Source organism: Betta splendens, chromosome 12 (assembly GCF_900634795.4).
Source record: "Betta splendens chromosome 12, fBetSpl5.4, whole genome shotgun sequence".
Taxonomy (NCBI): domain Eukaryota; kingdom Metazoa; phylum Chordata; class Actinopteri; order Anabantiformes; family Osphronemidae; genus Betta; species Betta splendens.
Genome location: NC_040892.2, coordinates 12,771,208 through 13,052,029, shown reverse-complemented (window position 1 = coordinate 13,052,029; position 280,822 = coordinate 12,771,208). Strand labels below are relative to the sequence as shown.

General features: G+C 41.8%; 22 protein-coding genes and 2 long non-coding RNA genes across 51 annotated transcripts; 15 read left to right on the top strand and 9 right to left on the bottom strand.

Annotated features, from left to right (window-relative positions):
• The first annotated feature begins 7,761 nt into the window (after nt 1–7,761).
• LOC114866867 (nuclear receptor subfamily 5 group A member 2-like) lies at nt 7,762–11,410 on the top strand. Its single transcript, XM_029169088.3, has 6 exons — nt 7,762–8,120; nt 8,496–8,637; nt 9,512–10,062; nt 10,322–10,441; nt 10,800–10,947; nt 11,078–11,410. The coding sequence occupies exons 1-6, from the start codon at nt 8,019–8,021 to the stop codon at nt 11,329–11,331; spliced, it is 1,317 nt and encodes a 438-aa protein (XP_029024921.1). The 5' UTR covers nt 7,762–8,018; the 3' UTR covers nt 11,332–11,410.
• Nucleotides 11,411–14,694: 3,284 nt separating this feature from the next.
• On the bottom strand, nt 14,695–25,446 carry LOC114867228 (alpha-tectorin-like). 2 transcript variants are annotated; one of them, XM_029169725.3, is made up of 20 exons: nt 25,167–25,446; nt 22,378–22,408; nt 21,786–22,061; nt 21,283–21,346; nt 21,082–21,185; nt 20,060–20,248; nt 19,898–19,978; nt 18,965–19,076; nt 18,750–18,879; nt 18,412–18,652; nt 18,170–18,326; nt 17,999–18,086; nt 17,575–17,637; nt 17,277–17,479; nt 17,073–17,204; nt 16,554–16,741; nt 16,275–16,426; nt 15,927–16,172; nt 15,671–15,833; nt 14,695–15,548 (listed from the first exon to the last, which is right to left on the bottom strand). In XM_029169725.3, exons 4-20 carry the CDS (start codon nt 21,326–21,328, stop codon nt 15,441–15,443), a joined length of 2,403 nt encoding a protein of 800 aa, XP_029025558.1. In that variant the 5' UTR covers nt 21,329–21,346; nt 21,786–22,061; nt 22,378–22,408; nt 25,167–25,446; the 3' UTR covers nt 14,695–15,440. The 2 variants fall into 2 exon arrangements, with proteins under 2 accessions (XP_029025558.1, XP_029025559.1); XM_029169726.3 differs by lacking the exon at nt 25,167–25,446 and adding an exon at nt 23,017–23,281.
• A 147-nt stretch (nt 25,447–25,593) lies between these two features.
• On the top strand, nt 25,594–29,687 carry LOC114867229 (proteasome subunit beta type-7-like). 2 transcript variants are annotated; one of them, XM_029169730.3, is made up of 9 exons: nt 25,594–25,751; nt 26,542–26,635; nt 27,584–27,681; nt 27,802–27,942; nt 28,034–28,149; nt 28,451–28,509; nt 28,584–28,735; nt 29,205–29,231; nt 29,482–29,687. In XM_029169730.3, exons 1-9 carry the CDS (start codon nt 25,690–25,692, stop codon nt 29,591–29,593), a joined length of 861 nt encoding a protein of 286 aa, XP_029025563.1. In that variant the 5' UTR covers nt 25,594–25,689; the 3' UTR covers nt 29,594–29,687. The 2 variants fall into 2 exon arrangements, with proteins under 2 accessions (XP_029025563.1, XP_029025565.1); XM_029169732.3 differs by lacking the exon at nt 29,205–29,231 and having other exon boundaries at nt 25,595–25,751.
• A 1,566-nt stretch (nt 29,688–31,253) lies between these two features.
• LOC129604948 (uncharacterized) lies at nt 31,254–32,314 on the bottom strand. Its single transcript, XR_008696326.1, has 2 exons — nt 32,187–32,314; nt 31,254–31,998 (listed from the first exon to the last, which is right to left on the bottom strand). It is a non-coding gene; the product is annotated as an uncharacterized LOC129604948 (long non-coding RNA).
• A 2,853-nt stretch (nt 32,315–35,167) lies between these two features.
• LOC114867413 (proteasome subunit beta type-7-like) lies at nt 35,168–35,929 on the top strand. The gene is made up of 3 exons (XM_029170045.3): nt 35,168–35,342; nt 35,641–35,699; nt 35,774–35,929. Exons 1-3 carry the CDS (start codon nt 35,168–35,170, stop codon nt 35,927–35,929), a joined length of 390 nt encoding a protein of 129 aa, XP_029025878.1.
• A 1,207-nt stretch (nt 35,930–37,136) lies between these two features.
• Nucleotides 37,137–48,175, bottom strand: nek6 (NIMA-related kinase 6). The gene is made up of 10 exons (XM_029168503.3): nt 47,911–48,175; nt 42,506–42,606; nt 41,957–42,094; nt 41,708–41,770; nt 41,375–41,485; nt 41,109–41,217; nt 40,643–40,750; nt 40,387–40,481; nt 39,079–39,192; nt 37,137–38,825 (listed from the first exon to the last, which is right to left on the bottom strand). The coding sequence occupies exons 2-10, from the start codon at nt 42,581–42,583 to the stop codon at nt 38,715–38,717; spliced, it is 927 nt and encodes a 308-aa protein (XP_029024336.1). The 5' UTR covers nt 42,584–42,606; nt 47,911–48,175; the 3' UTR covers nt 37,137–38,714.
• A 1,941-nt stretch (nt 48,176–50,116) lies between these two features.
• On the top strand, nt 50,117–65,502 carry dennd1a (DENN/MADD domain containing 1A). 3 transcript variants are annotated; one of them, XM_029168500.3, is made up of 23 exons: nt 50,127–50,297; nt 53,057–53,121; nt 55,281–55,324; nt 55,647–55,696; nt 56,162–56,281; nt 56,500–56,569; nt 57,137–57,217; nt 57,533–57,586; nt 58,346–58,456; nt 58,624–58,724; nt 59,034–59,079; nt 59,200–59,301; nt 59,454–59,579; nt 59,665–59,766; nt 59,962–60,049; nt 60,161–60,201; nt 60,337–60,408; nt 60,493–60,549; nt 60,674–60,820; nt 61,050–61,114; nt 61,508–61,645; nt 62,015–62,261; nt 62,394–65,502. In XM_029168500.3, exons 1-23 carry the CDS (start codon nt 50,281–50,283, stop codon nt 63,441–63,443), a joined length of 2,994 nt encoding a protein of 997 aa, XP_029024333.1. In that variant the 5' UTR covers nt 50,127–50,280; the 3' UTR covers nt 63,444–65,502. The 3 variants fall into 3 exon arrangements, 2 of the variants coding, with proteins under 2 accessions (XP_029024333.1, XP_029024335.1); XM_029168502.3 differs by lacking the exon at nt 61,508–61,645; XR_008696242.1 differs by lacking the exons at nt 61,050–61,114; nt 61,508–61,645; nt 62,015–62,261; nt 62,394–65,502 and having other exon boundaries at nt 50,117–50,297; nt 60,341–60,408; nt 60,674–60,758.
• On the bottom strand, nt 65,496–80,008 carry crb2a (crumbs cell polarity complex component 2a). The gene is made up of 13 exons (XM_029168499.3): nt 79,665–80,008; nt 74,376–75,068; nt 72,970–73,165; nt 72,288–72,427; nt 72,033–72,203; nt 71,839–71,952; nt 70,710–71,663; nt 69,344–69,918; nt 69,095–69,260; nt 68,147–69,017; nt 67,955–68,071; nt 67,613–67,739; nt 65,496–67,464 (listed from the first exon to the last, which is right to left on the bottom strand). Exons 1-13 carry the CDS (start codon nt 79,729–79,731, stop codon nt 67,243–67,245), a joined length of 4,413 nt encoding a protein of 1,470 aa, XP_029024332.1. The 5' UTR covers nt 79,732–80,008; the 3' UTR covers nt 65,496–67,242.
• A 5,703-nt stretch (nt 80,009–85,711) lies between these two features.
• On the top strand, nt 85,712–101,424 carry LOC114867287 (NACHT, LRR and PYD domains-containing protein 12-like). Of its 8 annotated transcripts, none has more exons than XM_029169858.3 (12): nt 85,712–85,800; nt 86,583–86,865; nt 87,285–87,362; nt 87,588–89,511; nt 91,071–91,244; nt 92,685–92,858; nt 93,125–93,301; nt 93,757–93,930; nt 94,311–94,484; nt 99,770–99,943; nt 100,293–100,466; nt 100,843–101,423. In XM_029169858.3, exons 2-12 carry the CDS (start codon nt 86,592–86,594, stop codon nt 100,871–100,873), a joined length of 3,528 nt encoding a protein of 1,175 aa, XP_029025691.1. In that variant the 5' UTR covers nt 85,712–85,800; nt 86,583–86,591; the 3' UTR covers nt 100,874–101,423. The 8 variants fall into 8 exon arrangements, with proteins under 8 accessions (XP_029025691.1, XP_055369583.1, XP_055369586.1 ...); XM_055513606.1 differs by lacking the exon at nt 85,712–85,800 and adding an exon at nt 85,853–86,021; XM_029169859.3 differs by lacking the exon at nt 85,712–85,800 and having other exon boundaries at nt 85,852–86,865; nt 87,288–87,362.
• Nucleotides 101,425–103,177: 1,753 nt separating this feature from the next.
• fbxw2 (F-box and WD repeat domain containing 2) lies at nt 103,178–107,688 on the top strand. Its single transcript, XM_029169902.3, has 8 exons — nt 103,178–103,621; nt 104,194–104,486; nt 105,185–105,407; nt 105,536–105,730; nt 105,835–105,968; nt 106,115–106,201; nt 106,325–106,494; nt 106,665–107,688. The coding sequence occupies exons 2-8, from the start codon at nt 104,220–104,222 to the stop codon at nt 106,951–106,953; spliced, it is 1,365 nt and encodes a 454-aa protein (XP_029025735.1). The 5' UTR covers nt 103,178–103,621; nt 104,194–104,219; the 3' UTR covers nt 106,954–107,688.
• A 1,007-nt stretch (nt 107,689–108,695) lies between these two features.
• On the bottom strand, nt 108,696–151,353 carry LOC114867299 (ras-specific guanine nucleotide-releasing factor RalGPS1-like). 4 transcript variants are annotated; one of them, XM_029169882.3, is made up of 20 exons: nt 151,223–151,353; nt 146,660–146,798; nt 145,538–145,639; nt 145,185–145,235; nt 143,715–143,798; nt 143,149–143,238; nt 141,817–141,909; nt 139,439–139,565; nt 122,599–122,736; nt 122,050–122,143; nt 120,548–120,615; nt 116,022–116,148; nt 115,183–115,334; nt 115,054–115,102; nt 114,665–114,745; nt 113,363–113,468; nt 113,170–113,262; nt 112,094–112,199; nt 111,926–112,017; nt 108,696–111,419 (listed from the first exon to the last, which is right to left on the bottom strand). In XM_029169882.3, the coding sequence occupies exons 2-20, from the start codon at nt 146,714–146,716 to the stop codon at nt 111,390–111,392; spliced, it is 1,740 nt and encodes a 579-aa protein (XP_029025715.1). In that variant the 5' UTR covers nt 146,717–146,798; nt 151,223–151,353; the 3' UTR covers nt 108,696–111,389. The 4 variants fall into 4 exon arrangements, with proteins under 4 accessions (XP_029025715.1, XP_029025713.1, XP_055369591.1 ...); XM_029169880.3 differs by lacking the exon at nt 151,223–151,353 and adding an exon at nt 150,872–151,214; XM_055513616.1 differs by lacking the exon at nt 151,223–151,353 and adding an exon at nt 150,694–150,712.
• Nucleotides 129,306–138,626, top strand: LOC114867306 (angiopoietin-related protein 2-like). 6 transcript variants are annotated; one of them, XM_055513621.1, is made up of 7 exons: nt 129,318–129,392; nt 129,469–129,560; nt 130,150–130,410; nt 132,753–133,626; nt 134,279–134,472; nt 135,745–136,015; nt 137,329–138,626. In XM_055513621.1, exons 3-7 carry the CDS (start codon nt 130,345–130,347, stop codon nt 137,526–137,528), a joined length of 1,605 nt encoding a protein of 534 aa, XP_055369596.1. In that variant the 5' UTR covers nt 129,318–129,392; nt 129,469–129,560; nt 130,150–130,344; the 3' UTR covers nt 137,529–138,626. The 6 variants fall into 6 exon arrangements, with proteins under 6 accessions (XP_055369599.1, XP_055369598.1, XP_029025728.1 ...); XM_055513620.1 differs by having other exon boundaries at nt 130,105–130,410; XM_055513624.1 differs by having other exon boundaries at nt 129,306–129,560; nt 130,150–130,232.
• Nucleotides 151,354–153,389: 2,036 nt separating the features above from the next.
• On the bottom strand, nt 153,390–160,391 carry fpgs (folylpolyglutamate synthase). The gene is made up of 15 exons (XM_029169883.3): nt 160,194–160,391; nt 159,432–159,560; nt 159,235–159,288; nt 158,900–158,964; nt 158,361–158,475; nt 157,643–157,720; nt 157,488–157,549; nt 157,106–157,208; nt 156,756–156,833; nt 156,524–156,671; nt 156,342–156,425; nt 155,920–156,070; nt 155,524–155,599; nt 155,323–155,389; nt 153,390–154,735 (listed from the first exon to the last, which is right to left on the bottom strand). The coding sequence occupies exons 1-15, from the start codon at nt 160,338–160,340 to the stop codon at nt 154,359–154,361; spliced, it is 1,734 nt and encodes a 577-aa protein (XP_029025716.1). The 5' UTR covers nt 160,341–160,391; the 3' UTR covers nt 153,390–154,358.
• A 349-nt stretch (nt 160,392–160,740) lies between these two features.
• Nucleotides 160,741–164,892, top strand: cdk9 (cyclin-dependent kinase 9 (CDC2-related kinase)). The gene is made up of 8 exons (XM_029169908.3): nt 160,741–160,884; nt 161,022–161,135; nt 162,641–162,722; nt 162,953–163,043; nt 163,186–163,352; nt 163,615–163,786; nt 163,955–164,103; nt 164,193–164,892. The coding sequence occupies exons 1-8, from the start codon at nt 160,844–160,846 to the stop codon at nt 164,556–164,558; spliced, it is 1,182 nt and encodes a 393-aa protein (XP_029025741.1). The 5' UTR covers nt 160,741–160,843; the 3' UTR covers nt 164,559–164,892.
• Nucleotides 164,893–179,790: 14,898 nt separating this feature from the next.
• On the bottom strand, nt 179,791–189,903 carry lmo4a (LIM domain only 4a). The gene is made up of 5 exons (XM_029169933.3): nt 189,613–189,903; nt 184,806–185,056; nt 181,268–181,364; nt 181,022–181,180; nt 179,791–180,850 (listed from the first exon to the last, which is right to left on the bottom strand). Exons 2-5 carry the CDS (start codon nt 185,051–185,053, stop codon nt 180,842–180,844), a joined length of 513 nt encoding a protein of 170 aa, XP_029025766.1. The 5' UTR covers nt 185,054–185,056; nt 189,613–189,903; the 3' UTR covers nt 179,791–180,841.
• Nucleotides 189,904–192,798: 2,895 nt separating this feature from the next.
• lrsam1 (leucine rich repeat and sterile alpha motif containing 1) lies at nt 192,799–208,522 on the top strand. Of its 2 annotated transcripts, none has more exons than XM_029169869.3 (25): nt 192,799–193,218; nt 196,053–196,184; nt 196,458–196,514; nt 196,884–196,928; nt 197,006–197,083; nt 197,176–197,244; nt 197,322–197,406; nt 197,482–197,603; nt 197,691–197,781; nt 197,983–198,098; nt 198,408–198,437; nt 198,559–198,681; nt 199,236–199,375; nt 199,945–199,989; nt 200,757–200,827; nt 201,055–201,154; nt 201,278–201,365; nt 201,487–201,561; nt 202,434–202,514; nt 202,698–202,796; nt 203,413–203,511; nt 204,852–204,983; nt 205,186–205,252; nt 205,888–206,093; nt 206,347–208,522. In XM_029169869.3, exons 2-25 carry the CDS (start codon nt 196,113–196,115, stop codon nt 206,467–206,469), a joined length of 2,214 nt encoding a protein of 737 aa, XP_029025702.1. In that variant the 5' UTR covers nt 192,799–193,218; nt 196,053–196,112; the 3' UTR covers nt 206,470–208,522. The 2 variants fall into 2 exon arrangements, with proteins under 2 accessions (XP_029025702.1, XP_029025704.1); XM_029169871.3 differs by having other exon boundaries at nt 192,801–193,218; nt 202,701–202,796.
• A 789-nt stretch (nt 208,523–209,311) lies between these two features.
• On the top strand, nt 209,312–214,881 carry ndor1 (NADPH dependent diflavin oxidoreductase 1). The gene is made up of 15 exons (XM_029169878.3): nt 209,312–209,459; nt 210,014–210,171; nt 210,289–210,366; nt 210,443–210,540; nt 210,621–210,719; nt 211,057–211,158; nt 211,276–211,473; nt 211,654–211,781; nt 211,908–212,119; nt 212,248–212,355; nt 212,447–212,561; nt 213,008–213,154; nt 213,248–213,366; nt 213,885–213,979; nt 214,415–214,881. Exons 2-15 carry the CDS (start codon nt 210,037–210,039, stop codon nt 214,557–214,559), a joined length of 1,779 nt encoding a protein of 592 aa, XP_029025711.2. The 5' UTR covers nt 209,312–209,459; nt 210,014–210,036; the 3' UTR covers nt 214,560–214,881.
• Nucleotides 214,762–217,773, bottom strand: ntmt1 (N-terminal Xaa-Pro-Lys N-methyltransferase 1). 2 transcript variants are annotated; one of them, XM_029169928.3, is made up of 4 exons: nt 217,615–217,773; nt 216,488–216,647; nt 215,820–216,072; nt 214,762–215,737 (listed from the first exon to the last, which is right to left on the bottom strand). In XM_029169928.3, exons 2-4 carry the CDS (start codon nt 216,644–216,646, stop codon nt 215,481–215,483), a joined length of 669 nt encoding a protein of 222 aa, XP_029025761.1. In that variant the 5' UTR covers nt 216,647; nt 217,615–217,773; the 3' UTR covers nt 214,762–215,480. The 2 variants fall into 2 exon arrangements, with proteins under 2 accessions (XP_029025761.1, XP_055369603.1); XM_055513628.1 differs by lacking the exon at nt 217,615–217,773 and adding an exon at nt 217,470–217,490.
• Nucleotides 217,774–222,351: 4,578 nt separating this feature from the next.
• LOC129604955 (uncharacterized) lies at nt 222,352–224,321 on the top strand. The gene is made up of 3 exons (XR_008696352.1): nt 222,352–222,489; nt 222,663–222,786; nt 222,905–224,321. It is a non-coding gene; the product is annotated as an uncharacterized LOC129604955 (long non-coding RNA).
• A 13,224-nt stretch (nt 224,322–237,545) lies between these two features.
• On the top strand, nt 237,546–239,705 carry ier5l (immediate early response 5-like). Its single transcript, XM_029169919.3, has one exon. The coding sequence runs from the start codon at nt 237,750–237,752 to the stop codon at nt 238,596–238,598; it is 849 nt and encodes a 282-aa protein (XP_029025752.1). The 5' UTR covers nt 237,546–237,749; the 3' UTR covers nt 238,599–239,705.
• A 3,683-nt stretch (nt 239,706–243,388) lies between these two features.
• On the bottom strand, nt 243,389–254,473 carry ptpa (protein phosphatase 2 phosphatase activator). The gene is made up of 11 exons (XM_029169911.2): nt 254,413–254,473; nt 254,141–254,254; nt 253,248–253,357; nt 252,989–253,075; nt 252,335–252,460; nt 252,111–252,228; nt 251,707–251,806; nt 251,355–251,479; nt 250,576–250,676; nt 247,306–247,413; nt 243,389–244,292 (listed from the first exon to the last, which is right to left on the bottom strand). Exons 1-11 carry the CDS (start codon nt 254,456–254,458, stop codon nt 244,218–244,220), a joined length of 1,110 nt encoding a protein of 369 aa, XP_029025744.2. The 5' UTR covers nt 254,459–254,473; the 3' UTR covers nt 243,389–244,217.
• crata (carnitine O-acetyltransferase a) lies at nt 254,447–262,812 on the top strand. Of its 3 annotated transcripts, none has more exons than XM_029169873.3 (14): nt 254,447–254,649; nt 256,642–256,938; nt 257,025–257,143; nt 257,416–257,469; nt 258,124–258,289; nt 258,708–258,882; nt 259,100–259,278; nt 259,521–259,621; nt 259,728–259,847; nt 259,955–260,077; nt 260,322–260,457; nt 260,660–260,722; nt 261,117–261,254; nt 261,690–262,812. In XM_029169873.3, exons 1-14 carry the CDS (start codon nt 254,623–254,625, stop codon nt 261,903–261,905), a joined length of 1,914 nt encoding a protein of 637 aa, XP_029025706.1. In that variant the 5' UTR covers nt 254,447–254,622; the 3' UTR covers nt 261,906–262,812. The 3 variants fall into 3 exon arrangements, with proteins under 3 accessions (XP_029025706.1, XP_029025707.1, XP_029025705.1); XM_029169874.3 differs by lacking the exon at nt 254,447–254,649 and adding an exon at nt 255,682–255,901; XM_029169872.2 differs by lacking the exon at nt 254,447–254,649 and adding an exon at nt 256,510–256,563.
• A 1,521-nt stretch (nt 262,813–264,333) lies between these two features.
• Nucleotides 264,334–273,944, top strand: LOC114867290 (leukemia inhibitory factor receptor-like). Of its 3 annotated transcripts, none has more exons than XM_055513613.1 (18): nt 264,334–264,521; nt 264,623–264,781; nt 267,426–267,577; nt 267,669–267,822; nt 267,913–268,188; nt 268,271–268,394; nt 269,001–269,137; nt 269,212–269,354; nt 269,441–269,585; nt 269,706–269,767; nt 270,227–270,446; nt 270,640–270,819; nt 270,893–270,994; nt 271,089–271,253; nt 271,463–271,591; nt 271,674–271,767; nt 271,853–271,919; nt 272,129–272,250. In XM_055513613.1, exons 2-18 carry the CDS (start codon nt 264,646–264,648, stop codon nt 272,174–272,176), a joined length of 2,334 nt encoding a protein of 777 aa, XP_055369588.1. In that variant the 5' UTR covers nt 264,334–264,521; nt 264,623–264,645; the 3' UTR covers nt 272,177–272,250. The 3 variants fall into 3 exon arrangements, with proteins under 3 accessions (XP_055369588.1, XP_029025696.1, XP_029025697.1); XM_029169863.3 differs by having other exon boundaries at nt 264,338–264,521; nt 272,172–273,944; XM_029169864.3 differs by having other exon boundaries at nt 264,338–264,521; nt 264,607–264,781; nt 272,172–273,944.
• A 777-nt stretch (nt 273,945–274,721) lies between these two features.
• june (JunE proto-oncogene, AP-1 transcription factor subunit) lies at nt 274,722–280,193 on the top strand. 3 transcript variants are annotated; one of them, XM_029169914.2, is made up of 2 exons: nt 274,722–274,869; nt 276,659–280,193. In XM_029169914.2, the coding sequence occupies exon 2, from the start codon at nt 276,792–276,794 to the stop codon at nt 277,818–277,820; it is 1,029 nt and encodes a 342-aa protein (XP_029025747.1). In that variant the 5' UTR covers nt 274,722–274,869; nt 276,659–276,791; the 3' UTR covers nt 277,821–280,193. The 3 variants fall into 3 exon arrangements, with proteins under 3 accessions (XP_029025747.1, XP_029025749.1, XP_029025748.1); XM_029169916.3 differs by lacking the exon at nt 274,722–274,869 and adding an exon at nt 275,075–275,602; XM_029169915.3 differs by lacking the exon at nt 274,722–274,869 and adding an exon at nt 275,075–276,340.
• Nucleotides 280,194–280,822: the final 629 nt, after the last annotated feature.

The following is a 280,822-nucleotide window of genomic DNA, read 5'->3' as shown; positions in this document are numbered from 1 at the left end:
ATTTTATTTATTTTTATTTATTGAGGCTCAAAACATATTTGCTTCAAACTTAAAAATAGGTGAAAGTTAAATACTTTATATTCCAGAATCAATTAGTAAGATAAAAAATTGCTTTGCTTACAGATACATAATAATATCAACATGCTCCTGTAACACTAGCAAACTACTGAACTACTTATTTGACTGTCTGAGGATCCATGGATCCATCAGGTGATTGTGCTTCCATGGTAGTTTGCCTTTATTTACTGAAGGCAAATGCTTCTGTTCCTGTTTAACCAATTCATAAGATGCAAAATATCCAACAACAAAAATTAAGGAACAACCTTTATTACTAGACTAAGATGGTTCAGATTGTGGCCTTAATCAATTTTTTATCACTTAATGTTTTCCAAAGTGACATAGTAAACTGTTTGTTGCTGTGATGTATTAAGGATTGAGATTAGCAAACTGTTTTTGAAGGAAGACCTGACCATGGTCGAACACGCACACACATGCAGGTGTGCTCTACAAAGACAAGCAGGTAAAGCTCCCTCCAGCGTGCCTCAGTTTTCAGAGCTCGTACATGACAGACGCATCTTTGGGTCACTGAACACAACACAGAGTTCATCCACCTCTCAACCTGATTTCCTGACGGACAGAAACAATATTTACCCACCGTGCAACAAATGCGACCCTCTCCTTTGTATGAGCTGTGACCGAACATGAGTGGAATAACTCAATTTGTTCCGCTCCGTCGAGCTGCTGGCTGAAAGACAAACAGCTCGGCCATACAGTGAATCATAAAAAGATTCACAGCTCATGATTTTAAATCAGTCAGGTGGAAGAAGCACAGCGAAACAGATGTTAATGGCTTCTTCATGATCAAACCTGCTGCCGGACAACGTTTGGACTCAGTGTTACCGTAAACAGTATCCAGGTGATCGGAGGTGGAGATGACAAACCCTGCTCAGAACAAGGCGATAGCTTTGGGGCCATTTTATGGTCTGTATTTGATAGTATGACACTGAAAAGCTGTTGTGATTTCAGTTGAATAAAGCATTGCTGGATTACAAATGAGCCGCACAGGCACAAGTCCAGGGACTCAAGAGATTAGGGTGCGACTGGGAATGTGATTCTGTGTGAATCAAGAATAAATATTTCTTGTTTGAAGGTTAGACAGCTGCGTTACAAGATGCAAACTAGAAAATGTCCTTTCCGGAGGATTATGTGGGAGAACTATTCGGCTGTCCAAAAATTAGGCTGATTTTAGCTCTAAAGGTCGACCAAAATGAGAAAAGGGTAACAAAGTTAAGACAAAATAAGAAACCCTTGATGGTGTTAAAAGCTGCTTAAGCTGAACAGTTTTCCATCGAAAAATAGGTCAAATAGGTAAAAAATCAAAGCAACACAACAGAAAGCAAACTGATGATAAGAAAATCACTGGATCAGAAAACTTTACAGAAGATTAAATAAATGGAAAGTTTAAGTTACAGATACAAAATTAATAAAAATGAAAAGAAAAGGGTTCATTTCTCGAAGCTTGATGTGCACACGAAACCACCTATTGGTCAAGTGTATAATCACAGGCAGCTGTATCTGAACCACATAATGCGTGATGCATTGAATTGAACTGTGTCTGTTATGCCTGTTGGAAATTACTGTGAATTACAAAAAAATGCATGACCAAATAATTTCTGCACAAAAATCATCACATAGGTCCATAATTATTTTTTTATGTATTCTGTGTGTGCTTGTGAGCACGGATTATGCTTGTGTAACAATGATGTACTGGACAGGGGAAATTTTCAACAGTTTCCCTGTGTGAACCTTCATCTCTGCCTGCCGTGTACCGACCTTTGCTTGCCTGACGACGACCACAACTAAATCCACTGAACTCAAGTCTTGTCTGAGCTGTGCGTTTGGGTCCCTCACCTTGCTGATTCCTGACACTCTGGTGCTCTGATCCATGTTCCAGTCAATAAAAGCACTCTTTCCCTCATCTTCTGGCACCATGATCTCACTGACAGGAATGATAGTCAAACACACCACATTCTTGGTGCACTCACACAAATAATGACTTTGTGTGTTGTGTCCCTCAGGGCTCCTCTGAGCTCACTGCACGGAGCATTGGGACACGTGCTGTTTCTCCGCATCTTATCTCTCAGGTAGTATGACATCATAGGTGTAAGGGCACCTTACACCTATGATGTCATAACCCTATCATGAGTGGACACAGCATTACATTCTCTAAATTGTCTTAAACAGACACATTTTTTCATATTTCATACTTTTAGCTTATACTTCAATCTTAAATGTCTTATTGGTACCTAACAACCAATATTAGTTTATTCTCATAATTTCACTCATCCAGATCTAATAGAGCTTTAGGACGTGGAACAAGCATAAATTAAGATAAACATGTCCTCATATCCTCTGTAAGTCAATACTGTACAGTAATTACAGCTTTACACACAGAGCTGTGAGAACAGCGTTTATGGCCCCCGTCCCATCCTGGTATACAACAGTTGTGTAACTGGCATATTCTTTTTTTATTACCCAACAATTATATAAAATTTGGAAAAATATTCATGACAATGTTTATGGACAATACTGCTGGTAAAGAACACCTTAATCAACACCATGTGGTCAGATATGTTTTTACCTGTAATGTCGTGTGCTTCTTTCCTGTTTTGAAACCAATTGCTCCCATATTATTTGGTGCCCTTTTAATTTCCTTACTTGACCTGAGAGAATGACACAAACATGGCTGGCAGCTTACGGGAGGATGATGATGGCAGCAGATCGGGTAATGTTACTGTGGAACTCCTGTCGTAGTTAGTGCATTAATATACTAAAAAGCTGTTTATGACAGACACCCTGGGGGCGGGTGGGTCAGGCTGGTTTATATGTTTAATACGTCTAATAAGTATATTACATTAATATTTTCATTGTTGTTATTATTTTTGTTATATATTGTACTTCCCCCCCACCCCTGTCTCTCTCTCTCTCTTTCAGCCCGTATGATCCTGAGGTTGGCACAATTAGCATGTTTACCACACTTTAGATACAAAGACAGACTTTTCCACTACACCATGTTTTGTGTGCATCAAGATTTAATAAAGCAATACGTTATGTGAGCTTGTTTAAGTGTAATGTTCAGTGCCAGTCAGTAGGAGCCATACTCTGTCATTGCAGGAGGCCCCTGTGGCCCCTTGTGACCTGTTACATGAGTTGTGTCCCTCACTAATGGCTTGTGATTTGTTTATTATTTTATAAAGGACTCCTTCTCCCCCTATATGGTGAGGTCATTTGAAGCCACGGGCTCGTTTTAGGCCTTAACGTGCACTGAAACCTAAGCTCTGGCTGCCCAGACGTGGTTCATTAATAACAGCAGACCCCTGATGACATCAGCAGCATAGGGAGAAAGTCATAAACATTCAAGATGGCTGACACCTGTCTGCAGTGACGTTAGCACCTTGCCACGGTGCATGGAGTGTCGTTGATACTCTTGTCCTTCTGCGACCTGACGCTTCTGGTGAGTCTGCAACATGTTTGTCACCAGTTGGCTTGAAAACACGCTGAGATGAAATTATGTCTTCATATTCTTCATATTGGAACAATAGAATGATCCTAGTACATGCTGGGATGCTAAGCACGTTCCACAGTCAATATACAGTTGTTTAGCTCCAATAAATGCTTTTAGGATCTTGCATGTTAATAACATTACTGGTATGTGCAAACTGTAATTTGATCTACTGATCTGTTCACAGTAGTACAAGTAGAGGTACAAGTTTACAAGTAAAGGTACAGTAGAAGTATGCAAAAAAGTCGCCCCAAGTTTTTTTTCAACGTTTGCATAAATGTTTTCTGAAAGGAGGACGAATGCTGTTGTGCCGATCCACCCTGCCATTAGTGAAGGAGCTCAGCAGGCACCAGAAGCCCGAGCAACTATGTTTCCAAAACCTGTGGACAGCCACACCCCACATAACCTCAGGATGTTCCATGCCTCTGCAGCAACAAGGGCTGCATGCTGAGGTCAAAGCTGCTCTGCAGAGCAGGTTCACTTGTGCCCCGATGATGAGCAATACTGCTTCACCTACATCTTCACTGCTGTTCACCTACTGTTTATGAGGCCTATTTGGGGTAAAATGCTGAAGCTGATAAGTCTTTTAAGATTTCATATTATTATATTAATATTCATTGCTCTTTCAGTGTTACAAGTGTTTTAATGATTTCTACAGGATGCTGTTAAAAAGCATTTGCTCAAAATGTTTTTTGAATAAAAAAAGTTAATAAAGTTATTCTAGGCACTGACAGAGCAAACCTTCAATCCAAGGGTGTCAAAGACAAGTTTGCTCCATGGATTTATGGGTTTGTTATTAATATAGAGCTCTACAGAGCTCTAGAGAAGAGAAAGTGACTTTAGTAAAGATATGAGGTTGGAAGAAGGGACAAACGTAACATCTACCCTCAAACTGTTCATGAATTTCAATGTTGTCCTAACATTTATTACATAGATTACCATGAAATACAGCTTGTGCTCATAATCCCATGAATATCCAACAAGATGCTGTGATGTCCACTGAGAACCTATAGGCTATACACACAGAACACTGTGAAGGCTGGATTGTAATACACATGGTTCATATTTTCTCCACTAAATCCGACTTAGGCACTTCTCAGAGCACTTAACTCCGGAAATCTCACGTTAGATACACCAGGAGATAGCGGGAAGCGCTGCCTCTTCCTGAAACTCGGCTTCTTATTAAAGGTGGTGGATACATAACGTGGCTGCTCTAGGCAAAGGGTTGCCCTTTGAAATGGAACAGAACAAAGCAGGACCATGGAGATGAAGAAGAAACTTTTCCTCATGGAGCATTTACACACAGCTGCTGCCTCAGTGATGTGGTTGTTAGCACTTCCACATCAGCCAGGTTTGATTCCCCTTATGAGAATGAAGACGTTTAGATGATATGATGAGTGTGTGAGAAGTGAAGATAATAATTGCTGCAGTTGAACCAGTTGAATTAGGGCGGTTGACATTGAAGGCTGACTGGACTGAAGAAATCTATCATGTGCATCATTCGCTGTGGCGACTGACCCCTGACAGGTTAAACTGAAAGGTGTCTTTTTCAGTTGCAGTGTGACCCTCCAGCCACCAGGGGTCACTGTTAGTTTGTGCATTGCTGCCCTGACTTCTATCCGAACTCTGAGGTTTTACCTGTAAGCAGGCTTTTGTATTGTTTTGTATGTGACAGTACTGTCTACGTACTCATTAGGTCCTTCCTAGTGTGTCCCCCCGGCTTTGTCCTTGTTAGTGTTTGTTCTCTACCTTGGATCTGTAGCTCGTTTGAGTTTCTGCTACAGCTTTTTGTCTATTGACTTCCCAGTAAAAAAAATCTCTTCTCTATAATAAGTCTCTCTAAAATCCCACTCTACTGTAAACTTTTGCACTAACGGTCCCTTCACACATGTGCATCACATATAGGTGGCTGTGAGTCTGACGTGGATACTGTATCTGCAACACAGGGGAACGGTTCTGGCTCAGCTTCCTCTCATTGTCTACTCTGCAGACTTCATGTTCGCCTGTTGTGTTCAGGTTCTCTGATGACTCTGTGATCAGGCTGACGAGGAGTGATGCAAGACTTTGTGTCTGGTGCCATCAGACCAATGAGTGGAAAGCCAAAGGGCTCCAGTGAACATCCAGGAAGAGGTCATGAGAGTGGAATCTTACAAATATCTGGGTGTGGGTGTCACCTGAGCGACTAACTGAACACAGATGTTCCTCTACAGGAACAGTCAGAACAGACCCTTTGCGTGACTTTTGGAGCACAGAGAGCACAGATGACTGCGGCGGTCCACAGCATCATTTATGGTGGTGAATGGTCTGATAGTGTGGCAGCATCTCAACTGCAGACAGGAGAAGACTGGGTGAGATGGTCAGAAAGGCCAGGTGTGATGTTGCCCCTGCACTTAGCACAGAGGGGAGAGAGGAGGATGGTCACCAAGCTGGCGTCCATGCTTGAGAATGACTCAGAAGAAGGTATTTGTTAGGTTTGGTGACTTGCACAAGCAAGTCACCAAACTAGAGCAGTTTAGCATCTAACCAGAAGATTATTATTGACATATAGGAACTGCTACATACTATACAATGGAAGTACTATGGACATTTTACAGTATGTTGACTGGAAGGCTATATATACAACAATGTGCAGATTTACAGATTCTATTACTAACAAAGGATGGTGTGACAGGACAGGGATAATAATGAGTGATTGTTGGGATGTGGGAACTGGGTTGAACAGAAGGATGAGACGGCCTCTAACAGTACAGAAAGTGAGTGAGACTAAATGAGGGCAGAAGGAAGCAGGAGAGTAGTCAATAGAAGGGAACCAGGTCAACTCCAGTCACAATAGCTTAGGGGCTGGAGAAAGTAAATAAAGAGGCGACTGTCTAACTGTCTAGGAGTCACCTGAGCTGACACTTAACTAGTATCACCCATACAACGTACAAAACCTATGACCATCACAGGTCGCCCATGGGTCCAGGAGCACAACGCTTGAGTCCCTCAAGCAGTGGCCTCTTAAAGGAAGGCAGGATGCACTTTGTGCAGGAACCCTGGGCCAGCTTGGCTACCTCAGCTCTGCCAGAAGTGCCTGCAGTCACTTTGAGCCCCTGGATCAAGCAAAGCTGTCCTATAGCCCAGCAGATGCTCTGGCTGCCTGTGAACTTCATCCAGATCCTCATCTCCCAGCTTTCCTATCAGGATCCACGATGGAAGGACCAAAAGTTCAGACTTCTACTGCCGCCCAGTCTTCTATCATCTCTTCCAGCTCATGCAACGGGGCAGTGTGGTTTTAATACCACAGTAGCTGGGTTTTTAATATGTGCATGGAATGCTAACATGGAACTGACTTTGTCTAGTCCTGTTACCCTACACACGTGGAGCCCTGCACCCAGAGCTGGATACAAGTCTAAGATGCCCATTGCTTCTTTAGCTACACTGAAAAGAGAGGAACTGGGTTTCTTAGAAAGTATCAAAAAGAAATGTACAAACAGAAATTACTAAAAACAAACGTTACAGGGCAGCAAAAATGACTATTTATTAATTTTATCACAATCATTTCTTTCAAACATAATGCACGGACCAAACCTCAGTTAAGATATCCCCCATAACCAACTGTTATCATGTGATCACAGTGCTGTTTGGTACTGATTGGGAACATGTGCTGTCATTTTTGTTCGTGCTCATGTTTCCTGCTGGTTTTTTTGACTTAAACTGAGAGCTTCTCTAATGCAACACCTCCATCTTTTGGTCAGAAAAATACTGCAACGATACTGCAGCTCGCTGATCAATTATGTGCATGTAGTAGTAAGATGTACAGGTAAATCGTGTAAAATACTTTATATTATAGTGATGATGATTTTTCATTTTTTAAAAATATCTTTCAGTGAGTCACACAAAATTTAAGACGGATTACAACTGTTAAAATATTTTGTTCTTCCCTAAAGAGGAGCTTTGTAGAAATAAAGTCCACATCTGCTTTTTGCTTGAAACATATGTTTTTCAACTGAGGACAATTTAAAACTTGTGAAATTTGATGATTTCACACTGATTTCTGATTTTTATATTATCCTCTGTTTCCTCCACAGTAATCAGTTGGACCGACACTCACGCAGTGTGAATGGCTGTTTGTCTCCAGCCTCTTTTTCTTTTATTAGACCAAACCCTCAGACTCTTTCGTTTGATTCTGGCTCATCGCTACCAGGAAACAACTAGAACTTGGTGTCATGCTGCTAGATGAGCAGTAACGGCTCGTGTTTCCATTTTAGTGGAGCCACAGGTGCCTCGACGTGCTCATTGGTTGGACTTTCAATCTGAGCGTCAGGATCCAGGACCAAGGACGCTGTGACCGCTGCAGAGCGCTCCTCCAGGCAGAGGCCGATCCAAAGCAGCTATGACATCAGACACTAATCATTCTTAATTGTATCACCCGCGAGCTGCGCGTAAACCTCGGACTCTCTCCGCCTGTCGCAGAATGGAGTATACACCTGACGTGGATTTGGACGAGCTGTGTCCGGTCTGTGGAGATAAAGTCTCCGGGTACCATTATGGCCTGTTGACCTGTGAAAGCTGCAAGGTGATTCATTTTACCAGTCAGTAGGCTGCTTATTACTAAAAGGTTTTAGATCTAACGGAACATGGATCTTTCTATAGACATTAAACTCTAAGATGAATTAAATGTAGCTCTGCGCTGGATCCATGCCGCTACATCTCACTGTCTTCATTCATTTTAATCGAATGTGCCACGAGTTAGTCATTTTATTTGTTCCGTTTTGTTAGTTCTGTAATTATCTGTGAGAACCAAGAAGAAGAAATTTTCTTGTTGTTTCCACAATCTTCAATTTTAAACGTTATCAAAGCTAAGAATGTTATTTATTGAGTAAAACTTTCTGACGGGAACAAAACACGCTGCTTCGTATTTTCTATCATTTCTATAATTTATTTTTTACAGGGCTTTTTTAAAAGAACCGTCCAAAACAACAAGAAGTACACGTGCGCGGAGACGCGCGACTGCCGGATCGATAAGACGCAGAGGAAACGCTGTCCGTCCTGCAGGTTCCAGAAGTGTCTTCATGTCGGCATGCGACTGGAAGGTTTGAGCAGCGAACGAACGTTTACACACGCGCACGCGCAAACAGAAAATAGATTATAGCTGAATTTATCAATTTAGTCAGAATGAGTCAGACATCAGAACTGAACCGTTATCACCGGTTTAATAATGTAGATTAATGCGTTTATATAATATATGCATGTATAAATGCATTTCTCTGTCAGGTTTAAAGTTGTAATTCAGGTGCCTACAGAAAGTCTTTATTTTAGGACTCTGTCTTTACAGCAAGATGATTTTCTTTAAAGTTTAGAGTAAAGAATAAAACAAACAGTGAACATAGAAAAGATTAAAAGAACTGATACAAACGCATACACAGAATTATCATGAGAAAGATATTTTTAGTCGAGATTAAAGTCGAAATATTAAAACGGCAAATTTGCCGCCGTCAGAATCGAACTGAACTCATTAACAGTGGTTATAAGTATTAGAATTGTTTATTGAAGAAGGACGCAAAAATATACAGTGAATGATTTCAGTCAGATCAACTGTCTTACTGTGTATTGAATCACAGCATGTCTCTCGATGCAGACGTCGCTATCGACACCATCTGTCCATCAACTGCCTCCTGCTTGCTGTTTGTGTGGTTTCTCTGTCTGGACACATGTAGCTTTTGCACAACATCTTCAAAGTTCTCCTTACCAAAAAAACACCCAAGTGGGGATACAATCAATGTGACAGACAAAATGTAAACAGATGGTATTTAAAAGTGATGCAGTGAAAAAATTAATTTCATGTTAAAGGTTTAACGTTTAATGCATATGAAACATTTACATTACATCACAAAGTCATGTAATCATTTTAAATACTTTATTAAAATACATTTCTACACAAGTCCACAGAATAATATTTGTCACCAGCTGTTCGTGCAGATCGCATGAGAGGTGGCAGGAACAAGTTCGGACCCATGTACAAGCGTGACCGGGCCCTGAAGCAGCAGAGAAAAGCTCTGATGCAGGCTGCTGGATCCAGTCACGACCAGCAAGGCTTTAGCGTCCACCCAGACCTCGTCTCCCCCAGAACCCCACTGCCCACGGCTCAGCATGACGACATGCGCTGCCTCCTTCCGTCACTGCGCTGCCTCCTGCCCTCAGACCTGCCCAGCCCCAGCCAGCACCACGGGAACTACCTCTCAAACTGGACAATCAATTCCAGCTCTGCCGCCAGAGCCTACACGTCCAGCCCCCCTCCGGGTCCTGGGGTTCCTGCACTGGTGCTGGAGCTCCTGCGCTGTGACCCCGATGAGCTGCAGCTGCAGAACAAGTCAGCCGCTCGCCTCCTGCAGGAGCAGAGCGGCTGGAACCAGCACGGCCGCCTCGACACCTTCCGCCTGACGTGCCTCCTGGCCGACCAGATGCTGTTCTTCATGGTGGACTGGGCTCGAACGTCCATCTTCTTCAAACAACTTAAAGTAAGGCCCTGTCTGATTGTCCAGGTAGCACACAGATTACTTTATAATATAAATGATTAAAGTAAAGTTACTTTAATTGTTTAGTTGTTATTCCCCTCAGTGATTTCTTTCTTCTTGACATTTGTCTAATAACAAACAGTAAGTAACATCAGTAAGGAATACAGTTAAACCCAAGACACGTTCACATCACTGGCAATGTTTCATCACTGATACCTAATTCAATAATGGGAAAGAGAAACCACTGTGTTTGTGCTTGAAGGTGAGGGACCAGATGAAGTTACTGCACAACTGCTGGAGTGAGCTGTTGCTCCTGGACATCATCTCCAGACAGGTCCTGTACGGGAGAGAGGACCGGCTGCTCCTGGTCACGGGGCAGGAAGTGAGTGCTCACTGCTCGTCTGTGCTCGTCTTTATTCAGTGACCTGAATGAGAACCTACCGGACATATGCATTGTTTTCATTGTTTTTATTTATATGGACTTTTATTAAGCGTTGACCTGCTCTGTGGGTCATTTGTTGGCATATACAGGCACTGTTTGCATTATGCGTAGTATACAACGTTAATGCAGGGTCTGCAGCATCTGGACCGGCTGTTTGAACAGTTGGCCCAAACATAAAACATAAACCCAGTCTGGGTGACAACTTGGACCTGGATGACTTAGAACCTTCACAGCTGTTGATCTCTGGCAGAAGGAAGGGGAAGGTTTCTGACTGCAGCTCCTGTGTTGATGGGTTTAGGTGGAGCTGTCAGAGATAGTTGCTCATGCCAGTCCTGCCTTGATCAGCCTGGTCCAGAGAGGACAGAACCTGGTTGAGAAGCTCCACATCCTAAAGGTGGACCGCCAAGAGTTTGCTTGTATGAAGTTCCTGACTCTTTTTAACCCAGGTTAGTTTAACAAATCAATATTATGTTTTTGACCTTAACCACTAAACCTCTACAATACATATGTCTTTGTTAAACTTGAGCTCTGGGGGTTTATACTAGCTCACTGGTTTCCCTTTCCCATCATAACCAGATGTGATGGAGCTTGAAGACCATCAGTTCATAGAAAATGTCCAGGAGCAGGTGGAAGGAGCCTTGTTGGAGTACACCCTGTGCACCTCGACTCGGTACCTCGAACGCTTCGCTCATCTGCTGCTGTGTCTGTCTGAGCTGCGCTCCCTCAGCATGTTAGCTGAAGAATATCTGTGCTGCAAACAACTGAGTGCAGACGTGCCCTGCAACAACCTGCTCATTGAAATGCTGCACGCCAAGCACAGCTGGCCATGAAGACAAACAGCCATATGAATGCATTAGGTGTAAATTGGATGTTTATTGATAATAAACAGTTCTTTTCTTCTGTGCCTTATTTGATGGATCCTGATGAATACATTCAGTAAAGTGTGGTTCAATATAATGGTCATCTCCTTGTTCAAAAACCTTCACATCATTAAATTTTAACTATATTTGGAGATTTTTTGTTTTTGTCAACTGCACTACACGCTACAGTCACTTCATCTGTTGCTTTGGAAACATAATAATTTTTAATTCTAATTTATGTACCTGAAGAACAAAATGAGTGTCAGAAAATAGCGAATGCAGAAAATGAGTGTAGTTCATGACTACAGTAAAATTAAGAGTAACAGTAACTTCTGGAGTTCTGTTAAAACTGAAACTGTATGAAACTATTATTATTATACTACTAGAAAATAGCATTAAACTATACAATGAACAAACTCAAAATGTAAGGTGCAATTAAATCCAGGCTTGGCTCACAGCTGTGCTTTGTTAAGTGTAATTGAATAAAATGAGCATGATGAATCTTAAAGATCTTATTGGAGTAGTAAATATTGACAGAAAAGATCAACCAATCAAAAACTTGTGGTTTGGCATCCAAAATAAATGCAGTACCATGTCCCATTTCCAAAACTACAGCAAATGAGCAAAAAGCTTATGGATACAGTATGCAGACACGGTCTTCCGGTTCTTCCAACCTGGCCACTGAACATGAGCCACGCCCGTCGACCAAGGGGTTAATGACAGTCAGGCAACAAGCCAACAAGTCTTGGAAAACAAGCTTTAGCATTTTGCAAACCTTTCCCGACACGTCCCTTAGGAATATACACGCTGTAATACACGAGGCCTGTTATTTAGTCTAAGATAACGTAGTGGAACATCAATGGAAATTTCCTGGTTAAAGTCAGAGAACATTAAACCTTTGTTGTCAGTTACTGAGATCCCACAGATTAAACCTTCAACCACCTGTTTGTCCACTGGGCTTTAATAAAAAGCTTAATCAATATAATGCATCCATCTTGTTTGGAGGTGCCCTATCTGATCCGGAGCCCATTTCCTACTCGACCTTGAGATCCAGCTGGCATCAGGCTGGCATCCATCCTGTTCAGGGACAAACCATGGCAGCATGTTTAAATACACAGAATGACAGGCCTAGAGAGGACATCTGGTTTCACCAGCCTGGACCTGAGCTGGACACACAAAACATAAAACACAAAAGAAACAAAAAGCGGAAAATTTTTTTTCTTTAAAAATATCCTCAATAAAAAGAGAAATATTTTTTTTATTGCAGAACAGAGAAGTTGCATAAGAAACAAGCCAAATACAAGGAATCACTGAGTTTGTTGCATGAAAGATAAGTTGACGCTGGTAGTTTCCCTAAACAACACATTACAGCATCTAGGTATATTACGCTAACGTAATTTAAATCTTTGTGTAATTTTCTATGGGTGGGTACTGTAATGTACAGTAGGAGGGCTATAAAAACAAAGGTGTGATATTCAAATGACATAGTGATCAAATGTAATATTTCTAAAACCTAGTGATGTGGAAATAATGGTAGCTGGACCTCCTCCTTTCTTATCAGTTCTTGATTTTTGTACAAAGCTGTTTTCCGATGGTGATTGATGAGTGTAGCTATCAGTAATAATCTATGTTACAGATCCAGAATCATTGCCATGTTTCAGTCTGGGTTCCTGGTTTAGTTTTTGTTTATTTTGTGTGTCTGGGGGCGGTGAGTGGGTACTTGGTCAAACCTATTGAAATGTAGGTTCAGGAGGCTGACCCAGCGCAGGTCCCCCTCAGCCTGTGGGTGTGGGGTTTTGAAGCCAGAGATGGGTTTCAAGCTTTTCCACACCTCACTAACGTTGTCCTGCTGCAGCTGCTCCTCCATCTTCCTCCTGTAGCTTGACTTCCCCTTCTTGTTACCTGATTTAAAAGCTCTCTTCTTCACCTTTAGCAGAGCTTTAATATCAGAGGTGACCCACGGCTTGTTGTTGGTGAAACACTGAACCCGCCTGGAGGGAACAGTGTTTTCACAGCAGAAGTTACAATTATATCGTCTGTAAAGCAGTCTGTGATGGCGTTAATGGCCTCCCCATGTGGGTCGCAGAGCTCCATCTACACAGTGGTGTTTAAAACAGTCCCTGAGAGCCTCCTCGCTCTCAGCTGTCCACCTCTTCACTGTTCGGACACCACCTGTGTACAACAGGTTTATACACAGGCAGGAGATGCAGGATGTTGTGGTCGGCTCTGCCCAGCGGTGGGAGGCAGGATGCAGTGTAGGCCTCTTTGGTGTTGGCGTAGAATACAGTAGGTCCAGTGTTTTATTGTCTCTGGTGGGGCAGGTCACATACTGAGTGTATGTAGGCAGAGCAGCTGAAGGAGACTCTTTCCTCTAGTTGAGCAAAGAGCAACGGTGCGGCATTCCAAATTTGTTTGCCATTTAACGTGGTCGCGGGTTAAAACAGAACGCCAGCAACATGTAACACATTAGCGCTAATTTCAAAGCTAGCAAACATCTCTGGAAAGCTTCTTTCACCATTACGTCCAGGAAGTGTGGGGCTGAGAGGCCATTACTCATGTTGGTGCGATGTTACGAGAATGCAGCTAATAAAATTGCACACACGGTTGATTCACATTTATTATTATGTTAAGGAAATACCTGTTTTTATACCTTCGTATATTTTTATTTAGTTGTATTTATCCGCCACACCTTAAAGGTCATTCATTAAAATATTTTGATATTAAACTGGTCCGTGGCACAAAAGATTAGAGCAGCAGTGCCCAACCTTATCTTTGCTGACTTTGCATATAGCTACTTGTGAAGTTTGTCTTCGTTCTATCCATGATTTGTATTTGTCGTATTCCAGACAGCGCTCATTTAAACGACAACCTCCAGGCGTGTTGGCGCAGTCACACACTTTGACTTCAGTGGAGGGGAGATGTTACAGAAAAACAGATTGACAGGTTACCTTCATCAGTTGAGAATGATGTATTTTACGTAATCTTCAACTGCCCTGGTGACTTTATGCAGAGGAATAAATCATAATTTCTCTGCATAGACAATATAGAGGAGGCCTGTCCCTTCAATTACTACTCGACATGTTTTTAGTCTACCCAATCAAAAATTTGTGAAGTATTCCTTTAATTAATTAATCGTATTAAAATATCTAAAAACTCTTCTCTCTCTGTTTATGAACCCTTCTATCTCATTTCCTCCTCTATTTATCTGAGCCTTGGACCAGCACAGATGTCATTGGCTTGCAACTTCGTAGGCTGGATTTGTTGTTTGCAAGTTACTCAACAACATTTCTTATTCACAAAGACTCAAATGCATTAAGAAATACTAAACTCAGGTTTGTCTTTACCCAGTTCTTTATTGCTGAATTACTGAATCTGATTTAGCTGAATTACTGTAGTACTTTGAGTATCACTTCACTTCAACATGTTTTCCTTTAACTGAGCTTGGTTCACTACTCCTGGTTTTCAGAAATTCACATAACAAAGCCATATTCACATTCAAAATTGTTATTTGTAGTAAAGTGCATATTGATTACCTTCAAATAACTGAGTTTACAAACTGATACAAGCATAAATTTACTGTAAGCATTAAACAAAGCCCTTATACTTAAACAGTGATTATTTATGTATCAGAGACACAATAATAATTCTCTCTTTTCACTATTAAACAGCTGTTTTATATTTTTACATGTCCAGCCTCTGGAGCAGGACCAATGGAAAGTTAGTGAACGTTGTGAAAGTCAACAAACCTCTTAAGAAGATCAGATCAGATCACCGATATCTGATATGATATATGATATATTGTCATTCAGCCTTGTGTCACGTTCTTTGCTTCTGTAATCCTTCATCCTAAATTGCGTTTTCCTCTGTGTGCTGATTTCTTACTAATCAGTAATGATGAGATGTAGGATTATCTCAGGCAGCAGTTTAACCCAAGTGTTTATGACCTGAAGCCGTGTGGAGTGATCTAAAGCGAGTTCCCAAACCTTATGATCAATCAGCCTCTTGTAAAAGGACTTAAACTGAAAAACCTTCTTTCACAGAAAAGAGAATAAACCCAAAGGTAGAAAAGGTGCACATCTTCAGCAGAGCTGATTAGTCCAGGCCATGCTGATGAAGGCTGCAGCTTCCTCTTCATACGCAGGACGACGTCTGGCAAATCTGCGTCTTCGAGCTGCTCCACTACAAACCTGTAAGTTAATGCAGATACAGAACAGACAGTTTGGGGTTTTGTTATTAAAGTACAGATTATCAAAACAAAACTATCAGGAGGTCAGGAGTGTGTGTGGGGTGTGTTGGCAGCGCGGCGTACCGGGATACAGCTGCTGTTCCCTCTGACACACAGCTGGACGTTACAGTGAAGGTAGACGTCAGCAGACTGCTCAGAGAACTGGAACATGTCAAAAGAGAAGTAGTTGGATGTCCACAGCCCGTTTTCCTGCATCTGTACTGTCTGGTCTGCAGGGTTGGGACAACTGTTAACAAGCAGAAAACAACCACTCACATTCAGGAGCCACACATCTCATGGGTTCATCACTGAGCATCCAACATCTTTAGCTGGGTCTCACCCATTCACAATCAGGTCATATCTCAGACTTCCACTGGGTGATGAATCGCTGGTTGCCCAGCAGGAGTCGGTCACCACGGCAACCACGCTGCCATCCAGCCCATCAGTCTTCAGCTCCACCCAGATCCTTTGATCCAGCACGACTTCGGAGCTGGGTGACAGAGCTTGGGTGCGAGCGGTGTCGGTGTAGGACGTCATGGTCAGAGTGTAGGACCAAGCTCCAGATGTGATGTGCTGGACCACAGAGCTGCAAACACACATAGACGGCACCTGAGCTGTGTTTCACTCCAGAAAGCTCCTTCAACGATCTTCACAGCATAGTCTGAGTAAGACAAAGAGCCCAACACACTTGGTTTTGATCCTGAATGATATGCTCTTGATTTGTGGCTGAGTGTAGTAACAGGAGAAGTCGATGTAGACTTGGTCGTGGCGAACTATGATGTCAGATGAGTTGTACTGGTCTGTGATAGCGTTACTGTACGTTATGTAGCTGTCGTTGTTCTGTAGAGACACAGGGCTTCAGATTTTACTGTACAAGGTCTTGATAAGATCAAACTAGGAGCAAAGAAGGTCGGAGCTGAGTCTGACCCCACAAAGATGCCAAATGCCTGTTAAGCAGACAACTCACTGTGATCACAGCCCCGCACGTGTTGTTGGTGTTGAAGCTGAAGGTCAACATGTGGGTCAGCTCATCCATCTGACCTCTGCACCGTCTGTCATTGAGGTGTAAAGCTGAGTAACGGATGTTTTTCTCCTCCAGGAGACAACCCACCACAGTGATTGAAGCAGAGTTAGAGCTGCAGACGGTCGGATCGCCTGAAACCCCACAGAGCAGGAAATGAACAGGAGAAACACTGAAACAAGCCACCGGCTGAAAACAAGCTAGATGTTATTATCAGTTATGAGTCTCTGAACTGGTTTTATACATAGTTTTACTCTTCATGCTGTCATTACTGACTCAACTGACTCATTACTGGACCATTAAATCAGCTTTAGTTCCGTTTCACATTTACTGTGAAGAGACTGAAACAGGCGTCTAGTCTCTGATGTTCAAGTTTAGTTCAGCATTATCATATCTTTTCTGCCCTGATTCCAGCCCATCTTTGTGAAACCCTGATGTAATGTCGCTGTGTTTCTGCTGTCGTACCCAAAGCACCCGCCGAGGAGTAGTTAGCAGCGAACAGGGCCCGACAGAAGCAGCTGGATCCACCGCCTGCGCTGCGAGCACAGAACTCATGAGAGCTGCAGACCCGGTCCGGACAGTAGGCCTGAGGGGGGGCTGAGGGGAGGCAGAGTATCGATCACACAGTGAACCTGGCTCCAGCATCTTGTGTGTGGGTGAAGGTCTTACAGCAGCCCACCACCGACCACCAGTTCCCCACGGTGCCGTTGCCCAGCAGGCTGCAGGCTCTGGCGTAGGCCTGTGGAAACTGACAGTCCAGGTCGTCCACTGAGGGATATCTGCACATAGTGTCGACGCAGGCGTTGATGTAGGGCTGTGGGTCGATGAGGCCGTTACAGGAGGCGAAGGGGGACGCCCTCAGGAGGTTACAGCTGTTTCACACACACAACAGTGGTGAACTGAACGCTGAACGTGGTCAAACACGCACATGTGTGATGAAAGCTCCATAAGAAGTGGATCTTCTCACCGCTGCGTCTCTGCGGAGCAGTTGATAGAACTGTCAGCCGTGTCGTTGTACAGAATCTCACAGCTGGAGGGAGACAAACACAGGATCAGCTGTTTCCGGCAGCAGCCTGTTACAGTGTCTTTGTACAAACAAAAGAGGGTCTCATTTGTTGAAATTTTAACCTAAATAATTTGATCTTACTGTAAATCATTTTATCACTTGTTGTTGGTTGCTAATATATTTTAGTTCCGCATGAAATGGAGCCCTGATGGTTTTTACCTGAATTTATCCTTGTAAAGAAGAAGCTTGTCTACAAACACTCAGCTTTGAAAGACACATTCAACAGATCAGACCAGTTTCCTCCTGTGAAACAGCTCTGTAATGTGGTCACTAACGCATTAAGCTGTGATGAATAGTTCTCAGTGGGTTCTGGTTGAGCTCTTACCCGCTAACGCTGTATTCAGGCATCCTCACTTCACGCAGCGATACGCTGGAGTTTCTACACAAACCAGACACAAGAGATCCAGCAGGTCCTGGACAGGTTCAGGACGAACTTCAGGTCAGAGCAGTGCCATCATTTGCCAGCATGTGGTGGGTCGGATGCTATGATCTGTACCTGCAGCGCGGATCTGAGCTGTGTAGCCATCAAATAAGATAGAAGCTGTGTAGTTAGAGAGCGACAGCTTGGCGGTGACTCCGGTTCGCTCTTTCGAGAGCTCCACACCACCAACCAGCTGAGTGGAGCTGTTCAGGGCCAAGGGGACGCCATTCACCTGCATCACAGAGACAAAGAAGAGTGAAACCAGCCTGTTTCCATAGCAACAACCACTGCTTGTGCTGTCTCTGTAGGAAGCTCACCTGAACCACCCCACCTTGTCCTAGGTTGATGAAAATACCCGACCCACTCAGCACCAGGGCCACGCTGTCCACAAAGCTTACATCTTTACGGCGACGCTCCTGGAAGTTGGCCAGCACTTGGAAGCTCGGGTCCGAGAGGCGAGACAGCAGAGAGTACGTACAAAGGTCCTGGATGGAGTTGAGCTGGCCATAAAAGTCGATGACAGTAGGTCCAGTCACAGTGCAGGCGCCCGACATGCAGCTGATTGAGGAAAAGCAAAATGTCTGTATATGTAGATGTACAGTTGACATTCCTAAGCTGACTGTGAAGAACCAGGCCTTTAAACAAACAGATTTACATTCCGTTGCCTTGACAATGCTCCGAGGGGTCACAGGTAACGTTACAAAGGACAGCAGAGGCATCACAGGTTAAAGAGTAGCAGGTTACAGGGTCAGAGGTCACCACGGCACCAGGTTTATACACAACACCTATGAAATAACAACAGACAGCATTAGTTTAAAAGAAATCACAGATAAAGTAACAACGTGTTCCAATGTTAGTTTTAGGACTAACCTGAGTGTCTGCATCCCCTGATGTCAGCGACATAGGATGAGTATGGGTGGGACTGAGTGTTTGTAACATTCAGCTTATCGACTGTGACACCGCTGACCTGAACATCGTAAACCTGTACCAGAAACACATGTTTCTGTGCATGAGCGGGCAATAGTACAGATAAAAGCTGTAAATACGGACAGTGGTAAATGATGAAACTGTAAAATGAACATCCGCTTCGGATGTTGTCACCTATAACGAATAGGCTAATCAGAACTTTCATACGGGCCAGTAGGTGCCTGCTCTACCTACTCGCTAACAGCTAGCAGTTAGCTAAGTCGCTACGTTAAGGTGGTTAGGGTTAGGGTTAGGTAACGGGTGGGGGGTTAACGTAACGGTTAGCTAACACAATACAGCTAGCTACTTGCTAAGTTATGCTCGCTAATAAATCAAAATTCTCCCGTCTGAAAAACAACCGCTCAACAGCGCCCCTACTGACTCTGATCGATGATGGCGCCCTACTGCACCTACTCGCTGCTGCCATCAGGTAGGTGGGCACCTACAGGCCAATACGTATGGGCTGATAACCACTGATAATGGCTATTGAATGGCGTGATAACGTCCGAAGCCGTTGAATTTGAAGTCCATGTGGAAGATTTCTAAGCTGAGAATGTGGTTTAATCAATCATTAATCATCAGAACCAATTTGTAATACTACTGTGGGAATCAATCTAAGATACGTTCAGAACCCAGGTCTAAACAGAAAACAGTTTTACCCACAAGCATGAGAAGAGATGTTTTAGATTCAGACTTCGAGTTAGAACTAAAGATAGTGTCTGTAGAACGTTCTGTGGTTGAGGTCTGGAGGTCAATGTACAACCAGTCTGTGGAACATCTAATGCAAAGAGATGTAGAGAGGTCCAAACATAGTCTGAAGCTACTGGGTTTACTCACCCATGATCCTTGGTTGCCATCATACAAATACACAAGTGATTGTGTGTCTGAGTTATACAGGTAAAATTGTGTATAAGGAAACTGTCAAGAGGAGAAAGATGTTATTAAACAGATTCATTTAGATGTGTTAAAATACTAAATTCATGTTTTGGCAATACTAACATTTAAGTAGTAGTAGTATGTTGTGTATAGCCTAATTTCACAGCTATAATGGGTGGAGTAGTAGTACTTTGATGTATAAAATGTAATTTGGTTGAATGGGAACTGAGGCCCCACAATACAGTCTCCTCTGGACTGAGGGTTGTAGAAGCCGTTGAAACAGATGGCGAACGTGTCATTGGAGATGGTGACCTGGTAAAACAGACACACTGCCATTAAAAGGACATTTTTACAGGAGACATTGAAATGATCTTGTGTCCACACTGAGTGAAATTTACTTAGAAACTTAGAAAAACCCCATTTAGTTTTAACACACTAGTCACATCACTGTCCACTGAGGGTCACTTACACACGCACCCTTCCCCCTCAGGGTGTAGTTCACACAACAACACAGAACACGTTATAAACACAAACAAACACTTCACTAATTTAATTCCATCAAACACTACTCAACTCCTATCTTTAACTATAATGTTAAAGACATTACAGTTAAAGATTGGGCCGCTACAATATCTTAGATAAAGTGTAAAAATGCATTTCATGTTTAACACTTGGTCAGTAAAAATAAAATTCTGACTACAAACTAGACAGTTTTGTCCTACACCTGATACATATCACAACTCTACTGGGATAAAAATACAAATAATGTGCTGATTTTAGGTTCATGTACAGAGATGGCGATAGAGGCCAACAGTCTGTTGAACGCAAATCTCAAACTTTTTTTGAGTGCAAACTTTCCTCTTACGTCATTCATTGGGAGTTGCCAGATTTACTTTCATCACCCAAGTCACCATATCACCAAACAACACAGTACTTAAGTATTAAGTAACCTATTAATAGTCACACTGACCCTGTTTTTCCTTTTTTAGTCTTTTTCGTTAGTTTGTTATTTATTTTTATTATTATATTTATTATATATTTATTTATTATCTTTCATTAACTGAAGGGGAACAAAATTTTTGTCCATGTGTGTACACACTGTAAGCCAGACATGGGTGAGGATGAGGACGGGTCCATAGACTTACGTAGATTTGTTGATAGGTCTGTCCATAAAAGTTGAAGGGACATGAGCTGTTCAACACTGATGAAGCAATAATGGTCTGCTGCTCAGATATCTGTGCAACGGCTCCTACAGACGAACAGAATGAGAGAGTCTGGCTTAGGATAACTAAAGTGAAGACCAGAATCAGTGCATGTGGTGGATGTAGTATTATCTATTGACTCACCTGCCAGCAGGCTGAGAGCAGACAGGTAAATCAGGGGGCGGAGCATGTTGGTGAGGTGACAGAGCTGGACAAAAAGCCACAGGTGTATTAGTCATTACTAATCACTTTGTGACTAATAATGACTAATCTAAATAAGTACGTGACTACGTGACAGTCGTGTCTTCAGCACTGAACAAACAAACAAGGTGCACAAGAATGTTGAAATAGGGCCACATTTTAACTTTAATGTTAATGAACATTCATTTAAAGTTCTATTTATTCATTTATTTCCATCATCACTGTTACTGAATCATTATTTACTTATTCACTGCGGACAGTTATATTTAAACAATGCAACAAGTAGAAATACAACAAGAAACAAAAACAAGAGTTTTAAATATATACAAACATGTTTTACAAATTTAAAATTATAAATTAGATTATGCAGAATTAACATGAAGATGAATAAAAAGAACATTATGTGCATACAGGAGTGGTTGTAGAGTCTGTGCAGAGAATCTTACCTATTTTTACCCTCTGCAGCTTGGATGAAGGTCTAAATGTTCACGATGACTCTGCGGTTGTTGCACAAGTTTGTCAAGAATGATGGAGCTCTGCCATTTATGTGCATCTCCACTGTTACACCCAGGAAGCAAAGACTTCATGGAGGTGGAGTCAGTAAGACACTTTTTTGATGTTCTCTTAAATGTTTTAACTTCAAGTGATGCAGCAGCTATAGTATCATGATGGATTATGTAGCAGCGCTAAGCCTGTTGTACTCTGGTTCCAGATGACTTCACCTGTAATATATGAAGCACTATGACGATCAAGAAGTAAAAGTAGATCAGATTATTTTCGGCTCCTGTCCAGACTATTTTTAGGTCCAGCCTAAGATGCCACACCTGTTTCTGATCAGCTTATTTTGTAATAGTAACTCATCAAGAGAAATATGTGACTTCCTTATTTGTTTATTCAAATGCCAACAGTGGTGAAATCTATTCTGAGGAATGAAGCTGAACTGGACATGATGCATTAGTTAGTCTTAGTTGTTGAATAAACAATGTGTCTGCTCCCCGACTATACAAATCCCAAACAAATCAAAGAGGAGTGACTTACCAGAATTTACTAAACATCAAAATGATTCCTTCTACAAAACAAAGGAATAATAGGTTAGTTAAATGTGGTTTATTATATATCAGATCTTGCTCTCACTTGTCAGATGATGATAAGTGACCGTCATCTATTCACTGAAACCTGGCTGCAGCAGGATGATTATATTGGTTTAAATCTAATGAGTCACATGAATCACATCATGTTTTTGGAAGTACAAGGATTCCTATCTGACATAGTTCTTAGCACAGATAAAGTCATTGTAGTGGGAGACTTTAACATTCATGTAGATGTTGACAGTAACTGTCTCAGCACTGCTTAATTTTAACTCATTAATAGACACTATTGGTTTTACTTTTGAATTCATCATAATTTACCTTACTGGATGAAATCTTACTATAGCAGATGTTTCACCTTAGTCAGAAACTGACATTTGTTGGTATTTGTTACCTCTAGGCTGGACTACTATAACTCCTCATTCGTAGGATGTCCTAACAGGTCCTTAAAAAGCCTACAGCTAATTCAAAATGCTGCAGCCAGAGTTCTGACAGGGTTTAGAAAGAGAGATCACATTTCTCCTACATTAGTTTCTCTGCACTGGCTACCTGTGAAATGTAGGATAGAATTTAAAACTCTCCTACTCACCTACAAAGCACTTAATGATAAAGCTCCTTCTTATCTTAAAGAACTCATAGTTCCTCATGCTTCCAAGCGCTGGGCTACTTGTGGTTCCTAGAGTCTTTAAATGTAGAACGAGAGGCAGAGCCTTTAGCTACCAAGCTCCTCTCCTCTGGAACCAGCTCCCTGTTCAGGTTCCAGAAGCTGACACACTCTCCACCTTTAGGATCAGGCTAAAAACCGTTGTTTATGATAAAGCTTATAGTTAGAGATGGTTCAGGTCACTGGCAATGATTTTTTAGTCACAGGAACCATCTCTTAGTTAAGCTGCAATAGAATAGAAAAGAATATATCTTTATTTGTCATTGTAAACGAAACTACAGGAGAGAAAGACAAAAGTTAGTTAAACATGGAACAGTAATGGGAGGTTATTGAAGAGATGAAGAAAACAGAGGATATCAGTATATAAATTAAGTCCCCCAGCAGTCTATAACTATTCCAAATACTTCTTGCTTATTTTTTTATATTATTTCATCTCTCTTTTTTATTTATTTATTTTGTATTTTTATATAGAGCTTTCATTCCTTACTGTGAACTGTTGCTGGGTGAACCTGTAATTTCGTTGTACCTTAACTAAGAGATGGTTCCCTTGACTAGCAATCGTTGCCAGTAACCTGAACCATCTCTACCTATAAGCTTTATCAAAAAGGAAGGTTTTAAGCCCAATCTTTAAGGTGGAGAGTGTGTCAGCTAAAAATGGGGTTGGCCACATTAGCATTTTTCACTTCTCCACACAGCACAAGGAGGGAGGCTACTGGTATCTGGCTGGAAAGACACTGGTAAGAGGAGGTTCAGCGCCTGGAATTTGACTGAAATTAGCAAAAATGATGAACTGCTCCATTTGTATCAATTTATCTTCCAGTCTGTAAACAGAATGCAAACTAGTAGTGCTATGAAGACAAATTTCATTTACACCAGAGGTGTCCAACCCTGGTCCTCGAGAGCTGTCCTGTTGGTTTTCCCACTCTCCCTGTCCCAGCTAATACTGAATACCTTCACCAGGTGTGTTTATCCAATCAGCAGCTGGCTGACACACCTGATCAAGGTAATCAGCAGAGAGTTAGAAAGCCAGCAGGACAGTAGCTCGATAATACTATCGCTACACTAGAGATGGGGAAATCGAAGTATTGTGAGACACTGAGCAACTTTGACACAGTAGTGCTGAAATCGGCACAAAGCTCGACACTATTTGACACAGTCACAACAATGACATCTGCTGATTGTTTGTGTGAACTGTATCAGAGCAGACTGACCATCAAACCTTCGCTGATATTGATGATTCTCAAATAGAAGTTATTCAAAGGTGTGTAATTGTGTTTCTCTGTGGGTAATAATATCAGTTCCCTTAATATGGCAAATATGTTTGATAGTTCGATGTTATGAACACTGTACCTTGTTTTTTTTACTACATTGAAGAGTCATGTTTGTCAATTTGTTAAATAAAAGATTTTTTAATTAGTTTCAACTGAATAGGCTTTAACCTGCTTATAACCACCTCTCCAGCTTTAGAGAGGAGCCGTTCCCACGGCACTGATGTCTGACTATTAAAGATATTTTTATTAGAATTGTGACAAAATGTAGTTGTGGATATCCTTAATTACTGTTTGGAACAGTCATAAATACATTACAAATATGTGTAATGTGAAACATGTCTATCTTATAGATGTTAAGTTCGCTTGCCATGTTTATAAAGCTTGACATATTGAAACAACCAGCCCGTTTAACTGCAGAAAGGCCGCTCGGCAGTAACGTTACGTCTCGTCACATTTCGCTCGCATCTATCACATGATACGTACTGAAGACGCTAGTGGCACTGCTCAAGTTGGACATCTCTACTCTACACTATCACAATACCGAATGCTCTTGTAAAATCTACTTTTATTGTATTGTTTCTCTCACAAGTAGAAAAAGATGTGAAACCGATATTCTATTTGCAAAACCTCATTTTGTCTATTTTTCAGCGAGTATCACAGCCATAAAATGTTATGACAGCTTATTTCAAAACCTCGGGAACCACGAAGCCCTTGGTGAGGTCAATTAATATAATTGTATAATTATATAATTATATGTATAATATTAATATAACGATTAATAATGTTAGTATACGTGAAACATACAGAATCCATGCAGAAATCTCAGTATTTCAGTGGCAATGTCTCTATAGCAGCAAACAGTCATAGCCGAAAGTCACATGGCTAGCAGGCAATCTTTTGCTTCTTCTTCTTCGGTTTTGCGGCAGCTGGCATCCCGTCTGTTGCTTTGCTGCCATCTTCTGGTTGTAATCTCTCCATACACTAGAGCTTGTGGTAACAAAAAATCTTTAGCTAATTTAATATCAGTGGTAAATGGCGCCAGTGAAAATCTCCTACTTGGTGCCACTGTGTAGTAGTTAGAGAAGCAATAGTACAAAACAGCCTTAGTGGCGTTGACTAAAGATAATAATTAAACAAATATCCAAGTAATTTGCTGACAGCGCTAAGGGTCTTATTCGACTTCACATCAATAAACAGCATAAGCGGGAATATAATTCTAACTGTTAGTAATTCTAATTTGAACTAATTTAAAAAGAACCAAATCTGTTTTTAACTGATCTTGCTCTCTTGCGTTACTTCCCGGAAACACAAACCTTCGCTCACCAAAATGGCGACGTTGACTGTGAGCCAGTTACCGCTCAGCGGTTTCAGTTTCGACAATTGTAAGAGGTAAGTTCTTTTTAGCGCATTAAGGTCTGCAGTCAGCGACGACGTGACTTAGATTCATGAAGGTTTAACACGTATGTGTGGACGTTTGTTAACAAAGACACATTATCTGTGGGTTTGTGATGATGCTAACTCGTGTTGACTCGGCTTCCATCGCGTCAACGTTACAATGACTCAGGCTTTTCCTCAGCTATAGGATTGACGTTAGCATTTATTTTTCTTTTTACTGTTTAAACGTTAAACAGATTAGCACGTTTATTACTTTATGAAGCTGTCTTACTGTACGCAATGTTTTTTTTTATAAGAAAGAAAACCCAGCTCGTTTTTTTCGTTACTCAGCCGGTTAGCGCGACATCACCGCTAGCTAAGGCAACCACCGACTCAAAGCTACTAAACTAGTCTAAAAGCGACTGTCATAAACTGTGGTAAACTATAATTTGTGTATTTATTGTATAGCACCTACCCTAATATACTGTTTGTCACTCATTGTTTAACTGCATAAACATGTTTCCAAAATAAACTCTTATGGTAAAGTGATCAGGAGGTTTCTGTTTTATTAGAACTTAATTAGTGACATCAGATAATTAGTTCTCCATCAACAGAAGATAGTATTATATTATATTATAGTATTATAGTATCATAACATTAGAATTATATTAGAAAAGTAATAATTAAAATACTGCACTAACATTCAGAAGTTAAATAATACTTTTACTCGGATACATTGCGGATCTTCACGTATTTGCCTGTTGGTCAGTTTTGGTTATTCTTTGTTTTATTGCTTTATTTTCAGAAACATATTTCTGGAAGGTGAACTGAACAAAGTCGGAGGCAGTTTACCTGCAGCTCGGAAAACTGGAACTACCATCTGTGGTGTAGTTTTTAAGGTTAGTGACAGTAGGTAGTAATGTAAAGAGTTAAAGGAGTAATTATTGTTCCAAATAGTAACCAAGGGTGTGTGGTACACTGTAAACACAGAATAAGCAAATTGTCAAGTCCTAGAGATCTAGTGTTGTTGACATCAGTACAAAGATGTTAAAAATGTTCAAATTCATGTGTATATATTTGTTCATTTTAAAGCTGGAGCCATTACTGTCAGTGGAGCTTACACAGACATTACTTAATGCCTGTTTCATGATCTTTCTTTTTGTATTTCATTGTCAGACAGACTGATTTAAAAAATCCATCTATGAGCTGTTTACTTGATACAACTAACCTTTCTTTGTTTTGCAATGGTTTTTTTTGTCCTGTTTAATTTTCTAGTGTTAAATTGATAATACATATTGATACGCTAAAGTATTGCAATGTTATGTTTTGTGATACTGCAATGATTCTGTAAAACATAGTATTGACATTTAAACACCCAACCTTTAGGTGGCAGTGTTGCAGTCAATGTCACTCAAAATCAGAAAGTATTATAGTGATGGTGGTATTTCAAAACTCGGGTGATGTGTAACTTTTCTGTGGCAGATTTTAGATCTGCTCCTACGGTAAACAGCGTTTCTGCTTCTTTTGCCTACAACAATTATGGACATAGAAAGTCGAAAAGACAAAGATGATGACTGAAGACTATGCAATGCAAAGATCATTTTAAGAAGCGGTAGTTGATGCTGAAACTAAATGTCACTCTTTAACACATCATACCCTTCCTCAGCTCGGCCCAAATCTTGGAAACCTGCTGCTGTGACGAATTCTGATCTAATTATTCTGATAAGATATTGAACTTTTCATGTGGTTGTGTTTTACTTGTTTAACGTTGCATTTGGATTAAACAAGTTTTGGTTTAAACTTGTAAAACACAATTCTCAATGATTTTTTTGTGCTTCCCCTTAAAGGATGGAGTTGTGCTAGGAGCCGACACCAGGGCCACTGAGGGCATGGTAGTGGCAGACAAGAACTGCTCAAAGATACACTACATCTCACCCAACATTTAGTGAGTGACAGCTGCAAAATCAGTTTGAAAAGCTTTCCTCAGCACTGTTGGAATCTTTGTGTTCTTTAAATGCTCAACAATAATTTGTATCTTCTGCTGTGGATTTGTGTTGTGATCCAGCTGTTGTGGAGCAGGAACAGCTGCAGACACAGAGATGACCACTCAAATCATCTCCTCTAACCTGGAGCTGCATGCTCTCTCCACTGGCAGACTGCCACGTGTGGCCACTGCTAATCGCATGTTGAAACAAATGCTCTTCAGGTACCCCTCACACCAGATCATCATCATTCTGAAGCTGAAATAATCGCATTGATTCTGAGTTTCATGTGCTTTTTTCCCCTTCCCTTTTAAGGTATCAGGGCTATATCGGGGCTGCTCTAGTCCTAGGTGGAGTGGATTGTAATGGACCTCACCTCTATAGCATCTACCCCCATGGCTCCACTGACAAGCTGCCCTACGTCACCATGGGTCAGTTTTTAAATACTGTAACTTTAAAGTTTTTAAGAGACATACAAGACTTCCTAACTGTTCTATTCTGAGAGATTAGTGTGTCATTCAGTGAAGGCACAGTGTTATCTATTGGCAAAATATGATAAGTTTTATCATTTCATTTGCTTCTGTTTATTAGCCTTGTAATCCTGTGGGTTTTGCCTCTCAGTTTATATACAGAGCAAGGATAATGGTGTTGGGTGTATCCAGAAGGTAGTTTATAGACATACTGTCAATATATTATAATATGGAATTCTGATCCAGCTTATCTTTTCTAAAGGTTCTGGCTCTCTGGCTGCCATGGCTGTGTTTGAGGACCGCTACAAACCAGACATGGAGGTGAGTCACTCGCAACATACAGTGGAATTCAAGTCTGTGATCATCAACAGGTGACTGATTTACTGTGACAATAGGAGGCGGCAGCCAAGCAGCTGGTGCACGATGCCATTGCTGCAGGAATCTTCAACGATCTGGGTTCTGGCAGCAACATTGACCTGTGTGTCATAACCAAGGGCAAAGTGGACTACATCCGGCCCCATGACGAGGCCAACAAGAAGGGTGTGAGGTGAGATTTGACCCACTTTAATACCCATCCTCACGGTTCAGGTTGTACAGAGTAAGTCTCCTGTGTCACTGTATTTACAAACCATGAGCTGAACTTTGTATGACTTGCAGGGTAACGTTGTCTTTGTTTAATATTTAATGCTCATATGAACAAATTAGGACGCAGGCTTTCTCCTGCTGCCGCTTGCTTTGTTTTCTCTGGCATTTCGCCAGCGGCTGCGTTATTTTGCCTTCGTGCTGCGCCATAAAATGAGCAGCCCGACTAATCAATATACCTGATATCAGTATTGATAAATTACTGTCATTGATTATTATCGATTCATTGTTGCAGCCCTTGTGCTGTGTTCATCTATGCTTTACTAGAACCCCACAACACTGCACAGCATGTTTAGACTCATGTTAGATTACGTTTGCATCACTCACCCATTGAACTGGTGTATGACTTGTCTTATTGCTTGTTTTGCTTGAAGATCAGTTGAGTTTGAAGCCGTGCAGCTGTGAGTAAACAGAAGTGTTCTGCTAGTTTAGGGTTAACAGTCGCCTCCTTGCAGTCCTATGGTTTTACTGCTAAGCTTTTAACCATTTTTGTGTACTTCTTTATAACTAATGTGTGTGTTGTGGCATGCTGTGTTAATAATTAAACTTCTGATGTGTGAAGTCTCAACCAAGATTTTTTTAAAGGTAGTATTATCATTACTTAATTTGATCATACAATGTTATTGATGAATGCCATTTCCTCTGGTGCAGAACTGGCGAGTACAAGTATAAAAGAGGAACCACAGGTGTACTGACAAAGCTGGTGACCCCACTGAACCTGGAGCTGGTGGAGGAGTCCATACAGACTATGGACACATCCTAAAATACTTAAATTACAATGTAACACTCGGTAACTAGCTTCCCTGTAGAATTCTGTTTCTTTTCATGGTTTCCAATAAAAGTGTTTAAGTTGATAAGAGTTGTTTGGTGTTTGTTTGATTTGAAGATTTAACAACTGCTTTCTTATTCTGATATTTCAGCTTGTTCTTAAAAAGCTAAAATGTCTCATGTTCATGTATAGTGAGAAGTGAGGGAACTGTCCGATATGGATTAAAACAGGAAGTTCACCCATTTTACACCTCATTGTCACTGTATGTTGAGTGTAGTAAAATACAGTGTCATGTGCTGCCACATCCTGATGAAGCCCAGCAGTGATAAAAGTACCTAACCAGTAACATCTGTGTGACGGCTACACATGTTCGAGTCCAGAGGTGCAAAAGAGGAAACAGAAGAGCTTGATGTTAGGTTATGATGATACTAAATTTCCCCATTGTGGGACTAATAAAGTTATTCTAATGTAATGTTACCTAGTTCTCTGCTTGAGACTATCTCCCCCCCACCAGTTACATAGGTATGGGAACTAGACTTCCCACTGTCAGAGCATGGATACAGTTTTAAGACTGCCAGAAATTGATTTCCGCACGTGGGATTGTGCACCGCCTCGTTAGCCTGGTTTGTGTAGGACTACAGCTGCTTATTTCGGGTTCAAAAAACCATAACTTGTAAATATTATCCGCTACACGTTTTAAATATTGCTGTAAAATGTTTTTTCACATTTTGTGTCTTATTGAAACTGCACGAGTAACCCCGGGTTGTTTCACCACTTTTAACTTCCTGTATGGGACCAGTTAAGCCATTAAGATGGTCAGAAGCTTAATTCTGCCTTATTTTAAATACACTGAGCTCTGGTTTTATGTTGCCACAAAGTGATTAAAGCCAATATCTGTACTAAAAGGTTCTTTCTCCCTGATTTTAAGTTCATAGAGCTCTGCTGGATTATAATAATAGATTTATTATAACAATAGATAATAGATGAGCATCCAGTACATCTTATCACTTTCTACACCTGTTTGAGACCAGTTAAACCAGTTATATGTTGTGTTCACGTTGCCAAAAAGTGATTTATCCCAATATCTTTTGATAAGAAGCTTATTTATTGCTCATTTTTAACCAGTGGAGCTCTACTTGTTCATATGAACACATTCAAATTAACTTGACCGCTGTCTCTAACTGTCAGAGACCAGTACAACCAGTAAGATACTGTGTTCAAAGTGATTTATGCCAATATCTTTTGACAAGAAGCCTATTTCCTCCCCATTTTAACTTCATCAGTCTCTTCTTGGTTATATTAAAAGATTTAACAAACATCCAGTTAACTTGACCACTGTGTGCACCTCTCTGAGACCAGTACAACCAGTAAAATGCTGTTTCCACGTTGCCAAAAATTGATTTATGCCAATATCTTTTGACAAGAAGCCTCATTTAAGTCAGTGGAGCTCTCCATATTAATATTAAGCAGATTTAATATTAAGCAGATTTAAGTTAACTTGACCCTTGTTTGTACCTGTCTGAGGCCAGTAGAACCAGTAAGATGTTGTCTTTACATTGCCAAAAAGTAATTGAAGCCTCTTTGTTTTGATGAGACACTTATTTCTGTCATACTATTAACATACGTGAGAAGTAACTGACAAGGTAAGAGGATGCAAAAAGTAAAGATTTATTCATGTAAAACAAAGTTTATAAAAGGGTAAATCCCCTGATTTACAATCATTATAACTTGTTACACTGATTTGTATTGTTGCTCATGACGAGTAAAATGCAGAATGAATTAAAGCTTTATAGTGAGTTTGTTGTAATTCAGCAGCGAGTTCATAGTTTGACTCAGTGACTCAACAAAGTTAAAGCACAGTTCTCTCTGATCACTGTTTCTGCTGTGCAGCGACGGTTTCATTTGTAGTAATATTACTCAACAGCTGCTGTAAAGGATCCAGTGCTAAACAAACACAAAAAAACAGTTCAATGACAGCATATAAATGAATCTAAACAGCAACAGATGGTACAGCATAAATAAAGACAGAGTATCAACGCCTGAGGAGTGAAAACATTTATCACATGCAGACGTTCTTCAAGATGTAGTTCTTAATTATGACCAGCAGAGGGCGACAATTGCTCTAATACTGTTACAGTCGCTGTTTTTTTGGTGCGGTAACATTAGGACGTTGATAAAAGCTACGACTCAGTAACTCAGATCATCTGGAACCTAGATGTTTGGATAAAATTCATGACGAACCCTGAAACTAACTGATAACTGCTATAAACCGTTGCCGTCACCTTGTTTCTCACTGTGTAACGTGTGAATAAAATCTACGGGTTAAGGTGATAAAACTTCCACTTCGTGGTTTGCGTTCAGCATCGCCTTCCTTCTTCTGAGCCTCTCTGAGCAGTGACCTGTGAGAAAAAAACCTTAGTTTGAGAAAGTTCAAAACCAGTAAGACCACAGCAGCAGCGTGGTCTCAGTGGTTTTGAAGCTGATCCAGGATCAGTCTGCTTGTTTGTATCTTGTTACACAGACATGAGGAGCAGACGTAAAAACCTCTGCTCTGTGGTTCCAAATGCAGGATTGATTAGTAACTCACGGACTGATCCACATGTTACCAGCGTCAGGACGACGGCAGCAGCGTTGGAGACACAGATGACGACAGGGACCTGCACCGGTTCACCGGCCGACACACCTGAGGAGAGGAGGAGTTTAGATCCACCTCAGGTGTTTTATCCTGGGACGTGGTTGTTTCTGATCCCATTTCCTGATGTGATGAATGACAGCACTGAACTGATCCCATACATTACCAGGGCTCTGAGGCTCGGTGGCTTCTTCTGGTGGAGCTTTGGTGGTGCTGGTACCATCTTCATGTCGTTGCTCTGTTTCAGGAGGAAGACAAAGCTGTGGAGGTGTTCTGGAAGGTCAGAGGCCTTATTGGCCACTTTATTAGGTACAGCTGATGACTTACCCACAGTGAGGGTCTGGGTGCAGCTCGCTGACAGTCCTGGGACGTTACATCTGTACTCTCCAGCGTCAGACAGGTGAAGTGAGGAAATGTGCAGGTCCAGGACTCCTCTGCTCAGGTTCTGACGGCTGAGCTCGGTCCGGGTTCTGTACTGCTCCATCTGTGGGCCGGTGTCATCCTTCCTGTGTCTGTACAGATGGACCACCTGGTTGAGCTCCACTCTGGTCCAATCCACCGTGTAACCGGTCACATCGAAGGACGGACGCAGGCGACAGCGTAGAGTTACATCATCGCCTTCTACCACCTTCACTGGCTGCGTCTGGCAGACGGCGTCATGCTGAGCTGTAAACAAACAAACAAACAAACAGCAGATATGTGATTTCCATTTAAGACCAGTGTCAGTTGCTGGAGTACGAAATAGGATTTTATTAATTCAAGTCTGTTGAGTCTGTCAGCCACGCACTGCAGTAACGTGAGCTGCCGATCGCTACTGTAGTATACAAAGCAATAGAGACTATCCTGTAGTATGGGATAGTGCGCTATTCATACGATGTTTACGGTAACGGTGTTCAAAAAGTGGATTACGACGAGAAGAGAATAGAGAATACAATGACTTTAAATAAAGCTTTTGTGTTCGTCACATTAGTACATCCCCTTTAGAGTGTTTAGTACTTCATAGACTACTACCGCAGTAAATATGATATCATTTCACTGTATAGTTTTGGAGTAATTCATTAAACACAGCCAGGAATTACTCAGGATTAGGATCAAAATCAGAAGTTGCTGTCATTTTTTATATTTGCATGAAGCCATCAGTCTATCTAATCAGCATGAAGCACTGATTCCACGTTTGAAGAACAAATCATTTCAACTCACCCACTGCGGCCTCTGCTAAAAAGGTCAGAACAAGCAGATGTACCAAGTACATGCTTCAGCAGGAGCGTTACTGCACGTGAGCGGCTGAAAGTCATCCAGGCGGCTCTACTTAAGTGACTTGACGTACTGTGTCAAAGAAGATGTTACTGCGGTTGAGTGACTCAATGACTAATGCTTAAGTCTTGTTATCTTGATTTTCATCTTGTCAGAAATTGATTTCCGCACGCGGGAGCGCGCGCCGCCTCGTTAAGGCGTTTAGCTCGGTTTGTGTAGGACTACAGCTGCTTATTTCGGCTTCAAACGGCCATAACTTGTAAATATTATCCGTTTTCTAGTGGACGTAGTGACCCCACGTCCTTTAGATTTTGTGTAAACGACGGAAATGATCATCGTAATTCTCTTTACAGCGATCGTCGATCGTGACTGTTTAACTCTATGTATGACATGACACTAGGACTCAGATCTACGACCCAATGTTGCTGCAACATGTTTGTTCTTCACATTTTGTGTCTGACTAAAACTGCACAAGTGACCACCGAGTTGTTTCACCACTTTTAACTTCCTGTATGGGACCAGTTAAACCAGTAAGATGCTTTCATGTTGCCAAAACGTGATTATTAGAGCCAAAGCTTTTGGTCAGAAGCTTAATTATGTCTTATTTTAAATACACTGAGCTCTGCTTTGTTATATTTACAGATGTAATACACCAAGACCAGTAGAACCAGTAGCATGCTGGTTTTATGTTGCCACAAAGTGATTAAAGCCAATGTCTGTGTACTAAAATGTTCTTTCTCCCTGATTTTAAGTTCATAGAGCTCTGATGGATTATAATAATAGATTTATTATAATAATAGATAATAGATGAGCATCCAGTACACTTTATCACTTTCTACACCTGTTTGAGACCAGTTAAACCAGTTATATGCTGTGTTCACGTTGCCAAAAAGTGATTACAGCCAATATCGTTTAATAAAAAGCTTATTTCTGCTTCATTTTAACTCAGTGGAGCTCTCCATGTTCATATTAACAGGAGCACCCAGCTCACTTGAACACTGTCTGTACCTGTCTGAAACCAGTACAACCAGTAAGATGCTGTGTTCACTTGCCAAAAAGTGATTTATGCCAATATCTTTTGACAAGAAGCCTATTTCTTCCTCATTTTAACTTCATCAAACTCTTCTTTGTTATATTAACAGTTTTAATGAGCATCCAGGTTACCTGAACACTGTTTGTACCTGTCTGAGACCAGTACAACCAGTAAAAAGCTGTTTTCATGTTGCCAAAAAGTGATTCGTGACAATATCCTTTGAGAATAAGCTTATATCTGCCTCATTTTAAGTCAGTGGAGCTCTCCTTGTTCATATTAACACATTCAAAATAACTTAACCGCTGTCTGTACCTGTCTGAGACCAGTAAGATGCCGTTTCCAAGTCGATAAAAAGTGATTTATGCCAATACTTTTTGACAAGAAGCTTATTTCAGCCCCATTTTAACTTCATTGTCCTCTGCTGTTTTTTGTTTGCAGAATTAAAAACCACTAGGATAGGTCCAACCGTAGACCGACTTCACCGTTACACATTACCTTTAACTTGTAGGGAAGTTAGATCGCGCAGTCACTTAGGCCTTCATCTAAATTGATTTGCGCAGTAGGTTGCTTTGCATTACGCGTATCCCGTACTTTGCAGAATTTAATAGGATTTTGCTGTTGCGGAGCAGGAACAGCTGCAGACACAGAGATGACCACTCAAATCATTGATTCTGAGTTTCATGTGCTTTTTTCCCCTTCCCTTTTAAGGTATCAGGGCTATATCGGGGCTGCTCTAGTCCTAGGTGGAGTGGATTGTAATGGACCTCACCTCTATAGCATCTACCCCCATGGCTCCACTGACAAGCTGCCCTACGTCACCATGGGTCCGTTTTAAAATACTGTAACTTTATAGTTTTTAAGAGACAAAGACTTCCTAACTGTTCTATTCTGAGAGATTAGTGTGTCATTCAGTGAAGGCACAGTGTTATCTATTGGCAAAATATAATAAGTTTTATCATTTCATTTGCTTCTGTTTATTAGCCTTGTAATCCTGTGGGTTTTGCCTCTCAGTTTATATACAGAGCAAGGATAATGGTGTTGGGTGTATCCAGAAGGTAGTTTATAGACATACTGTCAATATATTATAATATGGAATTCTGATCCAGCTTATCTTTTCTAAAGGTTCTGGCTCTCTGGCTGCCATGGCTGTGTTTGAGGACCGCTACAAACCAGACATGGAGGTGAGTCACTCGCAACATACAGTGGAATTCAAGTCTGTGATCATCAACAGGTGACTGATTTACTGTGACAATAGGAGGCGGCAGCCAAGCAGCTGGTGCACGATGCCATTGCTGCAGGAATCTTCAACAATCTGGGTTCTGGCAGCAACATTGACCTGTGTGTCATAACCAAGGGCAAAGTGGACTACATCCGGCCCCATGACGAGGCCAACAAGAAGGGTGTGAGGTGAGATTTGACCCACTTTAATACCCATCCTCACTGTTCAGGTTGTACAGAGTAAGTCTCCTGTATCACTGTATTTAAAAACCATGAGCTGAACTTTGTATGACTTGAAGGATAATGTTGTATTTGTTTAATATTTAATGCTCATTACAAGTATATTGGTTTGGATTGAAGATTTAACAACTGCTTTCTAATTCTGGTATTTCAGCTTGTTCTTGAAAAGTTAAATTGTCTTATGTTCATGTATAGTGAGAAGTGAGGGAACTGTCAAAAATTGATTAAACAGGAAGTTCACCCGTTTCACACCTCATTGTCAGTATCATGTGCTGCCACATCCTGATGAAAACCAGCAGTGATAAAAATACCTAACCAGTAAGATCTGTGTGATAGCTACGAGTCCAGAGGTGCAAAAGAAGAAACACATGGCTGTGTCTGCGCACAGAAGAGCTTGATGTTAGGTTAAGATGATACGAATGATGATGCAAAAATGTCATTACTGACTTATTTTAAAATAACTAACTAATTTCAAAAAAACTACCTTCGCCGTTTTGTGCTGAATGTGTTCCATGGACTGTGTGCGATAGATCGACAAACTCAACGCTGCTGTCTGATTGTTACATACAAGTTACAACATAGCAAACTTAAAGGGCTAACAACATGGCGTATTTGAAAAGCTAACAACTTGGCAAAAAAACAGCATTCACATGGCATGGGCACGAGGCAGACGTGTATCGACGGTATCAGGGATAAAATCAGGGATAAAATCTTCCTGGAGTGGGGGCGGGGTCGAGCTGGGGCCAGCACAAACACTGGGACCCAACTTGGAGCGGGTACCAGGGCAGACACGGATGCACAGTGTTGTGGCTGGAGCTTGGGCAGGACACTGACCCAATGCAGCGGCGGGACCTGGGGTTGGTGTGATCTGGAAAGAGCCAGCCCAGGATCCTGACACAAGTTGCGGTGACTGTTGGAGCAGCCATTCTCCTCCCGACGTGCTCCTCGTCCTCTCAGGTGTAGTTAAAAAGCAGTTACGTCACGTGGAGCTGCAAGTACAGCTCCCATCCCAATGCAATATGGTACCGTTTTAAATGCCTCAGTACCGCGGTGCCGAATGAATACCGGTACCGTGCAACCCTAGTCTCTTCGCTCAGAGAACCGGGTTTACACCCGTAACCCTGGCCGTACAGGTTGACTAACTTGATAAAAACATAGCCTCACAGTTTGTAATACATTTATTAGGCGATCATACAAGTTGTCAATAACATTGTTTTACTAAGGCACTGTGCAGAAATGCTCGTTAAATAATGGCAATTGAAACACACCCTTGTTTAACGTTCAGAAAGAATTTCACAGAGTCTAATTCCTGGAGTTTACACATTCACAGTAATGGTTGAAACCATCAAAAACTGCTTCTTACAACTGTACATCACACTAAACTGAAGCACCTCTGGAACACTAAACACCCCGCCATGGCAAACACCACGTCATTCTAGTCCAACACTCTGTCTTCATGTACATGTACAAAGTCAATAACTGATAAAAATTCCAACATATAATAACTTCATAATAACAAGCTATTACTTCAGTTTCAAAGGGTTAATGATGATGATTTAAGCTCTAAATCTTTGTAGAACACAGTTTACTTCCATTCCTTCTAAATTCTAATATCAATACTGAAATTATACATTAAATGCAAAATATTTAGGTAAATAAAAAAAGACCAAAACTACCATTAGATCATAATGGGTTAAACAGTTTGGAAGGAATAAAATCCAGGAGTGACAACAGTTCACACACAATAAGAACAAGGAAATTGTAGTTCTCATCAAAAATCTAGGCAAGAAATTAGATCAAAGTAGCTGTGAAGGGATGATGGCCTGAAGGTCCGATTGTGATCACTAATGTAAGGACTAACAGTTATGTTGGGACCTGGAGAACAGCCTGCTGGCTATAATACGTCATTAGACCATTCCTCTAATAACAATAACATAATTAACAAACCGTAGGCATTTGCAGGAAGGAAAGCACTATGTAGCTGTGCCTTATCTATCAAGCTCCACTCTCTGCCTGAGCTGGCAACTGAAGCAACATCAAACAGGCACTAATATCAACTGCAGACAGACTCAGAAGCTGGTAGAAACCAAAACCAGAGCTAACAGGAGAACGTGAACAATACTAGAATAACCATAACTGTAAACATCACTGACAACAGAGATAACTCAATTAATGAAAATCATGAGATGAAGATGCTCTAAATAATTTATGCACTATAACCAAAATATACTGAGAAAAACAGAAGACAGATAACTTCCGATAGAAATATCCCAGATCAGCTGCTACTATGCATTTTTTAGCTTTCATTATGTTTGTTAACATTTTATAACATTTGATGTTTAAGTGTTAATACATAAACATCTGAATTATGTACTAGAAATAAACAACTTATGACAAGATTACATGACAAATATATATTAGCCAGCCTACTGTAGAGTATGAACATGGAATGCTTACAGCTATATCAAGGCTCTGTCCCTTAAAGCTAAAAAGGAGGAGCTCTCACACATGAACAAGCATGGCTTCGTTAAACCCACTTTACAACTCTTAACGCATCTCTTCACCCCCTCTGTCGAAGTCAGTGGGACTTCCAAACGACATAGCTCCACATTCCCAGTCCTTCTGTGGTTTGCTCTTGTTAAGATGAGAGTAAATGTTCTTCTGAAGACCAGACCTCACATCCAGTGGTTTCGGGTCCTCAGACTGAGCGGAGAGGCGCTTGGGAGCAGAAGTGTTGCTCAAGTGCTAGAAGTCCACATGTGCATTTGTTTGGCGATCTGCAGCACGAAGACGATGTCAGGCCGCTGGTCTGGGTCCGGGTTTATGCACATGCTCACTAGGTTCCGAAGCTGTGGAAAGCAAGTTGTATTCATTTAAAAGGTTTTATTCTAAAACAGCCCCAACAAATCCCAAAAAGTCTATAGTTTGCACCAACATAACACTTTCTACTTTACATTAACACATTGACAACAGAACTGTAGCTACCAGACAAACCAGGGCCAACTTAAAGCTCAGAGCCTTGCCATAGGACACTTATATAATAGGAGGAGCCAGGAATTGTACCACCACCCTGAGAACAGCCACCGAAACGCGAAATATTACCTTCTCAGAGTAATGGTCAGGTGGAAGAGGAGGGTAGTCACACTGCTCGATCTTCTGGCAGAGAGAGAGCAGGTTCATCTTGTCTCCGTAAAACGGACTCTGCAGCGCCGCCATCTAAAGGTTGAGAAAGACAAGAAGCAGTGCTGTGAGTGCAGATGGCAAACACTGAAAACCTCAGCGCGGTGGTAATATTGACTATGATCGATGTCCAACTTTCGAAAATGTGAAAACACTTAATGTGCACTAGAACTAAACACCTACATTAAAGAACTGCGTGACTTGGTAGTTTCATCAGTGTACCATCGACGGGAGTTCTGACCTGAACTGTAACACAATATGGGAACCCGCTGTCCCAGCTGCAGGAGCTGTTAGGTAAGCTCAAGTATGTGTCTCTTGCTGTGGTATCTGTTACCATTTAGAAACTTCAGCCATTGGGTATGCATTTTACAACCTATGCACCGAATGGGGCTTCATGCAATAATTCTGACTCTTAAATATACTGCAAATACTGCATAGAAACATGCTCAGTCAACATTGAATCATAACTCAGCAGCATTGACTAAACACTGCTTCTTGGGGAATTAATTTATTTAGTTTAAAAGAAAAAGAAACAAATGTGTTTAGGGTGATCTGAAAACATCCAAAAAATTTGGATCTGGTGTAGGAGGAGGTATCTGGTATCTTGTGGCAGATACAGTGTTGCATCCAGACAATAAATGAGACTGAAACATAATCCTTCTCATTCAGGATTGGTCGTCCAATGAGGTCCAAGGACGAGGACTGTGGAGATGCTGTTTCTGGAGATGACTGTCCCAACAATGGCCCAGCATTCCAAAGAGATGTGACTAAGAATAAGGGCTATTATGTTCTCAATGACAGCCAGCAAATGGAGGAATGACAGCCCCAACTCACTCTATACAGGCACACAAACCTATTCTGGAATTAAAAAGGGATTAAATGCATGTATGATATTTTTGGCAGTTACGAGTAGGAGATTTAAACTTATTGACTCAGCTTGAACCTACAGCGGAAGTTGCTAACCCCTCCAATTTCCTTTCTTTCTCCTATGACTAATAACACAGACAGCACTTTCTGATAGCAGCCAATATGTGCTTCACTCTGACTCAGTTCCAATAACAGGAAAACCTATTTCCGCATTGCTTATCATATCAGAACATAGTCTGATGTGTGAAAGGTTAAGGCAAAAGAGACTTCAAGTAGGTAAGTAAGGTAGTTTTTATAGCTGTTTGAGCTGTTTCTCATCTGGAACATTAACTGCAAGCAAACATCAAAGTGTCTATAACTTACCTCATACAGAAGGCACCCGAGGGACCAGATATCCGACTTAAAATTGTATCCATTCTCATGGATCCTTTCTGGTGACATGTAGTACGGCGTCCCCACTAGGACCAAAAACATATACATGTATATTAATTTAAAAATAATTGCAAAAAAACAATAGGAGCTATAAATTCAAATACATATAAGTATTAGTATAAGTATATTAGTATTAGTAGTAGTAGTAGTATATTAGTATAAGTATATAAGTATTTATGTTCTTTACCTAAGGAATGAGCTGCAGTGGTTTTAGAACTGAAGAAGCGGCCTAATCCCAGGTCTCCCAGCTTCACCTCACCAGTGGCTGTTATGAACACGTTGGCTGGTTTGATATCTAGTTTGTGCACAAACACGCATTTAGACAAGACAAAATCTCTGATTGTCATTGGAAGCATTACTGGCATTACTAAATAAATAAAGTGTGGTCTCCGCCTCTATATCTTAGGTATATTGCAATGCCCTTAATAATATAATTGAACTTTATTGATCCCCCATACCCTGGGGAGCAGTAGGCAGGCACAGTGTGGCGCCCAGGGAGCTAGTGTGAGATGTCATCATAAAAAATATATATATTTTTACCAAAATACAAGTGAAGGACTGATACAGCTACTAGGTGATACGTATTCTGTAGACAATGTGTAAATGTAATGCAGAGGCATGAATCGTGCTTTAATCTGCAGGTAGCTGGTTACCACGGTGCATTATTCTGCGTGAATGCATGTGCTCCAGAGCGCTGCAGAGCTGCACAAAGTATTTCCATATCGTCCTCTCTGGAATGAGTCGCCTCTTCTTCTTGAAGTACTGAATAAGACAAAGGGGAACAAAAGGAAGTTGTGAATAGTGCTATATGAATCATATTTCAGTGACATTCAATTCAGAACTTTTGGATAATAACCTTTAAATCTGAGCTAAATGTTCCAGCCACGTGAATAGATTTTATTTGAGACTAATGCCTGACCTTTATCATCTGGGACAGATCTCCAGCATCCGCCAGCTCCAACACAATGTTGAGCTCACTGTCTTCAATAAAAGAATCTATGTATTTGATTATATTGGGGTGATTCAGCTGCTGCAGGGGACAAACAGGAGAGGAAATGTTATTTCCAGACATACTGATTTAGTTCTGTTGATCAAGAAGTGCAGGGGAAAGTTACAGTGTGAGCACATTTGACAAATAATTCAAACATGGTTGTATTTTTATCATATTTTATTTTATTTATTTATCGAAAACACAATAATACCATTTTCTTTCTGACACTTTAAAATAACAAGTGTGATTGATGAGCTTTACCTTTAGTAAGTCTATCTCTTTGATGCAGTCTTGACGAGCCTTGGCATCCAGCATCTCAAAGATCTGTGGGCAGACATAAATCAGAAAAACAAAAAATACAACCCATTACCATAAAACGAGTTGTATCACGCTCACAGATCTGTCACCATCAGTTTCAAAACATGTATTTGTAATTGTTTGCAGTATAACACACATTAAACATTTCTAACGTGGCATGACACAGATCGGTCTGTACTTGGAGTACTGTACCTGGACTTTCTTGAGTGCAACTAGCTGTCCTTCCAGAAGGTATGTGGCTTTGTAGACTTCACTAAACTGGCCGCGGCCGATCTTCTTGTCAATCCGAAAGTTTGCTGTGCAGCAGAATTTACAGCTTGGTACATTTTTCTGAAATAGAAAACATCATATTGAAATAATTACCAATAGTTTTTAGAAATCTGCTGCCTCTAATACACATTATATTTAAAAAAATATTTATTAATAATTAATTAAATATTATAAATATTAAATAATTATTCAAATAATATTAAATAATTACTGCGGAATATAGGTATTATTTGAAATAGGACATCAAAGGATTTATGCTACTGTAACCTCTTATAATTCCTTATTTGTAACTGTCTATATTTTTATATCTAAAAGCATGTTGTCGTTTTGCTTAGTAAGATTTTTTAAAATCCAAATAAATATTGCATGATTTTACCAAAGCAACTGGACTAAAAGAGGTTAGAAAGTGTAGGGCAACAAAAAAATAATAGTAATAATATTTTCTGTGAAACATTCAGCGTGAGGTCGTACCTGATCCTCCTGACCAGGGATCTTGTAGAGATTGTTGTGGTTATCTAATGTGGGCTGGTTGTTATTCTGTGCCTCCATGGTGGCATGTCACCCACCCACTACTGTAACGAGAGAGAAGTGTTAAACCCTTCCTTTAGTCTACCCCACAGACACAACGTGTTTTGCATTAAAACACAAAACCCTGCCTCTCATCAAGAGATAAGAGGCAGATGAGAAATAATGTATGAGTATATAAACTAGTTGGTTATTAACTGGTTACTCAGAACAAGTCACAAGTAGCTACAGTTGAGTCATCGGAGCGTGATATTTCCAGATTTATTTAAATAAACTCAAACTTAGAGAACCACTTCCTGCAAACAGCAGTATCCACAAGCAGCTGCTAAACTGTGTAAACTGAGTCAGCTCGCTCCAACTCTAAAATATCACATAGACGACCCCACGCACTAAAACACATACCCTGCAGAATCCTCAAACTCCAAAAGGAATCAGCTCTCACGAACAAAAGCCTCAGATGTTTTTATTCTTTTTATATTTATGGATACTATGATCCTTGATCCTCCCCACTTTCTGAGGCTTGCACAATATTTTAGTCATAAGGCTATAAAATACATCTAGGAATAAAACACTGTTTAAATCACCTACAATATTGAAAACCAGCATGAATCTGAATAAAACACATCAACAGAGAATAAGTGTGTGTGTGTGTGTGTGTGTGTGTGTGTGTGTGTGTGTGTGTGTGTGTGTGTGTGTGTGTATAAACACCTTAACACCTTTACCCTTATGTCTCTTGCTTGGGGTGGGTCCATTGGGTGAACTCTGGGTGGCTGCCCTCCTCTACCACTGCCGTACAACGAATATGAACTACTGCTACCGTGCTATGACAAGCCAACCTCAAGCCAGACAATGAAACAACCAAAGTATTTCCTTTCTAACACTAAAAGAAGGCGAGGCAATGGGCCGTATAGTATGAAACCTGTGTAGTCGTTAAACCACAAATTGGTGTGTGTGGGGGGGGGGGCTGCATGCTCACTCCACTGAGATACAAGTAGGGAATTTAGGAATTTCAGAAAAACAAGTTACACTGCTACTTTATCCTAAATTGGAGTTCTGCTTTGAAGAGGTCTCAGAAAATCTAAAAATCTGAAAAAAATCTGAAATCTAAACAAAGAAATAACAAAGAATATACAAATCAGATGCTATACATGTGAATAATGTTTTCTGTTGATTAAAGACTGCTTAATCATCCATCCATCCATTAATGTCGTATGCCCTGGTCTCAGGGTTAACAGATACTACAGTTTGTTTCTGGGCTTGACAAACATCCGTACATAAAACATACACAACACATTTCTGGCTTTAACAACTCGTTTTTTTTATAAATGTAGAGGTCTTACAAACATAACACAGAATAAGTGTAGTTTCCTGACAATATACAGTACTGCATAAACAACTTTCTGCTCTGTGACATGAAGTAAGCATGAGACTGGAGACTGAAGCTGAACATTAAACTAGATGAGTACCAAAGGCTGAGCACAGGCATGAAACCCAAAGTGATCTGACAGCAATCAAACATATTGGCTGGAATGTCCATGGGTATGAAAAATAAGAAAACCATGGGACAAATTAAACTTACTTGGAGCAAACAGAGTTTCTTATTAAGACAATCTCTAACTAACTAATCTACTAACTAAAACTAACTAAAAACACCACCACACAACAACTAAATTATCAGAATCCACGATGAGGAAACACACATTACCACACCCTATATTAGGCTAAGCTCTCACTCTCTTGACCCAGACAAACGGTGCTGATACAGAAAGCTACCTTCACTTGCCCAAAGTTAGGGTTTACAATGAAACAGCGACAAACACATTTCAAACAATCATGCTGCCTCATGGACATGAGCTGGACCCCCAAAATCCCACAATGACCACATCCAACTACACTGAGGTTTGTGGGCAAGGTCTGGAAAATGTTCTAATATCTGCCTAAATGTGCATCTCAGCTCAAGCCCCGAGAAGGAAACATGCACTATTAGATGATCCACACATGATCAACATATCACAAATCTGACTGCTGTACATTGAATCATTTCCATTTTTAGACTCTATCGGTGCGTGCACATTTGAGTTATTTTTATTCAGAAGGACTATATATTAAAATTTTTGAGCCACCATTGGCTTATGTAAGGGAAATAGTGTCATTAAACACAAAACAGGACAGTGGTGCTGGTGCAGCTCAGTGTTTATTTTAGTCATAGTATTTTTACATAATACCAAGCACAACATAACTTTTTTGTGCAGGTTTGTTTATTCTGGAGTGTTCTTTTATTTTGTAGCTTAGAGCACTCATATAGGTGCAGTACAGTTGTGCTAGATATTCATTTGACCCTAAGTGCTCCTCTGAGCCTCATAATGCATGAGGACTTCCAGCCAAGTCACAACCTAAAACATTTGTTCAGTGATGAACCAAATCATATGGAATAAAAAATATTTACGTAAAAATATGTATTAAAGTGAAGAAAAAATAAATAAAATATGTTCTAGTATCCATATTTATACAGCCACGTGACAAAACATTAGCTTTCTTCTTTCTGGCAGAATAATCTTTCTGTAAAATCCATCCATTCAAGCTTTGTAACTGAATAACTGAGCTAAACCTTTACTCATTTGTCTAGACGAAGCAAACAAAGCAAAAAAAATGAACAGACAATCAAGTAGCACACAACAATTTTTGTTGCGTGCTCTCAAAGCACATGAAGAAACACTTGAGAAAAAAAAAAGACTTGAGAAATCAAGTCAATGTCGGCATAAAACTTTCACAACTGCAACATTAAGTAAACAAGGTTATGTGTCCTATAAATGTACTGTATTAATTAAAAGAGACATAGGACTAAGGCTGAAAACCATACACACAAGCACAACTTAGAAAGTCTGGATACTGCCCTGAAACCATCTATGTCTGGAGCACACAAAACACACACACACATGCAGACAAACAATGCTGCCACATCTTGTATAACAAAGTGACACTGACATTGTATTTATGTCTCCAAATGGAAAGTAGGCACAAATAAATATGTAAATGACTTGCAACATTCATCACTGACTGTAAACTAGGTTATAGCAATGCCCTGCAACTACTGTATGTATTAGTCATTGAAATCCCTCTTTCTTATTTTTCTGATGCCAAATCAATATTGTGTGGCCACCTCTATGCTGGTAGCTACAGTAGATTAAACAGAAATTAATATACAACTCATACATATCTCTAATAAAAAAATTGAACCATCTCCTTACCAGAACCTAAAACCTCCAACCCATTAATGTGTATACGAGAGTTGCAACAGTGAATCTATATTATCGATTATAATTGATAATATACACAGATAATACAGATCAACCAGCAGCATGGGGGACATTTTTCAAATGTCACTCTTTTAGTTCAGTTTGAAGACGCTGAAGCCTTTTGATATACAGTAATACTACTTAACACCTAGAAACAGACCCATTCTGGTTGTCTGTTTTGCATTATTATAATATAAATTATTATTATTAGCTTGTATCTGCAATTCCTCTCTGTAATGAATACGGACCACTTAACTTCAATGCTATTTGTCTGTTTGCCTGTAGACTTTGCAGACAAACAAGTGTGAAAATGGAAAACCCATTGTCGTACTTTAAAGAAACTTCAAATTGATGATCGGGTCAGTACAAACCACATTAAAAAGGTTAGTGGTAAAACCAAAGCTACACAGTCTAACCGTTTTTGATGTATTGTAGTAAAAAGATGTTTCAAAGTGTATGTTGTTGTGCAGAGATGTGGCCAGCCTCATCAGAGCTCACATTGAATTGGATCTTAATATATAAATCACTGACTGACAGTCACGTCTATGCTATTTTTAAGGCAGCAGACCTCAGGCTTTCCTTCCCTTTTCTCTAAGCCGTCACTCGGTTCTCCAGCTTCAATTTAGATCAGTTAACTTTCACCATTAAGACACAGTTAATCTCTTGCCTCGAGTTGAGATATACAGTACTGTAGAAAGTACTTTAACGATTTAATACATTTACAGAATGAATGTGGAATATACAGTGTATGTAAATATTCCATCTAGAAAATACACTAGTAATTTACACTGAAGAAGGTTATAGCTTTCATCACTAGCGTACACATATAATGGAAACAGGAAGTGTGAGGATGGTGCTGAGCTGCCACTACATACAGCTTAGTCATGTTTGGATTTTCATATTGATACCCATTTAAAACGAAGGATAGTATTACTTTTCATTTTCATAAACATTGTGCTGCACTTCCTCTTGTGATTTCCTCAATGTAGAATAGACTAAAATCTCCTGAAGTTACAGTTAACATTAGAAATGTTGAAATGCAAAAAAGTTGCAGTTCAATGTGAAAATGAAGAATTCATATATTTTAAGAAGAACCAAAATGATCATAAATACAAATTCAGCCCATCTCCCTCCCAAGTTTGTAACTGTCCCACAACATGTAAACAATGAGGTCTGCTGAATTTGAAAGGAACTTCCTCCAACCGTCAAATAGTCAAATAACTGAACAAGCAGCAATAAACATATTCAGTAAGGACGTGTGAAGATCGGCTTCCTGCCGGGTGGATACTAACCAGCCTTTGTTAAACAGGACCCAGGCTGCTTGTCACGGCTGACACGTGACTCCTTTTAGCTAGTTATTTGACCTTGAATGCCCAGGCATCCTTTGAACTAACGAGTTGAGTACTGTGCGTTTGATACTCGTGAATTACCGGCAAACATTAGCAAAAGTTGTTCAAAAATATATTTTAGCACCGTTTACACCATAAGTAATGTGCAATACCCCGTTTGCCAACTTTAAGTGAAAGGGAGCTGTGTTGTATCTTATTGTGATTTTTCTTTCCTTTTTTAATATTAAAAGAATAAAATAAATATCCATATGGTGCAGTGGCTTCCGGAAGAAGACACAAGAGTCAACATAGAAGACAAATGTCTCAATACTGTAACTCGATTATGCTGCGATCAACAGCAGCATAACTTCATTTTCAGGGTGACAGACAGGCAGCTAGCGTCACGTTGACTTGGCAGCGATCGCATGCGAGGAGAAAAATGCAGAGAAGCAGCGATTTGATTTTCAGCCTTGACGTTAAACTGGTCGTTCCGCTGACGAACCACACAGACAGCTCTTTGTTAAAAATAAATAGTTAGGTCGGGTCAGTGCAGCCTCGGGGAAATGTGTACATTTTCTACCTCTACAACGTGGGTAAACACGGATCGGGACGCATTTCCACTACGGCTGACAACCACCGCGTCAACACGCGTTCTCGCTCCACGCCGTCAAAACGCGCCACCCTGGTCTCGACGCCCGTTGTTTACAACGTGCGCTCCGCGTCTTACCTGAAGTCCGCAGCGTCGCTCTCTCAGCTTTCAGCACTTTCCACGAAGCACATCGGCCCGTGTTGTCGTGCAAGTATGTCGGGCGGACTCACGGGCGGACGGACAGCCCCCTCCCCCGAGTCTCTCGACGGCTGTGCGTCTGTGGCGCGCGCTGCCACGCAGGCTGCTCGGCGGAGTCCGCGAGCGGCTGCTGGAGACGAGCGACTGCTCGGCGTTCAAGTTCTAGCGCAGTAAAGCGGCGACGAGGCTGTGGCTCGTTGAAAAGTAGGTCAAACGTCACAGATCTCTGCGCGTGAGGTGGGACTACGTCTGTCTTCCTTTGGTGGGATGTAACGGAGTACATTATCTTAAGCACTACTTGGTTACAAACATAGGTAGGCGCCTTGCATTTTTGCTGTGCTTTTGACTCTAATTCGTTTACTACTTTTAGTTAACAGGTACAATAAAGCTTGGACTCATGTTACTCAAAACCATGCAATGGTTTTATAAAATAATAACCAACGGCTGTATAAGTACTGTATAACTGAAAATATTCTTTAAATTAAACACATTCCAGTTTGTTCATGTTAATGAAAAATTCTCCATTCAGACAAAATCACCTTTGGGGTTCCCCAGGGTTCTGTGCTTGGTCAAATCATTTTCAATCTATACATGTCAAATTGCTGCTAATCCACGCATTTGTTCCCTCTCTGATGGACTACTGAGACTCCCTACTCATCATTCGTTCCAATAAAAGGTCTCCAGTTAATTCAAAATGCTGCAGCCAGAGTCTGACTGCTTATGTTCTGTTGTTGCTTCTTGTTCGTATTGTTCTTTTGTCTCCTGTTCTTTTCTCTTCATCAAGACAGATGTTTGCCCACATTGAGCCTGGTTCTTCTGGAGTTTCTCCTCATCATAATGATGATTTAGTTGAAGTTATTGTTTTGTTTTTCAATGAAAGCTTACTCTAGTGGAATGTGTTTTGATTTGTGTAATGTAACAAACCGTACTTACTGTGAATAGAAACTTTTTCAAATTGGTGCTATATAGAATTATACAAAAGCAGATCCGGCCAGGAACAGGAAGAGACTGGCTCTGCCCTGGGCTGCACTCTGGACACGGTGCAGGAGGTGGGTGAGAAAAGGGTCCTGGCTAAACTCACATCGATCATGGACCAGGACACTGACTGACTGGAGGACTCGCTGTCTGCTCTGGAGCAGTGACAGACTGATCCACCCTCGCTGTGTGAAGGAGAGATTCCGCAGATCTTTGCTACCTGCTGCTATCATACTGTACAATCAGAACTGTTAACTACCTCCTACTACATTCACTCACCCACTGCATCAGTAGTTACATAGTAATCTCCTCTGTACAATATTTGTGCAAACCCTCTGCATTATATATATATATATATATATACATATTCTACATTTACACAATGTGAAACAATTTCTTGTGCAACATTTGTGCAAAACGGGCAAAAAGATTTATATTTATTGTGCAATAGCCCTTCCAATGACCTCATACTCACGTTATTGTACTGTACCGCGTTGTACGCTGCCAACACAAAGTGTCACAAAGTGTCTTTTTAACTGTTTTTGATTATGTTGTTGTATTCTTCTGTCCTGTACTGCTGTGTATTTTCCCCCTGTGTGACTATTACAGGTTTTTCTTATCTCTTATCTTATCCATAGACAAACTAGACATAAGGCAGTTATTTTATGCATTTTCCTTTCAAGGTCATTTTGCTTTATTTTTACTTTGTTGTGTCTGTTTGTACTTGTTTTACATTCTATTGTAATTGTTTTATATACATATATTTCCTCACCAAAATACCAAATAGTGAACAGCACAGACTATTCACACTCCTACTTGTTACTTGTTGTTCTAAAGCAAATTGTTATAGACACTCTGGCCTGGGTGTTTCCCACCAAGACAGACATTGAGTCAATGAGGGTAATGTTACTGATTCTTGATACTGTGCTAAAATAATAAATTAATAATTATATTAATAATAATAATATAAAAAACAATAAGACAGTATACGGAAAATGATAATAGGTTCTTAATCATAAAACATGACATGTACAACGAAATATGAATATCTACTGTACCACATTGGCTGTCTACTTAACACGAGACCCTGTCGTAGCCCACCACGTGTATTATGGGCGCTGTAGTTTATATAAACCTTTCCCAGTTACGAGTCTCCTACAGCACAACTACACGTCCCAGAGTTCCTAGCGCGGCAGAGCGTGATCTACGCTTGTAAACGGACCATGGTGTTGTTATATCTCTGAGTGACAAGCTAGCATCCGAAAACGGCGGCGGACAGACGCGTTTGCGAACTGCTATCTGTTGTCCTGCTCCGGCGGGGAGATAGAACCGAGGATGGGCTCCAGAATCAGGTGAGCACGGCTCTGTGCTGCCGTAACGGAGGCTGTCGGCAGCCCGCTGGTTCTGTTAGCGCGGCTCCAGCGAGTCAGTGGGGAAAATACAGTAGAAGTGAGCATGTTGCGACACAAAACTCCAAACACCAGCGTCTCTCCTCTGTCGTGGACCGTTTGAAAGGCAGGGTGTTTTTAAACGTTTGTCATCATTGTGTGGTTTGATAGTAAAGAAGCGACTAGCGTTTTCACTAGGGTTTAGAGCGTCACAAATGCCATAATATAAATACAACCGGGTGTTTGTATCTAGCGCAGAGTATAAATGTGTCCCTCTGTTTGCTAATTCGTAGTTTAAATATTGAAGCTACGACTATTAGCTAACTATCATTATTTTGTTAAACTAACTTGGTGCTGTGGTTTAGTCGTGGAGCTTTGCTACGTTTTGACTTTTTGGAATTGCAGGAAGATTGTTGTCACATGCGAATCATTACATTGACACAATAAAGTAAGAATTCTGTGCCTCGTGGTCAGTGAGGCGATTATGGACTGCTATGCGTGGCTTATAACATTTTTGGGACAAATGTGATGAATCAGATTTGTTGTTGATCAGAGGTAACTGTCATTATCTAGCAGACTGTGGTGTGACAGACTACAAGTGAACCCTAAAGAACCCAAGCGTACTAAGGAGAATGGGGAACACTAGATTCATAGGCTCTCAGTTCTGTCTTTAAACATGAATCAGTCTAAGAAATCAGTTAATGCTTCCTATGCACACAGTGAATTATAAATATATATTTTAGACAGAATATAATTAAATGGAAACATTTCTAAACTTTTGAGTGGTTCAAACTTGACATCTTTGAGTATTTTGCTGGATTTCTGTAGTAACAGTATAAATAATTACAAGAAACTAAACCCATTGAACATTTTGGTATTTATTTTTCTGCTAAAAGCAACAGCAGAAAGTGTTGATAGTCTGTAAACCACCAAGCAAAACAGAACTAATTAATGGTAAATATTTGAATAATAGTTTGGTTATATATATATACACTGTAGGAGACCTAGACCTAACAACATTTTAGATACAAATCAATTCGTAGAGAGCAATAGGAAGCTGTTGTTGTTGTTGTTGTTGTTGTTGTTGTTGTTGTTGTTGTTGTTTTTGTTGTTGTTGTTGTTGTTGTTGTTGTTGTTAACTACAACCTACTTGGGTTAGTGGGGTCCAGATCTCTTGAAAAGCATCTATGCAGAGCTGTGGTGCTGAGAGGACATTGACTGGTCAGACACTTACAATATTAGTGAAACACCTGGATTAAATATTATTAAGTGTCATTTCTAAAATTAATGCAAACAAATCTATCTTGGTGACTTCTGTAAAATACAATGTTGTTGCAACTACACAGTAGAAACAGCTAAGGTATTGATGGTCTGATTTTAAACAAAGGGAACACCAAACCAGCTGTCCAGACCAGGAGCAAGGTCCCAGTCTCCACACATCGCTGTTAACGATCAGTCTGATTCCTCAAGTCTGAGTCCCATTAGGTGTCTCTTACCTAGAAGGGGAGTCAACTCAATAGTCCCAGAGGCCTTTCAGTCAAACCTGTGCACATGGAGAACATGATCCACTCACACTCAATATGTCCAGCCTTCCTCAGGATACAACTGGACCTCTCCCGGATGTGGGAGTGTAAACTTCCTCTTCAGACAGTTTCCAAATGCTCACAATTCATTTGGTCTGTCTGGCTTCTTTCTCCTTGTTTGGCCCATATGCACAATCGAAAGTTTGAGAGATCTGTCCCCAACCCGAAGGCACGGAGAAACCACCTTCTCTTCTCTGAGATGGGAAGTTGCAAGCCAGCCCTACCCAGGCTCAGGCTTCTTCTCCTTTAGTGAGCTGACTGGCTCCCAGAGCAGGGTTCCATGTCTACAGAGATTTCTTTTAGCTCTAGATTGATGGTGTATCATTAATCTTATTTTATGTTTTCAGCTCTATTAGAACTCAAATGGTTATGAAATGTCAGTTTTACTACCACCACCTTTTCACCATCCTCTCCATAGGACACACATGGGAACTGCCCCAGCCTATATGTACTGTAACCAATGACATCCACTTTGTTCAAAAGTTGAAACCCTCAGGAGTCCGATTCTCTAAACACATTTAAGCCTCTACTAACAAGGAAGTAACAATTTCACGTAAGAGTTGAAACTCAGCAAAACGGCAATTACTCATAATTTCTGAAGGACCCAGTGTCACACATTTACTTCGTCAACAACTGCTGACGTCTGCAAGATTTAAAAGAAAAATGATACAAAGCTTAAAGTCCAAAAAGCATTTAGTGTGTGCAAGTGACAAAGCCCTAAAATCATTCAGCCTTTGCGGAAAAGTTCACTTGCAATGTTCTCCACAGTCTGCACACTTCAAGGCCTCTAAACTCATATGTCATGTCCCTTCATCACTTTCACTGTATTTAAATCTGTGTCAAAAAACATTTAGATGTCGACTGTCACCCTCTGACAGGAAAAGAGGAGCATTAAACATCCTCATGGCCAGGCTGTCGTTTATGGCTTTTCAGTGTTAGGGGAAATAAAAAATACTCTGTTTCATGTGCATATACTAGTATTTTGCAGCTAAGGCCTGTGTTACTTTTATGGCAATTTCTTCTGATGTGAATGGCTGTATAGAGCCTTTGTTGCAGATTAATTATAAATATTTTATTTGACTGTCTGAATTTCTAAAATACAAAAAAGCCACATTGGTCAACTGTCTTTTTGTCTTACAGGGAAAGTCCAGACTCCACTTTTGAGATGTATTTGGAGGTAGCGTATCCAGGCACGAACAGTCCTGGTAAGTCTGTGAACACACTGCACCAGCTGTGAGCAATGAACATTTCAGCCTTAAAGTTATAGATCGATAAATAATAACAAACACTGTTGCTGTGAGGAAGAATGACGAGTTGTGGCCTACATGCAGCTCTGGCTTGTTTTCAAATTGCAATACTGATCTAGGTTTGGCCATTTCTTATTAATACACCAGTTCTCCTTGTCTTCACCGCTCTTGAGTAATCAGTTCCTGGCCAGTTGCTAAAAGAGAGCAGCTGACTCACTAGACCACACTGTAATCTTAAACTGCAGTTATTAGTGGGTTGGAGCTTTTATGAGTCGAATTTCTTAAAAAAGCTTGCTAAATGTCTAACTTTGTTTTTGCTGGCCATTTTGTTCACAGCAGCCACTCAAGCCGGTGGGGCTAGTGTAAAATCTCAAAGTCATAAATGGCCTCGGTTCCCACAGCTCGTGAAGGCAACACAACATGGTGGTTTAACTGCTGCATTGTGTGACTCAGCATCGACTGAAGCAACTGTGGCTGACAGCGAAGTTAGGAGAAAGTTTTTGGTGGACATAGCTTTGGTGGTGCAGCAAGAGGGACTAGATGTGACTGATACCACTGAACCTTTTTAGTGCGAGGTGTTTCTGGGTTTGACCTATTTGTGTCAAACTGAAGATCAGACACAGGTGCAGCAGCAACAAATGTGGTCTGAGCCGATGCTGCATCTGGCTCACCATTCTTCCCCCTAACTTTTTTGTGTTTGTAGTCCTAAGGAAATTAAATATAAAGTCTTTAGTAATGCTGTCAACATTGTAGAGGAAGAGTAAGTAAGGCAATCAGTGATTACATTTCAAAAGATAATATGCTCAGTAAACTATATTGTGTCATTGAAGACATGTGCTAAATGCAAACACAAACTGTAAAATTGCAAGTAAAATAGCATAAGATATATACATAAAAAGTATAAATATATATTGGTGTCATAAGTAGACTTTGTTGATTATATCAAAACATCAAATCAAGTCATTGAGGAAAAGATTGTAATCTGTAATCTGTGTCTTTTTTTAATCTTTGGTATGTGACTAATTTCCTGTTTACTAAGGAGAGACGTAGGCTTTATTTCTAAGAAAGCCTTCCTGTTGAAGTCTTGTGCCTCTTATTATTTCCTGTTCGATTGTAAAGATGCCACATTCGTGTGTGCAATCCTCCATTCAGCGCTTTCTCTGCTCGATTCCTTTCTGACTGCTTGTATCCTGTACGTTCATAAGTCCTTTCAAATGGCTGTGTGATTTCATGATTTAAACCAAAGAAATATTGAGAAGGACATGTCAGTGTTTGGCATATCAAGTTAGTTATTTCATGTTTACTAGTATGCATGGTCATAAACACATCCAGGAGTTGCATATAAGCAAGGTATAGCATTAATCAGCCTATAGTAGTATAATGGTGGGAAATGATGCGTCTTTTATGAGGATTTGCTGTTCAGATGATGACTGAGTCTTTAATTACCCACGTTGAGCTGCAGGGAGGACCTCTGATAGTAAGAATGTGGGACTGCTCATTACTGGATGACCTTGTTTGAGGGTATTCAGTAATATAATGCATTAATGCATTGCTTCCAGTAACACAATGCATTAATTTCAGTAATGAATTAATGCATGGTGTATGCTCCCGCTACTTCCTTTTGCACTTGGTCAGAGCTCTCCAGCGGCATGGTGGCAGAGTTGGTTAGGATGTTGTTTTGTCCCAGAAGAAGAGGGTAAATGAGCTTTGGACCAGGAAGCCAATGATCGGGTAAAATCATCAGGGTTCATTTGGACTCACAGGGAATTCACCCTTTTTGTTTTCTAATGTTAAAACCCAGCCAGTTTCTCTACAGTAACTGCTGCTTACATTCTATTGTACATCTCTGTCCTGGCAGTAGTTCTGGTGACGTAAGGAATAGAGCTTTCCTCATTAGAACATTGACTCAAACATTGGTTTATTAGGTTGAGGTTTATTTAGATTTATGATTTAATTAGATGATATATTAATTAGATTTAATTAATTTAATTTAATTAGAATTAGATCAGATCACATGTATAGGATGTTAAGTTGAGTATTTTTTTTTGTCTATTTGATTTGATATGAACTTTGACTTTATTTGTACTCAATGTTTTCAATGCTATCATTTATAACAGGGCCGGAGGTGAGAAGGCAGTTCCCTGAAGACTACACAGACAAGGTTTGAAGGGCATATTATACAGTACTGACCTGTGATATGTCTTAATGTTTTCATAGTTTTATGTGCACACCCCCAAACACCAGTTTTAGTCAGAGATCTGACTTTTTCTGTTCCTACCAAATATATGAACTAATCTATGTTAAATGCTTCATTGCTACTTGCAATAATCTTTGTGTTGATAGTAACACACTGTCAGCATGTAGCCCCTGACTCGTAGGAAGCAGATTAGAAAGCTGGTAACATGAATACCTAGCAGAGAAATCACGTTTCTCATCTAACTCGATAGATGAGAAACCGATTATCCTTCATTTGTTTCCCATAGGAAACTCTTCAAACTGTTCCGAAGTTCTGCTTTCCCTTCAACATGGAAAGGTACAGTATACATGCAGACAGGTTTTGACGTGCAGGGATTATCCACTAATTTACTATAAGCATCATATTTGCCTTTCACTTTGAGTAGAGAGAAGCTCCGACATAGCAAACGGGTCCTCTGAATATTGAAATGTGTAGTGTTGTAAAAAACACAGTTGTGTTATAGAAGTAGTGGAGCTCATTGTTGTTTACATGTATGTTGAGTGAGGGACGATTGAGTGGTGCGTGTTTGAGCAGTTTGTCAGAGCCGATAGCTTAGTGATGTTGTGTGTAGGTTACTGAGCATCGGTCCAAGGTCTGTAAACAGAAAAACCACAAGTACACAAGGTCTGAATATTCTGCGAATATTAGAATCAATCTTGACCTTCACCTGAAATTCAGGCCCTGCTGTACAGGACAAAGGATGCCACTGATGTTCTGCCCCTTTCTCTTTCTCTGCATTTAAACCACTCTCTCCATCCTCAGCCTCACAGTCAGTCAGGTTGGACAAAACTTCACATTTGTGTTGACTGACATTGAAAGCAAACAGAGATTTGGCTTCTGTCGTCTGTCATCAGGCGCACACACATGTTACTGCATTCTCAGGTGAGTGTGAGGGTTCCACCTTATGTTTAATTTTGGGTTGTCCAATTAACAAGTGCTGTTTAGGATTAAAACTAAAATTTAGAAATGGGTTAGTGATATTACATTTTTTTTTTTTAGATTTTTCCTAGATTTTGGCCCCTAGTTTAGAAAATGTAAATTTTACAAAAGGCCCTAAAGTCACAGTGTGATGCTAAGCTTTAATGTGTGTGTTTCCTCAGCTACCTGCCCTGGTTTGAAGTCTTCTATAAGCTGCTTAATATCCTTGCAGATTACACCATCAAAGGCCAGGTAAATAAAGATGTACTGTATGACTGACCTCGTTCTGTGTCAGTTGTCGATTGGACCTGCACAACATTTAGGAGCAGTGTTGAACCAATCTTCTGCTTTAGCTCAGACAGCTGGTGTGTATGATTCTGTTGAGATTGTTTTGCGTCATCTCTACTGATGAGAGCTCTAGACTCTGGCTGATTCACTCCAATGGACAGACCACGTGTCTCCACAGACATTCTGTAGTAGGTTTACGTTTGTGTTTAGAGCCCTTCAAACCCAACACCCTAACAATTTGGGGGGCTTAATTTCTGTAAGAAAGAATGGTTGGAAAGTCCTCCTGGACATTGTGCAGGTCTAATTCACAGCCACAGCTTGAGAATATTGTTGCCAAATGTGGTTCAATCCATTATAAACAATGGTTTCATGTTAATAAAACATAAAATTTCATGATTGTTGGCTTTTATCAGCTTAGAAGTAATGTTGCTGATATGTTGGACTTTGATGAGGATAAGATCTTATTGAATGTGGGAAATATATAATATATTTGTTGGAGACTTTCTCAGTTATTGCTCTCACATGTTTCAGGAAAGTCAATGGCAGGAGCTTCTGGTATCACTGCATGAGCTCCCTATTCCTGAGCCTGGCGTCCCTGTTCATCTTGGCATCGTGAGTCTGACTGCAGCCATCACATCCACCTGAATGTAATCAGAACCTTCCAAAGAAAATAATGCTGCTGATAGTTGGGGTGTGACAGGACATATATGAAATCATAGTGGCAGTGAACTGAGGGACAGTTGCATTCAGGTGTTCCTAGATCAGCAATTTATGATTACACAGACACTATCCCCCAATACCTAACGTGGGTAACCAGATACACGTAATGCCCCACACAACCTCTGTCTTCATAAAAAAATATTTATAATTGATCTACAAGGCTTCCTTTTTTCTTATTTACATTTCACTGTGTTCTGTTTCCTCCAGCATTCCTTCTTCACTGTGCCTGACACAGGGGAACTCCCCAGCATACCTGAGAATGTGAGCGTTCACATTATTACTTTGATTTTGCTTTACCCTTTACCCTTTATCAGTGATAAAATAATGAACTTATTAGTACATTATAGTCTAACCTGTGTACATATATTGGACTTGAATGTTCTTTACAACATGAGTAGTTTCAGTTTAAATGTATGGCCAGTGCTGTAAAGAACATTCAATTACAATCACATTTTTGTCTACAAACAAGATGATTGAACATTTGTACATGCTCAGTTAGAGATTTAATTTTTCATTGGATGCAGAGTAAGTGCCACCATTTAACATTGTAGATTCTATAGAGGAGCATGTCTTGTGGGAAGTGTAATTTTATTTAAAATCGCAAAATGACTGTGAGGGGGGTATTGTGGTTCTATGTTCCATTTTCAAGTCCAAAACTAAACACAGCAAAAGAAAATTCCTCCTTTTTTACAGACACTTTGGTAGCTTTTTAAAACCTTCAAAAATAATCTGGCTTGGATATTTTAACCCCACTCTTTGACTCTTGGTTATTGAAGTTAGATTTAGTGAGTTTCTGACACAGACTCTTGGCTATAATGCACAACTGACACATTTTAAAGAAGTTGGAGGAGATGAGAGTAGATTCCACAAACTTTTTTGACCTAGAAAAATGTTTAGTAGAGACTCTATAGGATGAGTGTCAGTAAATTCACCATTTATTTTTAATCATGGTCTACTGGTCCTAACCTAAACAACTAACTTTCCTTTGTGTTTATCTCTTATTGTTTTTGACTCTTGCAGAGAAATCTAACCGAGTACTTTGTAGCAGTAGATGTCAATAACATGCTTCATCTGTACGCTAGTATGCTTTATGAACGTCGAATCCTGATCTGCTGTAGCAAACTAAGCACTGTAAGTAGAGTCCACCTCCTGGTTTGCTTTTCTTCTTTATTTGAAAATGACTTTAAAATGTTTTTAATAGAAACCTTTAGCTCAGGATATTAATTTAACTACCTAAGACCTAGACATGCGCAGCACCTAATGTTAATCGGGTTTTTATTGTGTATTCTTGTTCACAGTTAACAGCTTGCGTCCATGGGTCTGCAGCCATGCTGTATCCAATGCACTGGCAACATGTTTACATTCCTGTCCTTCCTCAACACTTACTGGACTACTGCTGGTGAGTTTGCTGGCTGTCACCACCCTAATAGGTTTTTGTACATATGCTACTTTCAACACACATGGCAGCCACAAGCTGTCATTGTTAATTACAGGATTCATGTCTGTGTTTTTACAGGATGTTAGGATGAGGACTAAATTGAATTATAGTGTGTATGTGCGCGTGTGTGTGTACTGAATCTGTGTAATGAGTTTGACTTTTTAAAAATGTATTTACAGAAACAAGGTTTTGATGATTTATGATGATTTGATGATAATTCGTGGAGATGCATCTGTAAATGCTGTCATCGTGACTAAATCTTTCTTTCAGTGCCCCAATGCCCTACCTCATTGGAGTGCATTCCAGCCTAATGGAGGTAGGCCTATACTCTTCCGATACTGTGTCATTCAAGATTCAACATGTTTTTACCCATTTTTCCTCATCAGTTGTTTCAGTTCACTCTGCTAATATATTTTGGGTTGGTTCTCCATTTTAGAAAGTCCGAGTAATGGCTCTGGATGATGTGGTGGTCCTGAATGTGGATACAAACACCATAGAGACGCCGCATGACGACCTTCAAAACCTGCCTAATGATGTGGTGAGGAACTGCTGCACTGTCCAGTTTGTGTCTTAGATTTAGTTTCTTGGCTGAATTACAGTAAACATAGTGTGAGACATCCTGTTACCTTTGTTGTAAATTAGAGCCATCTAAATAAAACTGACTACCGTTTGCGCCCTGTTGTCACACAGGTTTCATCTTTGAAGAATCGTTTGAAGAAGGTTTCCACAACAACAGGGGATGGTGTGGCTCGAGCCTTTCTCAGGAGTCAGGTGGCTCTGTTCGGCAGTTACAGAAATGCCCTGCAGATCGAATCGGTCAGTGCGTGCCGTCGTTAGCCAGAAACGGTTGTATTTACAGTATTCTGACAGTTTGTGTTTTTTTTTTTCTTATTCTTATTAGGGAGAGCCAATAACGTTTAATGAGGACACCTTTGTGAGCCATCGTTCCAGTGCCATGAAACAGTTCCTTCAGAATGCCATTCAGCTGCAGCTCTTCAAGCAGGTGCACACACCGTTATCTGTGCAACTATTTGCCATAACCTCACTCCCTGACTAATCTTAACCATCAGAGAAAGACACATACCTCACAGGTCTTACCCCAATCTCTGTCTGTTTCTATCTTAAACCCACCACAGATAACAGTACACACTTTCTTTCACCCTTTACACCTGAATACATTTTGTGGTTTTTCTTACAGTTCATTGATGGGCGTTTAGACCTTTTGAACTCAGGGGAAGGTTTTAATGACATATTTGAGGATGAAATCAACATGGGTGAATATGCAGGTGATTAGGCATATTTAAGTTTTCAACAGTTTGTCTTGTTTGTTGTTGTTAACCTTTATGTGTATTATTATTATAATTCTTCTTATTATTTAATTTTTTTTTCCTCTGCAGGCAGTGATAAAACCTACCACCAGTGGCTGTTCACTGTTAAGGTGAGCTGGTCTGTACGCTCAAACTGCATTTGTTTTTGTTCTACTAAGAGTAGGCAGCAGAGACGCTGTCTTTCACTCACACGTGGCTCCACTGGCCAAATAGGGTCAAACTATTGATCCATTTTTTTATGACAGAAAGGAGGTGGAGCTATCTTCAACACAGTGAAGACTAAGGCAAACCCAGCCATGAAGACGGTTTACAAGTTTGTAAGCACTTTCTTCAAAGTCTAGAGAGTGCTAGTTTGTAATAAGAAAAGCAAATAATCTGGTTTCGTTTTACGTTTTCGTCAGGCTAAAGACCATGCCAAAATGCGTATTAAGGAAGTCAAGAGCCGACTAAAGCAAAAGGTATGAATCTGAAGAGGTGACTCATTGTGTCATTTCAACACCACTCAAACACAGTGGAAGTGGTTACGTCTCCCCTCTTTCCGTTCACCTCCGCCCTCTGCACTGTACCTACTGTACTTTGCAGGAGCAGGCAGAGAACGGCTTTTCCACAGGCAGCTCAGCCGTCATCGATGACAGCGCAGCAGGGTTTACCTCAATGGGTGCAGGTGGAAGTGGGGGACCGCTGCGCACCTGGGACGACCACCGGCCGATCACTGTGCACTTTGGTCAAGTGAGTAGAAGTGTTGTTGTGTATACAGTACTTTGTATTATATAGTCAAGCTAATAAGTAAATTCATTAAGAATGATAGACAAACTTATACATCATAACTTTCAAATTGCAAACTGTAGGTTTAGGTTTTATTCCACAAAACCTCTCATATCTATCAGTGAGAGGGTCCAATGGTGTCAAATTTACATAAAAACACAAGATGTAAAATGATATGTATTCACTACCACAGGCGCGACCCCCTATGTTGCTGAAGAGACCAAGCAGCAATTTGAGTCTGGAAAGCAGTACTGAACAGTAAGAGTACCTCCATTATGCACAATATATACACACAGCATCCAGTTAGATATTCAATATTCATGCTGGTCTAAGTTGGTGGGACAAAGACAGCTGTGCTTCTTTCTCTATTGACTGTGTGAGAGACCAACTCACAGATTGCACATTATTAATTAACATAATTTCTGTAAACAAATACACGTGTACATACCTGTAAATACAAATGCCATTTTGGAAGTCTGCAAATGTCCCTACAGTATGTTTTTCTACATTAACAGGCTAATAAGTGTAAAACCTGAAACACTAATCATTGAATGGCATTTTCTATACGTTCGTCCTTTTTGGTGTTTATTCTTACTAACCTGTCTGTAATGAGATATAATTTTCCTTATGTCTGCCCTTTCCTCACACTAGTTCTATCCGTCCTACTCGTCACTACACAGTCTTTCTCTCTGAGGATTCGTCGGGAGACGAGCACCAGTATGACAATGATTCCATCTCTGGGTGTCCTGACAGCTTCCTCTTCTCCGTCCCTTTTGAATGGTCACCTTTGTACGCATCTTTGTCTGAATGATTAATATGTTTCAAATTCTCATTTCTTTCTCTCTTTTTTCTTGTGTTTTCTTCTTTTCTTCCTCTTCTCTCTTTAAGTATTGATGATCTGATCAAGCCGTGTTCTTTTTAATATTTGTTTCAATTAGAAAATGCCCAAACTGGCACTAGACAAATAAGATAATATAGGTGTTGAGTGCCGTTGTAAAGTTTTTTATTACATTAGTAATATTTACAATCATGATACAACCACACCCTCAGAAAATTGAGAATAATGCACCTGAGTTTTGAATCAGATCGATATTAAAACTCCATGGTTTTTGTTTTGGTTACAATGTTTCAACTTAAAGTCAATCTTTGGTGTTGCAGGCCACAGCCGTATCATTCCTTGAAGGAGGTTGAGTTAATCGAAGGGGTCGATCCTACCTTTGGGACAGAGTGTCATACTGCGCCTCCCAGTCCTGTCACAGAGAAGTTCTCCAATGTCAACCTCCTTGGTGACATCTTCGGCTGCCAGGACGAGCCTGAGAATCAGCCAATTACCTTGGCTAAAAGTCTTGAGGACCTGAGGACCCCCAAAGCCTCAGACGAACTGCAGGCCAAGTTTACCTACCAGGTCAGAGGTTTAAAGCAGTGCAGTTATTCCTTTGAGCAACACATGAAAATACATGAATGCCGAATTCGCTCACCAGGAAAACATTTAAAGCCTTAGTATCTCTTTTTTCCTACATTTATTTTGTGTTTGCAGAGGATGGATCTAAGCCTTGGGGAACACTCGCGAACACTTCCAGGCCTCAAGCTCTCCAACCCCTACAATAAACTGTGGAGCGTAAAGCAAGACGAGGCACCACTGCCCGTTTGTGCCCCCCCCGCCTGTGACAGACTGACTGACAGACAACCTTCTGTCCAACTTCCTATATACACAGAGTTCCACTCACCAAACCACGAAGGCTCCAGCCTAGCCACCGACTCTCTGGAGCTGTCCACCCCCAACAACATCACCATCCCACGTCCCCACGGACGAAAGACCCCTGAGCTTGGTACTGTCCTAGCGCCCCCTGTGGTCACGTCACGCTCTAAACCTGCAGGGACGGGTGAAGGAAGGACTTCAACAGGGGCACAAGAATTTAGGCAAGCGCTGGGTATGACCTCAGATGGAGACCTGCTCAAGCCTTCCAAGGTTGCAGAGGACAGTATAGACCTGCTGAGCCTTCTAGACCCCCTCAAGAGCTCAGCACAGATCAGTTCCAAGTCACTAACTGACGGGCTAGATGCTGGTACGTCATCTAGCTGCAAACCTGCACTGCCACCCATGTCTTACCCACAGGCTTTGCCTCCTTTCGCTGCCCATCCTCATGTATCACTCAATCCTTTTGCCCAGTCTCTGCAGCACACCTCCCCTCAAATGCATTACTCTCCGACCGTAAGTGGGAATCCCTTCAGCGCAGTGTACGGAGCACCACAAGCCTATTTACACACTGCGCCCCAGCCACAGTCCTTTTCGGCGATAGCAGGTCTCTATAGGCAGCAGTCTCCGGGCAGCTCGCCTCTGCCACCGCCGGCCCTCACCACCACCGTCACCCTCGTGCCTCATTCGTCTGCCAGCAGTTACACTCTTTCCACTCTGGCGGATTCCATATCTGGCACAGGTACAGCACTGGAAAAGCCCCGTTTTGCTGACAGAGAAAACCAGAAGACTCAGGATCCTTTTGGGGATCTGCTGACTATGGTCAAGCCAGCTACACCCCAAAAAAAGAAGGTGGAGGACCTTCGAAGGAGGTGGGAAACCTTTGACTAAGACCTGTGAGCGACACTAAGCCGCCCTTCTTTGTATTGCAGTTACTGACACATTAGCTTAAATACAATTTCTTCTGCTTACACAACTCGCTAAAAGTATAAGATATCAAAGACCTGCTGATAAAATCAACTTGTTTCCTGCTGCTGTGAGCTGAATGTGAATCTGAACTGTTGTCACCTTGCTACTACAGGTCACTGTGTGACCACAGGACAAGAAAGGAGCAGTGAACAAAAACCATAAACCACAGATCGGTGTTGCTATTTGTATACGCTACAGTAGCAACAAGCCTCTCTTTAAGTAGTTGATGAGCGTAGAGTAGGATGTAGCAGGAACCTGTAGCTTATGAACAGGTTGAACTGTACAAAGGCATTCGTCTGTTGTTGCTGCTGCAGAATCGTGTCAAGTTGCCACAAAACAAATGGCCGTCCAAGCTGTGGCCGTGTCAAACGTGCCCATCTGGTGATTCGATATAGTCACCAGACAGTGTATTTTGTTGGATCTGCTACATATGTAAAAGTCAAGGCCCAGTTTGATCTGTTACTGAAACCTGACTGGCAGGTTGGTGTTCCCACACATTTGACTCTAATTGGGATTGAATGAATGTGCCACTGAATCTTCTTCTAGGACCTTCACTGTTACATTACTACACTAGGTGGAAGAATCATTAATGAGCACTTGCTGTTTGCTCACAAAACTAATATTAAGCCTAACTCATTACAATAATCCTCTCAGCACAGTTGGTGTAGCTGCACTTTAAACAATGAACCAGCTCCTTTTGGTAATGTTGGTGCTCTATATAGCAGCAAATTAAGTAATTGTTGCAACAGGGACACCAAATAGTGAAATTAAAGTGAAATTAAACCGCTTACAATTGTAGTCAATATTTCCTTTTAGTCCTGTGTGTACTCAATAGAAAATCACAGAGACAGCTTCAAGATGCCAACAATTTACAGCTTGTCTCTATTCACTAGCGAAGCCAGCACCTCTCTGTAGTGTAATGTTCAGTATAGATCTTTATAGATTTGTGACTTTAGAGGATACGAAGTATATCACATTCAGTGTACAGTGTATGTCATCTACAATAAGCCTGTACATTAAGCAATAGCTTGTCTGCTGTGGTTGATTAACATCCTACTGGTCGTGTGCTGCTGTAGCTACAGAGTGGTTGGTGGTACAGTGGTGGTTGGTATCAGTCACTCAGTTCACACATGGATGTTTTCAGTAGCTTCATGCACAGTGTTTATTTCCTTCAAGATGAATCCCGTCTACGACTTCTCTCACTGACCTATGAAATGTGTTGCCTCCTACTGTTTTTAAAAGAGACGTTTTAAGAGGTCTCCAGCAGACTGTGATGCCCCAGTGAATAATTATAAACATATCTATTAAATATGAGGGGGCTTTGAAACACTTTATTGTACACTTTGTTGTTTTAAAAGATCTAGTTGCTTCTTTTGCTGCTGATGGATGCATTTCCTTTTGTTTGTTTTGCCTCAGTCCAGTATTATATTGTGTTTGATGGTGATGTCTAATGCGTTTCAGGTTTTCCCAGTTTTTCTAGCACTACTTATTTGAGCTGTCAGACATTGCGTAGCTGTCACTTCCTGTTAGCCTTTACATCTTTCCAGGGGATCCTGGTGCATTTATATGTATCCAATGCCAAAAAGTCCTACTTGCTTCAAAGTGCTGTACAGTGTTAGTTGCAGTTCTGAGTAAACACTATATTTATTCTAAGACTGATTAATTAAGAGTGGTGACTAGTAACTAAAGATACTAGATTGACATTTTAATAATGTCAGCTTTACTTTCACAATGCAGGACGTCATGTCCTGCTATGTTGTTGTACCAACAGTTAATCTGTCTGTTGGTTAACAGCCACATATCTTATTCCATGTTCATACCTGAAATTACAAGTTAAATGATTTCTGCCAGAGAATCTCTGGTTAATTTATCTTTATAGAAGCCTTTTTTTTCACTAACCCCATGATTCTCTGACTTTTTAGCACAACCAAATGATCCCTTGTATAAGACAATTATTAAAATTAAACTCTGAAACACTGTGATGCATTTTTTATTTCTTCCTTCACCATCATCTCTGTGGAAGAAGCTATAGCGAACACGAGTTGGAAGCTGCAGGTGTAAGTTGCTGCAGTTATTATAAGTCTTTGCCAGGATCATAGAAACAACAGTCACTTTATTTTTTTCAAATGTTGGGTATTTTTTATATCAAAGGAACAAAGCAAACAAAAGATTGTGTGCAGACCTACCTAAATGCTCCCATATGCAATAACACCTTATATTGTACATTATATTCATAAAACACTTATTCCTTTCATTATTCATGGTAAAGTATTTAACTTTCATATCTACAGAAGACGCTTCTCCATCACAGTTCGTACCTTAAACTAGTTAATCTGTGTTTTACTGACTGTGAAGAAGCTACTGGAGACACAGACAGATGTGAGCGCCCACTGAAACGCAATGAATATCAGTTCACTTATATACAGAGTATATAACCATAAATACACAACATGTACAGGTTTGACCTAAACAGACAACAACAAAAATGTCAACTTGTGGAATAAAATGTACAATCCACCGCCTTCTATCAAAAAGATTGTGTGTCTCACACTGAGACCTGAAAATGCATGGAATCTTGTAAGAAACTTTCCTTGCTCCAAAGTCAAGTCTAATAGTGTCCTGTGTGTTTTACTCATATCATTGAAGTCAATCTCACTCACTGAAACACTTTATTCTTATAAGGGTTGTTCGCCCAGGAGCGACACCAGAACTTAACAGTAAGTGCAAACAATCAAGTCTAATTGTTGTGTCTTCCTTCAGTCAGTGAAGCCCTGCTCACTTTTGTCAGTGTTTAACAATATAGAACATTGTATCCTACAGTAGGGTTAGGGTTTGTAGGATACAACTAGGAATTTGAAGGAAATTCAAATATCCCAACGAGAAATTAGTTCATGAAGACAAACTGTTCCTGGAGTTGATTCAACAGCTGATCCAACAACTGCAGAAGAATAAGCCACTAACAATGTAGAAAAAATATAACGGAGTATTTTCTTAGCAGTTACAGTATCCAGTTTCTGTCTCTTCGCTGGAATGACCAGCTGCAATACAGACTGAATGTCTACAGCGCGTTGGTTCTTAATTCAACAAGTCAATTATAAATAACGTTAACCCATGAAACCGCCGGTTGGCACCTTTGACTCATTCATTCTCCGTCCTGTTACAGAGGGATCAGGTGGGTTGCCAGTGCAGGATCAGTGAAGTTTCAGCTTTCTGCTCAGAAAGCCCCAGTTTATATGTATTTGTGTATTTCTCTCTCTCTCTCTCTCTCGAGACACACACTAGTCCTTGGGTTAACTAGCAGCATTTGCCCCACTTCCCACCTTGTCCCACTGAAAACAAAACCAGTCCTGACTCAGGCGTCACCACAATGATGACTATTAAAACACCAGAGGACAGTTTTCATGGTTTGTGTTCAGGCTTCTTGAAATAAAGAGCTTTTTTTAAAAAAAATCTCAATACTTTTCTAACCACAATCACACGTACAGCACCAGACGGGCCCTGTCTTATACAATAAACCACCTTCTTGGGTCCTCATCCTATCGTTTGATGCTTCAGAAGAAGACTTAGGGCCGTTTCCTTGCGTCACCTGTAGTTTACGCACACTAATACTGTTCAACCATGGTACTAACTGCACTGAGCACCGCGTCCACCCGCAGGGCTGTGTGGCCCACAGCCTCAGGTGAGCTCTGTGGGTCCGGATCACCTCCAGCTCCCCATCCCGTCAGATGAGCCTCTCCTCTGGTGGCACTTTGAGCATGCTGTCCATCTCCAGCCGAGCCCCGGCCAGCTCCTGAGCACTGGGGCTGTACGCGCCCTCCGACTGGCGCTTCTTCCTGGCTGTGAGCACCATGAAGGTCAGGCTGAAGATCAGTATCAGCACACAGAAGCAGAGCAGCAGGATGGCTAGTGCCAGCCAGGGGACGCCCTGCTTACTGGCCAATTTCTGGGAAGAGGGGACAGAAATGAGGCCTTAAAATTAAAAATATGGAGTAAAATACCATTTAAATCAAATTAAAGATTCAAATTCATCATTTGTTATATAATCTTTTGGGATTGAAATGAAACATTCAAATTAAAGACCAGCCGCGTACATTAGTGTCACACGTTGGGCCGCTGTAGCCAGGTGGACATTCACACACGAACATGTTGAATCGATCTAAGCAGGAGCCGCCATTTTGGCAGGGGTTGGACTCACACTCGTTAATCTCCGTTTCACAACTATGAGACAGAAAAAGACACGATTTGAGAAGGAACCAGTGTCTCTGTGTCGAAACAAGATGATGGAACAGGTAAAGAACTGCCTACATAGACTGAGAAGAGACGTTAAAGTTAGTTCTGTATTTTTGTTCAGGGTACATATCGTCGTCATCATCATCATCATCATCATCATCCTCCAGTGATTTGAAGGGGGAGCATAATAAGCAGTAACTCACCTGCTGCCTGTGAAGCCTGGCACACACGTACAGTTGGCCCCCCACAGCCCATCAGTGCACACGCCGTCATTGACACACTGCATGTCTTTGCCGCACTGTATTGGAGGATAGTCCCACCTGTTGGGAAGCAAACAGGCAGCAGTGAACGGACGGCTCCCGGTCAGCCGACCCGGGGCTTTGCTCTCTACTCACTGGCACAGGGGGCCGCTGTAGGCCTCGGGGCATGTGCAGTGGTACATGTTGGGTCCGTCCCGACAGGTGCCTCCGTGCTCACACGCGTGATGCTCGCACTCATCCAGGTCCTCCTCGCACAGCGCGCCCGCGTAGCCGGGGCGGCACTGGCACTCAAACGCTGCCAGCCGGTCCCTGCAGTTGCCATGGACGCAGGGCTGAGAGGCGCAGTCGTCAGCATCAGCCTCACACCGTTCTCCCTCCCAGCCGGAGTCGCACACGCAGCCGAACTTATTGAAGAGATCCTCGCAGGTGGCCCCGTTCAGACAGGGGTCCGAGTCACAGACAGGGGCGCTGGTGCAGCCCAAACGCACCTTCGGTTTGCCCACCAGGTGAAACTGGGACGCCTGCGGGGCCTCATAGTCGTCCATGAAGGGGAGGTAGACTCCTCCCACTCTCACGGCGCCCAAGCAGCCGGTGAAGCTCTCTGCGACGGCCAGCGCGGCCCCCTTCTCGTTGAGGAAGTGCAGGCCCCCCGTGCGCTCCGGGCTGCTGCTGGCGTCCGTGACCCCGTCCACGATGATGAACCAGGGGGAGGCTTTGCGCTTGCGCTCCGCCATGGAGACGTTGACGCGGTGCCAGCGGCCGTCGGCCACTCGCCGGACCCCGGTGAAGGCCAGGGTCTCCACGCTGTTCCCGACGTGGATCTCCACCCGCACGCAGGCGTCCAGCAGGCTCACCATCAGCATGTCGGAGCCCCAGGCGGCCCTGAGGAGCACGGCGTTCTCCGACCGGGTCCGCAGCTCCAGGTATATGTTGGAGACGGGTCGGGCCAGCGAGCCTCCAGCGCTGTACTGGACAGGGTTGTTCTCAAACGTGGCGTTGTGCACACCTGAAGGCATCGTTAGCAGTTATTACCAGCAGTACATCCGGTCTATGAACTCACGACCATGAGGCAAAGGTTCTTACATTCATATCCATCGGGGAGGTCCACGCAGTGGCCTCCGTTCACACAGGGGTCACTAACGCACCACACATGTGTTTCACAGCTCTTTCCGGCGTACCGCTCCGGACAGGAGCACCTGAAGTCGTTGAAGGTGACGGCGCACTCTCCACCGTTCTGACAAGGCTTTATCTGCAAAGAGACCGTCAGAGCGTCAGCCGCGATGGGGTCGTGATAAATAGCGATGCGGCGGAGCTGTCCGCGCGGCGTCCCACCTTGCAGGTGTCGTCGCTGACGCAGCCTCTCATCACGTTCTCAGCGTCACTCGGTAAATACGCCCCCTCCTCAGCCGAAATGTTCCACGCGTCCACGTCCAGGTGCGTTGAACCCAGGCGCAGGTCTTGCAGGCAGCCTTTGTAGCGCCCGCCCCACGCCTCCGCGCTCCAGTCTCCTGGAAGTCCTCCCACGTAGGCCTCGTCGCCGCTGGCGACGGCCACTTGGGGGATCTGTCCTATGCTGTAGCGCAGGCCTGCGTGGCCAAAGACCACCTGCTCCCCCCGCACCTCCACCTGCACCAGCTGCTTCTCCCCCGTGGCCACAAACACGGGCGCGGTGAGCGGGGCGCTGCCGGGCAGCGAGCTGACCAGCAGCCTCCCCATCCCCAGGTACACGGAGAAGTACACCTGACCCTCGGCCTTTTCCGTGGGCCTCCGGAGCTGGAACAGCAGCCCCTCGCTCTTCAGCGACCTCAGGAAGAAGGACACGTTGAAGCTGCTGCCGTGACTCTGACCAATGTCGTACGCACTGAAACTCAGCGTGTCCTCGTGGCCGTACGTCCATGAAGGGAACTCTGCCCGAGGAGAACAAAGAGTCGCGATTAGGATTAGATTTATAAGGATATTTGTAGCAACTATTACATTTGATTTGATACAATTTGAACCCCCATAAAGAAAAATACCTCTTTTTATTATGACAAAATTTTTTGTTAATTTACAGTCAGGCTGGTTTCACACCAGATTGAATTGAATTGAAAACTGAATCTGCCAAGTTACTACCTCCTGGGTATTTTTTCCAATTATGATGTGTTTTCAGTACGTTTTGTAAAATAACATTTATTCCATAATTTTGCTGCTTTTAGCTTTATTTCCTAGATCCTTTTACCAGTCAACTCTATGATCATAACTACTGCAGGAGGTCATTCACTGCTTATTGAAATATGATGGAATCTTTTGACATACGATGTCAAAAGAAACTAACCACTAATTAACATGATAATAGTTTTATAATAACAGGATCAAATAACAATTTGAAAAGTGTCCAAAGGCTTTCTGCTAATTTTGTAAACAATTTAAACTTATTCAAAACGTATAAATAAACGTATTCATTCATGCCACAGCAACATGAACAGCAATTTGTGTCTTTGCTGTTTGTCCTTAAACTTAAAGATTTGCAATTCCCAACTACAACAATAACAGTGTATTAATCATTCAGTTGTCGAAGTAAGTCATTTTATCTGTTTATTAGCGTCAAAGCTGGAGAAAACTGCTCTGTTAGAAGACGTTGCCTGTGTGTTAAAATGCTGTTATATGTATATATATTCAGGTAACATTTATAATATATACGTAGTGTGGTGGTACTTGCCTTCAGAGCAGCTCTCACTGTAAAAGGGCCGGTGGCAGTCACAGTAATAGCTGGTCCACAGGTCCACGCAGCGGCCGTGTCCGTCACAGGGGTCCGGTTTACACCACTCGGTCTTATTGCACCCCAGCTCATGCCCCTGGTTCTCTGGCAGCGTCTGTGGCAGGATGGGCTTAGAGTCTATCATCAGGTCCTCCATGCATCCAATGAAACCTACGCCACTCATAGAGTTCTCCAAGAGCTCCTCAGGAGCTCCACCGATATAAACGTGAGCGAAGGCTTCAGAGGGCTGAAAGGTGGGCTCACTCGCTCCACCATCGGTGACTCTGCAGCGGTCCCACTCGCAGCCAGGGCCCTTCACGGTCAGAGTCAGGCCTTCAGCATCTACGTACACGTGGGCGTCCCTCCAGTCCCCGTCGCTGAGCAGCCCAGGATACGTTACTTCCAGCTCAGAGTCCTCAGAGGAAGCTTTGGCACGAAGGCCCCCGCTCACGACCTCCAGCAGCAGGTGGTTGTCCGCATCCCCCCTGTAGAAGAGCACCAGGCTGGGCAAAGTGGTCCGGAAGCGGAGCTGGACCCCATGACCTCGGTGGGCTCTGTGCTGCAGCTCCCTCCTGCCCCGCGCGTCCTCGACCACCCGGATGTGGACGAACCCGGGGGAGGAGAAGGAGAAGGTGGTTCTGGTGGAGCAGCGCGGGTCGTAGAAGCCGGGGGGGCACAGGCACGCGTGCCCGTGCTCTCCCCCCTCCAGCCACGGGCGGCAGGTGGCCCCGTTCTGGCAGGCGTGGCCCACGCAGCCGCGGAGCTGCACCTCGCACTGACGCCCCCCCCAGGGAAGCTGGCCCGCGGCCGCGTCGGGGCAGTGGCACGTGTAGGACGCCCTGCCGTCTTCGCACCAGCCGCCGTTCTGACAGGGCTGGCTCTCACACTCGTCTACGTTCACCTCACACAGCTTCCCTGAGGGGGAGCACCGCACCGAGCGTTACAGGGGGTCGCAGGTTCGCGATGAATTCCCTTATTTAGTGTCACCACGAGACATTATTAGACACAATTCATTTTGCAATAGATTCATAACTGATGGCTGCAGCTCCCATGATTTCACTGTGTGAGCGATTTGCAGGATCAGACCTACCCAGGAACCCTGCGGCGCATGTGCAGGTGTAGCTGTTGATCCCGTCCTCACAGGAGCCTCCGCTCTGACACGGCTCCGACTCGCACTCGTCGATGTCCACCGAGCAGTTTTCTCCTGCCGTGCGACACATACGAGGGTGTGTGGGGGCGGTTTTGGCGGCGTGAGCGACACACGCTGAGCTGAGCTGAACTGACCTGCGAAGCCCGGCGGACACTGGCAGACGTAGCCCGCGGCATCTGCAAAGCTGAGCTCCCAGTCCGGCGTCCAGTGGGACGGATCGGAGCGCTGGAAACACCGGCCTCCGTTCTCACACGGCTGCTCAGCACATTCATCGATGTCCGTCTCGCAGTTTGGGCCTTCGTAACCTGAGGAACACGGGCACCTTCGCACCTCAGCTCTGGTTCAGGGTGAAGACGTGCTGGTTTCTGCTCAGGCTTCTGCTTTCTTACCCGGCCAGCAGAGGCAGGTGTAGCCTTTGACTCCTTCCACGCACGTGGCAGCGTGCTGACAGGGCTCAGACGCACACTCAGCGATGTCCACTTCACAGTGATCGCCCTCAAATCCCGTGTTTCCACAGTCACAGTCGTAGCTGCAATTTACCCACGCGGGGAAAAACACACACAGTGAGAAACAAATGGAAAAAAGACATTCAAATACAAAATACCAATAATGATGGATGCAGACTGGTTGAAGGTTTTAGTCAGTTACATCTTCTGTGTGTTGGTGATCATTAATGCGATCTAAGTCTCCCCGCGTTCTCTGGCTTCCTCCCACTGTCCTAAAACCTGCAGTTACGTTGATTGGTTACTTCTCCTGCTGGGATATTTTCAGGAGTAGAAAATGGCTGGATGGATGGATGCTGGTGTAGTATTACTTTTGTTATTTGTGCATGACTTTCTTTAAGTTCTTATTTATTAGTTTGATTGTCTGTAGCATGGACGACGAGACAGCTGCTTTTTTAGTAAAAACCCTTTAAATCAAAGCCACTGAATGCAAATTTTACTAGTCTCTTTTCAAATACTCAACTAGGTTTTTCTTACAAACCAACAAGGAAATAAACATATAAAAAAACTTAATGAGTGAACTGCCTTCGGTGCTGTGGCTGTAGCATGTAACCCATCATCCCTCTACCTGTTGACCATGTCCTGACACACTGCTCCATTCTGGCACGGCACGCTGACGCACTCGTCCACGTCCACCTCACAGTCAACGCCTTCGAACCCCGGCAGACATTCACACGCGTACATGCCGATCAGGTCGTGGCAGGTGGCTCCGTTGCGGCAGGGGCTGGACTCGCACTCATCTACCTCAGCCTCACAGTTGACTCCTGGTGGAGGAGAACAGCGAGGACGCAGTGAGGACGCAGGAACAGCCGCGATGACGATAAGCTGCTCGAAGGTCCGCATCAGCGTGTCTATTCTAGTTTAAACATATCTACAGTGATAAGGCCAGCGGGAATGCAGCAGTGCTGATCTAACCTGAAGCTCCTCTGACACACAGCAGACGCTGAGAAGGAAACAGTGTTTTCTCTGCTATCTGAGCTGCAGATAAGAGGCCTGACTAAAAACGTCTCACTGGGCACTTGAAATACTCAACGTCTCTGCTTCATCAGGGACAAAGAAAACACCTAAGACTTCCAGTAATAAATGGCGGCGAGAAGCATGACGTACATAAACTTCAGAGGAACAAATGTTTTACGCTCGCTTCGCTGTCATAGAGAAAAATGTCAACATAATAATAAACATCTTGATTCACAGATCCCAACTAAAACCAACAACAAATTAAGAGTCTTGCTTGGAAAACTAATAATAAATGCATAAATAAATAAAATTCACCTTCAATAAAGTGAAGCAGGAGCCTTAAGATACTAGAGATGATAAAGATCATAGATGATGAACAGGTACATGCACCAGTTTTCATCAGTCAGAAACTAAAGCGTTTGGAAGGTTGGTGAATTAAGATAATTTGAGAAATCTGACTTACGTGAATAATGTTGAGACTAAAATATTACTTTATGGGTCTAGACTTCATCTACATTGTTGGTGCTATTTTTGTTTATGTGATGCGTATAGAAGGAAATAGCAGCAGGATTAAGAGTCATGGCAGAACTATTACACAGTAGAATCCTGCACAGCGGAAACCCACAGTTTTTTATGATGTTGTGTATCAGTTGATAACAATAATTGTGAACTGCATGAATTAGATTTTGGATGTGACTTTACAGTAAATCTGGGCTGTGCTGTCACAGGAGACACAGCAGTACATCACTGTGGTATGTATAGAATAGTATAGAGGTTTACCTTTAGATTCTTTTTCTAAGGGCAATGAATTCAGCTGAGTTTGGAAGAATAAGTGTTTCAGGGGTATATTTGTGTTTTTCATCATTCACAGGGTGTTCTCATGTGCCTCCTTCCTATCTAACACTGTCAGTGTCTCCAGGGACCAGCACAGGCACAGGTCAGACCCAGGTCTCCTTCTGTGCGCGCGCATCCAGCGGCGGGCGTCTCCTGCGTGACGCTGAGGCGCGCGACGCTCACCTGCGAAGCCCGTCAAGCACTCGCACTCGTAGTGGTCCTTCTCGTTGATGCACGTGCCGTTGTTCTCGCAGGGCCGTGACGCGCACTCGTTGATGTCGATCTCACAGTTGTGGCCCTGGAAGCCCGGCACGCAGAAGCAGTGGAACTCCGCCACCCCGTCGACGCAGATGGCTCCGTTCTGACAGGGCTCCGATGAGCACTCGTCGACGTCCTCCTCGCACGTCCGCCCTTCGAAGCCCGCGGCGCAGTGACACGCGAAGCCCTCCGGTCGCAGAGCGCACGTCCCGTTATTCCTGCAGGGCTCGTCCACGCAGTCGGTCACGCGCGCCCTGCAGTCCCGTCCGCCGAGCCCGGGGGGGCACCTGCAGAAGTAGCCGTTGAGCTGATCCACGCACAGCGACCGCGGAGCGGAGCACGGGCTGCTCTCGCACTCGTCCACGTCCACGGTGCAGTTGTCCCCCGTGAGGCCGCTCGGACACGCGCAGCGGTACTCTGCGGTGCCGGGGGTGCTGCTGCAGCGCTCGCACGGAGCGAAGACGCAGGCGTCGTAGAGCTCCTCGCAGGTTTTGCCCATGTATCGGACCCCGTCCCTGGCACAGATACAGGCGTAGTCGTCCGTGGTGTCCACACAGGTGGCCCCGTTCTGGCAGGGCGCAGACAGACATTTGTCTGATGAAGCCGAGCAGAGGATGCCTGGAAGACAGAGGAGCAAGTGTGATGGAGGCATGGTGTAATGTGGAGTAACCTGTGTCAGCTGGGACGGGCTCCATCACCTCTCATCAACATTTAGTGACTGATGGTTGAACAGCAAGGAGCCCAGCAAGCTACACCAAACTTAATGTGCTGCAACAAGAGTCTATATGAAATCTGACAAAAAGTAATGTCACACTAGTAAAGACTTCATGTGGTCGACTTGCACTATTTTATTACAGTCCCATTTTTAGAAGGAGTCCTTACAGATACTGTAACAGTATCTGCATGTTGTGTACATGGCCAGTACACGGTTGCACAGTCAAGCAGTAGGTTACTGTATGTCAGCTGTGGGACCTGTTTGGAGTTTTCGTGGGCAGCAGAGGTGGAGCAGCGACCGATCAGAGGATTGATGGGTCACTTCCTGGATTCTCCAGTCAGGCAAAGCATCAAAAATCGCTCCATTGCAGGAGAATAGTTCAACAGCGCAAGAACTGAAAACCGCTGCTCAAACAAGAGGAAACTACTTTAACAGACTCCCACCAAAAGGTTTAATACAGTAGAAATTATGTAGTAACAAAAAGCAACCAACAGACATGAACATGAACCGACCAACTAACTTTTATTTCAGTCCTAATAAAATAAAATAACATATCAGCTGATCATGTTCATAGACAATATTTAGAAATAGGACCTAATTTAGTTCATATTACTAAACTGTAGGCCATGAGTTCAAGATACCTTAACTTTGTCAAGTACATAGTCAGTGTTAGCAAATTCAAATTTGCTCCTGTAGACACGTTTCAGCACATCCGTGTCTTTAGCTGTGTAGCTACAGTAGAAATAGTCAAATGTAAAAGAGGACTTTTAGGACGTCATTCACAAACACAAGCCCAGGCTTCACTGTTGACTGGACCAGTCATGCAGACCGTTCCTTCAATTGGGTTTATAGAGTTTATACAGTATTTGGGTGCTTTGAGGTCTAAGACAGTAGCTTGCACTGTAAAGTATGTATTCACATGATTTAAATGTATATTAAAAATGGAATTAACAAATGTTTTGTGTTCCTTCTCTTAATTTGCTTTTAGCCGGCAGAAACGACCACGCTGAGTATTATCAGGCATTCCTGTGGAGCCATTGTTTATGACAGCCTACAAAGTGGAGCCGAGCACTTTGGGGTGGGTGGGTGATGGGATTAACAATACATACACTGTCTCCCCCCACCAGCCAATGCTATGAGGTTGCTGTGAAATCAGCCCACATTCCCTTTATTAGGCCAATCTGGACTCTGCACAAATAGCTCCCTCCAGTGCTGCCAACCCCCAACACTGATCAGGGTCTTGTTCCCAAGTTCTCCCTAAAGGGGAAATAATTGACAGTAAAGGGAGTGAGTTATGGAGGAGGGAGGGGGCCTGGAGAGGAAGAGCGATTAATGAGACACAGAGAAATGCTTCCTCGTCATATTCCCTGCAAACACTGAGATCGAGCACGTTTTAAGCCCCCCCTCGCACACACACACACACACACACACACACACACACACACACACACACACACACACACACACACACACACACACACACACACACACACACACACACACACACACACACACACACACACACACACACGCTTTCCTGGCAACGTTACAACAGTTTTGTTAATTTCACCTGAAAGATTTGAAGGAATGTTTGGTTTTCTTTAGGCCCCTCTCGGTCGTTTGATGTGGGCAGAGCTCTGTCACATATTGGGTTCTTGTTCATGAGTTTCTTCCTCACATAAGGAGCAGCTCATGGGTTTGCCCTGTTTGTAAGTTTGAAGCAGTCCCAACCTCAAAGAACTCACTTGTTTCATACAGAGGTGATCAAATTAACCCAGGCTTTGAGTTCAGCTCCACATTTAAAAATTCAGAGCTGACTTGAAAATAATAAGGTCTAGTTTTTTTATTTTTTATTATAAGATGAGACCAAGAGAAAAACAAGAGATCATATTTTTATCATCCTGCTGAGTATTATCATGAGCATTTAGTTCTTGCACCATACTGCTGATTCTGAATAACACAGCGTTTAGCAATAATGCTAATAACCCCGTTCTTACACTATGACTGCTGACAGTTTAAGTCAGTCAAACCACGAGGTCCTCAGACGGTCGTTGTCGTTTCCAATCGTGCGTGAGACGCATCGTCGCCTCAGTCTGACCCGCAGACACTAAGCATGTTTGAACTGTGGAGATTTAAGTGGGCTGCAGGAAAGTGTGAGGCACCGGCAGATAGAGGATCGGCAGGTGGCCGTCAGGGGTGTCAAGATTAGGTTGGAGTCATCTGGGTGTAAGAGTTGGGCGAGGATAAACATGTTACTACAGTAGGTGAGGAGGTAATCCTGCATCGCTGTGGATCACACTCATGAAGATGTACCACTCACGGATTCAGGCTCTATACGACATCAACAGTCTGACTCAGTGAACAAACTGTTTGAAACGTCGGCCTTTGTGAGGTCCATGGTTGTAACTCGACACATTAAACTTGTAGGGCTTAAGGCAAATAAAGGGCATTACAAATAGTTTCCCTTTATCAACTTGGACCTTTTTCTGACTGGGACTTGACTGATTCATGTTGATGCTACTGATTCTCTTTCTGTTTCACATGAGGGGCAACAAGTAATGTGTACAGTTTGTGCCCTTTGACACGAGAGGTGCTCTGTTCTGTGTTGTTCATCCAGATGTATCTTATCCAGATGTCTATCCAGACTTTGTAAAACCAGATATATTTGTTGTAAGTGTGAAGGGCACAGTCTCGGGGGTTTAAGCACACGCCGTGCTGCTGCCCCTCCCCCTCCAGCCTTTCAGCCTGGCAGGTTTGGTGGCCTGCTTGACCTTCAGAGCTTTTCTATGTTGTAATCCCTGTGGCTTCTTTGGGCCAATCCCCTTGCTCCCCTAATCTCCTGGTGTCGGCTACCTGCACAGATTATAGCGAGCTTCGCGCTCGGGCGTGTGTCCACGCTGACATCTACTCTGTCACAACACTCTCCATCACGGCCTCCTCAAATCACGCCGACCTCACGTCACCGGCTTCCAACACTAAAACCTTCATGAAATGTGGCAGAGCCGAAGTGTTTCCACCCAGATTTCGGCTAAGCTAATGCAAATACAGGATTTCCATGCTACACTAAAGTTTCCTAAATGCTTAAACTACTCCTAAAGCACATATGGCTGTTAGTGTCTGAAAATACAAGTCCCACAAATAAAAAGCAGACAACAGCATGTTACATCAAGGCCAGCTGCTCTACATCCACTTCTGAAGATGTGCAAAATGTAAAATGCAGTCCTGAAAGTAGGGTGTGATGTTCCAAACCTCACATTACATTAGGTGGATCATGTTTGGGCTGGAACCGTTTAGTGATGTTCAAAAGACTCAGAAGTTACAACTGGACCCTGAAAACACTGACAACTTCCAAGAAAACACTAAACATGGGAACAAGGCACAGACCAGAATTCAGACTGGGCTGCAAAATTTGTCAAATAGCAAAGCATCATGGGACATATAGGCACAAGGGCCAGAAACTGTCTACGTAAAAAATTAGACTACTCTTGAATCAAACACAACTCAGGTGAATTTTTACACATCCCTACACAAAAGACAGCTTCAAAACTCTTGGTATTGATAGTACAAAAATGTTTCACCCCTTCTCTCGCACAAATACATATAGACATGAAACAATGATAAATGAAAGACGTGACTTAAATGAAAAAACAGACTCTGAGCACGTTACAGTGTAACACAACAGCCACTAGATAGTGTGGAGTCAAATGACCAGATGGCAGACGATCTGGTGACAGACTGACAGGAAACTGACAGGAAGGACCAGATGAGGATGATTGGCTGTAATAACCATGTGACGGGCGACAGGGGGGAACCAGGAAGTAAGTGTCAACAGCAGGTAAACAGGTGCATTTGTGCACTAATGTACAGATTTATAGATGAGTGTAAACAAGACACTGAAAAAATGCAACCTAATGGAAATGAAAATGAACTGCCCTGGAATTATCCACACAATGTTTGAGTAGACAGATAAATTATACTAGTAAAAATATAGAAGAGTAATTCCACTGCAGGCGTCACTAACTCATCACGTTTCTACCTGTGTTTACAAAGTTAATTGATGCCATTAGCACAGACGGCGCTTGTTAAACCACAGATTACAAACACAGGGATTGGACCAGTCGACATAAACAGTTAACAGATAATAACAAGACACACACACACACACACACACACACACACACACCAAGCCAACAAGCACCTCTCGAACACCACTTGTTCTCAAAGCAGCATCTCTAGAACTCTAGAAGCCTCCTTCACATTCCTGAGACCTAAACGTTAACTGCTTCTAACTTAATTCCCCATCGCTCCTCCACATTTTTCAAAGCAATTTTTAAATAATTTTTACTCAATAAAAAATGATGAATCAATCTAGTTTTCTACCACAGCAGTGTGTGGGGCCACCGTGTCCTACAACCTGTTGCTACTGTGAGCAGCCCCGCATTCCCTGTGGTTACAGTCCGTTTGAGGTCACACAAACAATAAGAGCTGTTTCCACTCACCCCACTTAAACATCATCATCGTCAGCAGCACTGTTTTCAGGTTCAGGTGAATTTGGCCCAGCTCCATGGTGACACCGGCGAACACAAGACCACGGGGAAACAAACAGGCTAGACGTCCGGCATCACTGACATGCTGCTATGTGATGGACATGCTCTGTGCTCGGCTCAGCTGCTGTGTTTAGAGGGTGACATGCTGCACTCTGCCCATGCTTGGCTGCTAATGAGAGCAGCCCTGGATTCAAACAGGCAGCCCTCCCTTCAATGTGTAATCAGCCATGAGAGCTCAGAGACAACAGCAAAACATGAGCTGGACTAACAAGACAAATCTATGGAAACCGTCAACACACAGGTTTTTAAAACGGCAAGTTCTACTACCTCCTAAAAATAAAGCATTAAAAAGTAGCTTATAATATAAATAACAAAAGCTGCTTTATTGTCTGTTCACCTGTTAGAACAAGACCAGTACTTTTACATTTACATTAAATTCACCAGTTTCCTACCTTCATGTACTGTACATGGGCCTTGGGTTAAAGGGCTACTTCACCCATTTTGACTTGCTATCTGTGGGTCTGAGGCAGTTTTGATGGAGAATGATTTTTTTTTTCAGATGAAACAGAGAGAAATGTTGGTGGAGAGAGAGACCTCATACAAATCACAAATGAAATCACCAATTACATGTCTGCCACAAAAACAGTGCTGGGAGGTATTATTTCAGCTTCACCACTAGGTGATGTTAAAGTTATAGCTGATTCGTTAACATTATTCAAAGACACGTCCCTTTGAATGAGGATTTGTTGAATGCATACTGCTGTTAAGAACCTGGATTAACTGCATATTCTGGTAAAAATGCAGTGAGTTCCTTTGAGCACAGTACACAACACATTTGAAAAAAAGTTAAACTGAGGCTTCAGAGCAACTTTACGGACAGAAACAGAGCCACAAACTCGCCTTTTCTACAGGCAGACGATGTTAAACCCACTGAATGCACAGCTGACCACAGCCAAGCTCAGTCCAGTGAATCCAGACCAGGTTTTAGCCAGTGACTCATTAGCGTCTTCAGCTCCTTTATAGCGGAGCTTAGCAGTCAGACATCCATCACTTAGTCTATTAGAGACTTGTCACCCCCCTTGACTCCCCCCTCCTCCCTACATACCAGCTGCGCCTGATTCTCAGTGGCCCACTTGCACCCACGAACTTTGTGTTAACTGGAGTGACTGGCACATGATCAGGATAATGTGCAGGGAGCACATGGACAAACTGGTCAGTATAATAATGTCAGAGATTTAAAAAAATATTATTAGGGTTAGGGTAAAGCAACAATATAAAATGGACATTTACGGGTATGTGAAAATTATGACAAAACCTGTGTTTTAAATATTGTGCAGTAAAGGGAACAATTACTTTTATTTAATTTCACATTACACTCAAGACGTATAGATTAATGCTGCTAATTCTGCTAAGGCAAAGCTTCATTAAGGAAGCTCTGCTCCTAAACACACGCCTGATCTAATTATCACTTCTGCTTTCCAGCTTTACTTATAAGAACCACGCTGTTATATCTGAACAATAAAGTTTAGCCATGATTCAAAAATGCAAGAAACGCAAAATGCATAAAACCCGGAAACACAACTCATTTAAAAAAGGGAATTTTGTTTACTAAATAAGTGTTAATGTTGCAGCAACTGGCAAAGTGTTTGTCATAGTTGGAGGAAAGAACTGGAGGTCAGGTCAGTGGAAAACCTATATCAGTGCAAGAAACTTGGTGAGGATCATGAGCAGAGGACTAGAAGAGCAGCTGATAGACAGAAGCTAGATGATTGTCACAGAGACAAGACAAATGAGGTGAATGTAATCATAACTGCATATAAGAACATTTTGTTTCATACAGTATGGACATAAAATTAAATGGATTGTTTTCAATAATCACTTGTCCTAGTCTCACTTTAATGTAACATTAAATGATCCCACGGGATCTAACATTTAAACAAGGTCAGTCTGTGTCTCATTACTCTTTCCTGGCTGTGATCAATGATGGTTTCCATAAACAAAACACAATGACCCCTTGAGTAAATTTGCAATACTTACTGTAAGAGCAGAGGCTGAACTTGGTAACTTGGCTCAAGCCCATTTTGGTCCACTGGCTTGAGACTGGGGACAGGAATAATAGGGTAGATCCTGAGTGGTAACTTAACAGTAACTGCTGCAGGGTTAATAACTTTGGTAATAGGAAACAGGCCAGTAAAGAGGTGTGAGCTTATAGTAGGTGATTCTACTTTTTATATTTTTATTTTTAATCTCCTTATAGACAGACAGATGTGTTCTGTCAGTCTCCTCTTTTTATTTCCTCTGGTTTTTATGGGAGAATTGAGCAGAAATTAACACTAGACTTAAAATAAATGTGAACAGAAAACTAACCTAAAGCTTGAAAGCTAAGAGCTTGATGGTAGAACATGAGCCACTGTTCTATTCAGCGCCTCGACTTCTAGTCTTGGGGTTTTTGCTTTGCTGTTTTTGGTTCCATTTACACTGAGTTTTGCTTTCTGTCCAGGTTGTTTCCACCTGCCACAGTGACCATATTTATCTCCTCTGCTGTTGCTGCGGTCGTGGGATTATTGTTTCATTCACAGTTCTGTGACTGAGATCAAGCTGCCTGTTCTGTGTTCCATGACCAGCGATGCTCATGTTTCAGGTCAAGCAGTTATTTTCGGGCCGTGTACCTTTCCATTTACATTTACATTTACATTTTCCATTTACATTTTTCATTTGAAATCAAAAGTTTTTTTTTATTATCTAATTTTTAAAATGGAACAGATAAAACAAAGAGACAGTTTTTATGACATTTCATGTCATTACAGATCAAAATTTTGTATTTTAAAATATTGTCTTAAAGTCGAGATATTTTGATTCACTGAAGTTGATCCAAGCTCATTAGAGCCTTTTTTTATCATCAAGTCTTGTCTGACAGAGGAATGGAGAGCTACATTTATACTGTACTTGGTGGAAATAAATGTGTCACTATAATAAAAGGCAGGGGAAAACTACGGCCCATGAGCTGTATGCATACTGTAGGACAGTTTATTTCGCTGCTGGAGTAACAAAAACAAAACATAAATTGAATACACCAATTGGTTGCAATTAAATGCATTGAACTTGCTGATAGGTTACACATTAAAGTCAAACAAGAGAATCTAAGGAGGGAACGTACAGGATAAAACCTGAGCACATTGGCATAAACAGATAATCCCAGACAGATTGGAGAATCTCAAAACCTAAATTTTACACACACTAGAAATTTAAAATCACTGTACAAAGCAAGGGCTAACTAATAACAATATATACTCTTACTAAGCAGGATCCTCAGATAAAATAACAGTGACACACAATGAACAGGAAACTTCACAAACACCTACGATATGCAACAGAACAAGAGATAAACTAGTCATGCAAGGCAACACAAGCAACACAGGAGTGACGGACAGATTAACAATTAGCATATGCTGCATTAATATATTATTTAATGGACCGACAAGAGGGATACATTACATGGAGGAAGACCCTAAATACATGATATGGTGACAAGTGGGGGTAATTGACATGATTAGATGTGATTTGGACACACGACAGGAAACAAACAGGAAGTGACAAAGACCAACAGGGAAGACAGAACTGATACCAAAACTAAAGGCACCACCAGTAGGTGAGAGGGCTGAGCTATAGTGGAGGCTGGCACACGCCATGAAGCAGCAGAGGCGACCAGAACAGATCGTGGTGGCGCTGCAGAGGCAGGAAAGGCCAGAGAGGCTGTGATGATAATGACAGGTACTGGTTGTGGATAATGAAGCTGGCTAAGGAAGTACAGTAGAGGTTAGACAAGGCAGCTATAGAGTCATGAGCCCTCACTCTCAGGCCACGCCCCCTGCTCTGTTCTGGGCCACGCCCCCTGCTCTGTTCTGGGCCACGCCCTCTCCACTGCTCTTAGTTTCATGTATTATAGGTCCACAGCTCCTAGCTTCACAGCTCCATATATCATGTTCCTTTTCATGTGTTATTTTCTATTTAGTTTAAGTACGTAACTTCTGTCCTCTACTTTGTTTTGATCCTTCCCTGTTTATTTGTTTATTTGTTTTTTGCACCAACTCTCATCTGGCTCTGACTCGGTCAAATGAAGGCAGTGACAGAGACCTGATGGACCTGGGTTTGGTTGGGGTCAACAAAGGGTAAAGTCACTGAACGATGAACAAAGCTGCAAGTGAGAAAAAGAGAGAATAGGCCCCATCTCAAAAGATTTAAATAAATTAGTCTTTAGTAAACAACAGTTGTGGGACTGTATTTTCCTGATTTAGTTAGTGGTGAATTTTTTGACTACTAAGGCTGATAAACACAGCTCTCAAGGACAAAACCTACTCTGGCCTGCTTAACTCAGAGCCTAAGGCCAGGCCAGGTGACATTAATGAAAGTACACAACACAATAACCCTAGTCTAAAGGTTGAGTCATGTCAAACAACTTTATAGACAGACACAAAAGCACCACCAGGTGGACAAAGGACAAACTGTAACAGTGTTCTTGTTAAGTTGCAAAAACATGAGGTTGGGGTCCAAGAAGTTCTTGTACATAAAGGGTTACAACTATAAAACATATTCTAAGACAGACTAAAGCTTTATTACATTCTGCATATGAGACTGTGTTTACACAACCCACAATGCGGTTTAAACAATGTATGTTTGCAGCTAATAAAACCCATGTTGACTATCATGTGTGACGATTCTCATTCATCCAGGTCATGTTTTTTCCAAAGGTTCTGTTTAGAGGCAGCTGGACTGGACAAAGGAAAGAAACTGAACAGAACCTTAGGTATATGCACAGTTGTTTTAAAAGTACTTTAAACTTTTTTTTAATTTCATGTTCAAAAAGGTTGACCATATTCTTTAGTACTATCAACATTTCAGCTAAAAGGAAAAAGGACTACTTTACAATAGATTAACAAGACCCTGGGTGTATGAAGGGAAATGAAGGCAGAAACCTGGGGTTTCCTGGACAGATTCCTACAAACACCCTGTGGGAAGGAGGGAGAATGTCAAATGAAAGGGTGTCATTAACGTTCAATGGCTTGGCAAACACAAAGGATGTAAGAAAATCTTCACTAGAATTCCAGTATCAGGAATTTGATTTGGACCAAAGCCCAGAAATGTGAATTCCTGTGCAAACCGAACATGTACAGTAGTATTTTACTTTTAGATTTTGCCTGTCTATCTATGAGTGTGTTACAACAGCAGAGAGGAGTGAACACTAGAGGATCCAGTGACACGGTTATATATTTTACTGAATAATGAAAAGTTCAAAAGCTGGGTTAAGACAACATTAAGTAGCTAACAATCAAAACAGAAAAACTCTACATTTGGAAAAACACAAAATCAGTGAGAACAGATTAGATAATTGAAACATAATGAATTTAGATTCATTGGATTCATCGGAACTCATTTACATAAAACTCATTTGATTATGTCACTATCCATAGATACAGTATAAGTATCGGGTGAGATTGCTATCTTTACTCAATAGCATAGTTTCATTAATGGTTTAATGTTAGATTTTGTTACGCTTTCTCTCAAAACCCTTCCTTTGCATTCCAAATGTCTATGCTCATGCTCAGATTTGCTTCTACTTCTGTGATCTGAGAGAATCCTAAAATTCACCAGCCAATAGGAGGCCAGCGCTGCTGATCTATCTGTACTGAACTATCCAGGACTTTGTCACAGGAGATCCAGTGTATCTCGCACAATGAATGTTTTCAGAGAGTTGAGACTCCATTTAGAGGAAACAGCAGAAAGGAGAAGGAAGCAGAAGGATGAAAAGTGAAACAGAGTTGAGTTTTAAAATACATTACAGACTCAGTAACACTACTTTTTTTAATTAGAGAAAGAAGAGACACAATCCACTTCTGTCAAATATTTGGAAAATCCTGGATTAATCTTGGTTTTGTGCCTTAATCTTTTAGTGAACAACTCCCAATGTTATTGAACTGACTCAACTGCGGCTCCCACTGAGGGGGTGGAGCTTAGGTGATCAGGTGGTACAGAAGGAAAGACTGAATGTGTTCTGTCAGTTCAGACAACAGAAGTGAAAGCGATAACTGAGGTGAGTGGTTACTACCATTCTGTTTGTTCTGTTAAAACCTGTTAAAGAGACACGGCTCACTCATGTCCAAACGAACTAGAATCAGATGAGTTAGTTGTTGGTGTGTAGGGTGTGACTCTTGTTGGTTATTTGTCCAGATTCTGAGCACACAGCATTTGTGTGGAAAAAGATGACAGAGCTGTCTCCAGGACCCTGTTTATTGCACAGAGAACAGTCCAAAGGTCTCTGATATGTTTGTTCCCTCATACTATGTACATTTTGCATTCCCTTTCTCAGGTATCCTAGCTTATATTGTTTTGTAGTGTGCTAGCCTGTCTCTGCCTCTTAGTGAGTGATGTTTGGCTGTATTGACTGTGCTGTCACAACACAGCTGTTTCCGCAATTTCCCATTGCTGGACAAATATGGTACTGTAAATGCTCCTGTACTTGTATAGCTCCTTTCTATCTAATTGTACTAAAAGTGCTTTAATTCAGCCATTCACTTAGACAAATCTATCCTAGATTTATTAAATTTACTTTTGTGCAGGAAAAGACCAAAAATTGTATCCACAAATTTTCAAAAAGTCCAAACAGCGATCCACCAAAAAAGAGCATAAAGGTGACAAAACAGTAAGCCCCTTGGGACAGACTGAAAACATTTTTTTTACCTTGTGTGTATACTGTATATATCTGTTGTTCACTTTTGCGGCTGCTGTGGTGTTCAAGTAGTGTCGGACTTTGTTAAACAATAAAAAAACCTTACTGTAACATCATTATGGTCTATATTCTCTGACTTTGACCAGGGCGTTGTGATGACGTCAGAGAACCTGTTACACATTCTTGAAGATTTGGGACAGGAGGAATTTTACAAGTTCAAGTGGTTCCTGCAGCAGCCCGGAAGCCTGGAAGAATTCCAAGTCATTAAAAAGAATCGGGTGGAAAGGGCGAAACCGTGTGAAACTGTGGATGTGATGGTGCAGACATATGGACTTCCTGGAGCGGTGGAGGTGACCTATAAGGTTCTAAAGAAGATCAGCAGGAACGACCTGGTGCAGAGTTTGTCTGACAGCAGCTCAAAACCAGCAGGTGAGTTGCACAAGCACCTGAGCAGTGGGGAAACACACAGGCCGGGCTCAAGTGAGCTTGAAACCTACCTTTACATGTTACACAGATTAACAGAACCTGTAGCTGCTAGTTACTGGACCTTAAATCACTGAGTACATAAAAACCTGCTCCACATGGTCCTGTTGACTGTAGGATTACACTGACTTGGGACCAGCAGCACCAATGGTTCCTCTAAGGACTGAACCTGACATTTATGGTGTAGCAGATCAGATGTTGCTGTTGAATGCAGGTTCAACTAAAATGCCTTTGTTTCCGCATCTAGTTTGTACTGTAGCTGGATGTACAGTAAATGCAGCATCAGGAGCAGTTTAGAGATGCAACAGTCACCTAATGATCCTTAAGCAGCAGGAACTAACAGACTGAATCTGTGTCCCTGTCAGTAGATGTCAGTGATGCTGATAAGAAGTCAGAGATCAGACGACCTTCCTCTTCTCAGGCTCCTCTTCCTCACACTGATGGTAAAACTACTGCTTTGTCTGGTGCTGCTTTAGAACATTAGCTCAAATACAGCAAAGTTATTCTCATCGCTCTAAGGTTTCAGGCTGTTATATTATCACATTTAAAATTAGTTCAAACAATGGGTTTAATCAATCTCTAAGTGCAAAAACAAATTAGCTCAGTCAATAAACCAGAAATTTGCTGACAACTCTAACTTTGTTTTCTTTGTTTTGCATTGGACCTAGATCTGATGGTTCCAGAACCAAAGCCACAGCACATCACATATTACCAGCAGATGCTTCAATCAAACCTTACTGACAAGTTTATTTGTGTGAAAGAAGGCTGGTCAGAAGACGACCAACGTCTGGTTGACATCTACACAGAGCTGTTCATCACAGCTGGGCCAGATTCACACATCAACACACAGCACGAGGTCCAACAGGTTGAGACGACACAGCATAAGCAAAGATCAGCAGAGGAGCCAGTGAAGCCCAGTGACCTGTTCAAACACCCCCCTGGTAAATACAGACCAATCAGAACAGTGTTGACATATGGAATCGCTGGGATTGGAAAAACAGTCCTTGTGCACAAGTTTGTGTTGGACTGGGCCGAACAAAGGTCCAATCAAGACGTGCATCTGATTTTCCCCTTCACCTTCCGTCGGCTGAATCCACTGAAGGGGCAGAAGTTTAGTTTGTCAGAGCTCATTCATGAATGTATCCCAGAAACTAAGTCCATCAGCCTTGAGGCTCTGAATTACATCTTTACACATCTACAGTCATCAGGAAACAGCAACTATGACAAGAGCAGGTTCAAACTTCTGTTTGTGTTTGATGGACTGGATGAGAGTCGCCTCCAACTGGACTGTAGAAACAGTAAGGAGGAGACGGGTCAACGTGACGTCACAGAGTCCACCTCAGTGGACGAGCTGCTGACAAACCTCATCAGAGGAAAACTCCTACGCTCTGCTCGCATCTGGATCACCACACGACCTGCAGCAGCCAATCAGATTCACCGAGACTTTGTTGACGTGGTGACAGAGGTCAGAGGGTTCACTGACCACCAGAAGGAGGAGTACTTCAGGAAGAGATTCACAGATGAGGAGCAGAGCAACAAAATAATGTCTCACATCCAGGCGGCACGAAGCCTCCACATCATGTGCCACATCCCAGTCTTCTGCTGGATCACTGCTATGGTTCTGGAGGATCTGCTGGAAACAAGAGAGGGGGGAGAACTGCCCAAGACCTTGACTGAGATGTACGCAGAGTTCCTAGTGTTTCAAATGCATCGGACTAAAGAGAAGTATGAGCCAGAACAGTGTATCAAGTACATCATATCATTAGCAAAACTGGCTTTTGAGCAGCTGGAAAAGGGAAACTTGATCTTCTATGAGGAAGATCTGAAGGAGAGTGGCATCGATGTCAGTGGAGCCTCAGTGTGTTCAGGAGTGTTTACAGAGATCTTTAAACAGGAGCGAGGGAAAAAAGCCAAAGACAAGATGTTCAGCTTTGTTCATCTGAGTGTTCAGGAGTTTCTTGCTGCTGTTTACATGATATACTCTCAAACAACTGAGAAGACTGAGAAAATGGAGGACACCCTAAAAGTCCCTGTACACAGACAGTCAATCCTTAGAAAGATAAAACAGGTTTTCACAATTAAAAAAAGTCAAGATAGTCATTCAGTTCCTCCTGAAACATTCTCCTCTCCTTTGGAAGTTTTCCTGAGTAGAACCATGGAGAAATCCCTCCGATGTCAAACTGGCCAACTCGACCTGTTTGTTCGCTTCCTTCATGGCCTCTGTCTGGAGTCCAACCAGAGACTCTTGGAAGGTTTGCTGGGTCACATAGAGAACGGTCCAGAAATCATTCAGAAAGTCATTAACAACCTAAAAAGGATGAACAGTTATGAAATCTCTCCAGACAGAAGCATCAACATCTTCCACTGTCTGATGGAGATGAACGACCACTCAGTCAACCAGGAGATCCAAGAGTTCCTGAAGTCAGAAAACAGATCAGAGAGAGAACTCTCTGTGTTCCAGTGCTCAGCTCTGGCCTACATGCTACAAATGTCAGGGGAGGTTCTGGATGAGTTGGACCTGGACGAGTACAACACAACATGGGAGGGACGGCAGAGACTGATCCCAGCTGTGAGGAACTGCAGAAAGGCGCAGTAAGTAGTACTGTAGTACGGCCAAGACGTTACCCAGCATGTGACTACCACTGGCCACAGCCTGACAGCCACAGCTGGACAGAACCTCTCTGACACGGGACTCCAGGCGAGGGACATCCTGGGGGTCAGCACGGTGCTGTGGTTCATCATAGCAGATATTCAGTACAGGAACTCTCCCCGCCCTGTCATATTAGTTAGATGTACTATATGATATGCAAAATCTTACAGTAAAGTATAGTAAAAAAAAGTGTTACCGCATCGAATAGAGTTTCCACCGAACTTATCTAATGCTAAATTCACTTACATTAGTGGCTGAACAAAAGTACCAGATTGCAAAACCATAACCATATAAACACACTATGCTGGAGAATTATTAATTTTGAAACAGTTTTTATAGTGATGGGGGATTTAAAGATGTTAAAAGGGTATTTTCTTGTCTTTGATGCCCATTTTGTTTGAAGCAAATACTTAAGTAGGTAGTTTAAAACTTGCAATAATAATTATGCCAGTTCCTTAATACTTAAAGGAAAACATCTGATAGAATAATGCGATGAAAACAATTAGCGGACCATTCAGTTTCGCCTTAGCAGGCCGGCTCCGCCCCCTCTCTGCCTGGCTCCACCCCATCCCCGCATGGCTCCGCCCCCTCACAGTTTGACCATTGCTGGGGCAGGTACAGAGGAAACCAGGAAGCGCTACTACCAGCGTCTTACCGGAGGAATAAATGATTACTGCTCTGCATAGAAATTATGGAACAATCTGAGTCTCCCTTCATTCTTTAATATTACCGGAGTTCATTTTGGACAACCCTCAAAATCAGTGAAGTTTTCCTTTAAGTAATTTAAACACATATCCCATAAAAAAACAGAATGTACTGGACTAAACAAATCACTGAAATTATACAACTCCTGGGTTATGGACAATTTTATTAAACAGTTATTAAAACTAAAACGTCGATCTCTGCGCTTTCAGTCCTCTTTCTTTCCCAGGGAAACTTTCCAGGAAAACTTCCCAGAACATCCAGTCACGATGTTGTTTACAGTACTTACAGTAGCCTCTCTTGCTAGCTAGCTGTCTCTCTGCGTCGTCAGCAGCGCAGTCAAGTGGTATCACAACGCGTGAATAACTACTCCTTTTAAAAGAGCTTACACTACAATGTCTTTTCCTGTCTTATTCGCTCTCCCATCGTTCTGTCACGTTCCCCCGCCCCTCTGCCAATCACCATTCTAGCATCCAGGCAGGACCCTTCACTGTTAAGTTAAGTTATTTTGACATTTTGAGCCATCAGACGGTTGGTGATACACAGACTGTGTATTTTAGACGGAAAATACTGTGAACTTACAGTATAACCAAGTCTTTTAATACTGTAATTCTGTCTAAGATCTATATAGAAATTATTTACGTTGAAAATAAATAAGATGCAGTCATCAGTGGGAACGACAGCAGTTTAGAAACAGAAATTTGCAGGTAACACTTTGATTCTATCTGTGACTTGGTGGAACTTGGTGTCATAGACAGATTCCGTTTCATTTATTGAGTTTCTATTTTTGTCAAAACAGACTTTCTGACTCTGGACTCTCAGACACTCACTGTGAAGTTGTGGCCTCAGCTCTGAAGTCCAACCCGTCCCATCTGAAAGAACTGGACCTGAGCTGGACCGACCTTCAAGAATCAGGAGTAAAGGCTCTGTCTGCTGGACTGGAGAGTACTCACTGTCGACTGGAGACTCTGAGGTCAGCGTTTTTCTGTGTTCATGTATGAGCAGTTTCAGTGTGTTAGTTCAAATGTCACTATTTATGTAAGAGAAACCAGAACTCACACTTTGCTGTAAATGGGACAGATGTGAACAAATTTGTACTTACAGTTCAAAAAAAGTTGTACTTTACTTTTAATTTTAATTTAAAAAAAATGTCACAGATTTTCAATGGGGGTTGACCAAAACTATGTTGGGTCGTATTTAACAAAGGAGGAACACTTAGATTGCTTCATGTTGTCTATGCAGAGAACTTATCATTCATTCCTCCGCCAAGAAACCTTGGCAGATGGTTTGCCGTGGGCTCAAAAACTACAACTAGTGCTACTAGTGCTTCCTGGTTTTCTCTGTACCTGCCCCTTCAACAGTTTGGGGCAGAGTGAGCCTCCTCGAGCGCAACTGCTCAGTCCATTTTCCTTGCATATGCTTACAGCCCTAATATTCAATGGCTGGAGACCCCGCTGTAGAAAGCAAGTTCTACAACACAGTCTGATATTCTTGGTTAGTTGTATGAGTCAGAGTACAGAACCAACGATGCCATTTGGAGGAGGACGAGGCTGCCAGTGAGCCCAGAGACAACGTCCGGCACAGACAAACGCCGGCAACGTGCAACATAGAGCTGAGAGCCAGATACATTGTGTCTCTGCCGCCAGATTCTCTTGGATGATGTTGCGATGTTGACTGTGTGTATTTGTTGCGATCAGTTTGGGGTTACATATCTTCAGAAGAAACTAGCTTCAGGATGGAAGAGGTAACCAGGAAAAAATGCACAACACAAAAGTCACAAGCTGCTGCTTGTTATGTTTTGGTTTAGGTCATGTTGTTAACGTGGCTTGTGTATTAGCTCTGACTGGCTGGCAGCAACTAATCCAATTAGTGTTGGGTAATGATTGAAATCCTTAATTACTTTAATCGCATGATTTTTTTGCGATTAATCATGATTAACGCATCAATATGAGCGGCGAGCAGGTATTCACGCTGAGCCGCTTCAACAAAACCTGTCTTTTCTGCCTCAAGCTGTGCTGTGGTCATCCAAACCGCCTCTCCTGGAGACATGAAAACACACAGTGGGGAAACACCCATCAACACGCAGGACAAAGATCTGCGTTTCTCTGCCTGCTACAGCCTCGGCTGCGTTGAGTTGTTAGTGTCCCTTTCACCTGTACCATATGAAATGTGTTCCTACAAAGTTGATCAGCTGCTTTCAGAATCAGAATTGTTTTTATTCCCCATCATGGGAAACATGACATCTCTCCTGAATAAGATGGACGAGCTCGCAGCGCTCACACCAGCTGAAGTACAGGATGAGACCCTGCTCTCAGTTACCAGCAGGCTGCAAACACAGCACCCACAGACCCTCTTCCTGATCTCTGGGGACTTTAATGCTTTCATCCGTGTCTTTCTTTGTTTCTTCATTCAGATTGAGTCGCTGCAGTTTGTCAGAGGTCAGCTGTGAATGTCTGGTCTCAGCTCTGAAGTCCAACCAGTCACATCTAACACAACTGGACCTGAGCTACAACAACCTGCAGGATTCATCAGTGAAGCAGCTGTGTGGTTTTCTGGAGAGTCATCACTGTCGACTGAAGACTTTGAGGTCAGGCTTCATGTTTTAGATCTGTGTGAGGTAATGTGAATATGGGGCTCATGTTCTGATACTTTCTTTATAATAAAGTCTGTTTTCATCTGTGTTTTCTATTGCATGTTTCCTCAGTAAAAAATGTTTCTGTAATTCATCTCGTTCCATCAAAGAGAACATTTCCTGTATGCTTTGATAAATGTGTCATCACAAACACAATGAGACACTAAATGTTTTCACCTGACGCTTTGTTTCTACGGTTTTGTATCTAATTCGTTATTCAGATTGATTGGCTGCAGTTTGTCAGAGATCAGCTGTGTTTCTTTGGTCTCAGCTCTGATGTCCAATGCGTCCAAACTGACAGAATTGGACCTGAGTTACAACAAAGACCTGCAGGATTCAGGAGTAAAGCAGCTGTGTGGTTTTCTGGAGAATTGTCACTGTGAACTGGAGATTCTGAGGTCAGACTTCATTGTTAATAGTCAAATGTGTTCATTTGACAGCTATTGTTGAGTTGCACATGTTCTCAAAGAGAGTGAGTGTGAGACACACGACAGAGCAGGAAGAGAAACCTCTTCTCAGCAGAAGCAAACTGTGACATCTGTTAACCACACATTTTATGTGTGATAAGAAAGTTCCTCGTGTCTCTGTCCAGTGTCTGAAGAGACACAGTGAAACTGGAGTTTGACGCTTCGACTATTAAGATCAGATGAGAGTCTGAGGTTTGTGTTTATCGAAGATTAGACAGGAACAATTCAGTCAGGATCATGTTGTTGGTTTTGTCTCCATTAAAGAATTAATGAATCATGATAAAGAGACAAAAATGTTCTTTGAGGATCTGAGAGAAAATCCTAAAGACATGATGAGGCACTGATTGGTTTCATCTGAAGCTTTTTTTCTTTGATTCTTTTCTCAGACTGTGTGGCTGCAGTTTGTCAGAGATCAGCTGTGAATCTCTGATGTCAGCTCTGAAGTCCAACCCATCTAACCTGACACAACTGGACCTGAGTGAGAACAAGCTGCTGGACTCATCAATGAAGCTTCTTTGTGACCTGGTGGAAAGTCCACACTGTCAACTGGAGACTTTGAGGTTTTGAGGGACAGTTTACATCAAAACCACAATTTGGGTTTTTTTTGCTTGAATGTGCTGTCAAGTAACCAATTAGTTGTATGTGAGCATATCTTTAGTAGAAGCTCAGATAAATGTGTCAGGACAACATGACTGAGTCTAAATGGAGCAAGGGGTGGAGCTGCAGAGTTGAAGAAGTCAGGACATCTGAGCTGAAGCAGCAGCATCTTGTCAATAATACTGTGTCTTTCTTAACATTCCGCATCCTGTTAGTTTCAAGCATTTAGTTCCTAATATTTTACTTTTTGAAGCATTTTCAGCTTCAAACACACTTTCAACTGACTGTGCTACATATCAGACTCCATTACTAATATATTTATTTGCATCATTGATTTATTCAGATTGAGGCGCTGCAGTTTGTCAGAGATCAGCTGTGATTCTCTGGTCTCAGCTCTGAAGTCCAACCCGTCACATCTGACACAACTGGACCTCAGTGAGAATGACCTGAAGGATTCAACAATGAAGCACATGAGTGGTTTTCTGGAGAGTCATCACTGTCGAGTGGAGACTTTAAGGTCAGACTTAGATCTGTGTGAGCTTAATGTGATTTGAACATGAGGCTGATGATCCACACTTCAGTCTCAAGTCTCTTTTCTTCAGGATTCCCGGACTGGCTCTGCCAGCCACACCCGTTTCTCTGGACCCTGCCTTAATTTTCCCTCTGTTGCAACCAGCATTAATAAGCAATGGTAATTTGTTAATTGGGTGCAAGGACGAGATGCAAGTGAGAGCTAGAGACATGGGTGATGTGGGGAAGGTTGCAACAGTGCTCAAAGAGTTCTGTCTAAAGAAAAAAAACACTTTCAGGATGACTATCTTTGTAAATAGAGGCCTCATATCAATGAGGTGTCATTTTACTCATTAGAAGCTGTGCAATTGGCCTAAAGATGCCAACCCAGGATTGACAGGACTGCCAGCCAGTGAGAGTCACCCACACATTTTATGGCCTAGGTGCAATAAAAACGTGACCAGCTGCGGACCAATAAATCACTGCAGACAAGGTCTGTGGGAGGGCTAGAAACTGGCTGGTTAACAACCCAGAACAAAGGAATATGTCACAGTCCACGTCATTCAGTTACTGTTTCCATTCATTTCCGGTTTTTATTTTGCTACCACTTTCTGTTCAGTTCCAGCTTTACCTCCGTTTCTACGTAGTTAACTCACCTGTGTCTCATTAGTACTGTACTCACCTGTAATCCATCAGCATATCACCTCTGTATTTAAGCACCAGCTCTTTCCCTGCCCAGTTGCCAGATTGTCTGCGTTGTACTAGCCAGCATTCCAGCATTGTATTTCATATCTTGATCCGTGAATGACCCTGCTTTCCCTGACCTTGCCTCCTGCTTTGTCCTGCACCGCCGTAAGTCTGACCCAAGCCTGCCTTTTGACCACCGCCTGTCTGATCCTTGCCTGTACCGTCACTGCCTCAATTGTGTATTGACCCTTGCCTGCCTGACCACAAGTACTATTAAACTTTTTCGTCACTGAGCTTTGTCTCCGCCGTGCATGTGGGTCCGCTACCTAGAGCGCCGTGACAGAATAACAAATAATGGCATTGGTTTGCCAGTTAATATGGACTTTATATGACAATGTTTGAATGTTTACACAGTTTAGCTATTTTAATTAGCTTAGAGTTCATCGTTTGTCACTCATAACTTACCACCTGTATGGGTTAGCATTGTTTGGCACAAATCCTTAGAGTCCTTAGCTTCCAGTTGTGTCAAAGATATTTAGGTTTGGATAAGGTATTGTAGCAGTAGAGCCACAATTGCATCATGGGTTAACATTAGCAGGTAACGCAGAGGACGCTGAATGTTATCAGTTATTGTTTCAAGTTTTTGTTTTGTTTCTAAGGCTGTGTTTAATACACCTAGAATATGTTTATATGGTGCTGTTGCCTGTACTTTACTGTTTCATTTGATGTTGAGTAGACCTTTAGAAGTTTCATGGTCTGGACTTTTGTGTGCCATTTCCTTTTTTGTTTCTGCCGGTTTTTAGTTCTCGCTTTACGTTTCGAGTCTTGTGCCCTGTCAGCTATTTCTGTTTAGTAATTATCTCTGTGTATTTAGTCTACAGCCCATACCTCAGTTCTCCACTAGATCATGGCGTAAAATCACCTCTATCCAGCGTTTCGTCTTTGGTTCCAGTTTATGTAAGGTCCTGTTTTCGTTATCGTATTTACCTGTCTTTGCCTGTTCCTTGTCGGTACTTTTACCTGTGTTCTGGATCTCCTGTTGCCGACTGTTGTCTGTATGACTCAGATTTTTGCCTGCTGTTTTTGTGGAGTTATTCCTCATTAAACGGACGTCTAAGCTAGTTCTGTCTTCGGCTGTGCATGTGGGTCCTGCATCACGCTCGCTTCCTGACAGTTTCTGACAGTACAATCTGGCCAGACTTAGACCCAGCCAGCTTCCGATTTCTGTTTCTTACCCAGCTTGCTTGTGCGGAGAAAACATTTTTTTGCCATGGATTTCTCATGCCTCAGTTTACCCGGACACCTCCACATGTGCTTAACGATGATGGGAAGCAATTACTGGAAAGCGACCAATCCAGAAGCACAGCTGAGCACCGTTGCGAGGTCGCGCACTTCTGTTGCTGCCCGGTCACGCCAATTTTCAGCCCTGTTGGGTGCAACTCCTGCTCCAGCGACAGTAAGCTACGTTGCGCTCAAGCTCCAGCTCCGCCACGGTCAACACACTTCACACTTCAGCCATACCTGGTCCCTGCCTTGGTTACTGCTCGGCCAAGCCCAGCTCCGGCCCAGTCAAGCCCTGTCGGCCCTGAAGAGGAGGCCATTCTAGTCCCTGTTTGCCCTGAAGAGGAGACCGTTCTAGTCTGTCGGCCCTGAAAAGGGGGCCCTTTTCAGGGCCGACAGGCTAGAAGCTCTAGCTCCTGTTGGCCCGGAGGAAGCCATTTTTGTCCCTCATGTCCCTGTCGGCCCTGAGGAGAAGGCCGTTCTTGTCCCTGTCGACCCTGAGGAGGAGGCCGTTCTAGTCCCTGTCAGCCCTGAGGAGGAGGCCGACGTGGAGCCAGAACCAGAGACGAGGACTCGTACTTACTTGTCTTGGTAATCGTTTGGTAATCACACTGCAAAATCCCCCTAAGAATTAGAGGGAAAATGTTCAACTAGATTAAATTGGCCCTGTGTTGTTTGATGTTGTCAGGAACAGCATGAACTACGAGGTGAGGACCCAAAGACACAGCTCAGGGACAGGACTTAGGTAGAAATTAGTCTTTTGTTGCTTTGGCACAAGCAGCAGCAGGCAGCAGGGTGGTCGGACAGGCAGTGGTCAAAAACATGTACATCAAAAACTTCAGCAAACGTACAGGCAAGGACAAGGCTAAAACAAGGTCGAGAACAGGCACAACAGGTACAAACCGTGGAACATGAGCAAACAATCTGGCATCGTTCTGGTTCTGGTTCTTCTTCTTCTTCTTCTTGTTTATTGGCAGTTTGCAAACTTGACTGTACACTACCGCTACCTTCCGTATTGGAGTGTTCATAACACCATAACATTGCAAAAAAAATAAATAAATAAATAAAACGAAATAAAAATTAAAAAACTATATTCTACCCTCTAACCCCACTTCCCCTGTGCAGTACCAAACACCTTACCGCACTCCCCTAGTGCCGTGGAGCCAGTACTTCCTGACCCACTCGCTCATTCAAATCATCCCTCACTTCATCTTATTTTAACCCGGCCATACCCACATGGTGACCTGCTGCCTTTACAATAATCTGAATCCTTTCCGTCTCTATATCTGATGTCACGTTGAGGACTCCTGCTATGAAAGCCACTATAGCTTCTTCTTCCTAACCCACTCCTTCCTTCCCTCTTCCTGCTTCCTTTTCTCATCTTGACGTTTTTCCTCTCCTGTGCTCTCCACCTTACTCTTCTCCACTTCTCTCACCGCCTCTGCATACGTTACACTCTTCTCCTTCCTAACCTGCTGCACCCTGACTTCCTTCTTTAAAACTCCACACCCCCTGAACGCTACATTGTGCTTTCCACCACAGTTGCAGCTGTTTGGCTCCATGCCCTCACCACATTCCCCATAATCATGTTCCCCTCAACACTGTGCACACCTCTTCCTTTTCTTACAGACCGCAATAAAACGCAAGAATTGGGCAACAAGTGCGGCTTTAAAGCAACACTTTACACATGGTGTGAGTGTGAGAATGATAGTGTGGGTGTGAGAATGTATCTCATTCTCGTGCATGGGTTCACGTATGATTGACTAGTTCGATGTGAGAGAGTGTGTGGTAGTGTGTGTTGATGTCTGTGTGAGTGTGTATGCGTGTGGTGTGGTTGGAGTGTGGGGGTTCCATTTCTGCTGACCCCCACCAATTGCTGGCCTTGTGCTACGGGCCCGATGTGGTGCCAAGGGATATGATCGGGCCGATGGGGTAGGCCCCGCTGTGTAAATATGGAAGTTGTGTTGTTGTATGTCACGGCTATTATTAAGGAGTATCAGATATGTATAACAATGCATATGTGTATGTATATGATATATGCATATGTTTGTATGAGTATGTGCACATACACTATTATTGGTATTAGTATTAATCTCAAAGGTAAACCACAGTACAACAGTTGTTTAGTTCTGAATGTGTCAGCCTAAGGTACATCCCTGCTTATTTATTTTGCACTGATCTTAACTGATTTGCTTGGTTTCAGCATTTTATCAGCAAAACTGTGCAACAACATTTAAAATAGATGTATGTCATGATAATTTATCTGCATTGAAAATATGGAGAAATCTGAGTGTCCCTTCATAAATAATACCTGACATCGTTTGGGTCAACCTCCATTGAAGTGAAATTTTCTGCAGAGACAAAAGCAATGGTGTTTGCAAAAGGCAAGGTGGGTGAAGGGTTGAGCTTAAAACTATATGGCAGTGAAATAGAGGTGGTTGTATAGATAGAGTGTTTTAAGTTCTTGGGTATAGTTTTTGATCAGAAGTTAGGAGGGAACATATACAGTGTGTGTAAGATAAGTGTATGAGAATAGTGAATGTCATGACTGGTGAGGAAGTGTGGATGCACTGAAATATGTTTATAATGCACTAATAAGAACCAGGCTGGACTGCCTGTACACTGTACATTATGCTCCATAGTACAGTTCAGTGGCAAAGCCAGTGTTACTGGAGCTAGACGTTGTGCAAGCTGGAGCTCTGAGAATTTGTGTTAAAACATCACCTACAGTATTTGCGCACACAGTAGGAGTATCAAGCTTTGGGTCCTGTGTCTGCCTTTTGTATCAGGTCAAGCGAATTGTGTTTTGTGTACTTGTTTCTTGTCACGACTTGGACCAGTAGCCAATACTTGGTGTCAGACCATGTTAGTCACATGTTGTACCCCACATCAGTTTACATTGTGCCAAGTTAGGTTACCCTTGTGGTTGCTAAAAATGTTAGCCATGAAGCTTTTGAACTATGTTAGTCACACAGTGTTCTACATATTGGAAGTGCATTGTTAATAGCCGAAGGCAAATAACGTTGTGTGTGTCAAGCCATGTTCAATTTATGAGAGGTCCAGTCAAGTAATGTGTTGAGTTGGACTTACTCGATGCTAGCTCCCTGGGCACTGTAATTGGCTGCTTCACAGGATGGGTTAAATACAGAGACAAATTTAATTGCCATGTACAGTACTTGCAAAATGACAAACAATACTTTAAAGAGAATGTACTCTATTAGACAGTTTTTAAACTTATACTTTGTGAAGCATCTTTAGCTCCAAACAGACAATGAGACACTGCATGTTTGTTTTCTACAGTTTCATCTTTGTTTCTTTATTCAGATTGAGTTGGTGCAGTTTGTCAGAGATCAGCTGTGATTCTCTGGTCTCAGCCCTGAAGTCCAATCCGTCCAAACTCATACACCTGGACCTGAGCAGGAACGAGCTGCAGGATTCGTCGGTGAGGCAGCTGTGTGGTTTTCTGGAGAGTGAGCACTGTCGACTGGAGACTCTGAGGTCAGACTCCGTGTTATAGTTCTGTAAGAGATTCATCTGATGTGAACATTGTGATGAGGCTGATGTTCTGAGAATAAAAACAAAACCATGATTCGGAAAATAGCAAATCTATTATCAGTAACACATTTCTAAGGCTGTATAATATTACTGTAATTCTGATTTAAATATTTAAAGCCAAGGTGTTGTAGTTAGGAGTTCTGGTTCTGCTTGTTTTTGACTCCATTGTATGTTCCTCAATATAAATAAATAAATAAATTTAATAAAAAAATAAAATAAATAAATGTTTTTGTGACAATGTTGTTCCATCAAATGTTAGATGTTCTTTTTCTTTGTTTCATTCTTTATTCAGATTGATTCGTTGCAATTTGTTAGAGATCAGCTGTGATTCTCTGGTCTCAGCTCTAAAATCCAACGCATCCAGACTGACACAACTGGACCTGAGTGACAACATCTTAAAGGATTCATCAATGAAGCCTCTTCATGACCTGGCGAAGAGTCCGAACTATCGACTGCAGACTGTGAGGTCAGTAACGATGGAGTCAGTCTGTATTCGACTAAACTCAGTTAGTGTCACAGCAGAGATCCAGTGTTTCCTGTAAAGCTCCAGCGAGACATTGGTCGTCACTCATCAAAGTGTCGTAGCATTAATACTAACGACTCATCAGGTTCATGTGTGTCATGGCTCTGAGATCAGTCTGGTTTATTGAACCATGGTTTTATGTCGTATCCAGCATCAGATTATGTTTGAAAGAGGACTCTGTAATGGACCAAGAAGAAGTCGTCTCTAAACTGATGGCTCGGCAGTTCCTTTTGTAGCTGAGTCAGATGGTCCACCTCTGCTCTGACCATGACTTAATTCCCTGCTGCTGCTTGCTGATCTGCTCTCATTCTCTCTGCAGGTTCAGATCACCCAGACATGCTCCTGTGTAGAGGTATTCTGACTGATCCATTTGACTGGAAGCAGAGCGTCGTCCTGAACTTACTGGCAAAGAAAGGGGAACCAGTGGAGATGACTCTGAACTGAGCCAGAGATGTGACAGTTCTATTAGTGGATGTTGACTTTTATTGCACCATATTAAAACATGCTTCTGTTGGAAGGCCTTAAACCTACTATAATCACCTTGAGTGTCTGTGCCCAAGAAAGAACCTACTGTATTTGATCAATTTTGTTTACAACCTGTGTTGTATTACAAATCATGCACGTTTGACAGAATCTTTGTTCCTTTTGTTAACTAATGTTGAATCAGTGACTGCACCATTCTAGGAATGTTAGTCTCTATTTTATAAGATTTTGTCCAGTGAATCAATTATAGCTGAATAAAAACTGAAGCTAAATATGAGAAAAATCCAGGATGGCCTCCTCTGCAAAAATCCATCTTCTATTCATTTTATTTGAACATGCACTGTGTTCAGCACATCATGTTAAATGTTAAGTGTTATATGTAAATGTTAAATGTTAAATGTAAATGTTAAACCTTAAATGTTAATGTTAAATGATCGCGGAGTGCAAGACTGAATATTAATGAATGGGCAAGTAGACTCCACCCCTATCCTCAAACAGCGCTGGTCTCAGATCAGAGACGTGAACTCAAACACCTCAAACAGTGCGTGAAAACCCCGCCCACATCTGACCTGGAAGCTTTAGTTTATAGCATGGATGTAACTTCGGCTAGCTAGTAAAGTTAATAACTAATTCTCCACCAGCGCCACAGAAATATTCTATTTAAACCTACTTAACTCCCCATTTATGGTGTTTACGACAGAACAGCAGTTTGAAGCGGAGCCTCAGCCCGCACACCTGCCGTTACAGCCCGTTCAATCTCCGCTAACGAGAGGGAGTCGGAGTTTACGGCCATGATGGGTTCGACTTCAGGTTTCTCTCCAGTATTGTCGTCCACCGATCTAGAGTCGGAGCTATGCATACTGTTTGAGGTGTTTGAGTCCGCGTCACTGATCTAGGATCATAGGGGGTGGAGTCTACTTAAATATTCAGTTTGCACCCGGGGATCATTTAACGTTTAACAACGGGACGGGAGAGGAGAGAGAGGGAGAGGGAGAGGGAGATGAGGGAGAGGGAGAGGGAGAGGAGAGGGAGAGGAACATTTAAAATTTGTAACATAACATTACATTTACATTTAACATTTAACATTTAGATTTAACATTTAGATTTAACATTTACATTTAGACTTTTGTACATTTAACTAAATGTAAGAAAACATGTTGTGTCATTTAGTTAAATGTGAGAAAACTAGTTATAGGTGCTCCTTTTACATTCGGCGCACACTTACGTGACTAACCAACTGAGTCAAATTTATAACTCTCCATTACTGCTATACTTAATTAGAACCCATATAACAGAGAAACCATCACTTTTCCTATTGACTTTAGCAGCTCAGGGCGGGTCTTAAACTAAACTAAACTCCTTGGGCCGCTACAATGTTATCATGGCAAATATTCAAATATAAGAACTATAAATAGAAGACCAGATGTATTTGAGCACATAAAGATCAGCTTTTACTCAACCAACAATATAGACACAGTTGCTCAAATAAAGCATGGCCTCGAACAAGAATGTAATGGTGTTGACCTTTGTTTTACTGTTTTAATCTCTTTGATACTACTAATACAATACAACACAATATGATATAATATATTGTAAAATGCATTTTTGAACATGATGTAGAAAGGTCAGTTACAAAATATTCATTCAGTGTATTTATTATTCACAGCTTTGTAACTAAACTTAAATTTTAGATTTATTTTTTTCCTAGGTGATCATACACATCAACCACAGAGTTTCACACACACTTGATGAAAGATGTAACGCCACGTTCGCCCTCTGGTGGTCAGAACTCTTCACCACATGTGAGCGCTGTTATCTCGCGCGATTTAGTTGGCAATACTACAGTCAGTAAAATCTGTACCTTCTTGCATTGGGGTACGATATCTTAACTTCGGTACATTTATAATGAAACACTAACAAGTGTTTTACAAGTATATGGTGTCACCGCCGTACAGACACGATCGCACTAGTAATAGAATGAGACAATTCCATGCTGATTTCACACCATTTCACATCATGCGCGACACCGGAAGCTACTTTAACACTTAGCACAGTACACCCTGATTTTGTTCTTGCAGGCAAATACACTGACTTCCAGAAATTTTCAAACACGTCCAGTAAAAACAATATAATGGAATTATATTATTAATAATTACTTTGGTAGTGTATACGCATATGAGTATATATTTTAAACAACTTTCTTGGCTGTGTTTTGACCCTTCAGACTGTCTACAGATGCGGCTACACCGGCACTTTGAAGACAAAGATGTGGGTGGCAAAACAACGTATCAATGTTGGAGTAGCGTTTCCATTATCTTTTGCTTTCCAAGCTGTCAGAACCTGCTATCCATCTATCTTACTACTTGGCGTTAAAATGAGCACCATGGGAACCACGTAAAAGACTGTTCTGCCAGAAACCCTGTGTAATTCACCAGCGACAGGACCAAGGCTCTCATTATGGTGATTAGCTAACGTTAGCTACGACGCTAGGTTACTTGAACGATCCTTTGAACTTGCTGGATGACGGGTTAGCTTACGACAGCTAACTTCGACATGTGAACAAACTACCGTTAAGCCAGGAAAGTGGCGATAAAGAAGCTCCCTGCAACTCTCTGGTTGGTAGACACTTACATTTCATTGATTGTTTAGCTACTTGTAGTTGTAGCTAACTTGCTATTAAATTGTAATAGTGTTAGTTTGCTAACGTAAGTTGCTAACAACCAAGTAGCCAACTTAGACTGAATGTAGTTCCAGGTTTCATTGGAACTAAAAGATGGACAAAGTTAACACAACGGTATTTTCGGTAATTTTGCTAAATTGAGTGAGCTGTGTACAGCCAGACCTTAAAATCATATTAATTTTACCTTAAACGCCTAATATTACAATAATTTATTCTTTATAAATATTCCTATTAATAATTGTCTGAAATCGATAAACCCACTAATTATGTGATGTGCATTTTAGGTTAATGGTATTGTTATTTTTCATTGTGTTAACAAAATGAAGAAAACATGAAAGATTATGCAGATTTTATTGTATAACAATTAAAATTACATTGGAATTGAAGTATTAGATTTCATAGACCTGTCTCCTGAGCACGTTGGATCAGATTGTTGTGATTGGCTGCTGCAGGCTTTGGTGTTGACTCTCCTACTGTGCTAAGTCAGGCCCTGCATTGTTCCTGTAGCTGTTGCAGGTCCCTCTCATGTGCCCATGGAGAAGGGGGCCTTTGAGGGGTGGCTGGAGTCAGTCTCGGCTGCTTTCCTTGCTCTAAATGACCAGCAGCGCAACCAGTCTCTGGACCACCTCATATCTCTAAGTGGTGCAGCCCAGCTCCGTCATCTGTCTAATGGCTTGGAAACCCTGCTCAAGCGAGACTTCCTCCGCCTCCTTCCCCTGGAGCTGGCCTTCTACCTTCTGCGGTGGCTGGACCCTCAGACCCTGCTCACCTGCTGCCTGGTCTGCAAGCAGTGGAACAAGGTAGAAATGTTTATTATTATAAGACAACAGGAAATCCAAGTCTTACATGAACTTTAGAAACAGGAACAAGTAAGAAGGAATATGAAAGAAATTAAATCCTGTTACTGGACCAGAGTGTAACATAAAACAGATGTTACTGTAGGTGCTAAAAGCAAAACAAACTCCATCTCCACCATCTCATTCCTAATGGCACGAGTGATTCAATGACTTGGATGTAAGAAAGGTCCAATATGTTGGCAGCATGCATAGTAAAACAATTGAAGTTTGCAGTTATGTAAAAAAAATAAAACTTCACTGGTGGACTTCTATGGCAGATAGTGATTCTAGATGTTTACCTGAGTTGAACAGTGTTTGGACACAACCACATTATTTGTGCCTCATTCTTTGTTGATAAAATAAAACCACAGAACCAGTGGAGCTGGAAGTGATAAATCTCTCACATCTGAGTTCCGCTTTTTCCTGACTGTATGCAGCTGGCTCTCCTGCATCTTTGCTCATCGTATGACGAGTTTAAATACACCAGAGCAGAATTATTTTGAAATTGTTGAAAGACATGCAATTACAGCTGTGTAAATGTCTGTCCAATTTGCAAAGTATGCTTATCTTCACTGTGTACAATGAACTTTAAATAGTATATTATTAATAGTCATTGGCCCTTGTTTGAGTCTAAAATGCCACCAACACCTGTCTCTCTGTAGGTGATAAACTCGTGCACAGAGGTGTGGCAGGGAGTGTGTCGGGAGCTTGGCTGGCGGATCGATGAATCCATTCAGGATGCGTCACACTGGAAGGGGGTCTACCTGAAGGCCAAGCTGAGAATGATGCAGCTTAAGGACGAGGAGGCTTTCGAGACATCTTCTCTTATCGGCCACAGCGCTCGAGTCTACGCCCTCTATTATAAGGATGGCCTCCTTTGCACAGGTCTGTTCTGCACTCTGATCACTTTTTGCTTTTTGACACACAGGATATTTTAACCATTCTTAGTTTAAACCAGCAGACCTATTACAGTCAATGTGTGTTGCACCAACATAGATGCCCCTGTTTTTCAGGATCGGATGACCTCTCTGCCAAATTATGGGACGTGCGCACAGGGCAGTGCATTTATGGAATTCAGACACACACATGTGCTACAGTGAAATTTGATGAACAGAAGCTGGTGACAGGGTCCTTTGATAACACTATTGCATCTTGGGAGTGGAGTACAGGTGCTAAAATCCAGCAGTTCCGTGGCCACACTGGAGCAGGTGGGTTTTAATGTTGTATAGAGGCAAAGCCTTTCACAGTATATTGCTTAAGGTTAAAAAGTATCATTTAAACATAAAAGATAAATAAAAACCATCCTTGTCAGTCTTCAGCGTGGACTACAACGATGAGCTGGATATACTGGTCAGCGGCTCTGCAGACTTCAGTGTAAAAGTGTGGGCTTTGTCTGCTGGGGCCTGTCTCAATACTCTCACCGGACACACTGAGTGGGTCACCAAGGTCTGTCCATGCATTTAAAACCATAATAAATTTGACAACACATGTTTATTTCTTACTACATTTGTGTTCCTGGTTGCATTTGTTGTGAATGTGTGTTTGATGGCTAGTGGCTAAATAAAATGCCTTATGCTTTATGTTGTCATTAGGTCATCCTGCAGAAAAGTGAAGTGGAATCTATGGTGCACAGTCCTGGTGACTACATCCTCTTAAGTGCTGATAAGTATGAGATTAAGGTAATGCTGCTGTCTCTTGCTGTTACTAGTTTTCACATCTGAAAAACAAACCAAAATGTTTTCATGTGTGAGCTGCAATACATTATGTGCTTAACATGGTGAAACCAATGTACTCCTGTGCAGGTCTGGCCTCTGGGGAGAGAAATTAACTGTAAGTGTTTAAAGACGCTATCGGTGTCAGATGACCGCAGCATCAGCCTCCAGCCTCGCCTGCAGTTTGACGGACGCTACATTGTCTGCAGCTCAGACCTCGGAGTTTATCAGTGGGACTTTGCCAGTTTTGAGATTCTCAGGTGAAATTTTGCATGTGATAAAATAGTTATCTCTTACATTCCTCCTATCCATCCATATAATCTCGGGTTTAATCTTCCTGTTGTGTTTGGTAACAAGACTCAATGACTGGCTAAATGAAATGACAGGAACTTAAATACACCAATGATCATTTAATTTCTGCCTTTCTCAGGGTGATAAAAATGCAGGACCCAGCCAACCTGTCCCTGCTCAGCTTCGGTGAGGTGTTTGCTCTGCTTTTCGACAACCATTTCCTGTATGTGATGGACCTAAGGACAGAGGTTATCTCGGGCCGCTGGCCTTTACCTGCCTACAGAAAATCCAAGCGGGGCTCTAGCTTCCTGGCTGGGGTGACCTCGTGGCTCAATGGCCTGGACGGAGGCAATGACTCTGGACTGGTGTTTGCCACCAGCATGCCTGACCATAGCATTCACCTTGTTCTGTGGAAGGAGAATCGATAGACACGGACACATTTTAAGAACCCCAGAGAGCTTGGATTTGATTGGCCATCATGCATGCTCTGGAATATATGAACCTATGACCACCAGGAGACATCGTGCATGGACCAAAGCAATTTGTTTTTATCTGCTTCTTCCTGCTCTGGACACAAAAGTAAAAAACAAGACAATGGAAGAGGAAGAGAATCATTATTAATGTGCTGCACTGTACTGTATCAACATATGCTCTAGATTTCTTTGGTCCACTTATTCTGGGCAAACACATACAGACTTCTTCAAGCCCATGTGTCAACAACAGTTAAAGCGTAGAGAGTGTCTGTGTATTAAGCAGATTCCCACTTTGACCAGTTTAGTGTTGCGCAGCGAAAATAATTGTAGCCAGAATTTAGTCCACAAGACCTTTTCTTAGCTGCATAAGACTAAGTCAAAGAGCTGTAGCTAGAACCTGCCTGATACTAAGCTGCTTAATGAGCTGATTTGCTGAAATGCTGGTTTCCTTGAAGAGAAGCAGGGATGCCTTAAACACTTTCTGTACATAATGGAAGACCTCTCCTGTGATGGGAAGATTGTGACATTACTGTAGGTAGGTATTGACATCTTTACCCACTGTCCCCAAGGACGGGGTATAAAATGTATCACCCAATGTATGAAGCATGGTTTGGTACCTTGTTTCATGTAATTCTACTGACATGCTTTTCTAACAGACGTCTGGTTTAAATGGAAGCTTCAGAAACGTGATTTGTGCCTTTTTCATTTAATTTCATGTTACAATCTAAAGCTCTTGGATCGCTGGCACAGATGACTGCAGTGTATATTTTAGCTTTTAAGTTACTTTGGACATTGGCTGTGCAGTCTGACATGTCTTTACTGGTCTACCTACCTGACTTGATGCGCTCACTTAGTTGCTTCTATGAAAACCCTAATTTAAACACCCGGTTTATATTTTAAAATGTCCTCGATGCAATAAGCAGAAACAGTGACTTGGCAAGTAGTGGACTTTCAGGGCCAGCAGAATATTTGATGATCATGACAAAAAGAAACCATATGAACCCACAGCTTGTTCAGTTTTAACAGTGTCTGATTTAACCCAGATTTTTCATTGATGTCTTCCTTTTGACAGGCCGCACATCATAGCAACTTGAAATGTATTCATGCACATGAAACCTCATTTATTACATTAGGTTCTCTGGTGTACAGACCATAATCTGTTTTCACATCATTGTACACAGTGGATGTACAGAATGTTCTTAGTGTAGGTTTTTCAAATCTGATTAAAACACCACCACGAAACTAATGTACTTGTGTCTTAGTTTATCCCAGAAGCTCTTCAACATTAGAAATGATTTTTGTCAGTAGGGCCATTTGCTTCATAACAGGAACAGCAGGTTAACTGTCCTAGACAGTCCTAGGCCTTTGAGCAGATGGGTAGACTCACATTAATAAAATAGACACTGGAGTGAGCTTCTCATGTCAACCAGCTGGTTTAAGAAGCAGGAACTCTGGTGTAAAGTAGTTCACAGCGTGTCCAGCGGACTAAAGAAGACCATGTACATGAGCCTGGACCAGACCACATCCTCCCTCCGAGAAGGCCGCCTCCGCTCCACTACTTAAAACTCACTGATTGTAACAGAAAAAATTCCTGCTTTTTACTCCACTCACATTCTGATGGGCTCTATATACATCTTTCTCACTCAAAGTGTGTCCTGTTCTCCCACAGAAGACCCTCTGTTAATTAACATCACTCATTTGTTTCTGTACATAAACTTTATTGTCAATTCAGTGTTTTAAGCTGGAAAATACAGCAAAATATAGCAATGCCATGGTAAGAAATAATTTAGCAAAATAATCACAGACTGAAAAACTCAGTGCTTTTCTTTTTCACAGTTACAACACGAGAAATTTTGGACACAAAAGTACATGCGATGTCCCAGAAAGCATCAGGGTTTCCTCATAGAAACAAGCAATTATCAGATGATGTACAAAGCATAAAAACAACAAAACAAAATACTTGTTGAAATACTTCATAAAACAAAGTGTAAAGTGACGTAATCATGTACAAATTAATGCTAACAAACTGTACAAAAGACCAGGTCCAGCTCACGGGCCGGTCAGTGGCATCATCTGGGGAACACGGTAGAAACGCTAGAGCTACAGTCCCCTAAAGAACTCCGAGGCAGAACCGCTTTTGTACCTCAAGTCCAGTAGGCTGTAGAATGAATGGCCACTGTGGCAGCACAGAGTCCAGCCTGAGCTAAAGCAAAGCAACGCGCTGCTCGACTCAACATGTCGGAGAAGGAACGGCTCACATTTGACCGCGCCCATCGTTTCCAGCTCCACAGTCTCCATCAACACAAAGATGGGGACCTAAAATGCTGCGTTACCAAGTGTTTAGCATCTCCATGTGTAGATATCCAGAGCATTTGTCCCATTCCTGTCCAGGTCAAAGCTGGTGGAAGGCAGCCTACTCTCTGCACTTGAGAAAGTACAACTGCTGTTTCTACCTAAATGTTGTCACACTCTGCCTCACTCGTAGACTTCAATGTCTTTCAAAGCATAATATATCAGATACCACGTTAGTCCTCAGACTAAAACTCCTTGGTGTTATTTTACAAAGTGCAATGTAATTACAAGGATAAAATAAAAATGAATAATTAGCTCATTTATTGCTGGGCAACTTTTGGCGGCCAGAGCTGAACCACTGGGGTCCACTGGTTGTTGCTCTGCGTGGATCCCCACTAACTGGTGCCAGTGTAGCCCCGTGGAGCTCACATGTAAACTGCTCTGACAGAGATGGCCTAGCAGGTCGTCCTGCTATAGCAGCGCTGCCACCGCCGGGTTCTGACAGCAGCATCTGAACTTTGTAGAGGAAGGGTAAACACTGGCTTCCGCCACACCACCTACATGCTGGTTCCAGGCGACTCCTGCATCAGACTGCGTGATCACTGTAAGGTCCTATGCAGGGGTTTTATGCAAAAGATCAATTCCATAATTTACAGCTCATACTGTAACTCTGCACAGGTTTCCTACAGCCTTTGAAGTCACGTCATCTCAGTCTACTGGTTTCTACGGAGCTCTACGGCCACAGCAGTAGAAGCAACCACCTCCACTTCCTCAGAATCCTCATCCCAGTCAGTTTCTTCTGCTCTTGCCGTCAACATAAAGTCTCACACTTCCTCTCATGGCACTTTGCATCGTTCTCTGTCTGCTGATGCACGTCATCAAGTCACTTTGGATAAAAGCATGTGCCAAAAGTGAACAAAATATCAATAATGCTAAAAACTATCAAGAATATTGATGATTATTAGGTCATGATTTAATTCCTGCTATCTATCCCTACATTTATATTATTATCAATGACCAAGAATGGACAGCATTTACAACAGAGAAACATCAGAATTGTCTTTTAAATAACAGTTTGCTTTTGAGGCAGTTTGAATCCGTATCAGAGCTGATGTTCTGTAGAGCTCTATGTACCGGCTTTCTTCACACGACCACAAGTCAGACTGTGTTTGATGGCTTCAGTGGCTTCACGACAGTCGGTACAAGAAGCAGGTGGTGAATCAAAAATAATCCATCGTGGCCAACTGTCAAAAATAAACTCTTTTTACAAATAAATACAGTATTTACACACACCTATATACACAGGATTGTTAAAAGCCGTCTGCATTATATTTAGCTTTAAATTCACTTGATTGCCTAGATGGGCAAACTGGTTCAGTTAAGCTGAGGCGATGCCCAAATTCTTCATTAGGGATTCCAGTTACCACCTTGTTCACTCTGTTGTTAAGTGTTTCACAAATTTGTTTGTTCGGTAGAAAACAGTTGATGGTGCCATTTGTAAACCGTGTTCTGTACATTGGCAAACACCTTTTACAGGAGCCTCCCCGCTGAGGTAGCAGAGATGATTACATGAACCGCTTTGCAGTTGCTCCTCATGGATCCATGTTTTTGTATCACTACAAATGACCTGTGTGTTTCTAAATAAATTGAGTCCAGGAGTTTGTCACAGGGCTGAAGGTGAAGACGTTTGTAGTTGTCATAAGGCCAAACGGGGTCATGTGTTCCATGCTCACCACTCCAGAACGTCCAGTTGTTCATTTGCTACTGGTTTCTGTGAAAGGAGCTTCAAAAGGTGGAACCACTTCAACAACAGGAATGTTTACAACTTTCCACGTGAAAAATACTGCTCTCAAACTCCACGTTTATGTATCGATCCATCCTCTGAACAAAGCCGAAACCCAACATGGGCCAAAAAATGTTAATAGCAGCATAACAATGATGATGAACAATAAAGCTTAGAGATGGACAACCTCACGTCTTGTGTAGGCAGTGTTGGCATATGCGGTCACACAAACCAGAACTGCCTGACTGCCTTTTAGTCCACTGATCCATCATACAAGTAGGTTTGGCACAACAACGTCCCAGTTGCTGGTCTGCTCTCATTCAAACGACATGAGGTTTGCTGGTATCTGTTGAGACAACACAAGACACTCTGCATGAAGCACATAATAGTCATAGTCATAATAGTTTTTGGTGTATTCTGCTTTATGTGCTTTGTGTGTTTTTATAACTAATCAAATTATCATAATTATTATTATTAAATCAATTATTTTTTCGATTAATCAATTAATCTGTCGATTATTTTTTTGATTAATCTGTCGATTATTTTTTCGATTAATCAGATTAATCGAATAAAAAGGAGAAAATTATTATTTGATGTTTGACTTATTAGAAATCCCTTATGAGGTTTTTTGAACAAAATCTTGGTTTTGATTTTTTAAATCTCAAACAAAACAAAAAACAGTGTTTGAATAATAAAAATTCAATATCCAAAATATCAATATTCCAACGTGCAGATCTGCACGTTGGAACTAAACTCTATCATTATCGATCATTTTCCGTCATCAATTTGTCTATTTGTTATTGCAGCCCTAATCCAATGTGATGTCTTGGCAGTAGTGTGTATTGAACGTACCTGAGGTCGACTGCTCCTACAAGCTTCTTCCAGGTTTTTGTGCCAGATGATCGCTGAAAACCTGGATCCTGTCTGGAACTTGTAAACGTTGCCTGTGTAACGACACAAATTGCTCTGTGCGTGTGAAGTGATGAAGAACTAGGAGGTGTGTTGCTGGGTGACTCTTACCTTTGTCTGGGTCAGTGAGCTGGAAGATGTTGGGTCTGGCTGGGTCATCAGGCAGCATCACCATCCATCCAGTAACACACACCTTCTTACAGGAGCTGGACTTATACTGAGGCAGACACAGTAATTATTAAACACATTCTGATAGACAACATTTATTTGTATGTGTTGGACTTCACTAGGACTTTACTAGCGCAATATCCATTCCAGTAAAATTTCAGGTAGTCTGACTCAGCAGTGAAGCTGAAATAGCTGATGTAGCTCTGTACTGTACTGTATGTATCCTGTAGCTGTATGGAGTCCTCCATATAAGATCAAAGAAAAATAAGATTAAAAGACTAATGTTTGATGGGGATTTCAATCTAACTCATTGTATACAAGAATATGTAGTTAAGTATGGCTTGGATATAGAAAGAAAATGTAGAAAGGTTTCCACAGTTCGAGAAAAAAAACATGAAATAAAGGGATTACTTTAGAAAAACATATGATCTGTCCAAGGAAGTGACATCAGTTGTGTGTTATAAGCAATATTTTAGAATTGAGTCAAAGATTTGTCAGAGCATGTATTGATTCCTTAAAGGCTGTTTGTGGATCCTAAATGGAGTAGGTTCATGAACAAGAACTGAATTCGTTGGTTGGTACTGTATGACTTTATATTAGTGTCTTCTGCTTTCATAGAAGTCGCCTGTTTTTTTACTTTGCCCATTTAGACAACATTCCTCCAGTTGCTTTTGCATTTTATTAGGTTCCACATACGTTTGCAGTACAGTGCAGTAAGTTTATTTTCACACACAAGGCTCCTGTTGCTGTGACTGCACACGGTTGTGCACTGTGTGATTACAGATATAATCATGGGACCGTCTAAGATGATCCTATACTGTAGTATTCACTTAAACACCTCAACTCCTCAAAGAACTCCTGTCCATATTCAGTGTGTTGCATAGAGGGAAGCTAGACAATAAGGACATTTAAACAGGCAAATAACTTATTATTTAAATCATATCTGACAGTTCTGAAACAAGTAAACAGATCAATTAGTGTACAGTACAGTAAAACAGCACTAGAAGCATTAAACTTACATGTTTCCTCTCAGATGCTCTCAGTGCTTTCGCCCCATAGAATGTGAGTGTTGATCCAGACAGAGTGATCCAATATCTGGTCCATGATGACAACTGAACAACAAACAAACGGACATCCTGAATACATCTCACCAACTGTCCTCATTCTTCAGATGGGTCCTTTCTCATCTGACAGAGAACAACCCCCCCTCACCTTGGGTTTCCGACCTTCCTTCAGCAGGGTTTTCCTTCGCAGCGGCCCTTCAATTGTCACACCACTGGCCTCGCTGCAGCCGTAGCAGGAGTTGGCAGCAGAAGAACTAAGGGTGAAGTGGAGGAAGCGCACACAGAAGATGTCAACCAGTGAGACAGAGTCAAAGCAAGGGTCCTTTAAGCCCATTTAAACTACTAATGCTACCAAACATCTATCTGAGGTACAGCAGAGGCAACCAGCATGTAGTGATCTCAAACCCCAAAAGTTCATTTTTTCTAAACTTTAAATTTAAAAACTTAATTTAAAATTTTTTAGATGTAGAATTTAGACTGCAGATACATTACACATGAAGTGCCATATTTCTCATTTTTGTTGTTAGTTTGGCCATTACAGACCATAGCTCTGAAAAACCAAACTGTCACCTCAGCTCAAGATTACCCCGGCCTGTTCATATCCTACTGTTTTATGTTAAAGGCATTCAGTAAAAAAATACCGTTTAGGAGATGAAGTATTTCATGTCCCTTTTTGAATTAATTTACATTACTTTACAATTATCAGCATTTATTGTGTCGAGAATTGATGTCTCTCTTAAACTGTCAAACAGACTCATGTCTGTTGTGTAGTTCTCCAACAGTGACATTACTGCTACAGATGTTTGGTATTTATTTAGCAGATGAATGACACAGACCAAGACAAAGACAAAGCACAGTACTGCACTGCTATAGTGACAAAAATATGATCTGCTCTGTTTCTAGTAATGTCAATAATAATAATATTGGTTTACCATCACACTATCAGCATGTTTATCCATTCTTTACTGTGTGTGTGTGTGTGTGTGTGTGTGTGTGTGTGTGTGTGTGTGTGTGTGTGTGTGTGTGTGTGTAAGACATTTCATTTTGGCTATGTCATGGTTTCATTATAGTGTATCAATAAAGACTCAAGTCAGTTGCTGCTGAAAAAGCTTGATAAAATTACTGCAAAAACTCCCTAAAAGTTAACACTGTGTAAGTGTATGTTCACAGAGTGTCTGTGTGTTTAGTGAGTATGTCATCATTTCTCTTCATGACGACAGGTTTAATAAACCTGTTTCTAGGTAGACTCAGGGCTTATAAACAAAGAAAACAAATTAACCTATATTCTAAAATTTGAAATAAACATAAATGAAGATAAGCTATGCTTGCAAATTCACAGCAGTAGAAATGTCTTTAACATCCACTGAGGGTGTGAGTCAGTGTGAGTCTAAATTCAGTCCCTCCTCTCAGAGATTCAGGTCTGACCTCCTGCTCCACCGGTTCACTGTACCTGTAAATATAGCTGCGGCTCCGGGGAGAGGTGCGAAGGGGGACCCTCCAGTTGGGGCCTAGTGTTGCATACATGCGGCCCCTGTTTGTCACACATCATCAGAGTCAGTGTTTCAGTGCATTACAGTAAAACTGACCTTACACAAGACGCTAGCAACACAAAAATACATTCATATTACATGCATAATGAATAGACTGCAGGCACAGACTGCTGACTTGAATCTAATTCAAGCAATGAGCCACAGGGCAACATGTTGCTTGGTTACATCTACTGAACTGGCCCAGTTTAAATACACAAACACTAACTGGAGTTAATTCACTGTTTAATTTACTTTTCATTAAAGTGGTTAAAATCCTTAAACATTAAATGACCGTGTGTGATTATCTCACCTCTCCATCCCAGGTGATACCTCCTCCCCAAAGGAGCTCTCACTGCTGCCTATCAGGCAAAGACATCAGATTTAGTGTTTGCATATGGAAGCTTAATTCCCTATTAGCAGAGACTTGGTGTTTACACACCTAGCGACAGGCCGTTGGACACAGACATGGTTTGTGGATCGTTCCTCACAGGGCTCTGGGACTCTAAGAAGCTGTCATCCAGCAGGTGTCGCGCTTTCTCAATGGGAAAAGTGGCACTCCTGCTCTCCGACATGCCGTACTGACACATCATGCTGTGGAAAGAGTGAACACGTGGCGCTCAGAGGAGCTGACGTACACGGATGTATGGAAACATACAGTACTGTTACCCACAGCGTTTACAGCATGCTGAGAACAAGGATTTATTTTTCCTCAATCGAGAACCATATACAGTACAATACATAATACAGTTATTGTAACGCCATGACTGTCATTTATTTTAGCCACCAAGCTCCTCCAAGCAGATGCAGTCTCTGCCTAACGACCAGGCTTAAAACCTTCCTTAAATGTGCTCAGGTCACTGAACCACCTCTAGCTACTCTACTGTATGTTTGTCTCCTTTCCACTTACACGTCACCATTGTAGTTCAAGTTCCTTACGTAGTGTCTTCTTGCTCCACCTGTCACTCTGTTCCTACACAGATCCTCAGACCTGCAGCCTCTGCCCAACCATCGTGCCTGTGTTGTTGTTTGCTGTCTGACATAGTCCCTTTCTCTCTCTATTTCTTTACCCCAACCAGAAGAGGTGCATGACCACCCACCCGGAGCCTGGTTTCACTGGTCCTTTCTTCCATTATAGGGAGTTTTTTCTCTCCACTGTGCTCAAACAGGATTTGTTGGGTCTTCTATATAATCCTATTCAGATGTATTTTTGTTTTTTGTATGTTCTACATTAATGAAACTAATTGAATCTAATTTGGAAATTAAGTGAGTCATACTCACTTGTTCCCCAAGCTATGGCTCTTCCTGTGATGGGATGGAGGGGGGGTGGGGATGTGAACCCCAACGGAAGCATCAGGGCAGGTGGGCCGTCGGTTGTACCTCAGGGAGGCGGAGACTTCAGACAAACCTGAAACATTGGAAACAGTTCATTATTGTCATTAATACATAAAACATGACTTTTCACTGATTATGCATCCATCCATCCTAACATGCCTGGAGCACAAGAACGCATCTGAAGCATCAATTTGAACGCTAGTTTTAGGAATCTTGTCCTGATACTAGCGCACGCTCCATCCTTCTCTCACTCATGAACAAGACCTAAGATACTTGTACTGATCCACCCGGAGGAGAAAAACCCCAACCTGAAGAGCACCGCCTCCCTTTTCCAGTCCCATTATGTTACATAACATAATGAGACAACACATAACATTTCACCCGCTCTGCAAACTGCCCCAGTGCTTAGTTCTGATCTGATGAACAGGACAACATCATCTGTGAAAAGATGAAACCCTGTGCTCCACAAAACGGGCTTCTCTGGCCATGGATGTGTGGAAAAACAGCCATGGGCCAAAAATGACTGCCCTAAATAAAGGGCCACAGGCCAGCGTGGCAAACAACGTCGTAGTGATACTCAGGAAATTACCAACCACCTCAGTGGCCTCACCTTGTCTTAGTCTCTTTCTCTACGGGAGGCATGTTGCTCCACACGTCCACTGTACTGGTGCTGGTGAAAGACTTTGAGGCGCTGAGCAGTTTACAAGACTTCTTTGATACCTACCAATAATAATGGCATCCCAGAAGAAGCCAACTAAACTCAATACAACTCTTTCTTCAGCTGGATAGAATCCCTTACTTTCTATTGCCGTCATGAAAAGTCCCCTAAAGAAAGAGAGGCTTTCTCCATTTCCTCCTGCGAGTAGTTTAATATCAAACAGAACTGGATCCTCAACGTCACTTACAGTAGATAATACAAAAAAAATAAAATCAAACCGACAACAAATCAATCATCGTCCATGTAATTATAAACAGGTTTCCTGTCATTTACGTGTGAGTATGTAACATGTTCACCCGTGTCCTTTAATCATCACACCAGTCCGGCACCGTTTCGCTCTGTGTGAGTGGTGAATTGATGGAGGTTCATTATGTGCATGATGCACCAGTGGAACCTCTGAATCACTGTGTTCCCTCTCTCTGGAAAACCACCGGGCAACTTAATCAGCTTGACGTGACCAGTTCAGACGCGGCTGGAGCTTGTTAAATGTTCACACTGGAACACGCAATATCTCAGAGTAACACTGTCAGATTTTATATGTTCCACAGAAGCAGGCCGAGAAGTCCAAGGTGCTGCTGTGGAACAAGATCAAAAAGACAAAATAGAATGTGAAAATAGCTATCCACAGTACCGGACGCACATTTTTTGAAATTTTTTTACATTGTACATGATGTAGTGCGGAATCTGCTCAAATGTAAATCTTTTTACAGGATGAGGAAAAAATTAGCTCATCTGTAATTTTGTAATCAGGACTGAGCTAGAATTAGAACAACCCACGGCCTGATAATGGGATCCCCAGGGGCTCTAATGCGCTTTAATTAGTCTACCACAGGCTCGTAAAGACATGTGATATTTATGGGCACTGCAGCATACTGTATAGAGAACTGCACACTCAGCAAAATGATGCAAACAAAATGAGTATATAGATTTTACTCAATTTAAACACTATCTACCCATAAGATTCAGTACAAGACTTACAAGAGCTCACAGCAGCTTTCCCTTCTGATGTTAGAAGCAAGGTTCCTCTCAGTACACGCAAATATAATTATTTCATATATCATACATGACATCTCAGGAGCTGGACACGCCAAGAAAAAGCTTTAAAAAGTCCAATTTCAGCTGATGTATATTAGTTTAGTTCCTCTCCACTCGCATTTGTATGCTCACCCAACTGCTGCTAAGACATTATAACAGCTTGAATAAATGTGGCCGAGTGCAGTCACGAGGAGACAAACAAGCTCCCCAGAATAGATTATTTATGAAGTCATTGAAATGATTTAATGACTTTAACATGTTCTCTGTGTTTACACACAGGTGCCATGAGCTGCTGAATTTCTCATTTTTGCACGGTCCATCATGCTGCTTTAAACTCAGCTGTGAACGGACAAAGTGAGTAAACCCAACTCCATCCCAGTCTCTGTAGGAGTTGATTACGTGTACCCAGGAGAGACTACACGCTCAGTGACGTCCAGCAGGCCAGTTATGAAACGAAATGTTCAGCTGCCCAGCGTTGGGAAAACACAGCTGTCACCATGAACTGCTGAATCTCCCGGTGGCAGACGGACACGTGAGGCGTCAGTCAGTCAGCCAGACAGCACCTGTAGCGTACGTACAGCTTAGGTATGTCCATTTGTCCATGACGTTCACATATTCAATAATGAATGAAACCTGAGACACACAATCTGAAACACACCCTGGTAGTGAAAACGCCCAAGGTCAAGGTCCGGCCGTAGCTCAGATGGTCAGAGGGTTGACCTGTTACAGGACATCAGGTCCTCTTATTGTTACTCATTTACCAAACTACATGTAATTAAAATAACAAGTCAGCCAAAATATATGTATGTGATCAATGCAGATGTAATTAATTTGATATTTCTATAACTCGCGAGAGAAGAAGTAGTAGATGTGTAAATATACTGTACATTTAAATAGTAAATGTAGACTTACCAATGATCTTATGAATCCCAATGATACATTTATAATAAATAAAGTTTCTGAACACAGAGACATGTTGCTGGGATGTTGTGGATAACAGTAGACTGACAATGATTATTTAATGTTCATACATAAATTAAAATGAGTCATCTATGGACACTGTGTTTTTCCCACACAGGCCAGGTTCTGTTTTACTCATCTGTGTGTGATTTAATGCATTTAATTTGTTAATGCATTATATCATACAAACTGAGAACAAAGAATTATTATTTTTCCGTGTCACACTACAGAAAAATCCCTTTTGTGTCACGGTGACAGACACCAAAAGCTTTTTCCAGCTCACTCTTCTTTGTAATCGCTCAGACACGCGCTCTCTTCTAAACAGTTCACTGGTGTCATCCATGTTATGCTGACGGACTCTTGGCTCACAAAAAATTGAAACCTTCCTTTGAGCATGATGGCCTCCAGACTGTCCAGCGACAAACACACAGCTCTAGAAATATTAATAGCACTAAACTGTGCACACTCTGGTGCAATTATACTAAATTGTGCAGAGTAGCTGTTACTATAGTAACTATTACATACAAATGCCTGAATGTGCCTGTGAGACATTACCCTGTGGAAAAAGGATCAGTGTGATCATCCCCAGAGGACTTTTTTTTGTTGACTGCTATTTGGCATTTGCTCATGGTGCATTTTAGCTAGTAACTCTACTCTAATCTACTCTACTCCCTAACTATTAATGGAGTTACTGTGATTAATCAGCTAGACCACCATGCTGAGTCTCACATATTATGTAGTAGCCTAGGTTTGAAGGAGATCCTATCGGTTCTGTCTGCATTACATCACCCCGACCCAATCCAAACACCAACCCCTTCAAAACCTTGCACAACACAGGAAAGGAAATTACGGATGTCGACTAGCCCTCAACATGTCCTCATGGAAATTTTCACTAAGCATCTTCAGGGGTGGCCTGTCGCACAGGCAGAAGGATTTGTCTCCCTGTAGCTTTTACAGAATACTTACTGCAGCCAGTCTCACCTCCACCAACGGCTTAAACACACAAAGGTGAGATGCTTAGATTAGCATCAGATGTTTGGTTGGTTGTCTACGTGGGACGAACACTTAATTAACGGAATCTGGGACTTTAAGGAGATTCAAACAGCTTAACACAGCTTAACAAGTCACTGAAATGATATTAGCACACAGTTTAATAGTGTACAGGGAAATCCATTCCAACCCTTAAAATTGATAGTTGTGTTCAAAGGCAGATTTGTGTGTGCATGTCTGACACTTCATTCCAGAAGAGTTGTCTATTCTGCTCCTTATGAATGATGACATTCCCCTTCACACCACTCGAGAATTTCTGTTAACAGCAGAGCTTCTACCTCTCCTACATGAACACCGAGATCCTCTCCAATGGTGAGAGGAACGAGGAGATGTGTTGAGGTACAGACGCTATAAATGTCGTTGCACAGGGTGTCTGTGGCTCATAAAGCAACAGCCAAACACCAATAACACATTCGGTCACGCACGACTTGTGTCAAAATGTGTCCTGCTCAAGAATTTTTAAGCTTTTTTAAGTGCTGGCTACAGTTTACAGGTAATTACAAAAATATATAATTACTGTAAACATGTCCTGTTGTCCCTGGTGTTTTAGTGACTTTGGAGGTGTAATTGTGCCTGGAAACTGTTTATTTTCTTTCCAAAATAAATAAATTCATTTAAAAAAGCAATTTAACTGAATCTAATGCAAGCAGCACCTGGCCTTGGACACATGGGTTTCTGCTCACCAGTGCCTCAGTGTACCGGGTCTCACCTGCTAGGTCTTCTTTAGATGACGCAATGCGAGGGGAACTGTTTCCAGGTTCAATTTTCAGAGACAACCTGGAAGACAAAGGGTTTCCATCAGTGCTGGTCTGATCAGCATGTGGGTAGAACCTCAAAAAGGCCTTTAAAGTTGTGGGGCCCAGCCAAAGGGCCCCACTTTGGTAAAAAAAAAAAAAAAAAAAAAAAAAAAAAATGGACTTTGGGTTCCACTCCGCAAGGGCGCTATCTCTCACACACACACACACACACACACACACACACACACACACACACACACACACACACACACACACACACACACACACACACACACACACACACACACACACACACACACACACACACACACACACAGCTAGTAGCTACTTAAAAAGTAAATGTGGGCCCAAACATTGCTATATTATGACTAAAAATGATTTAATAAAACGTAATAAAAAGTTTGGTAAGTACAAGATTAGATTCGCTGATTACAGTATATCCTTGCTTCAAGTTAGTTCAGAGTATCTTGAAGCATGTAATATTTGGTTGACCCATTTTTCCAATTTATTATTTCATGTTTTTATTTTAATTTCAAATAACTAAAGTGATTGTAAGATTGTGGAACCTGAGCAATCAACAGAGCACCAGCATTTTATAAAAGATTTTTGGTCTACAGTCGCCAGATGTACACAAATCTCTGGTGGATTATTGTTGATTCATACATATGTGGTCGCATTAGATGAGTTAGAACAAAATTAATTCATGACAAAGACCTGCCTAAACATTTCTATGGACAAACCGATGCTACTGTGTGTACTGTACAGGCTCTTCTGGCTCTTCCAGCCTTGAAATAATCCCAGTGAATGTTGTTCTTTGCTAAACAGTATTCTGTCGCTCGTCGCTACATTTGAAAACTGTGGGCAAGTGTTGAGACAGAGTTTAGTTGTGTTTATAAACACTGAGACATAAGAGGAGGTCAAGCAAACCTCAAACACAGAATGTCATCAGTGACTGCCATGTTCCATCACAGCCTGATTTCATCTGCACATCTGTTTTCTTCATGCAACTACAGTATGCTCATTTGCTTTTTACTGGAAACATGATAACATAATCCGTTTCCACAAATGCAACACAGGGATTTGAGAAATTTGCCAACTCAGCTGATTCATCTTGAGAATGTGGTTTCTTGTTTCTTTCTCTGAAGCTTTTTATTTCAGAAACCTATGACTTGTTCCCCACCTGATCACACACGCACATATGTTGCTCAGATCCGCCACTTTGCTTAGCACATCTGTCAGTGTTTGCCCATCCCATGGTCACCCACCATTTAGCGTATCTCACACTCAAACGGGCTCTCGCTGTCTCACACACACTTAGTTAACACCCAACCTATGACACGATCATATACTGATCAAGCGGCGTAGACAAAGCTTGTCTTCTGGGGAGCTTGACTACCCACTGAGCATGTTGCCATTATTACAGTAGAATGTTGTATGGTTCTGTAAAACTCACTTGAAGTTGTCATCCTCGACGAACTTTTGCAGTTCTTCTATGTAGCGGACTGACAACAGATACTTCTGGACATGTGGGAGGGTCACAAGATAATCTGGAGAAGGAGAATGGTTCAGAAATTATTTTAGATAAAACAACATATAGTGGACTACAAGTAAGACTGTGCACATTACTTTCCATTTTGTCACCTGCTGCTGAGCTACTGTACCACATTTAAATTCAAAGTATCAAATTCAGCCAATAAAATAAGATGTGCCTCAATGGTGGATGGTTTCACACCGTTTTGTAAAGTCACTCATGCATGGACTGTATACTGTGAAGTGAGTAAACAAAAGAAAACCCAGAGAGGAAGGCACCTGGTAGAACCCAGGATGTCATCAGGTCCTTCTACTCTAGCTGTGAAGCAACAATGGTAAACATTTGATCCCTGAAGGTGTCACCTTCTAGGAGGATGTATGTTTTCAATGGCAATGTGTGCTTCCATTAAAGCTTACTATGAAATGTGTGATGCATTTTTAATCAGCATCACTACCAATGAGTATCTCTTACCATAGTTGCAGGACATCTGCAGATCAGAGATGATCCTTAGAAGGTTGTTCATCTGATTGGTCCGCTGCTCTGTCTCTATGATGCTGTCTGATGCAGGATAGGCTGAGTCGATGTAGATCATGTCTAACAGGTAGATCCCTGGGCAAAGAAAGACAATTGAACAAATGAAACCAATGCCAAAAGTGCTTCCAACAGTTGTTTCTGATGGCATGAATGATTCCAATCCAAACATACTCAATCACTTCAAAGAGAGGAGTGAGCTTTATTTAAGCTTTCATCAGTGAAAGGAGTATTTGCCAAAAGGGGGTTTAATGCATATACAGGCTTTAATCTGCATCTGAAATAGATTTTGTAGAACTCTAAAAGGAGAATAAAAGTTAAGTCCACTGAATACCAGGCCAGAGGTAAACATAATAAGCATTGAATGATAGACGTCTCAGAAGTCTCAGAGTTGAAACACAGAAACCAGTCACATCTGTGGCACATCATGGCAATACTAAGCTTTTGGTGACCTCTTTGTCTGTGACAAAAAGATAGAAGAAGAGGGTGTGCTTTTTAGAAACAGTGAGAATAGAAAACACGCCTTAAATTTAAAAGCTCAGCTGCTTAGCTGAGTAACATTATATAATATAAATATCAAACATGTGCCGAAAGCCCTGCTATGATTAGTGAACGTAAACCAACTGTAACATGACTTTTAGAAAACAGCATGGTTGAACTACTATATGTTAAACTGATCAAATATTTACTGTACGAGTGACCAGAGCAAGGCTTTAGTAATGCTAAGAGATGAGGACAATTTGCCATCATCATTTTATAGATGACCTGTATTATATCAGTGTAACATTCAGTGGTACTGTAAGGATTTTGGCCATTATAAAAGGAGAGAGGAAAAACAAATCACAACGTGGCAAAAACATCCTGGAAACCCTGTTGAGTCACAACTTTCCTACATTTAATTAAATTACTCTGCAGCAAATGTTACTAAATACTAAGGCAGTGTCCAAGCAATTACTGCTTCCATCAGGAATATAGAGACATACTATATCTTCTGCACTTTTAAAAAACTAAATTTCGATAACAGTGACAAAACAACACTTTTTAATTTTTTCCAACTTACTTTTCTGGTATTTTTTTAATAATTATAATTTCCAGGCATCTCTAAATCTCATTAAACCACAGCGACATACTGTCAGCTAACACAAAATTTGGTTGTAAATAATTTATGCAGTGGAAAATTTTATTTGTGCTGTTTAATGTGTGACTTTAGTTGTTCTATTCTCTAGATCATTTAATAGTTAGAATTATAGCTAGTGAGTAAACAACAAAAGATTCTCCTAGAGTTCATGCCACAGTACTGGGAGCTGTGTTCACACGTGACAAGTCTTTAGGACAAGTCAAGTCACTCTGATGTTGACCACACAGACGTCAATCTGTGGTTGCACAAAAAGTCCAACAGTGTCTTTCCTCTGATTCTAAACAAAAAACTGTAAAACCAAGGCAGGCAAATACCTACTAATTTTGTATTCTCGTGATTTTAATAACTACTTTTATTAAATGACATCATTTACTCAAAGTGGTCATAAAAGCCCTTATGTACAGTGTTGACAAAACACCAAAAGATTTGGCTTTGGTAATAGCAGCACAAAGTCTCTCATCATCTCAGCCACTTGTCCTTGTAGGGGTCATGGGTAGGAGGGTTTTGAGCCCGGCTGTCACTTGGGTGAGAGGTCCATCACAGGACTACATACAGTACTGTATACAGACACACAACTAGCGCTCACACCTACGGCCAATTGAGAGTATCCTGTTAAACCTGACTTTAATTAATATTATATATAATAAATAATAAACCCTGCACATTCTTCACTCACATCTGTACAGTACAGAAGGCAGAAATCAGCTCATTTTAAGTTACAGTAGCTCCTACTAGCAGAGCTGCAGACCCAGCAGGGATCCTGTGGGTCATCAAATTATTACACAGTTCGGTGCAGTAAAATCACAATTGGACTCTCTTGGAATTAAAGCTTGTATAGTAAAACGCCAATTTCCAGGCACAACCAGACAGGATAAGGTAGCTACAGCACTTAACACTAGCAGCACTAAGTAGTAACAAAATAGGAGAGTGGATGAAAATGGAAACAACATTGTGTCTCTAAGGAAAGTCTGGAGGTCAATCTCCAAGTGAGTAACAATAAACACTAAATTCAGTAGCTAAAAACTGTAACAAATAGTGGAGTTGTCTTAGTTAGAATTACACATAGAAGATGTTTTAATTATTTTTTGGGGCTTTTCTAGCTCTGATTGTCTCTTCCTATTGCTCCGTTATACTTTCCCCACTTGTTTAGCTGTGGTACTTTTAAAACTGTGGTGGTTTGTGGTCAGTACACATCTGCAACGATTGTACTTAGTGATGATGAAATGGAGCTTTTGTAGACCCTCTGTGGCTTCACTGTGGGCTGGAAAAAGGGTTTGTAGATGGTGCTAAGCTAACTGTTAATGTTCAGTAAACATCAACAGGTAGTTTAAACCTTCAGTTTCCTTTAGTCAGCTGAATAGTTCGTATACATGAATAAGATTTTTGTTATATAACAAGTAAAGCTACTATTCATTAAAAGTTTAATGAACATACTACACTAAAACAATATTAAAAAAATAATACTAAAAAATATTATAAAACTATATTATGTTTTCTTGATAGAAATGTATCGTTTGTAACCAAACTATATAAGTCCCTCTTATATTTAAAAGAAAATTTACTGATTAATAGAGGAGGAAAAATGAGTTTAAATCACACTAGAGTGCAGAGTATGGCATGTTTTTGTTTTGCAGAGGATAGTGGTTGACTTTCAGTAATTATATCATTACACTTGATCATTTTAGTGGATGCTAACAGTCTGGCATTGTCTTGGAATCTCCTCTGACTGTGTGCGTGCAGTTCGATCAATGGGAAGCAGATGTGGAGGCTCCACAGAACCACATCATTGGTTCATAATGTCCACCGAGCTATTCCGTTTGGAAATCATGTTTAGGAAGACACAGACATGCACAACTAAAACACGAGGCTTTACAGAGACTGAAGATGAACTGTAAGATGTTGGGAAATGGATGTGAATTGTGAGGCCGAGCGCGTCTCGTGCCAAGCCAAGTGGAAACATGAAACGCAGGAGGCTAAGGAGGTGTATTCTTAAAAAACAGACTCACGTGGCTCCTAGAACGTTTAACAAGACTTAAGCATTACCACAGTAAACCACTGCCTGACCACACATATAAAAGAAGGAGAAAAGGTAGAAATCTTAATCAATTTCCTTGGTGAAATACTGTCTGACAGTGTTTTTTTGTGAGCTGAAGCATGTTCATTCAGGTTGCACAACTCTGATTTACATCATTTCTTAATTTTATTATAATCTTAGATTCATAAATGCAACTTGTTACATGGCCTGTGTTCATTGTGGTTATCCTCTATATGCTTTTATATTATTATATGTCTTGCAGGTTAACCTAATCACTTATGAGATGTTTCACCAAAAATAAGTGCTGTCGTCGTACAAAGTACAAATTTAAGTAATATACTGTACTGAAGGTATTAATACAGACACACACACACACACACACACACACACACACACACACACACACACACACACACACACACACACACACACACACACACACACACACACACACACACACACACACACACACACACACACACACACACACACACACACACACACACACACACACACCTTCCAACCTTTCCTAAGGTTGATCTAAGCAGAGGTACTGCACAGTATGTGGCCATGGTAATTTTTCCATTCCCATGATTCTGTGGTTCAGCTTCGGAGTGTGGAAAGGTTTTTGTGCATACATCTGCAGAGTGACAAATGTGGAAAATGGGGACAGACGGCGTTTAACAGGGCTTTGAAAACAGCACAGGTGGAAACGGGGAATGTGCATTCAGAGGGCTACACACGTCCCACAGACTGAGGAGCACAAGAATTAAATGGTAAATGGTCCACATTTAAATAGCTGAGATCCAAAGTGCTTTACAGTAGCTTCTCATTCAGCCATGCATTCTCACTCTCACACACTGATGCCAGCAGCTGCCAAGGACACTTCATATCGACCATGGCAGGGGCTCGAACCCGCCAAATGTTCTCCTAATTTGGTCTAAATAGTAATACTGCTTACAAGTGAAGTAAAATTATCTGATTGATCCGTGGAATAGTCACTAGAATACTTGATTACGAAATAAATACCTGTAACCCTGAAGCTAAAGGTTTGTTCGTTCACCAGTGTCCTGGATGACAAGATATAAACTACACAAAAAACAGCATACTGTAAATCAACATAATATTCAGTAAGAGCACAATAAATTTGAATATGCAATAAAAATATAGTTATGTTTAATAGTTAGCAAAGTAAACAATGAAAACAGATTAATAAACTCTCCATAACATAACCTCACCAACAGCATGAAAACATTTGATCTTTAAACAATCAAAGAACAGAGACTAAGGTGAGGAAACACCAAGTTTCCAAATGTGCAGACTGCACTGAACCATTAAGTGTGGAAACGCTGGATAGCACCTCAGGATATTTGGCAGAATCAAAGTGCAACATTTCAGACCTGTAACGATTAGTGAAACAAGGCTCCAAGCCGTCTCAGGTATTGAGCACATTATTACACTGAGCATCACACTTCAGAACTGTGTCTACATATGAAATCAAACCCCACTGAACCTTCTTACGGATGATGTCAGTGTTATAGATGGATGAGAGCCAGAGTAATGTGTTTCTGCTGTGATCAATCTACAAACTACCTACAACTTAGCTTCTAACAGAGCAAAACATAGTCACTATTTAACTTACTGTACTCTATCTATACAGTGAAACAGACCAACTTGACTTTAACATAAACCTCAGTAATAGCATTTAGCAGGTGGGGGAAGCCTGGTCAGCTTGTCATTTACATCTAGTATTGTAAAAAATGTGTTTTTAACACATTCTGCAGGTGCGCCAAATGTCAAAAAAGTGTTTCCATGAACAAGTCTGAACAGGAAATAAATATTACATTTGATTTAACTTCATGACCTTCCACATATAGATCAATCAGGTTTGGAGCACAATATGAAAACTGAATTAATATTGTAGGTTATTGTTCTTCAGTTTTTCAATTAGCATGGGGGCTGATGCGCAGTGGGGGGTCTCCGTGTGCCTGTTCAGAGATTTGCCGTTTTCCCTGCAACAATCAGCTCTGTCCTCACAACTATTTAATCATTCTACAAATCATGTTCATGCTCTTAGTAGTGAATGGAGAGTGGTCACGGGGTGGAACATGTCTATTTATAAAGCACAGTGAAAAGGAAAAGCCACTGTATCGTGTAATGTCCTAAGAAAAGGCTTAAGACTTCCTCTTTGTTAAAAGCCCGTACAGGAAGAATCTCAACAAAAGAAAGAAAAATCGTGATTCAGGTTTGATGCTCTGCTGCATCTGAATGTGTTCTGAGCTGCGTTTGAAGTCAGTATGAAAGCACATTGAGTATCATGATGTTTCCGTTAGGCCTTCGAGCTGCCAGTAATGTTATGGCACTGTAGCTGGTATCTGTGGTTCTTTTCATTTTAACATGACACTGCCTTCAATATACTGTATAATAAAAAAAACGTGCCCAATGTGCTCTGTAGTATTACAACGGCTCCTGTGCTAACATTTGATTTGTATAACTCCCATGAACATATAAAGTCAAAGGCTGCCTGTAAAAGTTTTTGGAATCTTCCCACAGTGTCATGTTTCATCAAGTGCCAGATTCCCAGATTCCTCTCTGACCTCCTGGGGACAAAGGGCAGTGTCCTATCCATGGATAAAGGCCTATTATACATTACCAATTGCAAACATCTCACGCAATTACAGACAAATACAATGTGTCACCAAATATGTGTGTAGAGTGTTTGTCATGTATTATGTAACCTGTAATTACTATGACAACATCACAACATAACATGAACCAAATTCAAACCCTCCCACTCTGGCTGCGTTCATGGTGTAGATAAAAATCTTAGTTTACATGAAATAAAATAGGCAGGAAAATAATAAAAGCTCTAAGCGCTGGACAACCACAGCTTTCTGGACTTTGTTCCCAAGTTCATTTTGCAGCATGACAACAACCCAACATGTAGCCAGTGTAATAGAGCTCCACCTCAGGAAGTCCCACCACAGATGGTAACAGACAAGCCCTGATGTGAGCTTTGAAATGGCAACATGATTTGTAGATATATGCAAGTGAGACCGTGTACTTAATTACAGTAAGTTGTTCATCTCAGTGTTCAACTGCTTTAAAAAATAAAAAAAAGCCCCCAGCCGCCTGTAAACAGCCATCTGCTCATCTGGTGAACATGCCTCATTTCTGTAGCTTCTCTCTAAGTGCAGGATCCACATGCTCCACACTTGTGACCCTATTGCAACACAAGCAGCTGCTGAGATGTGTAGCTGGACAACCCTTCCCGTCATCCACAGATAGAGTCCTGGGCGGGCTGGAGGAGAGCAGTGGAAAAAAGGACTGTGGGACTAGGAGATGTCAGGGTGGTGGTGGCGGGGGGTGTGGGAGAACTGGGATCCTCCGTCTCAAGCGTCCAGGACAGGGAGGGGAAAGGGGCGTTGCTGAGGCTCAGAGCTTAATAAGTTAAGGCAACAATAAGCATTTTACTTGTAATGGCAAGAAAACAGAGGGAGGTTCACTCTGAGGGAGGAAGTTGTAGGTTTACTACCTGATAGCTGCAGATGAATGAAGACAGTGAGTCATTTGCTTCTGCTTGACTGGATAAAGACTGAATAAAATAAAAATATTACTCCCAACATTCATCTCACAGAGATTCAGGAAATGTGGACTAACTGACTTGTGAGGACCTGGGCTTGAACCTGCCAGTCAGGCAAGAGGCTAAAAGATCAAAGACAGGCTGAGGTGAGTAGGAACGCTGGCTATTAATGTTAAATATTACTTCAACACACTGGACAATTTACTTTTACCACTTCAAAATAAATCTAGCTAATCACCAACTTAGTATGAAGAGCAGAGTTCAACTGACCTTTGATTTTGAGTGAAAATCAACTCATGATTATTACCACTTATTTCCTTATGTTACTTTTAATCCTATTTAATCATAGTCACAAATCAATCTTAAGAAACAGATTTACACATTTCTGACATGTTTTCTGATGAAGGTAGGAACAAAAATAAAATGGTGAAACAAAAAGAGCAACCCTAACCAACCAAGACTCAAAGAACCTTTTCATAGCTACTGAACCATCAAGCTTCGAGCTGAGGCTGAGCAGGAACATATTAGTCAGGCCTTAATGACATCCCCTGTTAAAATTCACCAAGCTACATTTAGACACAAGACTGAAAAACTACCGTACAATAACCTTAATTAGGTTAGTCAGCAAACCTAAAGCAACTCTAACGAATGAGGACTGTTGTCAGTTGTGTCTTTCCACTCATTTCCAAGGAAATTTCCAAGAAATCCAAGGACCTGTCGTGCCTTTGTGTCCAGGTGCCAATGTGTTTGCAGCACAGACCGGTCTAAGCCACCAGCCACTGCTCCTGCTGGGTGGGGATGTGTGTGGCTGAGAATAAGTGAGTGCTAGAAAGACACAGAATGACATAAGCTCCAACGAGACAAGCGTAAGACGAGGAGGGATAAAGCATGTGTGGCGAATCGATTTCCCTCTATTGTTACTGTTGATGGATGGATTTACTAGTCGGACTGTCTGTGTGGTCGTGTACACGTCTGCTGACTAACATGACACCTTTGGTAAGTTTACGTGACAGACTGTGATTGGTCCATGCTGCATTTCCTAGACAACCTGAGGCCTCACTGCCGTCCCGATACAACCTCACAGTTTCATTTGACAGTGAATAATTGTAAAGGTGAGGTTGAGTCAGTTCAGTATTTACTTCACTGTAAGGTACAGCGGTACTACATTACTCATAAGTACCAAAAGCAGAAACATTTTAGGACAAACAGGTGAAAATGAAGAAAAAATTCAAATGTGTGTAACCGTTTGCGGTTTAGTTACAGTATGTTGTGTTCAACAAAGAGCAGGAAACGAGCAACTTGAATACATCAGAGCACAGTGGCAGATTAAACAGGGCAGAGCTCCAGCAACATTTAATAAAAACAAGCTGACATTAAATGTGAGCCAGTTTTTGTGTCTTGCCACGACACTCCAAGTACATGTCGGTATTAGTAAGTCAATACTGTTGCCTCACTTTGATTTTATCTAAAAAAAAAAGGTGGCTGCACAAAATACATCGTTATACTAGACTATATATGTACTATACTGCAAATAGTCCACAAGACACAGCATCGCCCAGTTAAGGGATTTATAATGTACTGTATTTATTTCTAGAGACACTGTACACAATAGCAAACCCAGAGAAAAAGTGACAGCCAGAAAAACCTATTTGTTTTGTGGTCGTAAACACAGCATCAGGTTCCAAAAGTCCTTAGAAATTAAATGTAACAATTAGCACCAATGCACTTTACACCTTCTACAGTATAAGTTTCCAGTAAGAGCAAGGGCTCCTTGTCCATCCAATTTCCACGTAAAACACTTCTAAATGTCAAATAAGGTAAGTTTATTAAACGTCACACGTCGTCCTGCCAGAATCTTGTAAAAACAAGCTCCGTGTCCGTCTGAGTGGTTACACACACCAGCAGCACTGGGCTTCAGTTCACCATCTGCTTCCACAAAGTCACTACCCTTCGTTCAATCTTCCCCCAGTTGTTAAATGTGATTGAATACATACAGATGAAAACTGTTGTTTTAATAATTATTATTTTTCATTCTGAAACTTTGCTTCTATTCAGTAACTCGAGTGACTTCAGCCAGATATTGAAGATTGGTTCATAATTCTTTGCCAATAAGTGGCAACTGGTGAGACGTTATTATTAATCAGTTGTGAGTCAGGTTGTGTGATCTTTGCCAAACAAGTCAGTAACTGTAGCTTAGCAGATACAGTATAGTGCAGACACAATGAAGCTTGAAAGGCAAAACAAAACAAGTCCTGGACAGTCTGCAACTGTAAGTTACTGTTTTTTCTGGTCGCTTGCACCACAGATTTTCAATTCATAATTCAGTTAGGAAGTATCAAAACATGTTGATCATAACTTCTTGAGCCGAAGACATAGCATTTGGAAGTCTTGCTTCAGTCTCTTGTCTCATAATCAATAATCTAGTCAAGTCATAGTCAATAATCTGATAATTTTATACTATAGATAAAGCCCAGTAACAAAAATAACACACCCACACACGTTTAGCTCACTCGTGTGGGTGATAAATTTGACTTACAAATTTTAAATGGAAAAAAACCTCACACTGACAGAACCTGTCTTTGTGGTTATTATGGTAAAATGGATGACGTCCACTAAGGCTGACTGAATTGGCCTGGATGAGACGTGTTGGCAGAACAAGTCATGACCATCATCCCTATAAACCTAGCACAAATGTTGTCAGGGGAGTTCCCACTTTATGTTTTGTGTTACTGAACATTCCAGGGCTATGATAGAATTCTTATGCCAAGTTAAAAGTGAAATATCAAAAGACACCATGCTATTATATAAGGTCTGAGCCAAGTACGGGACAGAAAATGCCTCAGTTACAGTCTATGCTTTCACTGAATGTAATAAAGTTATATATATTTTACTTATAGATATAAGTAGCTTTTCCTTAGAGAGGTTTGAATGTTATTCAATAACAACTAATACTTAGTTACTCTTGATCATTTAAATAACTTAAAATAAAAAAAGAATCACCTAATTGCATATCCTACAATATAAAAGTGGTTACATATGTGTTTGTAAAGACATCCTTCGTTTTCACCAAAGGTTATGATCAGCTGTTTGTGGGTCAGGAGGGCCCCACTGCATCATCAGCTCACTCATGTCCGCTCAAGTCCTTATGGAGCTTTAGTTAAAAACAGCTGGTTTATAGTAATTACAGTACAATAAATAAAATCTGCTCTTTGTGAAAAGTTTCAAAAAGAAGCTTACAATGAAGATGAACACAATATTCAAAATGCTACATATTGTAGGGGCTGACAGTGACTCTGCTTTGTGAATGTTTGATGCCAGGTCTTGTTCCTCTGTTTCAGATGTTTACTCGAGTTCAGGACTGTGCCATGATTTTCCCAGTACTGGTGTTACTGGTACTCCTGTTGCTTTGTGGACCTGCGTCCTCTCTCCAGAGAGAAACCCAGAACATCAAGAACAGTGAAGACACACCAAAAGGACAAAAGACTGAAACGGTGGACTACAGCACTGCCCAGACAGACAAATGTTCGTATACCTTTATTGTCCCTCAGCAGAAAAACAATGGGGCCATCTGTGTGAACTCCAAGGAGCCCGAGGCCCTGCTGGAGAATAGGGTCAATAGGCAGGAGCTGGAGCTGCTCAACAGTGAGCTTCAGAAGCAGAGGAGGCAGATTGATGCATTGCATCAGCTAGTGGAAGTCGATGGTGGTGTGATCAACGAAGTCAAACTACTTCGCAAAGAGAGTCGAAATATGAACTCCAGAGTGACGCAGCTCTACATGCAGCTACTACATGAGATCATCCGCAAACGAGACAACGCACTGGAGGTTTCACAGCTGGAGACCCGTGTGCTCAACCACACCAACGAGATGGCAAGGCTGGCTGTACGGTACCATGACCTGGAGCACAAGTACCAGCGCCTGTCAGAGCTCGCAGGTAACCAGAGCGCTTTGCTGCTGCAGCTGGAGGAGAGGTGTAAACAGGAAACATACTCCTACAGTACGGTGCAGGAGAGGAGCCGCCCTGTCCTCCCACAGCCTCCTATACAGATGCCTGCACTATCTCCTGGAGGCTACAGACCCTTCCATCCACCTGCCTACGTCCACCACACCAACAACCACATGAACAACGAGATACAGAATGACCAGAACCCCAAAACACTACCACAGCCAACCATGCCAAGTGCTGCCCACAGCTTTACAAACGAGCCCTTAGGTGAGTAGCTTCACTGTATTTTCTTTAAACCTGATGGAAAAGTGCTTCCTGAGCCCTCTGCAACAAGAAAAGTGATTAAAATTATAAGTGAAAACAAAAAAAAGGTACCACTTACTAGCGTCCTGTTCTAGCGCATTTATTGGCCACTTGAGCAGCACACGCTCATACACAGCATGTGCTGGATCATAATGACCTGTACTGTAGGTGGCGTTCAGCTTACACATATTGTACTCTGCCCAATCATAACGTACAGTATAGCCCTACTTCAACGTTTGTGCTGTGGTTTAGAGCTAAACTCAGCTTCCTATATGAAGCTGGATAATAAATAGTGTGTGTTCTCGGCATGGTAGCTCAGTAGATAGAGCATTGGCCAGGGAAGCAGAAGTCCCCCCGTTTCTGTCAGTTTCTGGCACCAGGTGTTTCCTTGAGCAAGACACTTCACACTGGCTCACCGGAGGCTGCACCATGCATGCTCCACCAGGAGATGAGTCAAAATGCAGAGATAAATGTTATTACTAACTTTCTGTTATTATTGATTATTACTTTTGTAAAACTGAACACTAGTCATAACAGTACAGTTTAGCAAATCCATGTGTATATAGTATATTTACACATCTTTTTTGTTTTAGCCAGTATCCCTTCTCTGTTGCAGGACCTTTCAAAGACTGTCTAGAGGCTCTGGAAAGTGGATATACCACCAGCGGCATGTACCTCCTGAAACCAGAGAAAAGCAACAAGCTCATGCAGGTTTGGTGTGACCAGAGACACGACCCCGGTGGATGGACCGTCATCCAGAGGCGTCAGGATGGCTCCGTCAACTTTTTTAGGAACTGGGACACATATAAGGTAATAAGACATATGTTGGCATACAGTGCACTAAGTGTAGACTTGACATGCCCATTAAATAACTACAGACATTATGTTGCATAAAAGCAAATGTGTCTGTCAGTCATTAAGACATATTGCAAAGAGTAAAAAATGCGACTCTGCACTGAAATACTGTACCAGAGGAATTACCCAAGTTAGCGACAATCATGCCCTGGGAACTTTAAAAATGTTATAAAAACCCAGAGGATGAGGTTTTAGTTATGGTTGCACCAATCCACGATCCAACCACAATCCAACTCTGGGTTAGCTGCTTGCATTAAAAGGGGATAGACCCCAGATCAAGTGTATAAAAAGGTGCAGATGTTCCTCCAGTATTAATAGTAAAATATTAAACAGTGTATCATGTCCTGCTTTTATCATTAGGAATCGCACAGGAGGCGTTCAGGACATTTCAGGTGTAGTTTGTATTGAAATGAAACGAATATACAGTAAATACTGATTTGGGTTAGTGTTCTCACAGATTTATTGTAGTTAAAGCTATCTGACTAAAGGATCTTCATCATCTGCGGATGGTGGGTTGAGCATGTCAATAATATTCTAAGCTCTGGGAGGACATTTGTTGACATATATGATGTAATGTATTCATCAACCAAAACCAACAATGGAAAGTCCTTTTTGTTTTTGTTTTTTATATAAGTTATGTAATATGTTAAAACCACATTGTAGGCAGAGTCTCCAGTCTATCACAGGCCTGAGATCACAACTGAAATCAATTCAAATGAATGTGTTATCAATTTTGCAGTCAGTGCCATGAGCCAATGACTGTTTCCAGCTGACTACTAGAACACAACATTACATAAGTACTGTACGAGTGGGAGAAATATTATCGCTCAAGTTTAACATCATGTGGCGTAAAGTCATGACCTCCAAAACTGGACTCTTTTCTCTGGATTTTATTCCAAAGACCAATGCATCAGAGGACTTCAAAGTTGTCCCCCAACTCATTTTTCATCCCACCCTCAATGAGTCAACAAGGCACTTTAGGTCAATTACATGCTCACATTTGACAGGATGAGGATTCTTTTCAAAATGAATCCATGTGTTATGAAACTAAAGCCAGTAATTCAGACACAGTGAGCTCTGGTGGAGAGGACATCAAACGCCATTAGACCAAAGGTCCTAGTCTTATACTAACATGGATTGTTACAGTTGATGCTCCAATTCAATGGCTATTTGTATATACTATAAGTAACTGATTACTTCTAAATGACTCAATGTCCTTCTTTGCAGCAAGGATTTGGAAACATACATAGTGAATATTGGTTAGGTCTAGAAAACATTTACTGGCTGACAAACCAAGGGACCTATAAGCTGCTGGTGATACTAGAAGACTGGACTGGACGAAAGACCTTTGCAGAGTACGCCGGTTTCCGCATCGAGTCCGAGGCTGATTTCTACAGACTACGGGTCGGCAGATACCATGGCAACGCAGGGGATTCCCTTACCTGGCACAACAGCAAGCAGTTCACCACACTGGACAGAGACCACGATGTCTACGCAGGTGAGGGGAAGGCAGCATACAAGAAAGTATGGCTAAAATAAAAATGGCTAAAAAACTAGCTCCAGATAGCTATCGGTATTCCACTTATCTAACATCTTCATTAGAGTATTAGTATAAACCACAACTGGCTGTATTCTGCACTGAGCACTTGAAGATGCGATCAGAAACCAATACAAAAGTATTATTATCCACAGGGAGATTATTCTGTACCAACCGGGGCTGAAAGTATCTGCCAGGCAAGACGCTTTTACTCCAAAGGGAACAGTCACATGTCCTGTCATCATACTGCCATCTTGACCATTGTTGCTGTACATTTGCAGGAAAAAAAAAAGAAAAAAAAAAAAAAAGAAAAAAGGCAGCGTGTTTGTGAAGGTGCTAGGGTGGTACAATAGATCACATGATAATTAAATAGCATTATGTACAAATACTGATGCACCAACTCGAAACATCAGCAGTCGAGCATGAGCACAAAGGTTTTGGAGAGGCCACAAAGCCCTTATCTGGGTTAACATTTGTGCGTAGAGCTGAAAAGGCGTGCACAAGCAAAGAGCCCAACAAACTTCACTCAGTTAGACCAGTTCTGTCAAGAGAAATGGGTCAAAATTATATCAAGCTGTTTTGAAGCTTGAAGGGCAGAACATTTGACCCAGGCATTTAGCAAGTCTATAAACATCAAAAGACGCTGAGGTCTTCACAAAGGCTGATCTAATGTTTGTACTCTATGCACATGTCCACTCACATCTGGCTTCACAGGCTTTATAAAACTGCATAATCAACCCTGCAGCCTTCTCCGCATCTGACTCATGTCCGTCTGTAGCCGCGCTGCTCCTGTGGGACTTTTGGGACAGTCAAACGTTACCACCTCCCTCAGTCAAAAACAGTAATTAACCAATCTGCAGTTCAGGGCTACATTTATGGTTCAACTGCTTCCAATAAAGCAAAGACGAACTGTCTCCTGAACACAAAGATGTTTTACTGAAGCATTCAAATAAAACATGAACAAACAAAAATAACATGGTCACATTTATTAGCCTATACACGCTATATTTTGTTTCTGAAGTAACAAATATGCTTATGGTTATGGTCATCTGCATTGCATTGGTTTCATAAAAGCAGAAGAGCAAATACTTTAAAAACTTGGCTAAACAACAAGTATGGACATGCCACAACAAAATATGGGTTCTGTTATTATAATAATAATAAATAACTGCCAGTGACTTGTGTCTTTTTCTACTATCGTCTTCAAATATGCTTTGCCTGCATGTACTACTACAATACTCCTGTTAATTGAAACCAATATCTTGTGCTTGAAGGTAACTGCGCCCACTACCAGAAGGGAGGATGGTGGTATAACGCATGTGCTCATTCCAACCTAAATGGTGTGTGGTACCGTGGAGGACACTACCGCAGTCGCTACCAGGACGGGGTCTACTGGACCGAGTTAAGAGGAGCCTCATATTCTCTTAAGAAAGTGACCATGATGGTACGACCCAATGCAAACACCTTCCACTAACACTGCAGCCAAGTGAACAAATATCCTAAACGGATTCACCATGTCTCCAAAATGGGAACGGTTTATGTCTTCGCACACAGTAGCTTTGAACTGCAAAGGCTAATAATGTTACATAGTATCTGTACAGTTTGTAACTGGATTCAGGTCTTTAAGGAATACAGTATAGTACTATAGTACACTTTGTCTGTGTATTACAAATACTTTGTAATAACTTCATTCTGCATGATACATTAGTTGTACTGGACATTGCTGCCATGTTAAATGAACAGTTTATTTGTTGTTTACTTACAGTTTATTAATAGCTGAGCTCAGTGAGTCGTGCTAAGCTGCATAGCAGCTCAACCATCGGTGTGTGAAAGTGTGTGCGCCTGTGTGACAGTGCAACGGACAACAACTAATATTCCATCCCAAAAATGCAATAAAGACAATTATCAAAACCATTAACAAAAAATAGCCCATTATGAACTAGTTGATAAAACCTGTTACTGCCTCCTACACGTATTTTCAATTTATCTTTTATGTACTGAATAGAACAAAATTCAGCTCACCTTATGTATACAGTTGTATGTAGAAATATGAATGATAAAAAGTACCTGCTAGCTAATGCTAAACTAGGTTTGTTGTTGAGTAGAGTATGTACAGTGTGTAAATGTAAAGTGTGTGTGTGTGTGTGTGGGGGGGGGGGGGGGGGGGGTTACTTGTGTAAACAGCAGCAACCTGTTGTTAAGACAAATGTAATAACTAAAATCAATGTAGTTTTTTAAAAGATGTAAATCTGTTGAATTTTCTTTGGTAATAGTGGCTTCTTAATTTAGTCTAAACAGTTATGAGTTTCCAACACAAATAATTTTTATACATTTTAAAAAAAATTTAGCAAGATATTAAGTTTAGTTGTTCATTTTTTTTACAAGGTAAAAGTAGCTAAAATAGACCAACAGTAGATAGAAGACAACCAGTTTAGTGTGTGCACCTGATTTTTTTTCAGTGTTTTTTTCAGCCACTGTAGTGTACAGTTACACAAAACACAACGTTTTTATAGTAGATCATTTTGTATAGTTTGTATTTTAACAATTGTGCAATAAACTTTGTACAGTCGTGCTTGGTTTTCCACTGAACCTTTTTTCTAGCAGCTCAATCATTACATACAGTATGTGCGGAATAGAAAGAGGATGAGAACCAAATCTGTTAAGTTTGTGCCACTTAGCCCTAGTTGCTCATATGATTAGAAAAGAGTCATCCTAGAGCCTACAGGTTGGATGAGTTTGAAGAAAAAAAAAAAGTCAGTGACTAAAGGTATTTAAATTAATACCACCTGTTAAACCTTAATGTGCCACAGTCTACTATAGCATAAGCACATACAGTGAATGGTCAGAGTAGGTTATGGACACGGATCACATGATGGGACCTCACTGGCAGTTTGCTTTCAATGTTTTGAGGTAATTGTGTGTAACAGTTTTGGTCTTCAAAATATTTCAAATAATACTAAGTAAGTATTAAAATTTGATGGTGTAATGGTTTTTAAAAGTTGGATCTGTGCAGGACCAACTACACATAAAGGACTCGTATAAATCTTTGTGCATATTATCCTAAACATTTCGTTTTGTAATAAAAATAAATGAAAAGAAACATCTCTGTGATCAACAACACATCTCACACCATTGATCATAGAGGAAAACTTCATATTTCATTTAATTCAGTAGATAGCTGTTGTATTACATGTAAGCTTATCTGAACTGCAATAGTACGGTATGTCAACAACATTTCCAGCATCGACCGATGTACAGTATGGTGCTTGTATGTGTGCAAGACTTAAGATGACCTACACTTAGACCTAGACCTAAATCCGTCACCGACTTGGAAATTATCCAAAAAGTTGGTTGAATAGCCATTAGGGACACAAGGAGACTTACCCAGGTAAGGAATACACGGCACCATCTTTAGAGAGCGGATGTATTCTCTCATACGGGTGTAGTTTTCTTCCTTAGACGTCAGAAAGTTAAGCTTCTCAAATGTGGTCTTGTCCTTTCGACTGATCAACTACAACATCAGAAAAGGAAAATTACAGTAAATTGTTTTTTTCATTCAAAGTAATGAAATGTCTGAAAGACACATTAGATCAAATATTACTTACTTGATCAACAAACAGTGCATTTCAAAATGGAAGATCATAAATAAGGAGTGGAAGTATTTATGAAAATAAATATGCCAAAGAGTTATTCCTAACAAAGACTGTAGCAGTTAAACAGCACAGTGTGAGGGAGAAAGCTTGCAGCATTTTATCTTGAATGCCAGTTTAGCAAAGCCTGATTTTCTATCCTGCCAGCATTCTATACTCCTGCTCAGGCACAAAGGTACAAGCACGGAAGATTCTTTCAGAGCAACTGGCTTCAATCAGCTGTGAAAGACCAAAGACTGAAACCAGTGACTCAATCAGAAAAAAAATGAGCAGACGTGAAGGGCTGAAGGTCATTCAGGCACTTATTTAAATCTCTCTCCTTTCTATGAATATTTACTTTAATGAAGCCAGACTTTCCGTCCAGTGCTTTCCTGAGGGTTTTGGCTTGAATCAAATTCTATGGTCTTCCAATAAGCAATGAGTAAAATCTAAATGTTAAAAATGAAAAAAACAAAAAACAAAACAGAGCTTTACTAACTTGATTGCTCATCATTTACCAGAGGTCTTTTATGATGTGGAACGCTCAATCATTCAGTTCATTAGCACCTTCACAGAATGAGTTTTACTATAGTTTGTGGTATTAGTCTGTGACATTTTTAGGATCTACAACTATACTTGCCTCTTACAGTATAAGTATTTGGATTGTTGTACAAAAACTATGGTTTTAGTGGTTAGCACAGATGCCTTTCATGTTCTCCCCACGTCTGTGTGGGTTTTCTCCAGGTTCGCCAGTTTCCTCCCACTAGACATGCAATTGCATAGATGTGTTTGTGCAAAACTCGTTGATGGACTGATGAGCTCTCACCTAAGTGACAACTTGGACGCAGACTAAGCAGTAGAATGTGAGGGAGTGTGGCTTATGGTTACCAAATAATAGTCAGTTACAGTTGCCATTTTGTACTTTTCCAATTTTCCAAAATCTGGTTATAACAAAAATTTAATTAGACACTTGTCTGATGGTAATTAAACTCTGCCTGATGTTTGGATGAAGACTCAGAACAGAAACCATAAAGAATGCCTAATAGGGCAGTACAACATGATTACAAGTGAAATGTTTTGTATATGAAAATTTTTCTAAAGCCAACGAAACCGTGTGAATGGGTCTGTTTCACGTAAGATTCACATGTAAATATGCAGGTTCTCAGCAGTGACAGCATCTGAAACCTCACCTCTGAACTGCAGGGGTTACCTCATTAGTCAGTGTTGGTTATTATTGTCAGAATAAGGAAACTAGCAGTTCTCAGTTTAAGTGTTGCCATACAGTATACACCATATTGCCACACACTCCAAAGTAGTTTTCCATAGAGTTTTCCCAAACCTCCCAGGTCCAGATTTTCTGCTGGGTTTGCAGCTACAGCTATAAGAGCTAGAACTAGTTAAATTGTCTGAGGCTGAGCATAATGACTGAGCTCCAAATGTTGAGAAGGTTTTGAAAATCCCTAAATCAAATTGTCTGTGTTCGCCTGTGGTACTTAAACACTGCAGTCAAAAGATCTGCCGTGCACATTTGGTCAAGTCCTCTGTCACCACAGGTTAAATGCACAACTTATACAATGTGTACATGTTGCTGCTTGACTGCTGAGCTAATGAACAGCTCTTATTGTAAAGACATTTGTGTTAAGTGTGTAAGTTCATCGCCACCTACAGGTCATTGTAATGTGTAACATGCTAAATGACCAAAAGAGGAGCGTGTGCATGTTTTGAATGTATTATTTTATTTATTAAATAGTGATACACCTGAAAACCAAAAAAAATTGGAATTTGTGGGATGAATGCTTTTGTGTTGTGGCCTACAGGGTATGAACATTTTTAATGTGCTTGAGTCTTGACACCATCAAACCACTACTTGATGATCACTGGGGCTGACACTGGACAGAAGGGATGATTCTTTTTTTCTGAAGCTCTTAGACACTATTTGGGCAATTAGTCACCACCTAACCATGTCTCGATTATGGAAAGTACCTGGAGTACCTACCGGTAAACACAGAACAAGAAAAGCCTAAATGCAAATACAATGTAGTTTGCATTGTTCTTTCTGAACTGCTGGCTGCAGATAAATTAAATCATTCATCGTAGCCTCTATGGTAAAAAGGAGCATGGAGGATGTCTTACCGCCCAGGTTTTGCTGAGTCTGAATATGGGAGCACTCTGTAGAGCAGACACCACTGATACAAGAGAATGAAGGTTGTTCAACTCCAACAGTTTCTAGAAACAAGTACAAATAGAAGCAGTGTTACATGTTTAACAACTTATTGAACGTTTTTTGTTAAACAGTGTTCCACCTAACAAGAACTAAACCTTTAAACATTGGGAATTACACAGAATTATTCACAGAACCAACGAACCAACCAAGAGCTGAGGTAAACCACAATGCAAAACCATTATTTCTACTGTGTTGACCATGTGTTTTCAGCTTTGACAACAACAACATCCTACATTCCAAGTTAAGAGAAACTTGAAACTGCTAATTAATTCCATTCAAATCCAAATAGTTAGAACACTCTGTATTTATAACCAATTTATTTATAACAAACTGTTTTTGTGAAGTTATAATATAACTTTCAACCCAAGGCTACAAAGCACAGAATGCTCTGTATACAAACAGAAGACCCTACACACAGAGCTTTGTCAGAGTTTACACACAGACTGATTGTGTTTGGGGAAACCTGCTGGATCTGCATCTAGTTACACAATCTGCAACTTGCCAGGGACATGGAGTCACGCTTCCACATTATCCTCAATCTCAACCCCAAACGTTTCTGAAATCAGTGTCTGTTTTCTCCATCACTCCTCAGATTAATTATGTACCTGGGTAGCTCCTGTAACCTTCAGCTTCACACACTGTGTGACTTTTAAAGCAAACTAACAATCTAAGCTATTTAACAGATGCTGGTTTGCACTGCACTGGAATCCTAACAAAATAATAATCACCATGATTGTAGAAATATTTAAAGACAACCTTTATGAACTTGAGTTAGAATAGTAAAGCTAGCTAGTAAATTAATTTGTAGGTTACACTTTCTGGTGTGTTGTTATTGATTGAACCAGCCCTGAAAAATAAGGCAGAAGTGAAATTTTAAAAATTTGAAAAAGAATGTAGAAGCAAGTGACAGAAACCCCTAATGTAACCTCCTACCAGAGTCAAAAAGTAAGCCCAAAATCAGCAGTTTGTTTGACAGAGAAACAAACCTACAGTAAAAGCTGACGGTGGCTTTATGTAAAGGACTGAGTGTGTTTTGGACATTAGCACCAGTATATGGCCTGGTAAGGTAATTAATAGGTGCTGTTTCTAACAACACCAACCCTCAACAACATTGTAAAACAGTAACTAATTAAAGCAAACAAAGGCAGAGCTGTAAACAAAAAATAGCTAGGTGCAAGTATTCTAGACAGTTAAGCATTTGCCACATTGGGAATTAGTTAGTGTTCACTGACTCAACTCACCTTTGCTATTTTGACAAAATGGCTCAGTATTTCTGCACGGATCTTCAGCGTTTGGGCAGTTAAGATTTCTCTCACCAGCCAAAAGCTGACCTACAAAACAACAAAACACAGACAGAAATAGACACGGTTCAGGTTTATGATAAGCCTGCAACTGTTATTTAACCTTTTTAGTAAATTAAAACTTACCAATAAGTTTTAGTATTAGTATTATACTAACAACGTCTGTCAGAAAAAGCAGTGTAGTTATGACTTCTTTTACCATAGTTACCATATATTCCCTAGAGCTAATTGGCACTAAAGCATCTGAAACACAACAGCTAAAAACGGAAGGACTAAACTCAGGCAATGACAAAACCTAGCATCAGAGACAAGACAACGGTTCAAGAAAACTAAGGAGATGAGATGTTTTATTTTGAGATGTTCATGAATAGCAGTTTCTCTGCTGTCCTGGTATTGGGACATTTGATTTTTACAAAACATCAGTATTTTAGTTACATGTTTTTAAAATGCTCACATGTAAGGCCACATGCTTAACAAGGCCCTGGTGGAAATCCTGAAGGACTCACCTGGTTGAATCTACGTGTGAATGCAACCACATTCGGAGCTAAACTGTGTTTCTCCTTTCCATTCCATCCACAGCCGGCCAGCTCCTACCAATCAGAAAACCATACCAAACCATTTTAATATCACATCACTTAATATGGATGAGGTTTTAGATTTAGCTCTGCTTGAGCTACAGGTCGATACTCTAGGATGTCATTTGAGTAATGTATTCTGTGGGTATTTCATAAATCAAGCCTGAACAACAGATGATGGCACTTCAAGTGAACGCGATCCATCCTGCATTCAATGATATTTGCCCTGAAGTCAGACCCAAAAAGTCACTTTTGTCTGGGAAAAGTTGGGTCACATGGCTGAAGGCATATCAGTCAAGCTGACCGAAATACTGCAAATAGAAGGTTTTACCAACTTTGTAACATCAAGTCAACATACCAGATCAGCTCGTTCTTACATAAAAATTGCTGTAATCAAGAATAGGGAACTGAACCATTTACAGTAGATGCTCTCCTAAATACAAATAGTAGTATTTACTGTGCAGTGTGTTGAGATAACACAATAACCAGATAAAGAAGTTCAGGACTCCACAGTTCTATTAGAGATGTTGGAAAGGTTGGACAAAAAAACTGGACTGTGTGACAGTTACTTCTGGCCATCATGAGTGCAGTTCTAATCATCAGTTTCAGTTCCTCCCTGACTACAGAATATAGTGTTGACCGACTGATGGCATGACAAAAAAAGTCCCTTTGGGTAAAGAAGTGGATGGAATTTAACTGACTAAAAGAGGATAAAGCAATCACAGAGGCCAGTTGGAGTTCAGCTGAGCTCTGAACATCCTCATTTGAAACAGAAAGAAGACAGATATGATTGGGGTGACTGGAGGTCCAAACAAAGTGTTACTGCTGTATGTGTCCGGAATATACTGCATTAAGTTCCTTGAGGGGTAGAAAATATGACACGTCCACAGGAAGATCAGTTTGGACTTTCCATAAAGACATTAGCTGAACTATAATCAATCATGAACCTTTGCTACTCTAATCTTCTGTTTACCCTGTAATCATTTTTAATTGGCTTGATTCCATGTTCCAGTGGTGAAATAGTAAAGTTCAGCTGTCAGTGCAATCATGATCTGCTGCACCTGACAGCACCAAAAGAGTAGCGCTGTACAACTTCCCAGTTTACATATTAATCATGGGCACTTTAAGTCTTTTAGTATTTTAGCAAATGATCCAGATTATTTCTGTGAGAATCCATTCTAAATTCAAATTTTTAGAAAAGAAAACACTGTATGTGGCATTTTAAGGAGTTATGGGATGGCCCGTCTAGAAAGAGGCTACGCAGTTTGACAAAATTCATTATTATTATTTAATTTAATGCCGAAATAAAATGACAAAACAGTGCCAGTATTTCTTCTTTGCTCATAGGATAAAGTAGTGATCTTGGAAAAGAGAAATGCTCAAAAGGCCAAACACTCTCACCTCTGGCTGTATTGCTTTAAAGACCGGGGCATCCATCAAGGTGATCTGGCTCTGAAACAAAAAAAGAAATATATTCATGGCACATTTGAGTATGCATACTGTAAATATATTAGTGTGTTATTACATTTTCTTATAAAGAAGAAGAACTGTAATGTTTAGGTATAATCATATACAAAACCAGACCAGTGTCTGACAAGTGTTTTATAAAATGTCCCCCAAGACCAGGGTTGGCTAAACAGCCAATACCTCCAATTATATGTATATATTTGTAAATCAAATTCAAGCTTCAACTCTTACTTCTAAAAATGTGTAAACACACTTAGCCTTATTGCATATGCGACTAGTGAACTCACAGCAAACTCCTCAGGAGTCACCTTCAGCACGTCAAAAACTACGGCATCATAGCTCTTGGCGTAATCCACGGGGCCATCGAGTGACTCAGAGCTGCTGCTAGCCTGAAAGACATGCACAATACGTTACAATACTGTAACGAGTGTGTACCAGTATAAAGGTCCTCCTTGGACCTTCCTGCGACCCGAGAGAATATAATAAATGGATCCTAATGAGAGAAGAAATACACAAGGCAACCAAATTCTTTACTAGTCCAGATCTCAAAATGTGTGCACTCAATAGACTGGAAAGCAGCTGATTGTGCTCAGCTGATTTTGACTGATTAGGAGTGTGTTCATCCACCAGCTGAACAATAGATTTATTTATGTCTAAACGTAACATTGAAATGTATCTCCTCACTGAACCCATCCGGAGCTAAACACAGTTTAGGGTTAGGTTTTTGGGTTGCTCCGGTGGGCTGCCACACACAGCGCCTGAGGAGCAACTGTGAAGTGTCTTGCTCAAGGACAAACCTGGTGGAATCGAACTGCCTACTTTCTGCTTCCCCAGCCTATTGAGCTATCAGTACAAACAATGGGTTAGCCATTTAAATGATTATATTACAGGACAGAGGCCTCTATAGTTCTATCCAGCATAAGCTTTGAAGGTTTTGAGATGAGCCAGGAAAGAATTATCCATAAATGTTTTTCAGAAGGAGAACAATTTTTTTGCCTTGTGTATCTGAGTACAGCGCTATCTACCGGCATCAGAGGAGAATTTTTTCTCAAGTAAAGCTCTTTTTGACATAAACATTAGCACAGAAAACAAAATGTGTACACCAAAGCCTGTAGTAAACACAGTTCTGTAGGTTAGGTCTTCGTCTCATGTGTCCACCTCTGTGTACGTACTTCATATTTACAATAGCAGATTGAGAGTAGTCTTAAATTACAAAGATTATTAAAGCACATGCATTTATAACAATTAGCTCCAAGCACACACATATTCTAAATTATATGTACTACAATTTATATCTGCCCACATCTCCATTTAAAATACACATGTTCAGATACAGTCTGGATATCTGTGAATATGATGAAATGAATTGTTGGACAGTGATCCAACAATTAAAATCAGCTCATTCTTACCTCAGAAGTGACAGAGTTGATGCTGGTGCCATCCAAGAGCCCATTCCTGCGATACATGCTCACAGAGGAACTGGTGGGATGAACAGGTCAGGCAGCAAAGGCCTTTAACTGGGGGGCACACGTAACCTCTCATTCATGCCTAAACACAAAGCAAAGCACATTGTTGTTTTTTTTATACTGTACATTAGTTGCACTAGAGTTAATTTTGCATGTCCACTGTTTTACACTCATAAAACACCACCTATTCAAAACAAGCCTAATGTTCCTAATCCAGTAACAATCATGTTGGTGAACATCACAGCCCAATAATAAGATTGTCCATTAAAGGAAAACTTCACCAATTTTCAAAGGGGGTGACAAAAATGAAGGGACACTCAGATTGCTCCATATTATCTACACAGAAAAATTACAGACAGACAGACAGACGTCACCTCCACAAGTAAGCTGGTAATTGGTAATATGATGAGGCACAAGTACACGGACAAGCTTTCATTTAAGTTTTGAGTTGTGTCACCAGTAGATGGCAGTAAACACCCATACGTCAGTAGACATGTTTTAACCATTTCCACTAGGAACTAGAAGCCTTGTCTGGTTACCCAGTTTGGCCTGTTTCAGACTGCATCCTTTATTAAAAAGCCAGTTGGTAATGCATAATCTATGCCGAGTAAATCTTTAAATATTATATTAAGATACAATTAGGGTTGTTTCTAAACTGTGGCTAATCTATGAACTGAGTTTCTCAGACCATTTTAAATTGATTTAGATTGGATGATTGTGGGGGCCTTGTGGTGACGTATCCCTCCATCACTGTCCTTGGATAAATAACTCAGTTATTTGTGTTTGCAGTTATGATTCCACTGTGCTTCTACAGTAGCAGCAGAAGTTACTGTGTTACAGGCTACTAATTACAGTATATTTCACATTTTACCATTAGATAGCAGTAAATACTAATATTAATACTGCAATGTATGTCAGTGTGAGGACATTATTCTGTGAATAGCAGGAACTGTTTCAGAGACAACTTTTTTATTTATTTCTATATTTAGATAAATACATACAATTTCAAAGAAGTACTTATTTAAGTTATTTATTGTCAGTCAAAATCACAAACTGGAAATGTAGTGGACGTGTATTAAATGTTTGATGAAACATACTTTAAATTAAATTGTGCTCAATTTGTAAATAAATAGGTCTATAAGTTAGTAAATCACATTCTCATCATCCTCAGTCAAAACCTCCCTACCATCTATGTTGGTAGCTCCTGGCACCAGCCATTATTCCTAGAAACACCCGTCCACCGATCCATTATCCGCCAGTGCTCGTCCTTGTAAGGTTCAGTCTACCCTGGCTGCCTTTGGGCAACATGAAGGGCAGAGAATCACAGGCCCACACAGACTATGCTACACACCCACACTCACATCCAATTAACTACCTGCATGTCTTTAGACTGTGGGAGGAACCCAGTGGGAACGCATGCAGACATGGGGAGAAGGCACGTTACACACAGAAGGCGAAGAGATGAGTATCATTGAGTATGAGACTATCATCATGGAAATCACAACTCATTTAATTACTACCAGAACTATCCAGAAAAGGTTGTAGCGTAGTCGTTGGCACTCACTTCTCAATGTCATTTACTGATCTCAAATGTACATATATTTGCTGTAATAATAACTGTTCTATTTCTGCTTTTATTTTAACAATCATTCATTTTTTCATATCTATCTATGTTGTATTAATACATAACTTTATATGTTCTAACTTTCATTTAAATGTAGTCATCCTTCACATTCTTTAACATCACTCTGCCTTTTCACTCTTTTTATCCTCTCCTCCGATTCCCCACTACATAGAACTGCTTCTTAAATTTTTATTACCCTGCTGCTACACAGATAATTTAGCACTGACCCCTTTTCACAAACCACTTACGGGCTCACCTAAAAAAGTGTTTGTTTAGTGAGTGGGGGTTAATTATGGACAGGGTAAGCAGAGGATAGTTCAAATAGAGGCATAATTAAATACTGCATTATGTTCATACGTCAGCTATATGTGATTCACACTGCTTCCAGTCATGCTACAGTCAGAAAAGCAAGTAAAGGTATAGGTTCAGATAAAGTACCTCTCACATTAAAAACAAACACTTTAATAATATTAAACCTAAAACTGCTCAGTCTTGAAACACTGCTTCTAACTACATCCTTCCTTTAGCTGCTGATAGTTTCCCAGTGAGTCGGCTTGCCCACGCTGCATGTAGGAGTTCCTGGGAGATTCCAAGTCGCTGTGGGTGTTGTGGATGGTTGAGCTGCTCATTTTAGAGTAAAGTAGTTAACCAGACAGCTCAGCTGAACAAAACCAAGTGACAATTACTAAAACAACTGACTGTGGTTTGTTGCCCATGAGTGTGCATGCATGATCTACTATAGTGTCTTTATTGTTTAGGCAATGTGCCAGTGCAGCGTGTCACCATCAGGATCAAGCCTTGGTTCGAGTACTGCGTTAAGATCAACAACATGCCATAAATAAAACATGCAGTAGATATGTTTGTTGTCAATATTAAACAACCTGAGAGCACAGCTCAACTTTTATTCCTACCACAAAACAACGTTGCATCTACTCAACAATTCAGAAAAGCAAACACCCTATTGGCCCAGTCATATTCTACTCACTGTTACAGTTAACAGTTTAGCCTTTCATGATCCCTGTTGTTATTATGTTACTGCCATCTGCTGGACTGGACCAATGCCTTTAACCAAGTAATGGTCAGAGGGTTTGGTGTTCTATGCAGTTAGAGGTAGAATCATTCACTACAGTTACTGTAGTAGTACAGCAGCAGTACTGTACTTTAGTTATATGGCCTATATTAAAGCAAACATATGGCAGCAGAAAAGAAAAATCGCTTGTGTTGGATTTTCTACCGAATTCTATATACTCATATTTGTTTTGCTGTGTAAGATCTTAATCCTTGCTTTGTAAAGCATTTTGACTTTTGTTTTGAATTGGTTCTGTATAAATGAACTCAAATCAATTGAAGCAACACTGAAGAAGACCAGGCAAAATGGAAACACAGGTAATATCAGACAAGCTGAAATCTGTACTGTAATTTAATTTTCGATTTATTTATTTTATTGGTTACCTTCACAGAAGACAACCGTTTGTGTCGACTGTGCATATTTGAGTAACGGTCCAAAAAGTATGGTCAATCAGTGTATGGTGTTATGGGAGAAAGTCTTGATGGTGACACTGGACAAATATCATCAGTCTTTGGCAAATTGAAAATATTGATGTATATCGATAGCGAGGGAGTGTTGCAATAGACAATATAACCACCTGATCTATAGCAGAACAGAATGCTTTGGGATGAGTTAAATCAAATTAGAGATCGCAAGGTAAACTCTTAAAAGTGCATTGCAGTTTTTAATGATAAATATTGTGCTGATTTAATTAAATGTTCCACATTGACTCAAAGATCCGAGAGTAAACACATAAGTCTAACCTTACTGTAATTAAGCCCATTATGGCAAAAGTGTGACCTAAGCAAACAAACCCAATGAAATATTTGCCCAAACTCATCTTTTGAATACAAATAGGAGATTAGGTTGATGTGTACAAACACCACGCACTCATATGAAAACCAAATGTATAATAACTTCATCCACTGTGTAGTGAAACCAATGTTTTCCATAATGAAGAGTACGGGGCTTTCCTGACATTTCCATCACTCTTGTTTTCAAAACTGAATAATGTGATGACTTAGGCCACTGTTTAACACAAACACTAAAAATACTGAATAACATTGAAAAATTAAATGTGTGCTGAATGGTCGCCGTTTTTTCTCCTTTGCATCACTGCTGATGCTCAATAATAACAACTACACTACACACACAGACACAACATCGCACTGTTCTATTTTACATGAGGCCCAACAAGTCCGACAGCCCTGCTGCAATACACCAACGCGCTCCGACGGCCGAGATTCATCACACAAACATCCACAACCACAGCATCCATGACCGCGTCTCACTGTGTCCGCATACGTTGCCCCATCACGACAGCAGCCAGCGACATATGACGCTGCGAGCTCCTAAGTCCCACAGCCAGGCCTCCTCTTCCCGCTGCGCGCGTGTGTGTGTGTGTGTGTGTGTGTGTGTGTGTGTGTGAGCAGACCATCGATGCACAGCTTCATCCCACCGTTAACGGGCCAGCGGCGCCTACCTTCACGGCAGACACCGTCCCTCGTCGTCGCTTGTGCTGCGGTACTAAAAACGACAACGTCGGTCCACATTCAAACGTGCACAGCCGCGGTGGTGGATTACATCGAAGCGGGGTTCCGAGCAGCGTCCGGGGGCGGGAGGTTGCTCCTCATTTGAGCCGAACGTGAAGCCAAGGTCGCAACGTTTGGTCCGCGGGATCCACAAACAGTGCCGGATACATTAGACGAAATCATAAATACGCGGTCGTGACGTGACAGACGCCTCTTACTCGGAAAAAGAAGCGAAAACGAATAAATACCGACAGCAGGAAGTGACAGGTAGACACGCTCATTTTGACAGCCAGGTGTATTACCTAATCATCCGCTCGGGTCCGCGGACTTCTCCCGCCTCTGCTGAGAATGGACCAATCACAGAGAAGCTCGAAACCAGCGTCCTTCAGACGCAGGTGCATCTCCGGCGCCTTCAGGGACTGTCTGTAGTTTCTGTTAGTTTCAGTACAAACTCTAATACGTTGCTAAATATTCCTTAAAGCAAGAGGACGCGTTTACGGTCGAAGCGTATGTCTGAGACTAAAGCCTAGTTTTCATCTTTTCGTTGTGTTATGGACACCAATCATGAATAAAGAAAATAAATAAGAGAAACGGAAACATAATCATGACAAAGACTTTCTGTTTATTTAACCCTTTTCGGTGCATATAATTGTCAAAAAGAAAGTGATAATATTCTGTCATCTGTTCTTCCTGGTTGTATGTGATTGGACAAGACACCAAACTACAGCGTACAAACAGCACAAAGCAACCTAAAATGTCTTACTTGTTAAAACATGCAAATCACCTGTTTTTAAAAGAGGAACTTACAAATATAATTTTCACTTTTATTCCCACATACTCACTTTAGCCACGTAGGTTTTTCTCCTGTCTTTTCTTTCTCTGTTCTGCACAAGAGGGTGCTTATTAGTACTGTAATTACATTTTTTTCAGATCAGTACCACAGTGAAAAATGCAAGTCATTGTTAAAAAACTAAATGAATATCACATTTTTACTGGTAACAGAGTGGAAAGGTTCTATCATCACCCCCTTATTGGCAAATGTCAGCAGAGCAAAATGAATAGCAGGTGACATTTTAGTTGCATTAGGTCTGTAAGTGGTTGTTGACCCCACTAATATTGGGAGTTTTCTTGATACTACATACTATATTTAGTTGATCACTTCCTCTTTCACGTCAAAAATCATCATCACAAAAATTAATAAAAGTGCTTTTCAATGTTAGTTTCTATTAGCCTTACTTCCTTGAAATCATGTTTATTTTAGAACCTATTATTATTATTATTATTATTATTATTATTATTATTATTATTATTATTATTATTATTATTATTATTATTATTATTATTATTATTATTATTATATAAAAGTAAACACAAATCACTCAAGAAATTTAATTATTTTTTCCAGCAGATGTCCAAGTACAGCAAATGAGCCCTTTGGGCAAGAAGCTTTGCCCTTGAGTTAACCAACTTGCTGAAATCCCTCAACGCTTCATCAGAACTAGATACAGATTTACATGAGGGGCAGGCTGGGGAAGATCCAGTGGGTTCCACAGCAAGCAGAACAGGTCAGACAAGAGGAGATCAGGGTAGAAGGTATTGTATCCGCCGGAGTGGAACGAACTGAATGACCCCCACACAGGTGTAACAAATTCTAGTTTCTGCAGCCAAAGAGTCAAGACATAAGAAAAAGAAAGTAGACAGAGTATATTATTTAATCAAAGCAGGCAGAAGTGAGGTGTGGGTAGTGACAGATCAGGCAGGTGGCTGCTTGAAGAACACATAACTGACTCTACTTAACGCATGTTTACCACACTGAGATGAGGTAAATAGACTTGATGGCTGCTGTAAGGATGCTAGAGTCAGTCCTGTCATTGGACTATACAGGTCACCAGTATAGGGCTGGTATTGTATGATGATATTTAGGTACCTATAGTAATAGTGATTTTAATTAGAAAGATATTGGAGCCATTTTAAAGGAACCAAAGAGAAAATCCAGGCTTTACATTATTAAAGTGTGATGTGTAATTGCTTCAATATGTCCTGACACTTTTGGACCAACTCCAGAAGATGGTAATATTGTAAAAGAAGACCTGATGCTGCTAAACATTAGCGATAGACAGATTCACTTTTTTTAACCTTTCCCTCCATTAATGCTGACAAATGAGAGTACGAGGCACTAACAGTGACATCTAGTGACTTGTAAAGATGACAGCAGCCTAAGTCTCTTAGACAAAAGGTGAAACGGCTCTTAGTACTAGTTCTTTTCTATTTTTTTTACTGTGCCTTGTACTTAAGTAAACCCACTGTCTCATGTCTCTCTATCTGTGCCGGTCTCTATCCACAGCCATACAATGACCTTCGTCAAAGGCTTTTACTTATTACTATATGTACAGCATTAGGAGATGCTAATAGCCTTAAATCAATGGATTACAAGAGATCTGTAGAGATGAAAAATAAAAATAGTCAACACAGTATCCATCTATAATGTAATTGACTTGATGACAGTTCATCTTCACAAACTAAGTGGTATGTTCAGTATAAGTGCATGTGTTCATAGGGACATATAAAGACGTTAAGAGCATAGTGAATGTATTATTTGTTTTGGAAAAAACATGTTACAATGTTACAGTAAGTAAATGCATGGGTGACAACCAACCAACCATTTGGTTTCCATTCAACCATTCAGCATTATTATACATATCATGACATTAGGAACCAAAGGATAAGTGTATTTTATACACATTCATCATGATACACACAAACATACATACAATAACTTCATGTACCATTGGGTAATGCAAATTTAATTTAAGGATAATTTAAATATCAATTCCACTGTAAAACCTGTTATACTGAACATGACTTGAATTATTTCTCCTGATGTCAGAAATATTTACACATCTACAACAAAGATAACCAGCGACGTGTAGTGTACGCAGCACACTGTCCAGTATCTAAAATGAAAAAACGACAGCAGTGAAGGGTATTTGACACATGCTCCTTACTGAAATGTAAAACACATAAATGGCACTATTCTGTGGCCACAGGTCTTTTGTATGAATGTAATACATCATCACGCTGGCATCAGTGATCACCGAAGTGCAGACACAAAAATCCAGTTTTGTTAACTCAACTTGTGTAGTGAATGTGCCCTCCGCAGATCATGTAAACACTTCAAGCTTTGAGTAAAACTAAAAGACATGTGCTTGACATGTTTGTGCAATTGGCTGAGTCTGGCTCTTAAGGCTTTAGGTTGAGGGCTAAGCTAAGTCTTAGCCAAGCTGCCATGACAACAACGAAACCTAGGTGCAGTGAATCCCACTGGGGTAAGCACCAGAAAAAAAAAACATCCACGTCCAAGGTGGTAAGTACAGACAGACGTTATTCTACTTTCATGAAGTCATTGCATCAGACACTTACACTTTAAACTCTCGGTATTCAATTAGAGAAAGTAGGTATAAGATGTTTGAGTGCTCCACCCACAAGATGGAGGCTTCCTGTGATGAGGATGTGGATCTCTGCAGCACTGCGGAGGGGAGCGGCTCTCGCCACAATGTTGGGTTTTACTGCCAAGCATCTCTTGGCTGGGTCTACCAGCACAGAGTCCCTGCCCTGGGTGATCCACTGGAGGGCACTGAGGATGCAGGGGAAGACCAGGGCGTCTGCTTTCTTTTCGGGGACGAGGGAAAGGCCACTCTCAATGAGCAGCTGTGTGCCTTGATCATCGGTCAGGCTGTGGTGCAAACGCCAGCTTCTCTCATTGTCCAAGCAGCGAGTCAGCATGTTCTCCACAGAGACGTTGAAGTTCTGCTGATCTGAGAGGGAAGAGGATGTCAGGGTAGTTATCTGGTTAGGAAATCATTTGCTTTCACACAGCCACTTTCAAACACGCACTCCACACTAGGTCAGATCACATCAGGACATTGTGGCCAGTTGTTAACTCACACAAGCACTAAGATGGACTTTTTGTGTGTCATTGTCAGTTTTATTTTTGACACATTAACAACATTGACAGTCGTAATATACATTTGTTTTCACTTAGACTTAACACTGAATAAATCTTGAGATTGAAGCTACAACACTGCTTCCTAAAACCTGCTGGTTTAGACTGACATCAGATCACCAATAAACTAAACAGAGTTAATTTACAGACAGAGACCAGGGACTTAGTGTTATCAGGGATTTTTTTGTTTTGTGTGGCAGCAACTGTCCTATGACTTGCCCAAACAAAGTGCACTAATAAGGAAAATGAACCAAAGTTCAACTAAAGCAGACTAAACAAATACAGGTTTGAAAACCCTTTAGTATCATTGCTAATAAGTAAAAAAATTGATCTGGTTTCATACTAAGCTCTGTTCCTGTTCAGTACTTTCAGTCAAACATGTATGAATAGTGACCCTACCTGCATTACAGGTAGTGATGGTTTCTGTGATATTTGGGCAGAACACAGCAAAGTCAAAATGACATGGCTGAATAAAAACAGAAGCAAACATTAAAACAAACATCAAATGTGTCAGCATCAAAACAACAGACAAAATATTTATGCATGAGCTGTAAAGAAAACACAAGGAAACCATATTGCGCTAGAAGCAGCTGTACTCACCATCAGTAGTTTAAGCATGGCTGCTGAATCCCGGTCTCCTGTAGCATTGAACAGTAAAACTCTGGCTACAGTTCCACTGAAACACAAATATGCCATGGATTTATATCAGCTTTGTTAGAAGAGTGAAAACCAAGAATGGAAACACGTGTATGTATTAACAACATGAGTCCCCATTCTAGAGGTGGCCGGCTATTGCCATGACCGGATTACAACCAACCTGTTGAAGAGGTTTGATTAGTGGAGGGAAGCAAGTCAAAGTGTCATGAAGTGTCGTTGTACTTAGCAATATTGTTGCAGTTCAACACTCACACACTATTGCCAAGCTCCAAACATTAAGGCCTAAGCACGAAGCAGCCCTTAGACAAACCCTATCATCATCATTACAGTAATGTTCACCTCGCATTCTTCATGTGCTGGGCTGCAGCCTCTTTGAACCACTGCAGACAGGCCTGCATGCTGCGCATGGTGTGAGCTCCATCCAGGAAGTAGGTGACATCTCCATGTCTTAGAGTCTGATTCCTCCCAGGCCACTCTGTGTGAGCTAGTCCTGAATACAAATACACACGTCACCTAACTAAAGGACTCATGTTAGACCTACTGTCTACTAGCATGTAGCATCATGCATGCATCCCATTAGTTTGAAAACATGACAATCAGATGTGGCTGTTCTAATGATTTTACACTTTGGATTAATTCCAAACTAAATCTATTTTAAACTGTTGCAGTTACTTGCCATCCTTACATGCTGCTGTTCAGTGAAAAGCCTGAACCTCAATTTGCTCCAGTGATTAGACAACTAAGTTCTCACCAGTTCTCACCTTTTAGCATTACAGGCGTGGGCTTGAATGGAGACGCCTGAAATACACTTGTGTTCTCAAAATGCATAGATGGGAAGCTCTCATCTGTGGAAACAGGAACAGCTTGTTGGCTCTAATCATACATTACCAACGTCAGAAGCTGTCTGCAGGTTGTGGTCGGACCGTCCATGTGTAAGACTCACCTTGTAGGCATCTTTTCTGCAGCCAAGTGTGACTCAGCTGCAGGGCCAGGGAGGCGTTGGATCTCTGGTGCTTTCCTGCCAGTCCCAAATGCAAAGGAGCAGAGTCTGTGTGATAGTTCTCCAGCTCTGGACAAATCCACAGGGGACACTACAACAACAACACGTTCCACTGTATTAGATACTGTAAACTGGAGGAGAGACCTTATCAGTATCACTTTGAATATGAACTCACACTTCTCTCCTTGGCTCTGTCCTTCAGCACAGCCAGTGCCTCTTCTGGTTGTTTGACTGTGAAGGCCGGAACCCCAGGCTGAAAAGATGTAAGGAACAGTCAGGGAGGCGAGTGCAGTGCAAGTACAAGTACAAAATGCTGTCTAACAATTTAAAGTCCACTAGCTTTTAGCCATAAATCAATGGACTAAATACGTATTCAGTATTACTACTACATACTTATCATTATGATAATAGTGCAACTATCTGATGAAGAATGGAAGATGAAAATGAAAAACATCAAGAGCTCATTAGTTTATTTGAATTGAATTGTCATGTTACTTCCAATATCCAAGTAAAAGGACAGTGCACCTTAAGAATGCCTCCTTTTTGCCAGGCAATTTTTTCAAGTGTGTCTCCAAGAATCTGAGTGTGGTCTATACCCAGAGAGGAGATGCCACACACCCACGGCCTCCTGTCAAAACATAACCAGAAAGTGAAAAAAAATAACAGTCATGTGATTTAGCATGATGATGATCAATGAGATCAACGGGGGATAAATAATTACTGGAAAAAACATTGGCACATTTCTGTGAATTAACTGGAGATTTGTGTTGAAAAGCGGCCTCTGTGCTGCTTCAGTTCCATTTGATCAACTTGATTTAAGGCAGCATTGCTCTGTGTAAACTAAAGATCTCACCTTTCTACTGCTGCTCACCAATGGTATGACTACTGACAAGTGAACTAACCTTACCTTATAATATTGGTACAGTCGTATGCGCCACCAATTCCAACTTCAATTACAGCTAAATCAACCTAAAGAAGGAGAGTCAATAAAATAATGATAATAATAAGGAGGACGACATTTATTCTACAGGCTTAAATATTTTAAATAGTAAAAAAACAAACCTTCTCTTGAAGAAACACATGAAAGGCCAAGATGGTAAGGAAGCGGAAGTATGCTGGCATTGCTCCTCCATGGACGTCCTGAGGGAAACGGAGACCAGAACAGACATGGCTGCATCATTTTCTATGCAAACCAGTTCACAGAGGGCAGACTGTGTTTGTTTCTTCTCACACTGTGTTACGGTTGGCGATAGTTATATGAACGTCTCCATTGAATACAACCTCCTAAGTTATTTACAGTAGACATAAGTCTGGTTCTTGTTCAGCTATGTCCAGATAGTGTGAGCACAGACCTTTAAACTTGAAACCCTCTTTTTGTATCTTTTTCCTCAGTTATCATTTTCACTCAGTCATATCATTAGGGCCAATCAAATTCTTAAATCCTTAGCCAATTGAAGAATGTGATGTGTTCCATCTCAAAGACGAGGCTAATTTGGATGTTAGGCACCAACAGCGCCACTAAATTGAAGCCATGTGACTGAAGGATACTGTCACATGAGGGTCATGCTCTAGGGTTTTGTTTTGTGCTGGGTTTAATTACAACCTGTGAGACTGATAATCTACAGCTGAAGCACAGACATCACTGACTGAATTAAAGGTTCATTCATACAATCATCACTGAAGCAAAGGACCATTCCCTGTCCCAGTCAGTTTGGTTTCAGTTTATACAGAACAGATTTTCACACTGAAAACTATTCTTGGATTATAGCATCTCCGTTACCTTTGTTTCATAGAGTCGCCCATACACCTGCCAGAAGTATTTAGTGAAGAGCTCTTTTCCAATCGGCAGTCCGTTGATTCGAATCCTTTCCCGGACTTGTACCAAGTGAGGGGAACTGCAATCAAATTTTAAAAAATACATGCATACATGCACATCAGCACACATATGTGCTGTCATGCCCACCACACTCTCCACTGTTCCTGTCCATACATGCCTTCTTAACCTAATGACATTACAATGCAAGAACTATAAAACTGAATTTTACAGTTCTGTAAAAACAATAAAAGCTGAGAGTAAAAACCTACAGGATCAAAAGCTCTGTTAGAATGTGTTGCTATGCAGCTTTACAGGCCTTATGTATTGTTTAACTTTGTTTCCCCACATTTATTTACACATCGGTCCTTGAAGAGGAAAATAAAAAAACACTTCCTCTTGGCAAGATCTGACCTAAACCACACAGCAGAGACACTGGGCTTATAATTGGCCAGTTGCGTCTATACAAACAACAGTGAACTACTCTTACTGTAAAACGGTTTTACCTGTAAAACCCCGTACGGAACCCGTAACTTCTCAGAATCTGCTCAGTAAAAGCACATGTGGATCCCTGAAAGACAAACACGAACACTTAGGAGACCCCCCACCTCAACAGCTGCTTTAGTGTAGTTTGTGTCCCTATCGATCAATGAACACACGTTTCAAAACATGTGCACATGACCTTCTGTCAGGCACGTGTAACAGTCACCAGTTGAGTACATGTAAACACAGGTTAATCAGCAAAATAGAAGACACGATAGTGAAACACTAGTAGCTTAGGTTTTCTATTACTACAATAAGTCATATTCTGATTATATAACACTTGTGCTACTCAGCTCACCTTGCCCTTTGTCCCCGTCACATGAATGATATTGAGATGGTCCAATTCTTTAACCTTTCAAACAAACAAAGACCGCCACCAGATAAGAAGAAGGTAAATTACATCACCTTTATTATGTCAACAATAACACTCTTCAGGTAAATGTTGTTACGTGGGAAACATGCCCTGTGGACCAGTTAACAGTATCGCCAACTCACCGTGATACCAGCCCGCTTCAAGAAGCCTTTCATGGCCTGGAGCTGCACCTCAGGGTTGCTCCGCTCCCGACGGACCTGCTCCAGAGCACTGGCGTTAGTCTGCAGGGTGTTAAGAGTGCAGATGGCATCCTGTGGGAAAGCAATAAGGTTCATGTACGTGGAAAAGAGGAATATGAAATGAAATGTTTTTAAGTTACTGCAAATGACGCTAATTTTTTAAATGACTGAGGTATTTAAACTTAAAATTGCCCTTAAAATTGAACTAAGCTGCAGTAATGTAACATATTATTAATGAGTAAAATGCAGGAGAAAGGGACGTGGTTACAAAAACAGAGCCGTAGAGAGTTGTTGTATTAATCTGCATCAATGGCTTGAAACAGACTGTTCTGGTAGAAATAGTTAAAGTTTAACTACCTGAAACCACTCGAAGGTAATGTTCAATCACAGAACAGGTTTATAGCACGTGTTCGCTCATTTTGTGTACTTGAGTCAGTCACAGTAAATGAGAGTGAATGTGATCTCGGAGCACATTTTAACTCCTCATTGAGAAGCAAGAAGCAGCTTGTGTCATTTCTCCGCTCACAACGTCCACTTGCGTTATGAAGCATCATGCGGTCCCGTCCCGTCAGCCATGTTATTACACATCACAAAAACCACACTTTCACTCCCAATTGTGTCCCAAAGTTGGCAGGCGCTGCTGCTTATTGCTAGCCCCGTGGCTAGCTGCTTAGCAAAAGCTAAAGAAAAGAGAGGCGAGCTCACCTGATAGTCCATGCTGGGTATGTGAGGAGCCGTCTCGGTGCTGGAGTATCTGACTGAGAGGCCCGCCAACCTGCACGCCCAGCTCTGCGGTCCGAGCCGCGCGGCAAACATGGAACCCCACTGCAACACGCGAGACATGCACACCATTATGGGAGGCTGACATGTCACCGGGGCGGATGGCCAAACATGGGAGGTTCCGTTCGGAGGCGTGATGACGTCACTGCCTTCTTCAGCGTTTTATTGATAACCATCAGTTCTTTAATATAATAGCGTATTTATTTTGCTTATTCATTCAGCAATAACGACATTACACCAGTAGACACACAAAGAAAAGGGTAATTAATTCATTAAAAACGAACTACACAAGTAGCATTTAATGTTGTATGACTGTATAATTGAATGGGGTTCAATAAAGTCCTTTTACTTTATTATCTTCATTATAGTAGCTTCAGCATATAAGTGCTTGTGGTACACGTGTAAAAGAACATGAGACTGCAGTGCAAATAAGCGCACAGACCCTGGCGCTATTGGATAAGCTAATGTACCGAAATCTACAGAAGAAGAACAGAACGCAATATCCGGCTGAAGTATTATAGGCGGATGTTCAACCGTCGTGAAATCCGCAGAAGAAGAAGACGAAGAAGACAGCAATGCAGCGAGACAAAACAAGCAACGCCGGTGCGGCTGAAAAGTAAGAAAGTAACCGTTTACCGGCTTTTGTTTGTAACGTAATGTCTCCCATATCATGATTCATTCTTCACGTGATGGACGTGGCTCTGTTTTGAGACACAGAGCTGCCAAATTCTGACCAATATGCCTTTTCTTCAGGCCCGACCGGGAGGCAGCCATCATGTCGAAATACTACGATGGGGTTGAATTTCCTTTTTGTGACGAGTTCTCGAAATATGAGAAAATGGCCAAAATTGGACAGGGCACATTTGGGTGAGTCGATCACAAACATTCTATCGTGTGAGTAAGTGAAGGTGTTTTTTCCCCATTTTGACTAGTTGTAGCAGTAGCCACAAACGCTGTTATCAGGCAAGGCGTCATTCCCTCAACCGTCGTCGAACCAAAGTCCTGCTCCTGTATTAGGTTGTAAGGTTTAGAGCAGAGCACTTGGGACGTTGTTCGCTAAGTTGTGTCTTCAAAATTATACATTTTTACTATTCATGGATTACTACATTAAACTATGAAGTGCTCATACTGTAAATTTTATGAGGTGTCAGTTTCACAAAAGTAGGGCATTAATGGTGACCCTTTGGTCCAGACCCATGCCAGTATTATTATTAGTAGTATTTCCTTGTTTTAGGGAATTTGTACTCTCATAAAGGACTGTGTTTTTCTACTGTGTATATATTAGCTAGTGGTTGATTTCAATCGTTTGTCTTCAGCATCAGATTAATGGCAAAAACAAAATATCCACATTGACAATCTTCTGTCTTTAAATGTAATTGAGAGAGGATAATTGTATGCAACTAATGGACGTCCTGCCGCTGCAGGAAATGCGACAACTGTTACTGTGGAGGTTTATTGGCAGATGCTGCCAAAAGGTTTACTGAAATGAGTTTCTAATTAAAACGGAAGCCCGATGAGTTGGATCACATTAGCTGGCTCTGTTCAACCCCTCCTCCCCATTTACCAAGACCAGTTCAATACAGAAACCAACGTGTGTCTGTACAGAACGTCACCAGCAGTGACAAGGGGCCAACATATACATACACACTTTCTATCCTCTGCACAATACTACACAGTTCTATAATAATTAGGCTGTAGGCACTATTTACTACCCACTCTGCACAAAACTATCCATGCCTTCATTAGAACACTTTATTCTGTAATCAGCCAGACTTTATTGTCTCATACGCTGGTACAAAATGCTGTCACTCGTTTTATAACTGGTTCCCGATATATGACATGTTACCTCCATATTGGCTTTCTTATGTTGGCTCCCATTGCATTTCCATATTGATTTTAAAATTGCTTTATTTGTTTTTAAAAATTTAAATGACATTGCTCCGCAGTACCTATTTGACCTACTCTACTCATGTCTCACCTCGCTCCCTCAGTTAAACAGATCAGTCTCTGCTTATTGTCCCTAAAACAAAAAGAAAATTGAGAGGCTGTACTTGATGTGTTCCAACTGTAGAATGAGCTGCCACTGCACACCACGCAGGCCCTACTCACTTCCTGTTTTTAAATCATCCCTTTTAAACTCAGTTCTTTTCTTTTGGCTTTTAACACAGTTTAAGAAGTTGACTTTTTACTGCAATTGCTTGTTTTACTATTTTACTCTATTTTATATGTATTAGTGTTTTGCTATGTTTGTGTGCAGCGCTTTGGCTAACCTTGTTATTTTAAAGCACTTCAGAAATAAACTAGATTGAGATTAATAATAGATAATTCAGGATATTGAACGCATTACTAAATCCTAGTTCTGTCTTCTACAGAGAGGTGTTTAAAGCAAAACATAGACAGACTGGAAAGAAGGTTGCACTGAAGAAAGTTTTAATGGAAAATGAGAAAGAAGGGGTAAGTATATGTTTAATTAATTAAATGTTAACCTTTTTAATAATATATAAAAAGGCAATAGAAATTGTAGGCAAGTAGATGTCTGGTCTCATTTTGTGTTGGTGCTTTGGTTTGGCAGTGAAAACATTATCTGCATTTACTAATTATCAACAATATGTTGCATAAGTATGGTTTTGCATTAGAATGTCTACAGGTTCTGATAGAAGCTTTCTCTGTCTGCGTTATTTTAGTTCCCAATAACGGCTCTGAGAGAAATCAAGATTCTGCAGCTGCTCAAACACGAAAATGTGGTCAACCTGATCGAAATTTGCAGAACCAAAGGTTAGCATCACTTGCTTTCGTAAAAATATTCTGAAGGAGTTTGGTTTACAGTTATACGTGCTTATTTACTTTACATTTGAAAAATGTCAAAATAATTAAGTCCCTTTTTTTACTCACTTTTTTATGTCCTCAAATGTCAAAGCAACTCAGTTCAATAGATACAAAGGCAGCATCTATTTGGTGTTTGACTTCTGTGAACATGACCTCGCTGGACTGCTGAGCAATGCCAATGTGAAGTTCACCTTGGCAGAAATCAAGAAAGTCATGCAGATGCTGCTTAATGGACTGTACTACATCCACAGGAACAAGGTGAGGCGATTGCAAATGACTGTTAATTTACTTTGAACTTGAAGTCATTGACATGTCTGAGATATTTAAAGGCAAAGTCATTACTGCTGCTGGATGCTGCTTGTAAGCCCTAATAGACCATCAAGTAAGGCAGTACTGTACAGTTCTAGAGATAAATCAAATGAGGACAACTGGTCACAGCTAAACTCTAACACTAACAGTAATAATAACCATATTATAATGTCACTTAGTTTTAATGGTGATGAGTGTTCTGCTGGTTCAGATTCTTCACAGAGATATGAAGGCAGCCAATGTGCTCATCACCAGAGACGGAGTTCTGAAGCTGGCTGACTTTGGTTTGGCTCGAGCATTCAGCCTGGCTAAGAACAGCCAAGGGAACCGCTACACCAACCGTGTGGTCACACTGTGGTACCGACCTCCAGAGCTGCTGCTAGGTAAAGGATCACACAAACAGTTTCTGGGAAAACACGCTTTTTTCTGTTTTTGCTGTCAATGTGGAATGAACTGACACAGCGCATTACTAGGTCACAGTTTCTGCACAGTTTATTGTAGTGTATTTTCACAGTCATGTTAATCTAGTTTTCTTTGGTTATTTTGTGTAGGTGAGCGAGACTATGGACCTCCAATTGACTTGTGGGGAGCAGGCTGCATCATGGCAGAAATGTGGACCAGGAGTCCAATTATGCAGGGCAACACAGAGCAGCACCAGCTCACTCTTATTAGCCAGCTCTGTGGATCCATCACAGCTGAGGTGAGGAGGAGCGTGGGAGGATGCTTCTCTGTCTGACATCTTTTCTTGCCAACAGCATCCTCAACCTTTTTTTTTTTTCTTTCTTCCAGGTATGGCCTGGTGTGGATAAGAAATATGAGCTGTACCAGAAAATGGAGCTTCCCAAAGGCCAGAAAAGGAAAGTGAAGGATCGACTCAAAGCCTACGTCAAAGACCCTTATGCTCTGGACCTGATAGATAAGCTTCTGGTCCTCGACCCATCGCAACGCATAGACAGTGACGATGCCCTCAATCATGACTTTTTCTGGTCCGACCCCATGCCGTCAGACCTGAAGAACATGCTCTCCACTCACAACACCTCTATGTTTGAGTACCTGGCGCCACCTAGACGGAGAGGCCACATGCCCCAGCAGCAGCCGAATCAGAACAGAAACCCAGCCACTACCAGTCAGACAGAGTTTGATCGTGTCTTTTAGTGGCTCAAGACACTATTCACCTGGGCTGCCTGGACTTCTGGTTTCCATAAGCTACACTGTCCTTTTTCGTTAAGGTTTCTTGGACAATAGCTGGACTTTTCTACAGATGATGTAGACCGTGCTGACCAGAGAGACGACTGAAATGCTCAGAGCTCCTCAAAGACTTTTTCTTTTTAGATATTTTCAACCTTATAAAAATGAAGACACCGATGACGTTTGTTTTCTTTGAATAAACAATACTCTGTCATTGGTAATTTTGATGACTACGTACCAGTGAATGTGTTAGGTTTTGCATTTCCTACTTAAAGAAATACAACTTTTATTATTATTATTATTATTAAGTCTTTTTTTCTCCAGAGGTTTTAACAGTAGCTTGGTGTGTCTGGTCAGTGCAGAAACAAGAAGCACACACTTTCTAATTTTTAAATTTATTTTATATTACACTAATCTGTTTCCACATATCAAAGGTTATTAATTGTAGCCATTCAAAGCTCTCCTACAATCCACCCCAATATGACACCACACACCATCTACCCTCCATCCCATATTAGCTGGTGTTATGAGCCTCTTCTCATAACCCTGAATCATGCTGAGGAGCCTGATACAGACTACCCTCCTTACTAGTTTTAATTCCAGTAGAGTCAGGCAACTTTTCCTACTCCTGTAAAGTGGACATGAACACCTGAACATCAGAAAAAAACAGAAGGTCTACCAATACTAATCTGTCAACTAATACACAACACTAATATGCTGTGAGAGGCTCCGGCACCCTATGACATCATGTCATTCAACAACCATTACATGTTCAAGGAACGTGAATAAATGAATGAAGGCCTGTTAGGTTTAGGAGAGAGTGCAGTATCCAAGGCATTGACTTCCTCCCAACATCATACTACACTGTCACCTTCTCCTTTCGCCTCTCCACCCTCAACCTGGGCGTTACACCTAGGTTCTTACTGAGTCTGTCCTGGAACCATCCAGGGCACTGGTTTCTTCCACAGTAGTGACATCTCATGCCTCCAAGGCCTCTACTGTACCTGCAGAACCAAATCACCAAGATGGTTGCAATGGTCTCCTCCTCAGACGTAATCTATTTACCAGCACCATCATGCAGGCAAGGCAGCCTTTGTACCAGTCCCACAAAGTACCTGGCATCTGCACAGCAAACAAACAAACAAACAAAATACTACCAACAGCTCAGATGAATGGGTATAGTGAGATAACAACAAACGCAATACGGTAATGTGGATGTGGGCTATTCTGTCCGAATGTTGCAGTAATGGGTTAAATTAGCTTTATGGACGGTATGAAGGAAACTAAAACTAAACAGCCACAAGAAAGACAAAGTCCAGCAGACAATGTACAAGAGTTTCAAGAAAAGCCTCACAATTACACACACAGACTTACTTGTCATTTACACTCAACGGTGCATATGTTAGTCATGGAAAAGCAAATCCACAGTCAACGCTTTGACTTTTGTATTTGTTTTGTGTATAAACAATACCGGGGTCTATTTATATGTAAGGCATTTAAATATTTTAACAAATAAAATGTTTTGCACCAGGTCTGTCACAGGGACAGCTGGAATAGGATTCAGCTCCATGTTAATAGACAAACGAACAAGTCATCGGATTAAAAGAAACGATTAAAGTCACGTCTCTGTGTCCAGTAGGTGGCAGCACCTCATCGAATAATTACTGTATATAATGTAGTAGTTTTACTCTTTACAGCTCTCATTTCCAGACGCACTATATCTACAGACTGTACAGATAACAGAGTCATCTTATCTAATCTGAGAAGGTTGTAGATGTTGATGTAAAAGCATCTGCCATTGTTTGACTACGATCATGTTGTGTCTCTAGGTTGAAGAAATAGGTTCATTGAACAAGTGATTTAGATCTTTTAGGAAAGAAACATCTATTGTAAGAGGCATGTAGGAGCTTTTTACTTGCCCTCTTATCTTACCTGATTGTGGATTTAGCGGCCAGTCTTCTGATCTGTGATGTGTATATTATTTTGAAAGGACATTGCCACATCCTGTTCAACAGCTTTATTCATTTTCATGCTTGAAATCAGCCTTGCTCTCACCCTCAGGTTTTATACTGATACTGAAGTCACATAATTCTTAGCTAGTTTTATATTGAGGAAAGCAGGATTTCTTTTGGCCCAGAAGGATGGAGGCGGTGGAGGTGCGTGACCCGCGACTCCCCACAGCGGGTTCAAATTAAATTAAATCAAATTAAAATGGCCGACTTTTAACCACTTTAGCACAACTGCTGCCGCACATGCCTCCACCCCATCACACTCTCTGGTTCCCTGATGCTGCCACCTGTAGTTTGATGGACGAAGGACTAAGAGCAGGGACTGTACTGTAGGCGTGAACACACCAATATGAAAATATTATGGGTATGTTGTATTGGGTTATGGGCAGGGACATTGTACATCCATCTTTATGGTTGCTTAGCAATGTTACGTTTTGTCCTGAAATTCACAAACTATCAATTATGTGGTTATTTTATTTTATGTTTCATGTATAAAATATAAAGACATTTTGAATGTACATATAAATGTCTTAGTATGAAGCCAGCGCTGTGCTCAGATGATGGATGACTCTGTTCATCCTGAGGCTCATCCTGTGTCACTTCCATTGAACAGAACAGTGTGTGTGTGTGTGTGTGTGTGTGTGTGTGTGTGTGTGTGTGTGTGTGTGTGTGTGTGTGTGTGTGTGTGTGTGTGTGTGTGTGTGTGTGTGTGCATTGTGATGGCTGGGGAGGGTGTGACACCACCACTAACATAAATTAAAATGGCCAGATGCGCCTCCGCCTGCACCCGCCTTCATGCCAACGCCACGGAAACAGCAGTTGATTATCTGTGTGACGGAGAGGCCAGGAGGCAGCGTGACGCTCCTCACTGTGCCAGGTTGAGGCCACGCTGTGAACCGGCCTCTGATGCTCTCTCGTTGATGATGTTGTGACACTCTGGGTCGGGGTTAATCCCATGTCGCACTGGGAGAACTGACATTCCACATCGGCCACAAACCCATCACTGATGAGAGCTATTCCACTGATCATTTGTTAGATAGCAGCTTCATGGACCGAGACTGGATCAGTAAACATATCATATCTTATTTACATACAAAAACCTGTACGTGTGTGTAGTAGAGGAGACGGTGATGTGGAATGACATCAATGAAGCTTTTGACTTCAGAAATCCACAGAATGTTCAGATCACCTGAATCAAAATGAGCCTGAAATAATGCTGTTCTGTGTCAAACAAAGACCAAAACTCAGCCAGAAAAAGTGGGTTAAGAAGGCATTTTAATTGTTAGTATTTGCAGCAGCAGGTCTGTATACTGTACTATATTTTGTCTGGTTTGTGTCTTTTTTAGGTCTTTGTTCCTGATTTAAACTCTAGCAGTGGAGCTTTTCGTTCCTGTTTGTGATTTTGTTTCTGCTCTTGTGTTCTTGTTTCAACATTGTTGGCTTGTTTGCATTCATGTGTGAATGTGCACATCATGTTTTATTCAGTCAGTTTCTTTGTATTGCCCTCCAAATGCCTTTACACCTTTACTAAAAACACACGTTATTGCTGCTTATTCACTGTTGGTTTCTCGCTTTCATTGCAAATGTCATCGTCAAAGAAGTTCTTGAGGCGCGGAGGCCAAGTCTTCTTCTCTTTCCTCCACTTTCCTTTCTAATTTTTCATTTCGCTCCTTGCCATGGGCAGCTGTATGCGGCTGATGGCATCCACCGCGCAGGACAGCACACATGAAAGGGGCTCTGCCACTCATTTGAAGGGACCATATGTGCACCTGCATGAGCTCTGTGCCAGTGGCAGGCAGCCTCTGCCAGAAGACATTAGGGAAGCGGCAGGGTGTCATTAAGCCGGTGCGATGATTGATTAACCATAAATCGAGAGCAAGAGACATAGCAGACCAGTCTCAGCTTCAGTCCTCCCTCCTCTCACACACACATACACAACCTATGCTCATAAAATCTCACATAGAGCAGTGGGCTGAGATGGCGAGAGACGTGATGGTGACAGTGGGAGCCCCCTGCAGATGTGTGGGTGTAATTGCATTAGCTGCCCAGTAGGAAGAGGATGAGCTTGGGTTGCTCTGAAATGAACACAGTCGGGGGCCCACATCAAGCCATTAGTATCACTGCAGCCCTCTGCTTAGATCCCGAGGCCATTTCATATGCAAGTTTGGAGCAGACACTCACAGAGATAATGTCAGCTTCCAGTGCTGATCTCATAAGAGGCTGTTCTCCCACATGGCTCCTAAACACTGGAGGCTGTTGCTACAGTACAAGTAGCCGTCCAAATGTTGTGAGATCTGCTGGCACACAGTGTTGTTGACACACTGACCCTTGGTGGTGTGCTTTGATGAAGACGTCAACCTCCAACCAGACCAACCGTTCATGGTTTGGATGGAGCTGAGTCCAGGCTGTGTGTGTGGATGAAGGCCTGCTTGGCGAGACATTGGATTAATAATATAATCACGGCAGCTCTAAAACAACATACAGTAAATAGTGAGAACCAAAAAAAGTTTTCCCACCAAACTGAAGGGTCTACGTTCTATTTTTCAACTCCACCCGTCTGTGACCTGGAGTCATGTAGAGCCTCAGAGAGATGAGTGATGAAATCAGAAGGGGTGCGATTCAGCAGTTGGAGTGTTCTGCCTAATGTGCCACACACAAGGCACTTAAACTCCCACTGCTTTGAATAAAAACACATTTGGAATGGCGCTCATCAATCACAGGACACACACAGGAGCTGTCATAACCATAGGGTGCACCATGTGTCTGTGTACACTGCTCAAAGGAATTTGGACGAGGAAGGAGGAAGTGTCTTTCTCCACTACAACAGCTTGAACGCCGCATTTTAATCTTGTCTTGCGTGTGTGAAGCCAGTGGACATCTGTGAGTGCACCCCCACCAGTATCTGCAACAGGAGAACCCAGGCGTTCTCGCCTGTATCTAACTCAGGGAGAGTCAAAATGAAGCACTTTGCTGTATTTTCTCATTTTTTTCTAATTTGGGACGTCAGTAGCTCACCGGTGGAGACATGTGTAAAATCCAGGTCAGTGCTGTGCTCTGGTTCCTCCTCACAACATGTGGTTCACTGGAACCACCTTGACCTTCGCAAAGTTCTAAAAGCAGAAATATAAAATGATGACCAGTAAAAGCTCTGGGCATTTACTGGTCTACAGGCAGCGCTAGGTATTGAAGTGCATTTTAACATGTTACAGTTTCTCTCTTGACCTCTTACATCCAACACAAATGCCTTGAAAAGTTCCTGCACTGACCTAGATTCTTTTAAAGGTTGATATTAAAGGTTTACTTTTTCAACTGAACATTTGTAATTTCTGTTCATGAGGTTCAGAAGTCTGAGGGTTTGGTCACTTTTCCTTTACTGTTTCCCCATGTGAAGAAAAGTGTCTCGGTCTCAGATAATCTTTGTCCCCTCTTCTTTTTATATAATTCCCCGAGCCGAGGGTCCCCAGAGAGCGGGCCCCACTGAATATCAAAGAGCTATTTGACTTGGCCTTTGAAATGCTTAGCTGTAATGTCAGTGCAGGGATCTTCCAGAGAGGAGGGGAAATGTCACTGCTGATTCCTATCGGCAGAGAGCCCTCTTGGTGGCCGGTGGTCCCACCAACAGGACCTCTGCCCTTTCATTGCATTTTTAGAGCCTTTTACTCCATTCACATTCAACATACACATGAGAAAAGGCACCAAAACAAAAACTGTAACAATATTAGGTTGTTGCAAAGGTGAATGTCTTATCTTGGTTTATGTCCAGCAGAGCATTTTAAGGTAAATAGGAATAGTATGAGTTATCCATCCCTGACTAATATATAGTATAACTGAATGTCATCTGCATAGCAATGAAAAGGTTGTGTTTGTTTAGTGAAGTGTTTCAGAGGAGACCTGTATAGACTGAACAGCATTGGACCAAGCACAGAACCTTGCTGAACTCCAAAGCTGATCCCTGTGCCTAAAATATCCAATAAACACGATTTAAACCATCCAAGTGCTGCTTTAATCCAGTCTGTGCAATAGAATGTGGTAATTTATTGCATAGTGTCACATGCAGCACTAAGGTCTAACAAGACGAGGAAAGAAACTAGACCATTATTCTGAAGTTAACAGAGATCATTAGTGACTGTAACCAGAGCTGTGATATGATGGATCCGGACTGAAAATATTCATGCAGACTATTCTTATGCAGGTGGTTGCGCAAAGATTTTTTTCAAGATTTTTGGAAATAAAGAGTAGATTTAGTATGAACCTATATTTACTTTAGTGATCTCAATATGATTATAGTATAGGTAAACAGCAGTGTACTGTAGGCAGGACAGAGGTCCTACCAGCAAATCTAAAGATGAGCACATTCATTTATGTAATTTCCTGGAAGAGTCTGATGAATTTAATCTCTAATGGCTACAATTTAATTAATAAAGAAAGTCATTACTGCTGGGATTTAAATGGGTGTTGGGCATAACACAACTATGACTCTTAGTCAGTTTGGCTGAACAGAAACATGGGTTTGCTTCTTATAGGATCCATGATGTTAGATTCTCTTTGAGAAACAAACTTTGTGATTTTGACACGTTAGAGTAGGTTCAGACCTCTTTATTATCTAGAGTCTGGTTTATCATATGTTGTCTTTACTGCGTTAGTGCTGGATGCATCATGAGGTCCAGTGTTCAGTCCAACCGTGGATGCAGCTGATGCAGGTGTTTGGTATCGGCCTTTAACTCATTAATAATTCAGGCCGATTCTCAGCATGGAAACTATTACCAGTGTCTGCTGTTTGCCACAACGTCAGGTCCCGAAGCTCACATGCAATTTGTTCAGAAATTACACAATTCAGATCCTGCTTTTTGATGGTCCACTTGTCTTTGAGTCCTGCCAACTGCAGTGTAGATCAGGTTGTCTCCACTGTGAGTAATAGGAGAAACTCTGGCTTCATGTAGAATCACCTAAAATTCCTTCAACAACTCAAATGACTGATTTGTGGAGGACAGATACCTGTTTGCGTGTCACACCCCCCTTAAAGCAGCACTGAACCCAGAGCAGTTCTTCTAGCCTCGGTCAGTGCTTTGCTGGGCTTCTTCTGTAGAATAGTCCAACTGGGAAACCAATGGTGTGAAACCAGCAGCAGGAAGCAAAGTGCTGCATCTAAAAACAGACTTGTGCGTGTTCTCATCGGCCTCAGGGATGAAAGCTGCACAAACCCATAAACAGAACTGTCTGTCACATCAAGGCCCATTTCATTCTAATAACAGACTCTAAGTTTAATGTCGGAACTTCGGTGGAGACTTGGGAAATGTTGGTAGTTAAGCCCCAAAAAAATCTATTATAAGGTTTAAATGGACCTTGTAGAGAGATCTGTTTGAAATGTGGACGTGGGTGATTCGTTGGGCTCATCTCATAACTGGGGTTTAAGTTACACTGAATTCCAGGTTCTTTGGTGCTTTAACTCCCAAATGGACCAGAGTGCGAAACCAGAATACTGACTGGACTGACTTCTGTAGAACCTAGTTTGTGTGTGTGTAATGTTTCTGACTGGACTCAGAGAATTCTAGAGATTCTAGAGAATCTGCCCGTTTAATGTTGTCTGGCTTTGTTACTGCTTCTCTGCTGTGGTTTCTGTGTGGATGCATGTTTCTGTGTTTCATGTGGTCGCTAGTGCTGTTCTGTTTGCTGTTGGTTGCTGGGGCAGTGGACTAAGAGCTGCAGACGGGAATAGGCTCCACAAACTCACCAGTGAAGCCGATAAATAACAGTAGTGTTAAACAGGAGAATACTGCTTAAGCTATGGGGGGGTGTCTGAGGATGGGTGATGAGACCTCTAAAGTGAAGTGAAGTCTTTTCTTCCTGTGGCCGTCAATCTTCATAACTCCTCCCCCTGAAATCTCTGTGATCAGACATCGTCATTCATTCATAACCATATTGGTTTCTTATTTGTGAGTTTTACTTTTTACATACATACATACTACATACATACTTTTTGTATGTATATATTATATTCTATTTTTATGTCTATATGTTAGATTTTTTTGAATGATCTGTTTTGAATGATCTGTTTTTAAATGGTAATTTCTTATCTTGCATGGAGCATCTGGGCCAAAAGTAATTTCCCCTCAGGGATCAATAAAGTATTTCTATTCTATTCTATATTTCCCTTGATAGTGTTTATACTTGGAAACACCTTGTTTTGTCAAGTTTTTGTTGGTGCAGTGATTCTCTTTTTCATTGGTCCCTTTATTACTTTCTTGTTTGTGTTTTTAGTTTTTAATATTCAATGAGAATAATTAAGCATTGGAATTCACCTTATTGATTATCTGGATTCTATTTTACTAACTTTGCATCAAAACTTGTTTGTTAGTTATTAAAACATGTTTAACTCTTAACATGATTCAGATTTTGAAATTAGTTTGGAAAATCTATGTTTCTTCCTGGATTTATGGAAAATCATACAAGGAGCTGAGTCCTATTGAAGAATAATACAGAATCATTTTTCAAATATATCAAATTAGGTCTCACACTTGTTCCAGCTACAAAGAGAAGACTCTTGTCTCTCTCTCTCTCTATCTCTGGTCTGATCAGGACTTCTGACAGTGCAACGGAACCTGTCTTCCTCTGCTGCAGACTTCATCTGGTCACCCAGCTGCTTTCTCTCATAATGCTTCGGTGCCTTTTGGTGCTCACAAGTAATTTCCTACAGATGACTAACACATTACAGCAAATTAAAATGCATTACCTCACACCCAATGAAGAGGTTTATTTACTCAACAGATGGTGGCCTGATCTTGGGGAAATATGAGACGTGCCTCTTTGGATTCTGTAGGCTCGTTCAGCTTCAGCAGCTTTGTAGTGTTGGGTCAGTTTGAATGGCTTTTCACAGTTCAAGGCTAGAAATGAGGCACTTAGTTTTTTTTTGAGTAACTGGAAAGTATTGCAGGGGATTTGTTGAGATAAGGGAAAAGTGTTTCCTGTTTTGCTTCTGTGAATGAGCTGCTTGTGCTTTCTGCTTGTCTTCAGCCAAACCAAATGTATCCTGACTTGAAACCTGGAGTTTGTCTGAGAGAATCCTGACAGTGGAAAAAGATAAAGGGCAGCTGCGTTCCATGTTAAAAGAAGGAATGGAAATAATGACCCCCGGTCAAGAGACTAACTTATCGTTTGCTCATTAGCCCCCAGGCTCCATCATTAGTCACATTGGAGTTGTGTGGAAGAGGGCACAAAGAGCCAGTCCTTAGAAAACTTCTTACATTGTCTATGGCTGATTAAAGCATTTTAGGCAAACCTTGTGCTTAATTTGAAAAACTTAATTTAATTACACTGACATCACACTCTGGCCCTCCAGCTCACACGAATAGAGGTCTGCTCAGTTACAATAATTAAAATCTACTGTTGATGTGCAGATAATATATGTAAACCTACATTACGGGTGAAATTAAAATGCTAGTTAGAATAAAATGGGCCTGTCTTAAATTATGAGAAATTAATTGTTGATACTGGTATAAAATATTTTATAAAGACAAGCCAGACAAAATAAGAGGTAGGATAATAAGAGAAGTTTATGTTTAGCATGAACAGGGCAGCTGAGGACTTTATCAAAAGCTGGTGAGCATTATCCCAAGTGATCCCTGGACACTGGTGGCTGATGTGGGGTCAGTACGAGTTTCATGAGTGTGGGCTGTGGATGAGTTGGCTGGGGGGTGGGGGGCAGCTCCCTTCTGGCTACTGCAGCTGCCTATTAGTGACCACACAGAAGCCCAGTAACCATCATTAAACTGGATGGTCTCCTGTGAGAACGCGTATGTCGGTCCAGAAGGGATTTGATGTTGGTCTGAACATTGTTCCAGCTGCAGCCTCCTGCCAATTAAGGTAAGATTGAAACTTACACCGGGTTGGATCTGCAGGCAGGAGAACAAGGTGGATGCTGGTATGTGAGTGGAAACAGCTGATGGTTGTGTAAGCGCTAAGTGGAAAAAACACTTTGAAACCTGCAGGAGCATGTCTGACTTAGAGATTTTTGATTGTGTGTGTGTGTGTGTGTGTGTGTGTGTGTGTGTGTGTGTGTGTGTGTGTGTGTGTGTGTGTGTGTGTGTGTGTGTTAGCCGGGTGCAGCTCGGACTGACGACTAAGGTTATTCTCGGCACCGTGTCCTCATTATAACATTCCCCAAATGTCCTCCATAAAATGCCCTTGGCTTCATGTTTAGGGGTCTAATTAGGGTTTGCGTGTGAATTTAATTAGGCAATTATAGATTTTAGAGGTAAAGTACAGTATGTGTACTAACTGAACAAGATCCGGAGACTGAGTAACCAGTCTGGAGACGATGACCTTTGACCCAGTGAAATGTGTCCCCAGCTCTTGGCTCAGATGTTTATGTTTGAGACGTTTGGCAGTGACATTAACTGTGTGGACCTCCTCTGGCTCCGCAGGGGTCCACGTTTGGCCACACCGTCCACACCACCCCAAAGACTGCCTGAGCCTGAAACCACAAAACATGAGCTATTAAAACAATATTAGTAATAAAATAATTAACTTGGTCACTCAAATTGTGAACAAGGTCACATGGCTCAATCCAAAGTCTCTGGCTGTTCATGGCATAGTACTGTTAGTACTGTCTTCAGCCTTATCTACCTCCTGTATCCTTCCTGTCGATTTACCCGTGGGTGGGTTGTTCCCCCTAACTTTGAAGTGTGACACTGAGGCCACCTGAGCCTCAGTGTAAATGACTGTGAAATCACCTGGGTAGTGTTGAAAGAACTGCATGGAGACATTAATAACCTTCCTAACTCCACATTCGGGTCTCTGTTCGGCTTCTGCTTTTATTTTGAAGGATTTACTTTTTCAGAACATGTTACTGGACCAATTTATGCCATATTCCAAAACATCCAAAAGTTCCAAATGATTGCTTCACCTCCGTTCCATCTTAGCATTAGCCACATTAGCTTCCTGCCTTTTATAAATATTTCAGGTGGATTTCTTTTAAAATATAAAATGTTTTTTAAATTTAGAAATGTTGTCTTTTTCCATACAACTGTTTCATTTTTAACAGTCAAACAAAAAATCCAATGTTCTTGTACAGCCTTTGATGTGTTATTATGTATTTAAAATGGTTAGGCAGATTTCCAAGAAGATACTTGAGGTCCAGGATGAGGTTGGTTCTGTCAGTGCTGTTTCCTTTTGAAGAGAGCGGTGGCCTCATGATGATAAACACCATCATCCATGAACCACTTGTCTTTTCTGTCCAGATGTGAACTATAATGACTTTAAATGAGTATCTGGACCAGATCTGATAAGCAAATGAAACTAATTCTAAAATATTGCTCTGTGACATAATGTTTGTTGTTGGTGTCTTATTAAATATAAATTTATGGGTTCTTGCAGGGATGTTTAGATGTTTATCATTTACTTATGAATATGAGGGAGTTTTTATTTGTATGAAGCTTCTGCTTTGAGCTCTTTTCTTTCTCCTAACAGAATTTTTAGAAGGTGCACAAAGGTTTGCTGTGGGCTGTAAAACACAATCAGGCGTCGTCAATGTTGCTATTTCATTTCCATATTTAATTAGGTGAATGGAGGCCTTGCCATTATTAAAACAGGGAGACAGAATGTTGCCAGCAATACGGGACTTTTTAATTACAACTCTACATCCTGCTTGCTGACGTCTAGGGAACCAGTTAATTAAAACCCTCATTATTTTACTTTCAATTAACCCCCCACTTTTGTTGCTTGCACCATATGGCAAGGTTCTGTGGTCAAATCCACTTAATTGAACTAATTAAGATGATCAGATTAATTATTCAACATACTGTGATTGAATGAAATCACTACTCCACCGCCCTTTTTCTACAACCTTCCATCTCACAGACGCAGCTCATATCCCAGTTATACATAAAAATAAGAGCTTTAAAAAGGCAAACAGCTACTATCGCGTACATACTGTACGCGATAGTAACCAAATGCTATTTAGGTTTGTTTTCATTAAAGGTTTATCAGAGTTTAGGGTTTTTTGTTAAGGGCTTAAATATTTAGCGACAAGTAGTAGGAAACAGTTTTTATTACAAAAAAAAGCAGGAAAACAAGATAACTGGAATCATCTTAACACAGGTTGACAAGTTGATTATACTGGAAAAAAAGTTCCTTCTGGACCATAACTGCGTCATGCTTAATGCCTTGAATAGATCCATCACTCATCACTGTGCAATTTCTGCAGCTTTATTTAGCAGATGTGCAAATACACACATCTGCTCAAAGTCAAAAACACTCTGCAGCTCTGTCTGGGGGGTTTCGTGTGGGCGGCTTGGGTCGCATCACCGGCCATCCTGGACCTGAAGGTGTGTGGGCTCCCTGGCTGCTAGGTTTCTTTCCTCCACTCGCTGGTCTGGGTGCAGCGGCCGGGTTCATCTCATCACCCACGGCTTTCACAAGTGGCATTGTTCACCAAAAAGGTGAGACAGACATTTGAGCATGCTCCAAGATCTGTCTCACCCGTCCACCCATTCCATCCATTTTCTACCGCTTAGTCCCAGGGGTGTTGGAGCCTGTCACCAGTCCATCGCAGGGCTCTGTCTCACCCCTTTGGTAAAAAATGTTATGTTACAGCTTTACCTACCTTGTAGTGGGACACACAACACCAGAATCTATAAACAGGCTCCTTAATCTTAGCCATAGGTACTGCTTGCATAACAAAGTATTAAGTGATTACATGTAATAATATATCCATAGGTGTATTTATGTATGGGCTTCACTTGTGTCAATGTGTTTATACCTAGAGATGCCTCGAAATATGATTCTGCAGAAAAGGCTGAACAACCGTTCTATATGTGAAACTTGCAAAATCTATGTTGGTTATTAAACCCCTGAAGATTAATTAAATTGCATTATATCATTATCTATAGTCTGTGTACATTGTCTGATAATTAAACGTCACAACAGCAACTTCAGTTTAATTATTAATTACAATTTTTAATTAAGTGTTTGGTCCCAGTGTCAAGTAATCTGACACCAGAACACGGCACCTATGGAGAACCGTGTTTTTATAAATTGCTTATAAACTCACCTTTTGTCAGTGGAGTAACATTAGTTATATCTAATGTTTCAATTAATAATTAAATCAGCTTATGGACCAATAATACAAACAAAACTCAATCCCAATTAAATCTAGACCCAAAGGTACTGCATTATGGAAAGGACTAAACAGTGGCCTTGGAACAGTCCCCATGTGCTTGAACAGTTTACAGTATGTTAGACTCATGTTCAGACCTTATTTTACAAGAATCGTCTTTGAGTATGTAAAGAAACCATCATATGTAAAGTTGTATTTTAACTTACTTCATTGATAAATCTTCATCTTAATTTAGTATTCTCTTAAACCCACTGGATTTTTATTCAAGGGTCAATACTTAAAGTTATTGGTCAGACACACCAGCCTGACAAACAAAAGACAAAAATAAAAGCCTTCAGTTCAGACGGGTTCTGTGGTTTGGTATTGTGACTGTTCAACCAGGCCTGCTCACAGTTTCATCAGTGTAAAGGGGGGTACCCACTGAGTTCTCTGGACCTTTATTTTGAAGAGTCACTGCTACTCGTGGGCCTGCACTGCCCAATGAACTTTCCTTCAGCCTTTAATTTTGCTCAGTGAAAAGCCACAGAAAACACTGACCCTACAAATTAACATTGTTGCAGGTTCAATGGCAAATGGAAATAGAAAAACTGAAAAAGACACAGACAAAACAATGATTCCAACCAGAGACTTTCAAACAGGCAAGATATGTCCCGTCACATGTTGTAACTCAAACAAAAATGCAACAATGTCTCTATGATTGGAACCAACACATGGTGCTTTGTACTTTGCTTCCATCAGGCAGAAAACAACCTCACCGGAAGAAGCTGCCTCCCTTTTAATTAGACCAGCTCACCAGATTAGGCCTCATTAGGCAGCAGTACTGGAGAGCGCCTAAAGTCCACGCAGGCCTCCAGCGCATCCCACTTTAATTGCGTCTGTAATGGCTGTGATTCAGGCCTTTGAAATCTCATTCCTGTGGGGAATCAGCCATGTTTGTCTGAGAACTGCAAACCATTCTTAGTTTGAAGGAGCTGAGATGTTTTGCACTTCTGCAGTAGCTTTAGCCAAATAGTCATGACTGCATGTAAGGACAGTAGAGTGGTTTTATACTTAAAGAAATGATCAGTTTTTAATTTCAATGGAAGATTTATTTTAGCAGCATTTTAATAAATGAAAAGTATTTGATTCTCTGACAAGCAAGATGTCTGGGTCCCAGGTGTTTTAGGAGCTCGCTGTGACTATTGTGGAGTCACCTTCATCACACAGATCAACTTAACTAAGGATCAGTTTTCAATCACAATAAGTACTTGCTCAAGGGAACAAATTAAACCCACCATACTAATTTAGTCCATATTAATTAATTTATCATCATTCATCAAATTATTTATCAAAAATAAAATAACTAAATAACTTGCTGTGAGATAGGTTAATTGAGTAAATAAGAGCAACATCAAACCGACAGTACAGTATGAAACCTAAACCTCGAAGGTGCTGTAGTAGTGGTGAAATAAAAGTGATGTGAAAAGTGCTAAAGATGGAAAAGTTCTTAACAGTAAAAATAACAGTTCACCCCAAAAAATTCCAACAATGGTACAAGCTACAGTCTAAAAATGTATAAAACATAAACTGTGTTCTTCACATGTTAAACAGCAACTTTTTGTTTAACTGTCAAAATAAATTTGTGGGATTGAGTTTTTTCAAAGAAGCCAAAAGTGCCCAGAGCCTCAGTGATCTTTGTAGAGTCCAGACTTTAAGTCACTGTCTGAGAACAGTGATTCACTTTCCTCATGAATAGCTGAGCTTCCAGGACAAGTTGTCAGGTTCTTGCTGGTTTCCTGTGTTGTGTTTATTTCTATTCGCCTGTTGTATTGTGTCGCTATGCTTCATCTGTTTGCCCTGCAATGAGGCCAATATGAACAACATACTGTACATGGAGAAGGTAAGATGAAGAAAAGGTAGAGGAAAAAATAAGAGATCAGCAAGAAGCCAGGACCAGAACCAAGACCAGGACCAAAACCAGAACCAGGACCAGAACCAGGACCAGGCTGTAAAGCCAGTTCAGTACAGGGACCAAACTGTGTTCCAATACACAGTGGGAGAAGTATCAGTTAGAAACAGCTCACACACAATTAACACATCAGATGAAAATTAATTTTTATTATCAGAATTTGATCATTTTGGTCCAATATAACAGCCACATGTCATGATCTGCCATAAAAGATGGAGTATGGATGGATGGAGGATGGAGTCTATGACTGACCTTTGGACGGACTCAGATCCAGAGAGTATGAAACCACAGAGTTGGGGAAAACTTTAATAAATAAAAAGTTTACACTAACTAAAACAGAGAAAACCTGGACTACAATAATAAAAAAAAAAAACTTAACACTGATGCTGTGGCTAGAAGGGAGAGGGCTAGTAGCTGTGGAGCATCACACAGGGCTGTTTGATGCTTATGTGTCTCCAAGCGTCACAGTATTCAGTCACCAAAGGCTGATTAAAGGACAAATAGCAGAGTGGAAATAGTTTCATACAAAAGTGCTGAATGATCAGCCTGTAAATCTGACCATTGTTTCCAATTCAGTCGCTGTCATGCACTTTGATAATATTTTCAAGGAGTTTCTCACCAATGCTTTTAGAGTTTGTTTAACAAAATAAATGAAATCATACAGAAGTGAAGCCTTGTTACAGTTTACTACCACACCTGGTCTGTAGGTGGCACAATGATTAAAACCCAATGTTTAAGAAAGGTTTAGGGCAACAATGGCTCAAGAGGTAGAGCTGCCGCTCACCAATCACAGGATCCGTGGTTCGATTCCTGGCTCCTGGGCCATCTGCAAAGTGTCCTTGAGCAAGGCACTGAGCCCCAAACTGCCCCTCAATGTATGAGTGTGTACGGGTGAATGCGAATGCAGCGTTGAAGCGCTTTGAGGGCCGCTAAGCGTGACACAAGTGCAGGACCAGTTACCATTTATTAATTTTGATGCTGGAAACAACAGGAACTTACTCACTGAGCATAATGTCCAACTTTAACTTTAAGGGCTGGAATCCAGAAGACAGAAGGGTTTTTTTTGAGTATTGAGCAACAGTTACAGGAGTGAATTGGGCAGAATCTTGTCTTATTTGATCCAGTTCTCATTAGAAGATCCACGAGGGCAAGGCACACATTGGACTCTCCGTTCTCCTCCTCAGCACACCTGTGAGGACAACAATACAACAATACGATGATCAGAACAATATTCTGACGTCCACGTCAACGGGACCTCGGCTGCTCTTTGGCTGCTTTCATGAGCGGTTTTGTTGGACGGTCAAACATTTTTTAGTTTCTTAGTGAAATGCTGCACCCCCCGTTTCCCGCGGCCCCTCACCTTCTGATCCGACATCACGGCGCTGGCCTGCATTGGAGCCGGGTGTCCGCTGAGCAGGACGGCTCCTGGCCGGTCATGCTCACAGAAGATCGTCCCGTTGATATAGTGAAAGCGATCGCCTGGGACCAGGCGGTTCCTGCAGGTCGCACAAGTGAAACACTAGGAAGAAATACAGACTTTCTGGTAAACGCCGGTGCCACATTAGGATGGAAAAGATGAGATGATGTCATTGTTCCTCCCACTCACTTTAAGGTGGTAGACGTTGCCTTGGGCTCGCATCACCATCTCACTTGCGGGTATGGATTGACCGCAGGCACTACAGGCTCCACTGTGTCCAAACAGCCTGTGCATAAAACCAACCATCAACACACTGGAACCGATGCTTCATCAAAGATGATGCACGAGGTGGAACACATGAGGCTCAGCTGTCAGTCAGCACAGCTGGTTTCACGGAAGCCTCGGGTCTGTAAAGTCTGGTTACTACTGTATGTAGCATGACGGTTTCATGTGCTCAGCATTTAATAAAGGTCAACATTGATTGTAAAGGTACTGTATCTGACTTCAAAGGGTACAGTACGTGTCCTGCTGCTCATTTCCTCCCATTCCTTCCATGGCTCACTAGCTGGATCTTAATGGCAGTGGCCTAATTAGAATGGACACTTGTTCCTGTCATATTAAGACATAAGGTCACACAGAGCTTGACCTTTAATTATGAAAATCAGTTCATCTTTGCACTGAAGTGGTCATCTGTACAATTGTATTATTTGTTTACAGTTTTATTATTAATAATAGTATGATTATTCTGTTACTTATTTCTCTGCTGTACTGCAGTAATTTTTCCCACTGTGGGCCGATTACAGTTTTTATTGATCGCTCTGACGCAGCCCTCTACTGAAACTCCACATTGTCTAAACACACCGGCCTGAACAGCTGCTCCGGTGGCAAAATGACATCTTTTGTTTGCAAAAGGCTCTGTGTCAAAACATTTGAAGCAAACGCTAATTTTGCCTTCAACCAAATACATGAACACGTCCAATCGGTCATATCACAGTGGACAGAAAAATACAAACCACTGATCTGTGAATCAGTGTCAAATTTACCTTTTTGCAAAGAATTGGATCCGGATAAATGACATTCATTTTTCAAACTGTGTCTAAAAAATATTGTTAATGTTACAGAAAATATAGTAAACCAAAATACAATGAAATCATTTGATCATTGGAGGATGAGACACGGGCACTATTGATACCAAGTCTCTGCTTTAGACCTCCCCCATCCATGCTGGCAGAGAACAACACAATCAACACAACTGCATCACAATCCATCGATGATGTATCGGGTCAAAACCCTGGACAGGTTGCCTCCATTGTCCCTTTTCCAGCTGCACCATTGGCCCGGTGCAGGATGGGGCTGGAAGCTAAAGGGCCTCAGCTTATTATGGGGAAGAGCCAGCTCTGAGTCAAGCATTTTAAACCCAGTGTGAGATTTTTTTCAAGCTTCAGCTCCAGTATCAACGTTCCCTGATGAGGAGGCAAAGGTCGCCTACGTGCTGTGACTGCTGTCAGGGAAGGAAAGGCCTTGTAATGGGGAACAGCTGCCTGGAGAGAATTTGTGAAGAAATCTTAAGATTCAGACCATGCTTATTTTATTCTCACTCTCCTAAGGTTCAGGCACACTTATTGACTATGTAATCAAATTGGAAATCTAGCTCATGGAACAGATCTGCACTCTATGATCATTTCTACTGTGGATTAAATGACATAATTAGAGACACTTTGGCTACGCAGCCTCCACCAACCTGGAGCCTTGAGAGCCTGTGCAGCCACACGGGTCAAAGGTTCAGGCGCTCAGTAGGCGGCGCGAGGGCCCTAATGAGCCGCAGTCTGGACCATTACAAAGCCTCCCGTTCCCTCATCTCCGCCACCCTCGGCTCAGCTCATCAGTTCACTTCACAGATACTCGTGTCAGAAGTGTTGTCAATTTCATTACTCATCCCCTGGCCAAGAAACTCAAGATGCCTTTGGGGCCGTCACCAATTTCTGAATTTTATCCATTTTACCACCAGACCTGTATAAGATTCTATTAAATCATCCAGAGAAGCTCACGTTCCATGTCCTGAATTCTCAGTAGTAGTAGTTGTAGTAGTAGTAGTACAGACTGAGTCCCCGCGTCGATTGGGTCACAGGTAGAGTGTTGGGATGGAGCTCTTTATGTCTTGCTCCATGTTTTTGCTCAGTCTCCTCTCATGTTGCTTCTCTTTTCATTCAGGGTGATTATTCCCCACGACCTGAAGCAGGATTTTAATAAGGCCCGGCCCACCTCCTTCCCTCCCACAGGCCTTAGGATTGCTCCATAAACTCACTCTGCCCAAGGGCAGGCTGTAAGAAGAGACTATAGAGAACTAGAGCAGCGAGTCTCTGGCTGCTCACATCATTAGTCCACATCTTCAGCAGGAGTCTGTTTATCCTTCATGGCCAAGACAGATAATGGGGTAAGGTCTTATTGACTATCGAGGCTGAAACCTATTGCCCTTTAGTTCAACAGCTTTTGAACTATTAAAGGGTGCTAAGATATGAATGCTAACCATTTGGTAAGAATGTGTGATGGCGATGAATGGAAGACTGCCTTCAACACACCCATTGAGCATCTGGTCATACCTTTGGTCTGACCAAAGCCAAAGCAGTCAATAGTCACTGATGTGCTCCCAGATACAGATGTTATATGTACACTGTTGTGTAGATACATCATCCTCACCCAGTCTGCTGTCAGAGCGGCTCTCCAGCACCACTTGCAGAATCAGTTTCAGCAAAAGCTGAAAGGTGCAAGTTGCATGTTTAAACCACAAGTAAAGGTCAAATATGTCAGAGACACTGGGACCGACCCTGAGTCCAGAAAACAACTCCAAAAACTTCCATTAAGATTTACAGCTCCATTGCTGAACCAATCCTACGTATTCAGTGGTTTATTCAAGTGAGGTACGACTTGTTAAGTCCAGGCCTAATACAGTTCATACTTTAAATAACGCAACACCTGTATGATAGTTTGAGGTTTTCAATGCACCCTAAAAATGCCAACATTCTCGCTCAAGCTCGCTCATAGCGGGCTGGTTCCTTCTCACTGACAATCACATCAGTGTTCAGCTTGTGTGTTTTTGCCGCTGCGCTGGCAAATTTAAAACATAAGATGGGACTTAAAAGAACTACTAAAAGAAAAGAGGTCAGCAGCACAGCAAACAAAGCTGGTGATCATTTTAACAGTCACTGTTAAAAAAAGATTTCACTTCCCATCTGGCAACACTGTGGTAGGGACCATGTTTCCAATCATGTCTATGTGAGGATGCTATATTTTAACTTATTTTATTAAATTAAGTTCTATTGCTGTGCAGCACTTCCTATAAATGAAATTGATGGATTGATTGTACAGAATCCAGTATTTTAGTGTTGGATCAAGCTGTTATTGCTGAACATTTAGATAACCACGAAAATAAATCCATTTCTGATGGAGAATTTTCCCTTGATACAATCATTTAATCCCTTACAAACAGCAGCGCTGGGCAGCATGTTGGCTCACACAAACTAACTTGTCTGATGGGAGATGTGACATGTGCATAGAGGAACTACCATCACTAATGCTACTTGCGATCGCTATGATGACGACAGTGACACATGGAGTGAAATTAATCATAAGGCCTTTGATAAAATCTTTTTTATAGCGTTTAGATAGTTCTGCAATTTAACAACAAAGCAGTGATACATGTAATATTAAGAGCAGAAGGCTGCGTTACCTGATGTAGTCGTTCTTGCAGAGGATCATCCCTCCCTTGCTGTAGCAGGTGCTGCTGTACTCGCCCAGCTGAGCGTGGCAGCACGAGCACTTCAGGCACCGCGTGTGCCAGTACTGCTCCATGGAGAAGAGCAGGAAGCGGTCCGCTATCCGACCTCCGCATCCGGCGCACAGCCGGCCGGCCGTCACGCCGCCGCCGCCGCCGCCCATCACAGCCACGGCGGGGGCGTCGCCTCTGCTGTTCACCATGCGCTGAAGGAGAGGAGAGGAGAGAGACGGACGTCAGCTCCAGCAACACGGAGCTGATCGCATACAGTACATCTTGTGCTGGCTTCAGTACCAGTAATATGAATTATTCAGCTGCTGCCATCATGACTTACAGCATGTGAGTGAACAGCCTGTGTCACCGCATCCACCTTATTCTGTAGCTACTGGTCACCTCGACCAGCAGGACACCGGCCTCGAGGGCCAGGTGAGCTGGTCACCACTATCTTTGACCCTTCAATCATCATGCTAGACGTCCCTACAGCTGTTCTGTGCTGTAGATTTCTTCTTTAACTCATATCATGCTTTAATATTCATGCCTTTTTGCACTGTTGGTGGTGTTTGCATTTGCTAATTTTCTTTATTTTAACCAATACCGTTGGAATGTATGGAAAATGGAAAACTAGTTTAATGCATGTAATTTGGTCAATCAGGAATCACCTGGTTAACAAGTAACAATTTTATAGTATAGTAATACTTTTCTTCAGGTATTTCCTAGTATTTATATTTATTATTATTTTATTATTCACATGATATAAATGTTCCATTTGCTTTAGAGGAGACAGTACCTTGTTCTACACAGGTCACTACATCCACAGGAGCTTTGTTTGAGTATCTGCTGCTCCGTAGAAATGAAATTACTGTAAATGTGTATTGATTTGATGTTTAGCTGATTCACTGACAACACATCAGCAGATAAATACACTGAACACTGACCAAATGCTGAAACATTGTGAGTTTGACCCAACAGGTATTTCCATGTAATGCATCTTCTTGCCAGTATATTTACCAGGGTTGTGCTAAAGAAGGCACTCTCTTCCTAAACGTGGCCTTTGGCAGCAGATCCAGTCACGGTGAGTGAATTCCTACTTACTGTGGTTCCCGAAGCTACGGACTCGGGAACGTGAAACCCGGTGGAACGACGCGTCCCCATGAGGCTCTTTGAAGCTCAACATTGAGTTTCCCCAAACACTGGCTGTTCTACGACCGGACGCAGACTCCTCCTGTTCTTTAGCTCAGCTGTACATTCCTTCGTCATCTCTCCTAGTTCTCAAAAAAACTAAATCTAAACTCGCAGAAAAACCCTTTCAAGACTTTGCGGCTGGACATTAAGCTGAGTTGTTGGTGGAAACAACCTCCCACAGTCCATGTGTCACTAAACAAACTTAACTCTCTTCCTCTCGTTTTTCCATTACATACAAAACCGAGCTGATTTCACGCACAGCTGAGAATAATATTGCTTTTGAATGCCAGAGTACAACCACTGCAGTGTGTGGTACTCAGCAAAAAGCCAGTCATATTCTGCCTCTTCACCCTCTTCCCTGATTCATAATTAGTGCCAACAACAACATGAATTAATTGCGGGGCTAGATTTCATTTTCCAGATGAGCAACAGCAGTTGTACAATTTATCCTCTGGAGTGTCTAATTTAAGCAAGGGCATGTTTTGCTTTATGACTTGCTTTCCCACAGGCCTATTAGAGCGCTGTGCAGAGAAGCAGCCTGTGCCCGCTATCCTCGTCCTCTAGCGCAGACACCTGGCTTTAATCAGCCGCGGGAACGACATGTTAGGAAACCACGGCTGCATTAAAACCACCGACGGCCTCGTCCAGCGGGAACAAGGCTCCGGGAGTGAAAGCTACAGCCTCACATTAAACAAATTAACGTTTCTTCTGTGATGAAATCTTAAATGTCCTTCTCTAGTTTAATAGTTTCTAATAAATGAGTTATTGTGTGTTGTTCCAATTGAAACTGAAACATTTGACAGTTTACTTTGATTCTCTAGTCGGGGCTGACGTCAGTTTTAGAGCATGGATTTCTATACATTCAAAGTGTCAGTTCTAATGTTAAACATGTTTTATTCCTATGAATGCAGCCTTGATGTTTTGTTTCACACCACACTGTATTTCCTGCCCTCATTCCTTTGGCTGCTGTATCACCCACCATGAAATCAATTAGCAAGCGAAGGCTTCCCCTCATGCACAAACCTGAGCTCTCCTTTCACCGTAAGGTTTGGTTTTGGTACATGAAGGTTAAAAATGACTAAAATGACGGAGAACAGCTTCCTATTAAAGCACTTCTAGATTAGATAAAATAGAAATCCTGCAGCAAACATTGCAGTTTGTCGCATGGAGTGAATCTAGTTTCATTTTGACTTCAGTCTAACCGAAGCAGGACAATCATCACAATCATTATTTCAGTAGCACCACTGTTTATTGCGGTTTACTTCATTCCACCCGTGACCAGCAGTGTTTTGTGTGGGTGTGATATTCCTGTGACAGCTACGGTGCATTTATGTATTTGGATGTACAGGACTGTCTGACTCCGACTTGCCTTCAGATCATTAGTAAAAGCCTCTATTCATCATCTGCCTGTGTGGCAATGGTTCATGTCCTGTAGTATAGTTCCAGTGTAAAATACTGAGCCAAATGTTACAGGATTATCATGGTTCAGATCAACGTGTCTCCTTCACTTAAAGCTTTGTATTACAGCCGCTAGTATTGTAGCTACAACATGTGGAGGAGGGGAACTAACTTAAGCAGAGGACCATGTTGACCAGGTCTCTGTCACGTGTCCTGCACAGCCGGCACTTGTTGGACCTGTTGAATCCGTAGCAGACTGGCCTCAGACCAGTGTGAATGTTCTACTAGACAATCAGGCATCAGTGACTTCAAGGCCATGCGTAACATCCAATTATGCTGAGTGACAGTGGTGTTGAAAACAACGTGTTTGTGCATCTGGAGCGTGAATGTGTGATCTGCTGCTTTGCTTTGTTTATCCCACTTTTTACATTAAAAAGTCAGCGTACAACCCAACAGTCAGTGCAGGTCACCTTTAGTTCTTTAGGGAAACCAAGGGGAAGATAAGAGGACGCATTTCACTGGATTGTGCCTCATTGGTGAAGCTTGTAATATTTTCTAAAAATCCACTTATTCAGTTTTTATGAAGATCTATGCATAAAACGCTAAAATCATTTTATGCACATTTTGGTGCTGAGATCAGAATAAATGGTTATTGCAATTTTGTTTGGCATATAGTATGATAAATTTTAATTCAACTTAAAAAAATATTTTAAAGTTCATACATCTTAGATAATAATTTATCATATATTATAAAACCATATGGATTGGTAATTAAGGAAACTACATATTTGTTTTCTTTCTTTTATACTTTGTTTTTTGTGTGTGTCATTTTCTATCCACCAAAGACTCTTCTTCAGGACGTCGCTCTTCTTAGCTAAAAACATTTTAAAACTTATGATGCATCAGTCTTAGACATTTATACCCAAAACTGGTTTCACATCACACCTGCTATAAATAGACTCATTAGATGGAGTGTCTCAGACAGAATGGTCACACTTCCTACCAAGGCAGGGATGTTTTTTCTGTGTCCCAGTTGCCTGATACTGGAACTCCTAATTTTTGGTGGGCATCATCTCTCCCCAAAATGAATACGTCAACCTACAGAGCTTTTTCAGGGCTGGTGTGCGTCAAAACAAACCTGGAAGATAAATCTTTTGTTCCCAACAACTTCTCTTAATCCAATAAACCATGTTGCATGATTTTCACCCAAGTACGAAGATGATCTGCTGACTCTGCTGTTCACCATAGCAGATGCTGATGATCCATCAACCTCAAAATCCACTATTGATGCTACAAACTGTAGCTGTAACAGTTCATTTTGTGAAGCAACCACTCTCTTATTAGATATTTCACATTATCTACAATAAAGTATGCGTTGCCTCTCAGGTGCTCTGATGGTTACAACCTTCTGTTATTCCAGTGAGACTCAGTTGTTGTCTTCTAACTAGTGCAACTTCTGTTAAATAGAGCTGAAGGTAAAGCACCTCCTGATCTGATCTGCTTTAAAGGAAACCTGCCTCAGACTTTACTGTTACTTCTACACAGCAGACACAAAATGTGTATTAATAAGCATGTAAGAATTGCATTTTTTCTGCTTGTCTTATTTGAAACAGATCACAAAATTAGCAAAACTGAAGATGCCCATAATCTGTTAGATAAGATAGTTAAGCAGGGGCTTATATACAGTATAAGAAAAACTCTACATGAATTAATACAGCATTTGACCAACTTCACACACACAAACTCTGTATCTGCGCTCTATTTACCAGCTGTGACCAAAGCTGGAAGAGCAAGCGTGAACACTGGCACCAAAGACTGAAAGACGCGGCGTTTCATTAAAGCGAGTCTGCTTTTAATTAGTAGCAAGGACACGAGTTCTGGGACAGAAGGGTTCCTGTGAAACCCGCTGCAGCTGCAGCCAAATCATAACGACGTCCCTTCGGCGCTGTAAACACGCGAAACGAAGAATTAACTACCCTATAATTAACAAGGAAGGTCGCGCAGCCCGCAGACGTTCACCGTATTTACCCAACTACCACCGACGCGGGACGTTTTATCAAAACGCACAATAGAGGTTTGTTGTTGTTGTGTGACATAACCGACAACGACACAACTGTTTCTGCAGTAAGTGACGCGCGGATGATCGCAGCATCGGCAGCTGTATTGGCATTAATCCGCTCACCTCAGTGCCGTGAACCTGGATGTGCCGGAGCCCCGTCTCCTCCGCCAGATGTTGCCGCGGGCGTTAAGTTCGCGGCCGCGTCCTCCACGTGGTGAGACCCCGACACGTGTAAAGCGACTCCTCGTCTCCGTTCCCATTCACCGAGCGCCGCCGCGGCTGCTGCTGCTGCAACGCAAACGGCTCGTTCCTCCAAGTTCGCGTGCAGCTGCTGTCATCGTTCCTGTAAGTAGACGGACTCCCGAGACGGAGAGCGGATCCTCGGTCATTTAAACGGATTGAAGTCGCCCCCGCCTTCTGACGTCATCGAAAGGCTGTAACCGCCTCCCCCCTTTAGAGTAACACATTGTTTGAGGATGATGGCACTAAGTTACAGATGTCCTCTGGGCGAAAGAACGGCAATCACCGGTAGTGGAGCAAATGACGGTGCAATTAAAACTAGAATTTAAAAATTAAAATAGCAAATATAAATATTGTCCTGTTCCAATAGCTTGTGATGTACAGTAGCCTAGTTTAATACGTGTAGTGTGATGCTGTTTTACAATGTGCAATGTACAACTCAACAATGGTTCACTAAGATTTTTAATAATTTACTAACTAATTAATAATAAACAGATTTAATTTTATTTTTGTTTTTTACTTGGTAGTGCTACTTCAAACACCATTTTCAAATGCAGCACACTTTGCAGTGAGAAAGCACTAAACAACTAGAATTCAAACATATTACTGCTGTTGCTCAGCATCAGCAAACAGAACATAACAATAAACATTCAAAATATTTACTAAAAACCCCAAACTGAGCCAACTGTGGAGACTAATGGGGCATATTTAGGGTTAGGTTTCCCTGAGATACATAAAAGCTAATTCTGACTAACAATTTTATCATTTTAAAGACAATAATAAATGAAAATAATTGGTGTGCACATGAAAGTGGTAAGATAAAAAATAGGCACAAAAAGACACTAAGACACCGGGAACTGATCTGTTCAGAAAAAGCCCAAGTGGTGAGACTATAAAAATCAAAGCTTCTAATTAATTTACTACACTATATGAGATGGAAGGTTATACTTGTGTTTTATTTACTTCTTGCACCACAAATGTCATAGCATGAGTTCTGTGGTCATGCAGCAAAGATTAGTAGAGACTGACCTCTGGTGGAAACACTGCCAACACACAAACAGTAGGTAGATGCTTTAGCGCATTCTGGTGATAATCACTACAGATGGTGCAGCCTTCAGATGGCGTTTTCCACGCAGTAAAAAAGTGCTGTGGGGAAACAAACACTGGTCTGTTGGTTGGAGACTGACTTGATTCCTGTGCATTACCTTATAGACACACTTGTTTCTTGTTGCCTCCTCTCAGCACAGCAACACTTTCTTATGGGCGTGCCTTCTTCATCAGTATCTTCAGGAAAGGAAAATATCAATGCATTACTTAACCCGCATGTGCGTATTCTGTTTCAAAATAAGAGCCTTTTTAACATTTTAAAAGGTCACAAAGTCATTTTTTCCAGCTCCGAGTGTCTTTCTAACAATTCCTGCTGTTTAAAACTTCGATTAGTCTTATACTTTGGAGAGACTGGTCCTGGCTCACCTCCGCTCTGCAGTGGGAACCTACCAGACCTGCTGAAGGTCGCATGCCGACACGGCACAGGAGTAGACGACGCCGTCATCTCCCTCCTACATCGAGCTCTTTCTCACATGGAGAAGCCCAGCAGCTCTGTTAGGATCATGTTCTTCGACTTCTCCAGTGCCTTCAACACCATCCAGCCGATGCTTCTTAAACACAAACTGGAGGAGGCTGATGTGGACCTCCATCTGACTGAGTGGATTATGGACTCCCTCACAAACAGGCCTGAGTTTGCGAGAGCCAGGGACTGTGTGTCTGACACTCCGACCTGCAGTGTGGGGGTCCCACAGGGGACTGTACTGGCCCCTTTGCTTTTCACCCTCTGTATGTCGGACTTCAGACACATCACGGACAGCTGTGTTCTGCAGAAGCTCTCTGATGACTCTGCGACTCTGCTGGAGCAGCAGCATCACAGTGAGGGACAGGAAGAGACTGGACAGGGTCATCAAGGCGTCCAGCTCTGTCCTGGGCTGCACTCTGGACACGGTGCAGGAGGTGGTGAGAGCAAGGTCCTGGATAAACTCACATCCATCCTGGACCAGGACTCTGACCCACTGGACTCACTGTCTGCTCTGGAGCAGCTTCAGTAGCAGACCAATCCACCCTCGCTGTGTGAAGGAGAGATATTGCAGATCTTTCCTACCTGCTGCTATCAGACTGTATAATCAGGACTGTTAACTGTATTTGCTCTGTTTATGGAAGTGTGTTTGTATGGTTTCTCTCTGCTTTCTGTCCTGTTGCTGTAAGGAGCAATTACCCCTGCGCAGTATGTACCACCAGCAGATAGAAGAAGTGGCTGATATTGACAAATCCTAGTTAGTTAAAGTTATAGAAGACCTTATGTGGCTCATCCCCCAAATGAGTCACTGTGCCTCAACCCACAGGCCAAGCATGTGGTGCTGAGCTTTAATTTATTACTCTGGAGATGGTAGAATACATGTATTTGGTGCATCCACAGCAAAGGGACCAAATTATTCTCCATTCTGAAAATACACATTTGGGCTGTACTATTATTGACCCCATATGATCCATTGTGATGCTGAGCATGGTCTGACCTGGTGAAAGTCTTTGTTTGACCCGGTTTACCCACATTAACATCTGTACCTCCCAGCTTTATCAGAGGGTTACAGCTGTGCATATATAAACATAAATACAACAATAATGTGCAGAACTATATTAATAAACAAGTGTCTAACGAGTGTCTAAACAAAGCACTTAGACAGTGCCTGCTTGTTTGGGTTGGTTGGCATGGCAACTGTGGAGGAGCAGGTGAAGCTGTCTGGAGCACAGCTCCCACTTCGTTAGTCACATTTTCACTGGTTTTACCAGAAACCTAGTCAGTTCATTAACACTTAACACACTTAACACAATGGTTTTGAATTTGAATCTGAAAACTTAAACTAAAGCTGTCCAATAGATGTAGCATACAGTAGTTGTACAGACTACCCCCCATACACACACTGAGAAGAACTAGACTCTTATTTTGAAAGAGAAACAGCGTAAACTGGAAGCCGGTGCGCACACACACGTAATGACTTTATAATTTTCTTTCCTGAAGATATTGACTAAAATCACCCGTCTTTTGATTAGTTTATCCTGAAGTTAATCTACAAAACACGTGGGTTTTCTCGTTTCTCTTGATGTGAGCGATAACGGAATTTAATCAAAGCACTGCGTCAGAAAACAATAATCTAACTAAATGCTGTTTTTTCCAAAACTAGACACAAAGTTGGATTTTTATCCGAATCGCGTTGACGTTTTTCCATCACGGACCGTTATTGCTTCGTAAAAGAGTCGTTGAATCAAAGGAACTCTGTTCGTCGCTAGCACAGTAACTACATGGTGCCTTGGATTTCCGACTAACGCGGCCAATCACCAAGAAGCTAACGCTAGCTAACGTCAAGAGATTCACGTTAGCAAACATCGGAGCCTCCTTATGGTTTACGTACCACCATAATACTAAGGATCAACACAGAGACTGTGAGTATGTTATTTATATGTGGTTTAACGTTGATTCCCAATCAGACATCTAGTTGACGTAACGTTATTTGGGACGGCTATTCGTTGTGTCCAGGTTAGCATGTTAACCATTGTTTGCTAAATTTGACAGCGTTATTTGGGAAGCTACAGTAACGTCAGCGGCGCTATTCGAGTTACAGTGAAATCTGTATCTGAGTTTATTGACCCGGCTGTGTTTAAAGGGAACAACCTAACGCCACATACAGCGGGTGCGTGTTACCTTCATTAGGGTTATTACAGACTTATTTACAGTAGTATACTGTTAGTTAAACGATTTAATGATAACGCAGCTAATTATAATAATAATAATTTATCCACCTGCTCACGCCCATAGGACCAGTGCTACACACACACACACACACACACACACACACACACACACACACACACACACACACACACTCACTAAGAATCAGTTAAACAAGCTAAAGCTGCTGACTCCTAAATGAATTTAACGTACAAGCTAATTAATGTTAATGTTAATGTTTTGTTCACACCCAGAATAGAAAAGAAAAGAAAACTTTTCTGTCCTCCTCTTCGTTTAGCATTTTCTTCTTCACCTGCTCTAATCTCACCATGTAACATTAGAGCACAAACAATTTGTGTCCAAATTACTACGTGCGTGTTGTGTTCATTTCAGTCATAACACCTAAAGTAAAAAATGAGGCTACTTCCCTAAACATCACGTGGAAGCGTGTACAGCTCGTTATGTTGTTGGTTTTGTTTTCACGAGTGTATAATTTGACAAAACCCCAGAGCTGTTTAGTGAAACAGGGAACGCTGACGCCATCTGTTTTGCTTTATTGTAAGGACCCTCCCTTCCTGCCTGCCTGCCTGCCTGCCTGCCTGCCTCCTTGACTCCCTGACTCCCTCCCTGCTTGCCTCTTTATCTCTCTTCCTGCCTCCTTTCCTGCCTGCCCCACTGACTCCCTCTTTGACTCCCTGCATCCTTGCCTCTTTCCTTGCCTCCCTCCTTGTCTGCATCCTTGCCTCACTCCTTGCCTCCCTCCTTGTCTGCATCCTTGCCTCCCTCCTTGTCTGCATCCTTGCCCCCTCTATGCCCAACTTCCTCCTTGCCTCTCCCCCTCCCTGCCTGCCTCTCTGTCTGCCTCCTCAAGTCCCTTCATGCCTGCTTGCCTCCTTCCCTGCCTCCCCCTCTGACTCCCTCTGTGCCTTCCTGCCTCCTTTCCTCTCTCTCTGCCTGCCAGCCTCCCCAACTACCTCCCTCTATACCTGCATCTTTGACTCCCTCCATCCTTGACACATTGCCTCTCTCTTTACCTCCCTCCCTGCCTGCCTCCCTGATTCCTTCTATGCCTGTCTGCCTCCTTGCCTCCTTCTATGCCTGCCTCGTTGTCCCCCTGCCTCCCACTTTGTCTCCCACCATGCCTGCCTCCTGCCTCCCTCCCTCCCTCCCTCCCTCCTTGTCTCCCTCCCTGCCTGCCTCCCTAATTCCCTCTATGCCCACCTTCCTCTTTGCCTCCCTCCCTGCCTGCCTTCCTGTCAGCCTCCTTAACTCTCTCCCTCCTTGCCTCCTTTACTGCCTGCTCCTCTGCCTCCTTGTCTCTTTTCCTGTCTCCCAGTCTTCCTCCTCAGCTGCCTGCCTCCTTGCCTCCCTGCCTTTTTCCCTTCTAGCTGCCTGTACTATAATAAATTATTGTTTACTGTAAATATGTTGCTTAATTTTATTCTTGTCTGTCATTAATAACAGTGTAATTTTTCATATAAATGCAATCATGATTACTGTAATTAATGAATAATACAGACATTAATACAAATAGCTGATGATGTTGCAAAGGTGGATTTAATCAAGTCCATAATGCAGAAACCATTTAGTGTAGTAAAGGTCCCATTCACTAGTTTCTCATGACAGTAGCCTTTTCCTGGACAATGGAGGAAGGAAGCTGGAACCAAGCTGGAAGCTCTGTGACACCTGGATGTTGATCTCAACATTCAGGCGTCACAGAGTTTCCAGTTTAGTTTTATAGGTTGGAAACAGTTATGTCACTTACAAAACTGCAAATCCTTCTCGTACTTCACTTTGACCTGCTGCCGCATTTTGCTTTGTTTTTTTCTGACCCAACAACAGGATAGATACATTGACATAAACTGAACACATTTGTAGATTTGGTTAAACAAATAAATACATTTACTTGTAAAATATATTTAAGTAATTTTAACAAATGAATTAGACACCATCACTGTGGACAACCTCAATCAATGTGCATTGCTAATGGTCACATCTAAGGAATGTATGACCAGTAACTCTGTACATTTTAAATTTAATCAAGCACTGCTTGTTAATTATTTCTGGACTACTTACACATTCAGCCGAACTGCTATTGTCTCCCAGAGTTCTTCTCTTTCTTTAATTCTAAATTGTATTTCCATTATTCACACTACAGTATATGTTTCACCTCATTATATACTGTGTCTCCATAATAAGCCGCTTCAGGGTGAGACAAATGCTTCATTTGTCATTTTGTGATTGACGTGTAGTATATCCTGGCTATTATAATTCTAGTTTTGTGCACTATTCCTCTGGTTACCTTTGTCTTCTCCAGCCATTTTAATGAAGGTTGTCTTTGATTTCATTACATATTATGCCTCACAGCAATTTGCATTATTGATATGTATTGTTAAAACTATTGTTTTTATTTAGTAATACATTTTTTCTGACCTTTCTCATGTCCTTCATGTCCTATATCTGGGTAGTGAGCTCACTTACTGTAGCATCATGAGGGTTTGGTGGAGATTGAAATTGCTTATTTAATTTGCTTGTTTACTGTGTGTAGACGGAGTAGCTGCGGTGGGCAACTCAGTGGACAGAGGCAACAGAGCAGGCAGGACTTAGGATGCCTCTCTTCTTCAGAAAGAAGAAACCCAGCGAGGACTCCCAGAAGAGACTGGAATATCAGCTTTGCTTGGTGAGGATGTGTGTTCACCACCTGGCCGCCTCAGCACGCTGCCAACCTACATAACTACTGTAGATGAGGAGGCAGCCATTTGTGTTTGATAGGTCTTTTTTAAATTTCCCATTAAAAATTCCATTGATTCTCTATACACTGAGGAACACACAGTATCTAAAACCATTTCACATTTGACCCATATGCTTTAATGTTTTTTGTTAACATAAAATTATCTGACATAGACAATAAGTATTTCAAATAAATAATTTCCACTTCTTCCCTGTTCTTCAGTCTAAGGAGGCAGGAGCTGATGACACCCTGGACATCTCATCATGCGAGCTCTCAGAGGTAAACTGGGCAAGATGGGAGGGATTAGTAATCTTGTAAAACATTAATTAGTTGTGTCACAGATGTGTGTTTGCGTTTACAACAAGCTTAGGTACTGCTGTGGGGGTGAAGTATGTCAGTCTGTGATTAGTGCCCATAGCATAAGAAGGGAAACAAAACTGTAGATTCCATTGTCTTTGGCTCGTGGTCCACATCACTGAGAAGAAGAAAAAACACTTCATTGCACTGCACTGAATCAACAAAAGTTAAAACTCTACCAAACTAATAAATAATAATTTCTTTGTTTTGGAGCATGTTAAATATTAAATGTAAATAGACCTCCAGCCCCTAATGTGTGGTTAGTGACATCTTTAAATTGCTCTGCTGCAGGTTTCTTCGAGTGTCTTTTCTATTTGCAAAGTTCTACAGAAGAAGGTACGACTATAATTGAATATCCAAACAAAGTTCCTCTGTTTGGATATTCAGACATGTCCACTGTTGCTCTTCTACAGGTTCTGATCCTTCATAACAATGAACTGAGATCTCTGCTGCCCAAAGGATGCGACATCTGCACTCTTGCCACTTTGAAGGTAACACAAGTATGATGAGGAATAAAAACCTCACTTCATTTGACCTCCATCACTAAGAAAACATGACTGGATCTGTATGTTCCACTCTGCAGGTTCTGGATCTGCATGATAATAGGCTTACCTCACTCCCAGAAGACATTGGGAAGCTAGTGACCCTGCAGGTAAATGACTCATGTTACAGGGGAAATGCATGTTAATGGATTCCACTCATCTCTGTGTCCATTTTGTGGCCCATCAGATTTTGAATGTGGAGAAGAATCTTTTGAAGGCTCTGCCAGACTCCATTGGGGATCTGAAGCTTTTGCAGACACTTAATTTGAAGGGTATGATCATCACTGCTCATCCCATGTGAGTGTGCACATACAAGCCAAATAATGCGAGTTATTTTTCTTCTACAGGCAACTGTCTCAGTGCGCTGCCGTCGACAGTTGGCTCTTTGAGCAGCCTGCGCACGCTGGACTTCAGCGACAACAGCATTGTCCAGATCCCCAAAGAGCTGGCCTACATCCGCACCCTTGAGGTGTGTCTGTTTTCAGGGGTTCTAGAGATCTAAAGTTTGAATTGTAGAGATGGTTTTGTACACCTTTGTCTGTTTGCCCTGTGACAGAGCCTTACGCTTGACGCCGCAGTGATGTCCTACCCACCTGCATCTGTGTGCACAGAGGGCACAGAAAGCATCCAGCGCTTTCTCTGTGCAGGTGGGCATCGCTTCGCATTGCAGTTGAAAACATTCAAGCAGAATATACTGTATAATTAGACTTATTTGTGTTTTCTGGTCTGATTACTAAATTAATGATTACGTCTCTGAATCAGAGCAGCAGGAGCCCAATTTAAAGCAATTTCCAAAGTACTGTAAAATAGTATTAATAATTGTTATAAGTGGTTAATGTGGTTTTCAGAGCTGGGAGAGGAATACTGCCCCCCGTCCCAGTACCTCTTACCAGTCCTGGAGAATGACTCAAACTCTAGCAAACAGAGCTCTGATTGCTTCGATGGCTTGGAGGAGATGTGGCAGGTACAGTATTGCAGTAGTAATAGTTAAGTAGTCCTGTACTCAAGTCCTGTACTCTGTATTAATTCTGTGGTCTGCTAATTTTACTGTGCTAAATGCATATTCTTTTGAACTGTAGGTGTAGAGTGTCATAGAAAGAGGATTGATTTAAAGACATTTAGGCGCATACTGTACTTACAGCTGGGTTTTATGTTTGTGTTCTTCTACCACCTCTGCAGTAGGATTTAAATGACAATGACCCACTTCTGGTATACAAAACCAAATGTGTGATCGCTCACATTTAATTAATTGGTCTCTGTCATCTATTTGCAGAACAAATTCAGTAACTACGAAAAGAGAAAGGTGTGTAACTATTTGGTGCCCTGGTAACATCCAGTGCTTCTGAGCAGGCCGCAAGAATCATAAAATAAAAACATGCATCCAAACAGTCTGTGGACCGAAACACTGTCCTTCTTCCCTTCAGGAGCAGAAGCAGCAGGAGAAACTTGCCTTTGAGCGGCATCTGGAGATGAAGCAAAGGGAACACACACATCTTCTACTCATGAATAACTCTCGCAAGGAAAACATTCTGAACTCAGTTCGACAGGTACTGTAGAGTACAACCCATTTGGTGCATTATCGTCTTCCTACATGGGTGAGACTTAACTGGCACAGTGTGTTTTAATTTGATCATTTGAGTACATTAGGTACTTACATTAATACATACTGTATACATTGTAGTGATGGGACAAGCGTGACTTTGATACTTCCCTTTTGCCAAACAGTGGGTAAAGAGGCGTAAAAAGTGTTGCGATACAGTAGAAAAGCCAACTTGCGAGAAACATCTGAGAACAAGCCATATGATAGAACTCAAACAAGGCTCTAAATAAAATACAATCCTAAGTGGACAAATTCAAAAATTAAATAGACCAAATATCACAACAGTTTGAGAAGCAGTTTGGGAGTGTTTAGTGCTGCTGTCTTGCTACTAAAGAATCAGCTCGTTTATACACTGTACTTTGATTAGTGACAATGAAATTAAACAGCACCAAACGATTTACCTTCAACAACTAAATATATTTAATTATATTTATATATTGTATATTAATGTTTTCTTTTCAGCTCAGTTACTGTACTTTGCATAATGTGCCTGATTTTTAGGAGCAGGAACGTTTGGAGCAGGGTGTCACACAGCAGCAGAAAGCTCAGGAGACAGAGAGGATACAGATTCTAGAAAAAATCCGAAAAGCTGAAGACAGCATCAGTAATCGTATCAGCAACATGCTAATGGACAACAACAGGTAGGGTTTGTGTTTTTTTTGTCTGTGTTACATATTCATTCAATTTCAGCACTATATATTTATACAGCACCAATTCACCATACAAGTTTTCTCAAGGATCTTTTCAAACTGGAGTCTTAAAAAGACCATTTCAAAAATAAACTATTTTGTGCCTAGTCTTAAAAGTAACACAGGGTGTCTGTCGACTGAACCCAAACTGGGAACTGCTTCCGCAGGAGAGGAGCTTGGTTTTGTACCCAAAGGCTCTGCCTCTCCTACATTTGGCCACTCTAGGAACTACAAGTAAACCAGCACCCTGAGAACAAAGTGTTCTGTTGCTTTGTAAGTGAGGAGAAGGATTTCAAATTCTAATCCTGATTTAATGGGCAGCTAATAAAGAGAAGCTAATTCCAGTCAGAACTCTGAGTGCTGCAGTTTGAATTAACCGCACGTCCAGCCTAGAGGTAGCAAATTCATAAAGTCATTTTTCAGCTTTACGTACGGGAAATAGATATTGGATGATTGATTCGTGAAAACACAGATATTTTTATTGCAACTAAGTGCCATGTTTTTGTTTTTACTTTTTTCAGGCAAGCAAAGACTGCAGAGTTTGTTCAAGCCATGGAGGAAGATCGGTGGGTGTTCACTGATCAATAACACTGAGATCCATTACAGCTAGAGATAAGGGACACTCTAAATCATGGCCTCATTCATCCAATTCTTCCAGCAATTGAATTCTAGCTATTTATAGACCTCATTTTACAAAGCTGGAAATGATCCTACAGGTTTCATAGCAGAAAGGCTTTTAGACAAATATATTGGGTTAGGACAGATGTCCTTTCCAGGTTGTTCTGTTCTATGTTGCCTGGCTTTAAGTGGACCATGTGCCCCTTTCCACATATTTATATCGAGCAGTACAATAGTCGTAGTGTGTCGTAGTGCAGATTTGTTATCTGTTCAGTTATACAACACTTAAAATAGTGCAGGGAGATGGCAGAGAATGCCTGATATTGGCATGCTATGGAGCCCCTTGAGCTGTGGCCTTGGCATCAACACACGCTGTCACTATGGAAAAAAAATTCCAGCACTTAAAAAACACCCTTGACTGAATCCTGACCATGACTTTATCAAGTAAGCTAAATACCACCAACAGGTTTCACTTTCCAAGTACTGGGTAGACTGACTTTACTGGGTAGACTTACTGGGTAAGTCTTGCTTTCAGCTAGGTGTTAAAGAAAGTGTTTCTTACACCAAAAGCAGATACACCATGGCTGATGAATAAAGCAATGTTGCAAGCAAACATGCTGCTTGAATTTATAATTATATATAAGAGTTTATTTCCTGCTGGTACCTCAGTTGTTATGGAGTCGCAACAATAACATGCTTTTGACTTCCTCCACAGGATTCGTATGGAGCAGCTAACAGCTATCACACATGAGGAGGCCAGTTCACTGAGGCAAAGGGAGGTGGCAGGTAAACAGCTGGATTTATGGGCACACTCATAGTGCCCAGAGGATCTGTTCTCAAAATGTTAGCACAGAAATACCAGTGATACTGTACAAATGAGGTGTCATCACATCCAAATATAATAGTATTGTGGCAACAATGAATATTCACTGTCAGATATTTTACATATTAATAGCAGTATCTGTCTTAAACAACATTTAATTTTATTCTGTCTACCCTCTCACTCCATGTAGCGGCCATGCAGCGCATGCTGTCAGACAGCTGTTTTATGAACCTCCTTCAGGAGGCCAGTGACTGCCGCAGACGGAACCTGGTCTCTGAGGCCTGCCGAAGGTCAACCATGAATGCAAACACATGCATCTAAGACAAATACCAACATTACTGATGTATGCAGTGGGAACATGGGTTTGTCATAGTATATAATACACAGCTCTTTTCTTCTCTTCTGCCTTAAAGCATGGAGAATATGGACAGGAAGTTTGAGAAGGTGCTGTCCCTCCAGGTTCTGGACAAATCTAAAGCCATTACTCAAATCCTACAGGAGGTATGTCGTGGGTTCGTCTTCTTTGGCTTGGTGCCACTGCTGTTACGGGAACTTAGTGGAGAATTGGTTGTGAATCAGAATCATGTCAGCGTTCACCACATCCCCTGCTTGTTTTGTGCAGGAGGAGATGCAGAAAGCAGCGTTCCAGGCTCTGCAGCTGCAGAAGGATGCTGTTCACGGCTACATTCGCAATCAGGTCTGTGTGTGGGGGAAAGATGGGCGTTTCATACTGTAATAACATATTCCCATAATCATCCATAAGGTCAGGATAGTCTGATAGTTGGCGAGACATTCCAGTTTAGTTCTTATCCCACTTTATTTTATTTTCATAAAGTAAAGGGACAAAAAGAGGAATAGGTCAATGACCAAAGGAAGTTGAAATGTGATTGATACTCAACTTGAAATGTTTGAGGTAATAATAAATCGCATCCCAGGAACAACAGGCATCAGATTACAGGAATCAGGAATGATATTTCAAGAACATCTTTAGGGAATTTCTTTATATAAACTATAGCACAAACTTCTACTTTTACTGAAGGATGAGCTGATTGGTTTGGTTATTGGTGGTTACAGGCAAAGTTGATGCGTCTAAACAATATAAAAATGTAAATTATATTAAATTGTTTTTAATGATATTATGAAATTATGATACATTTGCACATGCATTTACAAATGTTGGATTTATGTGTAAACCTTCCAAAGCATGAGTCTTGACAGACATCAGGTAAACAAGAACTTTACTACTTAATTGGGGCATATAGCTGTAATGCTGTAATATTATTTCACTTACAATAAGTGAAACAACAGATTAAAATCCTTTGATATTTCCTATGATGCAATGTGAAATAGTTTTTGTTTTTTTATCACACACCTACATAATATGTTTTTTCATGATCATCATATATAAGACATTTTTTCCTCATACTCTCAGAGCCATTTCCCACAGACTCCTGAATGATAACACATACATGCAAAGACCCATTTTATCAGTTTCCAGCCTGACTTTTTGTTCAGCAGCATGTTCCCCCTTTCTGCTAGTTTCATGTTTGCTTGTCCACTGTCTCCCAGATCAAGCTTATAGAGGCTGAATTAATGCAGTTGACTAAACTGGAGATTAAAAGACGGAGTCTGGATACTGAGAACCTGCAGGTGGGTGTTGGTGCTTTATATTTTGGCCTGCCCACATCTACTTGATTTTTGCTGATCCATTTATGGTTATTAAATCATTTCCTTGTTATTTTTTCATGTCATTCCTTCATGATAAGAATGAATCATTGCTCGCAGTGAAGTTTAAGGAATTAATCATCAGTACAGTTTGTGTGTGTCTGCTAGCAGGAGTTTTTGGTGGAGCAGCGCACAGCTTTGGGCGACTTGTTGCAGCAGCTGCTGAAGCAGAGGGACCAGAGAGAAGTGGAGCTGCGGCAGATTCTGGTGAGGAAATGGCTGCTTTAAACAGGGCTCAGGTCATTCAGTCACTGAGGCAGCGCGTTATTCTGAAATTCTAATTCTTCTAAAATTGCAGATGCATCTTCTAATTTGTTTCTAATTCACCTTGATTTAATAAAAACAATTAAAGATCAAATGATCATCCCCCTTTATTATATCCACTGCTCTGTGTGGAGGCCCATCACTTTCCTACATGTGAGGTCTTAACATCAACAGAACACAGTGCCACAGTTGTCTCTGAAGCACCTTTGGCACTAATAACCTGTGGGAGGCACATATATAGGGACTAGTAGGAAATAAGTAAGCAATGTGAAAAAGCATTTGTCTTGAATTTGACCAGATCACAACCAGATCTTCTTTTTTTTTTTTTTTTTTTTTTTTTCACAACCAGATCTTCAAGCCACAAACAATGTTTTTAACATGGCGTGATGTCTGTGGAAAACACAACATACAGGGTGATGATGAAAAAGGCAACTCCCTCAGCCTTATTCTAGGAATGTCTAACAGAAAAGTGTTGCTTATTTATTTCATCAACTTACTTTTTGTTCTATTATGACTATTTTATCTAGTCACACATAACAGTGAGTTCTTTGTTTTTCAGGTGGAGTTGGAGCTCAAGTCAGAATCCAACCAGCAGAACTACTGGATGATCCAGTACCAGAGACTACTGGATGCCAAGCCCTTGTCGCTGCGCATGCAGGTACAGAACAAAGCAGCAACAAAGGACACACAGATATGTGTGCGTGTGTGTCTGTGTGTCTGTGTGTCTGTGTGTGTGTGTGTATATGTGTGTGTCTGTGTGACTGTGTCTGTGTTCTGCTTCTGACTTTGAGGAGTTCAGACGTGTTTTCCCTCTGCTCGCCAGCGCTACTTTTTGCTTGCAGTGTCTCTGTCTTTTCTGAGCACCCTGATCTTCTGTTTTGGAAGAAATATTTTTTGACATGGGGCAAATCACCTGGTCACTGAGCGCATTGGACACAGCTTTCTCACAAAGGAAAGAATCACCGGGAGAGCCGCTCTGCCCCAAGGGGACTTTTGCCTCTGGTTACGCGTGGGACACTTGGGAGTCCTGGCGTCTCCTGTGTCTGGAGCCACTGTCCATCGAAGATGCAGAGGATCTATTCATATTTTGGACTTTGATAACAGGGCTACTCTTGATTGGCCTTGGTGGTGTGCTGCTTTATCGAAAAATTGGAAAATCTGTGGCCGGCTCACTGGCACGTCCACCGACTGTGGAGGAAAAGATGCTCCTGGAGTCGATGGTCACTCAGCTGACGGAATTATACCAGAGGATGGCCCGAATTGAAGGGCTGATCAATGACATCTCAGCCCGTTTGGATGCCCAGATTGAAGGACTGATCAGTGACATCTCAGCCCGTTCAGAGGAGAGAAGAGTACAGGCGGATAACATCTGCAGACAGACTGAACACTTGGTGAGATCGGTGACAGCCTTGTCTGCCAGGCTTGAGGAGAAGTCGCAGGTACTCCATAGACCCGAAGGAGGCAAAGAGCCCTGAGTCCTGATCGATTGGACTATTGATCTAGATGAATCAGTCGTGGATCAGAAAATGCTTACTACATTGGCTGTAATATTCTGTCTCTCTTCCCCTCCCTTCCTGGGTCCAATCTAGCTCACCAGCTGTGCTTCTATCTCTTTTCTCTTATTGTGTCTCCCTTCAAGGACAACTGTTGGACTGATCTGTAAACATCTTGGTCGGCCTCGGTCATGCAACTATAAACATTCACTATACTGACACAGATAGTAGTCATCTCACCGCCTGCTCTCTGACCTTCATCCACCCCCCCCCCCAGCCTGATGTGGCCAAAAAACAATCCCAGCAAGTTTCCACTTGTTCTGTGTGCTACTGCGTGTGTTCTCGTATTGCATTGCAACTTGCTAACTTCCTACAGGAAGGAATGGCAGCGCACATAGACACAGCGGCTCCCTTGACAATCTCATTGTCTTTGTTACAATGATAATAAATTACCATCCTTTCTTTTATATAAAAGCTCTGTTTTAACATTCTATTGTTTTTGCAGGAAGCAGGCGTTGAGAAGGAGTTGGTCAATCTGATGTGTAAGATGTCTGCTCAGCACTACCTGCCCATCTTTGCCCATCATCGAGTGACGACTGAGGCTCTTCGCCACATGACGTCCTCTGACCTCAAGAAGGTCTGCAGCATTTCTTGCAAATGTCTGCCGCTTTTAAACAGGAGCGTTGGTGCTGAGCTTAGTGTCTTACTGTTCTTACGTCTATTCAATCAATGTAATAGCCCATTGCATGGCTTTCAAATAGTCAAAGGTTCATGCCTTGTGAAGTTTCTTTTAGGCTGCAGAACAATCATCATCATTCATCTTTTTGCCATTTTTTCAGCTCGGCATTAATGAAATAGGAATCCAGAAGGCTCTTCTGAACTGGGCTCAGAATCATCATCCTGAAGGTAAATCGAGTCATCACACATTACTATGTATTAGAGTTGAATCCACTTTGTATTATAGTACAAATATTGTCTGGACAGTGACTGTAGATACACAAAAGACATTATAAATGAATACATTTCATCACTTAAAAGAGCATGTTTCAAGCCTATTTTGATATGTTGTGTCTATTTTATACACTAAAAAAATTATATACTGTATATTTATGGCCAAATAGAGTGACTAATTCCTTCTAAGGACTAAAAACGCAAATACAGCTTGAAGGTATCCAAGGGCTCTCTTTTCTAACAGATAGCATTTCATGCTATTGCCTCATTACGTTTGTTTTCCTTTTTGGTCGTCTTTCTTGGGTCTAAAGCTGACCAAAAACAACCAACCGCATGTGTATGTAAATATTACAGTACACTATGAATACAAGGCTGCTGGTTGTTTAAATTTGAAATTTGAAGGTATTAACACAAGAGAGTTGCAGTTGCAAAGAGTTAAAACTCCCAATGAAAATGGTGGGATATTAAACGTTCATATACACGTTTAAAGTTTGATAGCGGTGACGTTTTTTCAACCAGTTTTACCCATGAAGGAAGTTGAAGCTGGTGTAGCTCAGCTTTACTTTACTGCTTTCTGCCTTCTCCACCAGGGGCCTGTAAGGTTGTGCCACAGGACGATGCACCAGAGTTCTTCCCCACAACTCCACCCCCTTCCTCCCCCCTGTTCTTCTCCAATACTTTGACCATCCAGAATCCTAGCCCACCACTCACCCCCGGGACCCCTGTCACTCCCTCAGCACCCAGTCCTGTGGAGGGACCAGGACGCTCTGAATGTGTGGTCTGCATGGAAACTGGGGTAAGGCAAACACCTCACAAATACATTAAATTATATGTTCTGCTTATATGTGGAACTCAGTGCTACTTATAGTTTTACACAATACATACTAGACAATCCACAGAACTGCTTTTCTACCTCTTAACATTCATACTAAGCTGAGCTTGAACCATACTTCCCCTTAGAATATGTCTCTTACAATAAAAAGGCCCTTGGCTGTTATTGTTGCTATATAATGGATTGCACATACTTAAAGCCTTGTTTCTCTGTCCAGTCTCAGATCATCTTCCTGCCCTGCGGCCATGTCTGCTGCTGCCAGGTCTGCAGCAACGCTCTGCAGAACTGTCCTCTGTGCCGCAGTACCATATCCCAGCGCATCCATCTCTTCTACAGCTAGAAGCAGCTGTTCCGCTGTCTGTCACTGACTGTCACAGTCCGTATTTATGCATGGTCACAAAGCTGCTGTGAACTAATTTCAAAGATAGAAAAGCTTTTAGCTGGTTTTAAAACCTGAGCTTATATTGGTATTAAATCAAAATGTACCTTGATGCGTATATTGACAAAATGTACTGAAAGAATGGTTCACTTTTATATTTAATCCTTGTGTTTAATTCGATTATTTGCTTTTGTCTTGTATTAAGAACTGTTTCTTTGCCTTAGATTTATCTTTTCAATGATTGTGTGCCTTTTTCATTAATATTTGTTCCCATTGTCCCTGTCCTCAACCAAACACCCACCCAGTTTTATCTAAAACTAAAACACATACACCAAGTATCGTACTTTGTTACTCTTAACTAAGGAAACACCCTGCAGTACCTTGTCCTGCTTCTTACTGTTCTTTAAAGAAAGATTTATTTTATGTTAAATACTGTAAATCATAAAGACATTAGAGGAAACAATTTCAATAATTATAAATTATTAGAATTTGTTTTTCTATTTAGAATAACACATGCCAGTAATAATAATGTATACAGATTTGCACTTTAGACTAAATAAAACAAAAATAATAAGAATAATAATAATGCAGTGGATGAACTTAAATAGGTTGTGAACAAACTCAAAACGTTACATCCAGATATTATAGTTTGATTGCGTAATTCCATCAGTCGGAGGAGATGATGTGTGTGTCAAGATGCATCAACAAACAGCTGGGTTAAAAAACATCATGATACTTGAAGGTGCATCATCAGCCAACATTTTTTATTTAAGGAACAAACTGGTTATTAGAAAACTAATTTGGAATTCTGTTTGACCACAGCTGAATATGTATGTTTTACTCCATCTGAGGGACATTTTGTACATTAGTTTGTCCCAAAATCTGGAAACGATTCACTGGTGCTTACTTTTGAACATAATGCAGTTTTTTTAAGAAAAACAATGTTTCATGTTGACATTGGTTTAGGTTCTACAAATCTTTAAAACATAATGCAGTTAATTACAAAGAACACACACATACACAAACCAACTGCCTAATAAAGTCAAGTGGGATCTATTCAGGGCTTTTCCAGGACCCGGTCAGTTGAAATCCAGTCTCTGACTTGCTTCAACCTCTTTTCCCAAATCCTTGTCTATTGAGTCCTACTGTATATTCCTGTTGCTATATGAGTTACATATTATATGTTGAATTCATTTGTATCTTCGATCAGTGTTTAAGTTATGCTTCCTAAGTGCTCTTAAAACTGTCATCTCAGCATGTGTTAGGGCTTAGAATTTACATTACTGGATATTTGTTTTTTTTAACCCTCTGGGACTGGGACTTTTATGCACTTTGTGTTTTAATGTTTTAGTTAGTTTTGGATGTTTGTTTCTGTGTGTTTGTGTTTTGTTCTTACATTTTGACAAAATAATGTATTTTTGTTATCTTTTTTGTTCTTATTTCCATGTTTTTGTCTTGAAATGTCTAAGTTTAAAACGTTCCCCTTGTTATGACGTTATGTTGACTATATTTTGTGTTCTTTCCCCTTGATGACGCCCCCCCCCCCAAACCACTTTTTAATGGATGTGTGGATGTAGCTCATAAGGTCATGGTGTCACGCAAAGGACAAGTGCTTTAAAAGTGCTTCTGCGTTGTTCACTGCTTCATTCTTTGCACTCTGCAGTGTTTGTTTGTGAGGGGGCATCATGACAAAAACCTGGTATTTTAGGCATTAAATTGATTAAATATTTCATATGTTTGAAGAATTAACTCATAATTCATACTTTTTACAACTTTAGTTCTAAAAAGCTCATATGGGCCGAGCATTTCAAATGTAAAGGATATCAAAAGGCTCCCTGACGTGTTAAATGTGGTGTGTGTGGGAGGCTATATCTATAATAGATAATGTAATATTCACTGCATACTGTATACTGTATATGGGTCATTTTCCTGTACTCACTTCGAGACTAATGTGAAATCTTTTGTGCAGCTGAGGAAAGGGGATATTAAAGGTGTCATCATGCTGCTGCTGTAATACCATGGACATAGTTTGATTTATTTATTATTTGTTTTTTTTTACTCTCTTATTGCCTTGACATCTTACGTTTAAATGCCCAATTCCCCACTATTTTATTTTAACATAATAATGTGACTACCCACTTTCTCATGAGCACTTATAGAATTTGGAATTTGAAATATAACAGAAATACTAGTAAGGGCAATACATTGAAAAGAATCTTTCACGTAAATTTGAAAGAAAACATTATGGGATTGTACAGCATCTCTTTTTTTATTCAGTTCTATATTGACACATAGTAGTAACAAATGGTCTGTATGTAGTGATATCATAGGTTTTTTTTTTATATTTTTTGCAGGAATATTTGGAGGGACTTCCGTCTAGTGGTTCAGGCTTTAAACACATCTCCACAAATATTTAGTAAACCAATTTAATTATATGTGTTATGTCATGTAATGACTTATATTGAATTGTGCATATAGCCTGCACAAATATTAAAAGCAGTTTAGTGCAGTAGTCTCCAACTTAAGAGACAGAAATAATAATAGGAGCACTTGCAGTATTTGGTGACCTTACATCATTTCATTAATAAGATATATGATTAGTGTGCAACTTGTTATTAGAGACCAAGTAGCCTGAGTCGTGTGTTATTTACTGCAATGCTACTTATTGCTCGTACAGCGATCTCTCAACACGTTCAGTTCGATATAAAACACGTCTGGAGGCCAGTAATGTACGTTGCAGCTGTCTAAGAATGAAGCTCTAGTTTCCGCAGTATCGTCGTACGTCTGTGGACGCAACATCAACGAACGAGCCAATCACAGCGCTTAAACTGAATCGAGCGTAAAACGTGTCGTACGTGATGTTGTCTTTGCGCTGTAACCGGTCATTCCGAGAATTGGCTTGACTGACTAAATGATTTAATGTTTAAGGCTGTGGTTGACATAGATTCTAGGTAGGTATTCTAATACATATGCATGTTGTGTTTGTTTGTTTATGGTTTAACAATTGTAATGGACAACTACTACAAAGGTTCCAGCCTGGTAGCGGAGCCCGCTGCAGCTAGCGTTAGCGGTGTCAAATATAGGATGACGTCACGGAAGTGGAAAGCTAAGCTAACCAAGTTATACGCACTATTCGCATTGTTACAAATTATTACAACGATCAAACTGCGTCGCATTACGCCTTGTAAAAAATGTGAAGACTGTTTAGATCGTGTACAGCTTTTATCTGCTTCAAACATCTGCCGTAACTAAGAGCAACCAGTGCGGCATTCGGAAGTCGGTCACCAGTTAAACTGGAAACGAGTTAAACTTTAACACCGGTTCACTGTACAGTTACATTACAGTCTAGCCGCTGTGTAAGTGTGCGCTAATTTGAACGTCACTGAACATACACAAACAGTGTTTCCGCTCTCCCATTATACGTAAGTTAGATCTGAATCTTAAATATTTAGTTGTGTCAGTCCAGTCCTCCTGTTTGAGGCTCCTCTTTTTTTACTCTAACAAGAGGACGTCCTTCTGTGGGTTCTAATGTCGGGGCCCACTCTCCTCATCCTGTATGGGAGCCAGACTGGGACTGCACAGGACACAGCCCAGAGGATCGGGCGGCAGGCACGAAGACGGCAGCTGCAGGTCCATGTGATGCCCCTGGATCAATACAATGTGGTAAGTCACCCGCAGTCATTAGTGGGACTGAAGTCAGTTCCACTGAGTGCAGTGTGTCAGCTGGCACAGTCATAGACAAGCCTGATGACCTGATGAGTGTTTCCTTTCATCAAACAGACCAACCTGATCCTAGAGTCTCTGGTTGTGTTTGTTTGTGCCACCACTGGCCAAGGAGACCCGCCAGATAATATGAAGGTAGGAAAGCAAATACAAGCTATGCAAACTAAGAAATGACAGGAAGATCCTAAGCTGTTTCTTTCTGTCTTCACAGAACTTCTGGAGGTTTCTTTTCAGGAAGTCTTTACCCGTTGGCTCCCTGAGCCGACTGGACTGCGCTGTACTCGGTCTGGGTGACTCGTCCTATCCAAAGTCAGTCGTCTTCACAGGTGCAGTTCTCACAGCACACGTTTCCACTAACTTATTAAAAAATGTCCTGTTTTTCCCTGCAGATTTAATTTTGTGGCCAAGAAGCTTCATAAGCGCCTTCAGCAACTGGGTGCTAGTTTACTGCTGCCTGTCGGCTTGGCTGATGAGCAGCATGATCTGGGGTAAGGAATAATAAACAGTTCAGGTAATCCATCCCACAGCCGCTGTATCTCACAACTGCCTTGGAGGATTTTATTCAAATTTGACATTAATAGTTTCTTACAATTATAAATGAATTGATTTGATATTGGAGTCAGTGTGACCGCACTTGTATCGTATTCAATACAGACAAGCGTTTAAGATTTTCTTTCATATAAGGAGAGGTTGTTAATGTGCCATCTTAAATTGGAAGGCTATGGAAAAGGTTTATGAGTTCCATGAAATCCACAGCAGCCGGAAGGTTGATCCATTTGAACTCATCAGTGATTCCTGCTGCATGTTCTTTCCCTCTTGAACCAGGTCAGATGCTGGGATTGACGTGTGGCTCGCTTCATTTTGGAAAAAGACGTTGTCTTGGTACCCGTGTTTGTCTGATGTGATTCCACTAAGAGAAGATGAACCGTAAGTACACTATTGAATCATGTACATGATAGTGTGTGGTTATTTTACTGGCATTTCCTGTTCTTTAAAAGTTTAGTTTTTGTTTACACAGGTTTTTTTTCTTGTTTCTTGTGGCAGACTCCCTCCTACATACACATTTCACTTTCTGGAGGATAGAATAGAAAAGGCTGATGACAGACTGAGGATTCCCACAGAGCGAACCGTCGACTCCCACCTCTTCCCGGCCAAAATGCTGTTCAACAGGAGAGTTACGGACCTGTCACACTTTCAGGATGTGAGGCACATAGAGTTTGACATCACTGGATCCAACATTGAGTATGTGTATTATTTATCTTGATGTTAAAAGAGACATTCCAGCAGTCAGACAGCCAATAAGAAATATTAAACTGAAATTTGTAACATTTCTTGGGTACGTGTGTATACGTTTTTAGGTAACTTGTGATAACTCTACCTACATCCCTGGTTTATCAGAAGACCTTTTGTTGTGTACTGTAGGTTTACTGCTGGTGATGTGGTGAGCATGCGTCCCCGTAACACGGCAGAAGACGTACAGCAGTTCTGTCAACTGCTGAGATTAGATCCACAGGCTAAGTTCATCCTCAGACCCACTGGCAACACTGTAGGTATGTCTTGTGTGCCTGTGTGTGTGTGTGTGTTGACAAATAATAGTAGAAGCACAGAATTATGAAATATTTATATTGATCTTGTTTTTTAAACACAGAAAATGAGCCTTCTCTGTGTGTGTTCAGTTCCAGCCAGACTTCCTCAGCCCTGCACTGTGCGCCACCTGGTGGAGGCCTACCTAGACATTGCCGCTGTGCCCCGTCGTTCCTTCTTCGAGCTGCTGTCTACCTTCGCCACCAACGAGCTGGAGCGTGACAAGCTGGTTGAATTCAGCTCGGCGGCAGGCCAGTCCGAGCTGCACAGCTACTGCAACAGGCCTCGACGCACTGCACTCGAGGTGACACCTGAGGTTTGGAGTCAGCAATGGGCTGTGGTTCAAACCGCCTCACACCTTTGTGTGATTATTAGGAGTCAAATATATGTCGTTTGATCTGCTCGAGTCTCAGTGTGATTCATTCCTCTTAGGTTTTGGTGGATTTCCCACATACTACAGCAGAACTCAAAGTGGACTATATCCTGGATCTGTTTCCTGAGATTCAACCTCGCTCTTTCTCCATTGCCTCCTCTCTTAAGGTATCTAATTGCTGTCTTGAGAAGGAAAGAGGGAGAGTAATCAGTGTAAAGTCTTACCTAACTTCATACCAAACCCTTTCTCTCCAAACAGGCTCATCCACACAGGCTTCAGATCCTTGTCGCTGTTGTCTGCTACAAAACTAAGTTGTATAAACCAAGAAGAGGCCTGTGTTCCACGTGGTTGGCCTCCCTGGACCCCGCACAAGGTCTTTTAACACACATTTGATCTGATTTGTTTGTGATCAGACATAAACAGATGTTACATTGTGCACTCGCATAAAGACGCTTCAGAAGTAAAGCAAATAATCTGCCAAATCAGTGTTGGTAGCATTTGTAGTCGCCTCCTAAAGTGAAAACTCTGTAGTCACTCACGACACACTATTTCAGGTAAAGATCATAAAGGTTCATTCAGATACAGTAGTAATATATTCATATATAAGAGTAGAGCCATCTGCAGTCCATAACTGTAATGATTGATGAGTGATCTACATGTACATGATGTACATGTGTTTTGCATGTTAAGCTAATCATTAAAAATCACAAAACATGCCATACAGGAGATATTCTTAATATACTTTCTATTCTTATATAGACTTATCTTCGGAATTTTCCTTTTGTGAAATCAGTGATCTGTGTCCCGTTCTCTTTTCAGGGGAGGTGTTTGTGCCTCTGTGGGTGAAGAAGGGAAGTCTGAAGTTGCCAAAAGAGAAGGACACTCCTGTGATAATGGTTGGACCTGGAACAGGAGTGGCTCCGTTCAGGTCGGCCTTACAAGAAAGGACGGCTGAAGGGAGAACTGGTACGAGCTTCACCTCCCTCAGCTCTGCCTCTTCTGCTTCGTGATGAATTGATCTCATAACCCTGACCTGTTCCTTGTCTTCCTGCACCGTAGAGAATGTCCTGTTCTTTGGCTGTCGTTCGGAGTCCAAGGACTTCTTCTTCAGGTCAGAGTGGGAGGACATGAAGGAGGCTGGACATTTGACACTCTTTACTGCCTTCTCACGGGACCAGGTCAGACAAGTGCACACTCTGCTTACAGGAAGACGCTCAATTATACTTCATACAAGAAATATCAAACCTATACATCAAAGCACAGTACAATATATTTTTAAAATTACTAATTTGTTTAGAAAACTAAACTGTTAAACACATACAAGGTATACCAAAACCTCATGATAAATAGCCCAGTTTAGTTTATGTACTGTCCCTGAATGCCTCACAGCACAGTTGTTCCTAAACACACCGGAGCAACACTGGGTTAAGCTATATTCATTAAACACTGAAGTCCTCCATAAAAACAAAATATGTAATCATCAGAATGTACTTAATAACTTGTAATGGTTCTTGTATTTATATAACATAATTTATATGACATGATAGTTCATGATAATCTGGAAAGGAACCTATTAAATAGTACTAAGACCTAGTACTAAGCACCAGTGAAGTAGCACCCATGCAGTGGTTTCTCCCTCTCGCCCCAACCAGCACGTCGGCTGCAGCTGCGTGACGATATCTTGATTCTATTTCAGGAGGAGAAGGTTTATGTGCAGCACCGCGTAAAGGAGAACGCTCGTCTTCTCTGGGACCTGGTGGCCAGTAAAGGTGCCTGCTTTTACATAGCTGGGTGAGTCCAGAGCGACAACACTCAATGTGCTGCTGTTACAAACAGGATTCTGGTTACAACTTAGCTGAGAAACTTGATATTAATCCAGTATCTGTGACATAAGCACTATTTCCCCATCAGCCTGAACATCTGTGTGGTTACGGTTTAGTATCAGTGAGCAGGATTCAGCATTCTTACCTGTGGCTCTAGAATTATCTTCTCTAGTGAAAAATGGTTGGGTTCTATGTATCATCAGGTTCTATCAGATTTAGATTTAAATACCTGGATATAAAAGCTAAAATGATGGTTTTATAGTTGAGCCCAAATGTTTTCAGTCCACAGCTAAAGAAAGGAACTGGCTTCACTGATCCAGTGCTTTTGGAGGGGAATGTATTTGTTTCTGCAGGGTTGAGGAAGGCGTCGCTGATGTATTGACCAGTGGTTGTGTGTGTGCAGTAATGCCAAACAAATGCCTGCCAGCGTGACTGAAGCTCTGAAAGAGGCGATGGAGCAGGAGGGAGGCCTGTCTGTAGAGGAAGCTGAACAGATGCTTGGAGCCATGGAGAAGACGGGTCGACTCCAGAGTGAGACCTGGTCCTAACTAACCAGTGGACCACTGCCCCACACAGTCCTGCTTTCTTCAACTTTCTTAGTACGCATATCACATTGATCTGCGAGCTTCACGAGAACTTGTTATTTACATTGAGCATTACTAAACAACACCTATACATATTTTACTTTGTGAAATAACTGAGTCTGTATCAACTAGAATTAGACAAAGAAGGTGACACATGAAGCATAAGTAATGTCAAACTGTCTCAGGTCCACCAGGCTGTTCTTGTAAATTAATTTATGAATCAGTAACAATATGAATATCAAACAGGACTAATATCCCATATGCATAAAAAACATCTTCAAAACAATATTTAAGTATGTGGAGTGTGTCCATTTGATGAACCAGTGCAGCTGCTGAGGAAGCTAAAACCAGAACAAATATGATGTCATTTTACAGTGGATCAATTAAAAGTAATAAATGGAATTCTGGACACATATGAAGGTTAAACTAGGTGGCCATAAGGGTACATGGTCTCCCTGAGGTAAAGGTTCACTGAGCCACTTGTGAATCATTCCTCTGTTTACTGAATGCATCAGTGATGTTGCTAGTGCTTGTTAGCTGAGATGCTAATGATCGCAAGCATTTTGCTTGAAGCACATGCTGGTGTTCCCTTCTGTGTCCTTCATCTCTTCTTTTTTGGCAAGAACCACTTGTGTATATGTATAAAGATCTAAACTTTAATATACAATAATTACTTGCCCAATATTTATTTGATTAATCCAATATTGTAAACTGCCATCATCGATTCCCAGAGCTCCAGGGGCTTCTTCAGATGTCTGACCTATGTCCAACCAGAACCTACAGCCTAGTGACCCAGATGGCCTGGCAGTGAGCACAGAGCAGCACACTGTCTACCGTCCCATCACACCAACAAAACAAAGCAGCCAGTCCACTCTGTCACACGCTCTATCTCAGAGCCAGCGTGTGGACTTGGAAGATCTCCTTTGGGAAATTCATTTGTTGCTCCTCATGGATGATGCGGAGTCCTGCTTCACCCACTAGATTGCGAACGATTTGCAGGTCGCGGCAGACGCTGCTGTCCACCTCGTCGGGGACCACGCCCTCGTACGACACGTTGTCCTTGATGACAATAATGCCGTTGGGCCGCAACGCTTTCTGACAGCGCTGCAGGAACTTGATCAGATGGTCGTCTGTCAGGTGGCCTGAGGTGAGAAACACAACTTGATGACTCTACGCTAATGTAGGGTTAGATGTTCAGCGTTATGGAAGAAGAATGAGACTCACCAATGACCCACTGTATCCAGATGACATCGTAGCGTCCACTCTCTGGCACAAAGTCCTGCAAGCCACTGCAGAAATAGTTCCCCACTCTCTTGCTGTCTTCTCCCAGGTAGCTTTTGGCTTTGTCCAGGAACTCCTTTGTCACATCAACCAGATCCACAGTGTGGAACAGGGGCAACAGCAAACGCTTGGTGATCCTCCCGATGCCCGCTCCACAGTCCAGAGCACAGCCCTTGCCAGTCTTCCCCTCTTCTTCCTTCAGTGACAAAAACCCACAATGAACACACACCACCACCAGGTTCTGGCGGTTTCTAGGAAAAGACAGAATGACTTTCAACACAGTGAGCAAACCTGGGTTTAAGGTCTTGGTGACAACACTGAACTAAAGAAAAAGGAGTGTACGACAGTATCATGAATTGGAGTCAACTATGTGAGAGTCCCAGATCTGATGCCTGAGGTGTGTTTGCACAGGAAAACAATGACCCTAATAAGGAGGAAGCATTTGTTTAAGAAAAATCTGTATTAACATGAAAAATATGAGCTTTCCAGGATGTTGCGTAATTTTGGGGCATCAAGGAATATAAATGAGAATGAATCTACCACAGGAAAACACGTTGAATCTGATATCTGGAACTTGAACATAGTTTATAGTAATAAGGTAAATGTCTTACACCGAGGAACTTCAGGAGAAAAGCCCTGGATCCATTGATATCGATGCTGGAGATGCTTCCGTAGCCTCCAAGCATCCCGTCCACTGTGGGAGGAATTTCTCTCCAGTAGTGCTCAGCATTGGAGTAGAAGCTCTGCTCGTGCTCCACTATGTCTCCCATCCTGTCACAACACACGGATAAACATAGCTATACACAAACCACAATGAACTAGACAGGTGATGAACGTAATAAGATCCCTTTCCATGGTCCAGTTTCCCAAAAAACAACTAGTAGTTTTTCGATTCTTAAGTTATTTCACAAATTTACATTTAAATTCAAAAACTTTAAGTAGAAGTATCAATGTTAAAAATAGAAAAAAGAAACACTAAAGGTGACGTGTCCAAACTTTTCACGAGTAACAAAGTTCTATACGTTGTAATGAATACAAACTACAAAAACAAGTGACATACATAAAAAACAGTGACATGTACAAACATGTTACAACACACAGTTGTTTCTCCAGTCTATAAACCATGAAGTCTTCACTGAGCAGATTGCTGCCGCCAGCATCTGATGGAGGTACTTATATATACTTATATATATATATATATATATATATAGGTATTTATACGTTCACAGGTCTGACGTTAGAACAGAGCAGATGTCAGAACAGAGCAGATGTTAGAACAGAGCAGTCGGGAGCAGACACAGTGAATCCAATGAGCCAAATGTGGCTTCACTGCAGTGCTTCAGCTGTCAACAGCCATCAGGGCACGAGGCTGAGGCACGTTACTGCTGCGGGCGACACAAGTCCCTTAAACACACGATTACAAACGAGATTACAAGTGTTTGGACTACTCAGAAATTCTATCTGAGCTAAAAAAAAACATCGAAGTGTGTGGACGCAGCCTAGAAACACACAAAAAACAGTTATAACTGTTTTTTACTTTTTAGCTAACGACGTTAAAATAATAAATTGCAGCTCGATAGTTTCACATCACACCTTTAAACTGACATCACTGTTGATTACGGCCCTGCACGTGCTGCTTTCACGTTGCCCTGAGCAACCAGCTAGTTAGCCCCTGTGCTGTTTTCATTGGAAAATGGCTCTGAACTGAATGAAAGTCCTGATTAAACGTGACACCGACCTCGCTGCGTGCCAGCAGCAGCTCCCACCGCCTCCTCTGTGCTCGTTACGCTGCCTCTGCTCTTCGTGCTTTAGTTCCTATTTGAGACCACGTCTCTGCTCGGAGACGTCATTTCCTTATTTGGTTCCTGGGAGAGGTCGCGCCAGCAGCGCCCCCGTCAGGTCACTGTGCGCATGCGCGCATACACTGACTCCTGGCGCACTTGAAATATGGAAATGACTTACGATGTTTTTTCTTGGTGTCTATTAAGATAAACATAAACACACACCCTGTAAATAAGGATACACACACATTTATAAACTAAACATATTGTGATATACAGAGTCCTACTTGCCTATTTTTTTTTAGGTTTTTACTTAGGAAACTTTACACATAAACATTGTCGCATATTGCTTCTCGATTTATATTGTGGTGTTTTTATTATTGTGTGGTTATTCTGACGCGTATCGTGTTTGTCAGCGACTGTGACTGTTGATTATTTGATGCAGAAGCATCATAGATTAATTATAATAATAGGGGGGGGGGTTAATATGCCCAGTGTTTCTGGGCTTTTTCATACGTCTTTTTCATACATTTCTGTGCGCTTCTGTGTTTATATTATATTGACATTGCTATAAACTGCTGCTGTTGCATGACGTTAACGTTTGATCTGCAGTTCAATAGATGAACCACAAGGGGGCAGTGTAGTATAGAGTTAAGAAGGCTCAACTCAACGTCTTGGTCTGTTTCTATCAGATTCATAATTACCTTTACTAGTTTACTCAGCTTATCCCAACATCCAGGCCTCCACTATAAAACCAGACATAATAACAGTTTAAGAATTTCCAAATGTAGATGCGCGTTTGTTGTCTTTAAACACACAAGTGTTAGCTGTGTCACATTTCTACACACTAGTAAACATGCTTTGTGTTCTACATGCTGTAGGTTAATAAATGTGAAAGTATGAAGCACTGAGCTGTATACACTTATTCAAACAATGATTTTTCAGTCAGAATATGTTGTTCCCATGACAACTGAACTTCCTTCTGCGGGTAAAAACTACAAGATGTAACATACAGCTTCATAAAGTTCTATGGTGTGTAACTCTCATTTGTTCAGTATTCGTCGATCTGTTCTCTGCCACAGTGTTTTCTCCAGTAATAAAAGCTCACATTTTGAGAAGTCACAAATAATACTTATTTTGGGTTTCAGAACCCAAAAAAAATAGACTTTGAACCCAGTTCTCCCCGATCAGCAAATGGGTTTAAGATGCTGGTGGATTCGCCGAGAAGTGACGTCTGAACCATAGAGTTCAAGATGCTGCTGCTTCCGACGTTTCCAGTCTTGGATTTCAAGAAGGTTCAGTCTTCTTTTTATTTTGTTTCCTCAAAAACCACATATATGCAGTTCAACGTACTGCATCATGATCATGTACACGCGTTCTCTAACACAGAAGAATGAACCAGTGAAACAGGAGACGTCATGGTTGAACTGTTGAGTGTGTTCATTCACCAGCGAGGGGAGCTTTAGTGCAACACACTGTGTGAGTGAACACTCGTTCATGTGGGGGACTTAGTGACGAGGATCTGTTCATTCCTCCACCGAGCACACAGCGGTCAGACTGTAGAGAACGGCAGATCTGAAACAAGCACAACTGGTAACAGTTACATGAGAATGTGTGTGCATCATATCAATGCATCGTCTTTGTGGGATCACAAAAGAAAGGCTACAAAAAATTGTGAGATGTCAGAGAAGGAGCAAATGTATAAAACCAGGGCGTGGCATTGTCTTACAACTGTGACTTTGTTGGCTGATCATTTTACTGACATTAGTGATAAGAACATAGTTTTAACGGTCTGTACATTCATTTTTGGATTTTTTGCAGTTATCTCCTCTGAGTTTGTGCATCACTCGCTAAGAACTCTCTAGCACATCATTGAGTGCCACACCCTGTGGTTCCACACTTACACCTATCAACACCATGAGAAGAAAGAATCCACGTTAAACAGCTTCCATCTGTGCAGAACCAAGCAGCAAGATGATAGAACAGAGCTGATTAAGTGCCTGTACCTGTGACTGAAGGACACAACAAACAGTTAAAGTAGCACATAGTTTAAACCTAGTTGTTTGAGTGTAGCTGTGATGTGGATGCAGTGATAAGTCTCCATTAAAAACACCTGCTCTAAATGTACTCATCATCATAAAACAGTTCTAATGTCGTTTCTGTCTTCTTCCTGATGTCCAACCAAATTAGGAAAATGTAAATTAGTGAGTCTCACAAGTCAGTGTCTGTTTATGATCATGACTTTCAATATGAACACATTCTATTAAAGCTGTTTCCTGGACAAACACAAGAAAGCAAGAATACACAAGAATAACGTAATGCTAAAGTACTTCATTTACAAAATACACAGTGTGTGTGAGCTGTGAATCTAGTGGGTGAAGGAGTGAGTGTGAGCTGTACAGAAACACAGGCAGCAGGTCCGTATGTGGTGCTTTACAGCCTCACTATGTTGGGTTCACTGCCACTTTAATGTTGTGTTTAGGGGGAACGCTGAAAGTTGTAGGGAGCAGGCTGTTCTAAAGGAGCACGACTGGCACTCACTTACACCGACTGTGATAAACATATATATAAGGGACACGTGGACCCTGAAGCTGGAAACCAGGACCTGCTTTAAAGTTAAAACTCTATTGTATAGATAAGAAAACTGTGCTGGTTATGACGCCTACACTCATTATTATCATAACAGCTGCTTTATATTACTGAGTGGTCCTGTCTGATGACATCACTGCTCTCACACAGTAGGAATCTCACAGAAATATCCCATAATGGGTGAAGGTGCTTCAGTCGGAGTCCAAGATGAGGACAGAGAGAAAGAGGTGCACAGAAAGACAGACAAAGATACACAGCTATTCAAACTTTGGTGTTCTATCCCAGCATTATTGGGAAAATGTCCACAGTGAGCTCAGCACTGAAATTAGATATTGATCCTTCCATCTCCTCCACAACCTCCTCCCTCCCTTCATTACTCTCTCTCTCTAGCTATGGGACTGCATGTATTCCCTTCAGGTGGTCCCGTATCTTTCATTTAGCTCCTCTCTGCCCAGTCTTTCTTTCTTTCTTTCTTAGTTTCTTTCTTACTTCTTGTCATTTTTCCTCCTTGTTCCATCCATTCAGGATGCAGGTAAAGGTGTAAAGATGATAATAAAGAATAAATGTCTGGAATCTGGCCTCTGAGAGTATCCGGTTAATTTGTCATATCATGTATATAAATAGAATGTATACATTATATGCATTTGTGCCAGTTAAACAAGAATAGAACATTTGAATTGTAAGATCAACAGTTTTGGAGTTTTGTCAAGCTCAAAACTCAGTCATTGCTTGTAACAGCAACACATAACCATCAGTAACAGTACGTACTGTGGCCAGTTCATTCCATCTTGTTGTATTAGCTGCACAAACTATTTTAGTCTCTGTGTATAAGACGGTGGAGGACCTGGTGGACTCATAGACAACAGCGTTAATCCTCACACACAAACTCACGCGAGGACATAAACTTTGTTGCGCTCCCTGTGTTGGCGTCTGTAACCTGCTGAATGTGTGGCTTAAAAAAGCTGCTGCATAAAATCCTCATTATGACTTTTTATATTGTACGTGTCAATTTATAATATGAAAGTCTCATGATGTTGATTTGTTTATCGGCATCCTTATTGGGTTCGTTTTTTAACTTCAGATCAATTCATGATGGGTATGGTTCATTATTTGTGCCCAACTTTTGGTAGCTCGTCTTTTTTGTGTTGTTATAGAACTGAAATGTGAACGCTTGCCAGGAAGAAAATATCCACCAGCGCTTTACACCCTCCCTCCCCCTCCCCCACCCCCACCCCTTCCATTTCTCTTTTCTCTCCCTCCTCCCACCTCCCTCTGGCTCACCTTCACTCATCACCTCAACTATTTTTTCCCCGCCTGTTGCCTGGCAACAAGCAGGAAGAGCATCACTTGGAGACGTCAAAACCACAGGAAGAGCTTGCAGCGAGATATATCATGCAGACGTTCCATGAAAGAACCAGGGTCTCTCTCTGTAGATAAAAATATCTTCTTTCTCCTTTTTCTTTACTCTTCCATGATGGAAAATGTCACAGGGTCTGGAAAAAGATGTCAGGGAAATGTCTGAACCAATCTGAGGCTTTAACAAATACAGTAAAATGTTTTTTCACACACCACCATGTAAACTCTGGTTTAGCATAAATCAATTACTGTTTTCCACTGCGTTTGTTTACTGTTAGTCACCTTCATACTTCATTTATATATTTCTGAATACTTGCATAGGATTAACAGTGGAAATGATGAAGAATCTATGCAGAATTTGGTATGATTATGTGATGGGACATTTGCATGTTGTTGTCATTGTTAAGCTTCTAGTAATGTACAATATAATATCAAAATAGCAGATTAACAATGTACAGCCTGACTTCCTGCTGGGGACTTTTATTTTGACACTGTCTTCCTGTTCTCGTCATGCCGTTTGCTTCTCTACAGTCTTTACTCACGTGTTCTTTCGTCAGTAGATCTGGATTAGCACAGTTAGTTAGTGTCAGCATGTTCTTGGGTCCTCCTACTAAGCAAAATCAATTTGGCCCCTATAGAACCTCAGAGAGGGAGGTCGTCACACCAGGCAGGTCTGCAAACAGTAGTCCTAAGCTTTTAACCACAGTCACCTTCTGATTATTATAGGACCCAACCTGGACGGGGCAACAGCTGAACCTGGAGCATGTGACACCTTTGATCCAGGTTCATCAGACTGGATCTGCACCTCCTCCCTGATCTTCCCCTCCGCCTCCTGTTGCTCCATTCATTCCATCATTCCATTCTCCTGTTCCTCCTTCTGCATCGGCGTAAGTACTCCACCTCATCCACTCGCTAGTCCGTCAATGTCACCAGGTTTGTGTCTCCTTTTGCTCCTCAACATCAAGGAGTGTTTTACTAAGAATTTTGCCCGTCTCTCGTTTCATCGCGCCTCATTGGGTCCTACAAGCATTCAAAGCCTCTGTCTTCCATTTTGTGGCAGGTCGTAACATTCCACCTCCTGCTTGTTGAGCCCAACCAGCTATGACTCAGTCAACCACCAGCCTCCGTCTGTCGGCCCGGCCTGTGTCACTACCTGCCTTCACAGGCTCACGTAGAGTTTCAGGGTGAGGAGCTGCCTTTCCCACCATTGTTGGGACCAGCTGGTCCACACAGGGGCCTGGTTCATGATGGGTTGTGGGTTTTCAACCTTCTGTCTGTGCTGAGTTTCCCCTCCCTCTGCAGTGAATGCCCAGATCAACCATGTTGCAGGAATACGAGTCTGAAGGTGATTTTGGTGCGACCCACACCTGCCCAGTATGCTGGAGGTTCCCATGAGGTGTTAACCTGCCCTTCCTTGCACTGACCACAAACCAGATGACGAAGAACCAGTAGCTGCCCTGAATCAGGATCTGAAATGTTCTCCAAACTTATCACCTGCTAAAGAGAAGCAGACCTCATCTCTATTTTTAGACAAAGGCTTAAAGCTTTTCCTTCTTTTAGACTTAGCTACTGTAGAGATGGCTCTAGTCACTGCTTTGGAGTTCTATTTCCCTCACCTTCTTCCTCTCTATCCACTAACATGCCTCCGTTGTACTACACGTCATTATCTATGCGTTTCTCCATCTCTGTACCTTTCTATGGACATCTTCAGACTTGGAGCTGTGTGCCTCCAGTGTCAGGGTCTGATTCCTATCAGCTCCTTCTTTTGTCCCTGTTCACCTCCTACAATCAGCTATAATAATAATAATAATAAAATATTACTGCCCATCTCCCCACGGACAGTTTGTATTTTGTCCTTGATCACTTTCCAAGCAGCTTTTTGTTTCAGCCATTTCTCCTGCCAGCTCCTGTTTGTGACCTGCATTGGTTCTGACTCTGGCCTTGGCCTGTTCCCTGCCCGTCATGGTTGGTGAATCCTTCAACCTTGGTCTGATCGCTGCTTCTACCTGAGCAGCTTATGGTCTCAGAGCTACAGTAGTAGTGGAATTTTGGTGAGTGTGTGAGCTCAGTGGGATAAAGCCCTGCTTCAGTCCCAGTCTGTGATTTACCTTCTTGCTATAAAACAAACATCAGCTTCTATTCCTTCTGCAGCTACTCGATCCCAAAGACCTGGTTCCTCCTCTGGTCCAGTGTTTTATACAATAACTGCTTGAAAATAAATTAAATAACTTGTTTAAGTGGGATTAGTTGGGTTTTCTATCTACTGTGGGTTGTGTTTTTGAATTCTGTAAGGTCGAAAATCTCTCTTTAAAAAGTGCCTTGAGATATTTTTGTTGAGTTGGTGCTGAATGAATATAAATGAAGTGAACAGAAGTGTGTTGCTGTGAACCTGCTTCTTGGGTAAACAGTGATCATATATCACAGCGATGTCTCATATCAACCATTTGGAACTCGGGGAATGACTGCCTTCCTGCTCAAGTAGCATCTGGAGGCTCTTGTCCTCTGGGGCTCTGCACTATAGAAAACCCTTTCTCTAATGGCTTCTTCACAACCACTGCTGGTCTGTCTCTGTTATTACTGTACCAAGAAGAACCTGAGCTTGGTCTACGTAGACCTCAGCCTTCAGTGAAGCTCTTGGGAAAGGCTGCTTTCCATGTTAACACCTGAACAACGAACCACAGAAAAGTAGTATATCCTTCTTAGCCAATGGGATGATGGTTTAGTGTCAGGCAAAAAGCATAAAGAGATTTGCAATAACTTTGTGAATGGGCGCCATATAAACATAGCAACCTGGGGTTCAGTGTCTTGCTTCACTCCCACTAGGAATCGAACCACTGACCCTGTGCTCTACCTCTATATGCTGTTACATTAGTCATGTACTGGTGCTCAACAGGTTGTTTCTGCATTTGAGGTTGGGGTTGAGCTAAATTATGTTGATACTAGGTTTAATATTGTCGCTTATTATAATATGTCCATTTATTTTATTTTTTCTCATTTTACGCAACACTTTCAGCTGCAATTTCGTCACTGCATGGACGTATGTGTGTCTGTGTTGTATGTGTGCAGGCTGGTAACGCCCATCTTACTCTGCTCATCAGTAGCTCTGTGGTGTTTGCCGCCAATATGAAAATGTCCCTATGTGATTTATCTCATGTGGGTAATGTGGATTCTTCCATGCAAGTCAATTCCGTCCTAATCTCGCTGCTTCCCACTTTCTCTCTGCGCTTTTGATTTGTTTCTCTGCCTTGTGGAAAGCACAACAGCGTTTCCCTCTCTTCTGTCACCTCTGCTCCTGCCTCCCCCCTCCCCTCCCCTCCCCTCCCCCCGCCTCCTGCTGCTTCCACCCTCCCTCCCTCCTTTGCGGTGTGTTTGCAGATGAAACGGGCAGCCTGCCAGTTTTTCATATTTCTTGGCAGCAAAGTGGCTCGCCAAGTTTGGCGGGCGAGGAGGGGGGGGGTGGGGGTTGGGGGGCGTGGGAGGGGGGGTTCTTGCACAAGGTTACATTTGCACTGTGGAAAAAAAAAACTGCAAGGGAAGGAAAAAGAGGGAGGGATTAAAGAAGGAAAAAAGAAAAGCTGGGTTGAATCAGCCTGGACGCCACCGTAGTGGGGTAATGGAAAAAGCCCCGTGGGGAAAGATCCAGTATGCAAGAGTCATTACAATGATGGGGTCTGTCCCTCTCTGGTGTTCGTTTGCTCTAGTATCTGTGGAATGTTCTTCCCTGCAACGCGTACGCACACACACACACACACTCACACTCTTTATCTGGGTTAAAGTCTTGTGTGAGATGATAGCTCTGGGATGGAGGGGCAGCTTGAAGCAGGGCCGTATTGACAGACTTCTCTCTGCTGAGGGGAACTTTACTGCCGCCGATTATACACCAGCAAACGTTCACCGCTGAACAACGAGGTGCTTTGTCCTCTCGTTAAGATCAGCTGATTGTCACCGGTTGAACAATTAAATAGGAAGACTGGGAGATAAATGGTTGTTATAATTGACACCACAGTTCCCCCGGTTTGCATCTGTCGCCGAGGAGAAGGTGAAGAGAAAACGGGTTAAGTATCTGTAATGATGCCACCAAAACATGTTTAAGCTGAAGAACGACATAAAAATGTACTTCAACTGGCTGTATAGTAGAACTGTCCAGACCTGCAATACACCAAGCTGATGCCTGGACTGTAGCACCTGTAGAGAAACACACAAGTGAAGAAAGCATCAAATGACAAAGCCAAAAGAATGGATAGGAAAGGTTTGTCTGATCCTTTATCTTTCAAATATGACAATACCTAAAAAATTCAAATTAACAAATGTTAAGCAAAGTTGACAGTGTAGGGTGTCTCCACATTATCACACCCAGTTGGTAAAAAGAATTACTGATTATAATAATAATTCAATAATTCTATTTATTTACTTATTATTTCTCTGCTGCTACAAACGTGAGGTTAAAAGCAGTTAACCAGTCAGTTTACAATGGGTTTTGTTCCACTGTCCAGAGACACAGAGACAGGCGGTTAAGTTAAAGCCACAGTGTGATGGACTAGTAGCCAACGTGCACTCTGCATTTTGCACAAAGAAATCTGGGATTGGATCTATTAGGTCGCTGAAACTGTTCCAAAAAAGATGAAACCAAAGGATCTGAGTTTGTGAGGAGTTGACGTTGTGGAACACAAACATTGTTCTCCTTCACATCCAAGAGGACCACCTGCTGACCAGAACCCTGCCTGTGGTCTGTGTAGGACCCTACAGCTCATTAAGACGGCGGCATCATCAGATTGTCTGTCGGCCTGTACAATCTCACACTGAACAGATCTGAACAGGCAGTGTTTCTATTGTTTTGAATGTAACTGCAGCAGAAATGTTTTTGTCATCAGTCTCTTTTTAATAAAGTAGAATAGATAGAAGAGCTTTGAAAAAAAGTGTTTTCACAGGTTAAAATTGGTGCAGTTCGTGAATTAAATTCACGAAAGAGTTCATTCATTTTGCCATCTGTGGTCACTGAATGGGTTTGTGTGAAAGCAATGAAAAATAAATCAGAGATTTTCAAATGTTTGTAAGAAACTGAAAAAATTCCAACAAGCAAAATTAATCAACTAATAATAATTGTTTAAACCTTCAATTACTTATTTTTTCTCTGACTCTGATGAGGCAAACTTCAACTCCTGTGGAAAGCTCCAGGCCCCAGATGACCACCAGGTTGGTTGATGGTCACGTGGAGGCGGCGGCAGGGAGACTGGTTTGAGTTCAGAGAAGTCTGCCCCACAGGCCCTCAAGATAAACTGCCTGAAGTCAGTTGCGACATGATTCTGATTGTACTGTATACATTTGTTTGCTCACATTCTTAGCTTACTGTCTTGGTGTTGTAGATTTATTGTTTTGGTTCAGTCTTTCAACCAGCATCCACATAGAAGCCACTATGGTGAGTGGAAGCTCTTTCTACAGGCCCAGACACAGAAATACAGTTGAAGTTATGATTTTGAAGGAGACTCTTCTTGTGACTCGCTGCAGTTGACTATGATTTACTGACCTCAAGATGCAGTCTGTTGCTAGTGAGCGTGTTTTTGTACATTATAAATGTTACTAATCTGCAGCAAGGTTTAGCAGAAAATGGAGCTAATATATGTCCCAGCTGTCATTAGGGGCTGGTCACTCACAAGGCCACAGTCTCAAATGAACTGTGGAAGGCCCAGCGAGAACATTCAACACTGGGAATCAAACCCAGTGAGAACATTCTACAATGGGAATCAAACCCAGTGAGAACATCTCACATTGGGAATCAAACCCAGTGAGAACATTCTACACTGGGAAACAAACCCAGAGAGCATCCCACATTGGAAATCAAACCCAGTGAGAACATTCTACACTGGGAATCAAACCCAGAGAGCATCCCACATTGGAAATCAAACCCAGTGAGAACATTCTACACTGGGAATCAAACCCAGAGAGCATCCCACATTGGAAATCAAACCCAGTGAGAACATTCTACACTGGGAATCAAACCCAGAGAGAACATCCCACATTGGGAATCAAACCCAGCAAGAACATCCCACTTTGGGAATCAAACCCAGAGAGAACATCCCACATTGGGAATCAAACCCAGCAAGAACATCCCACTTTGGGAATCAAACCCAGAGAGAACATCCCACTTTGGGAATCAAACCCAGTGAGAACATTCTACACTGGGAATCAAACCCAGAGAGAACATCCCACACTGGGAATCAGACCCAGGTCCTTCTCACTGTGAGACAGTAGTCTCTGCAACTGTGCATCCCAGAAGCTTCATGGGCGATGAAGTCTTTGAAGATTTTTACCAATGAATGTCTAAAACTGACAGAAATGCAAAATGTCTGACAAAAATACATTGTATATGGTTTAACTGCATAGTAGAACTCATCATGTGTTCATGATCATGTGCTCATCAGAGTTCAAACAACCTGGTCAGTGTAATGAGCTCTAAAAGCATCATACAAACAAACCATAGCACAGAGAAACAAACACAATGTCATGACAGCTGCAGACATTTTTGGCCTGAGATTCATTTTTTTCTCTCAGGATTCACTTCGGTGGTTCTTTAACCTGTCGTCTAAGGCCATCTGCTGTTAGTTTTATTCACTTAACTTATGTTGGTAGGATCCATCTGCAAACACGAGGAGATTTTCACCAGTTCATGGCCATTTGATAAATAAAAACTTAACATATAACAACCTTTTCCTACATTAGCTCTGAAAGACACTACAAAAATTAAATGTAGAGTAATCAATAGTGTATTTTACACAGTGTCTTGGAAATAACAACCCTCAATGCTGAAATGATTCTCTGAGTCTCTGCCACACAAAAACAGAAACGCACACCCCTCCTCCCCCCCCCTTCCCCCTCCCCCCCTCCTCCCCTGCTCCCTCCTCTCTTTGCTGTGCTGCTTCTATAATTCAAATTCTGTCATGCTTGTTCCAGACTGCTGGCTCCAGCCTCTGTGGTTTCCCTCTCTCTCTCTCTCTCTTTGGGAAAAGAAAAAAAACTGTAAAAAAGGAAAAGAAAATCATGGGGAGCGAGGGGAAAAATAGCTCTTTGAGGGACAAAGCTGACAGAACCACACACACGTACATCAAGTTGAACTACACAGCAAATGTGGGTGAGAGAAACAAACTGCTGTGCATTTGGTGTCTCAGTAACACTGAGCATTATCCACTCTTGCTCTTATTTGGCTGCTTTGATTTACTTCGATATATCCTTAAAATCAGTGGTAGAAGAAGTGTTTCTTCAACCATCAAAGCATCTCACCAATTAATGATACACTCTATTAACATTGATACCTCTAAATCTTCAAGTTTGTGACTCTGCTTTACTATAACTATCGATGTCTTTTGTCTTTTTCTTTGAAAACGAGATGGAATTTCCTTTTACGATGATGTCAAGCTCTGTAATATAGCTCTGCCATTTAAGAACCACAGCCATTTGTTTTGGGTCTACCTTTTGCTAACCTGTACACTAAACGAGGCTTAGATATTCATGTTAAACTTTAAAATAAATTCATACATCTACTAAACACATATAAATTATACTTGCTTGACACAAACTAACCCACTCATATGCTGCTAGACTTCCTTCAAGGAGACCAAATAGCAAAGATGACTGTGTTCTCAAGGAAAACAGCAGATAAAGCAGACAGACCCTGCTAAATCATACAACACATGCTGATGTATGTTTTATGTTGGTTCCGTTGGGATTTAAAAAACCTTTTGTTGAACTCCCACTCATTGGGTCTGGCTCTGTTTGTGGTCTTTCTGAAGAAGAGGAAGTTACTTGTTACAAAGTCATGACCGAACAAGGAACCTGAGTGCAAGAATGAAACCCAATCACTGACAATCAAACTAACAAACAAACTGGTATTTTAACTGAGGAAACACAAGAACCTAGTTGGGGATGTGGAACAAGACAGTAAACACCCAAGGACCAGGGACAACATCTCGCAGAGGACAGTACAAGGTTAGAATATAAACATGATAACAAGGAGAAATGACACATGAAACTACAGGAAACACAAAGCAAAGAAAGAATGGTAACAAAAGAGTCTATCGCCACCCAGTGGTCGGAGGCTGAATCAGCACAGAATGTAATAGTGACATACATCTTTTATGGGGTTGATATTAATCATAATCAACATCCTACATGAATGTGTATGGAGTGGTTTGTAGCTTCATCACATTAAGACTAATCTGGGGCTGTTGGTCCTCAACATGCGGGTCTTGGCCACTGCTCTGACCCATTCAGCCTCTGGCTCCCAAAGTGGACCTGGAGAACGTCTACAGTGTGTGACAGCTGGTTGCCTCTGCACCCTGAAGCCAGAACCCCACCAGTTACTCCATATCTGACAAAGCTTCCAGGCTTGCATCAGGCAAAAGGGTGTGTCACGTGGCTAATGATGTGGTCAGTGTCACATGTCCTTGAAATGAGCTTTTACATGAGGCTTCATGAGATGAATGTTTTTTGATGTGGCTGCTCCCTTTACGCAACAATGTCAATGATGTCTAAACACTGGCAAATTAAGGAATCTTGAAATCGATGCTTGCCAGGTCTTGAGAGACTGTCTCCTTGTGAAAAGTACCGTAGCCTCGCTTTGAACTTTTCTTTTTTTACAAGTGTAACTGAATTTGCTAGAACCTTGCGTAGATCCTTTGTCTTTGCGTGCACCTTTAATTAGCTCTCTTTGTTTACTTTGACGATAATGATCCCGTTACTGTTAATGACATTTTCCCACCACAGATCCCAAGTTACCTTTAGCTCGGACCCTTTATTTAACACACCCTGCTTCCCAGCCAGTGACCCCTGACCTCCCCTAGCGCCACCTCCAGGACACCAGGTGTACTGCACGTAGCTCTTACTCTTTGAAACCTCTTTGTCTTTCTTTTGTCCTTCCTTCATGTTCCTGTGCTGTTCACGTATCTCTCTGCACCAGCATTTATCTGATTTCTTGGATGTGCTTTCTTCCTGTACCTTTTGGAGAGTGAGCTCTGTTTGTTATATAAAAATATTAAGTGGTTTTTCCCTGTTGCCAGTAAAAAGAAAATGTGTTTTTTTCCTGTCTGGGTCCCTGCTGCTTTGCTCTGCTGCTCACCAGCCCTCCCTCCATCTTTCCCCTCCTTACTCCCTTTCCTCCTCCCCCCCTCCTCCCTCCTCCTCTCTCTGCTTCTCTGCTTTTGCTGGCTCTGCTTTCATTCCAGCCTCCCCCACAACCCCCCACCCCCACCCCCACCCCAACTCTTCCAGCCCTCCATCTATCCTCTGGAGAATAGGGGTCATTGCACAAATGATTACTCAGACCCCGGTCGCCATGGCAATGCTGCCGTAACAGGCGACAGGCCTGTATCGGGCGCAGCAAAGATGGTGATTAGTAAGCTGGTGATGGAGGAAGCTAGCGCTGCCTTTGTGTGGCTCTGTTTTGCCTCCATTTTTTCCTAAACAGCCTCTATTTTTTCTGTGTGTTAACTGGGATAGAGAGGGAGGGGAGGGAGGGGGGTGCAGCAGAACAGAAAGAAAGCCTGCAAACATTCTGCTCACAGCCCTGCAGCTTTGTGTCCTTTTATTGCTCGCCTTCTGTGACTGAATGGCGACTGCTGCTGGGGTTTTTGCAGCAGACGTGTCTTCAGCATCGTCTGTAAAAAAGCGCGTGTGTTCGAAGATTTCCAAAACTAATACTTTTATTTATTTAATTTCTCTGCTAGTGTTCTGTAATCTGTCTTTTTTCTGCAGTGGTACCTGGTAAAGCCTGAAAAGCTCTCACTCATAGCTGTTGGTTCCAGCTTTTACTGTGTATTTATAGTTGCATGTACAGACTGAGTGATAAAAGTCTGCTTTAGTTGTGTTAGTTTAAGTCACATAACATTTACCTCAAATCAATTTAAAAAAAAGTTGGAAATAAGTTTTTCATTTGTCTGAAATGTGAGCTGCACCAGTCACTCTGGAGGAGTTTTTACATTTCAGTAAGAGAAACCTTCTGTGGACCTGACTGTATGTGTCACATGTGATGAGAGCTAATGAATTCCATGAAGTGCATTAAATCCACACAGTTTCTATGCAGGGGATCTAGTCACAACACACTGCAGGTGAATGTGTGCTACACCACACGTCCAGGAGGAGAAACCATCATCTCTCTGCTGAGTGCTTCAACCAAAAGAAGTGAATTCTCTCAGTCTCCCTGTAGCTGTTGCACTTGTTACTATAATGTTTACAGTTGTAATTGTGTGCTCTCTCTTCTGATGAGTCTTGGATCAACGAGCGCCCCCTGTGGGGTACACACCTCAGACCCAGGCCGTCAGAGAGTCACCAGTGATCTAACATGAGCCAGTGGCTTCTGGGATCTACTTCAAACTGGTCAACAAAGACTCTGTGGGAAGACACGATTAGCACTGTGCGCTCCTCAGACCATCTGAAGACTTTGGAGCTTGGATTAATACTAATTAGATCTGATTTAAATTAGATGACAGCTGGGTCATTTACATACACAACAACATTAACTGATTCAGTGTCTGAATGTGCAACAAAGTATGTCAAATACGTGAACACTGACGGCATGTGTCCTGTTGTTTGTATTGAGTCCTACTAAGAGTCTTACTCTGTTTTAGGCCATATTTTTCAGTTCAGGTTAAAGTGCTTTGGAAAAGGATTGTAGTTTTAGTTTTAGTAGAATTTTTTATTCACACCATGACTCACTGACAGGACGTCCCAATAACTCCAGTAGCTCCATCATCTTAAAGACCTCATCGTCCTATAGATTCCTGCTCTTCTCAGAGTGCTGCTCTACTTTTGGTTTCTACTTTTTTTTTTTTTTGTGAATGTGGAACAGGAGGAGGAGCACTGAGCTACTGAGCTCCTCTATGATGGAAACAGCTCCTTGCTCAGTTTTGGAGCATAGACACCTTAAGACCATTAAAACGATTTGTTTGAAGTTGACATCATCCATTCATTCTAGTCCATACAACGCAGACCTCCACTGTGTATGTATTTCATATGTATGTCTTGCATTGATGCATCGTTTGAGTCCTCCATCTTGATCCAGAACGATGGAATGCACACACTGTACAGTACACTGTAACTGGTGAAGTTAAAGGCTGCAGTGGGACCACGACTCATTCACCTTCACGTTGTCTCAGACCTAGGAGGACCCTAGATCAGATCAGATCAGATCAGAGTGTTCCTCTGCAGCTGTGGCCTGTCACCAGCTGGCCCATGATGTCAGTCTTTGTTTTGTGGCAGTCTCTTTCATGAACATTTCTGTTGTACGACATCCTGGCCTCTCCATCTTCCACCCCTGTGCTGTGATGACGTGGCATGACGAGCATTTCACATCCTAATCCCACGTTTGTTTGGATGCGTAAAGAGGCACTCGGGGACATGTCCCATGCCCTCTGCCGGTTCCTTCAACCCACAGGGATTTAGTGGATTCCCCTTCAGGTCTGAAAATACCTGCAAACATAAGAGTACTAGAGTTTGCCTTCAAAAATGTTGGCTGGCTTTGTGGGCAAACAGACCTTTTACTTTATATTTCCTCCGTCCATCGAGGGCGGCGTCAGTGTGTGACGGCCTGTTCCGGGTGTTTGGTATTTACTTTAGTGCTTGATTACATTCTCACCCCTTTGCTTGTGTGTCACATCCCATGATTGATTCTCATCTCTATAGCTGCTCCTCAGTTTGTAATCTAGTGAGCTCTAGTCAGTCAGCTTGTTATTCTAGTTACCAGATCCTTTTGTTCTTCGTTAGTAACCTGTGTTTTTATGATTTAATAAATCCATAATTGAATAAATTATAATGAATAATGAATATAATGAATTTTCTGCAATTGCAGTGATTTGGGGTTTAGTAGTTTGTTTCCCTTTATTACTTGAATTGTTAGCACATACTTGTTTCTTTTGTGTTTTTAGATGATAGTGTTGCAGCTTAGCTGGGATTCTTAGTTCTTGTTTAACCAATTCACATACCTCCTGGTTTTATGTGGTTTGCGACTGGGTCGGGGTTAGTCCTAACAGATTCTCCATTGCTGACTCCTGACTAGTGAGTCTTTGGGTTGAGTGTCTGGACATTATTTTAATCATCTTCAACTTATTTGTTGTCTCAGTCTGAATTGATAAAAAAACCTCATATTAAAATTCTAACTTCACAGACCCAGTGAGCAGAAACACCTTTCACTGACTGCAATGCAGATCAGCTATGGCCAGATTATTTATGTGTTAAATTCCTTATTTGACATTAGCAGGGGTTCCCACAAAGATAAAATGTGCATGAACTTTGAGAAGACAGCTTTTGGTTCTTGGAAATGTAACAGTGTTATAACCGTGTACCTGAATAGTAAACACACACTAACATCAGTCCATCTATAAGGAGGATACAGCAGCTCTGCACCTTTATCACCCGTTGGTCCAGTGGACGATATACTACATGAGTGATACTAAGGTTGGGGGGAATTTACAGTGGGAGTGACTGAAAATAATATTTATGCTCTTCACCAAAAAACAAGTCAAGGCCAAGGAGTTGAGATTCTAATAAATCATATTTTCCAGGTCCCACAGACTCAAATACAGATGAAATGCAGCCTTTACTTTGTTATTATGCTAATGCTCACATGGTGTAAGTTCAGTGTGAAGGCTCAGAATTTTAACGGTTTTTGTATGAGAGCTTTTCCCACACCTGATAATTATTGTAGGAGGGAAGTGTGAAAGTTGTTTGGCTGTGACACTGGGAACATTTCAGTTCAGTCAGTTGTATCCACCGCCTGTAATTGTGCTGCAGTGGTTCACTCCTGGTTTGAGGCAAAGAAAAACAGAGGCAAACATGCTTAGGAGGAAACAGAGAGGAGAAAAATAGGAGAACATCAGCAGAGTGAGCAGAGGGGAGGCAGAAGCAGCCAGAGACTCTGGAGCAGTGAAGCTAAAAGATGAGGGGAGATGAGGAACGAAATAGAAAGGAAGGAGGGATGAGAGGAGTGAAGGGAAGCGTAAAGCAACAACAAGTCTTTTCAGTGAAAACGAATAAAGAAAAATAATTAATCTCTCACGTTAAACATTTATTAATATTAATGAGAAATTTTAAATATTATAAATATATCTGGTTGACAATAATGTGACAGCATAATTATTTACATGTCACAATAGTTGTTATGACTCGAATACTAACATGCGTGTGTGAGGATGATCTGTGAGTTTCACAGCCAGCATCACATGCCCTGTACCCCAGGACACAGCTGCTGACTGACGCTCTGGCCAAAGCACCATGAAAGTGTGTTGTGAACAAGCACCAGTCCAGTAACACAGCACACAGACTAGGGATGGAAGCAAAGCACCTCCATGTGCTACAATAACCCAGTTCAAGCTTATAAAGAAGCTGTGGCCACACTGCTATTCACAGACGCTCTCCATCCAATCTGACTGAACTCAAGCTAATTAGAAAATAAGAACGTGTAAAGCTGGTGGAGGCATAACCTAAAGGTTCCATGAGGTGACGACTCAGGGAGGGCTGAATACAGATGTGTCTCACGTGTCAGATACTTATTTGTAATAATAAAAGCATTGGCTTTTTCACCCGACTGTACAACGTGGTGGAGTCCGCTGCACTTAAAGAGGGATCCAAGGTTTAACAATGGAGATTCCTGATAGCGGGCCCTGGAGTGTACGGACACACACTAATCTCAGCTCCAGCAAAACTTTAGTGCAGTGAACCCTGGGAGACCCGTTACCGGCGCGCAGACGGTCTGTAGCCGAGTCTGCGGCCGCGCTGCATCATGCGTTCATCATCACAAACATCCCATCACATGCTCTAGACGGCCCTCCGCGCTGCATGTTAGCATGACGTCTGCCTCGCCGTGCGTGACAACAATCATCCGATCCCACTGCAGAAGCCCCGTCCCGCCTTAAAGGCAAAATTTGGAGAGCGTAACCAAACGCTAATCAGTGGGGGCAGAAAACTGGAGCTGCACTGGCCTCTACAGGCTCCGCTGCAGCTACTACACCCTGTGTGGAGGCCACTGCAGTGCCGGCCGGGGCTCTGGCTGTGTGGCTGAGCGCACACAAACCAGACACTGCCGTGCTGAGCCCATGAATGCAGGTGCTTTTAGAACCAAACTGGCATGATGTTAATGGAGGAGACAACATTAGCCATGTTTTTTTTAATTTGCATTATTGTTCATTCAGAGAAGCTCTATTCGAGGTTCTGAGTGACACTGTCTGGGAAAACAGAATTATATCCAGCTCTGTGCATCGTCTATGATGTAATATCACACTCATTATTATAGCTGACTGAAAAAAGAGATGAATGCAGGAAATAAAAATAGAAGCAATAACTGACAGCACTGAAAATGAAAATAAACCAAAACTACATTTGTTATGGTTTAAAAACAAGAAGGTAGAAAAGTTCCAGAGCCTGGTTTTTACACGTCATGTGTTCTCGCTTCAGGATCATGAATATTAATGCCTCGTCTCTCGTCTCCACTGTGACACACAGCGACGTGAACTCAGCGCGTCGGCAGCAGCTCCACACGTACCGGCTTCAAGGGGCTTTTGTGTGGGTCCTGTGCCGTTAGAGATTATTTTGGAGCCACCATCTAGTGGCCGCCGGTGGCACTTGATGGCGGCTCCGGCCACGATGGTGGAGCCGTGGCATCAGCAAATGTGCTGTAACTTCTCCCTCCTCGAACACGAGGCAGCACATCCGCTGCCTGACTTTGACCTGTCTGTGTTTCGAGATACAGTCTATATTTCCATTTCAAAACGTTGTAATGTGTAATAAATTGATAATAATTCAGTTTAGATCATAAAATCAAATAGCACTGCTGCAGACGTCTGACTGATGTCACTATGATGCCATCAGTGAGATTTTAAAGGGGAAATATAAACTTTATGTATTTATGTGTCTTCCTTTGTTAATCCATGACACACACAAGTGTGTGTTCAACATGTGCTGTGAAGCTCTGCCCGGACGCTCCCAGACTGGCTGCCGATGGTTCGCTCGTCCCATCTGGAGCGTCGATGGAGCTCCTGCACACGTTTCCACCCATGCACAGTCACAGCTACCTGATCGCGTCAGCAGCACATGATCTGCTCTACATTAGCCCATTGTGTGTGTTTATCTTATGCATAAAAAGTGTTTTGGGTTTGCTTTCTTTCCTAAAATGAGTAAGTGTAGACAATAGTCGGGACGGTTCGGTTTTTATGCTAGAAACAGCCTGATTCCATCTGTTGCTGCACTTCACTGGTGCAAAACATGCAAACATGCTTGAATTGATATAACAAAAAAAACTACCTTCAGCAGCCGAACAGACGCTATCATTGTATCGCATATAAATGAGACGTTACATCTGTCTACATCAAGTTCTGCTTCTTTCTTGTGAATACACAACCTTTGTGGCTTGAGTTACTGTGAATTTACTAGATAATCACCAATGATTCGTTACATTTTGTCTTCATGGAGTGTGACCACGTCAACACAACACTAGCCTCTGGCTTTTTATAATTAACCATTACAGATTATTACATTGAATATGTGAAATAATATAATTAATTGTTGACACAGACAAAATAAATTACTGCATCTATAACAACCACTTTCATGTGAATCTTCATCTTTCCCTTTGAGATGACATTTTCTCCATGTCCTTCATGTTCAGTCGTAGCCAAAGGATTGAAAGTGATGTTCAACTTGGACAAAACTTTAAAACAAACTTATCAAAACTAACTGTTGAATTCTCCAATTCCTTCTCAACCATGTGGAGCTGAAACTGTCAACTTCCTACTATGTCTCTTAAACTACGGCCATTCCGGATCTGCTGCCTGGCTGAAATTTGAATAGTTCGAGGGAACCGCCTGACGCTGATTGGTCGAGAGCCGCATTTTTCCAGGGCGCCTTCCTGTCACTCAGGCGACAGCGGGCGCCTCATTGGCTGCTCTTGGAGAGGGCGGGCGGTCGCTCCGACTATATACAGATTCTGCTCTCAGGGTAACTACAAATGATTGCTGGCTCTCGCGGAGGGTGGATCGTCGCGTCCAATGTTTCTCCACAGAGCTGACTTGAACCTTTCTTCTCGAACAAACCGAATCCAACGGACACACCTGAGAGTTGGTTTCCCGCTGCCTCAGAGGAGCCGGGGGCGGACAGGGGGAACGCAATAATGATCAACACCATGGAATGCGCAGTGGACGCGCAAAGCCTCATCTCCATTTCGCTAATGAAGATCCACAACTCCAGGACGCAGAGAGGGGGGATCAAGCTGCACAAAAACCTGCTGGTCTCCTATGTGCTGAGGAACGCCCGGCAGGTCTACATCAAGGAGAAATACGCGGAGATCTACAGGATGCAGCAGTACGAGGAGGTGATGACGGTCTGCAACGAGATCCAGCAGCTCGACCCGCTCGACCTGGACGCGGAGGACGCCGCCGACGACGAGCAGGCGCGCAGCTGCTGCGGCGGCGGCGGCGGCGGCGACGGGCTGAGCGCGTCGGACCCCGCGTGCCACGGAGGCGCGGAGCCGCCGCCGGCGCACGAGCGCGCGGTCGGCTCGCTCCTCGGCAAGGAGCCGGAGGCGTCCGAGTACCGGAGCTGCTGCATGGAGGTGTCCCCGGTGTCGCACTGCAACAAGACCACGGTGCTGGACCTGGACACGCACGTAGTGACCACGGTGGAGAACGGCTACCTGCACCAGGACTGCTGCTGCCACGCGCCCCAGTGCGGCCAGGGCGCGCAGTCCGCGGCCAAGAAGCGGAAGGTCGAGTTCGGTGGCGGCGCGTCCGACGTGGAGGAAGTGTCGGATTTTACGGCGGCGCGCAAACGGGCGAAGCGCGAGGACTGCTCGTACAGCAGCGCGGACTACACGGACACGTCCAACATCTCCAACCTGATCTCCATCTTCGGCTCGGGCTTTTCGGGACTGCTGAGCAGACCGGCGGACTTGGAGCAGATCTGCAGCAAACAGGCCCTGGCCAGTCTTGGCGCGTGGACGCGGGCGATTGTGGCGTTTTGAATCAAACTCTGATGCGTTTCACGGGAGGCCGGGTTCAGCTGTAACGGAACCCAACGGAGAACAATGTTCCACTGCCAGTTCACGTCCAGCTCCATAATTACCTGTAGGGACATGATAATAATGGCGACACAAAGACAGACTGACATAAAGTTGTGGTAACACAATAAATGGACCTTTAAACTGGACACTTCTCGACTTTAGGAACCAGACTGAGCCAAATAAGGTTCACCGATGCGCAGCTGACCCCAGACCAGCTAAAGTCACAGATGTGACGTCAACTCACCTGTGTAGTCTTAACAGCAGCAGTGTTGTTCCTCAAAGCACATTTCTGTCCTACAAACACTACCATACGTGAGCGACATCACTCCCACTCACCGACGTAGCCGTTCCAGCTGAGCCGGGTCTCCTGTCACATCTAAATCCACTTTATTTTTGCAAGAAAAGAAAAGCTATTTAAATTTTTTTAGCAAATTTTTAAAGACATTTTGGGAGGAAGGGGAGCGAGCGCGTGACATATGCATTGTGTGCAGGGTCTCCTGTTTTCATTACGTCTTACACGTGTGTAACGAAAACACTTCAACATGGTGGAATGGGTTGATTTCTGTTGCCTTAACTCCAGTGCACCCGACCGCTCGCTACCGTCACAACTGATCCTTGGAAGTGACTGAATGTCTTTGCCTTTTGGTTTCATTGTGGTCACATGAGCATGTGTGAAGTTCGCGGGCTCCGAACCAGCTCCATGGAGTCTCTTACTGTTGTTAACACTATCTTTGCTGTCTGGCTTATTGTCTGACATCCTCTCTTCCCAAGTTGCTGAATGCCTTCACAGAAATCCATAATTCCAACATGTCTCTGTTGCTTTGTGAGTGATCTTAGTCCTTTTGTTTTAAAAAGGCGCCCCCGTGACTTAGCCATAACCCGAGGATCCATGCGTTAGCTTTATGAGCACTATGTGTACCAAAACCAAGAGAGTATTCAGCCATTCTCTACATACGCTGTTGTAATTCTTGTATTTTTGTGCTTGATGAATTGCAGCTCACCGGGTAAAACTGTTCCAGAAGATATTTGTTAAAAATGTATAATCTTAATAAAAAACAAAAACCTTCATTTGAACTGTTTTTCTTTTTTTATGGTTAACAAGTTGCTTCATCAACAGTGGACTAGTTACTGACAGTAACTAAATGTGTAGCAGCGCCTCCAGACGTTTTCACTTCTAGTGTTTGTCTATAGGCAACACACACACTACACATATGATACAGGCTGCCAATGAAGCAGCACTGTAATTAATATGTGTAAAAACTTACTTTTTCTATTGACAGCATTATGGTTATTTGTGATATTAATATTACAGCCATTGATTTGAGCAAATTCTACTATAAGATGTAGCTAATAGTCCTGATTTTTCTCATTATTCTGGACTGTTATTGGAGTGTAAATGCATCTTCTCTCCACCAGTCCGCTGTGTGCGTTTGCTGCCATGAATTCTCTCCTGTAGAACTTTGAGTCCTGTTATCTCTGCTCAGTGCCACTTGGTGGTGTTCTTTAAAATCGCTGAATGAGGCTATCAGTAGGGGTGTGTATGCACACAGAGGCGTCTCGTGTTGACCCTGCCTCAGACTCCCGCTCACCAGCTCATGACACCCTGCTTCTCCTCCTCTCTTTCATCCTCTCCCTCTTCCTCGCCGCCTCCTTTGTCTCCAAGCAGCTTTCTACCAGATCCTCATCACATCCATCCCTGCTGCTCTTTTCCTCAAGCTCTGCAGACTTTTTTTTTTGCCAGTGGCCATAATAACATGCACTAGGTAGGTACAATGGAAATGAGGAGGAACTGCGAACAATGCATGATGTCACTTTGAATAAATGTGATGCAGCATTCGTCCGTATGCGCTTTCCACCGACAGCATATCTCACCCGCTGCAATAAGTGTTTGCTAAAACAACAAAATAAAAGCCGCTGCTCGGCTCGCTCTGCTATTGCTGTGAACAATGGTTTTGTCTCATGGTGTAGGCACAGCTCCTCCATCTGGAACGAGAAAGAGTAACGTCTAAACCCCCCCCACCACCACCACCACACACACACACACACGCGCGCACGCTCATGTTCACTTGTGTCCTATTTTTGGCATTAGACGTTTTATAATTATTTATTTTTTCTTGAACAAACACTTTACTTTGTTTTCATCACGAAACACCAAGAAAAAGGGGAAAAAAGGCACCTGAGAATATGCAAATGCAATACAATGAAGAAAATGAACCGTTTTTCAAAATAAAAGCCCCATTATGAAATTTAAAGCATACATTTAAAGCATGACACTATCACGGCTACTCACTTCTGTGATCACCTGGCCCACATTAAAAGACAATACCAGGTCGTGGGGGTAACGTGACAGAGGAGGGTGGAGTGTTATTGATGAGTGTTGGTTTGTGGGGGTTCTGTGAGGAGGAGGAGGAGGGGTTAACAACAGAGGGATGGGGTGAGGGGGGCAGTCAAAGGGGGGCTGGCAGGGGGCTGTGAGGCATGCTTTGTCAGGAGAGGGGGTCGATGTGTTGGGGGTTTCACAGAAGGGGAGGGAGGGAAACCGCATGTGACAGGAGTGCGGGGGAGTGTGTGTGCGTGTGTGTGTGGGTGTGTGTGTGTGTGGAGGGGGGCACTAGGGAATAGGTCTGGGGGGTGGGCAGACTGTGGCACAGGTCATCCAGGCAGAGGAGAGGTGAGGGAGGGGTTGGAGCTGATGCAGACCGTGGTCCCATCCACCGTAGCTGTGAACCAGGTCATTAAGGTAAAGAAGGATCTACATGAATAAAGTAAAATAGATATGGTGCAATCACAGCAAGCACTTAGTCCATGTGAAAACTGATCCCAGAGCCAGACACGTCTATGGAGGACCAGGACATACAGTATGAGCTTACCTGATGTAGTCAAGCTTAAGCTGGACACGTCCAAACTCCTCTGACCTCCGAGATTCAAGGATGCTTGATGAAGTGTTTATTGTGCGACAGTGGATGAGCACAAGCAAAAGGCTGCAGTCAAAGGCGTGAAAGTAAAACCGTTGTGTCCTGAAACAACTTGGTTTGACTTATTATCAACTTGAATGAAAGTTTTAGTGCTGATCAGCGTCATGGCTTAGTTCAACCAATCCCGTCATTACTCCCGATTCACAGAGATTCACAAACACACTGTATATTCTGAGATGAGAACACAGCTCAGAAGCTGGAGCGTCTGTCCATCAACCATTCGACTGTCAGTGTTTGGGCCTCGACACTGACACAAAAAGTGGATGTATCAGAGCCTAACTGATCAAAAATGAACAATTTTACTATTACAATATTAAAAAAACAAGGAATTTATTAATGGTCCCCAAACCGTTGAGCAGAAGTGAGCTGGTAGTACGAGTCCTGGTTTTGGTTAAATGTATGAAACACATGTACAAACACTAATAATATGCCGCAGACTAACAGCCTCCCATTCGATTGGTAAACAGAGGTGAGCACGGCAAACTTGCAGTGTAGGAACCGCGCCTTGAACTGTGGAGTGAACGTACTTGCTCGTCTTTCTTTACCGCTTTCCACCACGTTAAGCTGCAGCTGCATCCCATTTCAGAAAGTGGCTCCACATTTCAAAGGCAGACATGTCAGAACGGGTCTGAGCAGCTGTCCCATTCCAAGCATTTCTCCAAAGAAGGCCAACAAAGTCTCACATTTCCATCTTAAATCCACGCAAAGCGTTGAACAACCAATTCAATTATTTTTTACCTCGTAGTCGACCATTTGCACATTTGTCAACCAGAGCGCCTCCACACGTACCTCTGACAGCGTTAAGCTGCAGAGATTCACACATTCAGCTTAAAAAGTGGAAAATAACTATTAGGTGTGTGTAACGTTTTCACAGAAAACGCAGCACATGAACTGCCGGATTTGAAAATCCTCCATTTTGCAGTAAGAGCAGCGTCGCTGAGAGCGGAGCCGCTGGAGCAGCCCACACATTGTGTTGAGCGACATGTTCAGGCTGTTGAACTGAACAAACTCTCAGCTTTGCAATCCAACATCCTGTATGTGCGGGGAATTCCACTCTTCATCCTTCACATGAAGGAGCAGTATAAAGTGTCCCGACTCATGCAATATTCAACACTTTTCCCCTCATCTCAGGATCCATCTGCCTGGCTGCCAGGTTCATCTCTGGGTCACAACAAAGACACGCTCTATTTCCAATAAAATGTCAGGCTGCACACAGGAACCACTTAGGACTTTCTTATATGTACAAACAAAACACAGGAGTTCTGACCCAGCGTAGCGAGCGTGAGCAGCGTTGGGTTTACAGCGGGAAAACGTGTTTTACCTGAAAATGAGCGTTCGGGATCCTGTGTGACAACAGTAGAAAACCAGTCCAGGACGCGTTGGGTTTTCCTGCATAGTTGATCATCATCTGTTGCATCCAGCAGTAAAACCTCGACTACAGCAGGTCTGAGTAATGGTTTGGATCGTATCTGGGTTCTCATGCATTAGCACCTAAATGCAGCACAGCTCAGTTACAGTCGAGATCTTATTGTTTCTATTTGTTGATTTCTGTAAAAGTACTTTACTCATTAAAACTATAGTTTAATGGAATTTGGATTATGTTAACTATTCCACCGCTTGAAGGAACTTACTGATAAACAAATGAGTCTGGTTAAAATGAACAATGAGCAGCAAAGAGCATTGAATCCAATATCCGATAGATTATTACAAATCTTTTTGAATGTTACTTTTGCAGGTAAAACTAACAACACGAAAATATAGATTTGTGAAATAAAATCACATGGAGGGGATCTTTATAAGGTGGAAACACAGAACCAGAGTCAAATCAGAAGTAAAAAAGAAAAAAATATTCCACACTTTTTTATATTTGGAGGAAAAAAACAAGTCCAGCATAAGCAAATAATTCATATAATAATAAAAGAAGAGCGTGTTGAGTGAAGAAGGAAGGAGACAGGACGTACTACTGTCATTACCTGGTAACAGCCAGACTGGGGGAAAAATAAAACCAATGAGAGATGGGATGAGGATTCTTCTCTTAAGTGCCATCAAGACATTAAAGCACTACTTTCCATTTTGGATGAGCTGCAATGGAAGTGGTAAATATCCACTTCAACATTTTTCTCAAACAGGAAAATTAAAGTGCCTGATGATGAAGATGTTCTGAAAACGCTATCATGGTGACCAAGGCATGAGCAGGAAAACACTGGTAACATCCTAAACAAAATCAAAACATTTGGCCTCAGAAGGTTCCATGAAGTCAAAGGTAAACTGAAGTAGTAGGCAACAGCAAACACACAGTCATAAATTTGTTCATCCTTCAAAATAAAAGCTGGATTCAAACTTATAAATAAAATAACAAAAATATAAAGATGCTCCAAAATCACAACCACAATATTTGCTGCATTTAATTGTGGATGATTCACGCCTTTTATGACCACGCATATGTGGAGATGCCTGACTATCAGACTACATGTGGGTACTCTACTGTGATTCTCTTGCTACTGTTCATATTGCACACGAGGATGCCACAGGAAGGGGAAGCTGTTCGTTCCAACTGGGGGAGTTTGGTCTTTTCCATCATGCGCGTGACGTTCCATCGGGAGGTTCAAGGCTTCACTGGCTGGATGGAGAGCAGGCTACCAAATTTAAAGTGCTGGATGACGGGGAATTTCTCCAAACACTGGAAAAAGGGCAAACAAAAAGGAACAACAGACGTTTAATTGGCATGAAAGAGACAGCAAAACCAAATATATGAATAAATACTAATTTAAAAACTATGGATATTCAGCATATTGAGTCACACATTGCAAGAGAACCGCATTAAGTGGTTGTCATTGACCTGTTAGTCTTTTTTTTAAATAAAGTGAATGTTGACTGTTGCTGTGAGTCGTAAAGCTGTTCAGACGGCTGTGGACCATCTCAGACGGCCCTTTGTGACCCAGCTCAGAGCAGGGTGGGGTGGTGCGTGCGTGCATGCGGGGAAGGGGGGGTGGGGGGGGGGGGGGGGGGGGGGGGTTGGTTGAAGTGTAATGGGGGTTGGGAGGCTGTGCTTGGGGAATGCAGTGGAATTGAACCCTTGTGTGTAAGGTCATCATCATTTAGTCAAAGCTCATATTGAAAAGCATTTTTATCAATGTTGACCTGCTGCTCAAAAACAAATACAGGAAATGAAAACATTCAAACACCTTTTATTGTTTATTATTTACGTTAAACTGACGATCCCGTCCGCACCAATACCTATACTTTCTCATGATAACGGTTATGTGATGATCATCAAACTGCATCGGACAGTTTCATGCTTCCATCCAAAGCATGACACCTACAGACAAACTGGAACCATTCCTGCTTCCTACAGTCTGGGTGACAGCTCCCACTACAGTGTTGGAGACTAATCACATGGAAGATAACTGGCAACTATAAACTGCTGCAGACAGCAGCGCTCTGACACCAAATTGAACCTCATCAGGGGCTGATTCATTGGAGGTCTGTCACATAGGAAGCACTGTGTTTTGTTAGGAAAATAAAAGTTAACAAAAGATGAGAGCAACTACAGATTTATATTAAAACAACACTTCAATGTATTTCACTATGTTGTATTTTAGCAACAACTAAATGCTATAACTTGTCATTTTGTGGCTTATTACAATAATGTGTTAAAAATTGGTCAAATCACTTTTGTGCTTTATTTTACAAACTGAAAAAACAAAACAAAATGAGTTTTCATTCACTATGAATAAACCCTCTGAAGATCTCTTTCCATCTCCCCCTGTATGTAACTTAGCTGTGTATTATTTTACTCAGCAAACTGCATAAACCTCTGAAAATTCTGAACTCTCAGCAAATACGCAACATGCAACATTATGTGCAAAACCTCAGTGAGATTCAGTTTCCTATCAGAACAACGAGATTAAAAGCTTTTACACATTCGCTGTCAGCTCCATGTTGAGCTTAATGTCAGTGGTGTGCTGTTGGAGGCTCTGGTGTAACCATGAGTCTTCACCACATGACAAACTCCTCTATTCTAACACTAGAAGTCAAAGATGTTTGCAAATGAAATAAAGTTGTGACTGAGATATGTTACTTGCTTGAGTTAAAGTGGGGACCAACTTGTGTAAAGTAAGAAGCATCCATTGATTCAGCATCAGCCACGGCCTGTACATCTGCTGGAAATGGTGCCAAGATGAGTGTTACAGCTCACAGGCTTCTCAAACTGTAACAAAAGGTACTGAACAGATAATCTACCTAACGAGTATATTTATTATTTTACGTGGTTCTGAAAAGCAATGCGGCCCCACGACCAGGCTCTGGTTCAGACAGCACTGGGTAGATTCTGATCTTTCTAGGGAGCATGACTCTCTGCCCATAACCCTGTGTGGGGCCAGCAAAAGGGAGAGAGGAATGCAGCGCTGCTGATGGTTGCTCCAGGCTCGGAGGAAGGTCGGGACAGAGGGAGGGGAGGATTTAATGAAGGGAACAGCAGAGGAGGGGGGAGGGGAAGGCAGACAGCTTGGCCCCTCAACTCTTTGGGAAGACTCGCAGGCTGCTCTGAAAAACACAGGATGTGGGCAGGCGGGGAGAGAACGAGCTTAGACATCCCCCCCAACCCCGCCCTTCAACACACAGACACACAATTCCATTCCTCCCTTAACCCTTTCCTTCCACAGAACAAGTCAGCAACCGCCTTCTGCTTTTTAAAGAACCAGTTAACAGTTGACAGTTTGTTGGCCATTTATTGTCAAACTGGCTTCTTCACGGTGAATAACCTTCACAAGGAAAACACAGGTCACGCCAGTTCAGGGGGGAGGAATGAAATATTATTACATGTGGCTTTGTATTGAAATAAAAAAAAAATCTAATTCGAAACAGGAGCCTAGAGTGAAAAAGATCCAACTAGGAGAAAATAACTTATTCAGGCTTTAGAATCAAGAAAACATGCTGCAGTCTTAGTGAGAGCTTGCATTCAGTGGTGAAGGATCACACACATCCCTTTAACCAAACCTGAAGGTGGTGCTAATGGTGGTTGAGCTGTATCTGTGTGGCTCATGAGCCCAAACACTAGTCCAGGTTATGCACAGCTCATTGTGCTCACTATGGGATGCACCTCTGTCCAATATAGAAAACCCTTTTAGCTTTAGCCTTCGGGTATTTTTATCATCACGGTAGCCTCCCCTCAGGCCCTGGTAGAAGCGGGTTCGGATTCTAGACTAGTACCACTCTGGGACCAAAAGACAAACTAAGCCAGGCCTCTAAATCAGCTCGGTGGAAGCAGAAAATCCATCAAGCTTTAAGCTACATCAGCGTGGTAATAGACTTTAAATGACAATGCTGAAAAGTCACTGTTTATAGTGGTCACCATCTTATATTAGCATGCTCGGCGTAACATACATGGGCCTGGAGGGTTAGAGTTAGGCCTCCTAGATGATGTACCTCATATTCTTGGTTCCCTGTCATGTCTAACATCTTACTCTGACTTTCACAAATCTAAATTAACAACATTGTTTTGTATTTCATAATTATTAAATGGAAGTGCTGATGTGTTAAAGCTGTTTTGTTGGTACGTTGAAGTGGTTTTGTGCTATATTTCAACATATGTATGTATAAACTTTGAATTTTACAAACACATGCTTTAAAGCCTGTGTGCGTGCGTGCGTGAGATCTAATGAAGTGAATGAGATGGAGCAGAGTGAACGTACCTCTGCCTTGTACATTCTGATCAGACCCTGGTTGACTTTGGACCATGAAGGAACAGCGCTGATGTTCCACAGCTGGTTGGAGTGTTCGGCAAACGGACCAGTCTTCATCTACGACACAGAGAGAGTGGAACATAAAGACAAAGCATGTTTAAAGCAGCTGATTATGTTGAAACATGAGAAGGAATGTGAATCCTTGTGTGCTTTGGACTCTGCTACAATGGTATCTATGACAAAGAGAACTGAAAACGTTTGGAACAGACTGAACCAATCACGACTCTGACACAATGTTTCTATGGACATCTGCTGTACACAGTAAATATGGGTCACTATCAGAAGACTGAATTAATGCTGCCTGCAGCTGCTTTTCCTCCCAATCAACAAAAACCAACATCATAAAAAGCACTTGAGTGCTCTTGGCTTTTTTAAGTGACCTCTGGGTGAGAAATGCTGAAGGAAGTTCATGGAGGTAAAATGTCCTCTAAACGATACCTACTGTGGGTGAGAACGATCCTCAACATTAAGCGACACGGTTCCATCATCCACACATTTTAGAGATGTGTGTCCAGATTTGAGGTGTTTAGACATTAGGAAATAGGTCATATTTTTTTAATATATCGTGCGATGACTTGACTTTGAAGTTTGGCAGCACATTCTTACTCTTAAATGATTTCATTACATTCAGCCTTGAACTGACATCTCTTCACAAACTAAATCTAAATTGCTGTTGAAACAATCATACATGAATCCTGTAATTAACAATGACTCCATAAAGAAAACAAATGTCCAGAAGTCTGTCCTGTAACAAAAAATGAATAGATTTAGAGAAAAATGTATAAATGAAGTGAAGACTGTAGACGGCTTTCCCACCATTTTCTCCCAGGAGGCTGTGGAAACCAAAACCAGACCCCGGGGCATCAATCCCACCACCAACCCCCACCCCCACAGCGCACACACTTACAGACACACAAGCACGCACACTTTCCAGGGCCTCGCATGACAACACATGGGGGAAGGGCAGAGAAGGCTGAGGAAAGGGGGTGGACACTGCCCGTACTCCCGGGAGGAAGGACTGATTCACAGCGGCATGTGGGGAAGGAAGTGACTAATGTTTGGATACACACACACACACACACACGTATAAAAAAAGAAAAGCCCATGCGTTTAGAGTAACCACGTGTGTGTGAATGGGTGAACAATGTTGCTGCACGCTCACAGGCGTGCCGGAGCAACAGCAAACAAAAGAAAAACAAGGCAGCAGTGGAGACCGCTGAGGACGCACTCAGGTATGTGGCCCACAGTGAAACAAGGGTAAGAGCTGTGCTGCTGTGGCCGTTTCACGTACCTGGAAGACAAAAAGGACCCGGGAAGAACGGTTGGGTCAGAAGACTTTACGGGAAAAGCCGGGAAATTAATCTGCTTCTTATTCTGTTTGGAAAATTCCAAGTAGTTAGTTTCAGAGTCCATCTTATTTCTCATAGTCCAGTTACATCTTTATGAACTAAACAAAGAATGTTTAGAACGTTTCTGGATGAAAAAGCTGTGGATGTTAGAGATTGGCCCCAACGATTAAGAAAATCCACTGAGGAACAAAAGCCCCTTTCACACTGAAATCCTGAACATGTCAGGACTTTAAACAGACAAGCTGCATGTGAACGGAGGCTTCCATCCTATTCTACTGTGAGCATACACATGCATACTGGTGCCTTTTCTTCAATCAGGCAGATGAGAGAATTAACCTCAAATGGGTAATGTTCGCTGGAAAAGTGTGAACCAACATGATTGTTTGGAATCAGGTCAGAGTATAAATGTATTTAATTTCAATGACTTTAGAATGGTTGCATCACTCAAATCAGTGCTCTTTCATAAGTCTGCCTGTTTATTAGAGCTGTAGCCAAAGCAAAGCTTGTGCTTCACATCTGCTGAAGGTCACATTTTGTAACAGAGAAAAGACCAACTTCAATTTTGTTAAGAGGAAATTGGTTTCCAGATCCAAAACTGGAATCTTGAAGTGTTCTGTACCAAACCTTAAAGTACACAATATGTAAACACAAACACTAACAACAAACGACTGGTAAGAGAGGAGCTTCCCCTCAAGACCCCTGTCTTCACAACAGCAGCATCCTTTCACAAATGTCAGGAAAAAAGTGAAGGAAGTTTGCCTGAGTGGGAAGAAGGAAGAGGATGTAGGGGCTCCAACGCCCTCCTTTATTTCCCTTCCCTCCTTTTCCTTCTGAAACTAAAAACAAAATGCACGGTTCCTGTTCTGGCACTGGACCAACTCAGTGCACCTGCCCCTTTGGGTGAAGAAACGAAAATGTAAAAGCAATAGGGAGACAACAAGAAAAATGAATTAAATACATTGAAGGATCTGTCGTCAGAACAGTGAAATATATAGATGTTTTTAATACAGTTCTTTACTTTAATAAACCCTAAATCAAAGCTGTCTGACAATTAAAACCAATTAAGTATGTGTTGTTTACTCATCTAAATGTCTGAGAAAAGTAACAGTTTGGAAAAAAGGCCTGATATTGATCCACTGATGCCTGAAGAAAAAGTGCCTCAACTGTTGTGTAGATTAAGTGTCAAATCTCTCCCTATGTCAGCGGTGACTCTGCTGGTTTGTCCGCTTTCAGTGCTTTACCTCCTCTTGTTTACTGGGACCAGACAACAGTGGGAAGACACCAGTTCCCTTATTCTCTGTAATTTCCCCCTCATATTTAAACTTTGGACTCACAGTAAGTAAGTAGCTGTGATAACCGTTGTACACGGTCTCTTTGACTGTCAGACACCTTCTTTGTCCACAGACTGTGTTTGTGTGTGTGTGTGTGTGTGTGTGTGTGTGTGTGTGTGTCTGAGACCTCATGCTATTCGGTGCTGAACGTGTAATGAACAGTGGGTTTAACAGTCTTTTCAATTAGACGGATGTGAACGGTGACAGTGAAGCATGAGGCCTTAAAATTAAACCTACCAACTGATCGAAACATGCTGAGGAGAAATACGGCCTGTGATCATCCTACACCTTTGAGATCACGCAGTCATTTATTTTAATCATCTGTTTTTGGATGTATATTATATGGTGCAATGCTGCCGTTGTAAGATACTTTTACACTGAATTTCATCAAACTTTGCTCCTGTTACTGTGAGCAAACATCTTTTCTCAGTTACAGCACAGTAACGACCACAGACATTAGAGGGCGAGCACAAACTCGGTCACGACAAAAGAAGGGGGTAGTAAAACAAGTTGGATACATGTATGTATTTGTCTCCCACCTCGTTTATGAACTTGATGCACTCGAGAAACATGTAATCCTGGTGGTGCTCGTTTACCACTCTCTCATCAATGAAGTGCCGAGGCTCCAGAGTTGGATGATCTGGAGGAAGATTCAGGTGTAAGTGCACATGTTTACCAGCAGGTGTCGCCATTCAGCTTCCCATTAAATGGTGATTAATGAAGGTCTTATATGAGAACCTTTGACCTATATGAGAGGAGGACAGTTGTCTTAGCTTAAATTCATGCTGGTCTGTCTTTGATGTCATTTATGTTGTAAAATCTTGTTTGTTATCAAAGTGTTTGTTTTCATTCGCTCACAGCTTGCAGGGAAGGGAAGCATCATAAATGTTATGATTAACATATGCCACATTTCTACAATGCTTTGTCAAAATGAAAGTTGAAAACTATGACGTACTGGATAATTCATGTTCCTCACTACTTACAGTATTTGTGACAACAATACACAAAGGATAGTTACAGTCCGCACAGAGAACACTCAATCATTGATTTATCTGTGATTTCATAGAACAAAAGAAAACAGTGGGCTCACTAAACTGTAATGTGACACTCTGTCAGCCAGCTTTGAGTTTCATATTGGACAATGTTAACTGTCAGCCCATGAATAGGCAGTTTGATATAGACTGATCCCTGATGTATAAGTGTAAATGCACAGACGCAAGCAAGAGGGTTATAATATAGATCGTCATAGCCTGTCGTATTGTGTTTTCTTAATAACTTTGACCCAGTGTAATTGAGGTTAGTTGCAGTCAGTTCTTACCTACAAACTGGGAACTTCCCCATATGAAGGGCAGAAACTGGAAGTCATCCAGTCCCCACACACCTTGACTTCCAGCTGGCTCCATCCTGTACGTCCTCTGCAGTTTTCTCATCACCGACAGGTAGCTGAACACATACACATTCCAACTTTATCATCAAATCATTGCTGTAGCAATATTTGTTACTTAATGACTTTATGAACACAGTCAAAAGGTTTTTTTCCCCAAAAAAGATTACAATAAAATTGAGACAAACATCTAAATTTTTTAATTTAATAATACATCACTCAATAAGTGATGCATGAACCAAATCACTTGCATATTATCATGAAGGAGGTCACAGGAGCAGCTCACCTGTTAAAAACCCTAAAAACAATAGCCAGTTGATCATCTACCCTGAGAGCTCCAACCTTACAGAGGCAGCAGAGAAATGCAGCAAAAGCAGCTTCATGACCTAAAAGACACGAAGGAAGGTACATTTACATGATCTGTGAATAGGCCAAAATGTAAATTATAGAAACTTGATCTTTAATAAGGACATTAAAACATCAGGTGTACTCTTTAGTATTAAACGTCTGCACAAAACAGTGGTCTATTACTATGCCCCCAAATGATCAAACACATTCTGTTTTTGATAGGTGTACAAATTGTGTAAGTTGTATAAACCACACTTTGAGGTTAATAGCAATATTAGCAATATTAAAAATTGGTAAATTTAGACACGAGTCATGAATAGACATACTGTCTCACACACTCACCTGTTCCATAGTCTATCCTGGTGGGGTTCCCCACAGACTCTTTCAGGTAGACTGCTATCTCTGCAGCTGCAGCACTTTTTTCTGCAGGAAGCAATGTTGAGACCAAAGACTCTGCTTCCTATGCCGACAAAAACACATGAACCCACACATAAACATAACTAATCAGCGGTAAGTCTTCTCTTTCCAGAGCACAGAGCTGAATGTACAAATGTATGAGTACCAACCTGGTCTAGTTTAGCGTACCAGGTTCTGAAAGCCTTATTACCAAACCGTGAAGGCTGGTCGACGGGAGGGGTCTCGTTTATCCACTGATCCAAAGTTCCCATTAGCTCTAGTAACTTCTCCACTGTCTATCAGACACAAAGAGAAGGGAAAGGGAAAAATCTGAGTAATGACTGCTGATATCAGGATCCTGACATAGTATGTGTGTCCCAACCCCAGAAGGTAAAAATAATGACAGAAAGAACAGGTCTATACTTTGCCACGTGCATGCAACCAGAATCTCATTATTCAAAAATCTTAGAACTCTTTTGCTTAGATAAGAATCATGAAACAGAATTCAACTACTGTTTGTGGACAGAAATAACCACAAATCCCCACATCAAGCAGCATTGGAAATGCCATATAGACAGAATTCTTCCTATGTTTAAATAATTGTTTAGTGGTTATACTGATTTTTTGGTAGTTCTCACATCATGATGCATAGATGCACAAAGACGTTCTATCAATATCAAAGCACCGTGTGTCCATGACTTAAATAAAAGTGAGTTGACGTATTAATTGTAAAATTATGTGCTGTTGCTTTTCTACATACAATTCCATAATAAACTAAAAGCATGAGATTACTGCATATCTATATTATTATTTATATAATGTACCTCAGAAACAGTATATTCACATGTGAGCTTCTTTCCCTTTATGCCTTCATTCAGTGTCAGAACAAAGCCCATGTAGTCAGCATATGCCTGTAAAAACAAGAAAAGTTTTGCTTAATACAATCACATATAAAGACATTAGAATAAACGTCTGCTCCACAAACCAGTGTGTATTACAGGTTGATATGAGAGACATAGCCAGAAATAAGACTAAAACCTTAAAGTATAAGATACAGGCACACAAGTATATGCAGGGACATACTTGAGATCGTTTCCACTTGCCCATGTCAGGCACCATGCTGATTTCTTTCTTAGGCACCATGAAGGTGATGCTTGCTGTGGGAGTAGTTGCTTCATCTTCGGGATTCGATCCTAAAAGGAACAGTTTAAAATGTACTCAGACCAAATGTCTTTTGGTTTTGTAAAACTCTGTTTAAAATAACAGTATCAACATAGTGATGCAAACACTGAAAAAGGTTTGACTTGCTGTAGACAGTACTCCTGTTAATATAAATCACACCCTAGTAATAAAATGCCAAACACACTCACGTGGGTGCATCCATTTGATCTGATCATTTTACAAATAATATAGACTATGAAGTTTGGAAACCATTACTTCTATTGAAGTTTTATTAATAAACATGTACAGGACGAATATAGATGTTTTAGCACACCTGTAGACATTTAATCCAAAATCGAACAGCTATGAATGAATAACAACAACAACCGTCACATCGGTGCATGTGCAAACGGTTGGAATGTGTACAAACACAAGTGGAGTTGACATATTTTGGTTTAGAGGCGGCGGTACACACTATAAACCCACTACACATGCTAGCTACGCTGCTCTACAATCAAAGAGCCTCCCAAACACAGTGAGAGGGTTCGGCAATGATCGCTAACGAAGAAACACTCGACTTCGGGTTCGCACACACATGACCATTCAGCCAAATGGTAACGGAACGTTACAAAATACACGGCAGTTATGAAGAGCAGCATTTGCCTTACATGGCTTATGTAACACACACTAATTGTTTTACATTGAGTCGATATTGAGGTGTGGCTGTTCAACATAGCAGATGTTTACGCAAGTGGGCAAAAGTCATTGAGAACTTCAGAACGTTTTGCAAACTGTAGTATTCAGCTACTCTTTACCTGACTGCTGCTCTGCTTCCGCCATGGTGAGGGAGGAGGAGGAGGAAAAGGAGGAGGTTGCTTCTTCTTCGTGGGTTTTAGGCAGATTCAGAAGTCGCGGTTCAATAGTGCCCCCTGTCGGTTTAGAAGATACCGACATGTCAGGCGTGCTTGTGTAGACCATTATAGGTTTATATCATACCTTCTTGTGTGTTACATAAATAATTACATACATGTCATTACTTACTAGCGCGTCATAATGCCTATATGTTAATTTTATGAGACATACAAACCTATAACACCCCCCCACCGCTTGGCGTATATTGTGTGTTCAGCCATTGTGCTGCCTGTAGCTGTCCTGTTGTCCTGTCTGATTGTAAACACAGGGGATCTTTCAGATTGAGGCAGTCTTTGAGATTTAAAGACAGCATAAAATCCAACTTTTTATGCAGGACATAAAGCAGTGACGGAAGCGAGTTTGTGGGCGTTTCTTTGCACGCAGAATGTGGGGCGTTTGTGGCAGAACTATGGTGAGTATTGATTCAATCTGTTTGTACTTGTTTACGATCAGTAGAAGCCGACTTAAATCATCGATAATATTGATCATTACTGCAACAGACATGATGCGGCGTCACTGTTTACAGATACTAGTTAGATGAGAAAGAAAGGCTTGCTAGCTTTTTGGCTCGCGACTGATAGCAAAGTTAGCACGATCGCCGTGAACTGTAGTAACTCTTGCTTTCGCATAGCGGCAACCAAAGTGGGTCAAAGGTGATTTGTTATAATAAAGACACACATAACAGAAGTACTATTAAGCATATTTATTTGGTGTAACCTTAGTCTGTGGTGGACTGTGAAGAAAACATATGGAGACAAAAATAACGTTAACATTGAGCAAATATTAAAAAAAGCTTAGTAATTGGCAAGCGCACCTGCTACTGATGAACTAACTAACGACTTTAGCTTTACGTCATCCACCAAACTCAAAGCTGCAGTTTTAACTTAGCGATCGAGCGTTGACTGTCAGGTGTTGGCAGTGAGGCGGTAGCGGTTCTGTTCGCCGCACAGGAGATGTTAGAGCTGGACATATACAACCCATCCTGTGCAGTATGGGATAATACGAACTGATGGAAACCTGCTAAGAGTTGCTGCTTGAGTTATAACCGGATAACAACCACAACATAACAACTGTAGCGTATAAAAGCAACGTATGTGAAAACAGGCTTCCTTTAACAATTTTAGGGCTGTTTAGTGTTGCCAGATCCAGTGTCAAAATTACCGTATTCTGACTCGAACTGTCGTACGTACTAAAACTTGAAAAACAAAGCATTTCTATGTGCATGGAACTACAGTAACATAGGGTAATGACAAAGAAGTTCGGTAATTCGAATGAAACAATTACTTTAGTCCTTGTCGCACTTAAACACACCCTCCCGGTCAGTTTCACTTGCATAGTCATTGCTTCCGTTTTCATCAAAACAAAAGCACCAGTGCTACGCACTGCACCGGGCCTCAACGAGACAAACTGAACGTTAACGTTCACCCCGCACATTATCAGATCCGTCATCCATAAAGTGCTGTGTCTGGCGGGGCTGCTTTGTTTTCCTACCGGTGTCTGTGCTGCTGTACTCTTTTATTTTAGTAGTCGTTTCCGTTTGAGGGTCATGTTCCCTAACTTTGCTGCGTGGCCAGCGCAGCTGCGCAAACAAGCGCGAGCCGTGCGCTGCTGATGTGACGGAGAAGGAAGCGAGCACGTTTGAGCAGGCATCGGTTTGTGTTCATGTATGGATGTTCATTGTCCTTTTTTAAAATAGTAGTTGTCATATATTGTATAAGGCCTAAAACGTATAAATATTGTAATTATCGCATATCTGGCAACGTCGTTTAGTGCTCGTGTAAGTTTTAAACGAGAACGGACTTTCCTCTCGTGCGCTTTTCAGTTGAATAACCCACATTACGTTGACCCTGAGTTGTTAAACGCAACATTTATAGAATAATATTTTACTAAACACATGGAGAGGACGCTTTTGAAGCGATATTATTACTCTTTTTATATTACCATATTACGATGACGTTTTAATCCAAACATGTTTTTCATAGAACCATTCTGTTATTTTGACAATTGTTTCAGTTTCCAAAAATATTAAAAGTATATATGCATTAAGTGTCAGTTGCTTTTCTTAAAGTTGTATTTGTCAATTATGCTGACACAACAACTAGCGCCCAAGTCACTTGTGCAGTTCATTATTACCGTACACCAGAATGCTGTAAATATGCTCTTTCTGGATTTTTGGGGCCTTGTTTTTTTTTTTGTACAGTAATAACTGTTGTGTTTCTATACTGTTTTTGTCTGTTGTTTTTGTTCAGTGCTTCATTGCTGCTGCAAATGAAATAATTTCCCCATCATGGGATTAATAAAGCCTTATCTTATTATAAAACAGCAGGTAGCGTTGCAGACAGAAATGACAACAGTACATACACACATTTAACATAATTGAACAGCATTGCCTCCTGTCTGCCAGGTGAAGGTGGGGATGGCGAAACCATGTGGCCTAGTGAAATCCTGTCACCTGGTGAAGCCTGTATCAGCAACCCGGGTTGCTGGCAGATACTTATCTCATCAAAAGGGCCTGCCGAGTCTGCCCGTCCCACCTTTACAGCAGACCTGTGAGCGATACATCACTGCCCTGGAGCCCATTCTGGAGATGGATGAGCTAAAGCACACCAAGGAGCTGGTGGAGGAATTCCAGAAAGCAGGAGGGATCGGCGAGGGACTGCAGTCAGGCCTTGAGAAGAGAGCAAGCAGAACTGAAAACTGGGTGAGCTCCTCCAGACAGCTTCTATTTGAACTTTATTATTTTCTCAGCCGTCTGTCTGTTTCTGTGACACCCTGTGTTTTTTGTAGCTGTCCGACTGGTGGGTTCAGGTTGCTTACCTTGACTACCGGATGCCTGTGGTGGTGCATTCAAGTCCTGGGTTGGTCTTGCCTCGCATGAACTTCACTGATAAGCAGGGACAAGTGAGGTGAGGACACAGAGCATGTGTGTATGGTACAATCCATAATTTGACATTTTAACTTTATAAAATTGATTACACTGAACAAGTGAAATATGTAGATTTTTCTGTTCCACTCAAATGACCAATTTACTGCTCTTCAATTTCACTTCAATTTACATTTATTTATTTGTTAGTATTAACTTGTATGGTACAGTATATTTTGTGCTTGATGCATTATTGTGTGTCTACTAGCTCACTCAGAGGGTCAGAAAAGATTTAAATGCATTATCTGTGTTTAGGTTTGCTGCTAAACTGATAGCAGGTGTTTTGGACTTTAAGACAATGATTGACAAGTAAGTCAAAATCACAAAACTTCTACCACATACACGGCTTTCAGGCTTTTTTTTAGTCCAATAATACAGCTATTACAGGGGTTTGAGCTGAGAGGCTCACGGAACATAACAGAAATTCACAGTGTGTTTTAAAATATATTTCAGTGGGTAGGTGAAATAAAACACCCACTGGTATTGTATAAAAAGCAAAATGAAATGAATAAGCAACATGCTAACAATGTAGGAGAAAATATGCCTCTATGAACAATAATCACTTTTGTTTGTAACTCTTTGATCTAATTGTTATGATAACAAAATAATAATCAATAATTTAAGATGCTTGTGCCGACATGTTTCAGTGAATATAAAATGGACAGACTACAGTACGTATGACGTATGAAACTTTTCAGGCAGATCTTCAGACTCTGCTCTATATCTGCTGTCACACTGTCGGTTTAATTGCTACATTTACCTGATGGACATTCAGTGACAACAGACAAATTACATTTAATTTTTTTAAAAATGATCAGATGTTCCCTCTACTGGCTAAAACAGTTGTTCTGAACAAACATGAAGCTGTTTTTGTGAAGCGTATTTAGTATTTGTGCATTTGTCTGTATCATCATGACTCTGCAGAGTTGGCCCGTATCATCTGATCTTTCATGTGTTTCACAGTGAGACTCTCCCAGTGGAGTACATGGGAGAAAAGCCCCTGTGCATGAATCAGTATTATGAGGTGCTGTCATCCTGCCGCATCCCTGGTCTGAAGAGGGACTCGGTGGTTAACCACGCCAAAAGCTCCAGGCCTCCCAAACACATCACAGTGGTGCACAACTGTGAGGTGAGGAGCACCATCATGTGGCTCTTCTGTGGCTGCATTGCCATCTAGAGGTCAGAGATTTAAGTACAACACATTTTCATCATTAATTGTTTGCTCTTTTGTTTAGTTCTTTTTGAGATAGTTGAAATCTTCTCCTATGCTCTCCTATGGTTAAAGCCTCAATAGAAGCTAGAAAGAAGCTAGAACACTAATAAGACTGGATTAAAATAAATTCTGCTCTACCTGCTCTGCTTCGCTCCTGCACTGCACTACAGGCAGGAGTCAGTATCAGATTACAATAAAACAAGCAGCTGTTAAATGAGACACACACAGATGACACCGACCAAACAATACAATCACCTGGATTCTTAAATATTTAAATGGACACTTACAGCTGTGAAATAAGAAACCTGACTGACCCTCTTTTTGTTTGAGTCAGTTCTTTGTCCTGGACGTCTACAACAGTGACGGCTCTGTGCTGACAGCGGAGCAGCTGTGTGCTCAGCTGGAGAAGATCTGCAACTCCTCACCGAAGCTTAACAACCAACCTGTTGGTATCCTCACCACCCAGCATCGCGACACCTGGGCTAAGGCCTACATCAACCTCATCAAGGGTGAGCTCAAAGACTACTGACACTGAGCTGAAGCGCTTCAGTATGAGCAGTAAGTGCAGGCCACTGGTCATCTCCTGCTGTAGTCACCGCAACAGGAGTCAAAGCTTTGTGTTCAGCGCTTTTCAAAATAAACTTCCAATACGTACCTCCAGTAAATGATGAAGGACTTCCCTGCTGCACCCTGACAGTGTGTGTTGTGTGCACTTGGCATGGTCAGATACGAAGAACAAAGAATCGGTGTTAGCCATCCAAAGGAGCATATTCACCGTGTGTCTCGACGGAGGGATGCCTGGAGTGTCTAATGAAACGTACCGCAGCTGCGCCGCCATCCAGATGCTGCACGGAGGAGGCAGTCAGTGGAACAGCGGCAATCGCTGGTTTGACAAGACCCTGCAGGTGATCCCGAGAAGCATGTATACGCCACACATCTGCAACTAAAGGTCCCTCTTTGAGCATATAAACGCACACAGACTGTCTGGGTTCTCTGTATAAGTCGAAGGTCCTCCTCCACAGTTAAGTGATGACAAGGCAACATTTATGGGGTCGTTATTACTGACTTGATGTTCTTCTTCACATTTGATCTGCAGTCTGATCCTGTTTGCCTTTTGTTGCCTACAAGGTTCTGATTTTGCTTTCAGTTCATTATCGGGGAAGATGGGATGTGTGGCGCCAACTATGAACATGCCCCAGCTGAGGGCCCACCCATCGTGGCCTTGATCGACCATGTTGTAGAGTACACGTAAGTACCAAACCCCTCCGCGCTTTTGCTTTGTGCTTGTTTCTCCTCTCGTTAATTATTCTGCTGGTGACAGTATTTCAGTTACAGCCTTATTTTCTTTTAACAGGAGGAAGCTGGAGTTGACACAGTCCCCCGCTGTGCCTTTACCTGTACCCCAGAAACTGCACTTCAACATCACACCTGACATTCAGAAAGACATCGAGGAGGCCAAGCAGAGCATGGACACGTGAGTGCAGCTGTAACATGAGCGTGTTTCTCTGCTTTTAGCAGTTATTAAGGAAGCTTCTATTGAATGTGTTAATATTTGTTGTTATGACATTTCTCCCACCACAGACTGGCCCAGGACCTGGATATGAGGGTTATGGTATTTAGCCACTTTGGGAAAAATGTCCCCAAGGCGCACAAAATGAGTCCTGATGCCTTTATACAGGTGGCTCTACAGCTGGCCTACTACAGGTGAGATGTTGAGGAGCCTCAGGGAGTTTAGACTGAAGCAATTTACTCTCCCCAGGAAAACCTGCTTATCTGTAGGTTGTGAGTTTGAATAAAGCAAATGATGCTGGCAGAGTGGCAGTGGCCTGAAACAGGAATGAATTATAATATCTATCTTATCTATATCAAAGATTCAAAATGTGTCTACAGGTAAATGAGAACTGTGATAATGTGAGTAATGCCTCTGTCTCTCCTCTGGTCCCGGCAGGATGTACCAGCGATGCTGTGCGACATATGAAAGCGCCTCTCTGCGTATGTTCAGACGAGGACGTACAGATACGATCCGATCGGCCTCCAGTGCCTCGGCGGCCTTTGTCCGGGCCTTTGACGACCCCAACAGACAGGTCTGGTAACCATCACCTACTAGACGCATCCAGAACGTTTGCGTTTCCGTTTTTTATATAGCATCCGTTCCAACTACTGTTCCAACATTAACTGTGTTTTTCTTTTCCTCAGTAAGTGTGGTTTCAGTATCAAACACACAAATACGATGCCATACTTGTTAATAACTTATGAGACATGTCTGTGTGTCTTCTTGTTCCGCAGAACACGGAGAAAGTGGAACTAATGGAGAAAGCTGTGAAAGCGCACAGGTCATACACCAACATGGTGAGGGTAGCAAACATGGAGGCAACTGCAGCTGTGTTGCAGTTGGGGCCTATGTATATCTCCTGTACTTGTGTTTGGTGTTTGAGGGCAGGTCCCATTTAATATTTTATAGTCTGTTAGAATAAGTAATCTTTGCATTACGTGTGTTAAAACCAGCAGCAGCAGATACAGTGAAGAGCTGTTGCTGTTCCAAATGTATTGACAGGTCCTCTTCTCCATCTGAATACCAGCAGCCATGTTCTATTGCTTTTTAAATGTATTAAATACAATGCTTTTAATCTCTTTGTGTTTGATTTAGAGATGTGTAGTTCTGTAGTTTGCTTTACAGGAAGTCAGTTAGTGCTAGATGCTGAGCACATTCTGTGATTCACGTGTGTTCCTTCCCCTTGTTCAGGCCATCAGTGGCCAAGCTGTGGACAGACACCTCCTGGGCCTGAAGATGCAGGCAGTCGAATCAAAGCTCTCACTACCTGAAATCTTCAAAGATGCTGCCTACGCTAAAGCATTACACTACCGGCTGTCCACCAGTCAGGTATGATCCTACAGGCCACTGCTACACACTGATTTCAATCACACTGTAATTATTTATTGTCTCCATAGGCAGCAGCTAATAAGAAACTCTGACTAGATGGTTGACTATGCACAGCACACGTTTTTGTTTATAATCCAAAGGCCAAACTCAACATCTATATCATTTTTACACATTTTTACAACATTTGTCCAGTACCTGTCTTTCCTGTATGTCTTTATTAAAATTCTGTACTTGGATGACAGTGTCACAAATCTTTTTCCTGTTGCTCCGTTGAATGACATTCAGGAACCGGCTGCGATAGTTACTGTGAACCCTTGAACACTGGAGGGGACTCAATGATTCTAATTAAGGGATTTATTTTCTACCATAAAGGAATGATGTATAATTATCTGAATGCTCGTAGATATTACACACTGATCACATTTTTGTCTTCAGGTGCCGTCTAAGACAGACTGTGTTATGTGCTTCGGCCCAGTTGTACCCGACGGATACGGCGTATGCTACAATCCTATGAATGATCACATCAACTTTGCCATGTCGTCCTTCAACTCCTGCCAAGGAACCAATGGAGCGCAGCTGGCCCAGTCCATGGAGGGCGCACTGCTGGATATGAAGAAGCTCCTGGATCAGACTCCAAAAGCCAAACTGTGACGTCCTAACTTTGTTAGTCTTCCTGAAGACTCGGTGGACGGTAAAGGGCTCTGAGTCAGACCCAACGCCAGACTGTCCACCTCCAGAATGTCTGCGTCAGTGAGCTAATTCAGCATCTTACTGATTGAACCTTGCACTTTAAATGATGTGATACCTAGTGTGCAGACATGTGAACTTCTTTGATTTGGATGCTTATAATCACAAACACATATTACAGTAATTTCTTTAACTCATGAACACGTCAAGCATCTACACTGCCAGTAAAAAGCATTTTGTAAATTTAAATGTTGCTTTAGTGTAAACCTTTTTGGAATTTATTTTTCTAGACAGAAACCTCTTCAGCCTCAGACCTGACTGATTGACTTGTACTGGCCAGCTGTCATTTAATCAATGTCATGTTGTGGTCTGCTGATGAACATATAATTGGTCTAATGGAAGAGATGCAGTTATTATCACAGTAGAAATGATTTCAAGTGGAGAAAAGTGTTTCTGTAATTAGAGGTATTATGCTGATTGGTTCAGTAGTTCAATGCGTCCCAGTTTGAAGTGATCTGCTGTTTTCTATTGCTGCATGTTTTTTAAGCTATACTGTAGCTTTATTATTTCCAACACTCTCTTATGTGTTTGGCATCAGCAGATCATGTTTATTTTATTGGGCTGAATTACAGGGAGATTCTAGCCTCTATTATCTATGCTACAACCCACAGGAGCCAGTCATCAACACTTCACCCTGAGACACGTAAACCTCCAGCCAGTTTGTTTACAATGACAATGACATGAAAATGTTCGGACACACCTTAATCACAATTATTGACTTAAAGAAGCTGGCACCTTGGACAGTGTGTGTGTGATCAATGTAAGACTATCAAGACTTGAAATAAATATATATGATTGTCAAAACCCTGAATTTTGTTTTGTTAATGTTAATTTTTGTCATTTTATACGTGTGGTTGCATGTTTTTCAACCTGAAGCTAAATATGTAAAATCATAAAAACACATTGTTAGACCAAAACATCTGCTCCCTGGCTTGGTGCCTGCTGAATAGAGTGTTTGGCTGCCCAAGAAAACAACAGGAGCGTAAACAGTGTATTACTGAAGAGCCCGTAAAGCCTCTGCCTCACTCTGACCCTTCCATCAACCTTTCACTTCTCTGTCCTTCAGATTTTAAACTGAGTCACTGGCCTGAACTTTACATGATTGTGAAGTCCCAACATGTTGCCCAAGAGCCAGTGTCCCCACCCTCGCACCACTTCTGTTCCATCCACAGCTGTGAGGCACTGCCAGGAAATTCTAGACTGTGGTTTATTGTTCTAATGAACAGTCTTTGGATTCTTACATTGATCCACTGCACCGTAATGCTTGTTAATGGCACCATAACAAGCTAAAGCAAACTTCATTAGAATCTACGCCAGTTGTGGGTTGTTTTAGGTTAAATGGATGCAGTAAAACAGTTCAACAGTAAGATCAAAGTCTCTGACACACGTAAACACAGTAAAGCGACACCTTCAAACACCTTCTATTCTTCTTTAACAAGTCTGTTATAATGATTTCATTAGGAAAACAGAGTGGCTAAAAATGATAAAGAAACAGAGTCCAAAGAAACAATACATCAATCTATCCATCCCTTCCTTGTTTTCTATAGCAATAAAATTACAATAAAATGCTGCTTCACAGAACTGCTGTCAACAACAATGAATTATCCATCACAACAGCAAGAAAATGTAGAACGATATAGAATATAAGGTGATTAAGCAAGTGTAGAAAGGAGTGATCATATAACTCTCTCTCTATTAATTACCTATTAATCACTGTGCTTCTTTTGCCATTAGCTGACGGTGACCTGTTTTTACAGTTTGTTACATTGCTGGTGTTTTACTTGCTGCCTGCTCTTATTGACGTTGTTCTCTTGTAGCCGTTTGTTCACTTTACCGGATGCTTCACTAAACACATGGCAAACTATCCCAGTTTCCTTGGAATAATAACAGGAGGACTCTCTCTCTCTTGCTCTCGCTCTCTCTCTCTCTCTCTCTCACACACACACACACACACACACACACACACACACACACACACACACACACACACACACACACACACACAGAACAGACTGGCTGAGAGGTGAGTTCATTTTTTCCTTGTGATGTTAGAGCCAATATACACTATGTTGTTCAATCTTTTGTTTTTAAGATAGTTTCCAAAAAGAGTTATTTGTTGGTTTATTTGCAGTGATTTGTACAAGATTAAGCACAGGAACAACATTTTTAAAAATGCTCATAAGCCAAAATAAACAATATTCATAATTCCGTTCTTGGCCACCATCCTCCCACACTGCTAAAGTCCCCAAACAGTCCTAGAGCATGTTAGACATGTCTGTTCTGGCCTCCTGACTCACACGGTTACCAGAAGCCAGTTCCACTTCCTGCTTTGAAATCCACATGGATTTCACAATCACTATTAGTTCAAGCAACAAATGGATTTCTAGAGGATGCATCATTGGTTTCTTGTGTGGGAGCGTTGCTTCAGGGAGTAACTTGACACTTTCTTTTGTGTTGCTTTTGCATGTTAGACTCTGAGCACGTAGCGTCTCCACATTTAATAGAGTCAAGACAGCTCACGTAAGTATTTTTATTATCAGTGGTTAAAAGATTCTTTACCCACATACTAACAAAATCAGGATTGTTTTAGAGACAGACTGTATAGTTATTTATTTCCACAGATTTCAAGCAGGATGTTTTTGTGATGGACACAAGGAATCGGTGCAGAATTCTGGAAGGAGTTTCTTCAACAACAGCACGAAGGACAACAATGATCACGTGGTTTTTACTGGTCACACTGTTCTGTAAGAGCACACAAGGTGGAAATGCAGATGGAAATAGTGAGTATGTCCTCTCTAACAGACACACCTCATCACAGTGGAAAGTATCTGATACTACAACTGTTTACATCCGGACCTTGCAGTTAAATAGTTACTTTGTTAAGTTTGTTTCCATGGTTACAGTAAGAAAGTTTCATGTGGTTGTATCACCTAGTGAATCTACAGGGAAGCTGAGTCATCATTTACTTCTGCCTGGAAAGCTTTGTTGTATTTTTCATTGCATATGTTTTTATATTCCACATTAGGGCACATGTATCCTGGTGCTGTTTGCAGGATAACCAGCATCAGCTTCCTCATTTTCTATAATGTTACCTTGATGTAAACAGTGAAGTTTAGAGCTAGATTTAAATTCATAATCTGTCCTACGTGACAGCTGTTGCTTGAAACCCGCTTTTGTAGATGATCTCTGGTAGTCTTGCTTTAGGGCCACAGGTTGTGTGTGTCTGTATAAAAGTATATAAAATACTAACTAATTAAATTACCGTAGTGCAGAATGTAGTGTTGAAGGTTTGTATTGCAGAGTGATTCATGGTGGTGATGGACATAGAGAACGGCCTCATCTAAAAGCTGTTGATGTATTTGACTGAACCATAAACCTCAACCACAAACCAGACCTCAGCATAATGCTGGAGGTAATGTCTGTTACCCTGATGTAGGGATAAATCGTCAGAGGACCATGCATATCTGTATATTTGTGTTTGATGGAAGACGTGGTAATGTAGTGGTCAGGACTCACAGCTTGAAGGACCTGGGTTTTTAGTCAGGAGCCTTTTCTGTGGAGTCTGCATGTTCGCTCCTTGTCTGCATGGAATAATCCTCTACGGTGTGCGTGTGTATGACTGTCTATGTGTGTTGGTCCTGTCCAAGGGGAACCCTGCTCCTCTCACCCAGTCACAATTACTCCAGGACCTCTGGGATGTCTGAGACCCCGATGCAGCAACACGCTGAAAAAAGTGAATCACAGACAAAACAAGACTCACATGTTTGTAAAATATTCCAGTAACACTGTTCTGGATGATTAAAAAAAAATAAAAGATGCAGTAACTGGTGAAGATGGGAAGCACCGGTGGTCGCAACACTATATAAGGGGATTCAGTGCAGATCAAAGAGGGCAGAAGAAATTTAAGAGTTATAAAAACAGATTAACTTCGATAATGAAGAGATGTAAGAAACAATATTCTAATTTATTACAGGATAATAAAACATGAGAGGCAGTCTCACAAATATGTTAAATAAATTAATTAGAAACGATTACAGTGAGGAAAACTACCCTCAATATTTTGTGGATAATTATACACGGGTAATAGAATGGAGGTTGTGGTAAACAGGTTTAATAGGTTCTTTGTGAATATTGGACCTGGTTTGTATAAACGAAAAATCTGATTCCATAAATAATAAAAGAACATGAGTTCTATGTTTTAAAATCTATAGCTGAAAAGGAAATGATAGAAATAGTGAGCAAATGTGGTTACAAGACATCTACTGATAGTTATGGCACCACGACAACTGTTAAGTGGGTAATTGAGGGGATTTGCAAACCATTAACTCATATATTTAACATGTCATTTAGACTTGGGCAGTTCCCCAGTAGAATGAAAACAGCAAAGGTTACAAATTATAGACCAATTTCTCTGTTATCACAATTTTCAAAAATTCAAAAAAAAACAAAACAAACTCTTTAACAATAGATTAGATTCATTTATTGACAGAAATAATATCCTCTCTGATTGCCAACATGGTTTTAGCTCGAACAGATCAACAAGACATTACTGACCTGATGGAGGACATAATGACTGCTATGGATGAGAAGAAATACACGATTATTATAGGAATATTTATTGACCCCAAAAAGGCATTTGACACAATCAATCATGAATTATTAATGGGTAAGTTAGAAAGACATGGTATCAGAGGAGTGGCTCTGAAATGGATGAGAAATTATTTGGCAGTGAAGTTGGGCGAATATCAATCGAGTGAGTTAGACATTGCAGGTGGAGTGCCACAGGGGTCAGTTTTGGGACCTAAATTATTTATATTATACATTAACGACATATGCAAAGTTTCTGAATTAGTGAAATTAGTGTTATTTTCTGATGACACTACTATACTATATGGGCATCGGGTGAAAACTTACAGCAACTCTCTGGACTGGTTTCACAGGAACTTAAGAAGAAAAGAAATGGTGTGATAGGTGTCATAGTATTATAAATTATCCTGAAAATGTCATATCAGATATATACAAAAACAAAGAAAAACATATATACAAGACAAAATGGCCAAACATATTGGCAAGGGTTAAAAATATTTTGGACTGGAAAGCGCTACATTGCACCACTGTGCCGCCCTCTGCACCGTCGGCCTTAAAGGTTCCCTGTTGAATGGTATTTAATTTAATGATATTGCAGGAAACACAAATTAATCTCAAATCGCATTACATTAAAGGACTTGGCAGACTTCAAGAATATCCACATTAAATCATATTTGAACTCCTGCCAGTTCTCAATCTCACTTGTAAAAATCAAAAAGGTAAAATATAATGTGCCTATGGGTGAATGAATGAGTGCAGACCCTTCGTTCTAAGTCTATGAGCCTGCTGTGTTTTCCTAAAGCTATGCTGCTGTCACTGTTCATCCCTTTTCTTCAGGTGTTTGGCTTTGTGAACCTTGGAACCTGACAGTGAACAGCTCGAAGCAGACGATCGTGTTAACGTGGGAGGACGACCCTTCGTGCTCTGCAGGAAACGGCACAGTGGTCTATGAGCTGGAGGTTCTGGCAGCCGACCATCCGCAACATTACGTATGAGTTGGTTTGTTTTGCTGTATTTCATTACTACTGCTCACAACCACCACCCCCATTAGTGAAATGGCCCAATGATGTGTTGTTCCAGGATGAAGTGCCTGTTACACCTGAGCAGACAGGTGAGGTCCACGTCTGGAGCTGGAGGTCTCCTTTAGCCTTGGAGTGCGCCTCCCACTCAGTCAGGATAAGTTCTCGATACAAAAATCAGAGAAGCCCATGGAAACTGGAGCGTACGCTTCCAGGTTAGTTCTGGGCCTTTCTGTCCTGAACATTTCATGTGTAATCTGTTCTTATTACATTTGGTGTTTATTCAGACCCTTTCTGCGTTTCAGCTCTCGGCAACGTCCTGGAAGCAGTCGTGTTTCCACAGAATGATGTGTTTCGCGTCGGCAGCACAGTCACCTTCTGCTGCGTTCTGCCCCCGGGAGCTCATTTGAAAAAAATGAGCGTTGGGGGCTATAAAGATACTGATACGAACACAATCATGATCAGCAAGCAGACGCACGCTCTGACTGTCCTCCTGAACCGCATATCCAAAAACAGCTGTACTAATGTCTTTTGTATCACAGAGCTTCTGCAAGTTTCGGGCACCTGTGTTTATGTTGACGGTGAGTGGAAAGGAGGGAATTTGAGACCTAGAAGTGGTAAAAATGTCGTCTTAGTAAATGTCTTTAATTCTTTCTTATCCAGACCTACCCGCTGATAAGAACCTTCAGTGTGAAACCCGGGATCTGAAATCAGTCATATGTCGCTGGACAGTCGGGACCAACGCAGATCTGGGCGAAACACGAAAGAGTTACTGGCTTCAGGGACGGTACAATAAACATTCTGTTTTTATGTCCAGCCTAATCTCCACATCTGTAGCAAACCACAACCTAGAGCCAGCTGTTTGGAGCCAGGGACGCATCTGGCTCTCACCTCATCTGAGATCAGTTCAGGTTTTTGATCAATACCATGATGTTTCATTGAACCATTTCCTCTTCTTTAATTATGTGTTCAGTTTATTAGTGAGTGTTTTATTAAGGAGCAGATTTTATCATACTTAAGGTCACAGATTCATTATTCATAAACGTTTACACAGATGTTTATGAATTTCAATTTCAGCGCTGACAGGCCAATAATCGAACTATCTAGCATGTGTGTCTTACTGATAATGATACCAATAATAACTGATAACTGAAAAGTATTTTCTAAAGAAAACTGATGAGTGTGTTTCTATTTTTGGTTCTAGTTTTAACTCATTGCATGTGACATATTTGTTTTCTTTGGAAGCTAAACTATAAACATATCTGTGGAGGAGAGTTTTGAAAAAGTCATCTTAGTATTGACCAGTGCTTGTACACTATCATTTAACATTAGTATTTAATGACTGAAATCATGTGTTTTAAACCAAAACCATTGTCCTTTCATTGTATTAAAGGAAATGTGAAACTGGATACAAGGGCAGTTGCTCCATAGACGTTGCAGTGAACGCTAGTGTGACCACGTGGACCCTGGTGGTCCAGAACCGGCTGGGGACGGTGAACCTGACGGACGTGGCAGCCATGACCCAACGAGGTAACGCTCATCACGCACGTGTGTGGGCTCGCGCGCTCCTTCGCTCATACCCGTTTCTCGGCCTTTTGTCTCAGTGTACATGTTGGCTCCAGACGTGGACGTTTCACATGTGAATGCAAGGAACGTCTGTCTGACATGGAGGTGGCGTGAACACTACTACACAAGCCTCAATGTCAGCTGCCAAGTAAACGTCAGCTCTGGAGAAACGAGCGTCATAGTGAGTAGAGGAGAGAGAGACATTAATATGGGTTTAAAACCAGGTACGCATCATCATCATCATCATCCTGTTTATATCGTTCCCAGAGTGAAACCTCTGCACTCTCTGCAGTTGTGATCAACCTGATACCGAACTGGTCATACACTGCAACAGTGCGATGTGCTACAGAAAAGCATGTGTGGAAATGGGGCGACTGGAGCCCAAGAGTCAGCTTCCACACAAAGGGGGATGGTGAGTAATGAAAGAGAATCATTACTCCAGAAAACCAGCACAGTTTCATCTGCACGTTGATTATGTGGACTAGGAATAACGGAGTACCAGAAGAGTTATGGCGTTTCCCTTCCTTCACAGTTCCAGACCCTCCGGACGTGTGGATGCAGATGAAAGAAAATCATGTTATAATCACTTGGAAAGTAAGTTAGATCAGCAGGCAATGAAAATAGCAATAGTTTGTCCAAAACCTGACACCATAATCATTTTTTTACCCAAACCTCTTGTTCTGTGGACAAAATCTGAACGTAATTTCTTCAGGAAACATTGTGTCACATTATGAGCTACTGAGGCTGAGTGTATTTGAAGCAGGGACCTAATGTCCCACAGAACTTTGAGAAGGGTAAATATGCTGTGAAAGGCCAAGAAACATGTTCTATAAGCCCATGAGATGCAGGAAGGTCCTGCCAGCGTACCTGAACGTACCTTACATTTATAGCGATATAGATTCAAGAGTTGTATTTATCACATAATGTACAATTATCAGCGGTGAAATGCTTTGTCAATAACTTCAGAACATTAGATAATAATAAGATGAAAACACTAAAAAAGAGCAGGTTAAGTGAGATTATAGGACTGGTCTGAATGACGGTGCTTTGCAGGAGTTACTGGCCAACCAGAGCCACGGAACCATCCTGGATTACACTGTGAGCTGGGCCAAGACCGGAGAGGCGGAGCGGCGAAACAGCACCACGGTGACGGCCGGTCAGAGCGTTGGACTCAGCGTGGACACGTCTGCAGCGTACAGCGTCAGCGTCACAGCCAGAAACAGCAACGGCAGCTCGTCTGCATCGAGCATCAGCGTCCCACCGTGGAGTCCAGGTACAGACCAGCAGGCAGAGGTCAAAGGTCAGACTGGAAACAGCAGTCAGACGTCCGCAGGGATTCAATGAACCAGATAAATGAACACACTGTAGAGAAGAGATAACTATCATTTATAGAATAGTGTGTTGTTTAACTTCCTGTTCTTATCTGTTTATTTCTTCTCTTCTTATTCTGGGCGCCTGCCTTCCAGACAGAACCGGGCTGAACCCGTCTCGGATCTCCGGCAGCGACGGCGGCTTCAGCCTGCGCTGGTCTGCCAGTCCTAAGGCTGCCTGCGGCTACGTGGTGGACTGGTGTCCCACCTCAGGGAACTGCACCGTGGAATGGATCAAAGTGCCTCCTCATCAAACCAAGGCCACAATATCCTCAAGTAAGTGTTTTCTAACCTAATGTTAAACGCTATTCTTTGTCTGACAACATGTTTTTTTTTCTTCTCACTCCAGAAAACTTCAGGAATGGAGTGAGATACACACTATCTGTATATGCCTGCACCCAACGGGCGCCGCTGCTGCTGGAACAAAGCGAGGGCTACGTCCGGGAGGAAAGTAAGCCTCCACCGTCTGACTGAGCTCACGCTTGATGCGATCAGGTCACAAGACGCTTGTTAATTGCTTCACTTCCTTTACATCCACTTGCCAGAAATACAAGACAACCTCTTTGAGCATCTGAATGTGACACAGCAGGATTACAACATGGAGGTGTCCTGGGATCCGGTCCGGCTCGCGGAACAGCCGGCGTTCATCCGAGGTTATGTTCTGTATTGGTCGGACAACAACAGCAAGACCAGCTTCAGTGTAACCACAGGTGAAGTCAGTCACTGCCGCTCCATTCACTGCAGCTGATACGATACTTGGAATGTGGAGCAGCTGGAGCACTTAGACGTGCTGCGTTTACTGTTCAGGGGGATGAATCAGAATCACAGGCACCGGCTTCTATTTCTGACTCATCTCACTGAGAAACTCTCACAAGGAACCTTTCATCAGATTAGTAACAGCGCCACTTGTTCCTCCCAGCCAATCCGGAGGCCACCAGCCTGACTGCCACCAACCTGAGAATCGATTCGTACGAATTCACACTGAAGGCGCTGACTGCGGTGGGAGAATGCGGCACCACGCGCCGTTCAACCTCCTTGAACTCGCTGAGTAGGTTCAATCAGATGATATCACCTTAACCGGCCAACTTTTCTCACTCACTGCTGCTCCTCTGGGTTCTTTGCTCCGCCAGCTGATGCGCTGATAAAGGTCATCACCATTTATCTGGTCACTGCTTCCTGCCTGATTCTCCTCCTCACCATCATCTGCTGCAGACACTGGACCTGGTGCGTTCAATAAGTCAGCTCACTCATTCGTCCTCTGACACTAGCGCATCCTATTATTGTTGTTGTGCTTTATTTTCTCCATCAGCATCAAGTGGAAGGTTTATCCTCCAGTCCCTAAGCCAGTGTTGATGGACAAGTGGATGACATCACCGGTAGGTTATTCACTGCTTTTACAAATGAAAACCAATTAGTCTGTTATAAAGAGCAGTATTGTATGTAGTATTAATTGTGAGGATAAATTGTATTATACTGACCCTGAAATGTTCAAACATCCTTATTATTATCTCCTCTTGGATTTAATGCCCTAAACCCAATCTTAAAACCCTACATCCTTGAAGTTTTGCATGTTTGCTATTAACAGCTACCTCCAGTTCTTTCCGTGAACGTGGTTCCACCTTTTCCAGGGTGAACATACTTGTCATCCTCTTCACGTGGACCGGTTTCGGGTCGGTGAAGAAGATATCATGGATGTTCCCGAGCTGCACTGCAAAGCGGGAGCGGTCGACACCTTGGGGCCCCTGAAGAACGAGCCCTTTGTTAACAGCCAAACGCCGAAGGGCTACTACAACCAGCCCCTCCAGAGGGACGCGCCGCCGCCCGCCTCCTTCACCGGCGTCTTTCCCAACCCGTCCTACAACCTGCTCCTGCAGCCTGGAGGCCAGCGGGCCCGCTCCCAGCTTCAGCCTCAGGAGGGGTCTTTGGAGAGCAGCTGCAGTGGATACCAGCCTCAGACTCTCAGAGGCGCCCAGAACAAGGCAGACGCTCCTATTCCCTGCGCATCCACCTACATTTTGTTACCGCACTGAAGCACGGCTGCGCGTGGAAACATGGAAGGACACACTTCATTTCTCGCCTGGTGCAGTTCCCTTTGCATCGTTCAACTTGGAGTACTTCCGCCTGATCAAATCCGGCCTTTGGTGCCGGTGCTCAAACGCAGGCAACAGCCACTGCTGCTGGTGGAAACAGACCAAAGCAGACACAGAGGGGAACTTGCTGACTGGATCAGCAACACAGGATCCTCAGAAGTATCTAATCAAAGTTCAATAATATTGCTAAACATTTAGCGTATTCTAAGAAAAACTGTCCCTTTAAATGTTTGTTAAAGGAACAACTTCCTTGTTGGAAACCTTTCTATAGTGACCACTAGGGGGAGCCGGCACTCTGCTGTATGACGAGAAGTTCCTCAGTGGAGCAAGAATGGACTCAAACCTTGAGTAATAGTTCTGTGGTTTGAATCAGCTGATGACGAACACCCCACATGTTCCCATCGCTTCAGATCTGGGGTGTGTAGTTGGCGATAACCTTCCAGAGGTTAAGAACAGGCGGGCATTGAAGGATGAGCCACTGAATAGTACAATATGTACCTATTAATGTGTGTGAATTACTGTAACGTCAAATCTCAGCTTGTTAACTAGTTCTGTAAGTGGTAATATGCTAATTAGACGAGAGATGATGAGGTAAATTACTCTTCTTCTCTGGAAATATATGTAAAATAATAATAATAATAATAGTAGTAGTTCTGTAAAATAATGTTTTTAAAAAGGAAACATATGACATAGTTTGTTTGGGCCACAACATTTGAAATCATAGCAATGTTTATTAAGATTACGATACAATTACGAAAATTATTATGATTCTTTTAATCTTTAATGCATTTGCAATTAGAGCCATTTTGTACATGCGCAGCTAAATAATCTGTATAAAATGTGACAGTTAAAGTGCAAAGATCAGGTGAGACCAGGTTTTTGGATGAAAATGCTGGTTAATGACGTCAACATGAACTAATGGGTGGAGGCCTTGTATGAAACTGCTATGGAGACTCTTCAGAACAGCACAGAGGAGCAGCAACGATTTTAACAGTTTTACACTTTTTACTGAACAGTGAAGGTTTTCGGTTTGTAAGAGGAGAGAGGCTTCATCAACTGTCCATCCTCCATCCCACCACATCATTGAGGACCGAAGGATCAACTGATCACCAAAGGACAGAGAAGCCACACATTTCTGTTGCATGTGTTTGTATTTAAACACGTTGTGCAGAGTGTGTAGCAGGCGACGCCTCGCATCCAGCCACAATTAGCCAAGATAATCTGCTGCGTCATGTTCTGTACCGACACCGTCAGTGGTCTGTAATGTGTCACTGTGACTGTCCAAATTAAAATGTATGATGTATGACTCGTCATTAAAGTCATGTCTGTTCTTTTGGAAGAGAAAACGTCTTCTCTGTCTTTTCTCCAGGTTTTGTAATATCGTGTATTTCCAGTATTTGGAACTGAGCAGTCTCAATCTGGAGTTTTATAGCCTCATCATATATTATATGTATTATATGGACTAGCCGGGGGAAGCTACTGTGCCAGGAAACCGCTGGGTCTGGACACAGATTTACTCTGTCAAGTCCAGGATGAGACACCGGGTCATCACAGTAACAAATCCATGTGATTCTGGCTTCAAATCAAATGTTTGGTGGTGTTTTTATCCATCGTTCTTTCTGCTGAAGGGTGACTCAATTCATCTTGTGCTGGACACACAGTCAACACACTGGATGTGTGTGTATGTGTGGCTCCACCTACACTAAGTACTATAATTACATCACCCCACCAAAGTAAATAACTGCCAGTACAATTGCTGTGTTGGTCATTTAGGTCGTTTTAATAGAATGAAATTAAACGAGGTTATACAGGTTTAGGTTCAGGTAATCTGTGTACACCTCCTCAACAACTCCCAAACTGTCATCCAGTCTCAGCTTCTAGAAGTATGAAAACATAAAGATTTATATTCAACAGTGTATTGTCTGAAGTAAATATGGTGGCTTTTTGAAAATCTCAACAATTTGAAATAACTTTGGAGGAGACTGTGCTGACGTTCACTCCTGTATAATGTAAAAAAACAAAGAACCAAAGCCAGGCTGGTTGGGAGGACATGCAGATGCTGAGACCTGTGGAGAAAGGAAGAAAATCCTGTAACTTTAACGTAAATGCTGGTAAATGACACAAAACATGAGTCACTTTGAGAGAAACAGAGAGTGAGAGAGAGAGAGAGAGAGAGAGAGCGTTCAGTTAGACTCTGACTCACTCTGTCTGCGGACCGTTCAGCGGCTGTTTCCCTGTAAGTATTAACCTTCATCTACATTATTAGTGTCACTGCCGGTGATGTTGTGATATTAAAGTGTCAGCTGGTAGCGGTGGTAGTTAGTAGTTAGTGATGGATCGGACCGAGCGTCTGTTCTCTCCAGTGCGAAGTAGCTGGATCGACCGCGCCGCGGACCGCCGCGTCTCCGAAGCGCGTTTAATATAATTTCTGGAGCGTCCGCAGCTGCTTATTATCGTTTCAGTCATTATTGGATTATAGGGCACTCGAAGCCTATTAACCTTTACACAGACGCCTGTCTTTAAGGGTGACGGTCGAGCTGTGATGAAGTTTTATCACATTCTATTGTAGTTTAATTTTGAAATTGTGAAAAATCCAGGACTTTATTTTGAAAAGCGGCGACGTCTAAAATATAGACACGAAACAAGTCTACACGACTCAAAGCACTCGCTCACTTTCTAGCGCTTAGTACGCGTGGGGTCACGGGCTGGAGACGCAGCTGTCAGCACCCATGGGTGCAGCCGGACTGGACCCAGGTGAACACACCGTCACCGGCGCACTCACACCTACGGGTGATTTAAACCCAAGTGCGCGTTGGACTGTGGATCCGGAGAAAAGCCTCGCAGGACTCCGGTACCGGACCTTCCGCTCTAAGCGGTTACTTCAGAACAAACGAATAAAAACCTTCATCAGTGGGATTTGACCGACTGACATTCGCTGGTGTTCGCTGGAGATGCAGGAGATTTTCTTAGTGAGTGTGTTGATATGTTTGAACGCTTCAGCGCAGTGAGCAGTGACGGGCACATCGAATAATGACTTCAAGCCAGTAATAAAGACCGGACAAATGCGCAGCGGGTGCGTTGCACGTGGTGTTGGAGGAGCTTCATCAAACAGCTGTGACTCCGCTCACTCACTGAGACCAACGTCTGCTCGCGCTCCTTAATGGACGCGATCGTTTACATTATTCTTAAACGCCTGGATGCTTTTTCCACTGTAATCCCGTTAACCTGAGCTGAAAATCACCACACGCCTCCATTCACAGTATTGTTCGTATAAAACCACCTATTGAACTCAGAGTTCAATAAGTAACGGTTTGTCATAGGTTTCACTTAGGAAACCTGTTGTTGTTGGTGTAATATTGTATTTTATGAGCGTTTGGAGCCTGAACAGGATCAGACTGTTTCTCCGCCCGGTCTCTGAGTCCCTGCGTCTCCGCTCACTGAGGGAACTTACGCACGTGCGGCCGTGACACCTGTTGCGTTCGGTCCGCGTCTCGTGCACATACGCCACATGTTGCAGCGCTGGAGCTGTGGTCCGTCTCCCGTGTTTCCTCTCTGCCTCGTTCCTGTCACGCTGAACTGTCGAAGGGCAACAAAGCTCCATTGGTGACTCCATTAAAGTTAAAGTCACATCCAAAGCATCAGCATCCAAATCTCTGACTGGAGACTTGTTGTTTTGCAGCTTTACACAGATATTAGGCAAAACGGAAGTAAGTGAGATATGGCTTTGATGGACAAATATCTTCTATTAATATATTATTGGATCCTACTTGATGCATCAATATGTCAATCATTCACTTCAGCAGTAACAATGAAGCTTAATCTGACAGACTTTTAGATGGTGATCAATTAGTGTTGTAATTATTTTATTTGTGTCTAACTTCGATTGTGCATTGTCTTCAATCTGATGGACATATTACACAGACACTCATATGGTGTAAACACATCACACGGAGGTTCAGCAGGTCACACTTTGCACCCGCTCAACCTGAATAATGTTTTCTTCCCACAACATGTTTCCCCTGCAGAGACACTCTTTGTTCCTCCCGCTTCATCCTTGAGCCGCCGACGTCAGTGGAACGTTTCAATCTCCTCTGATATTGGGGTTAATCTTATTATGAAGACTTCTCCTGAGGCGCTTCTTCGTCAGTAACAGCCAAGATGGAGACTCCGTTCTACCACGACGACTCCCCCGCTGTCCCCGGCTACAGCCCCATCGCCGAATACGAGCGTTACCCGGGAAACAAGATGCTGCTAAGTAAGAAGGCCATGTCACTGGCAGGCGCTCATCACTTTCCCAGCGGTGGTGGTGGTGGTGGTGCAGCTGGAGGCAGGGCCGCAAACGCCAACAACCTGGGACTCGGCGGCGGCGGCGGCGGCCTCATGTCGTCAGTGACCTCAGCAGACATGAACCTGCTGAAGCTGGGCTCCTCTGACCTGGAGCACCTGATCATCCAGTCCAACCAGGGATTAGTCACCACCAGCCCCGTGTCCAGCTCCGGCAACCCCTTCATCTACCGGAGCCAGGCCACCAACGAGCAGGAGGGCTTCGCCGACGGCTTCGTGAAAGCGCTGGCGGATCTCCACAAGCAGAACCAGCTGGTGGGAGCCGGACCCATGTCCCCGGGCGCGTCGTCCTCCGCGCCCCTGCAGGCGTCCTACCAGAGGAACCTGATGTCGGCCGGAGACGTGCCCGTGTACACCAACCTCGGCAGCTACAACCAGATGCCGTATCCGGCCGCACACGCAGCGTACGGGCCCAACTCGGGCCACGGCGGCGGCGGAGCCCCCCACGCGCACCCCCGAGGCCTGGACGCCCCCCAGACGGTCCCCGAGGTGCCGCACCCGCCGGGCGAGCCCATGTCGCCGCCCGCCCTCTCCCCGGTCGACCTGGAGACGCAGGAGCGCATCAAGGCCGAGCGCAAGAAGCTGCGCAACCGCATCGCGGCGTCCAAGTGCCGCAAGCGGAAGCTGGAGCGCATCTCGCGGCTGGAGGAGAAGGTGAAGGCGCTGAAGAGCCAGAACTCGGACCTGGCCTCCACGGCGAGCATGCTGCGGGAGCAGGTCGCTCAGCTCAAGCACAAAGTCATGAGCCACGTCACCAACGGGTGCCAGATTGCGGTGGGATCGGCTCCCGCTTCCAAGTCTGGAGGAGGCGGATCCGCCGGCAGCAGGGACTCGAGCTGCTGAGGAGGCTCAACAGGCGCGGAGCGGCTTTTACGCTTTTATAATTGGGGCCAACTCGCGCGCGTGCTCTTGATGAGAGCGAGCGGCTCAGTGTTGAAGGCGCCTCGTGGACACATGGACGTCTAACAGGGGCAGTGCCCAAAAACACCCTGACGGAGGCTGAGGGGGCGGAGCCGAGCAGGGAGCGGAGGCAGGAGATGGGGCGACGCCTGAACTCAGCACCGGCCGCGAACGCAGCGTTCGGAGACTGCGGTTTCACACCGAGCGCGTTTGTCAACAGGCAGTTCGAACGTATGACAATTTTCTCTACTTTTAGGTGTCATGAAGTCTTTTTAAGTTAAGTGGAAACATGCAATTCTTATCCACTCGCGCTACAGTAAATATTTATCATTTTCAGGACAAAGTGGCTCTCAGTCATGTGATATATGTGAAAAACAACTACCTTTAATTACATAATGAGAACTGTTTACAGCAGTTCCACTTTCAGAGACATTTTTTCAGATTTCTTCAACCGATCAGTGCTGCAGGTTGTTTTGCATATAATTATCATAATCTCTTGACTTTGAATTCATTACTCTAATTGTGTTTTAATGCAGATAAACTGTTGATAATCTTTTTTTAAAGCCCTCTGGTCACTGGCGGACGCTTTTCTTCCGTCCTTTGGCTCCTTCTGGTTTTAGATAATGCTCATGTTGTCGGGCTGTTATTGTGAACCTGTGGGTCTGATGTAGAAGATGTCATCACTGGACATCTTCTAAGTGTGTAAATAAAGATGACACCTCTCTGTGATCCTGAATGTAAATGTTAGCAGGAGATAATCCACTGTTTCGGGCTCATAACGACGTCCATGATGAGGGGGGAGCTTTGAGCAGCTTGTGGATGAACATCTGACGCCTGCGAGGATGCTGACGAGACCTTGAGCGAGACGAAATCAGTTCCTTTGTCGAGGTTTGATGGACACAAAACAATGAAACACTGGGTTTTTCTTATTCAGACAAACCGACTTTAGAAAACGTTGTGTGTTCATTTATATTTTCTTACACATTTGCAAACATACAGTGAAGCTGATGTTGGATTCTGTTTCTGCACTGACTTTGTTGTCCAGTCCACATCTTCCTGTTACAGCTGTAATAATTCAAATAATAAAGAAAACAAAATCCTTGTTTGCTGAGTAACAAGAAATAAGGCTTCACTATTTCCAAAACATTTCATTACAGAACATGAAATCTTGAGGATGAGTTGCAGTTGTTGCAGACTTTATGTGATTTTTAAACTTGAACAAGGCTTTTAACCTGATATTTCTATTTTTTTAAAATGTATAAATGTTGTTATTGATATAGTTAAATGTGATTCTATCAAATTCATTGTTTCTCCATTTATCATGAATATCTTTTGTTAAACTGATGTGTCACGTTTTGTTAATATATCGGTGATGAAATATTCATCTTGTTTTGCATTTTATTAATTCACAGTTGCCACACGAGTCATAGCGCACTGCGGTTTGCTGCCTTGCTCACAGGTTTGGGTAGAAACCCAAAATTAACAAACAAAATAAAACGTAAGTTTGGTTTTAAAACAAAAAGAAAAGAAAAGAACAAAAAAGAAAGCAGACAGATTTTAGCATCAACCACATGAAATCTAAAATTACAAATTCTATGTGCGGTATTATGTCTGTATTGATAAAAGCATTATTCCCAGTAACAACATTCAGTAATTTCATGTATTAATACAAGAAATCAACATTTTAAGTTCATCATTTAAGCAAGCGGTGAAAATCAGCTGATCTAAATATTGTAAATCTAATTAACATACAACATAAACATTATGTGGATTATACCACCAAAAAAACATGATGATGAGAATGTCTCATGCTGGAGATGATAATTAGCAGTAAAAACATTTTAAGTCTAATGTGTATTATATACGTGGTTGTGAGCAACTGAAAAGTCTGAAATCAGACACAGAGACCTGGCTGCCGACCAACACAGGGAACGGACTGCGTAGCGTTACAAGATACTACATTTATCTGAGTGCACATGTTGGACGGACACAGACAGAGTAACTACTGAAAAATGAGCAGGAATAAACTGTATGAAATGATACAAACAATGACAGGAACAGGAAGCAGTAATATAATTACCACATAATCATCACTGCATGTGTCAGGTACAAACAAAGTAACAAATGAGGCAAGAATACATACATACAGCGACTGCAAAACTCTGCAAAACTCACAAAACTAACAAACAAAAACAAACAAAACTCAAAATCACTGCATGAGTAGGAATTCTCCAGAAACAATGTAGAAAAAAAGTAAAGCAAACAAACAAACAAACAAGCAAACAAACAAGCAAACAAACAAGCAAACAAACAAACCAGGTTGGACGATACAACATACTGAAGTCATGTAGGTGAATTCACTGTACATAAAGTTCTGTACAACACATTGTAGCTGATCCTCACTAATCTTTACTCTCTTCTTTCCTTTATTAATTCAGAGTTTGGTTCTGGTTTCAATTAATCTGGTCCAAAGGAAGGAGTGAGTGCACTTTACATGTTTACAGACCATTCGAACCTTCTGAGTGCTTTTGTTTAATGAGTCATCAGGGTGAAGTGGTTTCCTCAGTGAATCACACCTAAGTAACTAAAGTAGATTTTTAATACACGACTATGTGACTAAAATAGCTCCTGAATGTTAAATTCACACATGAAGTCAATTATCTAACTCATGTTAATTATTATGTCGAGCCGTGACATCCAACCGTTGTCCAGGACTTAAGAACCTGTCAGTGAACAGAAACTGCCATGAAGAAAACCACAACGTCAGTCACAATCGTTGTGTGTTTGAGGTTTTTATTTTGGACTTTGATGTGAGCCCTCCATTTGTTCAAAATCAGAGGCCACATTCTGAAAATAAGTACCATAAAACCTCCAATGCCTGATAAGAGTCCAACCAAAAGATACTGTGGGTGTGAAAAAAAAGTTGCTTTTTACCCTCATCTGGA

Bases quoted from the DNA above. Each gene is read 5' to 3' on its own strand.
- LOC114866867 (XM_029169088.3), top strand. From the start codon at position 8,019: ATGGAGTATACACCTGACGTGGATTTGGACGAGCTGTGTCCGGTCTGT. The intron at 10,063-10,321 runs GTAAGGCCCTGT...TTGTGCTTGAAG, and splicing joins TCTTCTTCAAACAACTTAAA to GTGAGGGACCAGATGAAGTT. The intron at 10,948-11,077 runs GTTAGTTTAACA...CATCATAACCAG, and splicing joins CCTGACTCTTTTTAACCCAG to ATGTGATGGAGCTTGAAGAC.
- LOC114867228 (XM_029169725.3), bottom strand. From the start codon at position 21,328: ATGCTCCGCCCCCTGATTTACCTGTCTGCTCTCAGCCTGCTGGCAG. The intron at 21,186-21,282 runs GTGAGTCAATAG...GTTCGTCTGTAG, and splicing joins TGCTCTCAGCCTGCTGGCAG to GAGCCGTTGCACAGATATCT. The intron at 19,077-19,897 runs GTGAGTAAACCC...TTTCTGGTACAG, and splicing joins ATGGCAACCAAGGATCATGG to GTTTACGATGTTCAGGTCAG.
- LOC114867229 (XM_029169730.3), top strand. From the start codon at position 25,690: ATGGCGACGTTGACTGTGAGCCAGTTACCGCTCAGCGGTTTCAGTTTC. The intron at 25,752-26,541 runs GTAAGTTCTTTT...CTTTATTTTCAG, and splicing joins AGTTTCGACAATTGTAAGAG to AAACATATTTCTGGAAGGTG. The intron at 28,150-28,450 runs GTCAGTTTTTAA...TCTTTTCTAAAG, and splicing joins GCTGCCCTACGTCACCATGG to GTTCTGGCTCTCTGGCTGCC.
- LOC114867413 (XM_029170045.3), top strand. From the start codon at position 35,168: ATGACCACTCAAATCATTGATTCTGAGTTTCATGTGCTTTTTTCCCCT. The intron at 35,343-35,640 runs GTCCGTTTTAAA...TCTTTTCTAAAG, and splicing joins GCTGCCCTACGTCACCATGG to GTTCTGGCTCTCTGGCTGCC. The intron at 35,700-35,773 runs GTGAGTCACTCG...CTGTGACAATAG, and splicing joins GCTACAAACCAGACATGGAG to GAGGCGGCAGCCAAGCAGCT.
- nek6 (XM_029168503.3), bottom strand. From the start codon at position 42,583: ATGGAGGCACAGAATAACAACCAGCCCACATTAGATAACCACAACAAT. The intron at 41,486-41,707 runs GTAAAGCTCATC...TGTCCCCTGCAG, and splicing joins AAGAGATAGACTTACTAAAG to CAGCTGAATCACCCCAATAT. The intron at 40,751-41,108 runs GTAACCAGCTAC...TGCACAAACTAG, and splicing joins ACGCAGAATAATGCACCGTG to ATATCAAACCAGCCAACGTG.
- dennd1a (XM_029168500.3), top strand. The intron at 57,218-57,532 runs GTGAGTCTGACT...TGTTTCCTCCAG, and splicing joins TCCCTGTTCATCTTGGCATC to CATTCCTTCTTCACTGTGCC. The intron at 59,302-59,453 runs GTGAGGAACTGC...GTTGTCACACAG, and splicing joins AAAACCTGCCTAATGATGTG to GTTTCATCTTTGAAGAATCG.
- crb2a (XM_029168499.3), bottom strand. From the start codon at position 79,731: ATGGAGCTGGGCCAAATTCACCTGAACCTGAAAACAGTGCTGCTGACG. The intron at 73,166-74,375 runs GTGAGCGTCGCG...CTCCTCCACCAG, and splicing joins GTGCTTGACGGGCTTCGCAG to GAGTCAACTGTGAGGCTGAG. The intron at 71,953-72,032 runs GTCAGTTCAGCT...GTCGCACGGCAG, and splicing joins GTGTCCGCCGGGCTTCGCAG to GAGAAAACTGCTCGGTGGAC.
- LOC114867287 (XM_029169858.3), top strand. From the start codon at position 86,592: ATGACGTCAGAGAACCTGTTACACATTCTTGAAGATTTGGGACAGGAG. The intron at 91,245-92,684 runs GTCAGCGTTTTT...TTCTTCATTCAG, and splicing joins TGTCGACTGGAGACTCTGAG to ATTGAGTCGCTGCAGTTTGT. The intron at 93,302-93,756 runs GTCAGACTTCAT...TTCTTTTCTCAG, and splicing joins TGTGAACTGGAGATTCTGAG to ACTGTGTGGCTGCAGTTTGT.
- fbxw2 (XM_029169902.3), top strand. From the start codon at position 104,220: ATGGAGAAGGGGGCCTTTGAGGGGTGGCTGGAGTCAGTCTCGGCTGCT. The intron at 105,408-105,535 runs GTCTGTTCTGCA...CCTGTTTTTCAG, and splicing joins GGATGGCCTCCTTTGCACAG to GATCGGATGACCTCTCTGCC. The intron at 106,495-106,664 runs GTGAAATTTTGC...TGCCTTTCTCAG, and splicing joins GCCAGTTTTGAGATTCTCAG to GGTGATAAAAATGCAGGACC.
- LOC114867306 (XM_055513621.1), top strand. From the start codon at position 130,345: ATGGATTTACTAGTCGGACTGTCTGTGTGGTCGTGTACACGTCTGCTG. The intron at 130,411-132,752 runs GTAAGTTTACGT...CCTCTGTTTCAG, and splicing joins TGACTAACATGACACCTTTG to ATGTTTACTCGAGTTCAGGA. The intron at 133,627-134,278 runs GTGAGTAGCTTC...TCTCTGTTGCAG, and splicing joins CTTTACAAACGAGCCCTTAG to GACCTTTCAAAGACTGTCTA.
- LOC114867299 (XM_029169882.3), bottom strand. From the start codon at position 146,716: ATGTATCGCAGGAATGGGCTCTTGGATGGCACCAGCATCAACTCTGTC. The intron at 122,737-139,438 runs GTAAGTCTCCTT...TTCTTTGCCCAG, and splicing joins GCCGTGTATTCCTTACCTGG to GGATCTACCTGTTAGACATG. The intron at 111,420-111,925 runs GTACGTTCAATA...TTGTCTCAACAG, and splicing joins GTAGGAGCAGTCGACCTCAG to ATACCAGCAAACCTCATGTC.
- fpgs (XM_029169883.3), bottom strand. From the start codon at position 160,340: ATGGTGTGCATGTCTCGCGTGTTGCAGTGGGGTTCCATGTTTGCCGCG. The intron at 159,561-160,193 runs GTGAGCTCGCCT...GCTTTCCCACAG, and splicing joins TACCCAGCATGGACTATCAG to GATGCCATCTGCACTCTTAA. The intron at 155,600-155,919 runs GTGAACATTACT...TTTGTGTTTCAG, and splicing joins CAGCACATGAAGAATGCGAG to TGGAACTGTAGCCAGAGTTT.
- cdk9 (XM_029169908.3), top strand. From the start codon at position 160,844: ATGCAGCGAGACAAAACAAGCAACGCCGGTGCGGCTGAAAA. The intron at 162,723-162,952 runs GTAAGTATATGT...GCGTTATTTTAG, and splicing joins TGGAAAATGAGAAAGAAGGG to TTCCCAATAACGGCTCTGAG. The intron at 164,104-164,192 runs GTGAGGAGGAGC...TCTTTCTTCCAG, and splicing joins GTGGATCCATCACAGCTGAG to GTATGGCCTGGTGTGGATAA.
- lmo4a (XM_029169933.3), bottom strand. From the start codon at position 185,053: ATGGTGAACAGCAGAGGCGACGCCCCCGCCGTGGCTGTGATGGGCGGC. The intron at 181,365-184,805 runs GTAACGCAGCCT...TTTTATGCACAG, and splicing joins TGCAAGAACGACTACATCAG to GCTGTTTGGACACAGTGGAG. The intron at 181,181-181,267 runs GTGAGTGGGAGG...ATTTCTTCCTAG, and splicing joins GCAACGTCTACCACCTTAAA to TGTTTCACTTGTGCGACCTG.
- lrsam1 (XM_029169869.3), top strand. From the start codon at position 196,113: ATGCCTCTCTTCTTCAGAAAGAAGAAACCCAGCGAGGACTCCCAGAAG. The intron at 196,929-197,005 runs GTACGACTATAA...GCTCTTCTACAG, and splicing joins GCAAAGTTCTACAGAAGAAG to GTTCTGATCCTTCATAACAA. The intron at 198,099-198,407 runs GTACAGTATTGC...ATCTATTTGCAG, and splicing joins GCTTGGAGGAGATGTGGCAG to AACAAATTCAGTAACTACGA.
- ndor1 (XM_029169878.3), top strand. From the start codon at position 210,037: ATGTCGGGGCCCACTCTCCTCATCCTGTATGGGAGCCAGACTGGGACT. The intron at 210,172-210,288 runs GTAAGTCACCCG...TTCATCAAACAG, and splicing joins CCCTGGATCAATACAATGTG to ACCAACCTGATCCTAGAGTC. The intron at 212,120-212,247 runs GTGACACCTGAG...CATTCCTCTTAG, and splicing joins CTCGACGCACTGCACTCGAG to GTTTTGGTGGATTTCCCACA.
- ntmt1 (XM_029169928.3), bottom strand. From the start codon at position 216,646: ATGGGAGACATAGTGGAGCACGAGCAGAGCTTCTACTCCAATGCTGAG. The intron at 216,073-216,487 runs GTAAGACATTTA...TTGTCACTGAAG, and splicing joins TTCTCCTGAAGTTCCTCGGT to GAAGAAGAGGGGAAGACTGG. The intron at 215,738-215,819 runs GTGAGTCTCATT...TTCTCACCTCAG, and splicing joins CTGGATACAGTGGGTCATTG to GCCACCTGACAGACGACCAT.
- ier5l (XM_029169919.3), top strand. From the start codon at position 237,750: ATGATCAACACCATGGAATGCGCAGTGGACGCGCAAAGCCTCATCTCC.
- ptpa (XM_029169911.2), bottom strand. From the start codon at position 254,458: ATGGCTGAACACACAATATACGCCAAGCGGTGGGGGGGTGTTATAG. The intron at 253,076-253,247 runs GTATGTCCCTGC...TTGTTTTTACAG, and splicing joins GCAAGTGGAAACGATCTCAA to GCATATGCTGACTACATGGG. The intron at 251,480-251,706 runs GTGAGCTGCTCC...GTATGTGTTCAG, and splicing joins GTTTTTAGGGTTTTTAACAG to CTACCTGTCGGTGATGAGAA.
- crata (XM_029169872.2), top strand. From the start codon at position 256,525: ATGGGATTAATAAAGCCTTATCTTATTATAAAACAGCAG. The intron at 257,144-257,415 runs GTGAGGACACAG...ATCTGTGTTTAG, and splicing joins GATAAGCAGGGACAAGTGAG to GTTTGCTGCTAAACTGATAG. The intron at 259,848-259,954 runs GTGAGTGCAGCT...CTCCCACCACAG, and splicing joins GCCAAGCAGAGCATGGACAC to ACTGGCCCAGGACCTGGATA.
- LOC114867290 (XM_029169863.3), top strand. From the start codon at position 264,646: ATGGACACAAGGAATCGGTGCAGAATTCTGGAAGGAGTTTCTTCAACA. The intron at 270,820-270,892 runs GTAAGTGTTTTC...TTCTCACTCCAG, and splicing joins CAAGGCCACAATATCCTCAA to AAAACTTCAGGAATGGAGTG. The intron at 270,995-271,088 runs GTAAGCCTCCAC...TCCACTTGCCAG, and splicing joins GGGCTACGTCCGGGAGGAAA to AAATACAAGACAACCTCTTT.
- june (XM_029169914.2), top strand. From the start codon at position 276,792: ATGGAGACTCCGTTCTACCACGACGACTCCCCCGCTGTCCCCGGCTAC.